Raw genomic sequence first — 288,358 nt, 5'->3', positions numbered from 1 at the left:
AAACCCTGAGAGTTCCTTTGTTTTCAGGTTTTTCTATTTTCATATCAAATAAGATTTCATTGACTTCTCCATCATCTCCATCCTGCTATGGCATCCGCTCAGTGAATTCTTTATTTCATATATTGTAATTGTAATTTTCAATTCTAAAATTTACCCTTGATTCATTTTTAGTTTCTATTCCTTTGAAGAGAACTCATATATTTTTACTCATTTCAGGTATATTTTTATTTATCCCATGAGACTTAGTTTTAATGTTTTGCTTGTGCTGTCTGAAAAGTAATAATCACCCTGTGACAAGAAAAGATATTAATTAAAAAGGAGCTTTATTTTTCAGAGTCAAGGATGAGAGCTGGCCCAGAGAAGCAGACTCAGAGAGAGTTCTGATCAGCTACCCCCCACCCTCCTATGGTGGATCCCAGTTTATATTGGTTGTGCGGGCTGCTGCTGATTAATGCAACAAAGTATTTGTTTCAGAAGTTCATATGGTAATCTGCTAACATCTCTGTGTGCAGAGAAATGCATTTTTTTATATCAGGGGATAATTATCTCTGTGCTCTGATACAATGTGTGAGAAATGCAAGGACTAGGTGGTAAAAAAAATTCTCTTAAAGGATGTCTGGGGTGTGTGTGTGCTGGTTTCCTGTGGCTGCAGCACAGGCAACATGGAATAGTGGTGGGCAAAACAGATGAGGGCTACTTCATGGACAATATCTTTGTTTCTTTATGGTTGACTAAAGCCTCTGGAGGCTTGTTCTCTCTATGTGCCCAAAGATTGCTGACTTTCTTCCATACTTTAAAGTTTTTGGGAACCCCAATATCCATTAGTTGTTTTTCCTTGAGAATGAGTCACATTTTCTCAGTTCTTTGCATATCAGGTTGTAGGGTAAAGGGAAGTGATCAGATTTTTTCTGCCCTCCAGCCATTAACATCAATAATCAACGCCTGTGGGCTTACAGGCATGCCTGATGGGGCACTTGGAGTAGGATGTGCGCATGCATGAGTGGGCGCATCTGAGCTGAGAGATGGAGCATATAATGGCAGCAGGAGACAGAAAAGAGCAGAACTGAGCAGAGAACAAAGGTGCAGAAGCAGAGACCAGAGAAGAGAGCTTGAGAGGCACCAGAGAGCCCAGAAAGAGTAAAGATTCGCCGGAGCTGGGAGGCCTGCCAGCCTCCTGGTCCCCCTGCCTGCCCTGCACCCGGTTGCCTCACTACAAATGGTGTAGAAAGATCATTAAAAGCCTGGAAAAGCCACTGAGGGCTCCAGGACTTTCCTTTACCTGTCTGTCCAGATCATAGAAAACCTGCTCCATGCCTTGCTGGCACTACACAGGTAATTTTGAATTGGCTCCTCAACATTGTGAATATTATGTTGTGTGCATTCTGAATGCTCTTCACAGGTTGAAAATTGTGTTTTAGCAGGTACCAAACTCCGATTCAGACCACATGTTCTGTCCTGCCTTGCATGAGCATTGGCTTATGCCCCAACTTAGTTCTCAAAGGCTTTGCTGTGCTGGTTTGGGTCTGCCTTGTGCATGTGTCAGGGGTAATGCTGGGATTTGGGAAGGTTTATATACAGAATTAGGAGAAAACCCCTGGTCCCACCCACCTCCCCCAGCTGTCTCCATTTTGAACTTTACCTCTCACTCACTCTTCAGACCTCAGGAGATATTTCTGCTTGGTTCTTCTGACCAAAAAGATGTAATTTCTATCCAAGTTTTAGCTACCTACACTATCACTCCCTGCCACATTGCTCAGAGCTAAGCCGTGAGAGGGAGAAAGAGGAAACTGACCACGTGTGGCTGTTTATACAAGTTTTAACTCTACGATCAACCTACTTCCATTGACTTTTTTGGGTTAGAGTTTTGTTTTTGTATTTTTTCCATTCAGAATTTTTCATTGTAAACTGTTGGGACAGGCAACTACATGCATCTGTTGACTTGTTAATTCTTACTCTGCTGGCCAAGAAGCATGGGTCTTGAGCAGGAACCTTTCCTTACTGGGGTAGAAAGAGCCGCTGTAGTTTATGCTGGCCTTACCAATTCTGATGTGATGTCTTTTCCTGTTTCAGAATCAATATGTGCCTGTGTTCTACTTTAGTGCAGGTGTCTATGGCCCTCAGACAAGCCCCCAACTTTCTGTATTCCAGGCCCACAGAGGAGAGCTCCTTTCCAATATGTGAAGTGAGGGTCATGCAATCACACTGCCTATATCAGCTGTGGGCTGGCTCCACTGGCCATGGGGACCAATGCGACGTAAAGGACGTGTTCCTGTGGTCTCTCACTCTCTCTGCTTTTTCTGTAAGTAAACACTGCACCACCTGAACCTGGTGTGCATTTTATCTTTTTCTTGCAACCTTGACTCATGCATTGGCTTCTTCCCTGGAAGGCACTGGTCTGCCTTTTAAACTTGGCCACACTCATATAATGTACTCTCCTGCAGCATGTGGCAGCCCAATGAGTGGTTAAACATAATCAGATGATGGGATGGGCACTAGTAGGCTCATGTTGCTTTCCTGAAGCCAGAACCCCACAGAGCACTTTAGATTAGTAAAAGCCCTGAGAAGTCTTGTGATAGTTATCCTTAAGAGTTTAAATGAAGTTTTGCCACCTGTTTTATATGGAGTAAATGCTGCCTCACACATAGTAAATATTCAATACAGATGTGTTGAATTGAATTTTATGGATTCATTGCTCTGGGGACCCCATCTTACTATAGATAAGAAGGATGTCTTAAATAAATATCTATTAAAGAGAGAACCATTCTCTTTTCTGCCCTGCTCCAAAACATGACAATGTCCCCAATACTCTCATGTCGGTGGGGAAAAATTAGGAATAAGTTATTTATTTTCCTTTCCACTCCCCATTCTCTGTTCTCCACTAGAAAGTCGTGAGACTGTGACATTATTTGATCTGTTTCCCAAGTGATTAGTTGTGATGTGTTGTCATTCTTGGGCCCATGGCTCAGCTCTTTGAGTCTAAATTACTCAGGCTCCCTGGGATGTGAGGTGGCTCACAGTTCTCCATGGCTCAGCGAGTGTTTGCCAACCCCACTCCTTCAACATACAAGTTTCAAGGTTTAGACAGCAAGAGAGAGGGAAGATCAGGGATCCGCTTCAGCACAGGCACATAATGCTTTAGTAACAATTAAATGGATGTGGTGTGTCAATTTATTTTGGGCTCTGTGTCTAGTTTTTAATTAGTTTGAAATCTGGAGGCCAGGAGAAGGAGTGACAAGGCTTATACAGAACCCCCAAAAGTCAACATCACCCCTATTGTTCAACCTTGGCAGTTGTGAAAAGGGCCACAGAACAGGGAGGTTTCTTCCTCCAATGACCATGGGGTTAACAGTGATGGTCCCATATACTTTACATGCCAGCGACTTTATGCTCCAGGACAAACCTCCACTCTGTATGGAGGAAACCCTGGGTAGTTATGTGATGAGAAAGGCTCAGAAATGGGGCTTCAACTCGGGTCCCAGGACTCAAGCTCGTGGGCTCTGTCTACTGCATTCCCCTCATAGCTCAAAGTGGCAAATCAAGAAACAGAAATAAGAGGTACAAATATTAGAAAAGCAGAGGAAACATATTTGTGGACAATTTACTTATATGCTAAATATCCAAGGTAATTAAGTGGAAAATGGAGAGAACTGATAGTTAATTCCTTCTTTGCCCTTCATCATGAGGTACTATAGACAGGCAGTAATTGGTATGTGAAGGCCTTTCTCCATCTTCCCAAAATCCTCTAAGGTTCACCATATAAGTTTAACTTATATCCTGAGAGAATCATTTAAATTCCATCTCTCTAAGGGAAGCATGCAGTCATATATAGAGATGTATAATAAAAAAGCTAATTTATTTTCTTTATGGAGAATGCAGATACCAAGAGTTCAGCTCAGATACCTCTATTCAAGGTCTAGCTTTGTTGTATTTAATATAATGCTCAGGAGATCTTCAAATAATAGGAGTTGAATGAATTAAATTGTTGGAATCACATTTCATGTAGCAAATCTCTGTAAAGAAAGAAAAAGATTTTGAGGACCTGGGGGCTTACGTTTGGGAGAGTGGCAGTCTATGTGCATGTTCCTAGCTCATTGTGATTACAGGAGAATAAAGGGCAGAGGCTGCTTTGAATTTGTAAATGTGGGGGTTTCATTTCAGTTTTTATTACCTCCTTATGTTTGTGACTCTAGAGAGCAGAGCAGAACATCTGGGTCAGAAAAGATATTAGGAAAGAGGTAAGAGGGATTCTTGCTGAGAAGAAAATGGTAGTGGGAGCAAATCATTCTGGCTGGCTCTTTTATTTGGCACCTTCCCAGGGCGATCATCATCTCATCTCACCAGCGCTTGATGAGTCGTCTGTGTGGGTTTTTATTCCAACCCAGGTTGTGACAAATTAGGATGGGGCACCAATTTCATGACAGTTCATAAACATCACCTTGATAAAGTCACCCCATTCTCAGCAAAATCAAAAAACGTAAAGCTGCACACAAGTTTGTAGGGGGCTCAGGGCATGGACCTGGATACTCTTTCAGTCTGTCTTGAAGAGACAGACTCTTCCTTGGTCTTGCTGTTGAGCATTTCCATTTGTGGAATGAGACCAGTGAGCTTTCCAGATGCATCGACTTTCCATGCCAGGGAGAGCTGTTACTGGCATCTCAACAAATCACGTCATTGCCCATGTTCCTTACTTTGTGAAGCATGAAGTCTTCACCTGGCACTAGGTCTGAATCCAGGAGTGCAGTGTTTGGGTGTTTACTCTATTTAGGCTGAAAAAAAAAAACAAAAAAACCACCTGCAGTTCCTTTTCAACTGAGTTGAAAAGCCACCAAATCCTTTCTTTTTATTTATGCATACAAGAGCTGAGGTACAGGCCAAAGATGCGGGGTGGGGGGTGAGAGGATTCACCAGAGACAGAGTGGGGAACAGAACAGGCAGACTGACTGAAATACACTGCCGAGGGGAGCAGCAGGCGAGACAGGAGAGGTCTGCTGCGCCATGTGGGTTGCTCCCTGGCAGACTGGGGATCGAACTCATGCTGCAGAGGCTGCGGATTGTGTCACAGTGCTGTGCTTAACCCATTGTGCCACCAGGGAGGCCCAAACCCTTTCTTTTTGTTTAGCTATTCACTCACTTATTCCAGAAACATATATTGATCACCAATAACCAGTTGCGTGGCAGGATCTTGGCCCCTGCCATGGGAATACATGGATGACAAGCGTGGTGCCTGGAGTCTGTGATTCAGTGGGAGAGGGAGGAGGAAATGGGTAAAGAAGCTGTGATGCGCCCAGCGGTGAAAGAGAAGGGAGCAGAAAGTGCTGTGGCAGAAGCTCCCTCACCCCCTGGGAGAGGAAAGCTGGATCTTCAAGCACGGGGCCTTCCGTAGGAACGGTAGAGGCATAGCACAAACAACAACAGTGGCAATTTTTAAAAGGATTCTCCATGTGCTAGGCTCTTGGAAGACAGGATTGCTAATCCTCTCATAGCCTGGTACCTCCAACAAGCACTGGAGATGCTTCTCCATGAATTCTACCCCCTGGCTCCATCCCTGCCTGGCCCGAGAGTGCTCCTTCTCCTCCCTTCCCCTTCCACTCCCATCATTCCACTGATGTCTTGCTGAAATCACCTGTATATACATCTTTCTCTCTCTTAAACTTCAAGCCCCTGAAGGTTCAGGACCTCCAGTGTCTGAAGGATTGGGAACTCCAATTCCATGAAAGTTCATAAATATCGCCTTAAAAAAGCCACCCTATTCTCAGTGAAATCTGTATGGGTGTACAGAAAGCATCCGATAAGTTAGTATAGAATACTCATTGAAATGACTGTATATATTAATGATGGCATTAATAGAGCAATATTTTACTTTACATATTATAACCTACATATTAATTGATAATATTTTAGTATATTGTTATGAGGATGATTATTCAGAGATCCAACTCCTGAGAACCCTTACCAACCTCAGGCAACCATCATAGTTTTTGTTCTCAGAGTAAAGTTTGACTCCTTTTTAGCTCTTCTCTGTTGATGGGGTGGAGGCAAGCATATTTGTTTTACTTAGGAGGGTGAGAAATGCTGGCACAAAGCCATACTGGCAACAAGGGAACTGCTGGGGAAAGTGACTGTGCTGTCCCTCCAGCAAAACCCTCTCCCTCTGCTGGGAGGGCCTCGGGTAACCCTCCTATGTTCAGGAAACTCCTGGTCTCCCAAGGCCCTGGGTCTAAGGAGGAGGAGGTTTCATTTCATGTGGACAGGACAGCCCGTTGTTTCCCTTGACCCCAAGGTGAAGGAAATTGACTCATTTCCATCCGTCAATGTGGGAAACATCCAACATCTGCCATTTGCATTATATGTGTGCTTTTGCTGCTTAGCATTCTCTATTTCTACAAATAAATGCTTTTATAATAAAAATGGAATGCCAGAAAAAAAGGGACAACCTACTTTAAGGTCACTGCGGCCTTCCAGCAAGGGTGTTTAAAAATAACCTCCCAATCTGCTATGTGCTCACAACTCTCATTGCATTAGCTCAAAGACAGGGCTAGTGCAAGCTGAAATATGGCAGCATGGAAGGTTCCAGGCTCTGTGTGTGTGTGTGTGTGTGTGTATGTGTGTGTGTGTGTGAGTGAGAGAGAGAGAGAGAGAGAGAGAGAAAGAGAATATGAGAAGGTGAGGAATTCTGTACTCAGAAACAGAGTCGGCACCTGGCTGTGGTACCATCCCATTGATCTCTGCCCAAGAGCAAATGGTTAACCCCCCTGACAGACCACTTCTAGTGTCTATTTCCAACTGTGGTGCAACTTCTTCAGGTCCAACTTGGAAATGCTCTGTGGGAAGGAAAAAGCTGTGGAGCTGAGTTCACATGGCCAAAATGGGTAGGATGCCAGAACATGGCAGCGGTGAATATGGGGGAGAGTGAGCACTGGGCCATTAACTGCTCCAATGATAGCTGACAGAGGAATCCTAGATTTGCAGCTGAATCTTAAGGATGGACTTTTCCAGCAAGTTGAAGTTGTGGTCCAAGGGTCTCTAGTGGTTCTGTGGCAGATCTTTAGTTCCTCATTATTCCAAGTAAGACCTCTCACAAGAATTGCTGCATTTAACTAGGAACACCGTCTCAAACAGAGGATGACAGTTCTGCCATAGTTTTGCCATCAGCTAACAGGCAGGAGCAGATATGAGGGCCACAGTGCCCAGCATTCATGGAGCACCACCTTGGAGGGATGCCCCACACCTCTGTGTTCAAAACCCACCTGGGTAGTATGGTCTGCTCTGCTCTTCTAGGAGAGGTAATGGACAACAGTAGGGATAAATTGGGTCTCCAGTTCCTGAGTTTCCTGAAAGATACCAGGGAATTAGATTTGGAATCTCTCCAAGCAGGGGTAGCCAGTGTCTCTTTTCCATCTCTTCCTGAGGGGCCAGAGTAAGGGTAATGATAGAACCAATGTTTCCCAACCAAACTTTTAACAAAGACCTCTACTTGACTTTTACAGAACATAATGTAAACAGAATATGGGACTCGATGCACCCAGGATCACACGGCAGTACCCATTTCTATATGCAAAGGAAGAACCAAGGGATGTCTAGAGACATGGGAGTGATTAAAATCATAATCATTAGATTATGAATCTAATGTTTTCATCCATTTATTGAGCATCTAATTACATGCCAGGGCTGATGCTAAGTGGTTTATATACATCATTTCACGTAAACTTTCCCTGAGAGGTAGCTATCACTGTCTGCATTTTTCAGATGAGAAAACTAAAGTTAAGAAAACTTGGAATCTTGCCATAAATAAAAGCTTTGGCCCAGGTCTTTTTGACTTCAAAGTTCATCCATTTAATTTCTGAGATCAGAGACTAGGGCTATGGGCAAAAATGCAAATTAGGTCACATTTGTCCCTATTGCATGTGATACTCTCTTCCCCTGGTTCCTCACCCCACCTCTAACACACAGGCACACCCACATCTTGTACTGCCCTTTCCAACACACATGCACACACCTTCAATTATCTCAGTGACCCAGCCAAGAGTCACCAAGTCATGTGAATGAAGTCATCCTAGGTCAGCTAACTTGTCCCATCAACTTAACCCAAGAGCATGATGGTGCCCAGCCTGGATGGGCCAGACTGGGCCCAGATCAGAACTTCCCCACTGACTTGCAGACTTATGAACAGCAAGAAACATTTTTATTTTTGAAGCCACTGAATTTTGGGGTGGTTCATTATGCAGCAATATCTGACAGGCATGGCTGTGTACACAGACATTGTGCAGAGCTTGTTTGTCAGCCTTATTTGAAAAAAAGCAGTATTTCAGCCATCTCAGATCTGACCAGCATAAACTGGATTTGTAACTTATCTTTACTATATAGTAAAATGTTATTTGAATCTAGGTCATATTTCATATAATTTAGATGGGTTGGTGTGAACAACTTCTGCAGTGAATGATGTTCTGGACTTCACCCATTTCTTTGCTGCTGGCATCTCAGGTGCTTAGCATTACAGATCCTGGCATGGGATGAACCTGAATTGGGGGTTACTAAGTGCAAGCATGCACAGAGCAGGCTCGCTATGGATTCAGGGAGAGTCCGAGAACCCTCAGTGGATTCTGCAGGCTTTAATGCTCTCCCAGGGAGCCATATACACAGGGAGGCAGGCACAGGTGGGGTACTGGGGGTTGGGAGGCAGGCAGGCAACCAAGCTTCCTAGCTCCCCACAAATCTTTACTCTTTCTCTGGGCTCTATCTGGTGTTTCTCTTGTGGTCTTGCCTCTTCTGTCATCACCTGTCCTCCCGTAACTGTCTTCCATCTCTGAGTGAAGCTGCCCTTATATCTCTGACCTCCAGGCTCAGGTGTGCTCACCTACACATGCCCACACCCCTATTCCAGGTATCCACAATCAGGCATGTGTGCCCTATGCCCACGCTCCAAAGTGCCTTCTGACTGAACACTGTCAAGGCTGCAGGTGACAATCAAAGAGGCTAGTGGCAAAAAAAGCCTGACTAACTCACGTACCCTACAGGGGCTACTGGGAAGGTGGAAAGAGAACTTAATGTAGTATATACACATGTTGATTTTCAATAATGATCACCTGAAACTTACTAATGTTATACTGCAATGCTACTTTAATTAAAAAAAAATGGTAACAAATACCCATTGAAGTATAGTAAATTATTTCTAAAAGAGAAAAAAAAAGTCAATATGATGCGGCTGGCAGCATAAATACCCACTAAAAATTGATTTTTATTTTTAAAGTAATTGTTTTAAAATGTCAGGGTCAGATTTTTAAAAAGTGATTTCTTTAAACTATTGATTGTATTCTAAGCGGGAGTTGGGGCACAGTTGTTTGGAGAAGGCACTGTTCTATGTCTCAACTGGCTTTGGAAGTCAGGGCTCAGGGCTCCCCTGGGCTGTTTTGAAAATGCCATGCTCTTATGAGGAATCAAGCAGGCTGTGCTATAAAATGTAATGTTTGTTCCTGCTTTTAGCCTCCAATCCCAGTTCTACTGCTGGCTCTATGATATTATGTGCTGCACTGTTTTCATTTTCAATTTTAAAACATTGTTCAATGTGTAATGATGTGTCACAAAAGATTCAGTTGTTCAAGCAGTAGTTTCAACCAAGAGCAGTATTATCTCAAGGTTTGTGTCTTCCCCTATCCCCAGCCCCACATCCCCATCACATGCTGAAATCCAAATGCCCAATTTGATATTAGGACGTGAGGCTAAAGTCATGAGAGTGGCACCTTTGTGAATGGGATTAGTACCCTAATAAGAAGGCTCCAGGGAAATCCTGTGTCCCATCCACCATGTGAGGACGCAGCAAGAAGGTTCTGGCTATGAACCAGGAAAAGGGTTCTCCCAGAATGCAACCATGCTGGAGCCTTGATCTTGAACTTCCCAGCCTCCAAAACTGTGAACAATAAATTGCTATTGGGTATATACTGTTACTGTTTAGCAGCCTAAACAGACAAAGATAAGCAGTTTAGTTGGATTACTGGCTGTTCAAGAGTTTTTAAGGGAAAAGTCATAGTTGAAAGAAAAACTAGCTATTGGTCAGAAGTGAGCACTCTTCACCCCCAAAGTTTGTTATATGACCTTAGAATTATTTAATTAATAAACATCATAGGTATAGACAAAATCCCCCATGCCCTTGATCTAGGATTATCTCACCCCCTTCCTCCACTGAGGTATTACAATACATCCAGATCTCCCACAGGCAGAAGGATGTTACTAGGACCTGATGATTTCCAAGTGGCCCTGAGATTAAATTTAGAAGCTAAAACCAAGCAAACTGAAAACCTGCTCATGTATCAAGGTCTGCTTAAACCTCAGTACTTGTCCAGGGAAACTCTTGGCCCCCGTCAAGGCCCTCTTTGACGGGACGGCACCATTTGCACAAGTGGTCTTTTGTTTGGGATTTCTGGACACTGTGGACACTCTCTGGGGTGAGAGAGTGGCCTTAGAAATTCCGGTTTTCCCCTGTTCATTAAATAAACCTCATTGTTATTCCCTGAGTCTGAGTGGTATTGCAGTTGTATGCGCACATGAGAACCCATAGACAGTGGCCTGTCCTTTACCTTGCACTGTCCTTTAACCCTCTGTAGCACTGTTATAGCCCTGTTTCAATAGCACACTGTCTTATTTTAGACATTAGTGTAGTTCTAAAATAATTCTGAGATTATACGGAGCTGCAGTTAGAATCCTGCTTGATGAAATGACCTGGGAGTCAAAAGATTGGAGGTGTAAGAGCATGTTCAAGCTCTGGGGCCAGCCTGCGTCCTGGCCACTGTAAATAGTGACCCCTTTTCACTCACACTGTGCCTTGGCTTGGGAAATAAGTTGTGCAGTCACCATAGCTCTGAAGACCAGGATGGGGGTGTGGTATATCAGCCTCATGCCAATCTGTGTTCAGAGAGGCATAAACAACTCAAGGTCACAGCATGCCTCATAGGCTCGGCACTGAAACTTCTAAAATCCTGGTCAAAAGTTCTTTGGGGAGGGGGTTTTGTACTTACACAAAGTCTGAAGAGTGTCCCAGGAAGTACACATCACGGACTGTGAGGGACACTGAGTGAATGGGAAGTCCCCCCCTCGAGGAGCTCAAGTGTGTAATTTAAAACTAAATGCTTCAAAGGAACAAAAATAACCTAAAAGCAAATTAAAAAGTGCCCCTCAAGAGGTGCAGCAGCAAGCTAAATCCCTTCATCAGGTCAGAGAATACAGATACCTGGGAGTTCTAGGTAGACTGCCTGGAGGTGGCAGCATCAATGCAAGCACCCCAGATGGGTGTGGAACTGTTTGTGCTATGTGCAGAGGGGCAGCAGTACTGTGCAGGAGCTGAAACTTGACCCCTAATTGAACCTAGGAGCTACCAGCATCCCTGCTTGCTGGACATTGCCCTTTCCCCTCAGTGGAATTCGAAGACAACATGAGGTCCTTGGCTAGGAGCACAGTGAACACAGCCATGCATCCCTGAGCGGGCGGCATCCCATTATCTGAAGCACAAACAGCATGGGGCAGGTCAGTGGGTCAGAGAGATTCTGAATTTCTTATAGTAAAATGCTCCTCAAATGGTTTGTGGAGCACTGGCTCTGTGCGGGGGTTTTATGTAAGTTGTCCTTAGGTGTGGCCATTTGCACAAATTTAATTTTCCCTCCATCTCCACTTGAGGACAGTATCTCTTGGAGTCCACAGACCAAATTCCATGCACATGTAGCACAGTGAGTAGTAGGGAAAGTTTGCTGAAGATTTCTTAGGGAATTTAGGAGGATGTTACCTCAAACGTCCTGAAACAAATCACATAAAATGTCACCAAAAGAGTGCCTGTCCCAGGGTCCCTTCCAGGCTGCCCCCTACCAGGATGAGTTGGGTTCTGTCACAATCAGCTCTTCTCCTACCTGAAACTCTGTCTGAAGTGCTGATGCACCAGTGTTTGCCTGCTAAAGGGAGCAGCCAGCCTTCTCAGTAACAAGGCTACTCTGTCCAGAAGGGCCGCTCCTAGCACAGGTTTTATCAGATTTCACACCCAACTATAATTTATTTCTTCCACGCAAATTCAGTGAGTTCTACTCCAGAATAGTTTTGTTCAATATGATGTTCTCCATCTTGTGATGTGGGTCAACTGAGACTCGGGGAGATCACATTTCCCAAGGTTTTAAAACTCCAAATCCAAATTGAATTTGAGCTTAGGTCTGACACATAAGCTGTTGGCTTTCTGAATGCACCCCCACAAGCATCATGAAGAAAGGAAGGTCCAGCACTGATACCGCAGACTGCGGGCTGGGCGGTTGCTCCCGCGAAGGCCCTGTGCTGCGCCTGCACTCTCCAGTGCTACATGGACGTTGAAAGAGTATTCTAGCATTATGAGACTGAGATACAAAGCAAGGACATGAAGGGCTCCTGCCCTCTAATCCAAGCTTTGACTCAGGCTTGGAGAAGAAAAAGCCCGGGGTAGAAATTGTCTTAGGCATAGAGGCTTGTTTCCTATTTTACACCTTCCTACTTCCAGGGCCCGTCAGGATTTCATCTGTGGGTCTGACCTCTTACAAGGAATCCTATCCAGATGTTGCAGCTTCAAAGCTCTGTTCTAATAATATACCTAGGAGGCAACCCCAGACCCAAAGATCTTGCTGAGTCATCCTTAGTGTTATCTTCTAGCAGTAGTAATAATATTACCATCACATTACATATTGCAGCTTAATGACAGAGATATGTTCTAAAAAACACTTCACTGAGTGATTTCATAATTGTTCAAACGCCAGAGTGTGTGGCATTCAAACCTAGGTGGTATGGCCGCTACAACCCTAGGCTGCATATGGAGACCATTGTCATATATGGAGTCCTTCCTTGGTGGAAACTTCATTAAGTGACACATGACAATGATGGGCTCATTACCAGACTGCCAAGACCTATGTTCTTGAGAGCTGCTATCATTTTCCAGACCACAGGATGGATGCCAAGTTCTTCATCCTGTCCCTGGCTTTTGTCTTTGCCTCTCTGTTTCCTATTCTGAAGGCCTTGTCACACGGTAGTGTTTTGATTTTTAGTATGTTCAAAACTTTTTGCAGCATCTCCATCACTGTAATAAACACAGGGAGAAATAATATAAAATGAAAGATGAAAGAAAAAATTGCCTTCCCTAGAGGTTGCTTATGGGTCATATTGACCCCTCCCCAGGCTCCTGGGGTCTATTCACTCATTGATTCATTTCTATAAGGCCATGGTGGAACCTGCTTTCAGGGCTGTTGAAAGGACACAGGACCTCGCCCAGTCTCTGTCAACTGCAGGTCCTATTTATCCCCTTACCCATCAGCAAACTCTTACTGAGTACCCACTGCTCAGCCAATCCTGTGCTTTTTTTTGACACTGGCTTGAGTGTGACCATGCAGCTAGGGACCCATTTCTCACCGCATTACACATGTCACAGACCCTGGCATGGCCTGACCCCTCTCCTCTGGGGCCCACCTCATGACCTGAGTCTTCTCATGTCTTGAATGTTGGCAGTAACCCCATTACATTGGAGAGCCTGGTCCTGACCTGAGTGCCTGACAGCCAGGTCTATGGGTTTCTTCACCTCCAAAGTCCCTACCTAGACCATGTGGTGGCATCCCAGATAGTGGTGGGCCATGATTTAGGTTCTGTCCCAATTTCCCTCTAAACCTAGACATACCTCCATCACCTGCCTGGGCGAAAAACAAAACTTTTTTCACTTTTAGAAACTGAAATTTTACTTTAAAGACATAATGTATTTTATGCTTTATATTATATTGTATATTGTAATATATATTATACTTTGATATATATTTATATAAGTATAAACACATAGAATGTATATATTTAGATGTATAAAATTTCAATAGGTAATGACTGGATTCTCAATAAGGACGTTATTATCTGGGCCCTAATTCCAAAATATGTTTCTTTTTTTCAGTTTTAATTTCTTTTAATTGATGTAACAGTGACCTATAACATTATATAGGTTTTAGGTGTACAGCATTATAATTCAACATCAGAAATAAAACATTTTGAAGTTCGCTGATTGCCCAGAATTTTCTTCCACCCAAGGAAGAAACTCTTACCCTTCTTGAACCCTAACCCAAGGCTGGTTAGGACTGCGCTCCTCCTGGCCCTGCCTGACTGGGGACACTGGCTCCAGACCCAAGGCATCACTCCTGCTCCCTGGCCAGGGAGAGGGGGCAAGAAAAAATCACCCCACCCTCCTAGAGAAATAAAACTTTGGACATTATTTGCCCCTTCCCTGAACTGCTTGTCAGAATCCCCTTGAAGAGCTGTGACTGGGTTGGTGGGTGATGGAGCCTGTGGGCTGTGAGAACAGGTATCTGCCTCACTTGAGATATGTTTTTTGAGTTTTAACTGAAATTATCATGGAAAATTCAATAAGCCTCAGAGATGACAAAGTTGAAATATCCCCAAAGGCTCATCATTGGCAATCCAAAAGGGAAACCCTGGACTCATTAAGGAATCACTTTGCATTCTCACTTTGCCCCAACTTTATTCTTTTGTGTGTAGATATAAAACCTGTGTTCTTAAAAGTCTAGCTCTATAATGCCTGGAGCTGGTGCCCCAGAAGTAGAAGGCTCTGAAGGATATGAGGGAAAGTACTGGTGATAGGGCCATAATGTTTTCCAGCCCTAACAAGATGAAGATTGCAGAGGTCTGCACCCCACTTGTGGGGACTCCCCTGGGAACATTAGCTAATGGCTACTGGCTGTGGCTTCTGCCCGCAGGAGATCAGCCCTCCTTCTGGCACAAAGGCAGTGCAGACCAGCCTTCAAACCTACCCAAGGCCACAGGCAGAGGCTAGGAAGACAGGAACTTCTCCAAAGGATGGCAGCACCCCTGAACCTCTTGCTTCTGTTGTGATGGGTCATCCTCAAAGTGAGGGAGATTTGCTTTGCCAGCACCCCAGTGAGGGGATTGGGGTGAAGTGGGGCTGAGCTTTGTGAAGTGACAGAGAAAATAGAGGACTATAACATTTTTTTTTAAGATTTATTTATTTATGCATACAAGAGCTGGGGTACAGGCTAGAGGTGTGGGGGGTGAGAGGATTCACCAGAGACAGAGTGGGGAACAGAACAGGCATATCAACCAAAGTACACCACTGAGTGAGTAGTGGGTGAGGCAGGAGAGGTCTGCTGTGCCATGTGGATTTCTCCCTGGCTGGCCGGGGATTGAACTCATGCTGCAATGGCTGCGGATTGCTTCATAGGTTGTGTCTTAACCCTTGTGCCACCAGGGAGGCCCAAGGACTATAACATTTCTTGCACTTTATATATCCTGGAACAAATTTATACTCATTATATTCTTTTATAAATATAGGGCATCATGATTAACAGATCAATCACCTTGACTGAGATCTTATTTTTCAAGTTCATTAAAATTTTTACTTATTTTTTAATTATTAAGATCAAGGCTTGGGTTGCCTTGTGTGACTGTAGAATTAGTCTCTAGGAAAAAAGATAAGAAATTAAATAAAAAGTCTCAAGCATTTCTGGACTTCCATAGGAATGTGACAAGAAATAGAAGAAGAGGAAACTTACAATTTTTCCCCAGGCAGGCACAGACAATAGGAAGCCCCAGAGGCCCAGAGCCTGAGAGAAGTTGCCAGGCTGGCTGGGAGTGCGGCTGAACCCCCAAGAAGCGCTGTAGCCATAGTTACCGAGGCTGAGAGCTGGGATGGAGTCTTGGAGGAATGTGGATACATGATAGATTTCTGAAAACAGAAATTGACTCAAGCAGTGGGGAATATAGATAGTAAATCGACTCCATATCCCTGATTATTTTCATACCAAGCTAATTTTAAATGCTCTATTTCTATAAGAATGAGTGAGACTTTCACCCATCTGTGGCTCTAGCTTCTAATTTTTTTTCCTAACTCTCTCATGGCCTGTTTTTTACAGCAACTAAAATCTCAGGAAACAACAGTTACACCCCAGATGCCTTCAAGCAGCCATTTCTTATATGCTGCAGTTCAAGCTTATTTCTCTGAGGACAAGGACATTCATCATGATGATTATTTTTTTTTAAAACATAAGCTGTATTAATGTTATCTCTCTTCTCTGAATTTCTATTCATTAGCATACAGTCACTTCCCAGTGCTTTATTCCATGGAAAACTGCAGGGGTGTACTGATGGAGGGAGGTGGAGCAAAGAAGGGCAGGCTGCCCAGACCCTGGGAAAAGGTTATAGGTTGGCAGGCAGGTGGCAGGATTGTGCTAATACCATGTTTCAGAGGAGCTTGCTGTGGGCCAGTCTCTGTGATAAGCAGTGATGTTGTCTTGCAGGCCACAATCACATCTGCTCTTTCCACAAGGTGAAATAAGTCCCAAGAAGCCAGGGTGCTTGTTCTTTTCAGTGTCTGCCACTGCTCTCAGTACAGATTTATTAAAAGAATAGGTGACTCCTGCTCTGTAGTGCAAATTTGGTGATGACTTTCAAGTACATTTAAAAAGCATTCTTTATGTCTATTTTTTGCAAGCAACCATACTATGAATTTTGAGATTACAAGTAGTGCCCCATTTATGATGGTTCCACTGAATGATTTTTCAACTTTCTAATGGTGCAAAAGTAATACGCCTTCAGTTGAAACTATATTTCATATTTTGAATTATAGCATTCTGTTTCTCACTTTCAGTACAGTTTTCAGTAAATTAGACATTAAAGTTTTTTTTTAAAATAAAATAGGCTTTGCATTAGATGATTTTGCCCCACTGGAAATTGGGCAAAAAAAGAGCAGAAATAGCACTAATCTGTAAATTAGGTGTTCAGAGCACATTTAAAGCAGGGTAGGCTAAGCTATGAAGTTCGGTAGATGAGGTGTATTAAATACATTTTTGAATTACAATGTTTCCAACTTATCTTGGGTTGATCAGGATGTAACCATTGCAAGTCGAGGAAGTTCTATATAGTTAACATTCCTTATTTTTATCAGATTTTTCTACTGGCTAACTCACTAAAATTTATTGAAGTGAAGCATTCCATGACAGGATCTGACCCAACAAGCTGTGACAAGTTTGGGGTTCAGAGCTCATGTCTATGCCCATGGACCCCAGCAGAGGCAGGCTTGCCAGCAAGAGTCTACATAGCCCAGAACTGCCCCTACCATTTCTGGGCCCCGAACAAGAGCAGAATTAGCATTATCACTGATATCTTCATTGTTTGGGTTAGTAATTAAATCTTCATATAGTAAAGAATATGAAGTTTCAGACTTAACTCTCCCAGTTGTAGATTTAATTAGAATCATTGTCTTTCTTATTTCCATTGTTTTGATTGGTAATTTAATCTTCATTAAATAAAGAGTTGGATCATATGGAAGCTCTATGTTTAGTAGGTCCAGAAATCTCCACACAGCTCTCCATGGTGGTTGGACCAGTTTGCACTCCCACCAGCAGTGCAGGAGAGTTCCATTTTCTCCACACCCTCGCCAACATTTCTTGTTGCTAGTTTTTTTAATATGTGCCATTCTCACTGGTGTAAGATGGTATCTCATGGTAGTTTTGATTTGCATTTCCCTGATTACAAGTGATGTTGAACATTTTTTCATATGCCTGTTGGCCATTTGCATTTCCTCTTCAGAGAAGTTTCTTTTTAGCTCTTCTGCCCATTTTTTGACTGGCTTATTTTCTTTGTTGTTGCTGAGTCTCATCAGCTCTTTGCAGATTTTTGTGATCAGTCCTTTATCATTAGTGTTGTGTGCAAAAATGTTCTCCCAGTTGGTGGGGTTTCTCTTTGTTTTTGTTATTGTCTCTTTTGCTGTGCAGAAGCTCTTTAATTTGATGTAGTCCCAGCTGTTTATCTTTGCCTTCACTATCACTGCTTTGGGTGATGTGTCTGTAAAGATGTCTTTGATGTGCAAATCACGTAGTGTTTCCCCTATATTTCCTTCTATATATTTTATGGTTTCAGGTCTTATGTCTAGTTCTTTAATCCATTTTGAGTTGATTTTTGTGTATGGTGTGATCCATATGATCCAGCAATTCCACTCCTAGGTCTTTACCCAAAGGACACAGAAACATCCATTCCAAAGAACACCTGCACCCCTATGTTTATTGCAGCACTATTTACAATAGCTAAGCTTTGGAAACAACCCAAATGCCCAAAAATAGATGACTGGATCAAGAAGATGTGGTACATATACACAATGGAATATTACTCAGCATTCAAAAAAGATAAACTCATGCAATTTGCAGCAACATGGATGGCGCTGGAAGGGATCATGCTCAGCGAAATAAGCCAGAAAGAAAAAGAAAAATACCGGATGGTCTCATTCATAGCAGGAATCTAGAAAATTTAAATAAGGGACCAGGAAAATGAATAACTATAAGAAAGTGAAAATCAAAATCAACAAAAAACTATGAACCAGAGACACTTTTTGGGGGGTGAGGGGCAGGAGGAGAGGGACTGGGGTCAGAATGGGGGGGCTGCAATTGTGTGGGGAATATAAAAATAAAATTTATTATTTAAAATAAATAAATAAATAAATAAAGAGTTGGTTACATCTTATTTGTAAATTTTATGTGACCATGTTCTAGTGACCATGTTCACTAGAGATCTGCTAAATTTTGTTGTTTTTGAAAATTTAAGCAAACTGTCCCTTTAAAGTTTTTCTATTTTTTTCTTTTTTGAGCTTCATTTTTCAATTTCTTAAATCTGCCACAATCTCAGTTGCACTCAAGTGCTATGATTCAGAGAATTGAAAAGGTTTATATATATGTGTGTCCATGTATATGAGTATATACATATATAAAATTGTATTCAAAATGAAAGCAATTTGAATATATTTTCATCAAAATGAAAATGTATTTTCCTCATAAAATGTACGTCTTCTATGAAATTTTAAAAGCTATTAGCTTCCCATTCATGAATATCAAAAGTGTCAGTCAAAATTATTTAAATAAAACTGCAATATTTATATTTTTGAAAAAGTGAATAAACCTCATTAGATGTTTTTTATAAACAAACAAGCATTTACAAGTCTCGCATCCAATGTCTCTGGGCTGCCAACGTTGAGACTCAGTGCCGCTGGCACATATTAGCCCCACCTACACAACACAGTGGGGAGCTGATGGTGCACCATGTTCCCCAGCTTCTGCTGTGTACCCCACCACAGCCGGCATATGCCCTGCAGCCAGGAGGCGGACATGAGAAGCAAGAAGTGGCGACACAGCTCCCGGGTAATGAGACTTTGTCTGCAGAAGTCAGTTGCGTTTATGCTGAAAGGAAGGATTTGGCAAGTTAATTTGTCTTTCTCTTACCCAGAGGCTTCAAAAGCTCAAACCTTGCCTGTACTCTGAAGAAGTGTCCTTCTCTGAACCGAATTGCAGTGTTTGAACCATGGGGCAAGAAAGTGAAGTGGAGGCCTCCCCGGTGGAGCAGCTGTTGAGCGCTGGGTTGCGAAGCTGCCCGCAGCCTCTGCAGCACCGGTTCGATCCCCGGCTGCTCCCCGGCCACCGGAGGAGGGTCCTGCATGGCGCGCAGACCTCTCCTGCCACCCGCTGCTCCCCTCAGCAGTGTACTTCGGTCCTTCTGCCCGCTCTGGCTCTGGTGAATTCTCTCACCCTCCCGTGCTTCTGACTGTACCCAGTGCTTGTATAAATAAATAAATGAATCTTAAAAAAAAAAAAAAAAAGAAAGTGAAGTGTGTTGTGTCTCTGGTGGCTGACCAGCGTTCAGTTCAGAGGAGGACTGAGCCAGCATGGAGCCAAGGTCCCGCGTGTCGGGGTGCCTGTGCTCTTTAGGGAGCTGAGCTTGGGTATACTGTGATATGTACCATCAGGGCACCTCAAAGCACCAGGCCCATGGCAGGGGCCTTTCTTACTCAGATCTGAGAGCATCTTTCCATTGTTCTGTCCCACAGAAACATGGAGAACATGGCTTTTGCTCGCCAGAGCTAGACTAAGGGAATTTCCTAAATCCAGGAAACCATGGGCTGTCCTACTCACAGGAGAATAACCCTGAGGTGCTCTGTAAATGCTTGGGCCTCCAGGCAAGTTCTGCTCAGACCACGCCCAGCCAACTGAGACAGTGACATTCGAGATTCCGCAGAAGGCTCCTCAGAAACTGTTCTGCCTCAAACTAGAGCTTTCCTTAGACCTAGGAGAAGACCAAGCAGCGTCTTGCATTGGCAAGGCCATCCTGAGAAATCTGAGACTTGTTTTCTGGAGGGATGTAGGGATTATCCACAAACACACCTCTGACCCTAGGGGAGGTGATGGTTAAAGGAAATTACTTTTACTCTGTTGTCTGGTAGCCAGGCAAGCTCATATAATTAAAATCAGTTTTAATTGGGAGCAGTGTTTATTTATTTGCATAGCTATTTATAGTCGTCCTTGTCCTGTCTCTCCAGACACTGCTAGACTCCGGGGAGAGGGGAACATTATCTGTGTCCCAGGAACTCCCCCTGCTTGTGGAAATTCTCCAGGGAAGTCCTTGGGTGAGGTTGTGCTCACAGTTCCCCAAATACAGCCATGTTCGTATCTGACTCCAGAATACATGAGCTTCCCTTTGGTGTCAGCAAACACTTGTGGATTCTGGACAAATTTACCCTGTCTAGGTCATTGACTTTTGCATTAATAATGGATGGCACTTGCCACTATTTACTGAGAAACTACTGTGTGCTGGCACCTTGCATACATTTTCTTTAGTCCTCACCCTAAGCCTTATCTTACCTAGGGACAAAAAGAGGTTCAGGGGAGATCCATACTCACCTCATAGCTGCTTAGCCTAGAAGCAAGACAGGAGTTCAGGTTCCTGGACTCCAAAGCTGTATCCTCCAATCCCTCCTGCCCTTCAGTCTTGTATAGTGCTGCTCAGGTCACGTCCAGCTCCTGGGACGTCAGGCCTTCACAAGAAGCCCCAACCCAGTGGAAATACTGCCAGCAGTTCTCCAGGCCCTGCCAGCATCCCCGTAGTACTTCTGGGTCCTAATGGCAAATTCCCAAGAAACGTACTGCACTTGCCTCTACTTGGCTTAGCTGGGGGCCCATGACTGGGAGACCAAGTTCCCTGTGCCCAGGCTTTGTTCTGAGGCTGGGGCACCCTGCCCTACTCCAGACTCTGTATCCTGCTTGCCCTCCAGGCCTCTGTATTCCTCTCTCTGCACCAATGGCCCAAAAGGATCCTTCCCTGCTGGCCCACAGGAGTGCCCAGATAAAAGCTTCTTTCTTTTCCTCCCTTAGAAAAAAAATTTAACATAGCGCCCACCAAGTATATACCACATGCCTACTGCCTTAGTCAGTCCAAGCTGCTATAAGAAGATACCATCAACTGGGTGAGATGACTTGACAGCAAATATTTATTTCTCACAGTTCTAGAGAGTGGGAAGTCCAGGAGGCAGGCTTCCGCAGAGCAGGTCTGGTGAAATCTCCCTCCCGCTACTTCCCGCTGTGTCCCCCAAGGTCAACAGAGATCCCTCTAATCCCACCACAAGGACTCCACCCTCAGGACCTTTTTACCTCCCAGAGGCCACACTGATGACCATCACATTGGGAATTAGGGCTTTGATATGTGAATGTGGGGGACACAAATGCTCAGCACCCACACATTATGCATGTGCTGCCCAGCTAAAGGATCTGTAACCAGCCCTAAGCAAAGATATCCAAGGTCTCCTAGAGTAGAGCGGGGACCGCTGTCACACGGAGGAATGGCCATCAAAGCTGACTCTCTGGTGGAAAATATCTTGAGCTTGGGTGGTGAACAAAGGTGGTGGCAGATGCAAGCATCTTCAGTTGTGGTTCTGATGCTGTTTGAATTCTAGGTTTCCTTTGGATGAAATGAGGGCTGAGTAGCATCTGGCCCCTGCAACCTTCACTTCTTAACTCTCTGGGCTAATTGTGTACCTAAATACAGACAAAAGCAGATGGCGTTGTAAGCACTTCGTACACACAGGGAGCCTTTGCACACTGTCTGGCTTTAAATTATCATGGCACACCAGGATTTAGTGGACATGAGGCTATTAATGTGTTCCCAAGACATGTGCATCTGTTCTTACAGGAAGAACACTCACTCCACTCTTACATCTTCCAAATGACAGCATATTAACCCTCAAATTGCAATTTATCTCTGGTCTAACATCTAATTTCCAGACCTCTGTACAGACAGTGGAAAAATTGTCATGCCTGTTTCTGTTGAGCTGTTACCCCAGGGGAAAGATGGCTTGTCCACACTTGCACAGGTGAGCAGTCTTTGCTCAGACCTCAGATTGTTTGGTGGCGAGCAGGCTGGTGACTGTGTTATGTCCCAGTTTGGAACAAATCTCAAAGGAGAAGTTTTTATTTTAAAGATTTATTTTTATTCATCTATGCATATAAGAACTGGGGTCTAGGCAAGCAGCATGGGGGCGGGGTGCAAGGATTCACCAGAGACGGAGTGGGGAGAAGAACAGGTGGATCTACTGAGATACCCAGCTGAGGGGAGCAGCAGATGACACAGAGAGGTCTGCTGCATCATGTGGGGGAACTTATGTTACAGTGGCTGGCAATAGCTTGATAGCTCTGAGACTTTAACCCCTGCAAGACCAGGGAGGCCCAAATTTTTTATTTTAAACTGAAATTTAAAAGGTACTTTTATTAAATTTTAATAAAACATGGAGTTCCAATAAAACTAATCTTTTAAAGTTTTAATCTTTTCAAGTCAATGAAAATATTTTAAAGAATCATTGTAATTTAATCTCTACTCAAATTTCTTGACAGTTGGCCTGTAGACAGCCACTTCCTGCGGTGTCCTTCAGGGTGAACAGAGATGCCCTCTAATCCCACCATGAGGGCTCCACACTCAGGACTTTTTTACTCCCATGTTCCTTATCAAGTATCAACTCAGCAGGCAGAATTCTGCATCTATGATAGCATAAGACAGGGTGCCGGATCCTCTGTTTCCTCCTACAGGTCACACACTGCCCTCCTCCACTCCACTCAGAGCCCACAGGGCTACAATCATATCAAGGAGCTCCACATCCTCTACTTACCAATGGGAGACAGCCAAGGAGGCCTAGGTGGGGGAGGGGAGGGCCACACTCATGCCCAGCAACCACTCTTCAAGCTCTGAGCCCTTCACCCTCCCTTGCTGGATTCCCATGACTCTCTGTCTATGCCTTCGTAAAAACTGCCTTCAGAACACTCTCCTAGACTACCCGGGTTTATGGGGCTGTCTGTTTCCTGCTGAAACTCTGACTGACATAGATGGGAAAAAACATAAAAGAGCATTGCTGGGTGAATTATCTCAGTATTGCTGCCGCTCCCGTGCTGGGCCAAGCTATTCATTCAGGGAGCATTAACTGAGTGCTATTGCCTGCCTTGTTGGAGGTACGTTCAAGCAACCTGGAACTTACAGTGGATGTTGACTCAATCTTGGGTTGGCAGATAGGCAAGAAGGGCTTCCTAGAGGAAGGAATTTATATAATGAGAAATCTGAAAAATGAAGGGCAGAGGTAAGAATATTCTTAAGTGGAGGGAATAGAACATGTAAAGGCCCAGAGGACACAGCTAACACAATAAGGTGGAGGAACTGAGTTTCTTTGGGAGCATTGTCAGCAAGGAGGCCAGCGACTGGATATGAGGAGCCAGGCCCAGAAGGTGTTGTCAACCATGTGACTTTATACGGAAGGCAGCTAGTAGTCACTGAGGGCAGTAGGGCCAGGCAGGTGTGTTTAGATCCACAAGGATCTTTCTTGCTGCAAAGAGGAGGGGCAAATGGATGGAAGGGAGGGGAGGCAGGAAGATAGATGAGTTTGGAAACCCTTGAAGGAGCCCAGGTCTCCAGACCTCAAACAGCAGCAGTGGGGTTAATAGAAATGGATGGGTTCATTGGGGTGTTTGGGAAGGAGATGCCAGCTATATAGGAGCCAGCTATACAAGGAGATGCCAGCTATATAGAAGAGCCTATATTCATGGCTCTTCTCTGATGTGGTTCTGATAGTCTGTGATGCTGAGCTGCTTTCTTGGTGGTTCCTTGTGCCTCTGCTGCCCTGACACTGTCTCCATTTTTGGCCAATCTCCTGCTCCGGGCTCTCAGGCCTGCACCTCATTTTCCAGGGGGTCACAATTTTCCACTTCTGGGTCTTCACAACTCCTATAGCCTATGCGGACCAAGGACAGATTATATGACATGCCAAAGTTATATCTGATCGTTTTGAATTGAAGGCAATTGAGAAATAGCAGATCCGAGAATGATGCTTTGCCCAATTATCTGTCTCTCTGAAGCAGGAATTAATTTTCTCCCTGTACCTGGTGGAGGGAAACTACCTTATCTCTTCAGACTAGAGTTTCTGAGTCCTATTTAGAGCTTGGACTTTATTATGGATTTTATTATAGTGTATCTTATCCACTTCCTGCACTACTTACTCAGTTATAAAAAAGATGAAATCTTGCCATTTGTGACAACATGGACGGAATTGGAGGGGATTGTGCGAAGTGAAGTAAGTCGGAAGAAAAAAGATAAATATAGGATAATTCAACTCATACGTGGAATATTGAGGAACAAAACAAGGAACAGAAAAAAACTGAACCAAACCAACCCTAGAAATATGACTGCAGAAATGAGGCTACTAGAGGGGGAAGGAGAATAAGGGTGAGATCAAAGTGGGGGACTCAGTGGTCTAGGATATGTATGTCTTGGTGGTGGGGGTGGTGTGGAGGAGGTGTGTACCTAGCCCCTAAATCATATCCAGTATTGTAAACCAATGTTACCTCAGTATTAGTATTCTTTGACTTGTCTTTTCCTCCCAAATTTATTACCTGCTTTCTAAAACATATATAGCCCCCATTGTATTGATTAGATCATAGTTTCCATACACTATAGGGCTCCATGTGCACAAAATTAAGTGTTTCTTATCTTCCTAACTTCTCTTGTGTCAATGTATTGTCTGATTATTCAAAAGGACCAAAGGGGATAAAGAGGAGGCAACCCCTGGGCCTCCCCTGGTGGCGCATCAGTTGAGTGCTGGGCTGCGAAGCTGCCCGCAGCCTCTGCAGAGCCGGTTCATTCCCCTGCCGCTGGCGAGGGTCCCACATGGCACGCAGACCTCTCCTGCAGTGCCCGCTGCTCCCCTCAGCAGTGTATTTCGTCAGTCTGCCTGTTCTGCTCCCCGCTCTGGCTCTGGTGAATTCTCTCACCCTCCCACGCTTTTGACTGTACCCAGTGCTTGTATAAATAAATAAATAAATAAATCTTTAAAAAAAAGAGGCACCCCAGAATTACCCCTACAGAAACCACAACAGGCAGATATATTTGATTGTGCAAGCCCAGGACACATTTTTACAAATGCCTGCCATGCATCAGGATGGGCCAGGCTTTCAGCTGTTCACTTGTTAATCTTCATAATGATTTTAGAAAACTATTATTATTCCCAGTTTGCCAGTAAGAAGCAGTAGGTCCAGCCTCTGAGTAAGGTGGCAGAGCGCCAGTGATGGAAGACAGGGGGCACTTGTGGCTGGCTCCAGAATCCATGCATTTCCACAAAGTACACTCTGTTACATTTAAGTAATTAACAGATCGCATTATATAGATACCTTCAAGTTAATGATGATAAAATTGGTTGGCTTTGCGCAGAGGGGCCCTATCTTGACTCTCAAGCAAGACATAAATGTGCTGTTACCTAGTATCAGCAGACCCTAAGACCAGAGACATTTTTATTTATTTATTTTTAAAATATTTAAAAATTTTTTTAATTTAAATTTTATTTTTATATTCCCCTTACAATTACAACCCCCTTATTCAGAGACATTTTTAAAATGTAAAACAATATGCACAATGACCCTGGACTCATATTCCCAGCTGTTCGTGGCTCCTGCCTCCAACTCCCTTTCTCCCATGGCTGATTGTTTTGAAACCAACAAAAAGCTGACACACAACCGCTTTTATTCTGCAATTTTAGCACCCAGCTGATGGTTTCACTTTTTAGCTTTCTGTCTAGCTCAAGACAAAAAAAGTGTGGTTTGAAAAATAGTGTAACTTTTTTGAACTCTATAAAATCTTGCCATTTAATCATAAAACTGCCGGCTCTTCCAGGTCAGCATCAGTGTGTGTAGCTCCCAGCTCAGGAAGTGTGTGCTCACAAGGAACAGCCAGGCCTTTGGGAGGACTGCATCTGACTCTTCGCTGCCTCTTTAAAATCTCCCAGTGGCCTGGGGATTCCATACCGCCCAGAAGCAGTACCCCATCCTCTCTGAAAAGTTCACCTCCTTCCTGAAATGTTTGTACTGACCCCACAATGTGGCTGGTTCTCCCAGACTTTGTGATGGCCTCAATTGCCCCACCTCTGCCTCCTCCCTCCATTTTTCACCTCTCCCCCCACCTCCAACGATTTGTCTATCCAGTCTTGGCTGATTATATAATTCTAAGAACATGTCCATCTCATGCAGGTTGTTGAGCTTATTTATGTATAAATTTCTGCATTGTCTGTTGGAACTTCTCTGCTTTCACTTTGACCCTCTTTGAGTTTTCTCCCTTTTTTTCTTAGTAAGCCTAGCTAGCGGTTTGTTTATTTTGTTTATTTTTTCAAAGAACCAGATTTTGTTTTCATTGATCTTTTGGATTGTCTTTTAGATTTTTATTTCATTTATTTCTGCTCCAATTTGTATTATATATTATTTCCTTCCTTCTATTGGCGTAGAAAGCTTGCAATGTGGTTGCACAGAGAAAAGTAAAGTTAGAGGGTGGGAAGAGACCAAGGGAAGATAAGAATGAGAAGACAAGACCTCTATTGGGGTTGGAGTTGTAGGGGAACAGTGGGACAGGGAGAGTGGACCACAGTCCCACAAACCCCAGGCACAGGGACAAACAGGCAGGAGGATGTGGCAGTGGAAAGGATAGGACATGCACCTGAGTCAAACAGACCTGCAAAACACTGACAGGTTGCTTAACCTTTCTAAGTTTCATATTTCTCTCCCGTAAAAATCACCACAATAGCTACTTTGGAATGGGGGGGTGGTTATAATATTTAAAATCATATATAAAGAGGACCTAACGCCTAAGACGTATTCAGTCAGACATATCTATGAATAAGAAGAGAAACTTAAACTCTGCTTATTTGCCAAAGTTAACATGAGGTCTAGATCTATGTGCTCCTTACCCCCATATGCGCTTTCCAGAACCGTGGCTCCATGTAGCCTCACAATGGTTAGCTCATAGATTGCATTGTGTAGGGGTTTTCTGGGACTGATTGTCCATTTCATATACTACAGAAGAAAAGTTACTGCAAAGGGAGTGAGTGATGAATGATCAAATGTCCTGCCTGATTATTATGTAAAGTGAAATTTAGAGAGGAAAGATTTTGTAATCAGATAAAGCAGAGAAACTGACAAAGAAAATTGATGATGTCCTGAAATGTTTAACCCAGGCAACACAGAGCTAGCTCCCTGCAGAACTTCATTAATCAATAGGGAGGTGTCACAGGCTGAGCACCCGATCTCCCACACTAGGTGACAGAGATTGCTCCTGAGCAAGAAGAGACCTGCTGTGATTGGACAAATGTATTCCTTCTCCTTAACAGAACCATGATAGAAATGCCCAAATATCTCACACATTTAATGAGAAAGAAAACACCCACAACTTTAAGTATCTTCCCAATTCTACCTTTATGTATAAATCCATTCATTTATGAGTATAATGCGATAAACCAAATGTCTACAGCCTCTTTGAAAGAAGAGTTAATTACTCATTACTTCTCCTGACCTGAAATCAGTGACAGTTCTTTTGTTGAAAAGTGACATTTCATGATGCCTAGTGTGAAAGCCTAACAGATGGTAAACAGGTTTTCTTCCTGTCCCAACACATGACTACTATAAAAAGAATTGTGGAGTCTAATACTGCATTTAAAGCCAATATTGGAAATTTATTTTTTTTAATGATTTATTTATTTATTTATGCAAGTACTGGGTACAGTCAGAAATGCGGGAAAGTGAGAGAATTCACCAGAGCCAGAGCAGGATGCAGAACAGGCAGACTGATGAAGTATACAACGGGCGGCAGGAGAGGTCTGCGCGCCATGTGGGACCCTCGCCAGCAGCTGGGGATCGAACCGGCACTGCAGAGGCTGCAGGCAGCTTCGCAGCCCAGTGCTCAACCACTGCTCCACCAGGGAGGCCCCAATATTGGAAATTTAATATGCCAGTTCTGTCTCCCCTACAATTAGTTTTTTTCTCTCAAAAATATACTTCTCTTTGTGTTTTTATTTTTTATTTTGACACTTGTCAAAGTTGCAAATTTAGATACAAAAATAGGTAGGCATAACAGAAGTACCACACTGTTTGAAACACGACCTGAACTGACAGAGTTGCTGGAGACCCTGAACTCCTTCAGCCGTGAGCAGGCCAGGAGCAGGCACATTGGGCTCCATTGAGTACCAACTCTGAGACTGCAGATGAGTCACTAACCACTAAGACCCTCAGTAAAGTCTTAGCTATAAATGGGGATAACAATAGGAATAATTTCCTGCCATAATGTGTTATCTACAACATGCAGTAAGGCCCTTACCACTTGTGGTTAGAAAAACCAACTATCATTTAAGAAAAGGGTTTGGTTTTGGGTTCAGATTCAGAAACTGGATTTTGTTCAGTCTCTTAGAGACAGCTCCTACAAACCAAGCTCAGAAAAACTGTAAGGGAGTTCCTTGGAGCTATGACCTCCATGAGGCCCCAGAACCTAGACACGTCCATGGGCAGTGTATCCTGTGCATGGTGCTGTCAATCAGACACAGCTCCAGAAAGTAGGAACCACTCTGGCTAGCTTCAGCATACTAGGCTGTAACACAGGGCTTCACATTCTTACAGAATCTTCAGAAAGTCGGAGAGTCCAGGCAGTATATCATTGTGGTCTCAGTTTCTTTATCTTAGAAGAAAAATATTGATAAAATGGATTCAGAACACCTTTCCCTTTTCCGTGCCGACCCCTAATTGCTGAGATCTAGCTGCAGGTAATAGGCCACCCCTCTGGTTCCTTAAATGGTCCCATCCCTTCTGCCACCCACCTTCTCTGCATGGGACTAAGAACCACACAGGGAGATGAAACGTCCTCAGCTCAGCCACTGAGCAGGAGCAGCAAGGGTGAAACCTGCAACTATTAGTCACTTCTTTGGTTCATGTAGGTTGAGTGACACTCTTCCTGCATATTTTCTTTGTTAGAATCCACCAAGTTTCATCTACTTGCAATCAAAATGAGCAACATGGGCTTTTGATTGTGGATGAAGCCTCTATATGGCAGCACAAATGCCAAAATGGTAAATCAATCACAGTGAGAATTACAGCTGCCAAAAGACTAAAATACTCAGCCCTGGTGGGGGCTGTAGTGTTTTCTCCAGAGGAGTGTCCAGGTGCTTTTCTATGGGGACAGCACCAGGCACCCAAGGCCCATTCTTGCTTTCTCAGTCTCCCCATCAGTGGGCTCTACCTCCCATCAATTTTCAGACTTTCTTCAGTCATCATGAAACCCCATCATATAGAATTAGGGTGCCCTCATGGGGTGATTGGAGATGGGTGAGGATCCCTCTCACCTGCCAAAACCGTTCTGTAGGATGCGACATTTCTATAAGGACCTGGTACCATCTGTTTCATTTTTGTTCTCCCACTTGGATGTTCAGAGGGTGCAGTACAACCCCCTGTGAGCACTGTCAGCCTCTCCATGTGGCAGCAGACTTCCCCTTAGCCTTGCCATCAGCTTTGCAATCATTCCACTCTCATCCATGAGGGTGACATAGGGCTCCAACTATGCCTACTTTATTATTTTTTTTTAAGATTTATTTATTTATTTGTTTGTTTATTTATACAAGCACTGGGTACAGTCAGAAGCACATGAGGGCGAGAGAATTCACCAGAGCCAGAGCGGGGAGCAGAGCAGGCAGAAGGACTGAAGTACACTGCTGAGGGGAGCAGCGGGCGGCAGGAGAGGTCTGCGCGCCATGTGGGACCCTCCTCCGGTGGCCGGGGAGCAGCCGGGGATCAAACTGGCGCCGCAGAGGCCTCGGGCAGCTTCGCAACCCAGCGCTCAACCGCTGCGCCACCGGGGAGGCCTTAACTATGCCTACTTTAAAGGCGTTCATTGGGGAAAGGTAAACATGAAGAGTAGGAAAGAGAAGGCTTGGAAGAAAGAATGCAGGGTCAGGGAGAGGGATGGGAGGAGGCCCCCTGTTCTAGATGCTGGGAACTAGACTTTGGGTTGACATAGGAAAATCAATTCAATGAAAACCAGAAGTTGAGATGGCATATAAAGCTGTATTTGGCCTCTCTCTTCCTTCCCTGTCATCTTTGCTTCCCTTCTATATTCAACTCTTGCTGCCTAGAATGTCTGTCACTTTGCTATGGGCTCTGCAACACAGAGCTAGTTTCTAAAATTTACTGAAATATTATTCTGTCTTTAAACTTTTTTTCATTGTTTCATTCACTTTCTATTCTTATGTCCTGGTTTAACTTATAATTACTTCAAAATAATTTTGCGGGACAGAAGACAACAAAGCATAAATGACAAATTGCTAAATATTTCTCTGATGGTTTTTACACACTACTGTGAAATCTCTACTCAATACCCATGCGTCATGAACTCTCACCTGCCCAACTGACAGGATCACACCTTACAGCCAGCCCTGTGTGATCGCCATTGGTTACCTGCCTACTTCTTTCTGATGGCTCTTTTCCTGCCCTCAGGTGGTGTCCTGCACACACACACACACAGATCAGTCCTCATTCATGTGCAGATTTCCAGAGCTCTTTTTATGTGTTGCTCTTGCCTGTCTGGCATTTTGCCCTGAAAATTCTAGCCAATTGGGCCTTCCTCAACTTTGAACTACTCAGCCAAACTGCCAAACTGTTTGGACTCCCTTCTCTGAACTTCAGCCTGGAAACTCTCTGTAGGCAATAAGTGGAGGCATCTCATTTATTTTCTTTCTCTCAGGAAATGTCCGGTGCTGCCTGATATCCAATGATAAAAGCTGTCAGGTATATGTTTGGCCCAGTTTTCAAGTTGTCAAGAATGGGAGAGATGCTGTGACCCCCGTTGGGCAACAGATGTGGAATTTTCCCTGTCCTAATTCAGTTGGGGCTTTCAAGGACTCTTATCATAATGTACTAAGGTGCTGAGGAGAAAAAAATTAGGTGACCATATGAGACCGCAGCCTATAAACACTACATTAATGGCCTCATTCTCTTCTTGGGTGTTCTCCCTGACTATCGCTGGGTATGGGCTGCTATGATGTATAGGGCTAAGCACTGGCAAATTATGCATGAACTGGGCATGGGGTTTGATACAGACTGCAGATTGCACTTCTAAGTATTTAGCACTATGAGTTGGGCTGGAGGCATCACATCATATTGTGTTTCCCCAGATATATCAGGAAGTTTATACAGTGTCCTGGGAGTCTGTTGGATAATTGGGCATCTGTCTCTAAGAGGTTTCTCTTGTAATCCTAGAATAGCCACAACTATTTGTATGCTTACCGGTGTGGGTACAGGATGAAGTGCATGGAAGGGACTCTTAGAGAGGATGGTGGAACAGAAGGTGGGGCTCAATCATAAAAGACCATCAAAGGAGACTGAGCATTGTAAGACAAGTGAGCTAGTATTCATCTTAGAACATTCTTTCAGAATCTGTTGATACAGTAGGTACAGAAAAAAAAATAACATGAAATTCTATAAAAGAAAGTATGCAATGGTTTCATTAATCTGAACTTTGAATATTTTATACATACTTGATAAATGGATTGTGAGCAATTAAAGGAAGAAAAGTAGAATATAAAGTATAGAGATAACTTTTTTAAATGCTGCTGTTAAAAGGAGTAAGTTTGCTCCTCAACCAGAAACTGAGTAAGAGGCTATGAGTTCACAAATCAGTTAGCAGGATTAAAGTGATGAGCATAAAATTAGACAGAAAGAACTTTCTGGCTGATAGCAGCACCCCCAGAGTTAGATTAAAGGGTAGGTTAACCAGGCAGCTAGGCTCAGTGGGACTGCCCTAAATGAGATGGAAAAACTTCACTTTCTAGAACCTCTCTCAGGTTCAGCCTGTACTAGATGTGGTTGAAAGGAGGGTTTTGATAAGCCACTTAAGGAGTCTGAGATCCCCAAAAGGTTTACTCCTAACATCTTCAGATGTTTCAGAGGCCTTTTTGTCATCAGGTGGCTCTTAATTGAATATTGAATTAAAGAATATTGACTGGAAAAAAATAAAGAATATTGATTGGAAGGGATGATGAAATATCCTGCCTGACTGTGCTAACTTTTCACTTTGCCCAGGGCACCTACCTATCTTGGTCTTATATCATAATTATCCCAAAAGGGGTGGCTGAGCAAGATGTAATAACCCCTTGTAGTCTTGTAGGGGTTTCTGCTCTTACTTGGAATCAAGGGATAAAGGAATATTCCTATAGCCTGTGGATTTAGATTGCTCTAACACGTAGATTTCCTCTGGTTTGGGGTAAGCATCAAGATCACATTACATTACAAATGATAGTACCCTGGCTTCCAGAGCCTCTTCCCTGCCCTGCTGTTTTTCCTTCTATAGTGTGGGTCCTTCTATACTGTTGCAGGGGCCTCTAATGCTCACATGAGTGAAAAGTCAGTAAGAGTCCCTATGAAGTCATTGAAAACCACTTCCCATCACGGCTTTTGATGCCCAAGTTCACTGGGTCAGTGCCAAGCTGCCCACTAAGCCTCCAGTGTAAGATAAGCCCCCTAGTATTGCCGAGACTGCTGTATAAACCATTCTGGAGTCCTCAGTGCAGCCAGTCAGACTGGGATCTCTGCCAATTCATGAAGACTCTTCTCCCTCCTCCAGTATTCCAAACTCACCATGAGTGGTGGAAGATTGTTCTTCCTGGTTTTGCCCTTACTCCTTTCCCAGGGCTCCTATTGGAAAAAGTTCATGGGGCCAGGTAGGAGGACAAAGGGATGGAGCTCTGCTCTCAGCAGCCCACAAGCTGTCATTGTCCTTGTGCATGGAACTCCTTCCCTTGGGTCTGCCCTGTCCCAACAGACCCCTTGTTCTGTCACATAAATAGGCACCTGGCAGCCTGTGCTATAAATGATCGCACAAGCCCAGGCTCGCCACAGACTTCTGATAAACATAGGCTTCTGTCAGAACAGAGCCCTCGGCTAGCAGGCAAGGAGGATTAGACAGATTTTAATGGCCTCCGTCCCTTAACCTGAATTGTTCTGAGATAGAAAAGAGAATTAGGGAGGAGCAACACTTTCCAGGCCCCAGAGGCCTTTTCCCTGGAAGTATTAGTGTGCATTGGAGTAGGCCTCCTGGCCTGAAGCTGCCAGCACGAGTGACTAAGGCTTTAGATGCCACGGGAGGAAGATTGTATGCAGGACAGTGAGCCCGGGACTTAGGGTTCAATTCAGTGGAAGCTGCTTAAGTTGCTTCTGACTATGAAAATCTTACGGTTCTTTTTTTTCTTTTTTTTTTTTTAAGATTTATTTATGCATACAAGATCTGGAGTGTAGGCCAGAGGTGTGGGAGTGGGGAGGTGAGAGGATTCACCAGAGACAGAGTGGGGAACAGAACAGGCAGATTGGCCTTTTCAAGAGTGAGAAAAAAAAATTACAATTTACCAACTTCTGTACTCTAAAATGAAGTTAATAATTTGTTCTATTTTTGGAAGTACATTCGATGGGAAAAGCTACTATTGAAATTTGTCAGGCCAGAACCTGGTCTGAGATACTGGTATAGGCCCTCTCCAAGCAGGGCCTCTCCATCCATGGCCTACTCTCCTGTGCCCAGAGACCTCTACTCTCCAAGAGAGTGAGAGCATTGAGACTGACTAAGCTATGCTCTTTAGAAAGTTCATCATATACAAATTTGCTCCAGACTTAGGGCAAGTTGGGTAACCTCTATGTGCCTTGGGTAAGAATTAAAACAGTAAGAGCCTCACAAGTTGTGAGAGTTTAAGGGAGCATTTACATAAAGAGCACTTATGCTAAATGCTCAATAAATTTTAGCTCTATCTCTGTGACAGTCATCTCTATGGCTAAAGAAATAGTTATGCTAGACTGGGCTCCTTATTTTGTGTCTCTAAGTGCTCTTGTACCAGGATAAATGCTCCAGGATATCTACTTCTGGATTCTGCACCCCAATTGCTAAACCTTAGTGATTTAGGCTTGTTTCCAGTAATATTTGGAAGTACTTATGATTCCTAAGGAAGGCTTTGCTTTGCAGATACGAGCTTCCAAAGCCTAGAAGTGTCCTGGCCTTTGGTGCCCCAGGATCTCACCTGAGTGCCCCTTGCTTGAACTTCTGCTTTTGGGGTCACAATCAGTAGTTTCTACGCTGAGGGCTGCTGCCCCACTTCTGGATTGGTGCTTTCTGTTATGGTGACAAGGACTGAGGGAGAGGGATGAAACTTACTCTTTCCTGCCTAAAGCCGGAACAGAAAAACTGGAACCTCCCCTTTCCCTGGGGACCACCCTAATAGATTCAGAGAGCCAAACTCTCAGGTCTTCCTGTCTAATCATTTCCAGCCTAAGACAATGTTGGTGACACTTCCATCTCTCACAAAAAAGGGAAAAGAGGACAGATATCTCTAGGATGAATGCTGCATAAGATGTCTCTTTTCTGTGAGATCATTCACTCACCTCTCTCTCTCAGGAGATGGAAGAACCACAGTGTAGAGCCTGCCTGGGTCCCTTAGTCACCACATGGAAGGGAGGTGACTTGGAGAGTTACCTGATCACTAGAAAAACATTGTGTGTGTGAGAAATAAATTCTTACATGATAAGTAGCTCATTACTTCTGACAAATATGAACACTGACAGCACTGGTTTATGTATATTAGCTTATTCAAACTTCACAAAATAACCCTCATTTTACAGATGAGGAAACTGAGACCCAGAGAGTACAAATAACTTGTGAAGTGTGAAACAAATACAGTAAGTCATTTATATGCTAGAGGAAAGGACCTACAACATTGCTATATAGAACCTTGTCCCTTTTAGGATGTACTTAGTATCATTTAACCCCCCATTTCCCTGTGGGTATATCTAACAGTATCTTTATCCAGAGATGAAGCCATTGGTGGTGAGAGGGAATGTGGATACACACATGGAACATCACAAGAAGCAAAGGCTCCTTTGTGGAAGGATTTTGTCTGGATTTTCATAGGTTGGTTTTTCTATGAAAATGACATTCTCTAGACTGGAAGAGCAAGTTTTGAATCTGTCTTCCCTAGCAACTTATTACAATGAAAACCATCCAGCTCTCGTCTGAGGTAAACTGGGTAGACTTGCTAGAAGAAATCTTAGGGATCAAATAGCCCTGAGGACCTTCACAGGCAGAGCCTTTGCCCACCGGGTTGATGCCCAGCTATCCTTTGTGCCTGTGAGCAATGTGTTCCCCGATGTTGAAAGGTTTTACAAATGACACAAAATAGAGAATTTATACAAGAAAAACTAAATGTACCCTTGACATTAAAAGAATGAAAACATGTTATATATTGATAAATACCATATATCCTATGTCCTTGAAAAGCAGAAGGAAGCTGTATGGGGCCAGGGTCCCAGAGGGCTTTCTCCCCAGTGCAGAGCTGCCTACCCCCAAAATGCAGCTGCTTGCTGAATTCAGCTGAGAAATGGCATTCTCCTGAAAGTTGAGTACCCAGTTAGAATATGTGAAGAACAAGAACTCCTTTCCTTTAAGTGTTATAACAATTTCTTATATGGCCTCCAGGCAAATTATTTGAATTATAAAATGTTTACTGACTATGATGAGCCAAGAAGATGATGTTATACTAAGAAGCTTTGCTTCACATTGAATAGTGAAGTGTGTTTTTCAAAAACACAAAAATATTTCCATAAATTACCTCCAGAAAGGTATTTTAAAGACAATTGTGAGAGTTACTCTCCCTGGACAAAAATCTCAGTATAACTAATAAGAATTTCTATCTTAATACACGATTATATAAATCAAATTGATATGACATTTTATAACTAAACGGTTTGTCTTTTCATAGTTAAATTTATTATATTTGTTATGATTAATGGTAGTGAGCATTTAGACAGTCATCAAGGTATTTTTCAAAATAAAAAATATTTTATATTGGGGTTCCCAATGAAATAATAATCCAAAAGGTGATGTTTTGCCAACAAATTGACTAAACATATAGCGAGAACTTCAGGCTAGCCCTCAACTCAGGGTTAGTTCCAAACCTCTGGCCCCAAGGGAAAAGTCAGGCCCTTATCAGCTCCCTGCATACCACCGAGCTATAGTTCCAGGAACAATGTAGCTACTCTTCTAATGTCAGCAAACATTAAGTCCCTACTGTGTGCCAGACATTATTTTAGGTTCTGAGAACCTGGAAGTAGCTAAGATGCAGCCCCTGTCCTCTCTCAGTTTTAGGTCCATTGGGAGGTGTAAGTAAGGAAATAGTGTTTTGAAAACTGTTCTGGGGCCCACATGGTGCTGGGAGTGCAGAGGAACTATTCCTCACTCACTCCAAGTTAGGGGAAGGAAGCTGGGTCTCAGTTGAGAATGGAAGGATGAGTTCAGCTTATCTGGCAAGGAGGATGAGAGAGAAGCTGTTCCAGGCAGAAGAAACAATATGAGCAAAGGCCTGAGGCAGGGCTTGTTGAGGAATCAGAGGTTAGCCGAGAAACCTATATCCTACAAAATATCCCTCCTACGTACTTGTAAATTCAGAATCCTTGCTCTGGATCTCTGGATAACAAATAGTTTAAATAAATTCTATCAAAACTCTTTTAAAGAACCACACAAAAAGTAGTGAGGCATTTCTGAACCAAAATCTATAGACAGAGATGCCGTTAGACCCTGGGGTTAAATAAACATGTTTTCACAGAAACAGCTGGTCGCTTCCAAAGCTTCTATGTGTTTCCATCCTGAAGAGGTTGTTCTATCGGTAACTTAAGTGAAGACAGACACTGAGTGGATGACATAAGTAAAAGGAGCTGACAGGCAGGAGATGCAGAAAAATCAGCTGCTGAGGGATGCGGAAACATAGACCACCTGCCAAAACTGTAGACAATCGAATTGAGGGCATGGAAGCTACCTAACCTTTTTATCATACACCCTTTCAAGCCATTACATTCAATTATACAAAAGAGGCCGAGGAATTAATACAAACACATGAAATGCTGAACACTTAATGAAATCACAATAAAAAAATTCAGTGCCCACAATCATTAACATAAGATGTGATTTAATAACGGAAAAGAATGTCATTGTGTTCAGATCTAAGTGATGAGTAGTCCTTTCCAGTCAATGAGCATTGAGTATCTTCTGCTATTTACCACCCAGTAGATGCTGAATGTTGGGGATATAAAGACAGATAAGGCACAGTACTAGACCTCAGTGGACAATACAAAAATCATTGCAGTTTGGGAAGAAAAGAATATCATTTAGCCACATTTCCTACTCTTCTGATAGTTGATTTTCCTCATGTTCTTTTCTATCTGTCGTGCCCAGAATTCCTCCCTCATTGCCATAGAATTTTATGGCCTGACAAGTCCTGACACAATAAAGTCTTCTATTTATTTATTTATTTATTTATTTATCTATCTATCTATTTATTTATTACATTTTAAGAGAACAGGTTTCTTAAGAAAAGGAGAAAGGAAAAGAGATGCAGCTGTATAGTCACAGGTGGGCAGGAGCTCAATTATAGTCTTATTTTCAAGCTGTTTGGATCCTACAGTTTCTTTGCAGTCCCTTATGGGCTATCCCTCGATAAATATGCAACAGTTCTGTATTCATTCACTCGGCCATTTCACAAGAGCACAGATCTGCTTATTCTTGCCACACAGGGGGAATATGGAAGAAATGGCAGTGAGCCAGAAAAAAAGACAAGGAAAAAAAGAGGTCAAAATGCTTACAGAAGTCCCTGCCCATGCGGCATTTAGTCTGTGAGGAAGAACATTAATAAAAACTAATCACAAATGGAAACCTATACATGCCTAGTGCATGAAAAAGAACAACAGCTCACATGAGAGTGCAGGATAAATGCGGACCACATCAGAAGGTTCTGGAAAGGCTGCCCTGCAGAGGTGGGGTTGACAAGAGACCTGAAGGGGCAGTGTGCATTAGATGGGGAGGGAGGCAGTCCCAGAGAGGGCCAGGTGTGAGCAAATAGCTCAAAATGGGAGGGATTTGGGGGTTTTCAAAAGAAAGGAAGAAAGAAAGAAATGGGCTGGAGCTCAGGGGGTGAGGTGGATTGAAGAGCAGGGCCCTGGAAACCACGGTACAGATTTGGGTCTTTCTGTTCAGAACGATGGGGGAGTCATTGAAGATATCAGTGGGAAGGGCTGGTGAGACATTTGAACTTGAAAAGGATCAGCCTGGATACCTGGGGGATGAGGTGACTGCAGGTTGCCTTGGACAGGACACCTGAGCCAGTGAGTAAAAGGGAGAGAAATTCAGGCTCTGCTGAGAAAGGTGTGGGGGTGCAAGAGCCAGAGGGAAGGGGTCCTCTGGCTTATGTGGAGAAAGTACTGAAGGGCACTCCTGAGTGTCAGGCCTAGCAAGGGAGCAACTGGAAATGGTCAGGGTAAGAAACAATGCTACGTGAACCCAGGAGCTGGTGGTGTAAAAGCAGGTGTAACAGGTACAAATTGCCCTGTGACTCCCAAAAGACAGGATGTGCTCCATTTCTTTCTTTTTAAAAAAAATTCAAACCAGATTTTGGCTCCAAGTGACCATTCATCATCAGGAATGAGTGTAACTTGGAGCCTGATTCCATCTGATTGTCAGGGCTCCTTCCTCTCCCTCCCCCTATTCTGGGCTCTCTCTAATGGTTACAGGAAAAAGTGTGTGTGTGGGGGGGGGGGGAAGACAAAGAATTTTTCATAGCTTGCAGTCTGTTTCCATCTAAAGAAGATTTTGCGTGAGAGTCTTCTGCCTGATTCTAAAATGAATTTTGATCTGCAGGATAGAGAATGCCAATTGCCTGTCCTTGCCTAAAAGTCAAACCCATAACTGGAGGCATCAACACCTGGAAACATGTATTTGAACTACTCAATCACAAAAAATAGATGCTCATAGCTCACAGGTCTTTTACATTCTAATTTTCAGCTGCTATAAATTTTACAGTTGCCACCGAAAGAAGGCATTTGAAGGTGGGAGCTCTGCTGGTTGGGTCACTGCCCCACCCCAGCTTGGCCAGGCAGAGGGACCTTCACTCAGGTTCCCAAGCCATAGGCCCCAGGGCTGAATTCCCAGGAATCTCTACAGCCTCCCATGTCAGGTCCTGCGCCGGCCAGGGCTCTGCCCCCTGGATCTTACCAACCTGTCTCTTTTCCCCAGCATCTCACCCCTCTCCCTTTGAAGTCCCCCTCTTGGGTATGTTGTCTTTATTGGCCTAAATATCTTAAATAAAGGCTGTGCCATTTGAGGGTGGGGGTGTTTTGGGGGGTTACCTACCCACCTGGCTGAAACAGAAAAAGATTTTCGACTTCTCCTTCAGGTAACAGAACCCACAACTCTGGAACCCAAAGGCCCAGGGGAAGAGCAAAGGATACCTTTTCCATTACCAATGAATCATTTCCAATGAATGGAAAGTGCATTCCCAAGTCAGGGAAAAAAAAAAAAAAAGAAGCAAGGCACTTATTAATTGATCACACTTTGCCCAGCACTGCTAGGCTCCACAGATTGCTCATCTTCTTTCCCTTGAGGAGGACTCCCTAGGGTAAGGCAGTTCCTGTGGTCAAAAAGACCACAGCCCTGGCAGGGCAGGACATCTCAGGTGCCTGCCCCTCTGACAGCAATCTGAGGGCATATCTGCACTGCCAGACAGCTTCTCCTCAGCAAGTTGATAGGCTCAGCATGCATACCTGGGAACCAGGTGACTGCAGGTTGCCTTGGACAGGACACCTGAGCCAGTGAGTAAAGGGGAGAGAAATTCAGGCTTTGCTGCCAAAAGTGTGGGGGTATAAGAGTCAGGGGGAACGGGTCCTTTTAAAAATTTATCCACCCAGAGACATGTCCACTTGCAGTCATCGCCGATGACTTTTCCGATTTTCATAAAGGGGAGTCTTTTCCAATTTTCATAAAGTTCCCGCGGGGCCCTGGGGCAGCTGACCTGGGAAGGAGACAGTTACCAGAAATTAGCCTGATGCCCAAAAAACTCTGTTCAAAATCAATTATCTATACATGATGAAAAGTAACCCAGCTGGTCAGAGGATCTCAGAAAGTTTGATGTCATAAATTGCAGACTCAGAGAGAACACTGAGGATGCCAGAGCCATGGGTGAGTGGCAGTGTTGGCATGGCCCAGTCACACTGGAGATGGAGTTTAGCTTGGGAGCAGTGGGTGCCTGCTCGCAGGGGTCCCTGCACCCAGAGCTGCAGGAGGCTACCCGGCTCCTGCCAGAGGCTGAGCCCCACTCCCGACTCCAGGCCACTGCATGGCTGCTGACACTTCTTTTAACCTCTTCTTATGCCTTACTAATAAAACACATAATTTGGGGCAACGTCAGGATTTTCCTAGTTCTGACAACATAAGGAGGAGGGTAGAGGCCTCCCTGGTGGCGCAAGAGGTTAGGACGCAGCAATATGAAGCTACCCGCAGGCACTGCAGCACGAGTTTGATCCCCGGCCAGCGAGCTACTCACATGGTGCAGCAGACCTCTCCTGACTCACCCCACTGCTCCCCTCAGCAGTGTATTTCAGTCGATCCGCCTGTTTTTCTTTTTTTTTTTTTAAGGAGGAGGGTAGCCAGCACAAAGTGTGAGAGCGAGTGGCCAAGACAGCCCACCTATCTCTGAAGGGATACCACAGCCTGCCTCCATGCGGAGCTGAGGTCACAACCCTAAGTCCTGCCCTTAGGGCAGAGCTTCTTTTCTTTTCTTTTTTTTTTTAAAGATTTATTTATTTATGCATGCAAGAGCTGGGGTACGGGCCAGCGGTGCGGGGGGTGAGAGGATTCACCAGAACAGAGTGGGGAGCTGAACAGGGCAGAGCTTCTTGATCATCAACCGGTCCTCTCAGGATCTCTGCTGGTCTCTGGAACAGCAAGTCGGGGTGTGATCCCTACACAAAGAGGACTAAGACCAAAGAGTTGTCAGTTCCAGACCTAATAGGGTTTCCCTTCTAACAAAAAGCTCTTTCAGTCCCCAGTTGGAAACTGGGCGAAACACCAGTGTCCTTAGCATAGTGGTTATCATGTTCGCCTCACAAAAAGCTCCTTCATAGCACTTATCACAATTACAATCGTTGTTTATTTGCTTTATGTCCATCTTCCCCACCAGCTGATGGACTTTAAGAGGTCAGGGAGCCTCAGAATGGAATCCCTGATGTCCAGGTGCTAAGTATTTACTGAGCTGAACTGAACATTCTCCACATGCATCTAAGGAATATTGTTCTCTACAATATAACTGCCTTGGCAACATTTTTCTTTAAATGTTCTAGAACAAGGCTTTTAGAATTGTCTTTAGAAAATTGTTTAGAGATTTCATAAGAAAAATAAGAGTTAAATGCTGTAAGCAACCAACAGTAAATGAAAAACAGGATTATGTTAATATACACAAAATCAGCAAAAACCCAGCTGTTTAGAGAAATGCTTTGACTGGGCACTGGGCTGGCTCATGCATTTTTAATTACCAAGCTTCCTACTTTTCTGGCCTGTGCATATATGAGGTTTTTTTTTTTAAAGCCAGAGAGCTGACATGACCCCTGTTGTGAGAACGGAAGTTTGCAGCCATTATTCAGAAGTTCAAGTGCATCCATCATATAGAAAACTGTTTTCCAAATGTGCTCACATATTTTCTTTTTTTAAAAGATTTATTTATTTATGCATACAAGAGCTGGGGTTCAGGCCAGAGATGCAGGGGGTGAGAGGATTCACCAGAGACAGAGTGGGAAACAGAACAGGAAGATTGACTGAAATACACTGCTGAGGGGAGCAGAGGACTAGTCAGGAGAGGTCTGCTATGCCATGTGGGTTGCTCCCTGGCTGGCCAGAGATTGAACTCGTGCTGCAGAGGCTGCAGATTGCTTCATAGTGCGGTGCTTAAACACTTGCACCACCAGGGAGGCCCCCCATTTTCTTTCTGATGGAAAAAGTCACTTACAATACTTAAAATCCATATATGCTTTTATCCTCACTTTTGTCATCAATCTTAAAATCTTTGTTCCAGGGTCAAGATTGCTCATACCTGGTATGGGCATGCTTGGGGTGGTAAAGAGAATCTATCAGGTATAGAGTCTCTATGTCCTGTCAACTTTGCAAATCATGTGTGACTCTGAAAATGATTTCTGCCCCCATCATAAGGAAATGTAATTTCCAGTGAAATAATCACAGTGAATCCAAGGCTACCCAGATCACCCCCAGTTCAGCCCTCCCTCGGGAATGGTAAACCCCTGTGCTTTTTGTACTCTTCCTGCTCAGGACACAGCTATGGGAACCCCAACACCCAAGGGATCCTTGGTTTTCCCCAGGAATTAATTAAATGGCTACAAGCCAGAATAAAACAGCTTGTCATTGAACTGAAGGCCTGGAACACCTCTGGGGCAATCTAGACTTGTCCTAGTACTCATTTTATTGAGTGTCAGAGGAGAGCTATTGACTAGGCACAGGAAGCCCCTGTCCATCCACTGCGCCATTTCACATACCCCTGTGAGGCCACTGCGGCAGGGCCTCCATGAAGCAAGGCAGATCATGTGTAGCTGGTCCCAGCGGGGCAGCAAGCACACTGCACCTTCCTACAGCTTTGCCCCAGCAGGAACTGTGCCCCCAGAAAGTACACTTAGGTGGCCTTAGGGTTGCCCCCATCATGAGACATACACGAAGTACAGGCTTCAGTTTCTCCAGAAAGCCTTTCTTGTCCAACCCCCAGACTTGACAGAAGTTCCTCCTATGGATTCCCACAGGACTTTGTGCCTAGCTCAGGATCACACTTACTACATTCTAGTGCCATTGTTAATACTCTCATTATACTGAAGTCCCACTATATTGAAAGCTTGCAAAGCTCATTCTCAGTGTCTGGCACTTAGCAATAGTTTAAAAAAGTTATTGAATAAATGAATCACCCCCTTCAATGGCAGCATTGCATTCTCACACATGTGCATGTGTGTACATGCACACACACATACACACCATATGAAAGCAGTGTGTTAAGAGCACTGGAACAAAATAGCTGTGTACCACTATGTAAATCTCAGTTATTTCATCTGTAAGATACATACAAGGACAGTTACCATTTTTATAAAGGTCTACTTCATTTGTGAAATAACTTTAAAAATGGAAAATCACTATACAAGTATCAGTTAGAAGAGAGGCAATAAGTAATTCAGCTATTAGAGGGGTAATGGTACTAAGGAACTCAATAGAAAGTGAACATTACTTAGCCACAATTGGTAAAACATCACTAAGATGTTAGTCAATGTTCTGAGATAAGAGATATATTAATTAGTTGGTTGTTTGGAATTGAAGTAGACACTAAAAGAACTGGTTTTAAACAAAATTACTCTGTGTGAAGCGTATATTGGGACAACTCTAATTTTACAGAGGTTGCTGACTATGCTTGTAGGCTGAGGATAAACAACCACCAACACTCACACACATCCCTCACACAACATGCACGCACACACACACACATTCTGCCTCTGTCCCTAACTTTTTTATATTAACCTTTATTACTTTTGTGTGTGTCTTACAAAGGACAGACACAAGTGTATGGCCTTCCTTTCTCCTTCCCACCTTTCAACTCCATCACTCCCTTCTTCCTCTCTCTATCCCCAAAGGAAAGAATTTAACTGGCCTTGAACCATCAGCACAAGATGCGTGCAGATGTGCAGGCAAGCACGCAGGTGTGCAGTGAGGCCTGGAGGACTACGATTTGTTCCTGCTGGTCACACACAGAAGAACTCCTGGACCAGCTCCATTAATCATTTACATCATCCAACATGTCTTCTCAAAGCTCAGTGCCAAAGAAAATAACACTCATTTAAAGTCTTTTCACTCGGAAAACAAGTGCAGAGGTATGTCTAATTTTCACTAGGTGATTTCATTTTCCAAAGAGAGAACCACACCAATAAAACAGCCCCAAATTATCAGATTCCTCCTGAACTAGTCATTCTAGTTGTTGCTTTCCCCCACCTCCTAGATATGCTGAGCAGATCCAGCTCCCTCTTCAAAACATCTATGGGCAAATGTGCTTTCAAATTTCAGGAATGTTCAAATTTCAGGAAGGTGATGTAGTACAAATACTGTATTTTATATAACAGCCCTAGGGTCTAGGACAGTATGTCATAATTAAGCTCATTAACATTTCTGTAGTAAAGGGTATGAACAGTCACCCTACATGTAATGAATTTGTATCTTAATTTGCCTCACATTTTCAGGTCAGATTTTGCCACCAAGTGACAAAATACCTTTTCAATTTTGGGAAATTGGAATTGTAGATAATGGATTATAGGGCTGTATTCACAATTTCTTTAACTCATCCCATAAAAAAAATCAATGATTACATCTTCTTTATTCCTTCTGCTCTTATCTTCTTTTTTTTTTTAAGATTTATTTATGCACACAAGAGCTGGGGTACAGGCCAGAGGTGGTGGGGGGAGGGTGAAAGGATTCACCAGAGACAGAGTGGGGAACAGAACAGGTGGATTGACTGAAATACACTGCTGAGGGGAGCAGCGGGCAAGTCAGGAGAGGTCTGCGGCACCATGTGGGTTGCTCCCTGGCTGGGTGGGTATCGAACTCGTGCTGCAGAGGCTAGGGACAGCTGCACAGGCTGCGTCTTAACCCCTTGCACCACCAGGGAGGCCCTGCTTTTATCTTCTTCATTGGTTCATGCTATGGAACAATTTTCTTGTCCTCCAATCTTACCTTTTTTGAATATCACAGGTATAACTATCAAGCTAGTCTTTATTTTTGAATTCTGCAGCTGTCACCTTCTTTGTGCACAGAAAACATTCCCATACAAGGAAGAGGTCTAGATTTGGATTTTAGTCTTCTTAAAACAGGTTTGTGTCTTATACAGCTTTGTATATTCTACAACCTGTGTGACTTACACACAGAGAGTCTCCCACGCTTGATGAGCTAACGCTAAATAGAACCTTTCAGGCAATGAGCACCCCTCCACCCCTCGTACATTAGTTAAATCAACAATGATTGTCAAACAATTCCTAAGTGACCAGTTTCACAAGACTCCATGAGAACTGCTCCATGGTTGCAGATGACTTTCTGAAGTAGGCCAGAGTTAAATACGACTGTTTGTGCCAGGAAATAAAAGCTTGAAAATATAGTCCAGCAGGGAGTAGTCAGATGTTTCAAACAGGGATATGAGTTTTACCTACCAGCAAATGATGGTTTTCACATTTCTCAGATGGTCTCAGCTGTGGCTCCAAGTATCATGCAACTCACTCAAGAATCGCTAATTTCATTGGTGCCCACAGATAAGCAGCATTATTCACAACATTCAAAAGGTGGCAACCCAAGTGTCCATTGATGTGTGAAAGGATAACCAAAAAGTGGCATATACATAGAATGGAATACTGTTATTCCTTAAAAAGGAAGGAAATTCTGACAGACGTCAACATGAGTGAACCTGAAGGAACTTCATAATGAACAGATGTGAAACAAACCAATCATAAAAAGGCAAGTACCATATGATTGCACTTCTGAGATATCTAGAATAGTCAAATTCACAGGGACAGAAAGTAGAGTGCTGGTTGCCAGGGACTGGGAGGAGAATGGGATGTTCTTACTTAATGGGGACAGAGTCAGTTTTGCAAGATGTGAAAAGATCCTGAAGATCAGTTGCACAACAATGTGAAAGTACTTACCACTGTGGAATTGCACATCTAAAAAGGGTTAAGATGATAGTTTTTACACTATATGTATTTGACCACAATTAAAAATAAAAACTGAACAAAACAACTGGTGCTAAAAAGAGGAAAGAAAAATCTGACACGTTACAACATGGATGAACTTGAGAACCTTAGGCTAAGTGAACTAAGTCAGTTACAAAAGGACTAATATTGTACAATTCCATTTCTGTGAGGGACCCAGAATAGTTGAATTCACAAAGACAGAAAGTAGAATGGTGGTTTCCCCCAATGGGAGGGGGCTAATGGGGATTAGTGTTAATGAGTATGGGGTTTCCATTTGGGAGACTGCAGGGGTCTGGAGATGGATGGTGGTGATGATGACATCATAATGAGTTTGCACATAATGCCACTTAAAAATTGCTAAAATGTTACATTTCATGCTATGCATTTTTACCACAAAAAAGAACAGCTAATGATTATAATGATAACTTGTTTTGCTTTCTGCTTCAAGTACTAACATGAGTCCAAATTACAGAACAAGGTATTAACATGATCTAAAAGCAAAAACAAGAGGGGAAAAAAAAAAGGGAATCAATTATTATCCCTACTGAGAAAATCTTCATTATGTTCTTGTAGACATTGCTCAGGTGTGAGTATTTTAAATTTACAGCAGTAATGATTTTTTTTTTAAAAAAGGAGTCAAGTGAATCTCAGTTTTAATAAAACTAGGACACAGTATCATTTATAGAAACAGGTGCAACTGGTTTTTATTTGGAATTTTTTCTCAACTATTTCTATGATAAATAAAAGCCGACACCATGTCAAATGAACCAGAGAAGTTTGCTTGCAGCTGCTAGCAAATTGCTAAAATCCATGAAGATCAAATTTACTCAAATGCTTGAGCCCCCTGATGTCTTGGCCTTTTGACCCCTGGGACTGTGTCCACTCCATGGTCAAACTGTGGAGCAACACTTCACGGCACACATGGCTGTCTCCCGGTGGCACTCCACTGCTTGTGTTAGGTCCTTCTCACCTTCCCAGCACTGCTTCTCAATTTTGGTCACACACAGAAAACCTGGAAGGTTTTTGAATCCCAATGCCTAGACTGTAGCCCAGAAAATCAGAATCTGTGGGCTGGTATCCAAGATCAAGACCACAGTTTAAAGTAACTCTATAAGCTTCCATATGATCCAGCAATTCCACTCCTAGGTATTTACCCAAAGGACACAGAAACATTAATTCAAAAGGGGACCTTCACCCCAATGTTTATAGCAGCACTGTTTACAATAGCCCAGCTATGGAAACAACCCAAATGCCCAAAAATGGATGACTGGATCAAGAAGATGTGGTACATGTACACAATGGAATATGACTCAGCAATCAAAAAAGATAAACCCATGCAATTTGCAGCAACATGGATGGAGCTAGTAGGGATCATGCTCAGCGAAATAAGTCAGAAAGAAAAAGAAAAATACCGGATGGCCTCACTCATAGCAGGAATTTAGAAAACCGAAATAAGGGACCAGGAAAAAGACTATAATACAAAGTAAAAATCAAAATCAACAAGCAACAATAAACCAGAGACACAGTATGGGGGGGTGGGGCGGGGAGAGGAAGGACTAGGGTCAAAAAAAGGGAGGGTGCAATTGTATGGGGAATATAACCAAAATGAAAATAAATACATTGTGCAAAAATGAAAAATGATGTAAGAATTATATAAAATAAAATATTAAAAAATAAGGTAACTCTATAATCTTTATATGATATCTGTGAGAATAACATATACAGCTGACCTCTGAACAACATGGGTTTGAACCTGGTGCCTGCTTAAATGCTGATTTCCGCCCCACCCCACCCCTCTACCTGGTTCCCCATTCTGGAATTCAAGCAACCTTGAGGCTGGTTGCTTGAATTCAGAGGCAGAACAGACAGATGAGAAGTGGAGGTGACCAAAAGGGACTTGAGCATCTATGGATTTTGGTATTTGAGGAGGTTCAGAAACCAGTCCCCATGGATATCAAGGATAACTGTGGTTAAATTTTGAGGGAGTCCAAAGTTATACAGATTTTTGACATTTTGGAAAGCTGACACCCCAAACTCCTTGTTGTTTAAGAGTCAACTGTGTATACATTTTCTCCTTACAGATATATCCACAACTTTCTCTCCTCTCTTGTCCTCCTTTCCACTAATAATTCTTTCAAAAATTCATATCCCATTCCCATCCTACTTCACTTCTCAGAATAATGGCTTGAATTATAATCTGATGACATCAAGTGAACAAATATATTTGAAGCACTTACTATTCTAGATACTGTGGATGTATTGGTGAAGAAGACAACTTCCTGGCTCGCCCAGGAGCTCACCTTCTGGCAGAGGCAGACAGATCCTTTTTAGGGGATCATCCTCCCAGCTGGAAGGACTTCTGCTGGCTCAAGACTCACACTGAGCCCACTTGGGAAGCAGGTCAGCCAGGGGCAGTTGGCAGCCAGTGACAGGTCTGTGAGAAGTGGTGTGCAAAGACCTGGTCTTCTTGCCTCCATCTGGGGCAACCCAGAGTCATCCCAGAGCCCCCCATGGGACAGGCAGCAGCTTCTTACAATAAAACCTCAGTGCTCCTCCAGTCCTGCTTTCCTTGCCTCTCACAGATGTCGATCCCAATAAATTTCCTGCAAGCAAACCCCCATCTTAGACAGCCTCCCAGGGAACTTCTTCCAAGACTGTGATGGACACAAGGGTAATGGTGGTGGAGAGAGGAAAGGTGGAGAACTTAAAAATATATGTTGAAGGCAGATCAAACAGGGCCTGCTGATGGATTAAATGTGAACTGAGGCATGGGGAGGCGTTAAGGATGTCTCCTAGGTGTGGCGCCTGAGGAAACAGGTGGATGGTGGTGGCACTGCTTTCTGAGATTCTGTGGGAGAAACTTGGGTCAAAGAAATTTTGGTATATCACAAAATAAGATTTAAACTGTGAGGTACTATAATAATAGTTGTTAGTCAACTTTGTGTTCTAAGTCTTTTAGACACATTAGAAACTTAACAGGTTTAATTTTTACAGCAGCCCTGCAGGGGAGGTGTTATTTTCCTGATCCTGAAATCCCTCAGTTTCCCTATGTCTCACCGTTCTCTTGCTTCTGCTCTGCTCGATATGGGCCTCCTTTCCCTCCTAGGCATGCACCAAACATCCTGTAGCCTCAGACGCTGAGCTTATGCTGTCCTCAGCTTGGAATGCTCTCTGCAGTCACATCTACTCTTCGGGGTGGGACTTGCTTTCGATATCACCTCAAAAATCACTTCTTTAAAGTGAATTCTCTTTGGTTAATCAGGTTAGAGTCTCTGGGTCTCACAGTAGCCTGGAATATTCCTTTATTGATTAACTCTACAGTATCCCTTTATCAAACCACCCTGTGATTTCTAATATCACTCTGTTGATTAACCCTGTAGTATTTATTTGATGACTCACTATAACTATATTTATGTGACCATTTGTGTGATGAATCTCTTTCTTGTTACATGTTAAGCCCCATGACAGCAGGCACTGTCTTGTTCTGCTCTTGCCCTATGCAGGGCCAGGCACAGCATAGTTTCCCAAAAAATGTTTGTTGAATGAATGATGGAATATTGTGGCTTAATGAGATTACAGAATCTCTGAAGATTAAAAATCAGTTTGTTATAGAGCTGGCATGTAAACCCAGGTCTGTTTGATGTTAAGAGTCGAAGAACATCATGATTTTGCTCACTGAAATTGGGTGAGCTGCCCCATTCAACTGGTCAGTGATATCTGGACTAAGTCAAGATGCAACAGAATTCAAGAATGCTTCCCCCAAACTAGATTAAAATGTCGGTTCCTACAACAACAGCCAATTCTTTATTGGGATACTTCCCAGAACACCAGAGAAATAATGTTCCGTCCACCTAGGAGATTCTCAATTAGATATGTGTCAAGGAGATATGTGTCCTCAACATGATGCTAAAGAATAGGGGTGATCTAGGAATAGGGGCCAGGAGGCAATAAAATGTGCAGTCAATGAGAATCCTCAGAGACTGGGATGAGGTTGTTCTAATTGATGAGGTCTTTTCTAAGTAATGATGTTTTCACTAGAAAATGCTTTTTATTTCAACCCTCACAGTAAATCTTTTTTAAATGGATTTCCTGCAATAATAAATACTATTCACTAAACAAAATCTAATTTTTCAGTGATGATAGAAGCTCCTGGGGCCCCAGAGTGACAGCTGTGACAATCCAGCACTATAATGGAGAGATGGGAAGTCCAGAAACTGGAATAGAAAACTCTGGGGTGGGTAGCCGAGGATGGGTCCTGCCTTTTCTTAAGTCTCAGCTGGCCACAGGAACAGGAGGGTTAATCATGTGGACCTGTGTATGTTCATCTGAAAATGACAGAGAACACCATGACAAATGTTTTTCATATTACTCTGGCAGCACCCCAAATTTGAATTGATTGCTATGCAGAGCATTAACACACACACACACACACACACACACACACACACACAGAGAGAGAGAGAGAGAGAGAGAGAGAGAGAGAGAGAGAGAGAGAGAAATACATGTGTATATAAAATTGAAACAATAATTTCTTGTAAAATACTCTTGTGATGCCTTCTTTTTATTTCTATTTTATCTTCTAAGAAATTTTGCTCACTAATTTCATGAGCCGGCTAAGCATTGCAAGGACAATTTGAAAATTATCACCACCATTTAGCTTTGCCGACTGAGTAAAGATAAACCATTAACATGCACTGGGATTATTTGCTGTTTTGAAAGTAAATGTCATATTACCTTTATCAGTTGCCTCTTTCTTTTAAAACTTTGGTGAAAACAAAATGCTTTCTGATTAAAAGAGAATTCTGGAAGGGTGGTAGTTCTGGTTGATTTACATTAATTTAAAATTCCCTCAAACCTGGAGGTACCATAGGATTTACATCAAAGGAAATGAGAGATGGGCACACAAGGGTTCAGAAAGGCCAAAGGTGTGGGCAATGAAGAGAATACAGAGGAGGAGCGAGGAAATGAGTCCTTTCCTCAGTACCCTATTACCTCATCTATAACTTAAAGGGATTGCAGTGGTGGTCCCTACAACTTCCAATTATACATTTCTCTAATAAATTTTTATGACTGTGGCTCTTAGATTTGTAAATCCCCAAGTCCCTGCATCATTAAAGGGAGTGGAACCTCAGGAGCATCAGTGGATGCAGGAGAGAATGTTTTGTGAATTCCTTTAAGACAGAATAACTTGGGGCCTCCCTAGTGGCACAAAGGGTTAAGCACAGCACTATGAAGCAATCTGCAGTCTCTGCAGCACAAGTTCAATCCCCAGCCAAGGAGTTACCCACATGGCACTGCAGATCTCTCCTGACTTGCCCGTTGCTCCCCTTAGCAGTGTATTTCAGTCAGTCTGCCTGTTCTGTTCCCCCCTCTGTCTTTGATGAATCCTCTCACCCCCTATACTTTTGGCCTATACCCCAGTTCTTGTATGCATAAAGAAATAAACCTTTAAAAGAAAGAAAAGAAGACAGAACTTGGCTCAGGTGACTCAGGAGAGACAGCATAGAACTAGCCTTCAAGAAGTTCTTGGCAATTCATGATAAAAGTCTGCTAACGCCTTTTGATTGTATCCTGGAGACCTAAACAAGCTTCAGTGTGCCAGGGTTCAAAAAACAGAGGTCCGTGTCCTGGTTCACACCAGGGCAGTCAGCAAGGCTGCAGTGATTCCTCTGTTGGTGTTCTCAGAGATTCTTCTAACCTGAAAAGTTAAGGCTGCCTTTGTGGATCAGAAAACTAGGACCCACAGAAAAAGCTGAGGGCCAGGCTACCCTCAAGTTAAGGACCAAGCTGGGACTGGAAGCTGGGTCTCTTGGCTCCCAGTCCAACCCTCAGTGCTTCTTCCTTATGCCTGAGGGAAGGAGACTCTTAGGAATGCCTATGAGCACTATATGAGCACCTACTATCTGCCGAGCCCTGCTCCAAGTACTTTATATACATTTATTAATTTAATCTCAAAAAGCAAACTCTATGAAACAGGCACCATATTTATCTCTGTTTCTCAGCTAACTAGACTAATAGAGTAGCAGATGAGTTTCCTGCAGGCTCTGGGGTGTTTTCAAAATCCAAGACAGAGAACATGGAGCAGAATGTGTCTTATGGAATGAAACCAAGATGGTCTTTGCCAGGACTCCTCTGAGTCATGGATAAACACATTAGTGAAGGAAATGAATTCAATTGAGCTAATTCAAATTTCATGCCATTTAATTTTAATAGGAAGAATATTAGCCCATAAATAACACTTTAAATAGTTGGAACATGAATATGTACAACTCAATGTAGAACTGAAGATATTATTTCAACAATATTTAATTCTTGATTCTTCTCAGGGGAAATGAAGCAGACGGTTTTACTAGCCATAGAGGTAGTTGACTGAAATTCTAAGAAAATCAGGACATGGATGAATAAAACACTATCCCACAACAGATGGAGCTTAAACATCTCTGAAGCACAGGAGACTCTGTCCACAGCAAGTACGAGACCCCTTCTCTTTTCCAATAGTCCTGTCCCCAGTAGCCAGGCAGCAGCATGAGTGAGGCTGATCACAGTGCGCTCCATCTACTGTGATTGCTACTTACTCTTCTTTCTCCCTCACTACCTGTGAGCTCCTTTGGTCCTTGTGTCAGCAACCTCGAGCCCAATGCCCTTGAATGAATTATGAGTGCCGACATTCATTAACATCAAGTGCAGCCCTTGACCTCTTTCCTCAGATATACTCCTCCCATTAGACTTCAGCAGCCTGCAGGCCACCAGACCTCACCCTCCTCATCCGGCAACAATCATAAAATAAACCAACTGCATGAACTTCCAATTTTCACTAGCCTAATAGCAGCATTTCCAAACAAAATCTGAGAAATGTTCGAGAACATTCCAAAGGAGCTCAGAAAAGTTGCCCTGGCTAAGAAAGTTTATGAAATTCTAGGCTTCTTGTGCTACCAAGTGCTGTAATTTCCTTAGAAGGACATGCAGCATTCAACTTTTCTGCCTTATTTTGGGTTCCTCCAGTAGCAGAACCTGACACAAAGGTTTAGTAAAAGTAATGTATTTTGAATGTGATCCCAGGAAACATTGGTCAGTAAGTCGTGAGAAGTGAGACAAGAAAGATGAGGTAGGCAATAAACAGGTTTTTTAAGTGAATTAGCTGTGATAGACTGAGTGCAGGTATCTTCTCACAATTCACATTTTGAAATCACAGCCCCCAGTGTGACTGCTTGTGGACAGAGGCTTTATGGAAGTGATCGAGGTAAAATGAGGCCATACCTTCAAGGTCCTAATTTATTTCTTACAACTCTGGGCACTACAAGTCTGAGATCACAGTGACAATAGGGTTGGTTCCCTCTGAGGGCTTTCTCCTTGGTTTATTGATGGTTGTCTGCTCTCTGTCTTCACAGGGCCGTCTCCTTTTCTGTGTGTGTTCTAATCTCATAAAGATCCCAGATTGATTAGGATCCACCCTAATGACCACATTTTAACTTAATCATCTTTGTAAAGGGCCTGTCTCTAAGTTCACACTCAATCTTCTAGGTACCAATTGACCTTACATAATCAGTGTGAATCTGGCTGCTTTAAGCACTCAGATTGTGAGCCTCCAATGTAGAAAGATCAAGAGTTAAAATGGGTCAACTTCATTACCAAGCAGAACACGCACTAATTATGCACCCATCTCACCCTGGCTTAGCATCCACCAGAGACAAGACACGCAACAAATCATTCTCCTTCAGTGTTAACGAGACCACTGCCAGGGATCGTCTAGCTACACATTATCACACCCTTACACATACCTTGTAAAATTGGGGGTGTGCATTGAGCATCCCCAACTTCTTTGTGTTGCTGAAGGAGTTGAATAGAGGGGAATATACATTACATGCTACACAAGTAGGATGTCTGGAGCACTGAGCTAGCACCCCAGACCTGGCTATTCCTTCCTCTCCTTCTCTCCCTTCTCCACCTCACTCATCAGGATTTCAAGTCAATATTTTAAGAGCTGCAGGAGAGGGGACATGCTGAAGAATCACATTTGGGTTAAAATTTATGGATTACAGGACCTCCCCGGTGGCTCAGTTGTTCAGCGCTGGGTTGCGAAACTGCCCGCAGCCTCTGCAGCACTGGTTCGATCCCCGGCTGCTCCCCGGCCATTGGAGGAGGGTCCCACATGGCGCGCAGACCTCTCCTGCCGCCCACTGCTCCCCTCAGCAGTGTACTTCGGTCCTTCTGCCTGCTCTGCTCCCTGCTCTGGCTCTGGTGAATTTTCTCACCCTCCCGCGCTTCTGACTGTACCCAGTGCTTGTATAAATAAATAAAATAAATCTTAAAAAAAAATTTAACCAAAAAAAAAAATTTATGGATTACAACGGACTACCTAAGCCTCCTGATATAGTAAAAGAAGATCTGGAAGCAAACTAACACGTCAGCAAAATTCCCTATTCTCCTATTTCTAGCCACCCTTGAACTATCCTTCTCTCCTCCTTTCAAGGAGGCACATCCAGGAGTAGGGCACCAGAATCTTTAAACTTCATCAGAAGAAAAGGCTGTATCTTTGTTCACAGTCCACAGTTTCTCAAACTTCACAGGGAAGTCCATCAGGTACAATTAAATGTAGGTCACAAGAGAAGAGAGGAATTGCAAACACAGGATTCATAATACATCAAGTGCTAGATCCCCTTGGACTTCTTTGCAAAGAAAGCCTGTGTTGTCAAGTTGGCCTACAAAGACATTTAACTCTTGAGCTCAAATTCAAAGCATTTAGCTTGTGTGAACAGCACTCACTCCCTAGTGGGTCACAGAATTAATACTATGCTGATCATTCTGCTCCTCTCATTGAGTTCTTGTATGAACATAGCAGAAGTGTAATACCCCCAGAAGACTCTTTCCAGGACCTCTGGCCAGTGGGACACAGCAGCCTTGACCTGGCAGTGCAAAGGTAGCTGTCGTTCATAGCTATGGCATGCAAATCACTGGCTCGATGGCTAAATGTCAGGCACCCTTAAATCGATTTCCCCTGTCATCATACATCCATTTCTTCCTCCTCAACTGCCATCTGCTCAGGAGAAAGTGCTGGCCCTCCCCATCAGGTACCCATCTCCTGCTGTGCTAATAATTTTGACACTTACGGTGAGAGGGTCCCAGATTTTCCCAAAAGGTGTGTGGAGAGCAACTTCTCCCCTGTGACAAATACCTGTGCCCATGTCACTAAGCACAGGAAGGCCATCTGGAAAGACTACATGCTGTTGATTCCACTGCCATATGTCTGATTCCATGTGGCATTCTGGAAAGGGAAGACTCTAGAGACCATGAAATGACTAGGGGTTAGTGGGGAAGGGTGGTAAATAGATGGCACACAGGACATTTCTAGGACAGTAAAACTGTTCTATATGATTCTGTGATGGTAGAGACATGCCATCATTAATTTGCTGAACCCCATGGAATGTATAATACTAAGAGTGAACCCTCACAGAAAGGGTAAAGATCTCATTAATAACAGTGTGTGAATGACAGTAACAACAATGCCACAAATTTATTCTGAAGACAAGAAGTCAAAATTGAGTCCCCAGAGCAGTGTTCCTTCTAAAGGCTCCAGAGACACTCCATGTCCTTGCTCTGTTCATATCCTTTGGCTGCTGCCCGCTTCCTCTGTCTTCAAAGCCAGCAGCATGGATCGCTTTGTCTTTCTCCTGTTTCTGTCCTTAGATCTCCCAATGCCATCTCTACCTCTTCCACCTCCCACTTACAAGGACCTTCATGATGATGTTTAGGGCCTGCCTGGATAATCCAGAATAATCTCTCCATTTGGAGATTCTTAATCAGGTCTGCAAAGTCCACTTTGCAATGGAATGCAATAATCACAGGTTCCGAGTATTAGGACGGGGCTGTTTTGAAAGTCATTATTTAACTGATCACAGGGCCCAAGAGGTAGTGGGAGGAGCTAACGGAAAAGGCTAGTGCAGGAGATGGAAGAGGGGAAGGAGGAAGCGGAAGGGTGCCCAGCATGTCTAGGTCATAAGTTTCAGAGACCAGGCAAACTGCAGCTCAGAATCCAAGAAAAATTAAAATATTACCCCATGTAATGATGATAATAAAATATTTCTGAAAGTAATTCCTCCAGTTATTCTGCAAAATAAATAAGTAAATTCGTTAAAATGCCTCTTAACAAAAAAGTTCCCAGTGGCTTTGTCTGGAAGTGAGAGTACAAGAAATTTTACTTCTGAATTTTAGTTTCAAGCTCCAGGATTTCTACAATGGATATATATTTACTTTATAAATTATAAAGGCGTTTACTTTATAACTAGAAAGGCTTTTTTAAATTAATACAAGTTTTAAAATATAAATATATATATATAGGAATGAGGCAATGTTAGCACTGATAAGAGCTCTCCTTTCTCACAGAGTCTCAGACTAAACATTGCTTCCTATCTTTCTTTATCTCTTTGATAATCCCAGAAAATATGTTCCTCCTCTATAAAAATGGGAAGTGGGAAGGAACTTGTAAAGAGGGTGGGGGAAGATGTGCCACCACTTTTCGTTAGCCCTCACTGACCTTAAGTAGCAGCCAGGTTTTATTTAAATACTAAAGTGTACTTGATCCAGCAATTCTTCCATCTTCAGAAACTTCAAACAGAAATACATACTTTGTGCATCACATGATATATAGAGGGGTGTTCGTAGTGGTTTTATTCACAATAGCCCAAACCAAAGAACAACCTGACGTTGATTAATGGCAGAATGGATTTAAAACTGTGCCATATTATAAGAATAAATGCATCAAAAAAGAATAAATACACAGCATTGAAAAAGAATAAATGAGTGCTCTATGCAGCAAATAAATGAATCTCATAGACATAATTTTTTTAAAGATTTATTTATGCATACAAGAACTGGGGTACAGGCCAGAGGTGTGGGGGTTGAGAGGATTCACCAGAGACAGAGTGGGGAGCAGAACAGGCAGATCAACTGAAATACACTGCTGAGGGGAGCAGCAGGCAAGTGAGGAGAGGTCTGCTGTGCCATGTGGGTAGCTCCCTGGCCAGGGATTGACTCATGCTGCAGTGGCTGTGGATAGCTTCATAGGTTGTGTCTTAATCCCTTGCATCACCAGGGAGGCCCTCACAGACATAATTTTAAGTGAAAGATGTCAGTTACAGAAGTATACAGGTTCTATGATCTTAATTATGCAAAATCTGAAAACAGAAAAATGTAACCTATGGTGTGGGAATATAGGAAATCATTTCTTATCCCTAGTGGGGTTAAGAACTGGGAGGGACAAGAGGAAGGCTTTGAGGTGTTGGTAATGTTCTATTTCTTAAGATGGATAGTGGTGACATGGGTATAGTCACTTGGTATCTCTTCATCATACGGTCATATTGGGAGTGTGTACTTTCTGTATGTCAGTTATAATGCAATAAATTTACTCTAAGGTGAATAAATAAGTAAATATTAAACTTTAATTTTCAGTCATATTCTAATCTCCGGTGTGATATAGACCCTGGGCTAGGCAAAATAAATCATGGTCAGTCTGGTTTGGATTAGGACACCATTAATCAAACATAGAAATTGATTAGTGATTATTAACACAAGCAGAAAAGTAACTAGAAACAATTCAACAAAGACATCATGGACTCCCCATATTACTGGTTTGGTTATGACTTGTTCCCCTTCCATGATTAACAAACTCAATTGCAAAGGCTAATAAACATGGGCACAAGATTGTAGTTGGTAAATACATTTTGCATAATTGAGATCTGCACAGAGTCTTTCTCACACAAAAGCAATAAATGAAACTATATGGTGAGAAAATCCAGACTGTGCTTGAAGGTTTATAAATTATTTTTTAAAAAAGATTAGCAATAAAAGGGCAGTAAAGGTCACATTCAGAGGGCATCTACTTCGGGGTTCTATGATGGATGGTGAATAAATTGGAAAGGCAGCCTTGCAGACAGCTACTTTATGACCCTCATTACTGGAGGCCATGCAAAACCTCTGATCTGCGCACGGAGTTCACCCTTCAAAGGCCATCCAGTATCTCACTGCCTGGGGTCCCACCTCACTTTTTGTCTAGCAAAGTTCAAATGGATACTCACTTAAAGATTCCTCACTCCATGATCCAGCTCTGTGCCATTTAATTCATCCCGTTTCATCAGCACACAGTTAGTTCAGAGCTGGGTTCACACCAGCTCAGCTTCTCTGGGGGCACTCCTCTCCCAGGCGATGAAGATGGTTTCAGGCCCAGGGCTGTCTGGGGATATGTGTGTCCAGGAAAGGGCAGTCTGAGGGTGGCAGACATAGGGAAGCAAAGAAATGAGTCAGGAGCCAGGACTGGCTGAGAGCCTCAGCCAAATTCGGTCCCTGCAGCTTCTCCACGAACCATGCCAGGATCTTTCCCAGCCATGCTAGACCACAAAATCCATTTTTCTTAGCTAGTTTGAATTGGATTCCTGCCTCTTGGCAACAAAAGTCCTAACAAATACATCAATAAACACAGAAGTAGGAGTACCATAAAATTTATACTCTTTTTCTTACAAGTAATCATTCAAGGGGAAAGGGTGGCTGCGCAGAACTGTGAAGACAGGAGCTGCATGTTCACACTGGTGTATCTCCTGGGCCCTGTGGGTCAACCCTATGCAAGCTCCAGGCGTAAATTTCCTGTTTATTCCTTTGACTCTTCCCTGGTTTCACTGCAAAAAGATGCATGCCTCCCTGGTGGTGCAAGGAGTTAAGCACAACACTGTGAAGCTGTCCTCAGCCCCTGCAGCACGAGTTCGATCCCTGGCCAGTCAGGGAGCTACCCACATGGTGCAGCAGGCCTCTCCTGTCTCACCCTTCTCATATGCATAAATAAATAAATCTTAAAGAAAAAAAGATGCATACCTCTGCCTTCCATCTCAATATCTTTTCCCTTCCTCAGGTCTTTCTTTTTTCTTATTTTCCAAACACATTAGAGAGTAAATGCACTGCAATACTGTGAGTGCTTTAGGTCAGGCAAGTTTCAGTGTTCTTATCTAGAACAGTACTGAGCTAGTGACATGCATTTGCTTTCCCTAAACTGCTCTGCCAATGCACCTAATTTTTTGACAGTAGTTTGAACTTGATCTTGCTGAAACTGTGCTATCTGAAGTTTAAAAGACTATTTTTTCACATTTCTTTATGCTAAAAAGGCTTTGATTCATCACAGAAATTGAAAGAGAGAAGCACACCCTTTCATTACAGCATTTGGGGGCCTGTATTACTCTTGCTTTTTATGTGTAGACGTGTGCATGCCTCTAAGTAGAGAGGCCACATCTATCTGAATTTGCATACCCAGTCCTGAGCATGGTTCTTGGAAAGTGCAGGTGTCTGGTTTCCCCACCAGGTAGAAGCAATTCTTAAAATTCCATAGAACCTTGCTTCTCGGTGTGTTCCATAGACCAGCAGTGTCAGCACCACTGGGAAAGAAGGTTGCAAATGCAGAATCTGGACTCATTACAGCTCTGCTGGTTTGTGGTTGAGCACTGATCAGCAGGGAGAACTAGAGGGATGTTGTAGAGGTGGGGGCTGATTGATGGGAGAACTGGAAGTCAGAGGTGGGTGAGCCTGCAGGGTTGGGGTTAGGAATTACAGTGAGTACCAGTGGGAGGTAGGGTGGCCAGAGGCTGATGCCTCTATAGGAAGGAGTTCCTGCAGACTCTGTACATATGGGAGCCCTTCTGCCATTATAGAGAAAGGCACTTGGAAAAACCTTCAAGCCTGACAGGAAAAGACCAGAACAGTAAGACTTCTCTCGTCTTCATACTGTGAGGTCATCTTTAAACCTAAGCTCAACCAGGTGCTCTGTATTTTGTTGTTGTTGTTGTTCGTTTGTTTGTTTTGTTTTGTTTTTGTTTTTTATCCAGAGGAGACAAGGGTTTATTAAAGCAGGTGGCTATCAAGTTATTAATCTTAGAACCTACTGATGTGTTAAAATGGAAAAATATGTCAACATTACGGCTACAGTACCTCATTGATTTGGGTTTGGGCCAGCATCTGCAGGAAACTTCCGCTGGAACTCAGTAAATGATTTCCATTTGAAAACCAGCTCAAGGAGCACTTAATAAGGGCAATTTGATAATGATGATGTGCACAGCAGCACCACATATCCTGTTAAGCAAATGCCCCCGCACAACAATAATAATGAAGCCCATACAGGACACACCCAGAGAAGGAAGCCTCTTTGGGGAGGGATGCATTGTGGCCAACAACAATTCTCAAGTATCTGGCTAGCATTAATGATCTGCTTCTCTAAGCTGCTCATCCCGCTCATCCCTGCTGCTACTCCCCAAAACCACCCTAACCTATTCTTTTGAACGGGAATGTAGCCCTTAAGGGAAAGGCCCTGAAAAGCGGGCCGCTGGAGTCTGGGACTCCCCAGGCACTTGGAAAATCCTCAGGAACAAAATAGGTCACGGGGCTCTCAGGCCGTGCTCCCTTGCCCCGGCCCAGGTGCAAGCCATGGACAGCCAGCTGGGGTGGGACGAAGGACAGCAGGCAGGGAGGGTGCCAGTGCCAGTGCCACTCTGGGCCCCCAGGTTCTCTCTCCCACCCAGAGCGCGGCCCGGAGCTTTCACCTGGCGGGGTCCGCCCTCTGCTGTCCGCGCGCTGCCGCGCAATCCCAACCTGTGGGGGCGCGCGCCGGCCTCCCGGGGCTCCCGCGCGCGGGCGCGCTCGTGGACGGGGGCGCGCCCGTGCTGGGAACGTGGAAGGCCGGGCGGCCAGGCTGGCGCGCGGCGGCGGAAAGCCGGCGCGCGCGTGGAGCCCGCCGTTTACCTGCGGCCGCCCCTCACCTGGCCCCGAGCGCGCGCCCCGCGCCCTCCCGCCGACTCCGGTGCGCGGCCGCCGCCTCTTGCCGCCGCGCGTGCCGCTCCCGAGCCGACAGGCGACAGGAGTAGACCACGCGCCGCGGAAGCACGGGAGGAGCCCCCTCAGCCTGGGCGCGCCAAGGTGACCCCCCGATGATCCCCGCCCCCGCGGGGCCGCCTATCCCGCGCCCTGTCTGTCTCCCCCGCGTCCGCCGCGCACCCCCGCCGCCAGGGGAGCAGCGGCCGTGCATGGGCATCTGTCTGTCTGTCTCCACACCTCCATTCCAAACACCTGCCTTTTGTGGCCCTGCCCCACTGCCCCATACACACGGGGGAAGTGTGGGACCCCTCTTTGTTCTGACTGGGGGTGTGTGTAAGTGTGTGCACGCGCGCGAAAGGTTTTTTTGGTGGGTGGGAGTTCGATGGAATTGGGAGATTTAAATATTCCATCGAGGATGGCGGCCCCTGGCTTGCGACTTGTCGCTGCGGCGTGGTTTTCTCGGCAGCAGCCCAGATGTCAAACAGTTGTGCGTCTTCAGCATGCAAGATGTGATTTTCAGATGTGTATTTCCAGCACTTTAGCAAACACCGCCGCGATTCCGTGTGTGCCTGCCTCCCTTACGCTGGTGTTTCCAAGTCGCATCCTGTGTTTTCCTCAGTGCCAAACGGCATTTTGTTGTTGTTGTGGGTTTTAAACCACGGAGACTTTAGGTTTTGTTTTATTTCAAAACAGTTTATAATTCACGAGGCGCGTGGCATTTGATAGTAACTGAGTAGGAGCTGGCTTTCTGTTTGTGCTCGTTTCTTTTCTTTTTTTTCCTTTTTGCATGATCTTGAAATGTCATCCTGCTGTGTCTAAACATTAAAAAGCCTGTCTTTTCGTTGAAGAGGACAGGGGTTAAAATGAATGAAGACCTGAAGGTCAATTTAAGCGGGCTGCCTCGGGATTATTTAGATGCCGTTGCTGCGGAGAACATCTCGGCCACTGACTCCTCCCAGGTTCCAGTTACAGAACCAGAGCCAGAGCTCACTGTCAACCCCTGGGATATTGTCCTGTGCACTTCAGGAACCCTCATCTCCTGTGAAAATGCCATTGTGGTCCTTATCATATTCCATAACCCCAGCCTGCGAGCGCCCATGTTCCTGCTGATTGGCAGTTTGGCTCTAGCGGACCTGCTGGCCGGCATTGGACTCATCATCAATTTTGTTTTTGCCTACCTGCTTCAGTCAGAAGCCACCAAGCTGGTCACGATTGGCCTCATTGTCGCCTCTTTCTCTGCCTCGGTCTGCAGCTTGTTGGCTATCACTGTCGACCGTTACCTCTCACTGTATTATGCTCTGACATACCATTCCGAGAGGACGGTCACTTTTACCTATGTCATGCTCATCATGCTCTGGGGGACCTCCATCTGTCTCGGACTGCTGCCCGTCATGGGCTGGAACTGCCTCAGAGACGAGTCCACTTGCAGCGTGGTCAGACCTCTTACCAAGAACAACGCAGCCATCCTGTCCGTCTCCTTCCTCTTCATGTTTGCGCTCATGCTTCAACTCTACATCCAGATCTGTAAGATAGTCATGAGGCACGCCCATCAGATAGCCCTGCAGCACCACTTCCTGGCCACCTCACACTACGTGACCACCCGGAAAGGGGTCTCGACCCTGGCTATCATCCTGGGGACCTTTGCTGCTTGCTGGATGCCTTTTACCCTCTATTCCTTGATAGCTGATTACACTTACCCCTCCATCTACACCTACGCCACCCTCCTGCCGGCCACCTACAATTCCATTATCAACCCTGTCATCTATGCTTTCAGAAACCAAGAGATCCAGAAAGCCCTCTGCCTCATTTGCTGCGGCTGCATCCCATCCAGTCTCTCCCAGAGAGCACGGTCACCCAGCGATGTGTAGCAGTTGGCCACTTAAGAGGAGGATGCACGCTAATTTCTGCATTTACCAAGCTCTTCCACTACCTGGCAAAATAGTTGAGATGCTTTACTTAAATTCTTTCTATTGGATTCTCTCTGGAGCCACGGAGCACTTAGCATCCAAGAAGCATTCAGCATCCATGAAGCATTCATTTAGATGAGTTAAGTGATTGAAGTGAAAGTAACATAACCAGTGTTTTCAACCTTTTAAAAGATTGTTAAATTCTTTGCTCATTATCATTTTGTTTTATTCCAGGGTTGGGTTTGGGTATTTTTCATAGTTTACTTGGAGGCAGAATTTTGTTTTCTGTTTTGTTTGGAAGATTGGTGGTGGTGGGAAGGGAAAGAATAGGACATGGTCATGGTGTTATTAAAAAGTAAGCTAGTCCGGGAGTTTTATACCTGAACTTTAAAATAAAACTGAGTTGTTGGGGAAAAAGGAGGAGAAATTACTTTTCCAGACATTTAAAAAAAATGTTAAGGTAGGTTTTCAATGCTGCATATGTCTAACAGAATACAATCTCTTTTAAGCCAATGAAAATAGTTTACATGATTATGTTTCAATGGGACCTGATTTTATTAACATGAACTCAGTAATAATTTATCAACATGAATCCCTAAACTCATTCTTACTCATTCTTTCTTTACTTTCAGCAATTAATCTTCACAAGAATTACTTTAGTGTTTCTATGAATGATGTAATTCTTTCTGTCTTATTTAGACCACTAGTTTCAATGTTGCCATGTAAATCCAGAATCAAATCAGTCATTTTTCAATATCGATTTTCAATATGTCCTTCTAAAATGAATTATAAATTTTGTTTTGATTTAGATATGAAGTAGGCTTGATTAGCTCCATGATTGTGATTTCTTAAGCTACAGGCTGAATGTTTTCAAGAAACAAAGGAAAAACTGTATCTATTAACAGTAGACTAAATTTATTTTAATATATTCTGAAAAATAAATCAGTATAAAGCTCTCATAAAATATGCAAAACAGTTTCTGTATCTCTATATCTGAGAGTATATTAATAGTTATTCTTGATTGAGACAAGTACAAGTAAATATTGTAGACCAAGTGTTTCTGGCTTATATCATCTATGGTGCAAAATGCATTCGAAACAGGCGGTCTTCTATTTTAAAGATTAAGTTTGTTTGTGAGTACATAAAACACACCCCTGGCCATGATTTATATGTTGTACATTTAAGTTCACAAGTGAAATGACCATGTGGCTATTCATGAGAAGTTAAGTTTGTACTCCTTTTCCTTCTTTTCACCAAAAAGCAACTTAAATACAATAAAACTATATTGCTTATTTTCAGAGAGCAAAGGTTTATTCAGGAAATGACACAGAATAATTAATTTTAAACATATTATAGGTTATTGTATCTGAGCATCACTTCTGTTAGCATAGACAGGTATTCTGGATGCTGACACCACCCTTCCACTTGTAATGGATTTATAGCTATATCTGCACAAACGGTGGAAGAATTTCTGGGCAGCTTATCAACTTAGCTCATTCAGAGAGTAGGGAGACCAGTATTTCAGGATCCTTGGAGAAATTATTTGTAATAAATTAACCTCATTGTCTGTCCCAAATGTTATGCCCATGGTGGTCTCAGGACCACTCTGGCAGCTTGCTTGCGAACGCCGTCTCTCCAAAGCCCCTTCTTAGCACAAGTGTGACTAAATCCTATACTTGAACTTGTGTCTTCTCCCTTAGGTTATTTATAGAAGCAGAAGAGTGATTAAAATATTTCAGAGGTGGGAAAAAATTTTCAATAGCTGTCATTCTATGATCAATCTAATCAAGTTGATGCCTTTAAAAACTTTCTTCGACATATGATGGAATGGTAGACTGAATATGATGAGTCGATTCATTTTTAACCACTTAAAAGTTAATAGCATCTCCATATGGGAAATGACTAAGATAAGTTGGTTTTGACATAGCCTGGGCTGGGAATTTTCCATAATGAGGTTTTAAAGCAATAAATGATATCTTTGTAGAGATGGTGGTTCCCATTTGCTTATCTCTATTAGTAAGAATTTTTATGATAATCATATGTATAGTGAGCCCCAGTTTTCAGAGTCTACCTTTTCCTTTCCCTGCACCATGCTACAATACCTATTATCCCTCATTGACTATGAGGGCCAGGGGAAATAATTTCCAGTATGTGACTGTCATGAAGTTTTAGTTCTACAATTAAGACATCAAACTTCCTGCTTAAAATTACATGTGATGTTACAATCCACGCTGTCGTCTGTGAAATAGGTCTTTCTTACTGTGTTGTTCTTCACAAAGCATTCCCCTACTTCGGAACCAAGGTCAACCTCCTGACACATACTGTACCATGTCAGTGCAGAGAGATGAGGGCACGCTCATCATACAGAGCTTTTCCTTCATTTATTGTCTTAGACTTCACATTATACACTAACATCAGTGTGGTGTATAATTGTCTTATGAATACTATTAAATGGTTGCTTTGACCCCTGTTTTGAAAACATCTGATTTCAGCTTAGAGATTTTTCTGTTCAACTGTAACATGTCTCTACTGTTTATTTAAAATTGTGAAGATTTGGGGATGTTTTTGTAGTTTTCTATAAACTTTGTTTCTGTGGAGTTAAGAAATGAGCACATATTTTGATATATATATATATATATATGTATATATGTTTGAGTAAGTGTGTATCCTTATATACACATACATATTCAATAACATCAATGTGGCAATAGAATTAAGTGCATCATGGGAAGCAGTCATATTTCTGACAGTGCTAAGGTAGCAGGTAGGCCTATTTCATGTGATTAAATGTTTTAATAACCACAGCTTTATATCATTCCCAGTAGAAACAGTTATGCTCCTAACTAGGACAATTCAGTTACCTGAGCAAAATTCTTAAGCGGGGCTATAAACATCCAGGCTGTGGCTATCCAGACATTTGCTTCCCTTTGTCCCTTTGGCTCTTTCTTAGTATCAGTGGAGTTTGTTTCTTGACTGTCAAGGACACTGTCTTCCTGCTACCTGGAGGTGGAACAAGGTGGAGGAGAGACAACCCATCTTCCCCAGGAAGCCTGAGTTGAAAAGTCAAAATAAATCAGTAAAGTCAAGTTCAGGAAGGAGAATTCCTCAGTTGACTTAGTGTGCCCTATAGGCTGAGAGTCCCCCAGAATATAAAGCAGGATTTAAAGAAGTTAAAGAGCAGATGAGAAATAGTTGTTTAGTGCCAGTAAAAGTATTTGGAGATTTCTTAACCTTTAATATTTAATCCATTATTAAAATAATAATGGACTTAATTTTCATGCATACACTGTATGAAATCAGGATTACTTACCATTTCAGATTAAAATACATATTGAAAAAATGACAACTATGGTGTTATATTGAACACTGTTTTATGTTTCCATCTTGTTTATATGTTTGGTATAATAAGGGAGTAGTTTGCCTTCTTGTCCTCTTAAAAACTTTTAGCAATTATTGGATGGTTTTAGTATCTGATAAGAAACTCAAAATCTACTTAAGGCTTTTAGAATCATCAAATATACTTTATATACATCAAGAATGTAAAAACATGGTTTTGATTAGTAGATACATCTACTGTCCTCTAGCAAACAATGCAGAAAAAAAATACTGGTAATTTTGACTAGTGATCCTCAAACCTTAAATATTTGAAGGACATATAAATCACCTAAGAATCTTATTAAAAGGCAGATTCTGCTTAAATAGGTCTGAGGCATTGCTGAATTTCTAACAAGCCCTAGATGATGCTGATGTTACAGACAATGCTGAGTTGCAAGACATTTGTCACACCTTCAGCATTTTTAAAATCTGTACATATAGATATAAAACCTATTAACTTCTGACAAGAATAAACACCTTATACATACATACATACATATATATGCACACACACATATATATGTTACATTTTAAATATGTATTTTAAGTGTTTATTTTTGTTCAGAAGTTAGTAGGTAACTAGCCTGGTTCAATGAATATGAACTTTGAATTTTTCCTAGACTTTCTTAGAATGTCTCAGTACAGAGGAAACATCTTTAATCTTTTTTTTTATTTTTTAAATTTTTTTTAAAGATTATCTATACAAGCACTGGGTACAGTCAGAAGTGCGGGAGGGTGAGAGAATTCGCCAGAGCCAGAGTGGGGAACAGAACAGGCAGACCGACAAAATACACTGCTAAGGGGAGCAGCTGGCGGCAGGAGAGGTCTGCGCGCCATGTGGGACCCTCGCCCAGTGGTCAGGGATTGAACCGGCGCTTCAGAGGCTAAGGGCAGTTTCGCAGCCCAGCACTCAACCACTGCATCACCAGGGGAGGCCCAGAAACATCTTTAATCTTATTTTTCCATGTTAATATTCTCACTTTTAAATACTAGTTATTATTATCTTAAGGTAATTCTTTCAGAAACATTACATATATGCAATGTCTTTGTATATGGCTGTAGGAGTTTGTTTAGCCACAGAAACTTTCTGTCCATGGTCTGCAAGGATAATTTCCTCTCTGACACATGTGTTTTGTGCTTTGGGGGACTCCATGTGCTTGGATAACTGAGAGGCACACTTTTCTTCTCTTCTTTCTAAAATTCAATTGGTATCATTTTTAGTTAGGTATATTAGAGAAAATTTTAAAATCTCACTTTTATTTTGACATTTACCTATAATTATTTGTTAGTTTCTAGCATTAAAGTACTATTGATAGTAATAGTTACAAAGACCATTATATCAACTGTTCTTCCTTTCTGCCCATGGAGGTAAGAACAATTTTTTATCCAATAGAAGTTATGTTAAAGTATATAACTGAGGTGGATTTTAATATATAATTTAAGTACCTGCATAGTATAAAATATTTGCTGAAGAAACCTAAGGATGTTTTAATCACAAAAATGCAAATATCAACCACCAGTGAACACACTTTCTATTGAAAGTAAGTTTGAGACAGAAATGAAAATATTCAGTGTGGGAGAGATTTTCCTGGTAGTTGACTATTTAAATGGATTATTACAAGTAGAATATTTAAAAGATAAAATGGCATTTCAGTGCAGTTCTCTAAAAGGCTTGGATTTACATTTCTCTTTTTTTGTCTCCCCCCACCCCCAATTTCTCACCCATCAGTACACTTTGAATATTGAATCAAAATCATCTAAGTCAAGATATCTTTGAAAGCTAGATTTCCACGTTTTCATGAAAGTTTAGCAGTGTTTTCCTATGCCTAATTTCAGTATTTCTTAGTACATTGTAATTTCATTCATCTTTACCTGTTCCCTGAGGATATAGAGGACAACCTAGTCATAGCCAATATTGATGCATTGAAAATACCTATTAAACAATATTATTTTCTTCTTCAAATAAAATAATCCCAATTACTTATAAAATTTCTATTTTATTTTAATTTACATCCATTTGATCATTTTCCTGATCTTTTTTCCCACATCATCTACCATTTATCTGCATCCCTCTTCAAATCTTGTAATCAAAACTGGAGCAGAGGAACCCATTAAATGTTAAGCTACCTAGAGCAGAGCGATTGATCATTCTCTGCTTCAGTTTCCATGTAGCAGTGGCCTGCATGTGTAGGCCCCACTCAGCGCATCAATATCTACTGGGAATGTGTTAGCAATGTGATTCTCAGGCATTACCCTGAACTACCAACTCAAAAACTCAAGGTGTAAGGCCCCAGAGTCTTACCAAGTTTTGAGTTTTATCAAGCCTTGAGTTTTATCAAGCCCTGCAGAACAATCTGACATGTGCTTGAGTTTGAGAACCATGGCCTACAGCTCTGGCTAAGCCAGACACTCTAGTAACATAACTGGCCACATTACTATCTCAGGTGACTGGGTGTCTGGGCCTCTTCTGTTCTCTGTGCCAGGCAGACTTCATTGTGCCATTATTGATGCTCTAGTTTGTCGTGTGTTATCTTGCTCCGATTGCTTGGCACTTGTAGCTGCCTTTGAGGTTTTTTCTAATTTGTCAATCTTAACTGATCTTCTGTCTCTTTCACTCAGACCTTTCTGCTGTCATCTACCACCAAGGTCATGGTGGCTGACAGTGAAATGGCATATGACAGGGTGGATGACAACTTAATTGATAGAAAGATGTTCAGTGGGAGTGAGAAAATCCAATCAGACCTCTCTTTTGGCATCATGGAGGCTGATATGCTCTTTTTCCTATTCAGGTCCTATCTATATACTGTTGAGAATATTCCACAGTTGGTTCAGCCATCCAACAGTGCAGAACAGGTCTGTGTCCATCGCCTCCAGTGTGTGATTTGTGTGCACATGTGCATGCACACACACATGTGCACACATGCATGGCCAAAGTCTTTCCCTCACAGTACATACTTCCACCTTCATTCTCCAATCCCCACATCAGTAATCAGTGGGAAAGTCCAGAGAACAAAAGTCCAGCCACTTTGGGGTGGCTGATTGTGTGTCTGACCTTCAGGCTAATTCTGTGGCATTTCATAGGCAAGAATCCAGGTTGGGTGACATCTCACCCTTACTCTAACCTCCTAATCCTGTGATTTATAATCCAGAGAAAGTAAGTAAGAGCAATGAGCGGATTTTCACAGCACTTTTGTGGATTCTAGGGGCCATCTTGATGGTAGAACTGAGCTGCCTATGCAGATGCGAGGCAGAGAATGATGACATTTTCTTGGTACTCATGATCTTTGCTAATCACTTACTTGATTTGGTCACTTTCTTTTTGAATGTTTAAAGTTATGAGAACAGATCCTATTTTAAATATGCAAAAAAGTTTAGTATTTAAAATACTTTTCTGTTAGTTCAGGATCCAATGTAAGAAGCAGCAAATTCAGCAAAGGGATCTTGCTCCCCACAAATGTTTTCATCTCATGTAAAGTTTATCACAGGGACAAGGGCTTCCACCCAACAAACGGAATGCAAGCAAACCAGTTACAGAGTGAAAAGCAGAGCTGGCTGGCCTTTGGGGCAGGCTATTTTGGGTTTTTCTTTTTACTCTGCAGATGGTGTTTTTTCCATCCTGAAACAGTTGACAAGTCCTGAGAGTGGTTCCTACATATTTCAAAGTGTATTTCAAAGCTTATTTTCTCTACCCACCTTACTGTTAGCGTGAAGATAGTTTCTTCCACTTTTCTGACTTTGTTTTTCTAGTTACGAGGTGACTCATTGATCTACTCCAGGAGAGGACCCACGTGGTTGAAGGGGTTCACAAAAGAAAACCTAATGATTTCAGGGAACCCATCTCTACCTGCAGAACTGACAGAGTGATATGGCTTACATTAGCACAACACTAACAAAAAATGTCATTTCGTTGAAGTGAAAATAGATGTATAATTATCAGAAGTAAAGACTTAAACCAATAGTTACATAGTCTCCATAAATAAAGTGCTTAGGAACAGGGGCTCTGGACACAGGCTGCAGGTTCCATGTCCCTTCTCTTCCTGTTGCTGTGTTCTGAGCACATTATTTAATTTCTGTGAATCTCAGTACCCTGCTTCTATAAAATGAATATAATACAAAGACTTAGCTCCCAGTGCTAGACAAAATATGACATATGAAGGGTTTAATATTGCTCTTGGTATATACCTTGTAAATGTTACTTTCTATTAGTATTTTTATTAATGCTATTTTTCAAATGTGTGTGTGTGTGTGTGTGTGTGTGTATGTGTAGAAGAACTAGGGTGTAGGCCAGAGAGGATTCACCAGAGACAGAGTGGAGAGCAGAACAAGCAGATTTACTGAAATACACTGCTAAGGGTAGTAGCAGTAAGACAGGATAGGTTTGCTGCGCCATGTGGGTTAGCTCCCTGGCTGGGGATAGAACTCAGGCCATCGTGGTGGGCCATTGTGGTGATAGCACTGAAACTTAACCCCTAGACCACCTTTATTAATACTATTACAAATACAACTTCCACTATTTAGTGATGTTGGCACCAAAATAAAAACTTTACACACATTAACTCTTATAATTTTTTTAACAATGCTTTGGGGTACTTATTAGTATTCTCTAAGACTAAGAAGGAAGCTAGTGCACAGAAAGGTTAAGTGACTTGCCTAAAATCTCACAACCTTTATGCAGGCCATTGTGCTAGGCACTGTGAATACTTAGAGACAAGCAGAACCTGCTGAGAAATGCACAATTACTAAAGGGTGGCCTTGCCATAAGAAGGTGAGGAGAAGGCCGCCTAGGCTCAGGGTCAGAGTTGTGGCACAGATGCACCAAGAACACTAAGTGCCTGAACAGTGTTTCTGGGATGTAGTCAAAATTGGTTTCTGCCTGAAATTGATTTCACCTGAAAATTCGTTTGAACTTTAATTCAATCACTTAGAAGCCCACATTTCCAATTGTTTAAAAACATTCTGAAAACTGCTTTTGAATGAATGTCAACATAAGCACTAAAGCCCACATTTAGGTTCTTTGTAAAATTTATAAATGCAAGTTTCATGTTTATTGAAATCCACCACCAAAGTGTGGGTTCAAATAAAGAGCTTTGTGACCACATTTGCATTTGTATCGACATGCATATCTATTGCATGAATAAAAATTCCTTAGAAATATTTATTCACTTAAAAATCAGCTAAATTTCATGCTGACTTTTCAAACATAAAATATAACATTGATTTTAAAAAGCACTTTACAAAGATACTTTAGATGTCTTGGGAGTTTAGAGTCCACACTCAAGCTGGAAAGGACATTGTAAGCAACTCACTTAGGACCAAGCTGACTTTCTAAGGCCATTGGTTCAGAAGCAGCAGATCCAGAATGTGAATCCAGGATAGTGATTCCTCCTCCAGAACTTTATGCTGTGGCAGGTTTTCATTGGTAAGGAAAGCTTGAAATCTTAAAATCTTTGCCTAAGTGTTCCCTCCCCAAATTGAATAATTTGCTGTTACTACTGACTGTTAGAACAGCGATAATTTGAGCAGATTATTGCTGTTAAGGGTTAACATTTTCTGAACTCTGTTGTAAGCAGCATTCTAAGGGCTTCCCTGACATTGACTTACTCATTCTTCACATTCTCAGAGAAAGTATTCAAAAACACATATTCTAGCCCATTTTTAAAAGGGGGGTGGTCTACACATGCAGATTGAGAGCAAATCCTCTTGTCCTTCTGTGTCCCCAAATCTCTGTGCTTTATACACTGTGCAGCTTCACTGTTTGTGGGCCAAAATGCTCCGCAATTTATTGGCTTAATAAGCAACACTGCATTTCAGAAGTCATTGCATTTTCAGTACAGATTGTGTGGTGTTTACATTAAGCCCAAAATAGCAGTACAGAATTTGACACTAGTGACTTGATTCTTGGTCACTGCAGAATAATAAGCTTCAAAGAAGGCCATGCCAAGGTCCAGGATCTGTTTTTGTCCTGCCTGACAAAACAGTGTGTAGCTAGTGTGAGAAGTTATAAATGTATTTTTCTGGATTTTTTGAGATGGGGCAGGGAAATCCCATACATGGTAGGTGACAGACTTCTGGAAATAATAATGATACAACTATTATTAAAAGTGATCACAAATGGCAAGGTTTAATAGGTGATGGCTGTTCCAAGCACTGTACCACCCCCCCATATATGTGTGTGTGTGTGTGTATATATATATATATATATATATATATATATATAAATTACTCTTTCATTCTTTATAGTAAGCCAGTGACACATATATTATGTTCACTTATAGGTAAAGAAATTTAGGACTGAGAGACTGAATAAGGAACCCAAGTTCTTCCAGCTGCTAAGTGGCAGATATGTTCAGCTCTGCAAACACTCTCTACACTCTCCCTTCTCTCTTGAGAATTAACCTAAGGGTCCAACCTTGATGTGATATCGAGAGCAATGCCAGAAGACAGGGAATCCTAGCTTTTCTTGGTTGCAACAACTCTAAATACAAAACTATTTTCTTCCATGTATTGGAAGGAGGGTGCTTGAAATCTTAAAATCTCAACACCTGAAGATAGCTCATATGAACTGCAGTAAATGTTTGGCCAGAGGATGGCTCCATCCCCCAACCTACTTCCACCCTATGGCTCTGGACCAGTGGGGCCTTGGTCTTTTAAATACAAGAGGATTTCATGAGTCTCAGTAAATTTTTTTTTATTTTTAAGTTTAAATTTATTTATTTAATTTTTTAATTGAGGTAACTTAGGATTCCCCCTGAATCAGGCATCACCACCGTAGTATACCTACCACCAGTCAACAATAGTCCACCACCAAAGTCCATTGTGCTTCCCTCCCTCTCAATAATTTTTTCAACGAAATCATAGAAGACATTCAAATTGCAGAATTACAAGTGACCTGAGAAAACTCTTAAAATAATCAAGAAAATGAATTGTCCTTTAAAATAGGAAAATTGCTTTCTTCTAATGAGGGAGAAAAGGATAGACTGCTTATTTTACAGTCAAGCTTAAAAACCTTTTAAGAAGATCATCCATATATTATATTTGATAAATTATTTTGCTGAAAATAATAAATGTTGGCAGGTCATTTCAGTACAGCAACCAGCTGATTCAGAGAACTTGAGATCCAAGAATAATAATCCTTACTGCAAAAAACATCTAATGAAAGTATACTTATTTCAGTGATGTGTGTGTGTGTGTGTGTGTGCGTGGATTAGTGGGCACATATAATTTATCCTAGTTTAAGTTTTGGCAATCAAAACTGTTGAGAACATACCAAATCAATCTTGCTTTTTCTGCAAGAGATATGAAATACAAGAGAGGGAATAGGGCAAAACAAGAGGTTCAAGAATGCACACTCAGCTTTTCCAAATGTGTTTTCTATACTTTTAAAAGCATACAATTTAGTAATAAGTGACTTATTTTTTAATGTCGGTATTTAATATCAATGTTGCCTATTTAGATTATATAATTTTAGTTGGTTATATTTAATATAGAACTATCATATTTAAATGGTTACTTATTTTAAAAACTGTATCAACAGTTACTTAATTTCAAAGCTGCTATCAGCTGTATTTTCTATTTGGGACACTTAGAAAAATTCTAGAGCAGGGTTGTCTGATGGAATTTTCTGTGATGATGAAAACGGTCTGTGTGTAGGGGCAGCACTGTCTAACTTTCTCATGGAAACAACTAGAAAAACAGTTTTAGAAATCAAATGTCTGCCTCTTAGTCTTCTTTACTATCCCAGCAGCTTTGAATTATAGCATAACCTTTTTTTAAAGAAATCTAATGTGTAGAGATTTTCAATTGAAGAAACTAAAACATTGGATAATTTTCTCCTTGGACAAGAATTTTACTGTTCAAGATTCATGATGGTTCTTTTTAAATAATGTAATTTTTTCCCCTCCTGCCTTTAAATTTTAACTCACTTACTCTTGGCTAGTTAGTCAAGAAGTACAAAGTTTCAAACCAGATGAGAAAGAAACTACTGTACAGCATAGGGCTTAGTTGACAATACCGTATTGTGTACCTAAAAATTTGCTAAGAGAGTAGATGATATGTTTAGTGTAATGATGATGGTTATAATAAAGTAAGAGCATGAAGGGAAACTTTTGCAGGTAATGGAGAGATGTATGGCATAGTTTATGATGATGGGTTCATGGATGTATATTTATCTCTAAACTTATCAAGTTTTATATGTTAATTATATAGAGCTTTTGTATCTCAATCATATCTCAATAAGTGGTTTAGAAAAATAAATAAATGAAATGTATTGTGCCAATTTTAAAAAGTTCAAAGAACATTATATACATATGTTTATATATATACACATAAGTCGTTACATGAATTTTCCCTCCTGACCTACCCCACACGGAGGGAAAGAGTGAAAATAGACTTTTGAATTTTAAAGTGGTTTTAATAGTCACAAACCAGTCATTCTTCACATGTCCAAGTTAACATTAGAAACAGTGCCTTTGGTCATGAAATATCTGTGTTCCTGGACAGGGGGTGATCTGGGACCAGACAGAAAGGACTGAATAAAAGTGGAGCAATTGGGTGTCTTCCATCCCCCGAGGGCAGCATACACTGAAGCAGGTGACAGAGGAACGGACCAGTCATCCCACGTTCAGTCACCATCAGATTCCTTTGCCAGATCATCCAAAATGAAAAATACATTTTTTTATTTTAATAAAATAGTCTTCTCTTTGAAATTATGTGATTTCCCACATTTCCCTCCTCCACCCATTGATTCTTGAGTGATAGAAGGAAAATGCAAGATAATTTAGAGTAGTCTTCTTTCCATGTAATTTTCAGACCTTGCTTTCCCCAGTGAATTTAATTCTTTTCAATCCCAGCAGATAATTGCAGAGTCAGAGTCACACAGTAGGAGGCACCACCTCCAGTGAAAGCAAACAGCCTCGTGGCCTGGCTGTGCATGGCATGAGCTCTGAGGGGCCACCTGGCCACGCTCCCGCAAACCGCTGGTTGATTATGTGAGGATTCCGTAATTAATTTCCACACTGCCTCTTATTGTGATAAATTGAAGCCTACTCTTTAAGATGTCAAATACTGAAAGTATATTAAATTCTTTCTCAATGTTCTCAATTATTGATTAAATCTGCTTCTTGTGATTTGCCTGATAGTTAATGCACTTTAATTTTTAAATGGCACAAGTAATTCTTTGTCAAAGATCACAATTGCACTATGCTGTAACTCTGTTGCTGAATTGAACATGTACAGTTTTCTAGTTCATGTTGTAATAACTTATTTAAAAACTAGACAGTTGTCTATGAGGTTTGTGTCATTTTATATGTGGTATTATGACAAATAAATTTTGCTTCATAAGAAGATGGTATCTTTCTTAATGTTATGTAGATGCATTTGTTGACTGTTTTCAATTTATCTAAATAATTCTTTTAGAAACAGGAAATCACCTATTTCCAGAATGCAGGGGTTGATTTTTGCAATTTAGATTTCAATTTAGGCCTGATTAGATTTTGCTTAAACTAAACAATTTTATTTTATTTTTTTGTTGTTGTTGGGTTTTTTTTTTGTTGTTGTTGTTTTGTTTTTGTTTTTTTTTTGTGGGACCCTCGCCGGTGGCCGGGATTGAACTGGCGCTGCAGAGGCTGCGGGCAGCCTTGCAACCCAGCACTCAACTTCTGCGCCACCGGGGGAGGCCCTTAAACTAAACAATTTTAGACAATGTAACATCTGAAACAAGGATTATGTGGGTTGATCCACCCTTCAAACAGTAAAAGATGTACATATATCCTCCCAAATGAATTCCGATTTTGCCTTTGAGGGTGTAGCTTGTTTTAGGAATATTTCTAAGGAAAGTGCATATTTTACTCTTTTCTTCCCTTGAAGGCTGATGCTGGCCTGTGGCCTACCTGTGGCTCTTGGACGGGAGTCAGCAGCCCTCTGTCCTCTCTGCCACTGCCTATGCTGGGGATGTTTGGATTTCAGCAGGATTACACCTGAGGAGAGTGGGTGAGGAGAATCAACCAAACCAAGGCAAACGGCTCTCTTGTAGATCCAGCAATTCACTGCCCTTTGTCCTTCTTCCAGCAACGATGTGTGCCTGCATAGAGCAACTCTGTGCCAGAAGTTCCAGTGGTGTTCCTGTAGTGCCAGCTCCACTGCCTCCTGGGCAGGCACCCAGACAGATGAAAAAGACAAATACTGGGCTGGGACTTGGTTTGAGACAGTTAGGTGGGCCAGCATGCTGCCTCATCAGGCATCGCTGATTTTCTCCATGACTTGCAAGTTTGAGGGTTAAATTTTATTCCTTTTTTAAAGATTTATTTATTTATGCGTACAAGAGCTGGGGCACAGGCTAGAGCTGCGGTGGGTGAGAGGATTCACCAGAGACAGAGCGGGGAACAGAACAGGCAGACTAACAGAAATACATTGCTGAGGGGAGCAGCGGGCGCGACAGGAGAGATCTGCTGCGCCATGTGGGTTGCTCCCTAGCTGGGGATCGAACTGGTGCTGCAGTGGCTGTGAACTGCTTCATAGTGCGGTGCTTAACCCCTTGTGCCAACAGGAAGGCCCTGAGGGTTAAATTTTAGAGACACTGTTCCACACCTCCTTCCTCTTACAGATAAGGAAAGCCTGCAAGGGGTTGGGAAGGTCGCAGGTGCAGGATCGCTCTCTCCTGAGTCTGACGTCTGCACCTTTTCTTCTCTCTGTAAATTTAGAAGACACAAAGGCGTGGTTTGAGAAGAGGCTCTCTGCCAGCTGTCCTGCATGCCCCCTCTCTGGGCTGAAAATCCAAGAGTGATTACAAGGGCTGTTGGCCTTCCAGGCAGGAACTTCTGTGGTGGTCACTGGGGTCCAGCTAGCTCAGAGAAAGCATCAACCATCTCCACCAAAGCAGGAAGGAAAGAGACAGTAGAGAAATCTTCTTATCTCTGCTTTCAAACATTTTGCACCACAGCCGTAGCCACCAACCCCCGATCCATGCTTTCATATGTTAGACCATCAGGGAGAGAAGTTATATCCTTGAGGTGGCTGCCAGACACATCCCTGAGGTCTGGCACTACAGTGGCTGTTAGGTGCCTGCAGTTGAGAGATCTGTCCAAACCTTACAGTACTCACTTTCCATGTCATCTCCGGCAAGTCCTTTGATTTCTCAAAGCCTAATCTGTGAGATGCTGCTGATGAGATCATGGATCTGCAGCAGCATCTACTACTGGCTCAAAAAATGGAGTTGTTCTTATTGTTGTGAATGAAAATTCTGAGTGTTAGCATAAGCATGTATCCACTCATCCACCCAAAAATGTCAGACTTTATTTCCCAAAGGTTAGCCTAGAGAGGGGAGGGGGGATTATCTAAAAACATAGGAAGTGGAGCATGGCTGGCGTGTCTTATAAGTCTCTTTGTCTGAGTGACAGAAATGAGGGAATTGGCAGATTCCAGCAATACTCTTTGTGGCACTAAAGTAAAAGTGCTAGTTCATTCAGACAGTCTGGAAAAAAATCACAAAAAAAAAAAAAAAAAAAAAAACCCAGAAAGGAAGACACATAGGTTTGTAATTCTTCTACCCCACTGATAACCACTTGAAGTCGTAATGTATTTTCTTCCATTACTTATGAATGCTTTTCTAAAGCCTCAGATCATACTGTTTAAAATGATGATAGCTAACATAGACCCAGTGCTAAGTGCTTCACCTGCACTCTGTTTTACAACATAATCTTTTAAACATGCTGCTTTGTCTCTTAATGTGCAATGAATAAATTGCTTTGGCCGGGCATAGCCTTTAACCACATACTCTTTGATGACCACAGAATTACATCAAATGGAGATTGTGTTGCTTATTTAACCAATTCGCTTTTTTTTTTTTTTAACTATCCAGACAGTTTCTAATTTTATTACTGGAAACATGCTTCAAGGAATATCCCCCTACATCTGTTCACATCACTGATATTTTTTCTTTAAAAAATGCTAGAAGAGGAATTATTGTAGCACAGTTCCCATCTGTCTTCCAGATACTAATGTACAATCCTAGCAGCAATACACACACATGTTCTTAATAATTTTGGATTCTATGTTAGTTGCATTTGTATTCTAATATAAATTCTAGTCTAGGTACATTTTTTGAGATGAAGACAGAAAGATCTTCATGACTCTATTGAGTGAGTGGCTGGCCTTGCAGGTGGTAGTAGTGATTGGTGGCTCCCTCTCAACCTAGAACACAGGGAGAGGAGAGAAGAAGAAAGACCTAGAACCAGTCACCTCTGCACCATCCAGTTCTATTATCCATTGTTCTCATTTGCGGACACCTTACTTGAAAGTGCTAACAGACAAACTGGAATAAATTCAGTTTCAAGGTGGTTAAAAGTTGAGGAAACAGAGTCATTGAGGAAAGATGAAAGGAATTAGGGTTATTTTTCCTGAAGAAAAGGAGGCCATTTGGTGACCTAATTACTATCTTAAGGTTATAAGAATGTGAAAGATTTTTTTCCCTGAGTATTAATAAGAAATTAAACAAGAAAGAGCATATTAAAACAGGGCTTTTCCATTAAATATTATGAAAATGGTTTAAGCGCATTATCTTTTTTAATCCTGATGACAATCTTTTGATGTTGGCATCACATTATCACCTCTGTGGGTATTAACTCCAGTTTATAGATTACTTAACCTGTGTCTTGAGGAAACGAGAAACCAAGCGCTGCCCCAGCACTCGAGGTGGCTGGCACTCCTGGGCACACATGCCCAGCCCATGGCTCTGGAGAGACTGTAACTTTTTCTGTTTCAACTTCACATAAGAAAACATACTGGGTTGCAAGTGATGATGACAGTCATCCTGGAAATAACCTTGAATCTGTTCTAAATGAATTCAAAAGCATAAATAATTCAAGCTCTAGCACTTTCCTGTCAGTAACAATCTGCTCAGGACACACTAGTGGAAGGTACTGTAATTCAGAAATTCTGTAACAGAGGCCATGACTCTCAATTCTCTGGAGGGACAGAATTCACACTTAAATGAAAACAAGACCATGTATACAGGGCAGAGTGATTTGCTGTGTACAGAGGAGACTTTCAACACTCACTAAGAGATGGGGTGATTATCATATCCTCCTCAATAAAGAGAAGTGATCCTCTTCACTCTTCCTCTGCCAACTCCCAGCCAAGAGGATTTTCTTCTTTGGGACATAACTGGAGAGGCAGGAGGTAGAAGAAAGAAGCTTAACAGTTCTGTGCATAGTGGGTGAGGGATCAGATTTAAGGAGCATGTGGCGGGGGGGCCCAACTGGAGGTGTGATAGGTAGAGGTGTGTGGCAAGTCTTTTCCTGTAGTCTTGATGGGTTCATGAATGGAATCTGCTTTAATGTTCTTCAAAAGATGCAAATAAATACTTGATTGCTCCAGTTAAGTCACTGTGGGGGTTTTATACTTGCTTTTTGCTTTCTGAGAGTTAGTGATTTAGTGAATCCAAAGAAACGCCACCCTGCTTCTCTGATTGCACCTGCTAAGACCACCAGTGAATTTTCTGTTGCTAAATCCAATGGTCAATTTTGAGTCTGCATGTTGCTGAACGTGTTGGTGGCTTTTGTTACATTGCCCACTGCTTCCACTCTTTGCACTGCACTAAAACCTTCAACTCCCATCTTCAGTTAGTGTTTATGAACTGGTGCTCACAGAGGTTCCATTTATTTGACTGTGCTTTCAGAATCTGATCTATACATGCCTCTCAAACAACTTACTGTTGTAAAATGAGAATGGTAACAGCCCCTTGTAGGCTTTATTAAGTTATTATGTGCCCTGGACAGAGACAGGATACTCCCCCAGCACATGAGGGTAGAACTGAGATACACTGCTCTCATACCTCTCAGCGCAGAGCTGGGAGCGAGTCCACATCCTTCTCAAATATTTCTTCCCAAATGATGGCAAGGTCTCCGGGTGCCAGTCAAGCGCGACAATGGGTGCTGGGAATAGAACCAGTGCATTAAGAGCCCTGCCCTCACATGGAGAAGGTGGGGACCTACTACAGCACGTTATCATCGCAGTGTGCATGGCGTCTCTCCCCTTCTGGTCCCTGCTTCCCCCACCACAGCACACTTGGTTGTCTGTAACTGGTTGTCTCTATTTGCCCAGAGAACTGTGAGTTCCCAGCCTGATGCTTGGTGGGTGTATTTGGTGCTGCCCAATACCCCCATGAAGAGCCAAGCTCTTTCCCCAAAGGCTGACAGCCCACAGCCAAGTCCCTCCTGGTTCCCCCCCGCCATGGCTGGTCAGTGGAGGAGATGGGATAAAGGGTCAGCCCCCTGGCCTCCATTCAGGATAATTGAAAGATTTTTGCTGTCTGTCCTGCTTCCCTCACAGGTGCAGCTGCCAAAAGCACCCCCCACCCCAACCGTTAAATCCTGAATGCCAGTCTCTATCTCAAAGTCCATTTCAGAGAACCCCACCTACAGAGAACACTCTTGTATAAAAGAATAAGTCCAAATCCACCACCCAGTCCACCTGTCTAGTTGTATTGATAGTTTCATGTGAGAAATAAAGTTGTATAATGAGTTATTGTAGTGCTGTTTGCAATTATTATTTAAAAAAATGGTGGAGCGACTCTTCCATGGAAACTAAATAGCTACTAGAAATATCCACCAATAGAATCAGGACTAAATACACTATGTTCTTTCCATACTTGCAATACAGAGTTGTCATTATGCTGAAAAGGTAACTCTCATGTAAAGATTTGGAATAATCTCAACATATAACACTATGATATGGAGATAAACAAATGCCCACCAAATGAGACCAGGCAAAAGCCATTTGTCTTGAGTTTGCTTCTCTGCCATCACTTGTCTTTTAGCAGAGACTGAAAGGCAGGCAGAGGAGTGGGGAGCTCCAGACATAAGGGGCTGCCCAGGTGTGTCGTGACAGGAGGCTGCTGGCATGAGCACACTGCAGGTGGACAGACTGGAACAGGGCGTCCTTTGTGATTGGTTAGGGTACATATTTGGCTTTCTCTGATTGGTTTTAAGTTGGAAGCAAGGATAAAAATTAGGAAGGTCTTATTTCTCTTGTGAGCAGAATCTTATTTAGAGTAGGAGTTGTTTTTATCTGAGTGAATGGTGGCCCCTTCAGAAGCCCATGGACACCCAGATTAAAAATCTAGACCAAGATGAGGTGCTGTGTGTCATGAAGGAGGGGATAGGAGTCACTTACTGGTTGGGTGGACGAGAGGATTCATGGGAACCAAGAACATCTTTAGGAGAAAAGCCAAAATATCTAATGGGAATTTAATTAAGCTCGTTGTGGTGGTATGAGTGAGGTGAAAACTTTTTATCCACCTCCTTGTGTATTCTTAAGCAAAATCAACATTGCTTAATTATGCTTTCTAGTGTGGGTTTGCTTTGGGAAGGAGCGCAGAGCCTTCCTTATCTCATCCAGGGTCCCACAGAAGGGAGGAAGCAGAGTCAGGATTTTTTTTTTTTAATTATATGCAGACTCCACTTGCTGCCCTTTTTAAAAAAAAAATGTTTAAAGATATATTTATTTATGCATACAAGAACTGGGGCACAGGCCAGAGGTGTGGGAAGTGAGAGGATTCACCGGAGACAGAGTGAGGAACAGAACAGGTAGACTGACTGAAACACACTGCTGAGGGGAGCAGCAGGCGAGACAGGAGAGGTCTGCTCGCCATGTGGGTCCCCTCCCTGGCCGGGGATCGAACTCATGCTTCAGTGGCTGTGGACAGCTTCACAGGCTGCGTCTCAACCCCTTGCACCTCCAGGGAGGCCAGAGAGTCAGAATTTGAATCCTGCTCTTCTCTCTATAAAGATCTATCAGGCACCACTCTGACCTCAGCCACCACCCGGATGAGAGAGGCTCGTGGGCACCAAGAAACACAAAATCATACTCTGATAGCACCTGCACATAGGAGGGACTCCTGTATTATTGTTTCACATGAATTGGGGGGAAATGTATGTTTCCTAGACTTAGCATTTGGGAAAGAATTGATATCCTTGATTCTTATAGCAATGAAAATAGAAGTACAGGGCTCTAGAAACCAATTACGGCCCAGGTTGTCTAAAGACATACTTAGGGAAAAATAAAACATAGTCTGAAATAGTCTTCTCCAGCTGCAATTCGCTCCCTGTGCCGGCCACCCACCCACCCCTCTGTGACTGCCAGCTCACAATAGCCCCAAGTGTGAGGTCCCACTGTTCCACACTGATGCCTGCTATTAGAACTGTTCCTTGGGCAGGCACATTCAAAGGCTCATTATGACTATTAGAACATGGTCTGCTGTGTTTCTAAAAACACCCAGTATGAAGAGAGCAATTTGAAGTTAAATGTGGGGACTTGAGCTGGCAGCCCTGTGGAGTGACAGCTCCCACCTCCACTGACATCCCTGATCCTCCTCTGCAAGGAGGGGCCCCAGAAACCAGCCCAGGAGCAAACATGATGCTCATTGGTGCCATGCTGAGGGGAGTCTGCTTGGAGAATTTGCTTTTTTGCAGAACAGCGAGAGGTCACTGACTGGCACATGGCCCTCTGCAGAAGTGTATAGCTGTGGGATGGCATCTGTGTAAGCCAGCGTTGCCTGGGGCCTGTGCTCCAACAGCCAGTTCTGGAAATGTCTGAAGTCACGCTGAGGGCACTGTGCAGGGACTCCATGTTGTCCCAACACAATCTGGAGGCAAACAAGATACACGTCCTATTAAATAGCATGAAGGCGTCTAAAGTCCTTGCCCCTGGGAGTAAGTGTCTCATGGAAGGGCCCTAGGTGGGAGCGGGCAACTGATGTTGATGCTGATGTGAGAGGGTTACAAGGAGGGATCATGATTCTGGGGCCTCTTTTTCCATCCAGGAGTTAGTGGAGGATGCCAGGGTGAGGCCTTGCTGAGCAGAGCAGACCCTCCTTCTGCCTCTCTGGCTCCTGAGGTCCCCACACCCTTCCTGCAGTTAAATGTTGGTCATAGATTGTTTCTCTACATACGTCAGTCAGCACATCAGTCTGCATTGCCAAGGCCAAGCTCCAGAGTAGAACAGGAAATGCTTGACACTGTGGGTAACATGTTATACTCAGACTTAAGAAACATCGCAGAGGCCATGCAGATTCTAGGGCTTAGTCCATTCCACTTATATTTGCAAGTGCATCAGCATAATTGCTTATGATCTTTTAATGATGGTGGAATCCTTAGAAAATAATCCCCTTTATAACTCCCAACATCGATATTCCAGGTTTTTGTTTTTCTTTAATACACTTGCTAGAGGTTTGTGAGTTTTATTAGTCTTCTCAAAGAATCAATCGTGGTTTTTTTGAACCTCTTTTGTATGTTTTTTTTTTTCCCCATTATTTCTGGTTTTTAGTCTTATTATGTCCTTACTTCTGTTTGTTTTTTAATCCTTTTCTATCAAAATTGCTGTATCTTCCCTGTACTTCAGATGTGTCTTCTGTAAATAGCATGTAACTGGGCTGTGTTTTTATCTAGTCTGGCAAATTTTGTTTTTGCATATTTAACATGTTTACATTTGGTGACATTATAAATTATAGACTATTTTTATTAACTCATTTTTATTATTTCCTTATACATTTTCTTCTATTCTTCTAGTGGTTATCACAGAGATTACAACAACATTCCAGATGTATCAGATTTCCTTTTTGTTCCTTTTTGTTCTCAATCCTGAAAGTGTTTAACCAGGTGTATTGTCTGGGCCACAGCAGAGGCTCAAATTGTCCAGCAAGCGGAGTCCTTGCTTCCTCAAGAATCTGCTAGTGCTGCCAATTTCCAGTTGTGGGGAAATGTGGGCTTTGTTTCCAGCTAGCACCTCAGACAGTCACAGGTCCATGTGACACACATGACGGGGCAGCAGATGGGAGTCGGATTTCAGTGAGCGATCTGAAGACCCCTGAGAAAAAAGTACCATCGAGGGAGTGATCAGGTAAGACAACTAGACCCTCTCCAGGTCAAGTTTTAAAAGGAAGCTGGAACTGAGGCCCCTCTCCAGGACACCCTGGTCATACGTGTGTACCCTGGTAGGCATGTGACTTGAGGGGCAGGGTTAATAGACACTGGGATGGGGGGGACCATCACCCTGAGGACACCATCAGGGATAGGATAGGTGGGTTCTCTTCTCTCTGAGTTGTCACCTACTAGAAGGAAATCACAGGGACCTGAGGCATCCAGAGGAAGATCTGACCCACCAGCCGGAGCACTAGCAACCTCCATGGTCCTTCACTGCCCTCTTCCTGGCCTGCTGTCAGGAGGCCCAGAAACTTCCCAGCCTGCCATGTGAGGCCTGAGGTCAGAGGAAACATGACGGTTGTGTGCTTGTCAGCAGAGAAGTCATACACTTGGGTAGTTTGTGAGAGAAAAGACCACAGTCTAAATTTGAAAAAAAAAAAAAAAAAAAGTTTATGTAGGAATATTTTGAGCTACAGATTGCAAGAAGGGGGCTGGGAAATCACCAGACAACAGGCTTCTTCAGGCAATGAAACAAACCTAAGGTGAGGTCCTGATCACTCCAAATCTTGTGGAAATAACATCAAATGTCTCCCCACTCATTTTTCAGAAAATCTTGTTTCCCTCAGCCATGACACCTCTCATTTGATCACATCTTGCTAAAGCCCATTTCTGCAGAAGCAAGTTGTGGTGGCAGGACAGGCACAGTGCAGGTTTTCTGATCCAGTGGACGGGTAAAGGGGAGTCCTGGAGCCCTTGGTGGTTCTCTCAGGCTTTTATTAAGCTTTTATATGTAGTGTGGCAGCCAGGTACAGGGCAGGCAGGGGTGCCGGGGTGCCAGGGGGCCAGGAGGCCTCCAGGCCCCCAGCAAGTCTTCACACTGAGCTTATCTAGCTTCTCTCTCTCCTCCTCTCTCCTGCTTCTGCTTCTTTTGGTGACTATCTCAATACCCTTCCCATGGCACACAAGTAAACAAGAGTTTACAACAATGTAACAACTGCAGGTGCCCCATTAGGCAGGGCAATCCTAATGGTGGGAGGGCAGAAAAGCCTGAAAACCATTTACCCTACAATCCACCCCCTCAGGGTTTTCTGCTATACAGTCTATATGTGTGTATATATATATATATATATATATATATATATATATATACATATATATACATACACACACACACACACACACACACACACAATTTTCCCTTAACAAACATAAACACTGCAGCCATACCACAAAAGAAAATAGAATACATAACCATGAAACAATACAATTGTAGGGTAAATGGTTTTTCAGGCTTTTCTGCCCTCCCACCATTAGGATTGCCCTGCCTGATGGGGGCACCTGCAATTGTTACATTGCTGCAAACTATCTTATTTACTTCTGTGGACCACGGGAGGAATATTGAGTTAGTCACCAAGAGAAGCAGAAGCAAGAGAGGCAGGAGAGAAAGAAGCCAGAGAAGCCCGTAGTGAAGATTTGCCTGGGGCCCTGCGCGGTGTACCTGTTTGCCACACTGCATGTAAAGCTCAATAAAAGCCTGTTAAAGCCACCGAGGGCTCCAGGACTCTCCTTTACCCATCTGCCGGATCACAGATAACCTGCTCAGTGGCCATCCTGGCCCTGCAACAATAGAACACAAATATTTCAGGCAGGGCAGCAACCTAGTGACAAAAGATGATTATTGGCACCAGCAAATGATCCACCACGTGTGCTGCCAAAGGCACTGCTCACACAAGGGAGGGGAACCATTTGGCTGTGGCCTTGGCCACAAGCCACACATCGCATCCACCCCCAGGATGCATTCACTCCTGGATTGGCGATTCTGTACTTTGGGGGTAATCACCCAAACCTCAGGGTTTCTGTCTGCGGTCACTCCAAACACTTGGCTTTCATAGCCACCAATGCGACACGCAGGCCCCTGCACTCAGGCCAACCCACTGCACAAGCACATGGGTTGGGGATCCGTGGATACAAGCTCCACATGCGACCTCTCTTGGGTCCTCCCACCATTAGGATTGCCCTGCCCCTCTTTGGCTGTGGGCTCCACCACGAGCCATGTTCCCCACCCATCCTTGGGGGAGACGGGTTCCTCAAGAACTCACCCTCACTCCACCAAGAGCCGGCATCACCCACAGGTGATCTTAAGAGACTCACTGGCCTCCGGCCTCCCCTGGAGGCGCAGCGGTTGTGCGCTGGGCTGCAAGGCTGCCCGCAGCCTCTGCAGCGCTTGTTTGTTCCCTGCTGGCGAGGGTCCCACCAAAAAAAAGAGAGAGACTCACTGGCCTCTTTATCATACTTAGGCTGCTTAACAGCCACTCAGGGCTTCCCAACCTCAGCTATTGCTTTTCTAAGTTGGCTTTTCTCCTCTGCCTAGCTGCTGGGCAGTCCACAGGCTGCTTTTTGCCACTGAGGCCCACTGGCCACCCCCAGATTTCCATCTCCTGGGATGTACATCCTCCCCCAGGGTCTCCAAAACATAACATTACCCTGCCAAAGTTCCTCCACCTTCTGGTGGGCTTGTCAGTCCAAGTCCATCAGTCCTTTCCTGCATCAGCACTGGCGAGCTCCGAATAGTGGTCCTTCCCCGATGATTCTGCTGCCTCCGGGGTCATTGGCTGGTCCTCTCGGGCCGTCTCCTCCTCCACTTGAGGTTTCGTCCTTCAGCTCCTGGACTCTGGTCACCACCTGTGCTACCATGGCGCATCCAGGTTGTCAGAGGCAAACACAGTCTGCTACTCCTCAGTCCCTCCTGAGATCTTTGGAGGGCTCCATACCCGTCTGCATTTGACCATTCTGCCGACTTACCCCAATTGTAGGGTCAGGACAGGCACAGTGCAGGTTTTCTGATCCAGCAAACAGGTAAAGGAGAGTCCTGGAGCCCTCGGTGGCTTTCTCAGGTTTTTATTAAGCTTTTACATGTAGTGCAGCAACCAGGTACAGGGCAGGCAGGGGTGCCCTGGGGGCCAGGGGGCCAGGGGGCCAGGAAGCCATTAGGCCTCCAAGCCCCTGGCAAGTCTGCACTCTGGACTTCTCTAGCTTCTCTCTCCTGCTTCTCTTGGTGACTACCTCAATACCCCTCCCATGGCACACACAAGTAAACAAGACAATTTGCACCAATGTAACAACTACAGGTGCCCCATTAGGCAGGGCAATCCTAATGGTGGGAGGGCAGAAAAGCCTAAAAACCATTTACCAAACCATTTACCCTACACAAGTCCATCAACACCTCTGCTAAGTCATCTCTCTCCCAGACTCACCACAGCCATTTCGAGAGTCTCAATAGAGGGAGCTGGATGCACTGCGGGAGGACCAGACATCTCCTAGGCAGGAAAGAAAGCTAACGCGCATGCTGGGGAGACAGATATAGTCCTAGTCTCATTCTCAAAACAGAGAGGTGAGCAGAAGCCTGAAATAAATATTTGGGTTCCAGATTTTGACGACTGGATGCTGTCCTACCCCCTCCTCTGTCCCACTGCTGGGGAAGGAAACCCCAGTGTTCCCCTTTGAAGGATGTGGGATCCTGATTCAAACCACATGAGCCCTGGTCAGTGTGGAAGACCCTGCCCCAGCCCCACTCCTTAACCACCACCAGACCCCATGTCCATATCCTTCTGCTCCCTCAAGACATTTTTGGACCTCTGGGAAATCTGCCCTGCTTTCCCCAGAAAGCTTCATTGCATGATTAAGAAACACTTCCGTATCTTCAATGCACATATACATATGTGCATTGTTTTAAATTTTTCATTGAAGTAACATTGGCTTATAACATTAGGCTTCAGGAAAGCATCATTATAAATTAACATCTGTATATACTACATCAAATTCACCACTAAAAATCCAGTTCCATCCTTTGTGATGTGACCGATGTCCCCATCCCTCTTTTCCTTCTGGTAATCATGTAGATGTTCTTATAGTCTAAAGCCTCATTTTTGTTTTATTTAGTTCATTTGTTTGTTTTGATTTTTTATAAACCACCTATGAATTAAGTGATTTAGTACTTGTCTTCTCTGTCTGAGTTATTTTACTGAGCTTAATACCCTGGAGGTCCATCCACGCTGTTGCAAATGGCAGGATTTAAACTTTTTTTAATAGTTGAGTAGTATTCCATTGCCTGCATATACCACATTTTTTTCCCAACTGTCTGTTGATGAGCATTTAGGTTGTTTCCAAATCTTGGTTATTGTAAACAGTGCTGCAGTGAACACGGTGGTACATATAACTCTTCAAATTAGATTTTTTATAATCGTCAGGCAAATAGAAGTGAGAAAACTGGATCATGAAATTGCTATTTTTAATTTTTGAGGTATCTCTACACTGTTTTCCATAATGGCTGTACTAATTCACCTTTTTTTAAAAGATTTATTTATTTATGCATACAAGAACTGGGTAGAGGCCAAAGGTGTGGGGTGTGAGAGGATTCACCAGAGACAGAGTGGGGAACAGAACAGGCAGATTGACTGAAATACACTGCTGAGGGGAGCAGAGGGGAGACAGGAGAGGTCTGTTGCGCCATGTGGGTAATTCCCTAGCTGGGGATTGAACTCATGCTGCAGTGCCTGGGGATACCTTCATAGGTTGCTGTAGGGTAAGGAAAAATGTCAGGCTTTTCTGCCTCCCGCCATCAGGATAGATGATGGATCCTTGTCCTGAATGCATGCCTGATGGCGGGCACCTGGAGTAGGGTGTGGGCATAGGTAGATAAGATGCACCTGGGCTAAGATTGGGCTTTTAAGGGCGGCGTCATGGGGACGCCAGGAGAAGCTGAAAGAGAAGCCGAGAGAGAATTAAGAGCAGCAGAAGCTGAGAGAAGGCCGGAGAGCCCAGAGTGAAGACCTGCTGGAGGCTGGGAGGCCTGCCAGCACACCGGCCTGCCGTGTACCTGGTAATCCCAAAAAAACCTGCAACACCACTGAGCACTCTGAATCCTCTTTTACCCAGTCTGCATGGGATCAGAAAACCTGCTCAGTGTCCAGTCCTGACGCTACAGTTGCCTCTTAACCCCTTGCGCCACCAGGGAGGCCCCCAGTTCCCATTCTTACCAACAGTGTTTAAAGTCCTTTTTTGTCTCAGGCACAAGTGCCATTGCATTAATCAGAAAGAAATTTTGGATGGCACAAGGGGTGTCTTTGGAACTAAAAAAAAGTAAGATTTTCAAAATATTGTGAAATAAATATGAATAGTCTCCTTGAGAACTGGTTCTTGTATGGTAGGAGGATTCAGAGCAATACCACACAGCCTCCCCACCTGCTTTTAAGGGGAAGCATATCTTTTAAGGGGTAGAAATCTTTAGGGAAAAAATGAAATAGAAAATGGAACTCTTCAATTTGGAGTGCCAAATTAGCCCTGGATTACCTGTGTGGGCTCAAAAGAAAATCTAATTTGATATTGGTTTTTTTCCTCCCTAACTCACAAGTAGCACAAATCCACAAAACTCTCCATCCACATAGAGCATTCACCTGATTTGCAAGACCTAAGTGACCTTGCTAGGTATGGGGCCCCATGGGGGCAGGCTGGTTCTGGATCCATTAATTAAATAAAATACAACTGTGGTTGCTGCAGGAGGCCTTGATGCCCCAGCCAGATAAGACACTGGCAAGCAGTGAAGCCCAAAGGGCCTCACACCGTGGGGCTGAAGATTCCTTGTGCCTCACACCGTGAGGTTGAAGATGTAACATTCCTTCACTTTCTGTTCTTGGTCATAAATAAGAAAAAATTTCCCAAAAAAGTACATTAGGCACTATATTATATGCATCAGTATATTGCAAATAAACGGCATGGAAAATTAGAAACTAATTATTAAACAATTTGGCCTACTTGACAATGGAAGACAACTTATTGAATATGCCTGACAAGCATTACAATACAATAATCATAGCAGGTCCTTCTATTTTGTTTTCTCTTGAAGTTTCTTGGGAAAGTTTTTAATATGAAGCTATTTGAGTTAAGGAATTTCTAGGTAGAAAAGGTTCTGATAGCTGAACTGCAGCTGGTCTCCGGCTGAAGGTCATGTGAATAGAATAGTCCTTTGATGCTTAGGCTTTAGCTGATAGGGATGCACTGGCGGTTATTCACTGTTTTAAATAATTGTCTGAATGAAAAAATAAGTAGCTTTAATGTTAGGTTTGGTTTATTATCTGTTAACCTTGAAAGCTGCCGTCTAGCTGAGACCTGTAGGGGCCAGTAGTCTATGGGAAACATAATATACTAATTGTTTATGCTTCACACATGATAATGTATTTTCTTATTATTATTACTAATAATGAATAAATAAAGACCTGCTGAGTCTCTCGGCAGAAGATACTAGCACCTCACCAAGTGTCAGTGTCTCCTCATTCTACCTCATCCCCTTCCCCTCAGCCCTTAAGTTTTCAGTTCTTTCGTTTTCGCCTAGGCCGTCTCATCCTTTCAGGAACCCCTGACAAGACGTTTTGCTGGAGGCTGGTCCCCGGCATGTGGTGGAGATGCAGGTAGGGGCCCTCTTCCCTGCACTCACAGCTAGGATTGTGAGGAGGTGAGCCAAATGTTTCTCATATTTGCCTAATGCCTTTTAATTAAACTTGTTGGCTAGTAAATTAGTTAAGCTTGGGCATGGAAGGGCCCAAACCACATCAAGTCTGGCTGTCCAGCAGATGTAGTGGACACTGGCCTTTTGTACTTGGCACCCAGGGCCGTTCTGTATTTAGGCACTTCCCTGCCTGTGAACCCCTCCCTAAGAAAGAAATCAGGTAGTACCTTCCTGGACCACCTTGCAGCATGGAGACAGAGTGGACTTCCTGCAAATATGCCTGGGTTTGGATTTGGAAGCAGCAGCCTGACCTTTTGGGAAGTATATCCCAAAGAAGCTGAGTCCTGTGGTCACTTACTAGTCTGCTAGGATTGCCATGCCAGGCCACAAACTGGGTGGCTTAAAAGAATAGACACACTAGTACTAGCAAGCAAAGGTCAGGTTCTCATATCGATTCAAGCAGACGGTTAAAGGAGAGCCCTGGAGCCCTCAGTGGCTTTTTCAGTTTTTTTTGCTTCTTCTACACCATCTGTTTTGGGGCAAGCCTGCAGCCTGGCAAGGAGGCTGGGGGGTCAGGAGGCTGGCAGGCCTGGGCCCATGGTTAATTTTTACACTTTTCTTTCTTTGGGTACACTCTGGGCTTTCTCTCCGGTCTCTTCCTCTCGAAGCTATCCTGCCAGAGCCGTTTTAGCCTCTGATTGACACAACCCTCATAGTTTCAGCCTCCAGACTCATGTGTGCCCACTTACACATGCCCACGCCAAATTCCAGGTGTCCACTATCTGGCATGCGTGCCCTGAGCCCACACTCCCAAGCGATCCTGCATTCCAAGGCCATGGGTGATAGCCACAGAGGCCAGCGCCATAAAAGCCTGAGCTATTTCACTTAACCTACAGACATCCATCTTCTTGGAGGGCTGGCAGCTCATGTTCCTAAATCTAGTGCCATCCCAGCTGTGCTCGCTCTGAAGGCTTCCTCCCTGTCTCCTCCAACTTCTGGGGACACCTGGAATTCTTTGGCTGTGATGGCATCACTCCAGTCTCTGCCTTGGTTGTCTCATGGCTGCCTTCTCTGTCTTTCTCTGCCTCCTCTCCCTGCCAAAGCCCGACAGGAGTCTCCCTGAGAAGATGGCCTTTCATTAGGTCTACACGCACACAGCTGAGAAAAGAAAATCAGGATCTTCCTGGTTTTCAGCCCTTGCTCTCTTAGCGTTACAATTCTTACACACAGCACTGTTTATTCTGCTGCATTAAACCCACAAATTGATATCACACTTTCTAGTAGATTGCAACTTGAATTTTGAAATATACTAGACTAGGGGATCCAAACCTTAGAAACCAGTTCATTCTTTCTGCAAATAATTTTGAGTGCAGTGTGCCATGCAAGTGAGACCGAATTGGAACTAAATGGACATAATCCCTGGCCTCATGAAGATGACAAATACATTTATAATTTAAAAGTGTATTAAATGCTATGAGAGGGCCTCCCTGGTGGTGCAAGGAGTTAAGACACAACCTATGAAGCTGTCCGTAACCTCTGCAGCATGAGTTTCGATCCCCCAGCTGGCCAGGGAGCTGCCCACATGGCTCAGCAGACCTCTCCTGTCTCGCCCGCTGCTCCCCTCAGCAGTGTACTTTGGTCAATCTCCCCGTTCTGTTCCCTACTCTGTCTCTAGTGAATCCTCTCACCTCCCACACCTCTGGCCTATACCCCAGCTCTGTATGCATAAATAAATAAATCTGTAAAAAAAAAAAAAAAGATAAACACTATGAGAAAAAAGAGGAGGGAACTATTTTAATGTTGCAGTCAGTGAGGGTGATGTGTCAGGCAAAGGGAAGGCTCTGTGTGAAGGCCTGTAGGCTAAATGGAGGTTATTGGGTTTTTCCACCCTCTTGCCATTAGCATCTATGATTGACACCTGTGGTCTTAAACACACACCTGATGATGGAACCTGGAGCATGGTGTGGGTGTGCGTGAGTGGGTGCACCAGAGCAGAGAGGCTGAACACATGAGTGTGGCAGCAAAGGATGAAGACAGTGAAGGACCATGCAGCAGAGAGCAGTGGAGGCCATGAGAGACACCAGTGAGCCCAGAAAAAGATTCGGCAGGGCTGGGACACCTGCCAGGCTACTGGCCCCCACCCTGCCCCTGCCTGCCCTGTACCTGGTCGCCTCACTGCAAATGGTGTAGAAAGATCATTAAAAGCCTGAAAAGCCACTGAGGGCTCCAGGACTCTTCTCTACCCGTCTCCTGGCACTACAAGTCCCTATAGAGGAAAGAGCTTTATAAGTTTCAGGTTGAAAATCAAACTCTGCTTGAGCGCAGGGCGCCTGGGGGATGCTATGGTGGGTGATAGCCAGGGCTGCCCTGTAAAATAAGGGATTTGGGATCCCAGGGGAATGTGACTCCTCCACACTGTGAAATACACGGGAGGTCGAAGACTTATCTCAGCAACTTTTTATATTGATTCATGTTAAAATGATATTCTTTTGGATATATTGCATTAGGGTAAATGAAATACATTATTAAAATTAATTTCACTTGGGGCCTCCCTGGTGGCGCAAGGGGTGAAGCACTGCACTATGAAGCAATCCACAGCCTCTGCAGCACGAGTTCAATCCACCGTCAGGGACCAACCCACATGGCGCAGCAGACCTCTCCTATCTTGCCTGCTGCTCCCCTCAGCAGCGTATTTCAGTCAGTCTGCCTGTTCTGTTCCCCACTCTGTCTCTGGTGAATCCTCTCACCCCCCATGCCTCTGGCCTGTACCCCAGCTCTTGTATGCATAAATAAATAAATCTTTAAAAAAATTAATTTCACTTTTTTAAACTTTTCAATGTATCTACTAGAAAATATAAAATCACACTTGTGGCTTGCATTTGTGATTTGCATTAAAATTCTACCGGAGTGGCCATCTCTGTTAATTACTTGCATGTTGTCAGGTAGTTAATCATCGCTTGACCACTGACCTAGACAGGAGGTGGGGGGCAGCCATGAAGATAGAAGGGGACAAGTTCAGGCATGTTTTGGAGGGGGTGTTCACAGGATCTAGCACCATGCACATAATCCTGAGCGTTCCTTATGTTTATTATTTAACCTTAGGAGTAGAGCTCATGAGAACTTGCCCCTGCCCTTTAGCAGCGTTATTACTAGTGCCGTCATTGCCTATACTCCTCAGCCTATTTTGGTATATTTGTATCAACTAGAGCCACCCACCATTACTTTTAAGATATGGCTAAATCTGTTATCTCACCATTTATATTACTAATGGGAACTTTTTTTTTGAGCCAGAGGGCAAGGACTCTAATATCCTAATCATTCTGTCAAGAGTTAAGTTCACTGAGCGTGGTTAATATTTGTTACAACTTCATCAGCAATAAAAGCTTTGCTTCTTTAAAAAACATGCTTTTGTCTCCTCTTTCCAGAGAGGTCAATGAATCCCATAGTCAGGATCCCTAGGAGCCTAAATGCTTGATATTCTATGACAATAATGAATTCTCTTCTCCTGAGTTTATATTCTTTGTAAAATTGCACTGGGTTGAGACAAGCACATCTAGGATTTTCTGAAAATGACAAAAACTCAGCTTTCAGGAGAGAAAGATCTCAATATTATCACTCTTTGTAATGAAGAGAGACTGAAAAGCTGTATGCCAAATGAGTGAGTCAAGAGAATGCAGGATTTGGGGCAGAAAGAACAAAGAGTTTTCAAAATAAGAGGATTGTTGAGTTGAAAGTGCTAGTGATGAAATCATCCTTCAATACAAGGCCCCAACCCCTGCCCAAGTTGGTCCCTGTGATGAAAATTTGTGGGTCAACATTAATAGGCATGATGTGCCCAGATATTTGGTCAAACATCATTCTGGGTATGTCTGTGAAGGTGTTTCTGGATGAGATAAGCATTTGAATTGGTAGACTGAATAAATAGCAGATCACTCTCCCTAATATGGGTGTGCCTCATCTAATCAGATGAAGGTTTTAATAGAAGAAAAAAGGCAAAGTAAAATAGAACTCCTCTTGCCTGAGGGCCTCCAGGTGGGAACATGAGTTTTTTCAGTCTGTCTTCAGATTCAAGCTGAAACATAGGCTATTTCTCAGCCTTCAGACTGCAATCCACACCATTGGCTTCTGGTTCTCCACCCTCAGAACAGAGTCCAACTGGACTATCAGCTATCCTGGGTCTCAGTTTGCTGATTTACCCCACAAATCTTGGGACTTAGCTGCCTCCAATAATCACATAAGGCAATTCTTTATAAGAAATATATACATATAGATCCTATTGGTGCTATCTCTCTGGAGAGTCTTAGTACAGATTTTGATACCAAGAAGTGGGGGGGGGGGCGCTGTGACAAATGCCTAAAAATGTGGAAGTAGATTTGGAGCAGGTTAATGGTTTTGAGGTGCATAATAGAAAAAAGTATAGATTGATATGAAGAGGCGCTTGTTGGTAGAAGTGTAGACATTAGAGTTCTGGCAAGTTGGCAGACGTCAAAACATGGCTCACCTCTTACCTGTATGTACTACAAAATAATACTTATAAAGACAACAATCCCCGAGTGACACCTGGAGGACTGTCAATTTCACAAAGAAAAGCCACACAGCAGAGACAGTCAGAAAAATTTCAATTTAATTTCGCTTGGAACACTACCAGGGCAGCCCCACCAGAGAGGGAGGGATGGCTGTGAAATGGAGCCTTTTTTTGTTGGTGATCTGCGGTCAGTCTCTGGGGGATCACGTATATGCTAATAAGGCAGATGCCATACTATAAGAAATCAAGCAAGGAGTGAGGGCCAGAAAGTGAAACACCCCACACCCAGGTCAGCAGGGGTGATTGAGAACATCAGAGAGTTCTTGTGACTGCTCCAGTCTAATCTAAGATGGGGACTGTCAGCTTGAGCCTATGGGCCCTGGACTAGGCAGCTGCAGCTCAAACCAGTGGGGAAGGCCTGGTTAGAGAAACTTGATGTCAGAAGAGGCCCACATGTGTGTGGCCTTGCATAGAAGAGTTTCCTCTCTACAATTGGCATCTGAGTTATATGAAACAACTGCCCACAATTGCTGGGCTAGCATTCACCTTTGGGGCTTGCTGCCTCAGAGTTTAAGGCTCCTGGCCCTGAGAAAAGTCACTTGGACTTCAGGGGATGGCTCAGGACATAGATTCTGGCCACGGCTTAACCTGAACCCCAACACTTACCAGGTCCTGAATTACAGAGACAGGATGGACAGAGGACTTTAATGAAGACAAATTTTTACTGACAACACCTACAGATCCAAGGCCCTTCTCTGCCTGTAACAGCAATTATCACCGAGACCTGTCTGCATTTCCCATCCACGGTTCCTAGATAAACTCTGTTTCGGCCTTCGCCCCTGGGAAAAAATACTGGCCACATAATACACAAATCAGAGCTAGATAATAGCCCAAGATGAGGAAGCTATCCCTGAGGACCTGGCCTATGGGAGGGGCCATTGCAGAACTCCCTTGGCGTAGGCACCTGCAGCCCCTTAGGAGACAGCCTGCTAAATTGGAGGAGATGTTTGCACATCACAAATCTGATAAGAGCTTCATACTGAAGGCATAGAAATCTTATCCAATTTAACAACCAAAAAACCCAATTGAGAAAATGGGCAGAAGATCCAAAGAGGCTATACAAGTATCCAATAGACATGGAAAAATGTTCATCATCACTTATTAAGGAAATAAAAATCAAAAGCATAACGAGATCTCATGTCACACTTGTGAGAATGGTTGACATAAAAAAACTACTAACAAGTGCTGGTAAGGGTGTGGAGAAAGAGGAACCCTTGTGTACTCTTGGTGGGAATGTAAATTGGTGTAACCATTTTGGAAAATTATAGGGACCTTCCTCAAGTAACTAAAAATAGAACAACCAGGTGATCCAGCAATCCTACTTCTGGGATCTACTCAAAGAATGTGAAATCATCAACTAAGTTACATGCACCACAATGTTTATTGCAGCAGAGTTGCAATGCTAAGACTCACAAGCAATGCTAAGACTCACAAGCAAGACTTGAGCATGGGACCACCCCGCAGAGCCATGAGCAGTCCCCCGCCCCTATGTATCTGAAAGATAGGGCTCTGGTCAAAGAGGGTGTTCCTAATTTTATCTGATGTTTCTTTTTGCTATTGAAAACTTTTGATATAAACACTGCTGAATAATTTTTGAAAGGTTAACGATGACTACCTCTGGTAACAGATATGAGATGGTTTCTACTTTATTTATTCTGTATTACTGGTGGCATCTGTTATCAGAAAAAAAATAAGCAATTTCTTTGCATAAAACAAAACTAAAGAGTGTAGGCTCTGTGTTTATTCTGTATCTACAGCATCACAGACACTCAGTGAATGAATGTGTCATGAAGGGATGATTACTAGTGGGTAGACCCTGCCACATGAGCTCCCTCTCTCTCTCTCTTTCTCAGTGATGACTTTATTAATGCTGTGAGAGACAGTGCATGGGAGGCTACAGAAGAATATCTGGCCTCAGCCAACTAGGAGTATCAGTGAGCTTCTTCATGTTGATAATGAGCAGTAAACCTACAGCAGACATCATAGTTAATGGTGAGAAGCTCTGAGTTTTGCCAATAAGATCGACAAGACAAAGGCTCAACAGCTATTTTGACATTGTAATGGAAATCCTAGATAATGTAATGTCACATGTAGAGCAAATGAAGTTTGTTCAGGCTTTTGCACCATTGGCCTCTGAGGCTATCACCTACAGATTGGATGCAGGAGGCACTTGCAAGTATGGGCTTGGGGCATGCATACCTGATGGTGGGCACCTGGCGTATGGTGTGCGCATGCGTAAGTGGGCTCACTTGCGCCAAGACCTGATGATCTAAGGGCGGCGTCAGAGAGGATCACTTGCAGCGGAGAAAGCCAGAGAAACTTGAGAGCGTGAAGATTTGTTGGGGGCCAGAAGGCCTGCCGGCCTCCGAGCTGCCCAGCCTCCTGGCACCCCTGCCTGCCCTGCATCTGGTCCTTTCACTACAAATGCTGTAGAAAAGCCACTGAGGGCTCCAGGACTCTCCTTTAACCCAGAGAAACAGCTGTGTGTCTTGCTGGCATAACAAGTGGCGTAGGTCAGCAGGATGATTTGACGCAGACAGGTATGGAGCCCTCCAAAGACCCTGGGAGGGACTAAGGGGTGGTGGGCCATGAGCATGTAGTGCTTGGTGGCTGCTCTCCTTTCTGTGTCAGCACCTTCCCAGAGGGGGCCCTGGGAGGATGAGCCCCCAGTGCAGGTGAAGAGGACTCGACACACTGTGGGAGAGTCATTGGATGGACATAATGCCTGCTCGGAGGCAGGGCTGACCGTTGAGTTTTCCCTCACAGCTCTGCAAATGGAGTTAAGGACAACACTGGAGGCGCCACGGCAGCACAAGTGGTGACCAAAGTCCAGGAGATGCAGGAAGAGCTAAAGACGCTGCAGGAGCACAGCAGGTGAACAAGGTCCAAGAAATGCAGGACAGGACCTCAAGTGGAGGAGGAGATGGTCTGCAAGGAGCAGCCCAGGACACCGGAGGCAGCAGACATGTTGGGGAAGAGCACGATTTGGCATTCAGAGCTCGCCCAGGGCTGACGCAAGGAAAACAGATGGACTTTGACAATTCTGCCAGAAGGTGAGAGAACTTTGGTTAATGTTATGTCTCTGAGGCCCCGGGGATAGATGGTATCTTTTGTACTCCCCGGGAGATGAGAATCAAGGGGTGACCATGCGCCTCAGTGGTCTAAATAAGACTTGTGCGAAGTTCTCTGCAGCCAGACAGAGATGTATCAGAGAAGCCAACTTAGAGCCTCCCTTGGCGCAGGCGGTAGAGCACAGCGCTGTGAAGCTGTCCTGAGCCTCTGCAGGCTGGAATCCCACGTGGCAGGGAGATCTCTCCTGTCTCGCCCGCTGCTCCCCTCAGCAGTGTTTCAATCAGTCTGCCTGTTCTGTTCCTCGTTCTGTCTCTGGTCAATCCTCTTAACCCCCAACACACCGCACCCCCCGCTCATCTGACCTGTACCCAGGTTCTTATATGAATGGATAAATCTTTTTTAAAAGCCAACTTAAGGCAAACGCTGTTACCAAGGTTTGGAAGCCCTGAGTGGTTGTTGAGCAGCTGAAGGATGTTAAAGAAGGTTGGTGAGTCTCTTCAAATCACCTCTGGGGGATGCCCCATTCACTTAAGAAAAATGGTGAGGCTGAGGAACTCATCTTTGTGGGGGTGGGGGGAACGTGGCTTTTGGTGGAGACTACAGCTGAGGAGGGACCCTAGAGATGCCATATGGGAGCTCGATAACCATGGGCCCCTGACCCATGTGCATGTGCAGAGGGTTGTCCTTACTGGAGAGGCCTGCTTGTCACATTGGTGGCTATGAAAGCCAAGTGTTTTATTTTCTCTTTTAAAGATTCACTTAAGCATAGAAGAGCTGGGGTACTGGCCAGAGGTGTGGGGGAGGGGTGAGAGGCTTCACCAGAGACAGAGTGGGGAGCAGAACAGGCAGACAACCTGAAAGACAAAGCTGAGAGGAGCAGTGGTCGAAAATGAGGTCGGTTGTGCCATGTTGGGGCCTTCCTGGAGGGGAGGTACTAATAACCATCTTGTCTTTCTGGAGGCGAAAAGCAGTTTAGTGCAGCATTATGAAGCAACCTGCAGCCTCTGCCGCAGGAGTTCAATCCCCTGCTGGCCAATATGAGTCAAGTATTGAGTGACAGTAGTGAGAACCCCTGAGGATTGGGGGATTACCCTGAAAGAGTAAAGAGTATGTTGCCAATCTAAGAGTGAGTACAACCGGAGGTGAATGCAGTGTGCAAAGGTTTGAGGCTGAGACCACAGCCAGAGTTGAGGAAGCCTGATGGCTGTGAGCGTAGGGTGGCTCCCCAATGAAATCAGCAGTGCCTTCACAACACACTTGATAGTTCATCAGCTGGTGCTAATAACCGTCTTGTCTTCCTGCCCTTACGTGGTACCCTGAAACCTACGGCCTGGGATCATCCTCTTCTGTTGTATTTTGTTCTACTGTTTCATTGGTTGCACTGTGTCTATTTCAGGGATCATGGCGGCAAAGTTACATTCACCAAATGGAAAATGTGTAGATTACACTGTGGACAACCAAGGAGGAGCGCGTTATGTAAGGCAAGTGATGATTGCTGAGGCTTTTGCACACCAGGGCTCTGAGACTAACGTAGCATTGAGAGCAGAAGAGTTTTATGAATGTGAGTGCCCTGCCCTCATGCCTGAGTGTGGACAAGGGGCTGAAGGTGTGGCAATCCAAAGTGAGAACACATGCACCAAGAAAGAGCCTATAGGGTTGGATTAAGAGGACAAATCAGCAGAGAATCAAGGAGGACAATGCAGCGGAGAAGTCAGAAGACATGCTGTACAGTGAGTGAGGATCCCAGAGCCCGAGGATCTCATGCTGGCCTCTGAGCCCGCCAGGCTCCTGGCACCCCTGCCTGCCCTGCATCTGGTCCCCTCACTACAAATGCTATAGAAAAGCCACTGAGGGCTCCAGGACTCTCTTTAACCCAGAGAAACTGCTGTGTGCCTTGCTGGCATAACAAGTGGCATAGGTCAGCAGGATGATTTGACGCAGACAGGTATGGAGCCGTCCAAAGACCCCGGGAGGGACTGAGTGGTGGTGGGCCATGAGCATGCAGTGCTTGGTGGCCACCCTCTGTGTCAGCACCTTCCCACCCTCTCTATGTCAGGCCCAAGGAGAATGATCCTCCAGTGCAGGTGAGGAGGACTTGACACATGGTGGGAGAGTCGTTGGATGGACATGATGCCTGATTGGAGGCAGGACTAGCTGTTGAATTTTCCCTCACAACTCTGCAAATGGGGTTAAGGACAACACTGGAGGCGCCACCGCAGCACAGGCAGCGACCAAAGTCTCGGAGCTGTGTGAAGAGCTAAAGACGCTGCAGGAGCACAGGAGGTGGAACAAGGTCTGGGAGATGCAGGACAAGACCTCAAGTGGAGGAGGAGATGGTCTGCAAGGACCAGCCCAGGACACTGGAGGCAGCAGACACGTTGGGGAAGAGCACAATTTGGCATTCAGAGCTCGCCCAGGGCTGACGCAAGGAAAACAGATGGACTTTGACAATTCTGCCAGAAGGTGAGAGAACTTTGGTTAATGTTATGTCTCTGGGGCCCGGGGATGGATAGTATCTTTTGTACTCCCCAGGAGATGAGAATCAAGGGGTGACCATGCACCTCAGTGGCCTATATAAGTCTTGTGTGAAGTTCTCTGCAGCCAGACAGATGTTTCAGAGAAGCCAACTTAGGGCCTCCCTGGTGGCACAGACAGTTGAACACAGCGCTGTGAAGCTGTCCTGAGCCTCTACAGGGTGGGTTCGAATCCCACGTGGCGCGGCAGACCTCTCCTGTCTCGCCCGCTGTTCCCCTCAGCAGTGTTTCAGTCAGTCTGCCTATTTTGTTCCTCGCTCTGTCTCTGGTACATCCTCTTACCCCCAACACGCCGCACCCCCCACACATCTGACCTATACCCTGGTTCTTTTTTTTAATTAATATTTTATTTTATATAATTCTTACATCATTTTTCATCTTTGCACAGTGTATGCATTATCATTTTGGTTATTTTCCCCATACAATTGCACCACCCCTTATTTTGACCCTAGTCCTTCCTTCCTCTTCCCTTCCCTCCCCCCCATCCCCTGCCATGGTGTCTCTGGTTTATAGTTGCTTCTTGATTTTGATTTTTACTTTGTATTGATTAGTCTTTTTCCTAGTCCCTTATTTAGGTTTTCTAAATTCCTGCTATGAGTGAGACCATCCAGTATTTTTCTTTTTCTTTCTTTTTTCGCTGAGCATGATCCCTTCTAGCTCCATCCATGTTGCTGCTAAACTGCATGTGTTTATCTTTTTTGGTTGCTGAGTAATATTCCATGGTGTATATGTGCCACATCTTCTTGATCCAGTCATCTATTTTGGGGCATTTGGGTTGTTTCCATAGCTTAGCTATTGTAAATAGTGCTCCTATAAACATAGGGATGCAGGTGCCTTTTGGAATGAATGTTTCTGTGTCATTAGGGTAAATACCTAGGAGTGGAATTGCTGGATCATATGGAAGCTCAATCTTTTGTAGGTCAAGGAATCTCCACACAGCTCTCCATAGTGGTTGGACCAGTTTGTACTCCCACCAGCAATGCAGGAGAGTTCCTTTTTCTCCACATCTTGCCAACATTTGTTGCTAGTTTTTTTAATATGTGCCATTCTCACTGGTGTAAGATGGTATCTCATTGTAGTTTTGATTTGCATTTCCCTGATTACAAGTAATATTGAACATTTTTTCATATGCCTATTGGCCATTTGCATTTCCTCTTCGGAGAAGTTTCTTTTAGTTCTTCTGCCCATTTTTTTGACTGGATCATTTTCTTTGTTTTTGTTGAGTCTCATCAGCTCTCTGTAGATTTTTGTGATCAGTCCTTTATCATTCGTGTTGTGTGCAAACATTTTCTCCCAGTTGGTGGGGTTTCTCTTTGTTTTTGTTATTGTCTCTTTTGCTGTGCAGAAGCTCTTTAATTTGATGTAGTCCCAGCTGTTTATCTTTGCCTTCACTATCACTGCTTTGGGCGAAGTGTCTGTGAAGATGTCTTTGAGGTGCATATCATGTAGTGTTTTGCCTATATTTCCTTCTATGTATTTTATGGTTCAGGTCTAGTTCTTGGTTTTATGTCTACTTCTTAAATACATTTTGAGTTGGTTTTTGTGCATGGTGTGAGGTAGTAGTCAAGCTTCATTCTTTTGCATGTAGCGACCCAGTTTTCTCAGCACCATTTATTGAACAAACTTTCTTTGCTCCGATGCATTTTCTTTGCTCCTTTGTCAAAGATTAGTTGGCCATAAACCTGTAGGTTTATTTCTGGATTTTCTATTCGGTTCCATTGGTCTTTGTCTGTTCTTGTTCCAATACCATGCAATTTTGATGATTATGGCTTTGTAGTATAGTTTGAAGTCTGGGCGTGTGATGCCTCCATTCCCTTGATTTTTTTTTTTTTTTCATGAGCTTTGGCTATTCAGGGTCTTCGGTGCTTCCATATGAATTTCATCAGTGATTGTTCTATTTCTTTGAAGAATGTCATTGAAATTTTTATTGGAATAGCATTGAATCTGTAAATTGCTTTTGGTAGGATGGCCATTTTAATAATGTTAATTCTTCCAATCCATGAGCAGGGGATGTCTTTCCATTCCTTTGTGTCTATTTTTTTTAACAGTGTTTTATAGTTTTCTTTGTATATGTCCTTCACCTCTTTTGTTAGGTTTATTCCCAAGTATGATTTTTTTTGTTTAATAAAAGGGATGGTTTTTTTGATTTCTTCTTCAGATTTATTGTTTGTGTAAAGGAAGGTTACTGATTTTTGCGTGTTGATTTTTGTATCCTTCCACTTTACTAAACTGATTGATTAGTTGAATTAGTTTTTCTGTGGAGTTTTTGGGGTTCTCTATGTATATTATCATATCATCTGCAAACAGTGATAGTTTAACTTCTTCCTTCGGTCTTTGGATTCCTTGTATGGCTTTCTCTTGTCTTATTGCTAGGACTTCCAGTATTATATTGAAAAGCAGTGGTGAGACTGGACATCCTTGTCTTGCTCTAGATCTTAATGGAAATGCTTTCAGCTTTTCGCCCTTGAGAATGATACTGGCTATGGGCTTGTCATAAATGGCCTTTATGATGTTGAGATATGTTCCTTGTATCCCGAGAATTTCAAGGGCCTTTATCATAAGGTGTTGTACTTTGTCGAAAGCTTTCTCAGCATCTATTGATATTATCATACGGTTTTTATATTTTTGTTGATGTGTTAGATAACGATTGATTTTTCAGATGTTGAACCATCCTTGTGTCCCTGGAATAAATCCTACTTGGTCTTATGGATACATTGTTGGATTCTGATAGCTAAAATTTATTGAGGATTTTTGCATCCGTGTTCATCAGAGAGATGGCCTGTAGTTTTCTTTATTTGTGGTGTTCTTGTTCGGTTTTGGTATTAGTGTAATGTTGGCTCCATAAAACGTGTTTGGTGTTATCCCTTCCTTCTCAATTTTTTGAAAGAGTTTGTGAAGGATAGGCACTAACTCATTTCTGAATGTTTGGTAGAATTCATTTGTAAATCCATCAGGTCCTGGGCTTTTGTTTTTGGGGAGGTTTTTGATTACCATTTCAATTTCACTGCTTGTAATTGGTCTGTTTAGGTGTTCTATTTCTTCTTTATCTAGCTTTGGGTGATTGTAGAGTTGTAGGAATTTGTCCATCTCTTCTAGATTGTTGAACTTGTTTGCATATAACTGTTCATAGTAGTTTCTGATTATTCTTTTGATTTCTGCTGAGTCTGTTGTGATTTCTCATCTTTCATTTGTGATCCTATTTATTTATGCTTTCTCCCATTTTTCCTTTGTGAGCCTAGCTAGGGGTTTGTCTATTTTATTTTTTCAAAGAACCAGCTTTTGCTTCATTGATTTTTTTGGATTGTTTTCTTTAGTTTTGATCTCATTTATTTCTGCTTTGATTTTTATTTCTTTCTGCTGGTTTTGGTGTACCATAGTTCTTGTATTAATGGATAATTTTTTTTATAAAGCCAACTTAACACAAGGCAAAAGCTGTTGCCAAGGTTTGGGAGCCCTGAGTGGTTGCTGAGCAGCTGAAGGATGTTAAAGAAGGTTGGTGAGTCTCTTCAAATCACCTCTTGGGGATGCCCCATTCACTTATAAAAAAGGGTGAGGCTGAGGAACTCATCTTTGGGGGGAGAGTGGGGAACGTGGCTTGTGGTGGAGACCACAGCCAAAGAGGGGACCCTAGAGATGCCATGTGGGAGCTCGATAACCATGGGCCCCTGACCCATGTGCATGTGCAGAGGGTTGTCCTTACTGACTAGAGGGGCCTGCTTGTCACATTGGTGGCTATGAAAGCCAAGTGTTTTGTTTTTTAAAGATTTATTTAAGCTTATAAGAGCTGGGATACCTGTCAGAGGCATGGGGGGTTGAAAGGATTCACCAGAGACAGAGTGGGGAGCAGAACAGGCAGACAACCTGAAAGACAAAGCTGAGGGGAGCAGTGGTCGAAAGAGGTCTCTGTGCCATGTGGGGGCCTCCCTGGAAGCGAAAGCAGTTTAGCACAGCATTGTGAAGCAACCCATAGCCTCTGCCACAGGAGTTCAATCCCCTGCTGGCCAATATGAGCCAGGTATTGACTGACGGTAGTGAGAACTCTTGAGGATTGGGGGATTACCCTGAAAGAGTAAAGAGTATGTTGCCAATCTAAGAGTGAGTATAACTGGAGGTGAATGCAGTATGCAAAGGTTTGAGGCTGAGACCACAGCCAGAGTTGAAGCCTGATGGCTGTGAGCGTAGGGTGGCTCCCCAATGTAATCAGCAGTGCCTTCACAACACACTTGATGGTTCATCAGCTGGTGCTAATAACCGTCTTGTCTTCCTGCCCTTACGTGGTACCCTGAAACCTATGGCCTGGGATCATCCTCTTCTGTTGTATTTTGTTCTACTGTTTCATTGGTTGCACTGTGTCTATTTCAGGGATCATGGCGGCAAAGTTACATTCACCAAATGGAAAATGTGTAGATTACACTGTGGACAACCAAGGAGGAGCGCGTTATGTAAGGCAAGTGATGATTGCTGAGGCTTTTGCACACCAGGGCTCTGAGACTAACGTAGCATTGAGAGCAGAAGAGTTTTATGAATGTGAGTGCCCTGCCCTCATGCCTGAGTGTGGACAAGGGGCTGAAGGTGTGGCAATCCAAAGTGAGAACACATGCACCAAGAAAGAGCCTATAGGGTTGGATTAAGAGGACAAATCAGCAGAGAATCAAGGAGGACAATGCAGCGGAGAAGTCAGAAGACATGCTGTACAGTGAGTGAGGATCCCAGAGCCCGAGGATCTCATGCTGGCCTCTGAGCCCGCCAGGCTCCTGGCACCCCTGCCTGCCCTGCATCTGGTCCCCTCACTACAAATGCTATAGAAAAGCCACTGAGGGCTCCAGGACTCTCTTTAACCCAGAGAAACTGCTGTGTGCCTTGCTGGCATAACAAGTGGCATAGGTCAGCAGGATGATTTGACGCAGACAGGTATGGAGCCGTCCAAAGACCCCGGGAGGGACTGAGTGGTGGTGGGCCATGAGCATGCAGTGCTTGGTGGCCACCCTCTGTGTCAGCACCTTCCCACCCTCTCTATGTCAGGCCCAAGGAGAATGATCCTCCAGTGCAGGTGAGGAGGACTTGACACATGGTGGGAGAGTCGTTGGATGGACATGATGCCTGATTGGAGGCAGGACTAGCTGTTGAATTTTCCCTCACAACTCTGCAAATGGGGTTAAGGACAACACTGGAGGCGCCACCGCAGCACAGGCAGCGACCAAAGTCTCGGAGCTGCGTGAAGGGTTAAAGATGTTGCAGGAGCACAGGAGGTGAACAAGGTCTGGGAGATGCAGGACAAGACCTCAAGTGGAGGAGGAGATGGTCTGCAAGGACCAGCCCAGGACATGGGAGGCAGCAGATGAGTTGGGGAGAGGAGCACAATTTGGCATTCAGAGCTCGCCCAGGGCTGACGCAAGGAAAACAGGTGGACTTTGACAATTCTGCCAGAAGGTGAGAGAACTTCAGTTAATGTTATGTCTCTGGGACTCTGTGGATGGACGGTATCTTTTGTACTCCCCTGGAGATGAGAATCACAGGGTGACCATGCACATCAGTGCCCTAATAAGCCTCGTGTGAAGCTCTGTGCAGAGATTTATCAGAAAAACCAACTTAGGGCCTCCCTTGGTGGTATAGGCAGTAGAGCGGAGCACTGTTAAGCTGGCCTGAACCTCTCGGGGCAGGTTCAAATCCCACGTGGCACGGCAGACCTCTCCTGTCTGGCCTGCACTCTCCTCAGCAGTGTATTTTGTCAGTCTTCCTGTTCTGTTTCCCGCTCTGTCTCTGGGGAATCCTCTTATCCCCACCCTATCCGAATATCTGGCCTGTACCCCAGTTTTTGTAGGCATGAATAAATCTTTACCAAAAAAAAAAAAGCCAATATAACACAAACCAAATGCTGTTGCCAAGGTTTGGGAGCCTTGAGTGGTTGTTAAGCAACTGAAGGATGTTAAAGAAGTTGATAAGTTTCTTCAAATCACCTCTGGGTGATGTGCCTGAAATTTATAAAAAAGGTGAGAAGCTGAGGAACTCCTCCTTGGGGGAGAGTGGGGAATGTGGCTTGTGGTGGAGACCACAGCAGAAGCGGGGACCCTAGAGCTGCCATGTGGGAGCTCGATAACCACGGGCCCCTAACCCATGAGCATGTGGAAAGGGTTGTCCTTACTGGAGGGGCCTGCTTGTCACATTGGTGGCTATGAAAGCCAAGTGTTTTATTTTCTCTTTTAAAGATTCACTTAAGCATAGAAGAGCTGGGGTACTGGCCAGAGGTAGGGGGTGGGGGGCGGTGAGAGGATTCACCAGAGACAGAGTGGGGAGCAGAACAGGCAGACCAACTGAAAGACAATGTGGAGGGGAGCAGTGGTTGGAAAAGAGGTCTGCTGTGCCATGTGGGGGCCTCCCTAGAGGCAAAAGCAGTTTAGCACCGCATTATGAAACAACTTGTAGCCTCTGCCACGGGAGTTCAATCCCCTGCTGGCCAATATGAGTCAGGTATTGAGTGACAGTAGTGAGAACAGGTCGGGATGGGGGGATTACCCTGAAAGAGTAACGAGTATGTTGCCAATCTAAGAGTGAGTACAACCGGGGTGAATGCAGTGTGCAAAGGTTGGAGCCTCATACCACAGCCAGAGTTAAGGAAGCCTGATGGCTGTGATTGAAGAGTGGCTCCCCAATGTAATCAGCAGTGTCTTCACTCACGCTTGATGTTTCATGGCTGGTGCTAATAACCGTACTGTCTTTGTGCCCTCAGGTGGTGCCCGAAAACCTAATGCCTGAGATTCCTCCTCTGCTGTTGTATATTATTCTACTGTTGTGTTGGTTGTACTGTGTTTATTTCGGGATCGTGGCGCCAAAGATACATTCACAAAAAGGAAAATATGTGTAGATTACAGTGTGGAAAACCAAGGAGGAGAGCGTTATATAAGGTGACGAGGATTGCTGAGGCTCTTCCACATGTGGGCTCTGACACTACCCCTTACAGCATTGAATGCAGAACAGTTTTAGGAGTGTGGGCGCCGCAAACGATGCCAGAGTGTGGACTAGGGGCCGAAGGTGTGGCGATGGAGAGTGAGAACACCTGAGCCCAGAAGGAGGATCTAGGGTTGGATTGACAGGACAAATCAGCAGAGAATCAAGGAGCAGAAAGCAGTGAAGTGAGAAGACATCCTGCACAGTGAGTGATGAGCGCCCAGAGGGGAAGAGAGCGAGCCCAGAGGGGAAGAGGAGAGGAGAGCCCCAGGGCACCTAGGCCATCCTTTCCCACTACCCCAAGCCTTAGGAGATGAGTAGGGAATAATGATAATGTCAAGTTAGCATGTTGGGAGGAAAATCAGTGATCTTGCTGTTTTGCATGTCCTAATCATCTAAAAAATGTACCACATAGCATAATTTGGAATCTTAATGAGAGCTGCTTTCATCGTCTTAATTGGATTCCGTGTTACATTATTCCTTTATAGAATCTCTCACTTTATTATGCTTACTGTGCCAAAAATATTTTGTTGGCACTGTATTTTAAACAGGAGAAAGAGAAAAAAGAACAAAGCAGATAGCTCATTTGAAAATACTCTAAAAGGCAAAGCTGTCCTTCACACACGCCAGCACTGCAGACATGGATGTCGGCCAAGCTCACTTTGCAGAAACGACGTTCACTCACGGGAAACAGACAACACCAGTTAGGAAGCAGCGCCACCCAGGGCAGCAGACTAGGGCTCTGGAATCTCCATTCCCCCGGGAAAGAGAAGGTAAGTAACCAGCACTCAGGACTGAGAGGCGCTGGGCCCTATGCCTTTTGTTTGCTGTTCCACAGCCCTCCAAGCAACTTCATGAGATAAATATGACAAGACGAGCAGTAGTTCTGGGAAAACTGAGGCCCAGGCTTATTAAGTAAATCTTCTCCCCTCAGGTGTGGTGACCCTGCTCTCCCACCAGAGTCCTCCACCATCGCCTATTGTGCGCTCTCCTCCTGGCAACCCTTTGCTCCCTGTCCCCTCCTCTGGACGCTTCAGATCTGTGGTCAGCTTTCAAGGGTTGTTTTTAAGGTTTTGTTAGGGGGAACAGGATGTCCTAAAGCTAATTCCATACAGGCTTTGTGGACTCCACCCCCCCCCCACCCCCAGGCCAAAGCCAAAGACACTGGGAACTCCAAATCCCATCACCACCAAAGGGAAGGTGGCTGGGACCTGAGGGAGGGGTTAAGCAGCCAGGTTGGTATAAAGCCAGACACGTGGGCTTTGGAGGGGTCCCCCATTTTGGCTCTCCACCAGCTAGCAGCGTCTGGCCAGCTCTGAGAGTGACTGTGGGTTTCCAGGTCGGCGGATCGGGTAGGACGCATTAAAGACTTTATTTCCCTGGTTTCTCCCTGAGTTGTACATTTTCTTATTTCCTTTTCCCTTGTAAATAGACCTTTTATTAACATTTTGTGTGTGCCTGTAGTGGAGTATTAATAAGTCCCTTGTAAGCGCGCGGGTGAGGACCCACAGCCAGGCAACCCGTTCCATATTGGGGCTGCCCTATAATAGTTTGTCTGACCTTTTGTTTGGTTTCTTTGTATCCCACATACAAGTGGCACCATCTGGTATTTATCTTGCTCCTCCTTATCTTGACTTACTTCACTGAGCCTAATCCATTCCAGCTCCATCCATGTTGCCGCATATGGCACGAGTTTATCTTTTTTTTTAATTGCTGAGTACTAGTCCACTGTCTATATTTACACTACATTTTGTTTTGTCTGTGGTATATTTATTTTAATTTATTTTTTACATTATTGTTCATTTTTAAGCAATATTTGCTTCCCCCCACCCCCTCAGGTGTAGTCCCCATAGAATTTCCTTCCCCAAGGCACCCGTGCACCATCACCTCAGTCCCCTGTGCTCCTCCCTCCCTCCCTCTGATCCCTCTCCCGCCTCCTCCCCTGCAGGATGTCTCTGATTTATAATTTTTCTGTTTTTGTTTTGTTTACACCACATCTCCTGATCCATTTATCTGTATGGGAAATTTGGATTGTTTCCCTATCTTGGCATTTGTAAACAATGCTGCTGTAAACAGAGTGCAGGTTTCCTTTTGTGTTTTCTGTAATGGTATAACAATTCTGATTATTCAGACTTGAAGAGAAGCCACATGAGATAAACTAGACACAAAAGGACCATTACTGCATGATCCCACTTAGAGGTCCCTACAGCAGTGAAATTCATACAGACAGAAAGTAGAGTGATAGTTGTCAGGGAGGCAGAAATGGAAAGGGTTTTTTTTTTTTTTTTGGGAAGATGAAAAAATTCAGACAGTATGATGGTTGCACAACATTGTGATGTACTTATCACAGAACTGTACACTTAAAAATGGTTAAGATGGTAAATTTTAGGTTATGTGTGTTTTGCCACAATTAGAAAAGATAAAAACATTTAATTGCCGGGTCTTATGGTAGCTCCATTTTTAGTAGACTGAGAAGCCTCCACACAGCTTTCCATAGTGGTTGGACCAGTTTGCACTCCCACCAGCAATGTAGGAGAGTTCCTTTTCACCACATCCTGGCCAACATTTGCTGTTGCTGGTTTTTTTGATGTGTGCCATTCTTACTGGTGTAAGGTGGTATCTCAGTGTGGTTTTGATTTGCATTTCCCTGATTATAACTGGTCCAGCCTCTATGGAAAGCTGTCTGGAGGTTCCTCAGTCTACTAAAAATGGAGCTACCATAAGACCCGGCAATTCCACTCCTAGGGATCTACCCAAAGGACACAAAAACATTGATTCAAAAGACACCTGTACACCCATGTTTACTGCAGCACTATTTACAATAGGTAAAACCTGGAAACAACCCAAATGCCCAAAAATAGATGACTGGATCAAGAAGATGTGGTACATATACACCATGGAATACTATTCAGCAATCAGAAAAGATAAACTCATACCATTCGCAGCAACGTGGATGGAGCTAGAAGGAATTATGCTCAGTGAAATAAGCCAGAAGGAAAAAGAAAAATATCAGATGGTTTCACTTGTAGCAGGAATACAGGGGAACCAGATAAGACATCAGTGTAAAAAAATAACAGTACAAAACACAACAAAGCAAAACCAGACAATTATAAACCAGAGACATCCTGCAGGGGAGGAGGAGGAAGAGGGATCAGAGGGAGGAAGGGAGGAGCACAAGGGACTGAGGTGATGGTGCACAGGTGCATTGGGGAAGGAAACTCTATGGGGAAACTACACCTGAGGGGGTGGGGAGAAGCAAATATTTAAAAATTTTTAAAAATTTAAAAAATAAGGGAAAAAAGATAAAAACACTTAAAATTTTAAAAAGAAAATAGGTTCAGAGAAATGAGCAAATATATTGTGCCCCATTTTGCAACATGGAAAATGTGTCTCTTAAGCCTGTGACTGTCAGTGCCTCAATCTGCGCCTCCCACCCAAGGCTGAGACCAAGGACTCCTCTTCCAAGGAGGAGGGTGAAAAAAAAGCCAGAGTGCCCCAAGTCCTATGCCTGGTGTTCTAGGACCTCTCCTCAACCACTTCACCGAACCCCACTGTGTTAATTGCCATGAGATACAGTAAGATGGGGCTACTCTTTCTGCTTTCTCACCTCAGGGCGGAACTCATCCTGTCCCTGGGTGAGGACAAATATAGGGACCAGTGGCAGAAATGTCCCACTGCACAGAGCAGTGGTTCCACAGTACCTGGGAACTTGGTAATGGCCCTACGCCTGACCCACTGAGTCAGAAACTCAGGAGTAGGCCCCAGATAGCTCTGGTTTCACATGCACTCCAGGGGATTCTGAAGCACTGTAAAGTTTGAGAATGACTTGAATAGATCATTCCCCAAAAGGAAAGCACAATCATCACAAATGCATTGGGTTGCAAGTAAAAATAGGACCAAATGCAAGAGCTAACCCCCGTTCCAAGCATAAACAAGAAACCCAAGGGTAAAATGCTAATCAATGGAAAAAATATTGCTCCAAAATCTATCAGTTTTCTTTCTTGGTATAATATTGACTAATCCAGGGACATTAAGAGATCAGCCAGATTCTGCATCTGGGCAGGCTCACACTGTGACATCCCCATTTCTCTGGGTGGCAGGAAGAGGGTTTTTCATGTCACATAGCAGCCACCAGAGTCCAAGAAGTCACAGGACTCAGAGACCTCGCCCCAGGGAGCTTCCTGGGAGAAAGGCTGCTATGCACATTACAGATTCCTGTGGCTTGCCCCCTGCCCAGGGACCCCGTGACCAGTGCTGTGTGGCGCAAGGAAAGAGAGCAGTGAAGCTCCTTGGAGACGCGAGCTGTTAGAGTCTGCCCTGTCAGCTAAGTTCCCTGGTCTGGTAGGTCAGTTACCACAGGGACCAATGACATAAAACAGGTCCCAGGATACTCCCCTGGGCTCATGCCTCACCTGCTTTACCTCCCTAACTGAGCAGAGCCTGAAAGCTTAATCCTTCTCACCATGCCAGTCACCAGAAGCTTCAGCCCTCAAAAATGCACTTGGGGGGCCTCCTCGGTAGCACAGTGGTTGAGCGCTGGGTTGCGAAGCTGCCTGCAGCCTCTGCAGCGCTGGTTCAATCCCCGGCCGCCAGGCGAGGGTCCCACATGGCGCGCAGACCTCTCCTGCCGCCCGCTGCTCCCCTCAGCAGTGTAATTCGTCAGTCTGCCTGCTCTGCTCCCCACTCTGGCCCTGGTGAATTCTCTCACCCTCCCGCGCTTCTGACTGTACCCAGTGCTTGTATAAATAAATAAATAAATCTTTAAAAAAAAATGCGCTTGGGTTGGAAACTTGACTGCTTAGAATGGAGGAGCCCTGGCTCCTGGGCTGGAGAGAGCTGACAAGGGCAACTGGGGTGTGCTGGGTCAGGGAGGAGGCAATGCACATGGAGGGGATGTATGGTGAGTAGAGGAGATGATACTCAAGAACAAAACTGAATTGCCGGCTTCACAGACACAAGCTTGAGAAATCTGTAGACCCAATGGTGTGCAGGGCAGCTTCCTGCTGATACTTGTTTGCTACCACAGGATCATTTTTGCATGGGAATGACTGGCTATTCTCAGTCCACCTTGCCCTTGAGAGAGATGCATAACTGAATCAGTGCAGCTGAGGTTTCCACAGTCTAGCATATTTAGAATCAAAACCATTGATTGAGAAAATATCTCCCAAAACCTTAAATAGAATTCCCCTGCCTGCTTGACTGATTTAAATAACTAGCGCTTACCTCCAACATTGCTAGTCTATATGTTCTGGATTCTATTTTTGGGAGCAGAGAAAAGCACTCCAAAGTCTTCAAGGAGAAGCACAACACTGGAGAAACCTAATAAAACTTCTGACAGGAAGATTATATTGTATAAAGGCAGGTTTCAGAGACCCAAGTGGGCACCACATGAAGTGCAAACCAGTTTGTTCTGTTACTTGAACTGTCTTTGACCATTTAACTAGTCAGAGCACAGAATTGCTGCAAGTGAGGGCTGCTCAGAACTGCTCTTCCACAGACTTCCACTGCTCTTCCACTGGACTTCCTTCCCTCCCCTGTGCCCAGGAGTATGAGGGGGTGCAGGGGTTGGGGAAGTGAAGGAAAGGGGACAGGGATGGGTGCTGCCCCAGCCACAGCTGGACTCGTCCATTGCCATCTCCTGGGGGGTCTAGGGAGGGGAAATGGAGCCACTCCTGCCTCTCTTCTGTCCTCCCTCTCCAGCCCTGCCCCCTCACCCACCCCCAAGAGTGCCTTCAGCATCCCTAGCAGAGATGAAGATAAGTCTGTGACCTTTCATTTTCTCTGGGCCCACAGGGCCACCCCAGTCTGAGGGCTGGCAGTCAGTCAGGCTGGCAGCTCTGATTTACTTGTGCCTTGATATCTCTATTACAACACATTCCTGAAGACTGGATGTATTTAATATGCTCTTTGTGACTTTTTTTGACTCGGTAGCCCTTTTTCCAGCTTCATGGTACAGAGGCCATGCTCCCAGGGAGAAGGGACCTCAACAAACCCACTGCTTGAAGTGACAGCCCCCTTACCTTTTATGCAAAGCTCTTGTCCACATAGTCCTGCACTCCATCAAGCTTTCCCTGAAGCCCACCGCTCATCAGCCACACTCCATCGCTCACTGAGGAGACTCCATATGCTGCACAGAAAGACACTGGGTCCCGCTCCCGAGGACTCGCCTACAATCTGAAATGATTCCCAAAACACACAGGGGTTAGGCATGAACCTAAGCACTTGAGCTATATCAACTTCTGTGGCCCTAACAGTCCTGTGAGGTTGAGTGTCCTGCCCCTTTGAAGATACCAAGGTACAGGGTTATGTTACCAGCCCAATTTCACCAACTATTGAGAGGCAGAGCTGGGGCTCACCCCCAGGTGGTCTTGGCTCCACAGCCATCTCAAGCATGCCCCTGCTCAGACCGAGGGGAGATGATCCTGCAGACGAATGGCATGCCATATGACAGAGAAATAGCTGCAAGGAGAGGAGAAGGACACTGCGTATAGAGTCTAGAGAGAGGAGAAACTCCATCTGGAGCAAAGATGGCAGAAGTCATTGTGGCAGTAATTATGGTAGTATATACAGCATTTCTTCTGAAGAATTGCTAGACATTGTGCCAGGCACATTACCTAATTAACTCAACCCTCACATATAGCCTGAAGAGTAGGTGTGACTGTTATGCTCGTTTCTGTTATGAGGAGACTGAGCCACCTGGGCTCCTGTAGGCCCTTCATGCACCACTCTGAGATCAAAGATGCCATGTAGCTGTCATGAAATAGCCACGGTGGGACTCTTACACCATGGGAATTGGCAATGCTACCAATCCAGTTTCTGGTCCCTCAGTGAGTGGCACAATGGGTGGTGCATGCATGCAAGCACGCGCACACACATGCACACATACGTGCACACACATACACCCTTACTGGACTTGGGTCCTTGCTTGAGCCTTCCTTTCTGAGGGGTCTTGAGCCAGACTCTCAGGAGCCCACTTTCTCTTTACCAGCAAACCTGACTTCCTTCCAGGCATGAACTTGAGCAAAAGGGCCTTGATGCAGACCTTTTGCAGGTAGTTTTTGACATGGGCACTGTTAGTATAGCTTCCTCACCTGTGCTGCCTACTCTAAGTGGCTGTGTGTGTGAAGGCTGCCCTTCCCCGCTATGCAGGGCTACTGATGCTCCCCAACACAAGCCACACCTTTGTGGGCCTGGAAGACTTCTCATCTTCCTCCACTCCATGCAGGAACATTCAGAGGCCTTGCTTCCAATCCCTTCCATTTAGCGGAATGCTGGAAATCCAATAGGCAGTAAATAGACACTTGAGGAAGGAAGGCAGCAAGTCTGAATGAACAACTCAAAGATCCAAATGTGAGAAGAATAACAAACTGTTTCTGCATGTCACAGAAGACATGTATTCCCTCAAAGGGCCAGCGCTCCCCCACTTTGCTCCATAACAGCCATAATGAAAAGTGAGTTCTCCAATATTGACCAGCACAGACTGCAAATATAACTACCCAATATCTCCCAAATCCTGTATTAGATATGTTTTGCAAATATTTTCTCCTAGTCTGTGTCTTAATTTTTCATTCTAACAGTGTCTTTTGCGGAGCAAAGGTTTGTGGTTGTTGTGGTTTGTTTTTTTTTTTTTTTTTTTTTTTTTTATGGATCATGCTTCTGGTGGTATATCTAAAGTCATCACCAAACCCAAGATCACCTAGATTTTTTTTATTTATTTATTTTTTATTATTTATTTATTTTTACTTATTTATACAAGCACTGGGTACAGTCAGAAGCGCGGGAGGGTGAGAGAATTCACCGAGCCAGAGTGGGGAGCAGAGCAGGCAGAAGGACCGAAGGACACTGCTGAGGGGAGCAGCGGGCGGCAGGAGAGGTCTGCGCGCCATGCGGGACCCTCCTCCAGTGGCCGGGGAGCAGCCGGGGATCGAACCGGCACTGCAGAGGCTGCGGGCAGCTTCGCAACCCAGTGCTCAACCGCTGCGCCACCGGGGAGGCCCATCACCTATATTTTAATCCTGTGTTACTTCCTAGGAGGAGTTAAGTATTTTTTTTATTTGACATTTATGTTTGTGATCCATTTGGAGTTAATTTTGTGAAGGGTGCATTTTTTTCCATGTGTATGTTCAGCTGTTCTGATCCATTTGTTGAAAAGACTAAACTTTCTCAACTGCATTGCCTTTGCTACTTTGCCACACACACACAAAAAAAACAAACATTTGAGACAATATTTGTGCCATTGACTAAATGTCTATGTGCCCCCAAATTCAGATGTTGAAACCCAGTCCCTAAAGTGATAATTTAGAAGCCAGGGTCAGGCGGAGCCCTCATAAATGGGCATAGTATCCTATGAGAACCCAGAGACCTCCCTGATTCCTTCCACCACACGGGGGCACTGAGAAGATCATCTATGAACAAGAAAAGGGCACTCACCAGACATTAAATCTGACTTTTCCTTGATCTTGACCTTCCCAGCCTTCAGAACTGTAGGAACTTCCCCATACAAGAGGTTACCGCTTCTATCCAGGCTAAGATCTAAAACACCTGTCACTCCCACGCCAGGCTGGGATATCTGAATCACCTGCCTCCTCCCACAAAGAAATGGTTTGTAACAGGAATTTCAAATTCCTGAATCAACTAGAGGTGATCCTTTGATATCAACTAAATTAAAACATGAGAAGACAGAGAAGACAGTACAAATGCAGAACAACAACAAAATACCCCGAAGGATGCTCCAATTCAGTGGATTTGTGGAGAATGCTAGAAGAGGATTCAGAGCAACAATTCTGGTTATGCTGATGGAACTTTAAAAAATAATGGAGGTGGGCCTCCCCTGGTGGCACAGTGGTTGAGAGCTGGCCTGCGAAGCTGCCCACAGCCTCTGCAGCACCGGTTCAATCCCCAGCCGCTGGTGAGGGTCCCACATGGCGCTCAGACCTCTCCTGCCGCTCGCTGCTCCCCTCAGCAGCGTGTTTCGTCAGTCTGCCTGTTCTGTTCCCCGTTCTGCCTCTGGTGAATCCTCTCACCCTCCCGCACATCTGGCCTGTACCCCGTTTCTTGTACAAAATAAATAAATAAGTCTTTAAAAAAAAGGGTAGGATTTAAAAAAAAAAAAGTTAAGAAGACAGTTGTATAAGCAAGTGGCAACCAAAAAAAAAAAAAAAATCAGGAAGAGCTATACTTAGATCTGATAGAACAGACTTTCAGTTAACAAAGTTGAAAAGAAATAAAAAGACACTGTGTTATTATTAAGGGTCTAATATGACCAGAGGAAATACTTACAAATATATATACACCAAATGATGGAGCAGCAAGATACATATGACAATAACAGAACTTAAGAGATATATTGATTATAATAGGAAATAGTAGGGGACCTTAATACCATACTTACAACAATGGACAGATCAACAAGACAAAGTATAAATAAGGAAATAACAGCTTTAAGTGAAAATCTAGACCAAATAGAGCTAACAGAAATCTACAGAATACTTCACCCCAAAATTGCTGCATAACACTTTTATTTCAAGTGCACATGGAACATTTTCAAGAATAGACTACATTTTCAGACATAAGCCAATTGTCAATAAAACCACAAATATCAAAACACCTAATTCTTTGACCACAATGCCATAAAACTAGACATCAACTCTAAAGAAAAAGATGGAAAAACTATGGATCCATGAAGATTAAACAACACGCTGCTTAATGGCAACAGGATGAAAAGAGGAAATCAACACAAATATTAAAAAATACTTTGAGATTAATGAGGATAATGATACAGATTACCAGACTCTATGATGGTATTAAAGGGGGATGATAATTGCAACATAGACCCATATTAAAAAACAACAAAAATTCCAAATAAATAATGTAATCTCACATCTAAAGCAACTCAAAAAAAGAAGAACAAACAAGACCCAAAGTTAGTAGAAGGAAGGAAATTATAAAAATAAGAGCAGACACAAATGAAATAAAGATAAAAAACCTTTATAAAAATCAGTGAAACTAAAAGCTGGTTCTTTGAAAAGATAAAATAGACAAACCTCTAGCTAGGCTAGCCAAAGAAGAAGAAGAAGAAGAAGAAGAAGAAAAGTGAAAACTCTAACAAACAGAATCACAAATAAAAGAGAAGAAATAGAAATAGAAAAAGAGCATAAGAGATTACTACAAAAACTACTTGCCAAATAAATTTGATAACTTTAAAGAAATGAGTGTATTTCTAGATCAACATAATCTAACAAGAATAACCCAGAACCAGATGAACTGAACAAACTGTTCACAAGCATGAAAATTGAAACTTTAATAAAAAAAATTCTTCAAAAAAACAAGAAGCTTAGGACCAGATGGCTTTACTAATGAACTTTACCAAAATTTAAAGGAGAACTAATACTCACATTGCTCAAATTTTTTTTGTTTACAAGAATAGGAATGCCCCCTAGTACATTTTATGATGCCAACATTACCTAAACCAAAGACAGCACAAGAAAAGACAATTATAGACTAATATCCCTGTTGAACATCGATGCAAAAATTTTCAACAAAATTGGGCCTCCCTGGTGGCTCAGCAGGTTGAGCACAGAGCTGTTAAGCTGTCCCCAGCCTCCACAGCACGGGTTCAATCCATGGGCAGGGAGATACCCACATGGCATGGCAGACCTCTCCTGTCTTGCCCACTGCTCCCCTAGGCAGTGTTTTTGGTTCATCTGCCTGTTCTGCTCCCCTCTCTGTCTCTGGTGAAATCTCTCACCCTCCCAAGCCTCTGGTCTGTACTCCCATTCTTGTATAAATAAAATAAATCTTAAAAAAAAAAAATCTCATCTTTAAAAAAAAAAAAACAAAATACTAGCAAATCAAATTCAAAAGTACAATAAGAATTACACACCATGATGACGTGGGATTTGTTCCAGGGATGCAATAAATATATTATAAGACAGTCAATAAATGCAATATATCATAGCAACAAAAGTATGGTAGAAATCACATGATAATATCAATAGATGCAGAGAAAACATTTGATTTGATTCAGCAACAATTTATGATAAAAATTCTAACCAAGTTGGGAACAAAAAGAACTAGAAGGAACTTAACTCAATATAATAAAGGTTATATATAACAAACCACAGTCTATATAATAGTGGTGAAAACTGAAATATTTCCCCCTAAGATCCAGGACAAGTTAAGGCTGTCCTTAGTCATCACTTCTATTTAACTAAAAAATAGAAGTTTTGGCCACAGCTATCAGATAAACACAGGAAGTAAAGGGAATCCATGTAGGAAAACAAGAAGCAAAACTATCACTAATTGCAGATGATATGATATTACATATAGAAATTATAAAGATCCCATCAAAAATTTATTAGAAACAATAAATGAATACAGTAAAGTGGCAGGATACGTAATCAACATACAAAATAATAGAATCTTCAGTTAACAGATTAAAGGTGAAAAATCACATGAACATGAATGTGGCAAAAAGTCATTTGCAAAATTCAATATGTATGATTATTTTCAAAAACCTTATAAACTAGAAATTGAGGGGAATTTTGTTGATCCGATGAAGTTTTTTAAAATATCGTAAAGTAAATATCACATAATAGTAAACACTGATTTAGCAATGCAAGAAAGACATAAAATTTTTATGAATATTATAAAGAAGAAATAAAATTGTTATTCACAGTGATACACGTACATCTATGTGTGTGTGTGAAACATTTAAAATAAAAGGATAAGGATTTTTTTTAAAGAACATATTCCAGACACATATAAGCCAAAGGAAAGCTAATGTAGCAGTTTGGGCATCAAAACTGTTTTTTTTTTAAGATTTATTTTTATTTATACAAGAACTGGGGTACAGGCCAGAGGCACGGGAGGATAAGAGAATTCACCAGATACAGAGTGGGAGCAGAACAGGCAGATGGACAGAAAGCACTGCTGAGGGGAGCAGCGGGCAAGGCAAGAGAGGTCTGTTGCACCGTGTGGGTATCTCCCTGGCCAGCCGGGAATTGAACCCACACTGCAGAGGCTGCAGACAGCTTCACAGCACTGCGCTCAACCTGCTGCGCCACCAGGGAGTCCCCATTAAAACTGTTTTAAGGTCAAAAATTTAAAAATCAGGAAGGAAAGGAAAGGATATTATAAGGAAAAAGCAAATGATTGAGTTAAAGATTCTAAAATATTGCCTTGGAACTGATAGATCAAGCAGACAAATAATAACCAATAATAATATGGAAAGTTTTATTATGTGTTGCATAAACTTGTTCAGTTAGACCTAGAGAGAATACATCTTGCTTCAAGTATACACTGAATATTCACAAATGCAGAGCATACCTAAGCCCACAGAGGAAGCCCCAATACATCCCAAAGAATTAGTGGTGCCCTCGGACCTAAAATAAAATAAAATATAAAATAAAATAATAAAATAAATCAATATCAAAAGGATTAATTTATAAAATTCCATTGAATGAAAACTAAAACCAAAACAATATGACTAAATAACGTTTGAAATATGGAAGCAATTATAAGGGAAATTATTAAATATTTCTAATTGAATGACAATAAAATAGCACATGTCAAAATTTATAGGACACAGAAGCTGAAGTGATATTTTAGTTTATTAGTTTTATACACATTCACTAGAGAAAACAATGACTAAGTTCAGTTCTAATACAATAAGTTCTAAAAAGAGTAAGAGTAAATTCAAGCAAGCAAACAAAAAAATTTAGAAAAGGGCAGAAAAAAATGAATAGGAACTAAGACAAAAACAGAAAATACGAATAAACCAAATAACTGGTTCTTTGATGACTCCTAATATAGATAAGCCAGTACTAACAGGAATCGATAAAGAGAGAAGATTCAGATAAAGAAACAAAATAAATAAATAAAAATGGAAGATGAGTGTCTCGCAACCATCCCATAGTGGGTAGGTTTGTTACGATTCCAGCAGCTGTGGCGGTGTTTTCCTGCTCTCTGCTGTTCCCTGCCGGACTCCACTGCACTCGGCCACACTCCACGGCGCTCCACTGCACGCCTCGGGCCCTGGCACCGCGCCCTGCCACCCCGCGCCACCCCGCGCCACGCTGCTGGGCCGAGTGCACATATGCGGTGGGAGGACAGAAAAACCTGAATGAAGCATTTCCTCTTTACTTACCCCACAATGTGACAGGCATATTTCTACAAAAATTTTAAATGCATACATTGACACAAGAAGAATTAACTTCTTGTGAAGTTGGACCTTCTGAGATCAATAGCCAATTGCCAAAAACCCAGTCACCCTTGGAGATAAAAATCGATTGCTCCCCACAGTGCAGCAGGGAAACCAAGAACTGGTTACTTGATTGACTTGGGGGGTCATTTAGCAAAACTGGATTTGAACCTGCATGGCAGCCTGACTTTGGGGGCTGAATGCTTCACCCTTGTGCTATTGTTTCACCTCTGTAGTAGAGAAATAAAATACAGTTTATGATGGTGAGCACCACCAGTTTATGATGGTGGTGCTGCCTTTCATCTCTATATCCCCATGGCTAGCATATCAAGGATTTACACATTTACAAACAATTTGTACATTTTCAGGTGGGTGAATGTTCACGTGGTTACAAAATAAGCTGGTAGAAGAAGGGTCTGTAGGAGGATTGCCCTGGTTTTTTTTTTTTTTTTCATTTGATAGGCTCTTGAAGAGCCTTTCACTCTCGTAGAGCTGCAGAGCATGCATTGTGTATATGCTATAATTTAATAATGTTTTATTGCCAGGATAGTTGAATGTGTCTGTTCTTTTGTTTTTCAAACAGTGCTGTGGTGAGTATGTCATTTTGCACATGTGCAGATAAATCTGAAATAGGTATCTGTCTCAGTTACTAAAGTTGTATGACAAATTACCCGAACTCTTAGTAACCTAAAATGACATTTGTTTATGCTCATGAATCTGTAATTTCGGCAGGCAGAGCTCAGGGGGCACCAACAGTCTGTCTCACTGGGTGCCAGCTGGGGTGGCCCATGGTGAGGCCTGGAGTCCTCAGAAGTCTTGCCACTCATGGGGCTGGCAAGTAATACTGCCTGTTGGCTGAGACCTTAGGGGGCGGACCCAGCATGGCCTCCCCAGCTGGCCTGAGCTTTCTGTCAGCACAGACACCAAACTCCAACCGCAGTGTTCTAAGAGAGCGTGGGCCCCATGGCCTTTTCTAACCCAGTCTTGGAAGTCAGGTATGCCACCAGGCAGACCCCAAATCCTACCCAACTTCAAGGGGTGGGAAATACATGCCCCTTTTGATTTGGAGTGGCAAAGTTCTGGAAGAAAATGTGAGCCATATTTGTAGAAAACCCAGTCAGCCACGAACGTCTTTATAGGTAAGGAATTGCTCCATCGTGGGGTTAGAACAGTTTTAGTTTTGACACATGTCTGTCAATTGTCCTTCAGGGAGTTTGCACCAATTTGTTCCCCACAGCAATCTGTGAGAAACAGATATATATACATATATATTTAATGAAAGAAGATTGATGGAAAGGAGTGAAGGAGTGAGCTCAATGAACCATGAAGTTGGTCCTCAGCAAAACACTTAATCATCTGGCCACCAGAGGGCGGCCTGTCCCCACAGAAGTGTGGGGAAGCGCCTCAGCTCGGAGGTGTATTAGCACTGCAGTGATACTTGCGTTCGACCTCCTTCCATCCAGGCCCCAGGTAACAAGCCTCGCTTTGGATGCTCTTGAGAGAATGGAAGATGGCAGACAGGAACCACAGCTTTCTGTTTTTAATTCTTTGCAGTGTGTTGGGTTCACCCAGAATCAACCATATGTCCAGAATTCAGATTTGGCCTGTGCTCTCCAGGGGCCATAAGGAGGGTTGAAGCAACTCCTTCAAAGGCAGATTTCCAAACAGTTTTAGTTTTGAGTCTAAAAATCCTGGGGTTTTCACAGCCCTGGAGAACTGCGGTTACCAGCCATACAGGGGCTGAACCCCCAGGGGGATTCCAGGGGTAACCGTAACCATTCCTTCCCCACACCCTCCTTCCTGTGTAACTCTTGGTGATTTCCAGGGACGACACTAGACCGGCTCCTTGCTTGTCTTGTCTTTGGCCCAGGGCGCCTCTCTGACTCTGAGTGTGGCAGCTGGGGACCATCAAGCAAGAAGGTGCCACTCCCAGGGCTTCTGCCAGGCAGACCTCCTGCCACTATCCCTCCCCATGGTCTGTTTGCTGCACTCCACATCTCCAGGCTCACTCATGCTGGTCATCCACACCACTGCCGTTTCCTGACACACCTTCTTCCCTCCAGCACCTTGGGGCCTGCTCTCCAAACATCCCCCCACCCGTCTCCCTGCACATCCAACACACCACAGCATAGAACCAGCGTCCTCCAAAACACAAAGATGGCCTGTGCACAAGCTGTGAGCTGCACGTGTTTCACATGGGGAGAGAATCACCCCCACAGATAGGGTTGGGCTGAGCATCCAGCACCATTTTCCCAGGTAGCCCAGCAGCTCCCCTCCCTACTCCCCCCTTCTCCCCCCCTCCCTCGCCCTGCTGCCAGCACTTCCTCTGCAATGCTGGTGGGGGGTAGAAGCAGGACATCCGGACAATGCCTCTTTGATGGCAGGACAACTCCACTGCGTGTGGACTTCCAGAAAACTCAAGTGATCTGGACAGACGTGCCCCTACCCCAACTTGATGCTCACCTATGCTACTGAGATCCAGGGTGGAGTTTGGTGTGGGGGAGGAGGGTTTGGACTGACTTGTTATAATTTTAAATCCAAGTTTTGAAAGCGTGTGGTTTGAAATCATTTTGAATAACCTGTCTTGCTGAAATTTTTTTATCCATATGACTATAGCATGATGATATCCTTAAAACGGTGTGGTGAGCACCTATCAGCGTGAACACAGAGAGGAGTGACTATGACATCATGGGCACAAATACTTAATACTACGAGTTTATGAGGACTTCTTGAGAGTGTTTGGTCTGGACAAGGCTACACTTTGCCAGCAGTGGTGAAAGTCATTCGTGGGCCTGGAGAGGGAGGTTACCTCGCCAGCCAACACCAGTGCCTTCCTCTGCTGGCATCCAGTTCCAGCAGCAAGGGATATCCGCTTTGTACCAGCAGCCAGACATCAGCTCATCTGGCTAAGCCACGTCTCCAGAGAACCAACTCACAGAAAGGTACACTCAACTACATTGGGACTTCTCTTCTTTATCTCTCCTGCCTGGAACAATGGTGTAACTACCCCATCGTTGGTCTGAAGTCTGTTCTTTATTGATTTATAAGCGACTTCATCCTGTGTGCTACTGTCTTGTGTCACTGTAAATTATAATTCTCGCAGCGAACTTGTGCTAAAAAAATGTTGGCAAAGCCAGTCTCCGTCTGTGAGCATGATTTGCTGCAGACAAAACAGTGGGGAGCAGGGGAGAGAAGTAATACAACACCTCAGTGTAAGGTTAAAAATTTGCTTTAGTCCAAGTGAAGGAACAAGCAGGCCTCTTGGGCTGGTCCCACGGCCTGCCACCTACAGAGCCGTGTTTGTCCTGTGCTTCAGGCTCCTCATGTTCCTGTAACAATCGCTCAGCATCAAGGAACAGAGCCGGAAGGCCTACAAGTTGACCACAGCTGACCTGCTGTAGAGTCCCCGGGAGGCCTGCTGTGAGGGCCTTGCTGAAGGGGGACGAGCCAAGTCCTACCAGGAAAGCCCACCTCCTCCAAACCTCTGTTCTATGACCAGGGCAGATGAACGTGGTCTTGGAGCCCTTCATAAAATTGCTTTGCCAGCGCGACATAAGTCTTAGCATGATTCCTGGCACAGAGGGGCAAGTGCAGGGCCATGCCCACCAGCCAGGTCCTTTGGCGAGAGTGACCTTACAGCCCACGCCCAAACCATCCACCCAGGCGATACCCGTCTTTCAGCCACACTCCCCGCAGAGATGGTCAGCCTGAGATTCAGCACCACCAACCCAGATGGAGGTCACGGGCTTCCTCGGGTGACCTCATCTAAACTTTCTTCAGCTGACCAGTAGGGGCCCTCACAGCCTTGAGCTGCAGAGAGGTGGGGCTGTCCTGCTTTCCTGGCCCCGACTGACCTCTCACTGTTCCCTACTTAACATCCACTGAGGAGCTGAACACAGGAAGCCCCACCTCCTGCCCTCAGCAGTCCCGAAGGGAGACACTGTGCTAACCTACTTTCAGAATCTCTTTCTCACAGCAGCCTCAGAACAGACAGGGCGCCTGCTCCCTGGTTCAATGCCTGGCTGGGAATGAGTCCAGCAGGGTGCATGGGGGTGGGGTGTCCACTCAGCTGCAGGGCTCCCTGTGCCTCCAGACTGAATGCAGATACCTGTTTCTGTTATATTTCATGGCGGGCCCGCCTGGGCTTTTGCCTTAGCAGAGACCAATGTGATGACCAGGCATGATCCGACCCAAGCATGCTTGTTCCACTTGGCATTTAAAGTCAGTTCACAAAAAGAAAGGACCCTCCTAGAGAGACCCCACAGAGAGCCATTTATGGACCCATCTGCTCTGGTCAGTGCCACGGACTGACCACACATGAGGGAGATGAACTTTCCGAGTCACTACTTGCCTGACAGGCCACTGCCAGGCCCAAACAAAAGCATCTTTGTAAAATGTGTGACCCAAAGAGAATCAATGAAATGTTTGCTTTTTTCCATGCCCCCTGTGCTGCTGCTGGTCCTGAGAGGGGTCAAGGGTTAGACCTCCTGCCACTGTTATTTATTGCCTCATATATCTTAACTGGTGGAGGTGGAGCCAGAGTCATGCAGCCAGGAGCTGGCCAGACTGGAGGGAACCATTAAACAGAACAGCATCAAGCCACCAACAAGAGGACTTGTACGGCATCCACGAGAGTCCTGGGAGAGCCCGGGCTGACTTGCACACCAGCTATGTTTCACACAGGCCCATATTCTTGCCCCAAGAATCCCCATGGTGGCAAGAACAGACAGCAAATCAGGCTAACATTCCCCACTCCAGCCAAGAGCCAAATGTCTGCCCCTGAAAGTAGTATCAATGGGGACAGTGTGTAGGCGAAAATCAGGCCCCAGGATTCTCCCTAGGGAAGAGCTGAAAGGACTTTCTAAGTGATCTAGTCCAGACCATAAAATCTATGTGCTTTGTGTGGCCAAGAACCACCAATATAAAACAAGTGGGGAGGTAGTTGAGCAGATTGGTTTATAAATGAAGGAGCAGCTGCTCTAAATGAAGGCTGGCAGTTCTGCATCCCTGCACCTCAGATGCAAAGATGAAAATGCTGGACCATTACTCAGCTTACCCCTATGGGGCCAGGGGTGCTCGCTTGTCACCATCAGGCACCAGTGACAGCCAGCCCAGACGGGTGGTCTGGGCCCCAGCGCCAAGTCTGTGGCTGTGGGCTGCGGGTGACCAATAGCCTGGATCACTGCACGAGGCATCTTTAGGCCCTTCTGATCCCCAAGGTCAGGTGCTCAGATGGGGTCTCCTCAGTCACTTCAGGTTACTGGATACACTATGGATCCCAGAGTCCTGTATTCAAGGTTTGATTCAGAAAGTTGGGGGCGAGACCTAGAAATCGGCCTTTAAACATGAATCCCAGATAACTCTTGACTGGGTGATGTGGGAACCACCCTGGAGAAAATTCAGACTCAGAGAATAAGGCAGGGAGGGGGCAGTTTTCGGGGGCATGTCAGTTCAGATGCAATTTTACAGCTTGTGGCAGGGCTAACTCCTCCATGGACTTCCTTAGGTTTCTGCACCCCCAGTGGTGTGGGGTTTGGTCAGGCTGGACGGGGAGCAGTGGGGAGGAGGGAAGAAAGAGCCTGGCGAGTGGGGGTGGCTGCAGTTGGAAGATGACTTGCAACAGAAGTGAATCAAGGAGCCACCCAGAAACGGGGACAGAGGGACACAGGGCTGGCTGGAGCCCACACCGTGCTGTGACCCGTCCAAAAGGAAACCTGGCAAGGCGGGAGTGGGCGTGGGGGTGAGACAGAGCCGCTGCTGAGTGTGGGGCTGGAGGCAGGACAGCCACGCAGGGGCTGGGTGGTGAGCGGTCTCCCAGTGAGGATTCCCTGCTGCTCTTTTCCAGAGACAGCCTTGAACGCCCTCCATCTCTAACACTCAAATCACATTGCAAAGGAACAGAAAGTTGTCACCCAAACTCAATTATCAGGATTTTAGTCTTGGATTCAAAGGGCAGAAGGTACATGTCGAGCTACCGTCTAGTGGCTTTAATATTGTGCGGCACTGAAGGTAGCACCGTGTCTATGTAAATGCTGGGTTACACGTACATCTCCAGGATGCTGCGGCTACGCACTCTCAAATTGCTTGACTTCTATTTTAAACTGGTTTTAGCCCATAACAGTTGAAACACATCCTAGAATATTAAATGCTTTTAAATGTCACTTCATGGTGAGTACTACTTGCTAGGTTTTTAAATTACTCTCAAAGGGCATATTTTCTTAATTTTTCTCCATAGTAAATCATCTACCAATCAACTGCCTCTAACTAATCACGGTGATATATTTGAAGCTAATTAGTCCAGTCACAAGTGCACAGAATGAATGCAGTGGGGGATTTGGAAAGATGATATATGTAAATATTCACAGAAAAAAGCTATTGCATTTTGGCAAATAAATGTCCAGATGTCAGCTCTGTAAAAAAGTATACTTAGAAAACAAATATCTTTATCATCTAAGTCCCTGTCTTGATGCCTCTATAAGTTACCCACACCTACAAGTTAAATATGTAAGTCTTCTCAAGTTTTTGACACATCTCTGTGTTAGTGTGACTTCACAGGATACAAAATTAGAGTACGGGCCACTCTGCTTTGACAGTGTAAATACTTCTTGGTCTAAAGATAAGAAAATCAGGTAATGATAATGTCAAGCAATGGTTTTCAAACTTTTAGGTAGCAGAACGCTCTTTTCAAGTGAATGCCTACAGTAAAAAAAAAAATAACTTATTTGTATAGATTTATTCCTAAATTTAGAATAGATTCCACTCAGTGAAAACATTAAGGTTATTTGGTGGGCATAAAAATTCAGGACTGGCTTTAAGACTGGGGATTTGTTGAAGTACTTCCAATCTCTACTTTATTTATGTACTGTGTTTTGTTTGCACAGTTTAAAGAGTATTCTCATTCAGAGCCATAAGGAAATGCAAATGGGAAGTGTCTCATAGCACACCATATAATTCTTGGATACCACTTTGCTAAATAAAGATGTCACAGTCTCCCTGTGGGTGCTTGCAAAAACAACTTTGGCAGAAAAATAAAAAGTTGGTCATCTGTTGTAATGTGGTATTCAACTATAGTCTGCATTTAAAAAAATTATTTTCAAAAATAAACACTGCATCAACTGTTTACAGAATGAGGCTCCCGGGAATGAAAGATGAGCCCATTCCAAACCAATTCTTTACAGATAAACTGGACAAAATATCCCTCACAGCTACTGGAGGCATTAGAGAGAAATCAGAAACAAAGACACTAGAGAAAAGTTAGTGCTTGAAAGGAAAAAAACTGAGCACTTTTGGTGAACATAAAAATTTGGGACTATTTTTTTTTAATTGGCTTTTTACCTGAAGGTAGACCTGACAAGCAGAGCAGCTGAACTTGAATAGAAAACCCACAGGCTTGCTGGCTTATCCCATAGTCTTATGGGTTTTAAAAATAAGAGGACCAAGTTTAAAGTGTCCAGAGTAGACAGAAAGTAAGGGAGGCGAGGAGGATCTAAAAACTCTATGTAAAACTGCCCAAATCTGGTTGACCCTTTAATCACACATGAGCAAAAGAATTGAAGAGATTTTTTCCTATTATATAGGGGCCAAGAGTGTGGAACTTAACTGTTTCTCCTCAAAAAAATTAGTATTCTTCAGATGAAAGTAATACCATCCAGAGTCTTTAATTATCCTCAGAGTATAGGATACAACTATTAGGTTTACACTTGGAATTGGCAAGCAAGAATTTCAAAGAGCGAGGTAACTATGTTCATAGATGTAAAGGAAAATAAGCTTGTAAAAAAATGAACATGTAGGGGAATCTCAGCAGAAAAATAAAACCATGAAGAAAGAACCAATAGGAAATTCCAGAATGGAAAAAAAAATGTCTGAATAACAGATTTACTAAATGGGCTTAAGAGCAAAATGTACTTGGCAGAACAGTCAATGAACTTGAAGTACTAGCTTACCCCGTATATGTGAAGTTATTGTAGAGACCAATCTGCAGTTAAAAAAACAAAACAAAACAAAACAAAAAAACCAGACCATTGGTAGCTCCAGAGACTGGGATAGGAGAAATTCAACTCTGAAAGGCACATGAAGGAACATTTGAAGGTCAATGTAAGGTCTGTCTTGATGGGGCTTGCATTACACAGAGTGTATTCATTGTTAAAACTCACTGAATAGGGCCTCCTTGGTGGCACAAGGCGTTAAGTCTCAGCACTATGAAGCTATCCAGCAGCCATTGTGGCATGAGTTCAATCCCTGGCCAGGGAGCTAACCCCACATGGCGCAGCAGACCTCTCCTGTCTCACCCTCTGCTCCCCTCAGCAGTGAATCCTCTCACCTCCCACACCTCTGACCTTGTATGCATAAATAAAATAAATCTTATAAAAAAACTCACTGAATAGTTAACTTGAAATATGGGCATTTCACCCTAAGTATCTTTGACCTTAAAAATATTAAATGGCAACTACAAGTATTAAACTCAAATTTATACGTGTTCAAGGATGAAGTATACTAAACTTACTTTGAAATGTAGTTTCAAATAAGGTGGACTGATGGATAGATATGGACATATGGCACTTATTAAACTTTTTGTAGGTTTCAATTATTTCATAGCAAAATGTTGTCGGGGAATATTTACCTAACTCTCAAACATCTACCCATAGAACAGAAAAGAACACCATTAAAAAAAATGAACAGGCAAGAGACCAAGTATTGAGACTCATAATGCAAGCGATTGTTTTCCCATCATTAATGCTAGAGAGCTAGGTCAGCAGAGCAATAATAAGGTAACTTCCATATATAAACAAAGAAAAGAAAGTAGATTTAAGATGCCTTCTAACTATAGCATTTGTACTAAGACATGATGCTACTGAATCAATGAACAAGCAATAGGTTGAAACACTGAGATTGCTTCGTTTGCAGCGATAGCTGAGGCAGTGTCTGCTGGCTCAAAAGCTCCAACTCTTAACTGCTGGACACAGAAGGCTCCTTCATCTTAGTAGCCACCATGTTGTGACAACAATTCTCCACTCGCTCCTCCATTTCACTAATACTTTGTTCCATTACCACCCCTTACCATATTGAGAACATCATTTCCTCCCTTGGCCCCTATCTCACTTCTGTTCATTCTTAGCCCTCAGCTTCTCTCGGCCCGCAGATTAGACAGGGCACTGCCAACCCCTATCCCAACAAAACACAAATAAAAATGATTTAAATTACTTATTTGACATTATTTAGTAGCTGACTTTCTCTTTAGACAAAACACTCCATGAGGGCAGAGTCTGGGTACTCTTATCTCTAGCAAGCGACACAGATGACAGTAAGGCTACAGCCACTGAGTGTCTGCTAAGTGTTTTACATTGAGTACCAAGTTGAAGCTCTTATTAGACTGTCACATATTTGTTGATGAAGAAGCCTTCCCTTTTACTTTATAAACAAGAATCACCCTGGACCTCCCTGGTGGCATAGGCAGTTGAGCGCCGCACTGTGAAACTGTCCGCAGCCTCTGCAGCGCGGGTTCGAGCCCAGCCGGCTGGAGAGAATCTCACATGGCAAGCAGACCTCTCCTGTCTCGCCTGCTGCTCCCCTCAGCAGTGTATTTCATCAGTCTACCTGTTCTGTTTCCCGCTCTGTCTCCCGTGAATCCTCTCACGCTCCTGTGCATCTGGCCTGTACCCCAGTTCTTGTATAAAAATAAATCTTTAAAAAAAAAAAAGGGCCTCCCTTTTTTTAGGTGGTGCAGGCAGTTGAGTGCAGCACTGTGAAGCTGTTCGCAGCCTCTGCAGAGCCGGTTTGATCCCTGCTGGCTTTGGAGCAACCCACATGGCGAGCAGACCTCTCCTGTCTTGCCCACTGCTCCCCGCAGCAGTGTTTTTCATCAGTCTGCCTGTTCTGTTCCCCGCTCTGTCTCTGGTGAATCCTCTCACTCTCCCATGCCTCTGGCCTATACCCCAGTTTTTGTATAAATAAATAAAAAAAAGAATCACCCAATAAATATTTATTGATACCCACTAGGTTCCGGGCATTGTTATTTGTTAAACAGGCAGTAACTGTAAATAAGAGCACTGTGCTCACTGAGCTCAGTCTCATGGGGCACACACCTCAAGTGGAAGCCACACATCAAATGACAAATACTAATAACAACATACAGGGTACATGGTAAAGCACTGCATATTTTTAAATTGCACACAACTTCTTGGTATCTCAGAAATCCATCTAATCTTCAACAAGCAGCTGCTCACTGTCAACCAGGTTGGGCACGGCACTAAGGCTGTCAGGATGCAAGACGAGTAAGGTAACCTAGCCACCGTCTGGTGGGTGACTACACAAAGAGCCAGCTGCGATGCTGGCTGACAGGTTCTACACAGTCAGAAACCACATGCACATGCAATCCAAGGCAGATGTTACACTACGTCTAAGCTCCAGTCTGCTTTCCCTCACGCAGTCATATTTACCTCCCCAGCCTCAACACCTACCTCAGCTCCCACATGCAGTTCTGCCCCAGATTTGAGTTTCAGATCCAAGTCTTTTTGAGCAAACAACTTCACTCTAGTTCTCGTGTACGTGAAAATCAGAAAGAATGCCCATGTTAAGGGATTATCTTAAGGCTTAAAAGAAAGCATCCCATAAGCAATGAATGCTACAGAGTGTTAGTCACTATTATTATTGACACTAGACTGGTTAAGCTGCCTTGGGCTTCTGAACAAGTTGCTTTCGGTATCTGGAATGGTTTTTACCTATATCAGATCTTCCCTGAGTGACCCCAAAATTCAACCCAAATTTTTGATTACACAAAGATTATGAAGAAATTTAAATGGAAACCAATGTTATCTTCTATTATCTAATGCTGAAAAGCCTACTTTAAACCCCCAACAAACCCCTCTTTTCTCCCCCTAAAATAAGGCTTAAACATATAACATTATTATAAACAAGCAAAACCTTTTAGGGTTAAAAGTGTGATTTTATTTAGATATTACTTATACATAATCTATAGTAAGATATACAAACAGATAAAAATTGTTTAACAGATGTTTCTTTTTAATACCACTTTATATTCAATTTACAACAGCATTGGTAATACTGTAAGATGACAGATACTCTGATTTATAAAACAAAAATTACTTTCTACTCTGGCTGATACATTCCCACTAGTCTTTAATGGATTAAAATGTATCATGTATTTCAGTTGCAAATTATTACAAAACTTTCACAACGTAGCCACTTCGTGCTCAGAAAAGATTTTGATATTCTAAAATATTTCTGAAATGAACATGTTAATTCTCTAAGTATACTTACAAAAGAAAAACAAGTGTACCAAATGTGGTTTGGGGCTAATGATGGAAAATCATTTGCTCAGCTAATCTGTGGTGCTGAGTCATCTTCTTGTCCCCTTGGCCTAAATCTATGAAAAAACTCAAGAAATTAAACTAAAATGGGGAGGGGGGAGCTGGAGACCTTAAAGGAACTTTATAATATATAAATATTTTTAAATGTAAAATTCAGAGAATGTTTTCCTGCTATTTTGGTAAATACTTCTGAAACTGGAAATTCAAAACCTTTACTTTTTCATGTAATAACATCAGGAAAATTCTAGATTTAAATTTTAGAATAAATCACATTTGCTGAGAAAAAACACTGCAAAAATAATCTAAATTGGGTTTTAGTTCCTTTCCATTCTTTTACAGGCTATATAACACATCAGGGCAAAAGCTTTTTCACTAGTCAGAAAAAGAAGCTGAAAATAACTTGCTGATTCAACTATAGGAAGACAACTAATAATTAACAGGTTTATGAATATTTATGAATAAAGTGCCACTAATTTTATTGTAATAAGATATAAATAGAAGAAATGCTGATATGGGTAGTACCTTTATGTTTATGTGTTCTCTCCATCCTGAGAACACAAGGGACATTGAAAACAAAGAAGTATTACCAAATATAAGTTATAGAATTATGCAAAACTTGAGTAACAGTGAAAACACAAAATGTTGTAATGAAGACAAAATAAGACTGAATGTGGTAAAAGTCCCAACACAGTAGGCCTCTACATTGGGGGAAAAAAGGGAAATTAAAAAGTTCATTAATAGCTATTACTAATATTCAATAAAATTATGACGACAACTGAGGGGTGACTAGTTCCAGGAAGCATGTGCCCAAACAGCCAGCACAGCGGCAGACTCCGCATGTGGTATGGGAGTGCTCCAGGAAAGGGGATGCAGACATCAGGCTTTCCAAAATCTATGCAACTAAAACCCAATGTCTATGCTTCATATGCTCACCACCCCCAAGTCAAACCCGGGTCCACTCAGGGACACACAGACGTGACTTGGGGGGCCGGTTGATTTCCTCAGAACTCATTAACAAAATTCCATCAGTCATGGTCCTGTTTACATTCCCACCATCAACCCAAACCACTTTGTTTTTAACTAAACAATCCCTCATCACAACTGAGAGTCACTAATAACTGTCGTCCCTTTGAAATACTGTCAGAATTCCTTAGTAAAGTGTCTTAGTATATTTGTGAAGTCACATCTATAATCAAAGCCTGAGGCGTTTATTTATTCTAAACAAAGTTATCCTTCATCCAGAATCACAAGATTAGGTCTCCCCACGGTCTGCCTTTGCGAGGAAAATGTGCCCCATAGGTGTCCAGCATTACCATGTGGGAAGAACGGGAAAGGCAAAAGTGACAGTGATCTGCTACAGCTACTGGTCCGATAGGGACAAGTTCGTGAGGTACTTCTTAAATTTTAATGTGCTAATGACAATATGAGAAAAGAGAACTGTGTGCTTCTAGGATCGAGAAGGCCCTGCTTGCGACAGATGCTTACTCTGGCCAGAGCCAGGAACGTGAACAGCTGTCAGTATCGACTTGTGCCTAAACCTAGACCAAGGAAAGCGAGGTGTGATCTGAAGTGCTCTCGGGTTGGCCGGGCCTGGAGCAGAGAAGGCCAACTGGCCTCGTTTGGGTCCTGCCGCTTGGGGAAGAGAATGAGCAGGCACTGCACCAGGCTGACACTCCATTGTCCTGCTGGGTTCTGCAGCTCTTCTGTCTGTTCTGCCTGGCTGGTGCCCAAGCTGTGAGGGATGTCCACTGTTCTGAGTGTTACCCCCAACAGTCCCTGAAGGAAAAAGGACCTCGGTCTTCATTTTCATTATTACTGAACCGCTAAAACCTCTTACAAAAATCATCATCAAGCATTTACTAAGTGAATGCCCACAGGGAATCCTGCCTGAAAAGGCCCTTCTAATTTCACATTTTACAAGAGCGTGCAAAAGAAATGAAATTATTCAACAGAACATTCAAACTCACAGAGGATACCAAACCAAGAAACTGAAAGCAGAAACATTTGATTCTCTTTGCTTGTTAAATCATTCTCTCTAGAACCAGCTTCTTTTGAAACACATTTAAAGTAACAGGTGAAACAATATCACTTACTGATTGGAAGACATCACTCTGACGCACAGTCATTAATTTTGCAAAGACCTAACACCAGGCAGCTTCACAAACACACAGTGAGTCTGCCAAATTGAAATGGTCAATAAGAGAAAACCCAAACTGCACTAAATACTTTCATGGCCAAGAAAAAGGAAGCAAAATGCTGTTTTCAGGACAATGCAATAGTTATAGCATATTTCCTCAAGTGCAGCACGATTTGCTATGTTTAGTGGCACTTAAGTATTACACAGTAAATACTGAAAAAACCCAGAATATTTGGATGTGCAAAAGCAATATCACATTATTAATACAAAAGTTGCTAAGCTACAGGGTTATAATATCACTATTTGGGTGTGGAGACCACTTAAGATTTTTAATACTTCCGACGCACGGTCTCCTGGCTGGCAAGCAGCCTCATACCAGCCATTGACCTGATGCGTGTGGCCTGCTCTCACACCATCTCAGTCAGACCAGTCATTTTCATCAAACTCTGAGTCGTCATCGGAGTCGCTGTACTCCACAGCAATGCGTCTGGACAGAATGGTGGCCACGTCATTCCCTACTGGCTCACGCTTGGCTTCTTGCTCACGTTGCTCTTGCACCTTTTTCAGCTGAATTCCTAGAGACAAAATACAGAGTTAAGAAAGTTGAGAATTAAATCCCTTTGCCTACCAAAATTTAAAAAACTAAACTAATTTAGCTGTTTCTTTTTCCCCACTCCGACACTAAAAAATTTTGGAAATGTAAGGGGAATCTTGAGTTTCATAAAAACATCAAAAAAAGGCATATGCACTGAAAGTCATAAATTTTTTTATAGCACAGTAATGTATTGAAATATAAAAAATTAGTTATGACTTCAGTGTGTGACCACCATTAAGAAAAATTCTAGAGCGACACAGTCCAATATGGCAGCCACTAAAAGTAAACTTACTGTGACTAGTGACCCCCATATATATCTGGGATGACAGCACATTTTTCTGGCTCTTGACTAAACTTAGGAGATAACTGAGAAAACTTTGTTTCAACACTTATTGTTGAAAATGGATATGAAATAAAATTGTTTAGTTTCCTTGCTTACAAGTAACAAAATGGGAAATGTGAGGATTTAATGTGTAAAATCTTTAACTTTGGCTTTTGAAGTAACTGAGATTTAAAGAATAGCTTAAGGGCTGGCAGAAGAAAGGCAGTCCACATACTCTACATCCAGCAATCTTTTCCCACAATTCTCATTTATACACACAGACATTTTTTCTGAACCATATGAGAGTAAGTGGCATATAATGTTCCTTTGCCCCTAAAATATTTCCTGTGTACTTACTAAAAGATTAACATCAGATTATTAGTATAAACATATTACCATTATCTATTTCATAAATTTTATTTAAATTTTGCCACAGAGCTAATATAGCAAATGAAAAGAGTAATACAACATGGGATCACCCATTCCATTAATTGTCATGTGTCATTTAATGTCCCTTAATCTGGGCAGTTCTTCAGTCATTGTGTCTTATGGCCTTCATGTTTTTGAAGAACACAGGCACATCTATGTAGAATGTCCCTTGCTTAGTATTTATCAGGTGTTTCCTCATCATTAGATTTAAGTTTTGTATGAAGTCTTAGAGGACATGACTGACAGGTGTAAAAATTCAAAACACTGTCCTACTATGATCCCAAGTTCATTTACCAATAAGATATTAACTTTGGGACTCTTTTCCTTGATAAAATCAAAGTGTGCCAATGACATTCAGGAAACATGACCATGAGATCTGTGGGCGGGCAAGGCCTGCAGTCAGGGCTGTTTCCTGGGTGTCAAGCAGAAGGCAGAGGCAGGAGCATCCCACCACCCTTCAGTTGTCACAGACACTGCAGCAAAACGCCCTCAGTCACTTCTGGGCTGAAGCAATTAGACTGTGACCAAGAAACCACATGACCCTCAGCATAGGAGCAGCTTTGGAATACTTCCATAGCTGGTCAGTGACCCTCAACCAACCTGGGCCAAGGCCTGGAGTTAAGAATAAGAATAAGTGATTGTTTGGGCCTCCCCTGGTGGCGCAGGTGGTTGAGCGCCGCGCTGTGAAGTTGTCCGCAACCTCTATAGTGATGGTTTGATCCCAGCCGGCAGGCGAGGGTCCCATATGGTGCAGCAGACCTCTCCTGCCTCGCCCGCTGCTCCCCTCAGCAGTGTATTTCGTCAGTCTGCCTGTTCTGTTCCCTACTCTGTCTCTGGTGAATCCTCTCACCCTTCTGCACATCTGGCCTGTACCCCAGTTCTTGTATAAAATAAATAAATAAATGTTAAAAAAAAAAAAGGAATAAGTGATTGTTTAATGCTTCATGTGGGATTCTGAGGGCAGGCCAACCCTGATTTGACCAGAGAAGTTCTCCATGTTTCATGTTCTGGGGTTTAGTGTAGGAGTTTCATCTGAGGACAGTTTTGCTACTAAGTAAATGTTGAAAAACTACAAGTTTTGCACATCAAGATAAAAGTATGTAAAGTCTAGAACATACCCTAGATTTTAAAAATACCTAAATGGAGAATATAAAAATAAAATTTAAATAAAAACAAACAAACAAATAAATAATAAAAATACCTAAATCATTAAGATTCACTTTCTTGCATCTACACTTTTACCCTTAGAGTAGAATGCCAAGAAAAGTTCCAATTAATTAATTCATCATATTTGCTACAATCAAGTAAAGCTTTCCCGAATTCTCAATTCTTTATCATTATGTGTTGACTTTGCACTGGCAAAAGCATATCCACTATTTATAAAAAAAATCTAATGGGCACCTTTGACTCTATTCTAAAATCAATTTAGAGAAGTCATCTGGAGATGACTAAGCTATCCAGTTGGTTGGAGATATAAAGAAATCTCTTGCTAAGAACAAACTACGTGCTTGGGGTATTCCACTTACCCATTCGAATAGCAGCAAGAAGATCACTTCGAGCATCACTTATTGGTGGTTGTGCAGTTTCTTGTCGCTTTGCCTCCACTGGGGGGCCATGCATGGGGGAGGAGGAGAGAGAAGAGCCTGCCCCAGGGGGGCCTGGTGGGGGAGGAGGTGGGCCTGGAGGTGGGGGAGCTGTGACCACCAGCCCAGTGGAGGGAGGGTGAGGAGGAGCTGTGTAGGAGGAGCCAGCGGATGTGGGGAAGGAGGGCTGCATGGGAATCTGGAGAGGACTAACGAAAGCAGTTTGTGCTGAAGGAATCATAGGAGGTGGTGGAGGAGGTGGTGGTCCTGAGGGGTTGTAATATTCAATTATCTGTGCTGGGAGCATCCTAATAGAGAGATGAAACACAGAGTCACTAAAGGAGCACAGGTCACATCCTCTGAGATTCTAATATGCTTAACAGAACAGTCTCCTCCAAACACAATACATGTCGCTGGGATTTAAAACAGCAGAATGCAAATATCAACACTTCGGGTCTGCTGTTTGTTATAATGGAATATAAGAACATCTACTGAAGTATACCAAAAAGATAACTAGTGAAAAAGTAATTTTCTATGGAGGTACAGAATGAAATAATGACTGGAGAGGTAAGAATAGTAACACAAAGACATTCTTTGTTGTACTTGGTAGCTCACAACTTGCCTTATGAGGATTCTGTGATCATTCAGAACAGGAAAATTCTATATTTCTGAACCCATCTCCATAGAAATTCCACAGCACTCATTAGAATACCAAAGGCTACAAGTAAGTGCTATAGCCAAGAAATTTGCTGAATTCTACTTAGCCTAGAGTTTCCCAAGCCAACTGGGCCACTGATCCTCTCTCCTGATACCTGGTAAGCACCTCAGAACACATTCTGGGGAGCAGGAGGTAAAGAGCACCAACAATGACTGGTGCTTAGCTACATGCTGTCCTGGAGTGGAGAGTGTGCATGTTAAAGTAGGTATATAGTCAACCTTCCTGGGCACTGACTCTGAAGTAACACATTAGAGATTAGGGTTAACTCAAAGAGAGAGAGCTCAAAACAGCTGATCAAAGTAAAGGAGCTGAAATCAATAAACACTTGGTTGCTGGGGTCTTTTCTAGGAGGTGCCTGAAAACAAGTGACAGAAAATGAAGACCAACTAGGTCTAGTCACAGAATGATGCCCAATTAAGGGTCAATAAGGAGATTAGATGGACAAGTATAAAAGCCAATGCCTGGAGTTCCTTTTGTAAAGGCAATTTTCTGTGGTTCCACCCAGCATATATAATGAAATTTGTAGATTGGGGCAGGTTCACAAAGTTGACATTTTGCCTTTGGTCAATGCCTTAATCATTCATTCAAAATACGTACATACATGTGTGTACCGGAACTGTGTATACAATGAATACACCTGAGACATATCTGCAACCAAAAACGGGCAGTATGACATTGCATTTTTTAACCTATAATTTGAGCTAACTGATTGAATCCAAACCTGGCCAGCCATTCTAGGCTACATTCTGACCTCTAAAGTAAGATGATTCTGTTACAATCCTAAACCACACACAGCCAGATCCACTGCATCAGCAAGTAGTGACCAGAGCACAAGGACCCTGAGTTACCCATAGTCCGATGGAGCCAGGGGTGCGGAGGCCTGGGCGCCCTCTGCTGCCTGTGGGGGTGGAGGCGGCGGTGGCTGCTGCGGTCTATTCAGGGCCATGTGCCTGGCCGAAGCAGACGGGGGCCGGTACTCATGCTCAGGGGCCTGGTTTGCTGGTCCGTGTGGGGGTGCATCACCAGCCGCGTAAGAAGGGGTCACAGGCTGCGGGTGCAGAGAATGGTTGGGAGTAGCCGGGTAAGAGTAATCTGTCACATCTGATGCGTGGGACCTGATGTGCAAGAAAAAAAGGATGGGAGACATTAAAACAATTTCTCCTAACAGGTTTAAGTGTATATTTGAATAATGACATCATTAATGGACAAACGTCACATATTTATTTCCTTTACTACCAACTAGGTCTAGTCCCATGAGAGCTTCTGAGCAGCAACGTGACAACTTTAGCAGCAAGCCGCAGGGTTACATGAATTCGGATTCACAGCTTTGAACTGAATAAGGCAAACAGACTGGCAAGCAGGAAAGAGCCTGGCTCCTCTCTGACAGCATTTTAACATACCTTTTCTCTAAGAGAGAATGTTACATAAGACAAATTTCACTTAAACAGCATCTAAAACAGAGTATTTCACTGGCAATGAAAGTGACAGCACATAATTAGAAATTATAAAATGGCAAGTGAAGTGGATAAACATAAACAGAAAAAGAAATCAAGAATGCATTACAGTGAATCATGTTTCTTTTTTAATAGAAGAAATCTGGCCCGAAAAGAAAGTGATGCAAGATGGAAAGGCCTTCTTGTTTTCTTTGAGTGCACAGCTGAGCGTGAAACTCTGAAAGGAAAGGACATCCTGTATTAGTGGAGCAGAGTGCAGAGAGATGCAGGGAGCCGGGGTGCCAGGAGGCCCTAGGGAGGGCACACGATTCTAGAGTGGCGCAGCTGCGTAGGCTAAGGGCGTTAGTAAGGGCAGTCGTGCTCCTGGCCAGGGTTACAGGACACATTGTCAGTAAGGGGACTGCACATCCTCTCATGATGGCTAAAGCAGGGCAGGCAACCCCAGCTGGCAAACCAAGAAAGCAAAGTGACGAACCCTCTGGGCATCCTGTCCTCTTTCGCGCTCCCTGCCTGCTCCAGTTTCTTTGCGTCACTCATAAACTCAATGCCCATTTTTCTTCTCTCCCACTCTTCTTTTCTTGTTCTTACTTTTCTCACATTTATTTGCTGGTTTCTGTTAGGATTCAGCTTGTGTTTCTCTCTCTGAAGGAAACAGGCAAATACTTGTTGGGGATGTAGAGGGAGCAGAGTCATCAACTGAATTACCGTCTTTGGAATTCAGACAGCAGCTTCCCTTAAGTGGAGCATCACACGACACAGAAAAGCTTTTTAAATGAGAAGAGATTGCTTTTTTCCCTCCTTCCCTAATTGCACTATAATGATAACTTACTTTTTTTTTCTTCCCTAATTGCAATATAAATTCTAGATTAGGTGTGTCTTTTAAACTACGCAAACTGATAGCAAGAGAGTTAAAAATATTTGTAATGGGGGAAGAATCTGACCTGTATTTAGATTCAGCATATTTTAAAAATGTAAACACCTAAAACTCTGGAGTCATTGATAACATGTGCTTGACTGTGTATGACTGTTAGATGGGTGCACGACTTTCTGAAGGAAGCAAATTATTTAACAAAATATGGAGTGTTCCTGATGAACTGAGGGCAAGAAATTGTAAATATCTGACATAATTTAGAGTGCGATCCCTATAAAATGGTTTTATGATACAGGATTAAAAGGAGACCAGAGAAAGGGGGATAGTCAGATGGAACAGTACAGGGACAGAGGATATCTGAAGTAGAAAATTAGAGCAGAAGAGCTCTGGAGGGCAGGACTTTGAAGGGGGGTAGAGCAGCGACTGGCCAATTTAAGGGTGAATGCTCAGATAAAAAGGGACACTGGCAGGGCCTCCCTGGTGACACAAGGGGTTAAGCACCACACTATGAAGCAATCTGTAGCCCTCCAGCACAAGTTCGATCCCCAGTCGGCCAGGGAGCAACCCACATGGTGCAGCAGACCTCTCCTGACTTGCCCGTGGCTCCTCTCACCACCTCCCCCACCCCGCATATCTGGCCTATACCCCAGCTTTTGTATGAATAAATCTTTTTTTTTTTTTTTTAAAAAAAAGGGGATACTGGCAGGCTACAGGAGAAGGGAGGAGCAGGGTGACTGCTGGAAGGAAAAAATGCCTGCACTGTCCAGTGGGAAGACAGAAATTGGCTATGGGAGACACTGTAGCAACGTGAATGTGAGGAGAGAGGTCCTGCAGCTTCATAGCTTTGGCCACAATCTGTTACAGGAAGAAAATAGCAGAGGTGGAGATGATAAGGAAACAGTAGGAAGTAGATACAGCAGCAGAGACTCAGTGGGAGAATCATAGGAATTGCCCGAGAATTTCTGGGTACACAGGCGAGCAGAGTTGGAACACAGTAATATAACAGAACATGGGGAGGAAAACTCAATGAAAGTTGAGCTTGGGGGTATCACATGCTCCCAAATGATGGTGAAATGGTGGTAGGCAAGAGAGCTATCCATTCTCGTATCATGCTTAGCTCAAACCATCCTGAGAATCTATAGAGAGGGCAAAAATTTATAATTAGTTTATGTGAATTGGGTTAAAATATATTACTTATATGAATGACTTATACACTTGCCATGAAACCTAATATTCAAATTTCCCTCACTTATCCTATATAAGAGGATATAACCATTAAAAATTCTGTTTCTAAATAATATTTAAAATATGAATGTAAGAAATAAAAGTTAAAAGAAAAAACAGCATGATTTCATTTTTATAAAAGAAAGACACATGCACAGAATACGAAACATAAAGAAATATACTAAAATTCAAATAATAGTTTTTCTGGATAAAAATATAGCAAGAAGTGGCAAGATGGTGGCAGAGAGAAGACACCAAGCTCACCTCCTCCATATATACTGAGAACTAAACTGCAGCAGAACACAGTCAACAGCCCCTGCAGGAAAACCCGACAATTACAGCACACCTTAGAAGGAACATGTGGGAGTGAAGGGCCCTAGTGGGCAGAAGAATAAGCCCAGCACACAGCTGGGGTGCAGAAGGCTAAAAGTAGTGTAGTGAGACCAGGAGTCAGCCCAGACACAGTGGGTCTGGTAGGCCTGGAAAGTAGTATAATAGAACATGATAGCCTAGGTATGGTAGGCCGTGGGAGACCCCAATAAATAGGGGAGTGGGCCTGGCAATTAACCCAGATGCTGTGGGCCCAGAAGGCCCAGGCAGATTGCATGGACACATTAGGGCCTGGTAGACACAGGTTGATCCCAGCAAGTAGTGGAGCAGCATGGGCAAGCAGTCCAGACATGGCAGGATCTGGCAAGCAGCAGAGCAGGACCAGCGAGCAGCTTAGAAGCAGTAAGTCTGGGAAAGAAGCAGAGTGGGCCAGGTAAGCAGCCCATAAGCTGTGGACACTGGCAGTCTCCAGGAAGAGGTGGAGCAGGCCTGGCAAGCAGCATAGATGGTAGGCCCTGCCAAGGGAAACAGCTGTGGCAGCCCCAGAAAGAGGCAGCAGCAGGGCTTGGTCTCCATTGACTGGAGCTCTAGGACAGGAGGTAGGTAGAGAAAAGAGCCTGGAGCTGTCTGGATTAGGGATACTGGTGGCAGAGCTATTAACTCAGCCAGGGGCACTGGGCAGGCGGTAGCAGAGTTTGGGTGAAGGCACACACACCTGATGAGAGCAAAATCTTGTGGATGAGCTGGGTTGCTCCACATTTGTTGTGTCCCCTATAAAGATAATACCAGAGCAAGCACAATGATCTGAACATCTCCTTCCTACTAGCTGGGACTGGTGTTTACCATGCGAGGCAAATTGAGAGCACATCAACTGCTGAAGTCTCTCATCTCAAAAACTAGGGAGGAAGGATATCAGGGATGCTATAACCACAAGCCAGTCCCACCCTAAATCATCCACACCAATATCTGGAACCATCCATATTCCCCCCACCCAAGCCCACCCCTGCAGACTCAGCAACTACAAGAGATCTAAATACATACAGAAGCCAATAATGGTCAAATAAATAAATAAAATAAAACCACAGCACTACTGGTGGGAAAAGAAATATAAATTAACCCATAACTGAATGATGAAGATATTAAAAATAATAACATAAGGAGATCTCAAGTAGAAAAACAAGGAAACAAAAATATATAACACCTGGAGATATGAGACCTCAAGAGAGTATGCCATCACAAGGTGAGAATGACGATACAGAATTCAACACAAAAATATGGAAGATTATATCGCCCTAAAAGATAGTTCAAAACTGCTATATAATAAAGAAACTTGAAGAGACAGAACGTCAAGTCTGATTAGTCAGAAAACTAATCAAAGAGATAGAAGAAAATTCAGAAAAACAAATCAATGAGCTCAGAAATAAAATCAAAGAACAGAAGGTAGAAATTGTATGCTTAAATAAGAAAATAATGGAAATTCAGGAGGTAAAGTGTTCAATGAAAGAGATCAAGAACTCATGGGAGCCAAGTAGATCAAATGAAGGACTAAACCAGTAACCTAGAAGACAGTAATACAATAAGGACTCAAGTGAAAGACGAAACAGATGTTTTTTTTTTTTTTTAAATGGAGGCAATTTGAGAACTATCCCACACCATAGAAAGCCAACATAAAAGTAATGGTATCCTAAAAAGGAAAAGTGGGGGAGGAGAGTCTAATCAGGAAAATAGAGGAAAATTTTTCCCACCTGGGTAAGCAATTAAATATGCAATGTCATGAAACTGAAAGAACACCTGGTTACCCAAAAGCAATGAGACCTACTCCAATACACATGGTAGTGAAATTAGCAAAAAGTACAAGCTAAAGGGCCTCCCTGGTGGTTCAAGGGGTTAAAACGCAACCTATGAAGCTATCTGCAGCCACCAGCACAAGTTTGATCCCCGGTCAGGGAACTACTCACATGGCACAGCAGACCTCTCCTGACTCGCCTGCAGCTCCCCTCAGCAGTGTATTTCAGTCAATCCACCTGTTCTGTTCCCCACACTGTCTCTGGTGAATCCTCTCACCCCCCACACCTCTGGTCTATACCCCAGTTCTTATATGCATAAATAAATAAATCTTTAAAAAAAAAGTACAAGATAAAGAAAGCATACCAAGGGCAGGTGGGGGTGGGGAAAGCAGGTAACTAATAAAGGTATTCACATCAGACTTCTTAGCAGAAAGACTACAGACAAAGAGAGAATAGAATCAGGTATTCCAAATATCCAAAGACAAAAACTGGCAGCCAAGAATACTAAATCCTGCAAGACTCTTTCAGATATGAGAGAGAAATAAAGGTGTCCCAGACAAACAAAAGTTGAAGGAATTTGCAAGCACTAGACCTCCCCTACAAGAAATATTGAAAGGAGCATTGCTATCTAAGTCAAAGCAAAGCAAAGCAAATTCACAAAAACTTGAAAAAGTAAACAGAATTAGAAAACTAAAGAAAAAATGGCGGTATCAAATAATATCAATAATCACTCCAAGTGGAAATGAACTGAACTCACCAATCAAAATAAAGAGTGTCTGGCTGGATCAAAAAATAAAACCCAACTCTCTGTGGTCTCCAGGATACCTATCTGAGCTTCAAAGATAAACTTAGGCTCAAGGTAAAAGGGCGGCAAACAATTTGCAAGCAAATGAGATGCAAAAAAGAGCAAGGATAGGCATACTTATATCAGATGAAATAAACTAAAAAAGGTAACAAGAGACATGGATGGACACTATATGATATTAAGGGATCAATACATCAGAGAGACATAATAATCATTGAAATATATACACAAAATGAACGAACAGAAAATATGAAACAACTATTAACAAATCTAAAAGGAGATATTGGCTACAACTCAGTAGGTAGGAGACTTACACACCCCACTCACATCAATGGACAGATCTACCTGAACAGACCAATTACAAGCAAGAAATATGAAAAAGTAATCAAAAACCTAATGAAAAACAAAAGCCCAGAAACAGAAGTTTTCTCTAGTGAGTTCTGCAAAACCTTCAAAGAGGAATTAGTACCTATCCATCAACTCTTCAACAAATCTGAAGAAGAGGGAATACTTTCAAACATGTTTTATGAAACCATTATTACTCTGATACCAAAAGCAGACAAGCACCTCACAAAAAAGAAAACTATAGACATATTCATGATGAACACAGATGCAAAAGTCCTCAACAAATCTCAGCAAACTGAATTCAATAATACGTTGAAAAAAATCATACGGGCCTCCCCTGGTGGTGCAGTGGTTGAGCGCTGGGCTGCGAAGCTGCCCGCAGTCTCTGAAGCGACAGTTCGATCCCCAGCCACCGGCAAGGGTCCCTCATGGTGCAACAGACCTCTTTTGCCATGCCCGCTGCGTCCCTCAGCAGTGTATTTTGTCAGCCTGCCTGTTCTGTTCCCTGCTCTGGCTTTGGTGAATTCTCTCACCCTCCCATGCTTCTGACTGTACCCAGTGCTTGTGTAAATAAATCTTCAAAAAAAAAAAAAATCATACATCACATCCAAGTGGGATTTATTCCTGGGATGCAAGAACAGGTCAACATACACAAATCAATGTAATTAACCATATCTACCAAAAGAAAACCAAAAATCATATGATTATATCAACAGATGCAGAGAACACATTTGGGAAGCATCTATTCATGATAAAAACTCTCAGTAAATGGGGACTGAAAGAACATGCAACAACCTAATAAAGGTCTATGTGAGAAACCCACAACTAACATCAACCCACAACTACTCAATGGTGAGAAACTGAAAGCATTTCTTCTAATATCAGGTACATAACAAGGATGTCCACTCTCATCTCTAATATAAACATGATATTGGAAGTCCTAGCCAAAGCAAGTAGATTCAAGAGAAAGCTATAAAAGGATTCCAAATAGGAAAGACTTAAAACTATCACTATTTGTATATACATAGCTATACTATTTGTATATACATATACTATTTGTATATACATATATGTATATACAAATAGTATAGATATGTATATATAAATAGTATATACTATATACTATACTATACTATATATAGTATATATAGTATATATATACTATATATACTATATATAGTATAGTATAGTATATATATACACTATATATACACTATATATATACTATATATACACTATATACTATATACTATACTATAGTATATGCTATACTATTTGTATATACATATCTATACTATTTATATATACATATTTGTATATACTATTTGTATATACATATAAACAAAACTATCACTATTTGTATATACTATATGTCTATACATATATATACACACACACACATATATATAAAATCTAAGGATGCCACTAAAAAATCTATCAGAAACACTAAATCCACAAGGTGTCAATCTCAAAGTCAAAAGTCATTACATTCCTACATGCAAATAACATACCAGAAGAGAAAGAAATCAATAAAATAATCCCACTTTACAGTTGCATTATAAAATATTAAATACCTAGGAATAAATCTAACAAAAGAGGTTAAAGACTTATTCAGTGAAAATGACAAGACACTGTTAAACAAATAGGGGACACAAAGAAATGGAAAGATATTACATACTCAAGGATTGGAAGATTTAAAATTCCACCTTATCCAAAGCAATATACAGGTTAAAAAATATAGCAAACATCACTCAAATTTATATGAAACACAAAACAACCCAAATAGCCAAGGTAAAATTTGACAAAAATGTAAAGAAACAGAAGTTATCACATGCCTAGACTTCAAACCATTCTACAAGGCTACACAAATCAAAACAGTATGGTACTGGAATGAAAACAGACACACAAACCAATGGAACACAATTGGAAGCCCAGAAAAAAACCACATTTATATGAAGTTAATCTACAACAAAGGAATTAAAAGTAATCAAAGGAGAAAGGAAAGCCTCATCATTTTGCCAAATGATGTTGGCAAAACTAGAAAGCTACATGAAAAAAATGAAATGAAATTAGTCTACTCTCCTACACTATACGCAAAAATTAAGTCAAACTGTATCAAAGTCTTCTATGTAAGAGCAGAAATCATAAAACACATACAAGAAAAAATGGGCAAAAACTCCACAACATTGGTTTCTGTGATAATCTTTGGTGACGAGACACTAACAACAAGAAAAACAAAAGCAAAACTAAGCAAATAGGACTATATCAAACTAAAAAGTATCTGCACAGCAAAATAAATCATCATAAGAATGAAAAGGTATCCTGTGGCATGGGAGAAAATATCTGTACAGCATTCATATGTCAAGGGGCTAATATCCAAGATTTACAAAGAACTCATATAACTCAACAAAAAGAAAACAAGGAACATGTTTAAAAAATGGGAAGAAGAGCTAAATAGACGCTTCTGCAAAGACGACATACAGATGGCCAACAAGCACATGAAAAAATGTTCAACATTACTTATCAGGGAAATGCAATACAAAACCACAATGAGATACTGTTTCACTCCTGTGAGAATGGCCCATATTTAAAAAAGAAACCAAAACAACAGAATTTACAAATGTTGGTGATAGTATGGAGAAAAAGGAACCCTCATGTACCACTGGTGAGAATGTAGATAGCTCCAGCCTCTATGAAAAGCAATATGGAAGTTATTCAAAATATTAAAAAATAGATATATGATTCAGCAATTCCACTTGGTATTTATCCAAGGAATGCAAAAATGTCCATGCAAAGGGATATATGCACTCCTATGTTCATTGCAACACTATCTGAAATAGTCAAGTTATGTTAACAACGTAAGTACCCAAAGGGAGATGAGTGGATAAAGCTGAGTGGATACCACTCAGCGATAATGAGATGAAATCTTGCAATAACATGGATGGTGCTGGAGGGGAATATGCAAAATAAATCAGAAGGAGAAAGACAAATACCAGATGCTTTCATTCATACATAATATACAAAGAAACAGAACAAAGGAACACATAAAATGAAACAAAAACAATCCCTAGAAAGATGACTGCAGAATTGAGGCTACTATAGGGGTGGAGATGGGGCACAAAGGGGGTTTGCACTGGAGGTTCATGGGTGCTTTGATGATGGATGTGGTGTGGAAACATACATCTGAAGAGGCATGAACCTGTTACCCTAAAACATACATAGTATTGTAAACCAGTGTTATTGCAATAAAAACTAAATGCTATATTTAAAAAAAGACAGTGTAACTATTACCTGACTACAAATACTGTATTTTGTACCTTACTAACATAACTGTTATTAAAGAAATGATTCACATAAAGATTTTTGTCTGTAATTTCCAAATATAAAAACCTTATTTTATACTAAGAAAAAATGGGACCATCTAGTAAAATAAAAATTAAATTTCTAAATTAAGGGCTATAATCCTTGTCACTGTTGAACTAGCATGTATTTTTCTGGTGCATATATACAAAAAGGGTCTATGGAAATTAGTATGAGAAAAATGGAATTACTACTTTATTTTTGAAAAGGTATAAAACTTATGATTATATTTGCTATTTGAAAAATAAGAAAAAAGGAATACCAGAGCAATATAAAAACAGAATATTAAATAACCCAAATGACCATCAGTTTTATACCCAACATAGAACAATCTAATCTCAATCGCTAAAATATCATTGAACTGAGGGTTTAAAAAGTCATTTCTCAACCTGCATCTGTTAAAAGATTATATATTGAGTATTATAAAATACAGTATCTGTTTTGCATGACTAAATAATCACAACTAAGTTAGCTGGAAAAAAATAAAAGAGTAAATTGACCTCTTGGTAGTTATAAGTAAGCAGGTTTCTATCATCATTCTTCCTGTCTGTAGAAATAATCTAATGAAAAGATTCAAACTTGAGGCTAGATTTCAGTTTAAGTTATAATTTTTCTCTAGTATTTAACAGATAGCTTATACAGAAAAATTACCTAATGGTTGCCAACCAATGACTTACAGAACTTCTGGGGCAGGAATACTACGTGTATTATAATCATCAAATATTAAGCACCTTCTGTATGTGAGAGTCAGTGCTAAACAATGAGGGTATTAAATGTTAATAAAAATACTAAGGTACAGATATAATGCTAGGTTCAGGTTGTGTTTGAAATGTTCTTGAATCACATAAGAAATACGTGTCAAATTTTTAAATGCCGATGGAAGGCTTTGAGAGTTTATGCAAACGGAGGCTACAATTTCACAATAGCAGTAATAGAAAATTAAACCACAAGTTAAAATCAACTAGTCATTTCCTTAGTGACCACATCGTTCACACCTGTAAGAAATATCTTTACTTCAATTGCTTAGAAATTAATAAGTAAGCTCCAACAGAATTCTTCTCCTAAAATCAGAACACATAAGATTAGTTGAAGAAAAAAATTACCCTTTGTGCATCACTTTTTAAAAAGGTTTTAAGAAAAACCAATGAAGTTATTCATCATATCAACTACCACCTACCAAACATTTTTAGACTTCAAGTGACAAAGGAAATTCAAGAGTATTAAATGACTAAAATTAAAATGTTTAAGTCATTGGCAGTTACTAAGGACAAATTCAGAATCAATGTTAAAACACTATAGCTAGATTAAATGAATGATAAACTCAAATCAGAGACAGAAAGTCACATGAAGTAATGGAATGTAAAATAAAGCTGTTTTAAAATATTCTCAGCCTATACATATATATACACACACACACATATAAAAAATTCATTTTTAGGCAAACTTTTGAAACATGCTGTGTGGCCCATATACACACCAAAGCTAATGGTGCATGTCTGACATTTAATAAAACCAAAAATACTACTTAGAAGCTTGGCTACAACACACGCACACACACCTAGTATCTGGGGACAGGGATCCCTCGGAAGATGCGCCGTGGTACACACTCTGAGACAACCTGTTGTCGGGTCTAAGCTCTTTGTCATATGCCATCATATTCCACTCCTGGCGCCTGTTTCTGGCTTTTCTAACCTTTTTCACCTCACGGGTTGTGCCATCTATACGCTTTTGCTCCTGATGTCCAGGAAAAGAAAGCAAGCATGTGAGACAGAAGGGAAAGGAAAACAGCAGGTTAAATGCAGTTATAATGCATGGGAACAAGCCTGATATACAGACAAGAGACATTCCCATTTCCATCACACTGTTAAGAAAATGCTGACACAGCACGTACTCTCTTACCAGCACAAACCCAATGTAAATAATGGATAACTATTTAACCAGATAAATGAAACTTACGGTGCCGCAATGATGAGTTACTTACCATCATTTTTAGTAAAAAGTTCCCACTTTACTAGGCTTGTAGTTTGTTTCAAATGTACTGATCTTCTAGATCTGTTGTATAGATGAAATCTCTAACACCACACACAGATGTCATTTCCCACCATTTCATGGTTTTGACTGACTTGTTCACATACAATCTTCTTTCAAAGAATAATTCAAAGCATTCTGTTTCTACTTTCTAAAGGATTATTACAACTATTTAAACTAACCCTGGGCTTCCCCGGTGGCGCAGCGGTTGAGCGCTGGGTTGCGAAGTTGCCCGCGGCCTCTGCCGCGCCGGTTTGATCCCCGGCTGCTCCCCAGCCACCGGAGGAGGGTCCCACATGGTGCGCAGACCTCTCCTGCCGCCCGCTGCTCCCCTCAGCAGTGTACTTCGGTCCTTCTGCCTGCTCTGCTCCCTGCTCTGGCTCTGGTGAATTCTCTCACCCTCCCGTGCTTCTGACTGTACCCAGTGCATGTATAAACGAACAAACAAACAAACAAATAAATAAATAAAACATGCCTCTATTTAAAAAAAAAATAAATAAATAAAAAATAAACTAACCCTGCAACTATCTTAACAGAAACAAAATAAATAAATAAATAAAAACTTACCGTCCCTTATAAAGAATCCTTCCTATACCAGTCCTACTTTGTCCCCCCTGGCCCCCAAAATATATTTGATAAATACTGGGTCCTGCAAGGATATTTGCAAGGGAGGACAGTTATTCTATGTGTAATTTTAAGGATGAGACTGCATGCCTTTGCATGCTATGGCTCCCTGACAGGACCTCCACACATGCTTGTCCACAGAGCACATGCTCAGGAATGCTGGTAACGATCAATTCTGGGTGCACCTGCAGTGGTTATTATGTCCCAGGCCCTATGCCAGGTACTGATGGTACAAATGGCAGACAGAAAACACTTTTCACCCTCCTTGAGCTAGCAGTCCAATAAGAGAAGCCTACAAAATTACACAAATAAATGTCTAATCACACAATGTGGTAAAACATAAATGTATCCTGTATAGAATGCTATCTATCCTTAAAGTCAGGGTGGGACACCTGGAGTGACGGAGACACAAGATCTGTAGACAAGTAGGCACTGACTTTTTGGGAGGATGGGTATGAAGCATGCCAAGGTGACACAACATGCAACAAATCTGAAGAGGATATTTATTAGGAGAAACAAAACAAAGGCAAATGAATGACTCCCAAAATCTGTGAGTTGGAAAGACCCTGAAGATTATGCTAAAAGGTGTTTTTTTTTTATCCCAGGAGCAATGGAGAACCACTGAAGAATGGGAAAGGAGGGGCTCACATACTGAGGAGTTATTTGAAAAGATCTATGTTGCGAGAAAAGGTAAGAAAGGGGAAAGGTAGGGAGACCAGTTAGAAAGCTGCTCAGATGATCATGAGGATGTCATTGCTTAGGGTGGCAGTGAAGATGGAGAATTAGGCTCCATATTTTCAGATAGTCAGGAAGCTTAGAAAATACACTGGCGAAGGATGTGAACATGGAATTCACAGAAAAAAAAAATATATATATATAGTTCAAAAAGATATGAAAATATGTGTTGGAAATTGGATTTCAGGGGTGCTCATCATTAATAATAGTAAAAATAGTAATATCCAGGACTGGAGGAGACCTGGTGAGAGCATAAACTAGTTAAGTCTTTTAAAGATGGGGGGGGGCAATATGATGGTTCTTAAAAATTTAAAACTCACATCTGACTTCTAGAAATTTACCTTGAAGAAATATCTCCACATGAGTACAGGGAGTTCCATAGCTATACTGTAATAACACCAAATTTAGAAATAACCTAAATATTTATTAATATTCTAGTGGGTAAATAGTTTATAATACATTAATACTGCAGTACAATCTGCATACAAAAACCTTTGTGAAACATGCATACATATATTTATGAATGCTTAAAAGGGTTAAAAATATATACATCAAACTATTACATTGGCTAGTTACACCCAGGGAAGAGAAAAATTTATCCCCCAAATTTCTAACCTTGTATTTAAATCAGTGTAATTTCAGCACTTTATAACAAGCAGGTATTGTTTATATATTTTTAAAAACAAATGGAGGGGGGGAGGCAAATGAGGACATTTCAACATATATCCTAAATAAGAACCAAATTTCAACATATATCCTAAATAAGAACCACTGTATTTAATTAATAACTGTCATTTTATTTTTAAGACATGTATCCTGACATATTTAGAGATTAAGTTTTACATCTCAACTTTTTTAGTGGTCGATAACCTCTATTCCATCAATACACAAGACATACACACACACACAGAACCCACTCCCTTCCACACACAGGTGAAACAACTATGACAAACTGTTAACAGTGCTGCATCTATACTTCAGTGACAAAACCCTACTTTAAGTTGCCTAAAATATTTCAAACTGTTTCCTACCCCAAAATGTCAGCAGCAAGTTCTTAGAAGGTGCCTCATTCTGAAAACACCAACTCATCTGCCTTCCAGCACCCCCTTTTCACCCTCACATGTGGACACGTTCACCACATGCTCACTTTGGGTAACCATTTCTACTATCTATACTTGGTGATATAATACTTGTTTCCATATTCCCAAGCCTTAAATCCTCTTCCATTCCTACAGGGCCAGTACACATAAATGCCTCAAAATCTTAAGGCCACTAACCCATAAACTACTAAGTTTTTCTCTTATCTAAAGCACGCTAATATGAGAAAAGCAAATCACTTTTTCAAAATATAGCTTACATATGAAAGTCTTTGCAGATATTTGCCCTCAGAGATTTAACTCTTCCGAATAGTTTAAATCCATTTTCTGGACATCAAAGGAACACTTTTCACAACAGAAGTCCCTAAACCTGAGCAAAGTGGGCTTGTCCTCCTATGAGGATTTGCTGTGCAGATGCTTCTCAATCTTCAGATTACATTTCTCTTGTCTGTGACCAGCCTATCACAGGGAATCTAACTACGACCCCCTGAAAGTGTCGATCATACACATTTTTAAATCCTATGAACTCACCAAGGTCTTAGTTACAGCTAGGTGGTAATGCAATGTTGAAAAGCACATAATTACATCTGACATGAAATGTTAAGTGCTTCATAAAATTTGACAGAGCAGAAGGACGAAGGTTATGAAACACAAATGCAAATACAACTGAACTTCAGCCACTGCTTTTGTTAAAGCAAAGCAAGTGTTAAGAGAATAAATCAGATAGTATTTATTGAAAAAGAGTATTATTGTGTTACTGAACTGTCAGTACCTTCCTGTGAAAACTGCAACCTCTAAAAAACTGCAGCACTAAATCCAACATCTCAACCATTTAAATATTTACTGATTTATTTCTGAACAAGAATCCTACTTACACATTTGTATGTACATTTCCCATACTGAAATTATTTACCTTTTGACGCCTTTTCTCTTTCCTTTTGTCTTCTGTATCCTGTAGCATTTTTTCTTTCCAGAGGTCAAAGAAATAGGAAGGATCAGTATAGAACTTCAGCCCATCCTTTTTATCATCTCTATAAATCAATTTATTATAAGTTAGGAGAAAAAAGAAAGAGTGTTAGATATTTTCATGAGTGAACTCATAACTCATAAGATTACAAAATCTGCATGTGATATCCAATTGTATTATACATTAAGTCTCTCAAATTTCCTCATTTGAAAAAACATAAATATGCAGAACAGCAACTTATTCTAAGCTTTAAATATAAAAAGTGCTCCAAAAGTCAATATACGGGTCATAAAAAGCAGCTGAGGTATTTAATACCTCAACTATTTCAGGAAATATTTTGTTTATTCCAACAGAGGGCTACATACAGAGATGAACGAATTTCCAGTACATATTAATTCACTTATAAATATGGAGCTTCAATGCTATTAGAAGAAAAATTAGTAATTCTCTGACCCTTTCTCTCACTCAAGTTTGCTCGACATCTATAAATTTAATTTATAGGAAAGAAACGGAATGTCCATAGTATATAAATGAAACTAGGAAAAAAGTGGCAAAGCATGGAATTTTTAAAGTGGAAGTAACCCACAAAGGAAATTCACTTACTTGTAGACATTTCATTTTCAATTACTGTTACAATTAATTTGGTCTACAGTATATATCAAATTTTTATGTTATTCATTTATCACAAAGCCAACAATAAAGCAGCCAATATGAATCCAAAGCTGTAAAGCTCAAAACAATCATGATACAAAGTTAAACATTGTATTCATGTTTTAAAAATATTTGGCCTACAGATTACCTTCAACAGGAAGCAAATGAATTACATTTTGAATTCCTATTTCAATAAGCCATATAAGCAAGTAAGGGCTACAAAAATCAGTGAAATGAGAACAGGAAATAGTTTCTGCCCAAATAGTCAAAGAAAGCATACTGAACTACGCAGGGGTAAAAAACCGTCTATCTTTAAAGTTCCTGCCATATCATGTTCTGGTAGCTTCTCATCATCAAATACTAAGGCCTGTGAGAGTTATTCTGGTTGCTCTGTTTGAAAATTATGAACCAGTGCAATTCACTCTATACTTTAACCATTGGTTATTTGAAATCATTTCTTTCTTTTCCAAGTTTTTTAATTGATAACCAACTTGGATTACAGATTTTATTCATAACATTAATGTAAAAAATGTCACTAAACTCTCAATTCAGATAAAGAAATAATGAGGAACATGCTGCACAATTTAAGATGCATAAAAGTGCACATTTTTAATAAAAGAGCTAATATTTTAATCAATCAGAAACTCTTAAGTAAATATTAACTGACATAAAAATATAAGCAAAAATATGGTATATATAGCAACTAAATACATCATTTTTCAGTAACACTGCATTTCTCCTGTATTAAGACTATGTTGTGTGAAAGTGTATGTATTTTATCTTCCCCAGATACTACTGTATCAACAAACAGTAAATTTGAGTTGGCACAGCTACTCTTAAACTTACTACTAAAATATCAAAGATATTTTTATCTTCATGAAACTAAATATATACACAATATCTGGGAAAGTCAAATACCATTTTACACAATGGAAATTTTTTTAATGCCACAAATATCTAATCATGATCTTGATTAATTAAATATAAGTGGGTTATTGAGTTTTCCAGATATGTTTCCTGTAAACAGAATATTTAACGAGGTTTTTTCAGCAAATATTTTAAAAAATAACGCTTCATGGATCCCAGTACCAAGTAAAACTGAAATTGCCCCAGAAAATGACTATTGAACAGAAGCAAAATCACAAATACTATAATATTCATATATTATAATATATGATACATTATATATTGATACATATACCATATATACTATTGATTTTTAGTATATATTGATACATATACCATATATACTATTGATTTTTAAATGAGTGTATTAAAACCTCCAGAGAAGTCTATTTGTATGACAGAAAAATGTGGTATCATGGAAAGAAAACATTACTGTAGCATTAGGGGAGGTGTTTTTTAAAAAAAGCAGTTTTAGCTTTTTAATGTTAATTTTTGGGCAATATTTATTTTCCATCTTTTTTTCTTAAGTCTGGTCCTGAAAATGTGCCCCACCATTTTATAACAGAAGGTTAATTGAATGATTGTGTGTGTGTACACAAATTCATTCTTAAAAACTCCTAACACTGAAGAATACATTTTTCAATTAAGTAACAAGTATCTCTGCAGTGCTTAAGTGAAGAGACAGATATCTTGCAACATATAAATGAATTATGCAGTTCCTTTAAAGTACTTTGGATAGGAGGAATAAAAACAACCACATATAATATTGTTATGTAATATATCCACTTTTACTTAACACATCTACATTTAAAAGCTATACTGGAGCTCATACTTCTGTTGGTAAGTTTCTCTACATTTTGAAATATGTAAACTTCAGCAGTTCTATACCATTAACTAATTATGTATAAATTATTTTCAAAGTTTGAAAAAAATGCTTTCACAAAACTGACCACCTCTTTCAACTTATCTATACTGAGAAGGTTCTGTGAACAGATGAAGGCATACCTGTATGGTGTAAGAATATTCAGGGGAGGTGGTTTGTCACTTTGGTTATAGATGTCAGCAACTGGATTAGGAATGCTGTTCTTTGAAACCACCTGCTGGTCTTGGACTGTGGAACTTTTGAAAGCTTTTTTCATGTTGATATCCTGTAGTGACACTATTTAGAGAAAAGTCCCCCAAGGTGAGTTATATGGAGATACTTTTAACTGTTGAGAATAAGTATAATTTGATACACAATCACACACATCTCCTAGAACATCTACTGTCGTTCATTTAAAACCATGCTTAGGGCCTCCCTGGTGGCTCAAGGGGTTAAGTCTCAGCACCTTGAAGCTATCCACAGCCATTGAAGCAAGAGTTCTATCCTAGGCCAGGGAGCTGACCCACATGGCTCAGCAGACCTTTCCTGTCTCACCCACTGCTCCCCTTAGCAGTGTCTTTCAGCCAATCAGCCTGTTCTGCTCCCCACTCTCTCCAGTTAATCCTTCCACCCCCACACACCTCTGGCCAACACCCCAATTATAAACAAAAAATAAGTTTAAAAAGAAAGATTTTATTTCTATTTTATTATTATTTTTTTTTAGATTTATTTGTTTATTTATTTATATAAGCACTAGGTACAGTCAGAAGTGCGGGAGAGTGAGAGAATTCGCCAGAGCAGGGAGCTGAGCAGGCAGAAGGACGAGGTACACTGCTGAGGGGAGCAGCGGGCGGCAAGAGAGGTCTGCGCACCATGTGGGACCCTCCGCCGGTGGCCGGGGAACAGCCAGGGATTGAACCGGCGCAGCAGAGGCTGCGGGCAGCCTCGCAACCCAGCGCGCAACCACTGCGCCACCAGGGAGGCCCTTATTTCTATTTTAAAAGAGAAGATAATTTCTCAAGGGTATATGCTCAATATACACACATCCTGAGGTTAAAGTCACAAGCTTAATGTATTATTTAACTTATATTTAGTCATAAATATAAAATTTTAAGCTTTTTAAACTAAAAAGTTTTGCTGCTGCAATATTAAAGAAAACCTTTAAACATGCTCACACACACATAAATACTTATCTGAATAGAGCAAGTAGCTGGTTCAAATTTTTATCTTTTTAAATAAAAGATAAATTTTAAAAGTTTAATTTAAAAGGGCATGTTTTTAGCTCCCCACTTACTATTGGAAAAGTCAGTAAGAATCAAAATGGACATCAAATTTCAATGTTGTACATTTTTGTTCAATTTTTAATTCACACTAATTGAATTCTGACCTTTGAAAAAGACCTGAAGAGGAGCAAACATACTTTTAAATAGGGATGAATTTCATAAATACCTACATTTAAAAAATAAAATTTTACTTTTGCACTAGTACCAATATAGGTCTACTAGAAAAATAAGATGTTAGAATTCAAAATATGTAGTGGCATTTCTTGTACTTTCTTTGCAATTTCTCCAGTATAATCTGTTTTTCATTCAAAAGATGGAGTTGAAGTTGATAAAATTTCAAAGTTTATCATCAAAATTACCAATTAACTACATAGTGCTTGTCAATATTAACATTATTTTAAAACCAGTGTCAAAAGGCCTCAGTAAATGCTATTTCTGAAATCACAGCATCATCATGATTATTTGCGGGCATCATCGTAACAAGAGCAGTGAGTAGAAGCCTTCATTGTCACACCGTAAATATAAAGTCCCCCCTTTTAGTTGAACCAGATCTTTGGAGTGATTCTGTGATTTTCAGGTAAGAATGTATCTTCAAAATAAGTACCAAAAACCTAAACTGGAGTTCTAATACTTACTGCATTTCAAATAGTTCTTTAAAAAAAATACATAAAACTTTTCTTTTAAAAAAGAGAATATGGCAAATGAGGTAGTCAAGATCTGAATCTTTTCTTGACTAATCCAATGTTGTGGGTTTTCCCCTTCACTATTCTTCCAGGAAAAGCAAGATGAAATATCAGTATACTACCCCAAGGAAAAAGCAGTAATCAACGACAATGAGTTACTACCATCTTATCTGCATCACTTCTAGCCCATTGCTTTCATGCAATTACCTACCCTCTTCCACTGTTGAATCCAGCTGGGTAACTTTGACAGCAAGACGATCAATTCTGTCTTGAAGAGAATTTGCTCTGATGTAGAAGTTGTTAGCCTCATTAAACAACTCACCAAATATGTCTTCAGCATGTTTGCCTATAGAAGAAAATGAATGGAGAAAGCCATCTGTTAGGAACTGCTGAAGCAGCCTTCACACATCCTCACCAGTGCCGATTACTGTCAACACATGGGATTTTGTGCAAATGATTATAAAAATAAAGTGTCACAGTCAGAGGTCTTTAGAACTTTTAAAAAATCATTAGGGATATTTATATGTATTAAAATGCCCCCAAAGTATAGAATTTTTATACAATTGCTATATGAGCTATCAAACCAGTTGCTTCCCACTAAACTTTTCTGGGGGGAAAATTACTCTAATTTTGGATGCTTTATATATAAAAAGAACTGCAGGACCAAAATTTTTCTTTCATTCCCCAGATAATTCACAGTAAGTATGTTGGTTTCTAAATTTAGGATTTTACATCATTCACAATCAGAAATGTTAGACATCCTGTATTGTGTGCCTAACACTTTCCAATGGCACTAAATTTTCTACTTCCTTTTCTGAAATGCAGGTACACAATGCTGGTTGTGGCATTCTTTTAAAAATCATTATTTTGAATTTTTAGTTGAATTTTTCTGTATGGTTCACCTCTGCTTTTTTGACAATTCCTACTTTGCTTAAAATGTAATTAATGGCATCTCTGAAAATCGAACAAGCAAGACAGGAATCAGTATTTGCTGCTTATGTTGAATTTCTAAATGCTAACACAGTTCCTCTATTTAACAAACATTCAATAACTGCCCACTCTGAGGGTGCAAGGTGCCCTTGCATCCTATCTTTTATGACAAACCACTTTAAAAAAAAATACAATTTTAGAACAGTTTTAGGCTCACAAAACCACTGAACAGAAAGGTAGTTTCCATGTCCATGTATACCCCCCTCCACCCTCCACTATCAACAGTCCTCACCAAATTGGAACATTTCTCATCACTGATGAACATATACCAATACATCCTTATCAGCCAAACTTTGCATCTTACTTTACGGTTCACTCTTGGTGGTGTATATAATATAGATTTTGCCTTATGTATAATGATGTAAGTCTACCATTATAATATCATATAAAAGTAGCTTCACTGACCTGAAAATTTTATGTGACCCACCTGTTCATCCCACTGTCCCCCTTCCCTCAACCCATGGCAAACAATGTCTTTTTACTGTCTCCATAGATTTGCTATTTTCCAAAAGGTCATATAGTTGGAATCAGTTGGCTTCTTTCACTTAGCACTATGCACTTTAGATTCTTCCATGTCTTTCAAAGCTTGCTAACTCACTCATTTTTATACTTGATTAATGACCTGTTGTCTACACGTGCCAACTTTATTTATCCATTCACCTACTGAAGGAAAACTTGGTTATTTCCAGTGTTTAGTGATTCTGAATAATCATTTGGGTGCAACTTTTTGCATGGACGTTAAGTTTTCAACTCATAGGGGTAAATACCAAGGAGCACAATTAGTGTATGTTCAATTAATTTTGTGAGAAACTGCCAAAATATCTTCCAAACTCACTATGCCATTTTGCATTCCCACAAACAATGCACATATTTCTCACTGTTCCACATGCTGGTGGTGTCAGTATTTAGGATTTCAGCCATTTTAATAAGCGTGTAATGATATCATGTTTTAATTTGCTTTTCCCTGGTGATGAACAATGCTGACCTTTTCTTGTGCTTATTGATATTTGCCAACTGTAAATCTCCTTTGGTGACGCATTCGGGTCTTTTGCCCATTTTTAAAATCAGCTTGTTATTTTTTTATTGTTGAGTTTTAAGAGTTCTTTGCATATTTTGGATAACAGTTCTTTATCATAGTATGTCTTTTGCAAATATTTTTTCCCAGTTTGTGATCTGTTTTATTCTTTTAACATATCTTTTACAGAGCAGATGTTTTAAATTTTAATGAAGCCCAGAATGAACTACTTACAATTTCTAGACCCATTCCACTGTCTCACAGACCCTGTCACTCCTCTGTATTTCCAAATCTCTTCCATGCCTTGTCATCTCCAAATCTCTTCCATGCCTTGTCATCTCAGAGTAAGAGCCAAGAGCCACATAAGAGCAGCTTATAAGATCCTATGTGACCTAGCTGCATTTACCTACATGGCCCACTATCACCTTGCATATTCCTCTAACTACACCTGCTCTTTGCTGTTTCTCAGAATTGTCAATCATTGCTCCTTCTCAGGCTTTCGTATTTTCCTGTTCTTTCTGTCTAAACCATTTCTGTCCCAGAGTTTCACATAGTTTGGTCCCTCACTTAATTCAGGTCTAATGCCCAAATGTCACCTTCTAAGTGAGGCTTTGTCTAGCAATCCCAGCTAAACAGCAATCACACCTAATCCCCTCCCTGCTATGTTTTTCTCCTTAGCACTTAATCAGGATGTAACAAGTCTTATACTTACTCATCTTGGTTCTTGCTTGTCATAGTCTACTAGAATAACAATCCAAGAGGGCAATATCCTCTTCAGTTCTGTGCATTGTAAAATTCCCAAAATCTAGGGCATGCCTGGTTTATCGTAGTGGCTCAAAAATATTTTGGAACAAATGAATAAAAATGCATTAACTTAAGTCAATCCTTAAGAACAGAACTGTGGGAACACACTGTGTATCTAAACAAACCTCAGTCATAGGATTCATCATGTAACTGTAATTCATTCTTTAAGTGCTTTTCTAAAGAACATGATCTATAACTATTAATTCTGCATTGCCTGAACTGAGCCAGTGCTCTGTATCTTTTGAAGAAAAAACACATGGTCTAAACCAGTATTTTCTTATTAACAAGTACATAACCAACAAATGCTCCCCATTCAAGTAAGTTTGGGAAGTGCTGGGCTAAAATGATTAAACATATCTCTCTGCCTTGAGACACCTCAAACTCTTTAATATGTAAGGATGTATTAGGAATCTGCAAAAGAAATCTAGCAAACCAGGTTTTCAAACTGACTGGGTCTGCAAACATCTAATAACCTCTTTCAGAACTACTGTTTCATGAAACTCATTTAGGAAAATGCTTGTCCATTCATCTGCATGATTTACAGACAAAGCACTGTCTACCAAATACTTTACAGCCAAGTCTATACATTGTTTATTTGGAATAAAGATGTAGTCAAAAGACAGCCAATTTTGATTTTATACTTGACCCTTCATAGTTTCCAAAAAAATATTCCCATGCAACTCTAAAAAAATCCCATCCTTTTCCCTTCACTTATGCAGAAATCTAATTAAGGGACAACAAGCATCACCAAGAATACGGGAATAGACACAAGTCTCTTGAAAAAGTTACACCAGCATTTTCAAAGCACAGAGATTGAAAAGGATAAATTATAAATAACATGTGCCCTCTACCTTCACTGTTGACTCCCCATTTAAAAAAATGCAATTGATACAACATGTCCGTTATAATTCTCTTTATAAAAAGAAAAAGAAATTATAGACTTGAATACTTAAATCTTTTGCCAGCTGCTGAGTGTGAGAATGGAAGGATCTATATTTTCCAATGAACAAGAATAGAGTGTTACAATTACAGTATTCAGTTTTGCAAACAGCAACTTATTTGAAAAGCTTAATTTTACTCTTTCAATGACAAGTCCATTAATAGCTAAACTAAAATAATTCTAAGTTGAATTAAAGTCCATACTGAGGTAAGTGTAATTTAGTCATTCTTTATTGATAAAGAATCCACTTATGTATTTATTGGGACCATTATGAGCTTGTGTCCAAGTATGTCTGATTGAGAAGTACGTCTCCAAACTGCAAAAGCATAAAAATTTGATTTTCAATTATATTTTAAAAAGATGATTTACTGGAATCTGTGTCTGATGTGAGTTCTTTCTGTGGAGCAGAAGCCAGCCATAATAAAGGCCTCCAGACATCTTAATACTCACACCTAGCAGCCAGATCTTGATTTGTCAAGATTTTTTATTCTTCATGAAAGGAACCAAGTTCCTTGGAAAAATGGCTGATTCTAGGACTAAGGGTAGAAAAGTATAAGACAAGTTTAGAATATCTTGCTGTGCTTTAAAAAAAAAAAGAAAAAGAACTTAGAAAATGGTGGGGACATGTCAAAAGGACATATTAAGGCTAAAAGGCTCCACTGATCAAGTCTGGGAAAATTTGAGCATCAAAACAAACAATAAAGATGATGAGTTCTGACCCATAGACTAAAATAAGAATCCATGAGTCCAAACTGATAGGATTACGTGAAAGTGAATAACAATAAGAAAAGTGAAAACTGGGCCTCCCTGGTGGCACAAGGGGTTAAGCATCGCACTATGAAGCAATCCACAGCCTCTGCAGCACGAGTTCGATCCCCGGCCGGACCAGGAGCAACCCACACGGCGCAGCAGACCTCTCGTGTCTTGCCTGCTGCTCCCCTCAGCAGTGTATTTCAGTCAGTCTGCCTGTTCTATTCCCCACTGTCTCTGCTGAATCCTCTCACCTCCCGCATCTCTGGTGTGTACCCCAGCTCTTGTATGCATAAATAAATCTTTAAAAAAAAGAAGTAAAAACTAGTAATTCCAACTAATAAATGCAAAAGAAATTATGAAATGACAAAAAACACCATTTTCAACACCATAATAAGTGTTTTGGGAAAGAACCATCCATAGATGCTAAGACCAGCACGTAGAGGCGAGAGGGAAACAGGCTATTATATAGTCTCAACGTGGTCTTCTTAAGATATGATTAATAACACGGGGAGGGGAGAGTTTTAGAGAAACCTACAACACACACCTTAATCAAGTCACCAAAGTCAAGGCAGGTGGTGATGGGATAAGCATAAGAGATGTGCTTCCTGATGCAACACCCTGAGGAGGAGGTGTCGTCGCTCTGTGATAGTGCTGCGAATATCCTAGATCTGCTGGTGAGGAAACACCAGAAGATCCAGACCAAGCAATGGGCCACAAAATAAATGGCTGATTCCCTTTAAAAATTATCAAGCCCTTAAAGTCAAAGACTGAGAAATGGTTCCAGATTAAGGAAACAATTTCATATACATCATTTTAAATGATTTGATATTAAATGTCCGTGTGTGCATGTGCATACACCTTTGAGAAAGGGAGGAGAATAAAAGGAGAGTAATAAAAGGGAAGCAGCTGTCCTGACCACCTGTGACTATGCAGATGCCTCTTTTTCTTTCTCCTTTTCCTAATAAATCTGTCCTTTAAAAATGTTCAAAAAAAAATAGGGCGGGGGGTGGGAAGGGAGGAAACTGAAGAAAAACATTGGTAAAATGACATATGGATTAAAGTTTATGAGAATTCTTTGTACTGTTTTATGAATTTTAAATCAGTTAAAAAAAGAAATTTTACAGTGTCTGTAAAACAGTACAGTTGCCGAATTACAAAAAATAACAAGTCACAACTACTGGGCCTTAAGGTTTTCTTCTTTTGAAAAAGGTTGTTCTTTTCTACTATGAAAGCAATACACACTTATTGTAAGAAATACAGAAAAGTAAAAAAAAAAGAAGACAAAATCTGCAAGCCAACTACAGCTCTGAAGCATACAGCAAGGGAGGGGGTGGAAGAGGAATCAAAATAGAACAGGAAGGGGCACAAGGGACTGTGGTGACAGTTCACAGGTGGTGTGGTGGTGGGAGATTCATGGAAGGGAGAAATCATACATTGTACAAAAAAGAACATGTAAGAAAATAAAAAAATTCAATCAGTTAAAAAAAATACACAAAAAGTAAACAATAGGAAAAATGGCCCAAAAGTCTATAGTACACATATTGCTAACATTCTGATTTATTTCTTTTGTCTTTGTCATGTTTATGTCTGTGTAAAAGTCAAAAAACATACCATACATCCTGATTCTCCGATATATCTTAATAATCAATGTTCATGGTATAAAATTTGAAAACTCAGAAAAATAAAAAGTAAAAAAAGTTATCCAGTTAACTATAGTGAACTTTTTTGTATACCACTTTACAATACTCTTTCTAAGCATTTTATAAGAACGAGGTAACATGTCAACTAAGCAAATATGGTTTATTAAGCAAATATTTAACGCTGGTGTATCAGGCACTGTCCTAGTCGCCTGAATCCACACAACAATGAAACAGTCACAAAGGTGATACACAGATAAACCACACAGACAATATATCAACAGGTAATATATCACATGATGACAGGTGCTGTGAAGAAAATGAAAGAGTAAGGGAGTGTGGCAGCAAGTGGGTAGTGCTCCGGAGTCAGGAAAGGTCTTTCCAATAAAGCGATATTTGGGCAGGCAAAAGATAAACGTGCAGGAGTGAACCGCGTGAGTATTTTGGGGTGGAACCTTCAAGAGAAAACATACTAGTGCAGCTACAGCCTAGTGAATGGAGGGGAAAATGGTGGACAGAAAAACCAATGTCCTTCCCTTTGGGTTTGGGGTGAGTGGAGTAAAAATGGGAAGATCAGACAGGAGGCTATAGGTGTTTTGAGCAGTGACAGAATGTGGTAGGTAGGCCCAGACATCAGCAGCAAAGATGCTAATTGGTACATATTTTGAAGATATATTGTATGAAAGAAAGAAGAGTCAAAAGCAACTGAAACTGTAAGAGTTTCCTTTTGCTATGATTGACGGGGGTGAGAGCAGGAAAGTGAGAGGAAAGAAATCATTAATTCAATTTTAGACATGTTGAGTTTGAGATGTCTATGAGAAATCCAAGTGAAGATAAAGAGTAAATAGTTATATATGAAGTCTGCAGTGGAGAAGAGTGGTTAGGATTGAAGATTTAAATTTAGCAGTTATCAACGTAAAGGTGGTATTTCAAGCCACTCCTGAAATGAGGTCACCCAGTGAATGGAAACAGGCAACAAAGAGTTTTAGTGACCAAGTCCTGAAGCACTTCAAAATGTAGGGAAGGGAAGATACTCACAGAAAGCAAAGAATAGCTTGTGAAGTAGAACACTGATGCATGCTGACTCAGAAGTCTGGCAAAGTAAGTTTCTGCAAGAGGAAGATATCAACTAGGTCAATGGATCAAGTAACAAGACTGAGACCAGCACCGGATTTAGCATCTGAAAGTCGCTGATAGTGCGGCACACTCTCAAGAGTGGGTGGGACAAAAAGACAATGAGATATAAGATATATGCATATATATACGCAGACACACAATTATATATATGCATATGCACACACAAGTACATATATATATGAAGATAAAAAGAATTTTTCTCAGAATCGTACTGTGAAGTGAAGCAAGAAATATGCAATAGGAAGAGGATGATCTGAGATTTCTCATTATATTTATATTTTGCAGGAATGATGTAAATAGAAAAAAGACGATATAGGGAAAGTTAATGTAGCCCCAGAGGGAAAGTGCGAGTATGGAGTCCAGTCCTTTAGAGAGAGACATTATTAGCCATCCACTAAAAGGGTGAGCAGAACATATTTACATAGAGACATATCAGGGGGTGGATGTAGCAGAAGGGGGATGTTTTGTTCTCCTCTGACTACCTTTATTTTCCCAGAGAAATAAGAAGCAAGTCATCAGTTCAGAGTAAGGAAGTCTGACGTGCATAAAAAAGATATGAAAAGGTGCTCAAAGGACAGGAAAACTAATTAACGGAGGAATTACAGCACGACTGCTGAGCCACATTAAGGGCTCATCTGAGAAAAGTGTTTATGAGTTTAAATCTCTCTTCTTTTCTAATATAAGCATTTAAATATACAAATTTCCCTCTAAGCACTTCTGTAAATAAATACCAAAGACATACTGGTATTTTTTGTGTTCATTACCATGCAGTTAAAATAGTTTCTGTAATTTCCATTTTGGTATCTTCTTTGAAAGGATTATTTTAAAAGACATTTGCTTGATTTTCCAATATGTGAGAATTACCTAAAAAGATTATTATGTTAACTCTTTATCATCATATTCTTTATGATGTCTTTCTTTTTTTTCAATTAAGGCAATGTTGGCTTACACAGCATTGGCATTCTGCAAGGATAGCTTTCCGCCACTTCAGGTGTGGTGACTGCAGCTCTCCTCCCACCAAGGCACCACCGTCCACCACCACAGTCCAGTGTGCTCCTTTCCCCACTATGTTCTCATCCCTCTCTCTGTGTGCTTCAGTTCTGCAGTCAGCTTCCAAGGGTGCGTGTTTTTTTTTTTTTTTTTTTTGTGGGATCCTCGCTGGCGGCCAGGGAACGAACCGGTGCTGCAGAGGCTGTGGGCAGCCTCTCAGCCCAGCGCTCAACCGCTGCGCCACCAGGGGAGGCCCTCCAAGGGTTCATTTTTTAAGTTCATCTTTATCTGACCCTTTGTTTGGTTTCTCTATACTCTACATGTAAGTAACATTATGCAATACTTTGCCTGAGCTTGGTGAACATTCCAAGTGAACAATAAAACAATATTATGTTCTCCAGTTTGGGAAATGAGTACTATAAAGGTCAATTAAGTCAGATTGGTTGGCAGTGTTGTTCAAACTTACCTGTCTTATCAATTACTAAGCTTATCTTTTTGTCAAACTCTCCAACTCTGATTGTGGGTTTGTCTATTTCTCCCTTTAGTTCTATTTTTAGCCCATGAACTTGGGAGTTCTCTTAGTTCTCTTTTATATATATATATATATATATATATATATCTACGGATTGTTCATTCTTGATAAACTGACTCTTTTATCACTAAGTAATGTCCCTCTTTGTCTGATTTGTAGTCTACTTTGATATTAATATAGCTACATTTGTTTTCTTTGTGTTTACATGGTGATTTTTCCCCACTATTTTCTTTGAATCTGTGTTTCATCATTAAAAGCAGATCTATTTTAGTTGTTTTTTTTTTTTAAATTGAGCTTGGTAAGTGCTGCCTTTTAAGTGGTATCTCTGAAATGTTTGTATTTTATATTGTTATTGACATGGCTAGGTTTTATTCTCACATGTGGGTATTTGTTTTCCATTTGTCCTTTCTGTTTCTTGCCCCCTTTTTCTTGCTTTTCTGCCTTATTCTAGATAGAAAAACAATTACCTTACAATTCCATCTTATCTTCTCTTATGTATTATCCTAGAGATCTTGAAAATTAAAGTATGCATCCTTAACTCAGCATAACGTACTTTAAATACATATTTCATAAACAACGAAAACAATATAATCGTTTTCCCCCTTCCCCTTCAGAGCCATCATCTATTTTAATTTCACATAGGTTGTGAATTCCACAACTTTTGAAGTCAATAGTTTTTAAAATAATATGCATGTGTACATATATATAACTTTATAAATTTATGAAACATATGTTTATCTATATATATATATACACACACACACATAATTTTCATGGCCCACATTTACTCTTTTTGGTGATCTTTATTCCCTTGTGCAGATCCAGTTTACTATCTGGTATTATTTCCCTTCAGCCTAAAGAGTTGGGTTTTTTTTTTTTTTTTGACATTTTCTGAAGTGCAGGTCTGCTGAAGACTATTTCTCTCAGTTTTTGGCTGAATAAAATGTTTTTCAAGTTCATCTTTTTGTCCCCCCACAAGAAAACAAACCACTTTTACTTTATTTGCTTTCCAATTATTTGCTTTTCTACTTAATTTGCTTTCTTAACTCCATGATGGGTACAGCATCACAAAAGATTCTGTGTCCAAAGGATGTCCACTCTCACCACTGCTTTTCAATATAATACTGGAAGTCCTAGCCAGAGCAATAAAACAAGAGAAAGACATCCAAGGAATCCAAATAGAAAAAGGAGAAGTTAAACTATCACTATTTGTAGATGATATGATAAAATACATAGAGAACCCCGAAACTCCACAGAAAAACTAATTCAACTAATCAATCAGTTTAGTAAAGTGGCAGGATACAAAATCAACAGGCAAAAATCAGCCTTTCTATACACAAACAATAAATCTGAAGAAGAAATCAAAAAAAACATCCCTTTTATTATTGAAACAAAACAAAAAAACCAAATACTTGGGAATAAATCTAACAAAAGAGGTAAAGGACTTATACAAAGAAAACTATAAAACAATGTTAAAAGAAACAAGAAGACACAAATAATGGAAAGACATCCCCTGTCATGGATTAGAAGAATTAACATTATTAAAATGGTCATCCTACCAAAAACAACTTACAGATTCAATGCTATTCCAATAAAAATTTGAACGACATTCTTCAAAGAAATAGGACAATTATTGATGAATTTCATATGGAATCACCAAAAACCCCAAATACCCAAAGCTCTGCTGAAAAACAAAGGGAATGGAAGCATCACACTTCCAGACTTCAAATTATACTACAAAGCCATAATCATCAAAATTGCATGGTACTGGAACAAGAACAGGCACACAGACCAATGGAACCAAATAGAAAATCCAGAAATAAACCCACAGATCATTGTCAACTAATCTTTGACAAAGGAGCAAAGAATATGCACTGGAGCAAAGAAAGTTTGTTCAATAAATGGTGCTGGGAAAACTGGGTCGCTACATGCAAAAGAATGAAGCTTGACTACCACCTCACACCATGCACAAAAACCAACTCAAAATGGATTAAAGAACTAGACATAAGACCTGAAACCATAAAATACATAGAAGGAAATACAGGCGAAACACTACATGACATGCACCTCAAAGACATCTTCACAGACACATCACCCAAAGCAGTGATAGTGAAGGCAAAGATAAACAGCTGGGACTACATCAAATTAAAGAGCTTCTGCACAGCAAAAGAGACAATAACAAAAACAAAGAGAAACCCCACCAACTGGGAGAACATTTTTGCACACAACACTAATGATAAAGGACTGATCACAAAAATCTACAAAGAGCTGGTGAGACTCAACAAAAACAAAGAAAATGATCCAGTCAAAAAACGGGCAGAAGAACTAAAAAGAAATTTCTCCGAAGAGGAAATGCAAATGGCCAACAGACATATGAAAAAATGTTCAACATCAATTGTAATCAGGGAAATGCAAATCAAAACTACAATGAGATACCATCTTACACCAGTGAGAATGGCACATATTAAAAAAACTAGCAACAAATGTTGGCAAGATGTGGAGAAAAAGGAACTCTCCTGCATTGCTGGTGGGAGTGCAAACTGGTCCAGCCACTATGGAGAGCTGTGTGGAGATTCCTTGACCTACTAAACATAGAGCTTCCATATGATCCAGAAATTCCACTCCTAGGTATTTACCCAAATGACACAGAAACATTAATTCCAAAAGGCACCTGCACCCCTATGTTTATAGCAGCACTATTTACAATAGCTAAGCTATGGAAACAACCCAAATGCCCCAAAATAGATGACTGGATCAAGAAGATGTGGTACATATACACAATGGAATATGACTCAGCAATCAAAAAAGATAAACACATGCAGTTTGCAGCAACATGGATGGAGCTGGAAGGGATCATGCTCAGCGAAATAAGTCAGAAAAAAAAAAAGAAAAATACCAGATGGTCTCGCTCATAGCAAGAATTTAAAAAACTTAAATAAGAGACCAGGAAAAAGACTAATCAATACAAAGTAAAAATCAAAATTAACAAGCAACTATAAACCAGAGACACACTACAGGGCGAGGAAGGGATGTGGGGGGGGGGGGGGAGAAGAAGGCCTAGAGTCAAATTAAGGGTGGGGGTGCAATTGTATGGGGAAATATAACCATAATGAAAATCCATACATTGTGCAAAGATGAAAAATGATGTAAGAATTATATAAAATAAAATATTAAAAATAAGTAAATTATATGAATCTAAAAAAAAAAAATTCTGTGTCCAATGGACTTAACAGAACGGCTACTTAGGAATTTGGCAGGAAACCACATCCCTGTTTCCATGGGCACAATTCACCTTTCCACAGATTTCTCTGGTTTTATTCAGTTTGTCACAGGAATTAACACATTGTTTTTCGCTTTGTACACAAAAGCACATCTCTTGCATAGAGGGAATTTAGTTTCATCTCAACATAAACACCTTCAATTTTAAAAGCTGTGTGCCCCCTTTGGTTCCAGAGGCCCCCGCTTCTATTCAGCAAAAATGGCCATGGACCACAGCCTTCCGGTCATATTTTAGAGTCCTGTTCCCAGCAAGGCCTCCACAGGCTCCAAGATGGCCCACTTTCATTTTTGAAGAATATGTCACTGGTCACAGAATTACAAAATGGCGCTATCTTTCTTCTGGCATTTTATTCAGTTTTCTTTCTCCATTATGTCTGATTAAACGAGTTGTCATTCTTAACATCACTCCTCCTTATATGTGCATTTTCCTTCTTGCTTCTTTTAAAATTTTCTCTGTGTATCTGCTCTATTAGCAATATTACCATGATACAACTAGATTAATTTATGCTTCCTGAAAGTTGTTGAGCTAGTGTTAATTGATATGCATCATCAATATTCAAATTTTTTCATGCACTTTCTTCTGTCCTGTTCTCATTCTCTTCTATCCATACTTCAATTATATATGTGTTGAACCATTTTATATTGGCCCATATTTTGGAGACTCTCTTTTCTCCCATACTCATTTTCTCTTGTGAATCAATCTGAATAAGTTATATTAACTTGTTTGAAACTTCACTGATGACTTCTACTTACATCCACTCTGCTATTAGGCCCACCAGGTGAATTATATGTTTCTGATACTGTATTTTTCAGTTTTAGTATTTCTTTTTTTCTTAATAGTATCCATTTCTTTGTTGAAATTCCCTATTTCATCATGCATGCTGTTCATCTTTTCCATTCTACCTTTTACTGCATTTTTGCTCTTTCTTAGAATTTCCGTATCATTCTACCTATCAGTTCTTGAATGTTGTCGTCTTTCCCATTAGTGCCCTTAAAATAATAATGGCAGTTATTTGAAATTCCCTATCTGATCAAACCAACATCGCCATATCTGAATCTGTCTTTCCTATATAAGTAAAAAATAAGGACCTTCTCAGACAGACAAAATCTTTGGGAATTTGCTACTACTAATTCCCCACTGCAAGTAATATTAAAAGGAGCCTCAGGATCTCATCCAACAAAGGAATGAATACATAGTAGTGAACAAGGAGTAAAATAGAAACATTAAACAATGAACAAAATGACAGTAACAGACTTCCACTTATCAATACTCACCCTGAACATTAATGGACTAAACTCACCTATAAAAAGACAAAGAGTAGCAGTGTCCTGCTGCCTCCAGGAAATACACCTAAGTTCCAGAAAGAAACATACAATGAAAATAAAGTGTTGGAAAAATTCTATGAGCAAATGGCACCCAAAAGGCAGCAGAGGTAGTCATACTTATATCAAATATAATAGATTTCCAGCTTAAAAAATGGGGCTAAGAGACATGGATGGACATTATATAATGATCAAGGGGACAATACACCAAAAAGGCATAATGCTCATCAATATATACTCACCAAGTAAGGGAGCGCTAAAATACATTAGACAATTCCATCTCTGAAAACACACACTGGAGAAAATACATATGGGGCAGGAGACTTCAGCACCCCACTCTCATCAATGGACAGAGCAATGAGACAGAAAATAACCAAGGACACAGCAGCCCTAAATAAAGATCTAGACCACATGGGTCTAAAATACTTTTTTTTAGGACACTGCATGCCCCCAAAACAGGATATACATTTTTCTCAAGTACACAATGATCATCCTCAGGATTAGCCACATACTGGGTCATAAGACAAACATCAACAAGTACATGAAGACTGAAATTACAGCAAGTATCTTCCATGACCATAAAGGTATCAAACTAGACATTAACCACAGAAAGAAAGCAAGGAGACCTCCATTGCTTGTACCTGGAGACTGACCAACACACTACTGAAAGACCACTGGATTAATGAGGAAATCAAAGAAGAAGAAAAAATACCTTGAGACAAATGATAATGAGGACACAACCTTTCAGAACATGTGGGACACAGCAAACGCAGTATTAAGAGGACAATATTGTATATAATAATAGAGACCCACATCAAGAAACAAGAAAGAACTCAAAGAATCAATCTAATCTCCCATCTCGAGGAACTAGAAAAACAACAAAATAACCCAAAGATGAGAAGGAAATGATAAAAATTAAAGCAGAGATAAATGAAATAGAAATAAAAAACACAGTCCAAAATATCAATTAAACCAAAAGCTGGTTCTCTGAAAACAAACAAAATAGACCAACCTCTAGTGAGGCTCACAAAGAAAAAGAGGGGGAATAACTGAAACAGGATCATAAATGAAAGAGGAGAAATTACAACAGACACAGCAGAAATCTAGAGGATAGAGATTATTATGAACAATGATATGCAAACAAGTTCAAGAATCTAGATAAGATGGATAAATTCTTAAATTATACAATCACCCAAGGTTGAACAAATAACAGAAAATTTACCAATTACAAGGAGTGAAACTGAAACAATAATCAAACCCCCCCACCAAAAAACAAAAGCCCAGGGCCAGATGGCTTCACAAGCAAGTTCTACCATTCAAAGATGAACTGATGCCTGTCTTATAAAAACTCTTTAAAAATCACCCAAAGCAGTGATAGTGAAGGCAAAGATAAACAGCTGGGACTACATCAAATTAAAGAGCTTCTGCACAGCAAAAGAGACAATAACAAAAACAAAGAGAAACCCCACCAACTGGGAGAACATTTTTGCACCCAACACTAATGATAAAGGACTGATCACAAAAATCTGCAAAGAGCTGATGAGACTCAACAATAACAAAGAAAATAATCCAGTCAAAAAATGGGCAGAAGAGCTAAAAAGAAACTTCTCTGAAGAGGAAATGCAAATGGCCAACAGGCATATGAAAAAATGTTCAACATCACTTGTCATCAGGGAAATGCAAATCAAAACTACCATGAGATACCATCTTACACCAGTGAGAATGGCACATATTAAAAAAACTAGCAACAACAAATGTTGGCGAGGGTGTGGAGAAAAAGGAACTCTTCTGCACTGTTGGTGGAAGTGCAAACTGGTCCAACCACTGTGGAGAGCTGTGTGGAGATTTCTGGACCTACTAAACATAGAGCTTCCATATGATCCAGCAATTCCACTCCTAGGTATTTACCCAAAGGACACAGAAACATCAATTCCAAAGAACACCTGCACCCCTATGTTTATAGCAGCACTGTTTACAATAGCTAAGCTTTGGAAACAACCCAAATGCCCTAAAATAGATGACTGGATCAAGAAGATGTGGTATATATATACCATGGAATATTACTTAGCATTCAAAAAAGATAAACACATGCAATTTGCAGCAACATGGATGGCACTGGAAGGGATCATGCTCAGCGAAATAAGCCAAAAAGAAAAAGAAAAATACCGGATGGTCTCACTCATAGCAGGAATCTAGAAAACTTAAATAAGGGACCAGGAAAACGAATAACTATAAGAAAGTGAAAATCAAAATCACAAAAAACTACGAACCACAGACACTTTTAGGGGGCAGGGGTGGGAGGGGAGGGATTGGGGTCAGAATGGGGGGGCTGCAATTGTATGGGGAATATAAAAATAAAATTTATTATTAAAAAAAATCAAATTAAAAAAATAAATAAAAATTGAGAAATACTTGAAATAAATTTTACAAAGCCAACACTACACTAATGCCAAAACCAAAGACAACACAAGAAAAGAAAACTACAGACCAATCTCCCTAAAGAAAACAGTTGCTAAATTCTCAATAAAATCTTAACAAGCACAACCCAACAATGCATCAAAAGGATTATACACCATGACAAAGTGGGACTTATTCCAGGAACACAAGGATGGCTCAACATCCAAAAATCAACTAAATGTAATTCACATGAACAACAAAAAAGGAAAAACCACAAGATCATATTGATAGATGCCAAGAAAGCATTTAATCAAGTTCAACATCTATTTATGATGAAGGCCCTTGAAAAACTTGAGATAAAAGGAATATATCATAACACAATAAAAGCCAAATATGATAAACCCACAGCTAACATCATTCTTTTTTTTTTTTAAGATTTATTTATTTATTTATACAAGCTCTGGGTACAGTCAGAAGCGCGGGAGGGTGAGAGAATTCACCAGAGCCGGAGTGGGGAACAGAGCAGGCAGAAGGACCGAAGTACACTGCTGAGGGGAGCAGCGGGCAGCAGGAGAGGTCTGCGCCCCATGCGGGACCCTCCACCGGTGGCTGGGGATCAAACCGGCGCCGCAGAAGCTGCGGGCAACTTCGCAACCCAGCGTTCAACCGCTGCGCCACAGGGGAGGCCCCACTAACATCATTCTTAATGGTGAAAAATGGAAAGCTTTTCCATTAAGATCTGGAACAAGACAAAGATGTCCACTCTCACCACTGCTTTACATAATAATGCTGTAAGTCCTAGCTAGAGTAATTAGACAAAAGAAAGACATAAAAGCAATCCATACTGGGAAAGAAATAAAGCTATCACTATTTGCAGATGATATGATAATACAGAGAGAACACTAAAAATCCATGGAAAAACTAATCAAAACAATAAACCAGTTCGGTAAAGTAGCAGGTTACAAAATCAATACACAAAAATCAGTAGCTTTCTGATTACGAACAGTCTGGAGAGGAAGAAATTAAGAAAACCATCCCATTTACAACTGTACCAAAAAAATTAAGTATCTAAGAATAAATCTAGCAAAGGAAATGAAAGACCTACACAAGGAAAATTATAAAACACTTAAAAGGAAGAAGACACAAAGAAATGGAAAAACTTTCCCTTCTTATGGATCGGAAGAATCAACGTTATTAAAATGGCTTTTCTACCTGAAGCAATTTACAGATTCAGTGCAATTCCAATAAAAATCTCAATGACATTCTTCAAAGAAATGGAACAAATACTGCTGACTTTCATATGGGATCACAAAAAACCTTGAATAGTCAAAGCTCTCCTGACTAAATAGGGTAAGAACAGAGGTATTACACGCCCTGACTTCAAACTATACTAACAAAGTCATGCTAACTAGGAAATGCACTGTAGTCTGAGTTCACACCAGAAAGACTAAGCCTGATCTAATTTATCTTTGTAATCCAGACACCCGGTGTCTAACTTCATAGATCACATCTCTGGTGCAATACAACCAGATTCTCTGGTGTGATTCGAGGCCTCTTGTTTTAAAGCCCCCCAAGTGAGTCTAACAGAAGCAGGGTTAAGATCCCCTGAAGTTAGATCAGCCTGACTAAGGTTAACTAAGTCTTGAGGTCTGGTCTATACACAAAGCCACAGTGGATTATGCATGGAAAACATAGCCAAGGGTAGGGTGGTACATTAGTTTTCTGCTATTGGTGCATCAATTACCACAAATTCAGTGGCTTTACACAATGCTAATTTATCGTCTTACGGTTTTGGAGTTCAAGGTCTGAATGGATATTATTTGGCTAAAATCAAAGTGTTGGCAGAGCAGTGTTCCTTCGGTAGGCTGCAGGGGAGAATCCATTTCCTTTCCTTTTCCAGTTTGCTGGCTGCTCTCCTTGGTTCTATGCCTCTTCTTCCATCTTTCTTTCTCATGTCACATCACTCTGACATGGACTCTTTTACCTCCTTCCACATTTCAGGGACCTCTGTGATTACCTTGGCCCAAGATGGATAATTTAACACAGCAAAATGTTCCACGCATTAATATGAGGATGTCTTTGGAGAAGCTATTAATATTCTGCCAACCACGAGTGGACTATGTGAAACAAAACATACTGTGTGGGTAGTTTATGGTGTGACACAGTGTCATACACACAATTAATACAACACTATGTTGAAAATCATAGCATGAGATACAGCCTGATTATTAAAACTTTAACAGTTTATGTTGGTTTTCATCATGTCAATATCTATGCCAAAAGATATTTCAACCATAAAAACAAAACTAAGGCATTCTTTTTTTCAAAGATTTATTTATTTATATAAGAATCAGGGTACAGGCAAGATGTGCAGGAGGATAAGAAGATTCACCAGAAGAGCTGTGTGGAGATTTCTGGACCTACTAAACATAGAGCTTCCATATGATCCAGCAATTCCACTCCTAGGTATTTACCCAAAGGACACAGAAACATCAATTCCAAAGAGCACCTGCACTCCTATGTTTATAGCAGCACTGTTTACAATAGCTAAGCTTTGGAAACAACCCAAATGCCCAAAAATAGATGACTGGATCAAGAAGATGTGGTACATATATACCATGGAATATTACTCAGCATTCAAAAAAGATAAACACATGCAATTTGCAGCAACATGGATGGCACTGGAAGGGATCATGCTCAGCGAAATAAGCCAAAAAGAAAAAGAAAAATACCGGATGGTCTCACTCATAGCAGGAATCTAGAAAACTTAAATAAGGGACCAGGAAAATGAATATAAGAAAGTGAAAATCAAAATCAACAAAAAACTATGAACCAGAGACACTTTTTGGGGGGTGGGGCGGGAGAAGGATTGGGCGTTTGCAATTGTATGGGGAATATAAAAATAAAATTTAATATTTAAAAAAAAATAAATAAAAAAAAAAAAAAAAAAAGTGCTGTTGGTGTCAATTACCTAAACTCTGTGAATGTGAGTCTTCTAATTTTCTGTTAAATCAGTAATGTTACCAATCTCACTCTATTATTTTAAATAGGGCTATAACTGCAGTTGCTAGGAGTTGAATGAGGGCAGACAAATGTGAATAGTTAATGAGTCTCACCAACTAATAGCTAGTTGAAGGTGTAAAAAAAAAAAAAAAAAAAAAAAAAAGAAGATTCACCAGAGACAGCGCGGGAACAAAACAGGCAGACCAACCGAAATACACTTGTGAGGGAAGCAGCAGGTGAGACAGGAGAGGTCTACTGTGCCATGTGGGTATCTCGCCAGCCCACTGGGATCGAACCCGTGCTGCAGAGGCTGCAGACATCTCCACAGTGTAGTGCTCAACCGCCTGAGCCACCAAGGGAGGCTCCAAGACTAAGGTGTTCTTACAAAAAATGTATGAGTGCAAATAGAAACTTTTTTACTTTTCAATAATTTATAAGTATCTCCCTGTAACTACAATCATTGACTGTAGTTCTATAGATAATGGATCAATCATTATTAATAACCACTATCAAAGTCAATTGCAATTAGTTTAGATTCCAGAAGAAATCATTGAAAAAACATTTTAAGTAATTTCCAAGTTACTATTGCCTTAGCCAATGATTATATATACCCTATATTAAAAAGGTATCAATAACTATACAGTACAATTTATCTGAAGGAAATAATACTTATTCACAATTTCTTCTTCAAAGTAAATAAAAATACTTGAATTCTTTTTCAAAACATTCTCTTGTGCTTGAGGCTACCAATATGTCAAATTTCATGGAGGATTTTCTAGTTATTAACAGTTTCTGAAAACTTAACTGTGAAAAACTGTCACCAAAAATGCTGTGTAAACCATCTAAACCAAAAACAAGTAGGACAAAGTGAGAAAACAAGATCACAATATAAATGTAAAAGTTAAGGAAAAACACTGCAATTTCAAAAAGCTTTGAAGGAAAAAGCATTTTCATGCATATTTGATTTTTAAAAACCATATAATATTCCTTGAGTATTTCATATTAATGTTCCAATTTGGAATAACAGTTTTTTCTTTCTTATGCTTGTATTCACTTGTTTATATAACCAATGCACATGGTACTGTGTATGTGCCATAATCATATTTTACCTCAATTTGGAAGTCAATACCTGTATTTAACTTTTAATAAGTAAAAATCAGAAAAAATCACTACTATTTAAGGCCTCTTTTAAAATTCATTTGGAATATTATTCAATCACCAAATAGTTATTGAACATCTATTCTGTGCCAGGTGTATTACAGATATTAACTACTTTTCAATTCTTCAATATATTTTGATAAGCTTATCAACTTATCAATATATTTTGAAAAATCAACTAGTCCTGATCAAGTTTAACAAAATAATTCATTGAAGTTTTGAGAAAAACTACCAGTTATTTGACCTTTGTTTTAAAAATGAGCACTGGTTTAAATTCACATTTGATCTTATCTAATAACTTGTGAATTGGTTGATTCTAACTTATTTTACATATTTAGCACATAAAGTTGGCATCACAAGACCAGTGAGGGTGCATACTGGGCAGTCCCGGAGAGAGGATGCATCTTTCCTTCAAAGCCACAGCTTTTCATTGGACAATCACATCATTATTGAATAAGAATCCATTTGCTAATATTAAAATTAAATAAAATGGCATTGGTAATCAAAAAATGGCATTCTAGAAATGAAATGACTTACTTAAACTGCTTAGCTGGCGGATGATAGCAGCAAGAGTACTATTGGTTACACATTCAAGTTCACTGGTAATCCCTTCGGGCAGGGCTCCCCGGCACAAGTGCCGGGGCTCGATGTTCCTCTTCACTAAAGGCATGGCTCACAATCTAAAAATTTAAAAAGACATTTTTTTCAAAGTTCATACATTTTAGGAAATGTAGGGTTTTAAGATGTTTTAAATTATTATTTTATATATTTTTACATCATTTTTCATTTTTGTACAATGTATGCATTTTCATCTCCGTTATAGTCCCCGTAAAATTCCCACCACCAATTCACCTGTGCACCATCACCATAGTCCTTGTGCTCTTCCCACCCCTGTTTTGATCCTCCTCCCTTCTCCACCCTTGCAGAATGTCTCTGGTTACACTGCTTGTTGATTTTGATTTTTACTTTATTATAATTACTTTTTTTCCCTGATCCCTTATTTGATCCTCTACATTCCCCCTATGTTTTTCTTTTCCCTTCTGGCTTATTTCGCTGAGCATGATCCCTTCCAGCTCCATCCATGTTGCTTCAAATGGCATGAGTTTATCTTTTCTGATTGCTGAGTAATATTCCATTGCATATCTATACCACATCTTCTCAATCCAGTCATCTATTTTTGGGCATTTGGGTTGTTTCCATAGCTTACCTATTGTAAATAGTGCTGCAATAAACACAGGGGTGCAGGTGTCCTTTGGGTAGATAGCTAGGATTAGAATTGCTGGATCATATGCATTTCCTCTTTGGAGAAGTTTCTTTTTTAGCTTTTCTGCCCATTTTTTGACTGGGTTGTTTACTTCATTTTTGTTGAGTCATGTCAGTTCTTTGTAGATTAGGAAATGCATTTTTAATTCCCTTGAAAACTTATTCCCAGTTTTGACTGATTCCCAGTCAATCTTACTTTTATAGAAAAATATATACATTTTTATTTTCCCTACCTTCCCAGTAAAACGAGAGAGAAAAGGTTAAATTTACAAGTACTAACAGCAGCAGGAACAAGAGTTCAAAATTGTGGGCTGTTTAAATTTAAGAAATGGACAAGGCCACAACTTGGCTGCAAATAGAGATGGAAGTAAGCTGACCAGCCCCCACAGTGCTCAGGAACAGAAACAGGTATCTATGAAACAGGGGGAAGGAGGCATATGAAAACAGAAGAGCTGGCTTTTAAAATCCACTTAAGAGGGCCTCCCCTGGTGGCTCAGCGGCTGAGCGCTGGGTCCCACAAAAAAAAAAAAAAAAAAAAAAAAAAATCCACTTAAGAATTCTTTCTCCCTTTAAAGAAAGGGAGAAAGTAAAGAAAGCTATACTCTCTGGAAAAGGTGAACGGAAGGATCTGAACTCGAGGCATGAGGCACAGCTACAGGGTTAGGGCATATTTAGTTAAAACAACTAAATGGTAAAAGAGATCTGCGCCCTCCGAGCCCCCGAGGGCCCCCCCCCCCCCCCCCCCCCCCCCCGCCCCCGCCCCCGCCCCCGCCACTCCTCAGTTCCCTTCTCCAAGCTGCCCCCGCCACTCCTCAGTTCCCTTCTCCAAGCTGCCCCTCTGTGGATGTGACTGCTGAAGGGTGAAGGAGAGCTCCCTTACAAAGGATCATGCAGCACTGGTATGTGGGGAATGACGCAAAGGAGAGCAGAATGGCAGCTGTGAAGGAAAAGGTATGCTGAATTACACACTGCTTTCATTTACTATTCTGCTTTACATCCATTAAGGTGGTGGTTGAGCATAATGACAATATTTTCAGACTCAATGCCAACAGAACATCACTTCATCTCTCTTGTGCCTCAGTTTAGTCCCTGTAAAATGGGAGTAACAATAGCACCTTACCTCATAGAGTGAGGATTTAATGAGTTCATACAGATATAAATCACAATAGTGCTTGGCATACTGTAATATCGAAATAATGGAACTAACTATATTAATTTATCTTTTATGTTGTTAAAATGTTATTTATTATTATACAAATAGTAAAAGGAACAGTTCACTAGTTGAGGATAAGGCTGAACCACAGAAAGGAGATAGAAATATTTACATAAAATTATGTAAGAGAGATATGCACCCAAGGAAGAAGACTGAAAATTCTGGATATACAAATCTCAAGGCTAAAGAGTACAAGATTTACTGTGAGTTGTCATTTCTTTCTGGGAAAATCAATTAAAGCAACAGAACGGTAACTAATCACAGGAAGATAAACTAGAATACTAGAACTTCTCACATGGATAAAAGGAAAAATGATTAATAAACTTAATAAAAACAGAAAAGTACAGGAAAGAAAAATACTGAGAACTGATCAGCAGGGACTGATTCCATGGGAACAAGAAGGAAATTAAGCAACAAAAACCAAGATGTCCATAAAGAAGCACGGAGCGATAAGGGGGAGGGTTGAGGCAGCAAAAGCTTCTAGGGCTGACAGAGAAAAGCTAACAAGCTGGATGTACCACGGGGCTCTGAATTCACCTGCAGTCTGCTTGTAATGCTGGTTTGTGAAAGTGGCCCAAGAGTAAATTAGCTTTTAAATAATTTCTCAAAAGAGACTTTTACAAGATTTGGGATAAATGTAAGATTAGGAGCTGAATGCTGTGTGTGCATGGATAGATGGATAGATGGATGGATGGATGGATAGATAGATAGATAGATAGATAGATAGATAGATAGATAGACAGATAATCCCTCTCTTCCACAATCATTTTGTATTTATAAAGGATGATGGAATGTCATTCTTTCCCCATGTTTTTACATCTTTGCTTAGAAACTTGTTCATATAGCATCTCCCCAGCCCAAAACCCTCACTTTTCTGGACCTAAAATGTTCAAATACATAGAATCTTCATTATGCACATACTACACAGCACTCCCCCTGCATGTCTAAAACATGTCCAAAGCTATAAATACAGTCTTCCCCTGTCCCTGAACTGAGCAACTCCCTAATTAATGCCAGATATGCCTGTCATTACAGCCTGTTGGGAGCTAGCACAGGCTGCTGCCCACACAAGGCTTTACTGACATTCTCACTTGAAGCGCTCTCGCCCTGCTCTGTGCCCACCCCAGCCCTGACAAAGGCCCTGTCTGTGTTGAAGACATCCCTCTCTGGGTCACAGTGAACTGCTGACTTAATAGGGGAGGCACTGGGAGCACCGCTGTACTTGGCCGACTTGTTGGAGGACTGACCTGGAGACTTGCTAATGATGTCATTAGCGCACAAAAGAGAAACACTTAACTCTATAAGGGTCTATTAACCATGTCTTTTTTCTCTTTTCAATATTCTGATGTTTTGACACCTGGGACTTTGCTGACCCTGGAAATCGTCCCCTTCCAGAGTTAGTCAATTCCTGGAGCTAGTACACTCACTCAGGAGCCTCCTTTTATGTCCACATCTACCAGTCCGGAGCCCAGCACCTCCTTTTTTGAGCTCTCACACTCAGTCTCATTACTGCCTTGTCCTAATACTTCCCTGACCAGGCACCACAACACCTGGACAACAGTATGCCTTCTGAAATGATCCTAAACCTGTCCACCTTGCCTCACTCGTTCCTTCAAATAAAAAGGCACAATAAAGGTTCTTGCCCCCAGTTCCTCCTTCACTCCCTCTGCCTCCTGACTGACCCTGGGTCTTCCCTGTGTGTCCCTCCCCTCCCATCCCCTCCATGCCCCCCCCCCTCCCGTAGGGCACGGCCCTCCTGAGGTCTGTAACTGTGTCTTTTCAATGGCAGTTGTCTCCTGATCTGTGGGCCTCACCATACCTCACATTTTCTAATAATATACAGTACTTTGAAACTACAAGGAGGTTTGAGAAGGATTCAGAAGCGACATCACGTCAGCTATTCATTCACTTCTCTACTTACTATTCCAAGCAATCTGCAAGCATCTGTGTGCTGCTCTCTGGCTAGGACTGATGGTTGTCTTTCTTCCCAAGGACGACTATAAGCTGCCTGAATTTAGGGACTGAGTTTACAAATTCTGTGTTCCCCACAATGCCTTTCACAGCAAACAACACAATTTGAACATTCAAACCATGTCTGATGATTATATACCACAAGCAGAGTCATACATATTCGGCCTTCTCTCTGGACACTGTCTGCTGTTGCTCCAATATTTCATCTTTAATTAATTCCGTTTTCATTCCTTTATTTGGAGCTCCCACACTTGTCTAAATATGAAAGACAACAGAGAGAGGACATGCTTCTTTCCTTACAATTTTAGAAGGGTCTGGTAGCTTTTTTTATTCTAATTACCTAGCAATGACTTTTGTGGCTTTCCAATTTAGTGTGAAGTACTCTACTAGATGCATTTCTTCACAGAGAGCCTTTATTTTATCTGATACTAATCTAGTTTTGAATAAATTGAAGAGGTAAAGGAGAAAATATTGAGTGAATCATTACTCTTAAAAATGATTTGCTATTACAAAACAAACAAAAACTAACCCATTAGTCACCAACAAACTACTCCAGTACGCCTCCTGATTTCTTCATTGGAAGAATTATGACCCATCCAAATCATTCTTCAAAGTCGTCTATATGCTAATCAGTTGTTAATCCATTATTTACCATAGAATTATTAGAAGTTACATAAGGCATTACTGTTAAAACTGTGGTTTATCCAACTTTTCTCTATTTAGAAAAATACAGCTTGGTAAAACTGTGAATTGGACTCCAGGCAAAGTTGAAGCCAGGCAAGAGTTCTTCCTTAGGAATGTGGAGGTGGGGCCTTGATCTACTGCTTAGTTGCTGCTCTCTTGAAGAGCAGAAATGGAAAACTTCTTCCCCACATGAAGTAGACTTAGAAAGTCAGTCACCAGCAAGAAACTAGAGTGAAATAAATGAGAGAAACTGGCAAAGACAAGAACTGCCTAATGGTTTTGTTCAAGCTCCCTTAGCACAGACAACTAGGCTAGAAGGCCTCCACCCAACCATCTCCACTCCTTCTCCAGTGGTCAGATGTGGGGTTTGATGGCTCTTCCAGTCTTTTCTAGCTTCCTACTTCCTTTCACAAAGTTTCCCTAATCAAAACCTTGCAGGTGTGACCCCAACTTGCCATTTGGTTCTCAAAAGACTTAGGTTAAAATGAGTGGAACTGAGAGTAGTCTTAAAAAACAGATGGGAAAGTAGGGATTTGGAGCCTGCCACATATCACTCTGCAGGTGAAAGGGTGATGCACCAATTGGTAAGCAGGATGTGAACAGCTCCGACATAAGATCATGGTTCAAATGCTAAAGATTTCACAGGAAAATCACCTGGAAAAAGATTCTGGCATAAAGAAATGCCATGATAAGCAAAATAATACTGATAGTTAGAAAAGGAAAAATACCAATAAAAACAGCAGAGTTGGCTGGGAATTGGTAGGCTATACTTACGCAATGTGTAAGAATAATGAGCTACTGAAAGCTGTTAACAAACCATTAATAGCCAACCATTAATAGCCAATGTGAGAACATGCACAACATTGGAATGCTCAGTCAAGACAGTCCTATTACACAGGTCCAGGCAGCAACAGAGAAATCCTGGGATCCTGAAAACTGTAATATGAAATAATGATGAACACCCAGATAATGCTCAATCCAGCACCTCTCCATCACCCCATCAGAAACCCCTGGAAGTGACAGTACACCACTGTGCTAGAAGATGTTGCAGAAGCCCCTCCCCCACAAGTTAACAGGTGCTCCTCTCATTAGCTGCATTTATCGTCCTGGTTACCAAATGAAAACAAAAGAAATCCCAGCATATCAGTGCTGGGACCAGTAAGAGAGCAGAGTGACATCATTATGCTGACTGACAGAACCAGGAATGGTGAGCGGCTAGTACACTGGAGGTCTTAGTAAGACTCATGAACTCCTCAGTGTGGGAGATAAACCCTATGAATGTTTGGGGTCTGGCAAATGCAGTGAAGTTTCTGTGGGTCCAGTGGTGTTCAGAGGCATTCTGGGACAGCCCCTCCTAAAGAAAAGACAAATGGCTGCATCTGAATTTGCTGCCACAAAGCAGGAATCACAGTGTCTGTCAGGTTGGGTCCTGGAGGAACACTGTGTGGGCCCACAGACTGGGTGACACAGCAGACTGAGTGACACAGCAGACTGGGTAACAAAGCAGAAAGTGAATGGGGCCTGGAGCTTTCAGGAAAGGACTCAGCAACATGGTCCAGCTGTGCTGCCAACAACCTAACAGGATGGTGTAGAGGCAGAGTGGTGGGTGGTCCCCACCACTCACACTACAGAGCCTGTGGCAAGCTGCAGGTGAAACAAAACTCATGCTCCTGGGATTCTGAAGTCCAGGTCATCACAGCAAGAACTACATGCCTTTGAGAAAGTTCTTGATGTATGCCCAGGCCCTGATGGAGACCATGGAAACCCAAGAAGCCAGGCATATTCTGTTCCCCACAATGACCTGAGTTTGTCAGCCATGTTATTAAATCAATTAAACCACCATAAGATAGTTCTGTCACCACTCCTGGTTCTGTCCCATCACAGATCCATCAAGGCAGAACCAAAGGGAAGTCAGACATGCAAGCAGGAGACCTAGGTCTCCAAGTCATCCACCTCTCCATGCCTGTAGCTCTGGCAAGATGACGGAATCATGCATCTAGATGAAAGAGGAAGGAAAGTCTGAACTGAATTCATAGACAATACATGGATGCAAGCCAGAAATAGAACAGAGCTTGATGATTGCGGTGTTCAGGGATGGCCCTGGAAGCCAGTGAAGGGGAAACCTTCCCCATAGGTGGAGGTGGGAGTAATACATTCAGTTCACTCTGCTTTGTAAGCTGAGAATATTAAGAGATTCCTGGAAAGTAGTCAACAGACTGGCTGTGTGGTCAGGGACTGGAAGGAAAGAACTAGAATAGCAGTGATAAGGACGTCTGGAGAAAGACACTGGGAGTGGGCACAGTGAGAAGACTTCTGTATCATGCTACCTCCCATTGCAAAGATCTCACCACAGAAGAGGCACTGAACAAAAAGCACACAAAATTCTCCAGCCTGCAGTGCTGGTCTCCAGAAGAGGCCCAGCAGGATCCACACATCACCCCAGTGCCCCACCTCATAGTGGGAGAGTTTTAGGAATAGGCCCATCATGGTAGGTGTCAGCAAAGCCCACAACCTCCAGTCAGAAGGTGCCACTGAGCAATGGGGAGCCTTCTCAAGGACACCTGGGTTTAGAAGTTAAGTGTGGAGGCAGGAATGGTATACCACACAGCACCACAGCCAAGCACCCACTGAGGGTCTGGGAGTTTCTATCCTTGAATCATGGGATTGGAGAGCCTACTGCCAAAGGGGGCTCACTCTTGCCACAGTTAATCCCACATAACTACAAGTTCTGAGTCTGCCATGATCCTCTATATTCATTCTGCCAGAGACCAAAAAGTGCTAGAGGAGCCTCCACACCAGCAGAGGCAGCTGACCATCACCGGGGAGAGAAGGAAGCAGTGCACTTCCCACCAGGTCCGGGAGGGGCAAACATGGAACTCACCGGCCCCTCTGCAATCCCTGCACTCCTACTCCTAATCCTGTCTTGGTGTCTGCTTCCAGGAGGATGCAAATACCATTTAATCAATTACCTCCATACTTGGTGTGGTCACTTTTTGTGTGCAAGTGAGCTTGTGTGTGAGAGGTGCTCATGTGTGCAAGCAAGTGCACTGTGTGTCATATATGCATGTATGTTCCATCTGCTGACACATCCTAGAAGGCCTAATTTATTCTTGTAAACTTTCTCACGGTGAGGTTTGTTCTCTGAACTCTATTATCATGAGTTTCCTTAGAGAGAGAGCAATTTTGAATTTGCTTCTACTGAGACTGGCCCAGGAGCAGGGTTCTAATTTCTCACTAAAGAGTGCATCTTTTCTTACTACTGGCACCCCAGGCGGAAGGCATGCTATTTCTGAGTTGCTAAGCACGATTTTTCTATTCAACTTTTTCTTTTCTATTTTAAATTGAGATACAGTTGGTTTACACCATTTTATTTGTTTTAGGGATTGAAACCTCTACAAATACATGTTCTCACCCAATGTCCACCAGCAAAGGGCCCCAACAATCCTCCACTACGTTCCACCGGAACCCTGCCTCCCCTGCTCCCACACTTCTACTCTCTCCTGGATGCCTCAATTTTGCAGTCGGATGTCAGATGTTAAGGGTTTCTTATTGGGATGTGATAACCCTTAGAAAATCCCAGTATTCGTTTTTCACTCGGGATCAGGTTATCCCAGGTACATTTCCATGTTGTGGGAGCAGTAAATCCAGCCTCCAGCCCCTTGTGTGTCCATTCATCCTCTCATTCCCTTTGCTTCTAGCATCTATAGATTCACCTTTTAGCACATCTTGGTTTTTAAGAGATGCAGCTAGATACGCACAATTTTTTATTTTTCAAGCATTTGTATGTGTTCACAGCAATCTGAGCAGCAAGTTTCACTTCATAATGCCTTTTGTGAAGAATCTCTTAAAATTTCCAGCCTAGGCTCTGACCTTCCCTTCAATATGGTAACACCACACTTCACTGTCCCCATAACCTATTCATGTTGTCCTCAAATTCACTTTAATGGTAAACAGTAACACATATCCACTGCTGACTAGGTAGAGTGAAAAAAACAAAAAAGAGTAAGTTACCAGCAGGGAATGGCATAGATAAAATGGACAATAGATACATAAAAGGTAGTAGGCAACACTGAATATAGAGATTTACATATTACTGTATCAAAATAGCCCCACCCATCCTGTGTATACTAACTACATCTCCCCTGCCTTTCTTTCTTTTTTTTTTAAGATTTATTTATTTATACAAGAACTAGGGTACAGGTCAGATGTGCGGCAGGGTGAGAGGATTCACCAGAAACAGAGTGGGGAACAGGACAGGCAGACTGACGAAATACACCGCTGAGGGGAGCAGCAGGCAAGACAGGAGAGGTCTGTCTCGCCATGTGCACATCTCCGCAGCTGGTGGGGATCGAACTCGCACTGCAGAGGCTGTGGACAGCTTCACAGCACTGCGCTCAACTGCCTGCACCACCAGGAAGGCCCTCCCCTGCCTTTCTTACAAGTTGCTGGGAGGCTTGATGAAAATGTGTGTTGGGCCAAAAATGTACGCCATTAAGATACTAATGATGTTGTCACTTTAATCTTAATGTTACATTCATTACTAAAATAAGATACTTAACATTTTCCCTCTAATTTTATTTATTATGCAAATAAATGGCTGAACTGTGGCATTTAACTTCTAATTAAAGTAAATGATTAAAGAATTTCAAAATCAAAGCAACATGCTTTCTATTTTAAATCAACGTTCCTACTTTCCAATAGATTATGTGACCTCTTTCAAATTCCACATACTGAAGTTTTCCTGTAGCATGATTACTTAGAAAGTAACAGAAGCAATTTAACAAATGTTTAAACAGTATGAAGCTCTCTGAATGACCCTTCATTCTCCATTTCTGCCCATAAAGAAACCATTTGGAAAGCCTCCCTGAAAAGAAAATTCATTTTAGTAATGCAAATAACTGATGAATTTTTCCAGTTATCTTACTGTCACCTATTTTCCATTGAATTTCATTGTATTCAGAGTACATGGTTTATCTGATCTTCTTTCTTTTAAATTTGTTGATATTTGGGCCCCCCTGGTGGCGCAAGGGGTTAAGACACAGCCTTTGAAGCTATCCACAGCCACTGTAGCACAAGTTCAATCCCCAGCCAGGGAGCTGCCCACATGGAGCAGCAGACCTCTCCTGACTCACCCGCTGCTTTCCTTAGCAGTGTATTTCAGTCAATCTGTCTGTTCTGTTCCCCACTCTGTCTCTGGTGAATCCTCTCTCACACACACCCCAACAACACTGGCCTGTACCCCAGTTCTTACATGCATAAATAAATAAATCTTTAAAATAAATAAATTTGTTGACAGTTGTTTTACAGCCCACATAATGTTTTGTTTTGGTGACTGTTCCATGTACACTTCAAAAGAATGTGAAGAACCATTGCATATGATATACTGCTGAGATTTTCTGTATCTTTAACTGATTTTTAGCTTACTTGCTCTATGAATTATGGAGAAACAAAGCTGAGCTGCCAATAATATCAGTTTTTTTAAAATGTATTGTGAGTGTCTGTTGTTGAATGTATACACATATTTAAGGTTATGTTTTTCTTGGTGAAATGACCCCATTATCATTGTGATGTTCCACTTACCCCTCATAATAAACATCTCAAAATCTACTTTAATTACAAAATTAATGTAATTTCTGCTCTGCCCTACAGTGTGTGCCCCTGGATGGTCCTGCTCCACATGTGTGCTCCCCAGCAGAGGATTGCTGTTACCTTGTTTCTAGGTACTAGGTTGTTGATAGCTGCAGGGAAAGTTCTCAGTTTCCCTAGTCCAGCCTAAATCTTAGGAAGGAACCTGTGTACCTGGACATCAGAATAGGACCTCTTCACAACCTGTGCCTCTCTTCCCTAAGGCAGCTAAAATCTGCCTCTTACTGGTCTGTCTCAGGCTTGAGAGTTTCCTGCTCCTTGTGGTCAGAAGCAGAGTTCTGCTTTGTATTGGTGAAAGAGTGTAGGCCTAAGAAGTTATCCTGTTTTGCTATTACATATTTCTGCAGAAGCAAAGGATCTTCGCTGGTTACAAAGAGTAGTAAAAGGGGTTCCTAGATCTCCACTAGAAGCAACAGGTAACTGCCTGGATCCTGGGGACTAGCAGGTTTGCTGCCCTCCCAACAACTTTTGGGTCATAAGAGAAAAGGACCTGGGGAAGCAGACAATACAGTGTGCCTGACCCCCAATGCAGGTCTGACACCTCCACATACACATGGGTACACCATCAAAGGGGGTTTCATCTGGTCTCCAGGATTGCCCCTTATCTTTCTTATGAGCACCTGGTATAAGCCAGTAGAAAAGAGCTTGTGAATGTAAAGTCACCTTGAGCTGGGGCTGCCAGTTAGTGCAAACTGTTATGTTAACTCACATTCAATCTTAAGAACTCATTTTACCCTCTTCTTCAGTGGTCACCTATTTCTCCCAAGCTCTGCTAAACATAAAACAACTCAAGTGTCCCTTTTCTACTCAGGAAGGCTTACCAGTCTTTACAGATATTCTGGCTTCTTCTCTTTCTACTGATGGAAGCAATGTTCTCTCCCAACTCTGTACAACTTGATTGGAAGAGAAACTGTATTTATCATGGTAGGAACAAGATGAACACATTAACTACTTTTTTTGTTAAGACTTAAACTATATTCTCCTATATTCACATAGGAGAAAGGAAAATAAACTGACATTCTTGGATATCTGGATGTACTCTTAAGTACTTGTGTGCACAGACCGCAAAGTAAGAAAACTATTTTAGAAGGAAAAGCATACCACTACAGTGTTAGTATGGATAAGAGCTTTCATGCATAGAATATACTGTCTACGTTGTGACTGCAAAAAGGGGTGACTGGATGCAGAGTAATTTATATGAGCTGCATTGAGTCCTTATTACATATTTTAAGGTATATTACTAATAAAAATAGTTGAGTGCACGAAACTGATTGACTAGGTTCTCCGAGATGCAGCCATAAAGACCATCCATCCATCCAGTGAGTGTTGAGAGTGCACAGTTTGCAGAAACTGACAATGTTAATGGTTCTGTCATTTCTGTTCTTGATATGCTGTTAACCTTTGCTCTGATTGCTGTGTGCCAGGCAATTAGAGTGCAGTGTGTGGAAGAGCAAAATCACATTGCACAGATGTGTTATACACACCAACCTAAATGTGCATGTACTGCAGATGTTCTAGCTTTTAAATTTCATTGACTTGGATGCACGAATTTTGTCCTCAGAATAAAAGTGATCCAAGCAGAAGTGGTCCTATTCCAACCCATGCAGAATCTAGAGACAGAACGCTGTCTTTTTCTGACTTCCCACAGTACATCCTACTGTGTCCTTTTTAAATTATTTTTAAGATTTATTTATTTTTATACAAGAACTGGGGTACAGGTCAGGGGTGCAGAAGGGTGAGAGGATTCACCAGAGACAGAGCGGGAAGCAGAACAGGCAGACAGACTGAAATACACTGCTTAGGGGGAGCAGCAGGTGAGACAGGAGAGGTCTACCACGCCATGTGGGTATCTCTCTGGCCGGCCGGGAATCAAACCCGCACTGAAGAGGCTGCTGACAGCTTCACAGCGCTGTGCTCAACCTGCTGCGCCACTGGGGAGGCCCTGTCCTTTTTACTTTAAAAGGCAAGAGGTATGTCTGCTTAACCCAGTTTCATGGCACCCTGTAGGCCCAATGACATTCCCCAGAAGATACCAGTAATAATATATCCCCACACCCAAAGAAAGCAGCTCAGTTTTCTCAGCTCCCAACCTAGAGGTTGTCTTCCAGAGCTACCCTGCCTCACTTCTCTTAGTTAAGCACAAGTTCTAAAGTAGTGGAGTGGGAAAGGGAATGTAGACTGCATAAAAGTAGTCAGTTGTATTTCACTGCAAGAAATGTTTACATTTTGCTATTCTTGACACTATGTTTCTCCAAGATGAAACAGAAAGGCGGGGTTAGGAACAACACTGGCTTAGGAACAGGGGAACCCAGGTGCTAGTCCCACCTCTGCCACTTGCCCTAATGACTGCAAGTTTAATCAAGGTGTGGTTCAGTTTCCTCTTCTGAAAAACCATATTTGGTCTCCCATGTTCCCTCCAGCTCTGGTATTCTTTGCTTCCTTTCTGTTAGCAAGTCAGTTGGCTTTCAGAAACTATCATATTGGATTCACCTGCTTGCCAAACACTGAGTGCACTTTCATTATGCTTTAACCAGTGAAAGTACAAAGAATAAACATAAAACTCAAACAAAATCTCTTTCCTCAAGGTATTAGTGGTGTGGTGAGAGAGGGAGTCATATAAATAAAATTCAGTGTCACTGAGTGACAAGCACTCATCCCTGGGAAATTAAAACATAATTAGAAAGACTCCACTGGGGTGGAGGGAGGAGATTACCCTGCATCACCATGGCTGGAGATTACCCTGCATCACATGGAAGCTACTCAATAAGCAGAGGATGTAAGAATGTTATTGAAGGCTCAGAAGTAACATTCTATTATTTAAAAATAGTCATCTGGTCTTTGCTAAATAGACAACTAAATAACAACAATAGCAACAACTAAACCAGTATCCCAAGGAAAAAAGCATTACAATGATACATCTGAAATCTCTCCTAAATACCTATTTCTGGAGGACATCAAAGAATTGATAATATCTTTTATGGGTTACAAAGTGGATCTGTTCTTATGTTGTTTACTTTGGGATTTTTTTTTTAAATTTAAGTAACTTAATTCCTATTAGATGTAAAATAATCCTAAAAAATATTTATTTGCATGCCACTTTATAGTCTTAGTGTCCATATAACGGAATACTCAGTACATTTGGAACTATAAAATATGGTCTGTATCTTATCCTACACCTGTTTTATACATTTCATATGCATAAAAGTTTATTCTGATGCATGTTACGAATTCTGGAACCTCAAAGATGCTTTTACTAAGAACAATTTATTTTCCTTCCCTGTTTGACCAGCCAGATAAAACCAGACATTTAATAAAATTAATAATTATTTTTTATATGAATGGATCTAAATAAACTTGTTTTATAGTGAGAGATTGAGAGAGAGACCCAAAATCTCCTGGATTGCCAAGACATAGCAAAGATGATTACATATCAGAAACTCAACTTGACTTCTGAGTACTTGGGCCACCACATTCCTATCTGTAAATGTTGCCTCTGTACTCCCATTTATAAATATATCAACAAGCTAAGGCTACTTTATTTCTCTCTCTTATCAGGATATGAAGGCAGCCAAGGTAGCAAACTTTGTCTGCCTCTGTCTCCAAGTAATCCTGGACTTCTAATATGATGCCTGTCTTCCCTCTCCTCCCCTCTGACTCCTAATCCTGACCTGTGTAAAGCACTGATCCTCTGCCATAACCCCCTGACTTTTACAGGAAGAGGTTGGTCTACATTCCCAAGGTTCCATTTGCATAAGAGCTTTTATAATTTTATTAAATGAATGGTTTTGTCTGGCCCAACTCCTTATGCTGCCTGGTTGTTCTATGTGTAAACTTCATATTCCCACCTGAAACCCCCTTACTTGTTTAGTACATTTGATATACATGACTTTTTGTTATATAAATGGCCTCTGGTTAACCACTGTAGAGATCCAGATAGTATCTGTGTCCCATCCTACCTCCCAGGTCAAGGAAGCATTATGCCTAAAACAGCTGACTGTGAATCAGCACCTGGCAATTCAGACCCCATTTGATATCTGCCAGGACTCTGTGTATGTGTCATAGTACTATGACTATGTATTATGTATATACATAGTACATAGCTATGACTATGTATATCATAGTACTATGACTATGTACTCATCTTTCAGAAGACTTAGAAGAAATTACTGTGTGGGGGTAAGGTAAGGAAAACTGCAGTTTAACATGGTATTTGGGACAAGAAAAGAGGACCATCTCTGCCTCCTCAATTTGGAACTACAGGTAATCTGTTATTTTTTATGCCCTATCAATGCTAAGAAATACTTCTCAATGAAATGAGACATTTATAAGAACGTGAGTATGTGTGTTTGCATGATGACAGCTCATTTATAGGAAATTATTTCAAATGCTATACATAATGTGAACAGAAGGAGTGAAGAAATAAAAGCCAGTCTAGGTGAGTGAATAAATGGAATGCCCACTCTAGGCTTCTCTTTAGGGTTAAAATCCCTCAAATTGACAAAAAAAAAAAACCCTCTATTTTTATATTCTTGCAACAACTAAAGCACTATTAATGATAGATAATATCTAAAATGTAAAAAACAACACAATCAGATTAAAAGAATAAGCCAAAAATACAACAGAGAGAGTATGGAAAGACCCAGGCAATTCATGGCAGAGAAATGTGAAGAACTCCCTCCAAATGGTAAGAAGATGCCCTATCACCTGAGTAATCATGACAGTGGAACAACAGATAGACTGCATTTCTCCCTTATCATAATAGCAAAAATTTAAGTGTGATTGTATCAAGCACAGGAGTGACAGGGAAACAGACTTAGTTTATAGAGATATACATACCATCATATTGCCCTTCCAAAGGGTTATAGCTAATAAAACTAAGACTATCATCTCCTTGACCTAGCATTTATACTCCTTATTCTGAGAGGTATGCTCTCACCCATACAGGGATTCATGTACAAGAATGCTTACTGAAAACTGTTGGTTAGAATGAAAGCTAGGAATTGCCAACAGGGAAAAGCCAACTGATAAAAAAGCAGTAAACTAAATACATACAGAGTTATCTTTCAGACAGCGATGAATGAAAATAGCAAGGTTCAGGATAATAGTATATCATTTGTACAAATACCACTATATCTTTCCTTTATGTACCTATATATGCACAAGTCTATCACAGGTTGGAAGAAAACACAACCAAATTCTTAACAATGGTTACCTCTATGGGGTGAATGTATTAAAGAGTCTAGGGACACTTTGATCTAAATGTGTTCCAAGTCTTTTAAAGAAGAATATAATCAGGTATACTTGAGTGACTAATGTTATAATGAAGTGCGAACAACTACAAAATGCTGGATGTATCAATAAGTAACCACTACAAGGCAAGAAATGGATTTTTTTTTTTCATTTTTAGTAAGAAGGTACTTACATGGCCCTCCAAGTAATTACAATAAGAGTTAATGGCTGGACTCACATATTAGGGTAATAGCTAATACTGTCTAAATGTACCAAGCACTACTAAAATTTTCATTTTGGGGTAGAAAGGAAAAAATTGCTAATAAAATAAATAAAAATACATAACACATAAAGGTTTACATGCAGAATATATAAAGAAATCTCAACGTTCAATAATATTACAAGCTATTCAAAAAGTTTTAAACAGAAAACAGATAATCATCTGAGAGATGTCCAGTACCACTAGTCATTGGTAATTAAGGACATACAAATGAAAATCATAGTGCAATATCACCACACACCTATTAGGATGGCTAATTTTAAAAAGACTGACCATACCAAGTGGTAAGGATGTGGAGAAACTAGAACTCTCATATCCAGCTGAAAAGAAATGAAAATAACACAGTCATTTTTTTTTTGCAAAGCTAAGCAGTTTCTTAAAAAGTTAAACATGGAGGGGGTAAGGGGTGGGTGCAATGACTGAAGGGGTCAAATGGTACAAACTTCCAATTATAAAATTAATGTCATGGGGATGTAACAGTGACTATAGTTAACAATATTATACGGAGGGTGTGTGTGTGCGTGTGCGTGTATGTGTGTGTTTTGCTAGGAGAATAGATCTTAAAAATCCTCATCACAAGGAAAATAGGTCTTATAACTATCTGGTAATAGTTTTTTTTAAAGATTAATTTATTTATTTACACAAGAACGATGGTACAGGCCAGATGCGCGGGAGGGTGAGAGGATTCACAGAGACAGAGCGGGGAACAGAACAGGCAGACTGACAAAATACACTGCTGAGGGGAATAGCGGGCGCTACAGGACAGGTCTGCCGTGCCATGTGGGACCCCTGCCGGCTGGCCAGGATCGAACCGGCGCTGCAGAGGCTGCGGACAGCTTCATAGCACTGCGCTCAACAGCCTGAGCCACCAGGGGATGCCCTCTGGTAATAGATGTTAACTAGACTTATTGCTGTTAGCCTTTTACAGTATATTCAAATATTGAATCATTATGTTGTACACATAAAACTAATATATATGCCAACTGTACATCAATAAAAACACAGCTGAACACATACTCTTATCATATGATCTAGTCATTTCACACCTAGGTGTTTATGCAAAAGAAATAAAAGCATATCACCACATAAAAGACTTCTATGTGAATGTTAATACATCTTCATGTGTAATAGCCAAAACAACCTCCAAATAAAAACCCAAAAATCCATCAACAGATAAATGGGTAAGTAAATTACTACTTGAAAATAACATGAAATGAATTATTGATACATGCAACAGCATGGATGCATCTAGAGATAACTTTGCTGAATGAAAGAAAAAGTATATACTGTATGATTCTACTGACACAACTATAATACTGTGGTTTATAATAAGAAAAATATATAGCTGATCTTCATCGCTGTTTCTGGCACAGAGCTCCTACAATTCTTGAGATTTCCTATGTCTTTTGATCATTGTAACAAACCCTCTGAGTATTTTTAGAAAGGAACTTTTAGAAAGGAACCAACCACGTGATTGTAGGGTTGAAACTTTCAATTCCCTTCCTGGAGAAGGGGAAGATGGAGAAGGGGAAGGGGCTGGTGATTGAGTCCAGGCACAATGCCCTTGATTGAATCAATCTTGACTTCTAATGGAGACTCCATAAAAACACAAAAGCTCAGGGACTGGAGAGCTTCCAGAATGGTGAACCAGATGCATGCACATACAGAGGGGTAGGAAGTTCCAACTCCATGGGAACAGAGCCCTGTGCCAGAAGTCCTTCCAAGTCTCATCCTATGTATCTCTTCACCCAGCTGTTTATTTGTATCCTTTGCAATAAACCATTGCAATCTACTAAGCAAACTGATTTCCTGAGTTCTGTGAGCTGTTCAAGCTAATTAATCAAACCTGAGAAGGGGGTTATGGGAAACTCCAATTTATAGCCAGTTTGTCAGAAGCACAAGTACCAACCTAGACTTGCAACTAGCATCTGAAATTGGCATTGGGGGTACAGGTGCATCCTGTGGGATGGAAACCTTAACCTGTGCATTCTGATATAATCTCCATATTAAAAAATGGCAGAACTGTGTTTTAAACTGCAGGACAGGGACCTCCCTGGCGGCACAAGGAACAGTTGAGTCTCAGCACTATGGCACTATCTGCAGCCACTGCAGCATGAGTTCGATCCTGGCCAGGGAGCTACCCACATGGCACAGCAGACCTCTCCTGTCTCACCCACTGCTCCCCTCAGCAGTGTGTTTAAGTAGATGTGCCTGTTCTGCTCCCCACTCTGTCTCTGGTGAATCCTCTCACCTCCCCATACCTCTGACCTATACCCTAGTTCTTGTATGCATAAATAAATAAATCTTTAAAAAAATAAACTGCAGGATACTAAGGTGGGATGAGGCTGCTTGATGTATGGAAAACCTACACAGCTGGTGTCAGAAGTAAAATAGTGTAGTGAAATACTGAGAATACAGGAACCACACAAAGGACCTTTTTTTCTCCACAATAACATTCTACCAAATGCAAACTAATCTTCAGTGACAGAAAGCAGGTAAGTGGTTTCCTGGAGGTAGGAGAGAAACAGGAGGAAGGAGGTGACAAAGGGCCATTGTAGTGTAAGTGAAAAAGTATCAGGCTTTTCTGCCCTCCTGCCATTAGGATTGATGATGGATCCTTGCAATCCTGAATGCATGCCTGATGGCTGGCACCTGGAGTAGGGTGTGGACATGCATAAGTGGATACACCTGTGCTGAGAGACTGGTCTTATAAGGGTTGCGTCACGGGGACACCAGAGGAACAGCATAGCAGAGAGAACGAGAGCAAAAGAGAAGCAGAGACCACCAGAGAACGCCGGAAAGCCCAGACAGAGTGAAGACTTGCTGGGGGCTGGGAGGCCTGCCAGCCTTCTGGCCCACCAGCACCCCTGCCTGCCGTGCACCTGGTAAATCCCAATAAAAGCCGGCAAAATCCACTGAGGGCTCCAGGACTTCTTTATCCCATGTGCTTGAATCATAGAGATCCAGCACTGTCCCTTCCTGCCCTTACAGCCAGGAAGAAACTTTTGGGTAACAGTAGTTCACGATCTTCTCTATGGCGATGGCCTCTTCAGTACGTGTGTCAGACTTTCAGATTACACATTTAAATAGGCATAGTTTACTGTATGTCAATTATGCCTCAATGAAGCTATGGACACAACAGATTACTGGAGATAGGTAAGAGATAGGAGAATAATATCAAAAGTTCAATGAACAATTATTTAATATTTACATTCTAACATGATGGCTGAGTAGCAATAACTAGTGTTAGCCTCAGACACAAGAAATATCATGACAGAAGAAACAGACCGAGGATACCAACAGCAAAGTGGCAGAGAGATGACACTGGGCTCACCTCTTCCATATATTCACAACTAGATTGGAGCAGAACAAAAACCCCTGAGGGGAAAATGGAGTTACAGAACATACCAGGGACAATGGTCAAGCAGAAAGGGTTAGGATAAATACTAAGTGAACTGTGTTTACAGTTGACACCAGGCAGTAAAACCTACAAGGAGGAGCAGTGGCTGATGTGCCCTGAAGCTGCTGGCTCAGGGTCACACACCAATATGGGGACTCTTCAGGCCCGCTGCTCTAGACAAGAGGGTGTACAGAGTTGGTGCCCAGAACAAAGGGGGCACTGTTGGAGACTTTCAGAGATGGTGCTGCTGAGAGGAGTGCTGGCTTGAACCTGAGGCTCTAGTATAGAATATAATGGAACCTGAACCTTCAAGGATAAACAGGCCTAATCACCTGTGCCACCTCACAGGTGAGGCTGGCAGATTCAATACACCAGCCACTCCTCACCCTGGGGCTAAACACAAACAAATGAACACTAGTAAACTAAAATTCAAATACCTGTTAATAACTGCAGTGAGCTCCTCAGCATAAGCTCTGTGATGGAAAGAAAAAGAGAACAACTCCCAGCTTGAGACCCCCCCATCAACTACAGTCCATGCCCAGAGCTGCATCAAGTGCTCAAGAGTGGCCTGGAATGGCATGGACATGAGACTGTGGGAGACAATGAGGCCAAGGAGCTGACTGGGAGGGAGGAATCACCGTGGACCCCATCACACAACTCTGGTAGCCAAAGTGCGGAAGGAAGCTTGAATTCCTGACACTGGAGGGGATTCTTTGGTGTGCTATTGTCCTTCACAGTAACAGTTTATTACTTTAACAGTCTCAAGGTTTATTACTATTATAACCTAAACTAAAAACAAGGAGACAGAAGAACATAGCACAAATGCTAGAGCAAAATAATGCTGGGAGCAGTCTCAATCCAGCAGAACTCACAGAACATGACTGAAGGGAAGGTCAAGGTAACACTTATAACAATGCTGTGGAACTCAAAAATGGAGGGTATAAAATAGCAACATAACAAAGATAAAGAAAATATGGGAAAGAAACATGAAGCAGCTACAATAGAAGTAAAAGAGCTAAGAAATACAATAATTGAATTAAAAGATAACAATTGAGGGCTCTAAAAGCATACAGACATAAACAATGAAGTTAATGAGCTTGAAATCACAATGCCAGAGAATACACAAATAGAATAACAGAGAAAAAATAATGAAAAGAGTGCAAGAGCCCTTTGGGATCATAACTTAAAGAGAAATACTATCTGTATTGTGTGGCTCTCACAATAGAAACAGAAAAGCATAGAAATAAGAATTGCTGAAAATCATCTGAATCTGGGAAAAGAACCAGACACCATCCTCCAAGAGGCCCAAAGAGTTTCAAGCAAAATAATACAAAATAGACACACCAAGACACACTACAATAAAGCTGCTGAAAGCCAATGACAAGGACAGATTACTAAACACATCAAGAGAAAAAAGGGTAACCAATAAAGGTCTCAGACTGTCAGCAGATTTTTAAGTAGAAACATTACAAGCTCAAAGGAATGGCAAGAGATATTTAAAATACTTAAAGTAACAGACAAAAAGATTATCAATTACATAGACACAGCTCCAGAAGGATATTTACCAAAGGACAGGTTAAATGCTAACTCAATTCCTAAGAAAAGTTCTTCTCCTACTAAAATTCATTTATGTAAAGGGAATTTATTCCCACCAACCTAATCAGAGTGGGCACCACTTGTTTTAGTCTGAACACAGAGCGTTCTCCTGCAATAGGGCTGTCGCTCTGGCACTAAAGCCAAGCAAGCAACACTGGGAAGTTGACAGCGGGGCAAACAGAGGCCCAAATTCTTCAACAGCAAAAACCAGGGGAAGTCATGTAATCCCCCTAAAGTAAACTCCTGATTCAAAATTTAGAAGCAATAACATCTGCCTGCTTACCTCAGAGGGCCATGGTAAGAGGTTTTATCTAAAAGCTCAGTGGCAAGGGATGGAAAGGCACTATAGTGATGTTTCACTGGTGCTATGGTAGTGAGAGAACGATAAGGACTACACTGAGAGGAGAAATCAGATACTGTACAAAAATGAAAAACTATGTAAGAAAATGAATGTAATTATAAAAAATAAATAAAAGCCCAGTAAAAATCATAAAGTGAAATAAAAACACTAGATACTATTCTTATTAAAAATAAATGCTTACCTGACAAATTAAATAATTTTAACTACCTCCCTTTTCACTTTAATTAGGTAGGAAGAGGAAGAAGCCATTTATCATCAGCACAATCAATCTGTAATCACATTGTGATGAATATGAAAAGCTCATAAGATGTTTAATGCAGTATCATTATTATAATCCACATGAAATATTTGAATTACTGCCCTTATAAATAAAACAATTGTATACCTATTCAAGATATAGTAAACGTACAACCTATAAACATTTTATAAACACAACCTTAAACTAAACTATCACTGTATTTTAATAATATAAAATATATCAATAAATATTCAGAACCCAGAAATACCAAGAGTATTTGAAAACTTGCCATGGAGACATGATTTTCTGGAAAACAGGTATCTCAGAGAATATGAAGAATTCACAGCGAATTTTTACATAGCCACCCTACCTATCGACCTCTGACCACAAGGTTTAATTCTCAAAACTCTCCAGTTTTTGTTTCTAATTACCTACTCACAAATAGTATTTCCTCTTTTGTTAACATATAGCATATATTCCCCAGACTACAAAAGGAAATCCAAAAATGCATCAAAAATAAAATTAAACTCCTCGAGAAAACAAATTATCAGATACTTACATGATCTGCTAAGTATGTAAAAAAAAATAGCACTACATACCTTAAAATATCAAGTTGAACTACGGTAAATAATCATTTTGCTGGTGAAAAAAAGGCCAAATGCTGCCAATTTTGTATGAACATAACATAAAGTCAAAATACCAATAAAGTTGTAGACTTCACCACTATTTCTTAACATATATTCTACTGAATCTGAGTTGCTGGTTTTTAAAAACAAAGAGATCTCGATGGCAACATTTGTTAACAAGAAACTATGCTCATGAAAGAATCCTATACCAGATAAAACGGTTATTTTAGTTAATTATTACCAATGCTATGAGAGCAGGGTAAGAAACACACATAGCAAAAGATCTCAAATTTGAAATCTAGTACTTGATCTCAAAACATCTAGTCTGGCATCCTGACTTCTTCATTCTCCAGAACATATTCCGAAAAGTGAATCATGTCACCAACAAAAAGGATCAGTCAAGGTTCCTAGTCAACTGTATTCAAAACAACAAAAATCATAAAACTAATGAGGGTAAGCCAGTTAAAGATGATAAATGTGAATGTTTTACATATGAGTATTTTTTACAATATTATTAATATAGTTGCCATGCTATACATGACAATGATATTACTAATTTTTTCATTGGAAATCTACCTTTTAACTATCTTCACCGTTTTTGCCCACCTCCACACCCTCTCTGGTAACCACCAATCTCTCCTCCATGTCTTTGAGCAGGGCTGTTTTCAATTTTGTTTTTAGGTTTCATATACAAGTGAAATCATTTGGTATTTGCCCCTCTGTTTGACTTCTTCCACTTAATGTCCTCAAGATCCATCCATGTTGTTACAAATGACAAGATTTCTTCCTTTTTTCAATAATTAAGTAACATTCCATTGAATGTGTGTATGCACACACACACATGCACACACGCACACACACACAAATGTTCAGGCATATGTCACAACTTCTTTAGTCATTTATCCATCCATGGACAGTTAGGTTGTTTCCATACATGGGCTGTTATAAACAATGTTGCAGTGAACATAACAGTTCAGATATATTTTCAAGTTTATGCTTTTGTTTTGTTTGGGTAAAAACATAGTAGAATTGCGAGATCATTTGGTAGTTTTACTTTCAATTTTTGAAGATCAGCCAAACTGTTTTCCATAATGGCTGCACCAATGACATTCCCACAGCAGTAAACAAGGATTCCCTTTTCTTCCCATCCTCACCAGAATTTGTTACTTCTTATCTTTTTGATAATAACCACTCTAAAAGGTAGAGGGTAGTATCTCATTCTGGTTTTGATCTATATTTCCCTGATGATTAGCAACACTGAAACTTTTCATGCACATGTTGATGATTTGCATGTCTTCTTTGAAAAACGTCTATTCAGATAGTCCACCTATATTTCAATCATACTGCTTGTTTGGGATTTTTTTTTTTTTTTTGGATACACTAGTATCCCTCCTATCCATGGTCTTGCACTTGGGTCTGGTGAATTATCCTTTTAATGTAAGCTGTACTGATTTGCTTTACTGAATACTACTTTATAGAATAATAGCTTTGTTTAGGCGTCAAATTAATACTGACATGATAAGATAATGTTCCCATCCTTTTGTTTTCTGAAAAGTTTGTATATAATTGGCATTATTTTTTTGTAGTAGGTTGGTAGAATTCATCTACCAACCAATTTGGTCTTCAAGCTTTCTTTTGGGGAGGCTTTTTAATTGAAAATTCAATTTCTTTTTTTTTTTTTTAAATAATAAATTTTATTTTTATATTCCCCATACAATTGCAACCCCCCCATTCTGACCCCAATCCCTCCCCTCCCGCCCCCCACCCCCCAAAAAGTGTCTCTGGTTCATAGTTTTTTGTTGATTTTGATTTTCACTTTCTTATAGTTATTCATGAAAATTCAATTTCTTTAATAAAGTTATTCAGGTTATCCATTTCTTCTGAGTGAGGTTTGGAAATCTGTGCCTTTAAATGGAATATGTCCATTTATCTTAAGTATCAAATGCATTAAGTGGCCCATAAAGTCCCTTATCTTCATTTTAATATCTACAGGGACTATTCTGCTAGTCTCTCTTTTCTAATATTAAGAATTTGTCTTTCTACTTTTTTTTTTGTCCTTATACTTGTTTTCTAATATGAGCATTTAACATTGTAAATTCCCATTAAAATACACTTCTGGGGCCTCCCCGGTGGCACAGCGGGTTGAGCGCAGCGCTGTGAAGCTGTCCACAGCCTCTGCAGAGCGGGTTCCATTTCCGGCCAGACAGGGATAAACCCACACGGCGCAGCAGACCTTTCCTGCCTTGGCCACTGCTCCCCTCAGCAGTGTATTTTGGTCATCTGCCTGTTCTGCTCCCTGCTCTGTCTCTAGTGAATCCTCTCACCCTCCCGTGACTCTGGCCTGTACCCCAGCTCTTGTATAAAAATAAATACTTAAAAAATACACTTCAGGTACATCCCATAAATTATGATATGTTGTATTTAAATTCAATTCAAAGTATTTTTTGATTTCCCTATGACTTCATCTTTGACCTATGGGATTTTTAGAATGTGATATTTAATTTCAAAATATTTACAGAGTCTCCAAATATCATTCGCTCAATTCCACTGTGGCCAAAGAACACAGACATTCCTGGGGTGAGGGGAATGACCCATAATGTGAATGTATGGAAATCAAATTCAATTTTCCATAAATATATTAATATAATGATATATACAAGAGTAATGTGAGATAGGAATAGAGACCAGTTTTCCATCATCTTTTCCTCTAAAGGATATTGAGAAGAATGTTTTCTCTCAATACCATCTCAAAACCAAAATATTTGTTCTTCTCTCTAGAAACAAAAGAAAAAGACAATTCTACATACATCATCTCATTTGATTTTCATAATTCTCTAAAATAGGTAAGACAAATGATTTCTTTGAGCTTCAAAGAAAGAACCTGCCATATAAGTCTGTTAAGTCTCATTACACTTGAATTATTCTTCAAAGACAGTAATATAGATAATTTAAATCACTAAGTAATTCAAACCCCATTTTACCTACTGTTGGAATCATTGCCACTTCAGTTCAGGGTAAGTCAGAATAAACCTGACTAGATTTAAGTTTTAGCATTCTGACTTCTCATACGCATTCACTACTAACAAGATTCAGGTAATAAAACACTGACTAAACCTCAAGTCCAGTAAACAAATAAGTGAATAGCCAAAATATATGAGGAAAATTGATGCCAATTTATTATAAATTATATATAACCATATTTGTTTTTCACACAAAAATTAATAAGATATGAATGATCAAGTTATATTTTTCTCTTTCAAATTCCTTAACTGTTGATTAGGATCTGTAAAGCTGTAACATACTATCTGCTGTTAGTATTTAAATATCAAAAATGTTAATATTCGACATTTGGAAATATTAAAATATTTAATGAGAATTTCAAATTAAAATTTGAATCTATAATTCTATATTTAATTAGAATTTCAAATTAAAATTCTAACCTATAATGTTTCAGAAATAAAATGGCCTTACAGGTAAAAGGCACACACACTCTTACCATATAACTGTTGACTTATGGATTGCAGAAATTTCCCTCAGGCAGCATCACCACTTTGGCTCAGATATCAGTAGTAATAGCAACTGAAATTAAACCTAAAAAGAAAACAAACAAAAATTAAATATTGGTAAGAAAAATACATTCAAGTCTTCAAAAAAGTCAAATTCAAATTTCATATTTCAATAATTTCATCAAGGAGCACTAATCCCAGAACTTTTTTTTTTTTTTAATTAGTTTGAGCAAGGAGCTAGTAAGATCAGTGAATTCCTGCATAATACCAACTCCCTATTCTGAACTAAGCTCTGAAATTAACTTCGAGAAATTGCAATAAATAATAGCTATGAGTAGAAAAACAAAAGTCAAGTATATTTACTATGGGTAAAGTCAACTGCACAGCTCAGTCCATCTACTTATCAACAATACATATATTTTAGGTATGTACTGCCCACAGAATGAATTAAACACTTATTATTCACATAAGAATTCTCAGAGCACTTGCATTTTCACACAAATATTTCAATTCAGTAAAAATATTTGCGATCACTTTATAAATATTTTAATAGTACATATGGTGATAAGATGGTAACAAAGATGGAAGGCCTAGTGAACGGACCCTGAAAAGTGTGTCCAGGATAACTGACATTAATAGGAATCTTAGAGAGTTATCTGATATTGCTTACCAATGTGAGGGAGCTATGAAAAACCAGAGTATAATACAGTTTTCTACCCAGAGTTATGATTTTCTTAGGAAGAATACACACAAGAAACATTTAGTGATTATCATTCATTCAGTCGGGAAAACTTTACCAAGCATCATAAGTCAGTCACTCCTTAAAAACTGCAGACACAGGGCCTCCCCGGTGGCTCAGCGGTTGAGCGCTGGGTTGCGAAGCTGCCTGCAGCCTCCGCAGCGCCGGTTCGATCCCCGGCTGCTCCCCGGCCACCAGAGGAGGGTCCCACATGGCGCACAGACCTCTCCTGCCACCCGCTGCTCCCCTCAGCAGTGTACTTCGTCAGTCTGCCTGCTCTGCTCCCTGCTCTGGCTCTGGTGAATTCTCTCACCCTCCCGCGCTTCTGACTGTACCCAGTGCTTGTATAAATAAATAAAAATAAATATTAAAAAAAAAAAACCTGCAGACACAAAAACGAGTAAGAAAAGAGGGTGACTAATAAATGAAGACAATTATAACACAACAAGGTAGATTCATGAAAGCAAGAACAGTACAAAGAGGAAAGGAGAAGAGTGCAATTTCCTCATGGAAGGAAGGCAACGTTAAGTGTCCTTAAAAGAATGATCTGAGGGCCTCCCTGGTGGTACAAGGGGTTAAGCACTGCACTATGAAGCAATCCACAGCCTCTGCAGTACAAGTTCGATACCCAGTCGGTCAGAAAGAAACCCACATAGCAAAGCAGACCTCTTCTGTCCTGCCCACTTTTCCCTTCAGCAGTGTCTTTCAGTCAGTCTGGCTGTTCTGCTCCCCACTCTGTCTCTGGTGAATCCTCTCACCCCCCACACCTCTGGCCTATGCCCCAGCTTTTGTATGCATAAATAAATCTTTAAAAAAAAAAAGAATGCATGAATTATATTGAGGCCTATAGATAGTGAAGGAGAACCTACATAGTTAATACTGTCATCATCCTCTGGAAAGTATGAAAAACAAATAGAACAGTCAATGATACTCAAATTTATACACATCCTAGTTTGCTTATTTAAAATTAAAAGCAGTACATAATTTCTTCCTCTTCCTTAGGAGCAGATGTACAGTGTGCTCCTCATTATGCAAAATAAAAGCAAAAAGGTTTTTCCTAAGTAATTTACATAAGCGATTACCTTATTTTCAAATGCAGAGAATTATCCCTGGGTCTTAGGTTTATACACGCCAAATATTTCTTCTAACAGACCATCTTAGTGAATAATACTGAAAGTAACAAGCACTGTACACTTCACTTTGGAGATAGTTATCTTTAGCTAAGTCTGCGTATAAGGGCAAGGAAAATGTCCAATATGTGTTTTCTGGAAGACCACTTATGTTTAGCAATCATGTGTTAACTCTTCCTTTGGAAAACTATGAGTTTTCTCATGTTTGTGAAAGGTTATAGAACTATTGTTAATAGTTATCACTTAATGAATGCTTTAGACAGGATTAAGGAGAGTGCTAAAATGTCATAATTTAACTTACTCTTCACAAGGCAAGTAATACCTCCATTAAAAAATGAGGAAACTAGGGCCTCCCCGGTGGCGCAGCAGTTGAGCGCTGGGTTGCGAAGCTGCCCGCAGCCTCTGCAGCGCCGGTTCAATCCCCGGCTGCTCCCCGGCCACCGGAGGCGGGTCCCACATGGCGCGCAGACCTCTCCTGCCGCCCGCTGCTCCCCTCAGCAGTGTACTTCGGGCCTTCTGCCTGCTCTGCTCCCTGCTCTGGCTCTGGTGAATTCTCTCACCCTCCCGCGCTTCTGACTGCACCCAGTGCATGTATAAACAAAACAAACAAACAAACAAATAAATAAATAAAACATGCCTCTATTTAAAAAAGAAAAAATGAGGAAACTAGACTCCCAACAAGTGCTGGAGAGAATGCAGAGAAAGAAGAACCCTATTACACTGCTGGTGGGACTGTAAACTGGTACAGCCATTTTGTAAAGTGATCTGGATTTACCTTATATAACTAAAAATCAAAATATCATATGACCCAGCAATCCCATTTTTGGGGATCTCTCCAAAGAACATGAAATTATTAACTCAAAAAATTATATGCTCTACAATGTTCATTGTAGCGTTAATTACAATAGTTATGACATAGGAACAACTTTAACACCCACTGATAGAGAACTGAATTAAAATGGAGTATTATTCATCCATAAGGAAAGATGAAATACTGACATTTCCAGCAATACAGAAGACAAGCAAGAGAATGATTGACAGTAAAACATGTAAGAACAACATTACATAGTAACAAAGTAAAATACTTATAAAAACTAACAAATATTAATAAAATGAGGTTTCTGAGGTTAAGAGGGAAAGGGCAGGGAGAAAAGGTCAAAGGGGCATGGAGGGAAAGAGTCTCATAAAAATAATTCAGTCTGTCTAATAATAGATAACAATCACTGAAGTTTTACTATCTTTTAGTTCTGCCAAGTACTTGTCATGGATTATCTCCTTTAATCTTCACAGCTCCCACACGAGTGCCCTGTTATTATCTTCCTTGTGTGGGTGGGGAAACTGCAACAGGAAAGGAAAAAGATCAGGAAGCAGCAGACCAGAGGGGAACCGCTCAGGATTACACACCTTAGATGGGGCAGAGGCAGGATAGGTCGGTCTCACTATAGTCACTGTTCTAAACTACTCATACTAGACAGGCTCAGTTTAGATGTATACACATGCATTTGTCTTTCCTAAGAGCTGCTAACATGTCATTACATAAGTGCCTAATGTAAGTGAGGAACCATTACAGTCGAAGAATCAGCCAGACTTTATGAGTATGTTGTCTAATTTTACAGGGGTAAACATATCTTTAACTCTTTTGAAGTACAGGTAAAGGTTATTAACCTTACTTGACTTTATCCTCTGAAAACAATCTCAGATGATATGACACCTCTACTGAGGAAACATTTACATGCAATACCATAATTCAAGTTCTGTTTATGTCCCGTGGGTAAACTCTAGGTAGAGCTGAAAATGTTCCTCTGTGGTTATAGTGTAAGGGCATAGTTTCCCTGTAATTTCTTACCATTAGGCTTCTATTCATGAATGTCCCCATCATGAATGCCTTCTTCTCTTCTTGCTTCCATGCATCTAAATTGTCCCTAGCCTTTAGAAAGCGGCCTAGCACAGCCTCTCTCACCCAGCCACTTCTCACCCACCTATATCTCTCTATCTGCTCAATTAAGATTTATTGGAGTTTTAGGTCAAGTATTGTGTGTCTCCTCTGGAAAATCAAAGCCCAATCCTGCACACCCAAGAACCTCTTAGTACGCCAGAAGAAACAATGTGATAAAAATGACACATGGTATTAAGAGAGCACAAAGAGCATGATTGCTATTGCAGGGAGGGAGTATCCGGAAGGATTCTTCAGTCTTGCAAACACTGGAGCCTTACTTCAGTTGACAGATGATGAACCCTTAAAATATGACAGGAAAATTTTGAAAGAGAACAAATTGGAGAGATATAAGTACTGGGTGATGAACTAGATGGGAATGATGAGTGTTCTCAGAGGGTAAAGTTGAGGAACACTATTGCAGCACTGTCTAGCTGAACTCCATGCAAGGATGGACAGGTGCTACACATAGAAGGACACTGTCAAATCTGGTCGACTCCACCCACAGAATACTTGGTTGAACATTTGAAATCTAGCAAGTGTAACTAAGGAACTGAATTTTTAATTTTACTTCATTTCAATTAATGTAAATTAAATAGTGGCTAGTAGTTACTGAATTGGATAGAGCAGCTCTTATATTTTCAAGTTTAGGATATTGAGTTGAAATAGCTATTATCAGTATTTGGGAAAAGTAATATCCAGATAAAAAGCATGTAGATAACCGAATATTTGTTGAACAGATGAACAAGCAAATGAACAGAGGCACAAACTGGGTGACCTTTAAGGATTCCTTTTAAAATCCCACCAAAGAGATACCTATCCTTACTTTCCTTACTTATTCAGGCTTCAAATTATGACCTCAATGTAGTGACATCAAAATGTACTCATGCTACCTCCAGGGCTCAGTCTAATTCTTAATACAACTAAATTTAAATTTCTCATGCCATTCAGTTAAAAAAATCTATAATGAAACCAGCACAATTCATAATTTAGGGAGTAATCATACACCTAAAATAATCAAGTCAAGATAAATAAATGTCCATTTCTAAAAGGAAAAAATTAAAAGGGAAGAGGCAAAAAAAGACAGCTTTTTTGATAAATGAATTCAGTAGTTATCAAATAAATTACAGACCATTCACTTCCTAAGCAGTTCAGATTACATTCAGTTTATATTTCTCTGAGCCCTGGAGAGCGAAATGAATGGATTTATCTCATGAAATACCTCATTTTATTTTACAGAGCAATTGAAAATGTTAACGATAATAGTTTTCCCTAGTCATATTCCTTAAATCTTAATTATCCGTTACTCCAAAGTCAATATGAAATAAATAATTCAGTGACATGAAAACATTTAACCTGAGATCAGGCTATGTCTGAATAACTCACTGCTAATCTGTCAATATTATCCTAATCTGATTGTATTAGGATTTGTTTACTATTTTGGTCGTTGCATCTCTCTTAAGTCTTTAATTTCACGTTTTTCAGAAATAAGAAGCTAACATCTATACAACACTCACAAATGTCCCAGATATCCTTGTTTTCCAGAAACTGCATTTTCCAGTGCTCCCATTTGAACCAGACTCAGATTCTAGTATAAATACTTTTCTATTCATAAGACGTCATGAACGTTTTTAACTATTCTCATATAAAGCTCTATTAACATGACTGTTATACTTTAGAACTTGTAGCCTCTACTAGTTTCAGAAAAACATGTCATCAGAATGTCAAATAAGAATGATTTTTTTAGCAAGAAGCATTATTTCTAAAATCACAATAAGAAATCAATCCTTGTGCTTCCCTACTAGGCCTCTCAGGCTGGTTATCTGAGCTTCAATTCCCATTGCAAAAACAGTCCTACATTTTTTTTAAATAAAAGCCAGAATGAACACACTTAACTGGCCTCACAACTCAATACATAAATTGGTCCCATGATTCAACTAAACTTTTTGTAGAAGATGAGGAAAAACTATGTTCAGTAAGTCGACAAGGTCTTAGACCTCAAAAAGCTTTATCACATAGGAAAGAATAAACAAGCCCAATATATATATAAAACAACCAGCAAAAAGGATACTTTTGTAAAGTAAAACAACAGTTTGGCTGGCTTTGTACCTGATTCCCCCACTGCACCTACACAGGGAAAATAATTTTGAGCCCCCATTAAATACAGCCTTCATCCCACAAGACCACTGAATGTAAACATTGCATATAAGAAGTTGCATCGCCCACCTGAGCTGAGATCATAGCAATGATTTGCCACATTTGCACAACAAAACTGGTGGCCCTGTTTGGCATGATTTCAGTTACCAGACAATGAGCCAAGCAAACACTGGGGTTTATCCTGCTGCCTCACCATGGCAGGGAAGCTAATACATAGCCCCACACAGTGATGACTATAATACTGAGAGCCAACTGCCTAGCATGCTGGAGCAGAGAACTCAAGCAACTGTAGAATCCTCAGTCACACTTAGACAAGGACTCATGCCAGTTGTTCTATCCAACTGTTCTCAGTCAGCAGCATCTCTCTTTCCAATCTAGAGCTGGAAAGTAACATCACTCAAAAATTGGCCCAGATAGCCTACCTGCCTAATGACACTGGAACAGACACATTCAGAAACCCAAACTGGGCTGATTTATGAACTGTCCCTGCCAAAGCAAATTTTGGAAAGTCTGAAAGAAATGTCCCATTTTTCAAATGCACACACACCAAAATAAGGAATCAAGGATCATGAAAACTTTGAGAAATAAGACCCCACCACTTGACTAATAAAGTTCCAATGAACGACCCTAAAAAATCTGAGAGATATGAACTAGCAGATAAAAGGTTGCATATAATCCTCTTAAAGTTTAGTGAGCTACACAAGAACAGAAAGAAAGACAACCACAAGAAGTTAGGAAAATGCTCTTCAAAATATGAAGTTGAAGGAAGTGTGGCATGATGGCAGTAAAGGGAAGATGGAGACTTACCTCGTTTTACTCTCCGATATATACACAAAAACAAAGAGGGGGACCCCAGACTAGTTACCAGCCACAAAAGCTGCCAGTCTGTCCATTTCTAACCATCAACTACCAGCTGCAGAAGACCTGTCACTCCTGGCTGCTGGCCTCAGCTGCAGCAGACTCTCCAGTCACCGGTCCCGAGAGCCTGGCAGCTCCTAGTCAAAGCCATCAGTCATGGGAGCCAAAGCGCTGACCTGAAGCCCACTGGCTGGGGTTCATGGAGAAGTGAGTCAGGAGGACACAGAAACAAGAGGTGCCCAGTGGAGAGGAGTGGGATTCATTATCTTTTATATAGCAAAGATCAATGTCTCCACTGATATCAATAGTATCAAAATTGAGAAGATTCATTCTACAGCAAACAGGAGGTGAGAAGAGAGTGGAACCATGGGATAATAGTCTGGGAGTAGAGGACACTGATGGTGGGCTGTTGGCTCAGCTAGGACACCTGGGGAAGAGGGAGCAGAGATTCTTTAGAGACACACACCCATAAAGGAGGGAAAAGTCTTGTGGAGAAGCCAGGATGCTCCACATAGGCTGGGTCTGTACCCCTCTTCCCAACTCCAGATGCTTACTTTGAAAGGCATACTGTGAGCACAAGAAATGTTAAGTTTCTCATCCCAAACTACAGAGGGGAAGGATATCAAGGATGCCAACACCACCCCAACTCATCCACACTAATGTCTGACCATTTCAAGATCACCACCACACCCACCTTGCTGACTCAGTTAACCACAAAAATGATTCCAGTACATAGGAAAGCAATAAAGAGCAAGAAGGGTTAAGTCAGCAAGGAGGAAAATGTTGATAACTGATTACATCGGAGGAAACACTAAGGGTAAGGACAAAATGGAATGATGTATTCAAAACACTTAACGATAAAAATTGTCAGTCAAGAATATTAAATCCTGTAATATTTTCCTTCAGATGTGAGGGAGAAATAAAGGCCTTCCCAGACAAACAGAAGCTGAAGGAATCTGCAAACACTATTATCTCCCCTACAAGAAAAGCTTCTCATACCTAAGTCAAAGTGAAGAGAAGCCACAAGAAACTAAATAAGGAAATAAACAGAAAAGACTCCAGAGATAAAATGGTAACAGTAAATGTTCATATATCAGCTATCACTCTAAAGGTAAATGGAAGAAACTCACCAATCAAAAGGCACAGAGTGGCTGCCTGGATGAGAAAATAAAACCCAACTTTCTGTTGCCTCCAGGAAACACATCTGAGCTTTAAAGATAAATACAAGGACAGAGTAAATGGAAACTAATGTGACAAGCAACTGGATTGAAAAGAAAAGCAAGGATAGTCATAATTACATGAGATAAACATCCAGCAAAAAAGTAACTAGTGACAAGGATATTATATAATGACTAAAGGATCAATGCATCAGGAAGACATAGCATTCATCAACATATATGCACTAAATGAAGGAGCACCAAAATATATAATGCAACTATGGACAGACCTAAAATGGGACACTGGCCACAACACAATATTGGTAGGGGAATTCAACATCTCACATCAATAGACAGGTCAACCAGAAGGGAACAACAGAGTTAAATGAGGAATTAGGCCAGACAGGCCTACTGGACATTTACTGATCACTACCCTCCCTTACAACAAAGCTCATCTCAAGTGCAGATTGAGCATTTCCAGGAAAAAAAATACATGTTGGTTCAAAAAACAAGTGTCAATAAATTCATGAAAATTGAAACCATGGCAAGTATCTTCTCTAATCACACTATTACTAAACTATAAAGCAGTGACAAAAAATAAAAAACTGGAGTATATGGAGACCAAACAACAGATGACTGAATAACTATTAGGTTAATGACAAAATAAAGAAGAAATTAAACATTCCCTATAGACATACACAAAAAAAAGGAAGACACGGTCTACCAGAACTTCTGAGATGCAGAAAAAGTAGTTCTAGGTTTTAAGAACATAGCAATGCAGGTCCACATCAAAAAACAGCTCAAATAAAAAATCTTGCCTTATATCTTGAGAAAACAAAAGAACAAATGACACAAAAGCCAGTAGAAGGCAATAATAAAAATGAGAGCAGAAATTAAATAGAAGTAAAAAAAATATTCAAAATACCAATGTAAGCAAAAGCTAGTTCATTGTAAAAATAAAACAGACAAACCTCTCACAAGACTCACTAAGGAAAAAAGGTAGGAAATGTCAATGCTAAATAACTGAGTTACAAGAGACACATCAGAAATATACATCATAAGAGACTCCTATGAACATCTTTATGCCAAAAAACTGTGAAATTTGGAAGAAAAGGACAAATTTGTAGAACCATACAGCTCTCAACACTGAACTGGGAGATAAAAGAAAACCTGAACACATTATTCTAACATAAGTAAGGAAATTAAAACAATAATCTCCCAGAAAACAAAAACTCAGGACCAGATAGTTTCACTAGTGAGCTCTACCAAACCTTCAAAGGAAGAATATCTATCCTCAAAGTCCTAAAAAAAAAAAATGAAGAGGGGATGCTGCCAAACACATTTTGTGAGGCCACCATCATTGTTACAAAAAGTGGACAAGCACAAGTGCACACACGTGTGCGTGCACACACACACAAAACCTCCAGCCCAATATCCATGATGTAAACAGATGCAAATATCCTCAACTAAATTATAATAAACCAAATTCAACAACACTTTAATAAAAGTATCTTACTCATAAGTGGGATTTATTCCTGAGATGCGTGGATGGTTCAACATACTCAAATCTAACAATGAAATTCACCATATTAACAAAAGGAAAGACAAAAATCATAAAACACATGAATAGATGTGGAGATTATTTGAAGATTCAGCATCCATTACGATAAAAACTCCTAGTAAAACAGGGATAGAAGGAATATACCTCAACAAAATAAAGGCCATAGATGATAAACCCACAGCTAACACTGTGGGTAGGGTATGGTGCTATATACATCTTAGGAGGTTTGAACATACTCCTCTGAGTCACACATAGCGCTATAAACCAATTACCCTCAAATTAATTAAAAAAGAAAAGAACATAGAATCCTGATAATATATACAAAGTTGAATATACCTACTAGTGGGCCATTTACAAAACTCTCATCAGTCAGGGAACGTTTAACACCATACCTAGAAAAGTTATTTAAATATGACAGCAGAACAAACAAAATAAAATGCAGTAAGCACATTTTTAAAAAGAGCTAAGTAAATCAATACATGAACAAAATGAGAAATTTAACAAAGAAACAGTCAAAAACAAAAATAGAAATCCTAAAGATGAAAACTACAATGACCAAATAAAGATTTCCATAAGGAGCTTCTTAAGCAGGAGGCCTCCCTGGTGGAACAAAGGGTTAAGACGCAACCTATGAAGCTAAGCGCAACCACTGCAGCACGAGTTCAATCCCCCACCAGTGAGCAACCCACATGGCGCAGCAGACCTCTCCTGTCTCGCCCACTGCTCCCCTCAGTAGTGTATTTCAGTCACTCTGCCTGTTCTGTTCCCTACTCTGTCTCTGGTGAATCCTGTGGCCTCCCGCATCTCTGGCCTGTATCCCAGCTCTTGTATGCATAAATAAATAAATCTTTAAAAAAAAAAGATAAAATAATAATAACTTGCTCAAGATAAAGTAAAGCTTCCAGCCTGATTAAAACTGCTGAATAGGAGCAAGTTAGAGGAAAAAAAGAAAAAAAAATCTATTTATCAACATTATGGAAGGATCTACAATCAATAATTACAAATGTGGTGGATGTAGGCATCCTCACACACATCCTTTCAAAATACAGGTTGCCTGAGAATTGAGAAAAGAAAGGAACAGGCAAGAGAGATGCAGCAGACAGGGGGCTGAAAGTCCTGATGGGGGTTTGAAGTGACCAACGGGAAGGGCTCCAAGACAGGAAAATGCCATTAGATGCAGGGGTCCTTAAAAATTGGTTCCAGAATTCTGCATACAATAACAAGTTTCACCAGTTAAGAAATTCCAAAATCTCAGAATTTTTTAAACTTCCCTTTTTAGAAAGTGGGACACTGTGTCCTTGGCCAATGTTCTGGCACTTTTCCTCTTGCTTGTGACCCCATAAAGATTACAAACCAATGATTCCAAAGAGACCCTTAAATATAACAGCTTAAACTTTGAAATAGATCCAACTCAAGTAAAAAGATTTTCTTGACTAAAGAGGAAAATGATGTTACATTTTCCTCTGCTTTAATTACTGAACTCTAGAACTGGAAATCATCACTGATTCAAAAAAATTCTAAAAATAGCCTGTTTTAGAATGTAGAATGAAAGTATCATGCAATTTTGCTACTAAATGGACTATTTATTTTCACAATTCAGCAACTTGCTCTTCAAATATATTTCCTTTTTATTCACTAATAATGTAAAACATTTCTGATATATATAAAACATTAATTTCCAATACTATTTTTCAAGTTTAGAGGTAAAACCTCAGATATATATAACCTTACTTATAAACAGTCTCTTGACTCTCTCTACACCTAACCACAACCTTCATTAAATACCTTGGTTTGCAAGAGTACAATCTCATTTATATATGAGGAATTAATTAAAGCTGTGATCCACTACAAATGGCAAAATTGTTTATAATAACTTATATTTGAATCCATGGTGCCATTTATAAAGGGCTTTCACATAAATCATCTTATTTAATCTCTACAACAACTCTGACACAAACAAGAAAGATAGGAATCACTTTATTTTACATATTATGAAACAGGCTCAAAGATTAAGAGGAAGCAAAGCTGGGAGAGGGGCTCACCTGTGCACAGCTCACCTTAAATCACAACTTGTACTGCAAACTCACCTCCTTCTATGACCCACTGTCTTCTTCAGCACATTCTCTGGACCACCCAGCCCAACTAGATCAACTGCTCCTCCAAATTCCAACAGAATTCACAATAAGTATCAACCAGGAGACACCCAAAACATCTACTCTCCATTATGGCTTATCTTTAGATATGATGCACATGGTCTTTCACTTCAATTGGGATCCCCTTGAAGGTAAATTGGGATCTAATGTTTCCTGCAGTTCAGAGTAATACCATGTACATAATAAGCATACACTAATTATAATTATGAATCTCTTGAAGATTCTCTTGACGAATCATGAAGTACACAAATGTGTTTCTTTCCCTCACTTCAGTATCCCTACTACATTACTCTTGGCTTTGGCTCCACCTTCCTGGTGAAGAAACTCTCTGACCACAGTCACAACAAGCTCCTCCACCAGCTTCTAATTGGTTTCATTCCCAGCTGCACCTAGGTTAGAAAATTCTGGAAGTCATTCCCAGCCCATCATAAATATAAAAGAGGGCTTTTCTCCTCAGTCATGGTAAAGTTACTTTATATCTCTACTGGTTCAAGTCTCCATCATTTGCTCATGCTGATCCTGGTTTCTAACTACATGCTGTCTCTTGAGCACCTGTGAACTTGATCCACCGGTAATCTGGTTTTATTTCCTGAGAACACCTGATTTTATTCTGATATTCACCTGATTTCTGTTCATGCCTGGACCCACACCTCTAATTTCTAATCCTACCTTAGTGTAAGGCCAGGACTGGCCACAGTGCAGGTTTTCTAAGATCCAGCAGACCAGGTAAAGGAGGAGTCAGAGTGCTCAGTGGTTTTTTGCAGGTCTTTTATTGGAGTTCACCAGGCATATGGCAGGCAGGGGTGCTGGGAGGCCGGAAGGCTGGCAGGCCTCCCAGCCCCCCAGCAAGACTCCACTCTATCTGGGCTCTCCGGCGTTCTCTCTGCTTCTCTGCTCTTCCGTTTGTTCTGCTGCTTCTCGGCTTTTCTTTCAGCTTCTTCTGCTCTTCTCAGCTTCTCCTGGTGTCCCCGTGACGCCGACCTTAAAAAGCACACTCTTAGCCCAGGTGAATCCCATCTACCTAGGCACACACCCTACTCCAGGTGCCCACCATCAAGCATGCATTCAGGACCGCAAGGATCCATCACCTATCCTGATGGCGGGAGGGCAGAAAAGCCTGATACCTTTTACCTACCCTACACTTGGTTTTCTTACTCATGACTTTCTATCCTGTTCTCAACATCAACTATAGTTAGATTCCTACACCAAGGTAACCCTCCACCCCCAGACCTCTACACATAACCTGCTGAGCCAAAATTCGGATATTGGCTTTTTTTCTTTAGCTTACATATGAAGTTCTGCACTTGCACAGCTATTTATAAAGACTAATGTAACACAAATATCAGTGGCAATAATTTTGCATCCTTCCTCTTTAAACTCATACAGCCTGTGCTAAAATACATACAGTCAGCAAGCAACTTCCTTTTGGAGACCAAAAAGAACATAACCAAATCAGAATTACTGTTTAGTTTAATTGAATATGCTGAATCTTAAATTTGGACCAAAAAAATTATAAAAATACTGAAGAAATCTGCACATTATCCAAAAGAAACAGCAAGTGTAAATACTGTACCACATAAGTTTATTACCATGGCAATTTTTACATTTCCAGAACCAAAATGTATTTCAGATGTAGCTATTTGACATTAAACCTCACAAAAGACTTCATGTGCAACTCAACGAGCAACTCTAGGTATTTTTCCTCCGAGATAAAATACAGTAACAGTCACTATAATAAATGGGTCCATAAACTTCCACCCATAGGGGAAGGTATGTGTTCCAACATGACTGACATTGTGTAGTGACAGGAAGAGGCACATTGCAGGATCTCTATGACCCAAGCAGACTGGGCAAAGGAGAAGTCCTGGAGCCCTCAGTGGCTTTTGCAGGCTTTTATTAGGATTTACCAGGTACACAGCAAGCAGAGGTGCCGGGGGGCCGGGAGGCTGGCAGGCCTCCCAGCCCACAGCAAGTCTTCACTCTTTCTGGCTCTCCGGCGTTCTCGCCTAGATCTGCCCTGAACTTAAATCTCACTCATTTTCTATGTGTATATTTCTTGAGAATGTTTCTGATTTAAGACCTACATTTTTTAAAGATTTATTTCCTTATGCATACAAGAACTGGGGTACAGGCCAGAGGTGTGGGGGGTGAGAGGATTTACCAGAAACAGAGTGGGGAGCAGGACAGGCAGACTGACTGAAATACACTGCTGAGGGGAGCAGTGGGCAGTCAGGAGAGGTCATGTGGGTAGCTCCCTGGCCGGGGACTGAACTCATGCTGCAGTGGCCACAGATAGCTTCATAGGTTGCATCTTAACCCCTTGAGCCACCAGGGAGGCCCTTTAAGGCCTCCATTTAAAGATGACATCTATAGAATAATGATCAGCAACTTAAAAAGAGTAATAAATAATTTTCCTCCTGATGCCATCCTTTAAGCTTTTTTGCTCAACTATAAAAGGTCAAAATTAAAAACAAAAAACAAAAAACAAAACTGCAGTAAAGGTAAATAATATATCACATCTTTATATGAAGAGTAAGAGACAATTTTATCAATGTAGAAACAAGTAAAAACGATTATCTTAAAGTTGTACCTTTTCTTCCTGAGTATGATTAAATTGGGGGAGAGGGTAATTCTCAGCAGCTGTCACAGTTAAGACATTAACAGGATGGAAATCAAAACATCCAGGCTTCAAACCAAGAACATCCTGACAATGTCTTCAAACTAAGAACTTACAATGCATATTAATGAGAAATACTATTAGAATGCTATTCAGATATGGGTCTTCAGCTTCACTTTTCCTGAATTATTTTTGGGAAAATCACACATACAAGAGGAAAAGAAGTTCTATGTTTTCCATTCGCTCCTGCACACCACGCTTATGAAGTAAATCTTCATATGGCACTGGGTGAGGATGGTCAAGCAAGTAATCAAGCAAAAGAAACTCAAAAATGCCTTCAACAGCACTTCCTTGGCTTTACTTAAATGTAAGAAGATAAGGATAGTGTTCATCACTATCAAAATCTAAAGAAACATTTCGCCAAACTAAGAATATTGGGGCCTTCCTGGTGGTGCAGCAGTTGAGCGCTGGGTTGCGAAGCTGCCCGCAGCTTCTGCAATGCCAGCTGGATCCCTGGCCGCCAGTCCCACATGCAGCGCAGACCTCTCCTGCTGCCTGCTGCTCCCCTCAGCAGTGTATTTCGTCAGTCTGCCTGTTCTGTTCCCCACTCTATCTCTAGTGAATTCTCTCACCCTCCCGTGCTTCTGACTGTACCCAGTGCGTGTATAAATAAATAAATAAATAAATATTTTTAAAAAATATTTATGTGCTCAAGACAATTCAAAAATGAGATCTAACATTTTCTCAGAGGGAGAAGTTACGTTTCACCCCAACCTACTGTTAGGATTATTTTTCATTTAATTTCAAGAGGTATACACATAAACCTACCAAGCTGTGTTGTACTTTGGAGAAATATGGAAAGATTCAAAGACTAGATTTATGTCAAGCATCTAAAGTATTACTGAAACTGTGTCCTGCCTAAGTAACAGAGCATGGCAGCTTTGCTGGCGATGAGGAATGCCATGTTGGCCTGGCAGCCCAGAGCAAGCAGGCAGCTGCATTGGCAACTGGCCTGCCTGAGAACAGACCAGCCCCAGGGCTTGGGCAGTGGAGGTGACTCCTGAGTCCCAGAGCTTCTGGGAGAAGCATGGGGCCCTGTGGAGGCAGCTCCAGCACTGTGGCCCACTGAGCCATAAGGATAGAGACCTGTGGCTTACCAGACCAAATGATAGGCTCCCAGGTGCAGCCTGCCTGCAATTTCTGGGACCCATTTCAGTGCTGCTGAAGGGGCCCCAGCATTGTTACACCCTGCCCCACTGAAGGGTGCTGGGTGCAGTGGGTCTCTGGCCCCATTGAGGCTGGCTCCAGCTGTAGCTCCCAAGGAGCCTACCAGCCCATGATCCTGCCCTGACCTCAGTTCAGGTCAGGTCTGGGCAAGCACCAGATTTCTCCTTTTGAATATGGCACCAGAATTATGAATGGACCAAACAGGTTCAAGTTCTCCAGTTATAGTCAAACTTCTGAATTCATTATGAAAACTGAAAATGGAGCAAGCTGATTGGTTCTTAACTGACAACAGTCAAACAGGACTGAAAAATGGTCCAATGAGGTTTGTAAAGTGGAGATCCTAAAGAGAATATAAGGCAGAGTTGGAGCCAGCTTGACTGACTGAGCAGATAGCCTCTAAAGAGGATCCATCAGATGGTCTCAGAAGAGGATTCAGCAGACAACTTTTGCAGACTTCACACACTTTGAGACTTTACAGACCAACTCCAGGTTCTCATCAAAGGGACAGTGCCACCTCATACAAGCATCCTTTGTTCTGGACTACTGGACACTTTGGACACGATCTGGATGAGACAGTCAGTGATCCATTCAGTGATTAATAAAAAAGGAGGTATGAAAAGGTGCCCAACCTCACATGATATTTAAAAAACTGCAAATTAGGACCTCCATGGTGGCGCAGCGGTTGAGCACTGGGTTGCGAGGCTGCCCGCAGCCCCTGCATCACCAGTTCGATCCCCGGCCACTGGGCGAGGGTCACATGGCGCGCAGACCTCTCCTGCCGCCCGCTGCTTCCCTCAGCAGTGTACTTCGTCACTCTGCCTGTTCTGCTCTCCGCTCTGGCTCCGATGAATCTCTCACCCTCCTGTGCTTCTGACTGTACCCAGTGCTTGTATAAATAAATAATAAATAAATCTTTTTTTTTAAAAACTGCAAATTAAAGCCTCAACGTAACATACCACTATCACTTATTACATTTAGTAGTAATTAAAACATAAAAAAACCACAGTGTTGGTGAGCATGGGGTACAGAGGCACTCCTTACACTTTAACAGTGAGAGTATAAACTGTAAATTAAGCTTTTTAAGACTGCAAATGGTTCACAAGATCAAGTTAGACTCGAAGGAAAAAAATATGTATTTCCAAAAATATAGCCTGTGGTGACAACTGAAACAGAAGCTAATTTGGGTGTAACTATTTGACTACAGTAGAAATACAAGGGGTAATGGACCCTTACAGGTTCTGGACTTTGTGACCCAACACTCAACCCCTAGTCACAGCTGACCCAACCCCTAACCAGGATAGACACTACTCAAAAATGTGCCACCTTCCTGGCATACTCTATTTTTATTCAGTGAACAAACTGAATTTGAGGATTCAAAAAACTGACTTCACTTTGGGTGATTCAAATTTACACTCTAGGGTTATCTTTTGCTGATAAAACTGCCAAAATTGAGGGACAGGTCACTATGAGTTCTTACCTGTGTGTTCACAAGTGCAAGACACCACTCAGGCTTAGGGTATAACAATAAAGTTAATAAAAAAGGGGAGACCGGGGGAAAGGACAGTTATGAAGACCACAAATGGCCGGCTGTCCAATCTCAGAGTGTCCATAGTGTCCAGTTGTCCAATACAAAGACTGCTTGTGCAAGGTGGCACTGTCCCTTTGACAAGAGCCTGAAACTGGTGGTACACCAATAAGTGGTAGACCAAGACACAACCCACAGTGGCAGCTAGAAGTGATCACAGGTGGGGCTGTTGAGGTGACACTGAAAAAGCCAGCAGCTGGACAGCACTGGAAAGGACAGTGCCAGACACAACAGCACCAGGGGTTGGTGCCAGAGCATCACAGTAGACACCTCCCAGAGGTGGCCAGACACAGGTCAGTAGTGCCAGCTAGCACCAATCAGCAGCTGATGGCACCAGAGAATAGGCACCAATGTCACAACTCTTAGAGATACCACTGTACCAACAGCAAACAGCTCTTAGAAATGCTGGGCATAAGCCAACAGCAAACAATCCACTCTTTTAGAGACACTGGGCACAGGCTGACAGTGCTCTCTGAAGGCAATGTTAGAGGCAGGGTTGGAGGCAGGTGCAGCAGACAGCCTGCTGTTTGAAGTGGAAGTCAGATGCTGAGTTCTGTGATAGTCTCGGAGGTCCTGACCCAACGAATCTTCCCAACAATTCTGTCTATGAAGGTCTTTCCAGGAGTCCTAACAAATATAATCTGACGCTGTCTGGTGAATGGGTTCAAGCTCTTGTAGCTACTTCTCTGGCTTCTAGCCTTATCAGGGTCCCCATCTTTCAAGCCTGATAGTTCTATTTACAATCCCAGCTGTTTGGTGACAATTGAGTGCCAATCAGATAGGTCTGTTGACAATCCTGGATGGTCCTGAATACCTTGAATGGCAACAGTAAGAGGTCGAACTTAATTGGCCCACTGGCAACTCAAACTTGATTCATCCATTTAAATTCTGGCACATTATTCATAAGTGAAACCACAGCCAGCTGTCTAGATCAGGCATACATTGAGCTCAGGTGGGTTCACTGGCACTGGGCTCGGGGAACTGCAGTCAGGGTCAGCTTCAGTGGGGCTGGTCACTTATTTGAATGACCCCAAAATAGAAGCCATGGGGTTGTGGGGGGGGGTGGGCTAGTTACATAAGTGATTGGAGGGTGCCACCACTTTCAGAGCCTTCTAAGCATGGAGAGTGCTGCAGCACAGAACAGCCTGAAGCCACCAGGTGGCCCATGGACTGCAGGCCTCTTTCTCTCTGCAGCTCCATCAAACCTGGCCATTAAGGCGCTGGGGTTGGTCATCAAGCCCATCGGCTAAGTCAGGCTTCAGCAAAGCCATTCATGCCCCACAGGATCAGGGAGCCATGGAGGCTCCTGTTACAATTACATTATTGTTTTTCCTAATCTAATCTTTTTAATTTCAAATACTGCAATTTATATCAGGTTATTTTTTTTAAGATTTATTTATTTATGCATACAAGAGCTGGGGTACAGGCCAGAGGTGTGGGGGGGTGAGAAGATTCACCAGAGACAGGGTGGAGAGCAGAACAGGCAGACTGACTGAAGTACACTGCTGAGAGGAGCAGCAGATGAGTCAGGAGAGGTCTGCTGGGCCATGTGGGTTGCTCCCTGGCCGGCCGGGGATCGAACTCATGCTGCAGTGGCTGCAGATAACTTCATAGGTTGAGTCTTAACCTCTTCTGCCACCAGGGAGGCCCTATATCAGGTTATTTTGATTATCCTATTTATTCCTGCTTAAGAACATCTACAATTCTTATACAGACTTAATCTGGTATAACTACACTCAGCAAATGCCAAACTGCACCCTATTCTCAGACATTGTCTTGATAGGATTACCGGATCACTGGTAAACTTTTTAAATTTTTTTTGAAGTCCTGTAACAATTTTATTTTTTTTTTTTTAAAGATTTATTTATTTATTTGTTTATTTATTTATTTATTTATTTATACAAGCACTGGGTACAGTCAGAAGCACAGGAGGGTGAGAGAATTCACCAGATCCAGAGCAGGGAGCAGAGCAGGCAGAAGGACCGAAGTACACTGCTGAGGGGAGCAGCGGGCGGCAGGAGAGGTCTGCGCGCCATGTGGGACCCTCGCCCGGTGGCCAGGGATCAAACCGGTGCTGCAGAGGCTGAGGGCAGCTTCGCAACCCAGCGCTCAACCGCTGCGCCACCGGGGAGGCCCTGTAACAATTTTAAATAACGAATTTTGAAAGAATTTTCCAAAAGGGCAAAAAAATATTTCCTATACTCATTTTAAAAACTCACTTTAGGGCCTCCCTGGTGGTGCAAGGGTTTAAGATGCAGCACTGTGAAGCTATCTGCAGCCACTGCAGTACAAGTTCAATCTCCAGCCAGGGAGGGAACTCATATGGAGCAGCAGACCTCTCCTGACTCGCCCGCTGCTCCCCTCAGCACTGTATTTCAGTCATCTTTCTGTTCTGCTCCTCACTCTGTCTCTGGTGAGTCCTTTCATCCCTCACACTTCTGGCCTGTACCCCAATTCTTGCATGCATGCATAAATAAATCTTTTTTAAATACTCACTTTAACATAATAATGATGCTAATCACCAATAAATGAAGGTCAAATTCTCACATTTGTTTCATTATTTTCCAGTTTGTTACAGCATTATACAAACTACAACTCTGATTTCCTTTCAAAATGTAAATTCTGACCATTGAGAATTATCACACCCTTGATTGACTTCTCCCAAACCCCAGTCATTCATTCCAGAGGCTCCAGCCCAATCTTACAAAGAACACTTAGAAAGGGGGAATATATATACATACTTATTTCAATCATAATAGTCAACTATGACAGCACAAAGAACACAAGCTTTCAAAGCACTTAATTATGCTGAAGAGGCAATCATGTTACATACTCTGAAAATAACACACTCCCCCATCCTGTTTTTAGGGAACTTTGAAAATCTAGACAATATGCTTCCTTTCAAAACACCAACTGCTTACAGAGGAAAAGAAAGAAACAGACAAATGATCTTGCCAAAAACATTTCTGTAGTTTTTCTAGATAGAATAGCCCTTTCAGTGGCTACAAAGATTTAAATTCAATCCTTGATTGAACTGATGATATACCACCTTTTATTTATTGAGAATTGAATTTTAGAAAAAAAGAGCTTACTTACTTAGAGAACTCAAATTCAGTTGCTTCCAACATTTGCAAGTATAAGAACCACTTCAAAATGGTAAAAAGAAAAAAATCTAAGGATTCTTAACAGTAGTTACATAATTGAGAAATTCAAAGTAAAAAACTCCAAATACACAGGGATTCTTTAAAAGCACCTGCAAACATTTGTAAAATAGTGAAATATTAATCTATTTTTTATTACAGAGCCAGTGAATGTCAGAACAAGGTCTAACAATAGTCTCCAGGCTTATAATACAGATAGAGCTCTAAGAATCCACAGTATCAGATAAGAAGGTTTTAAGTGTCCCTAACAATTCTCTTAGCAACTAGACAAACCAATTTTAAGTTCATTCATGGAAAAACAAGTAAAGATAGAAAAGGAAATTCTGAAAAAGAAAAAAAAAGACAAAAGGTAAAGTGTGTCTGTCAGATATAGAAACATTTTCATAATAATGACAAGTGTTGATATCCCAGTAAAAAAAAAAAGTTATGAAAACAGATTATTAAATGTAGAAACTGACTAACACATATCTAGAATTCAGTATAAAATAGATGTGGTTTTATGTCAAATCACTAGAGTAACGATTATTCATTAAATGCTTTTGTAACAATAACTGGGGATCCACTAAGGGGGAACAAAATCAAATTGACCTTACCTCACACCCCTTACATCAAAAGAAGTTCCAAAGAGAAAAAAAAAAAAAGTACAAAATGAAACTATTAAAGAACTGAAAGAAAAACAGAAAAATAATTTAATAATCTTACAGTGGAGGAATGGTATAAAGAATTATCATGTACATGCAGTTTTTATTCTTCACTTTCACAATCATTTGTTGAAACTATTGTTAATCTGAAGTATGAATATAAAACAACAGAAATCCAACATTAAACTACTGGCCAAAATCAAATACTACTTCAATACAAAAAAACTCTTTAAACAAAGTTGAGATTTTGCATTAAATGAAGTCCCTTCAGAACATTACAATTCTAACCAACGTTAACCCAATTCTCTGCTTTCTAAGTACAGTACTCTTTCTACATTCTGCACAATTCCAAATCTCTCAGAAGGAAATTTCAAAACAATAAACTATCTAGTCTATCAGAATCCACAGTTACAATCTCAACCCGCTCTCTTGCACAGGCCTATGAAGTGAGAAATCTACAGCACCATCCTCCACTCATATTAGAAACTATCAGACAATGTCTTTCACTATGCATTTTGGGGTTAGTTTTAATTTCAACAGAACACAAACAGACCAACCACTAGGGAAAGCTGTCTGGAGGTTCCTCAGTCTACTAAAAATGGAGCTACCATACGACCTGGCAATTCCACTACTAGGAATCTACCCAAAGGACACAAAAACATTGATTCAAAATACACCTGTACACTTATGTTTACTGCAGCACTATTTACAATAGGTAAAACCTGGAAACAACCCAAATGCCCAAAAATAGATGACTGGATCAAGATGATTTGGTACATATACACAATGGAATATTATTCAGCAATCAAAAAAGATAAACTCATGCCATTCGCAGCAACGTGGATGGAATTAGAAGGAATTATGCTCAGTGAAATAAGCCAGAAGGAAAGAGAAAAATATCAGATGGTTTCACTTATAGCAGGAATATAAGGGAACCAAATAAGACATCAGTGTAAAAAAATAGTAACAGTACAAAACACAACAAAGCAAAAACTGACAATTATAAATCAGAGACATACTGTAGGGAAAGAGGAGGGAGAAGGATCAGAGGGAGGGAGGGAGGAGCACAGGGGACTGTGGTGATGGTGCTCGGGTGCATTGGTGAAGGAAACTCTATGGGGGACTACACCTGAGGGGGTGGGGGAAGCAAATATTGTTTAAAAATGAACACTGATGTAAAAAAATTTTTAAAAATTAATAAAAAAAGAACACAAACAGAATAAAGCAAAAAGAGAGAGATTAAGAGTTTTTGTTTTGTTTTTTTCCAAAAGAAGCTTGCTCTGGGATATGGTCTTCCTGTCATCATGAATAAAAATTCAGCAGTAAATGCTTACCAAATTTAAAACATCAACAGATTGCTGAGCACCTACTGTACATAAGGTATTAAGACAAACTCCAAGGTGAAGAAGCCTTTGCCTTCCAGAATCTTGCAGTCTAACTTCTTATTGGTCTAACAAACCATGAAGAAAGGATATCTGCTTGTCAACAGTTGTAGTTCTCCTTCAAATCTCCCTATGGGACTAGCCAAACAAAACAAAAGTATACTTATGTAATCATTACTATAAGCAAATCATATCTAACCACATGATTTTTTAAATACTAGTTTATGGTTATACCAGGGGAACTCAGCCCAAAACCTCAAGGTACCAGGGTTAACAGCCTACTAGCTGAGTGAGGGTTTCCCCCTGCACGGTAATATTAATAGCTGTAAGGAGGGCCACCCTCGTGGCTCAAGGGGTTTAGTGTCAACACTATGAAGCTATCTGCAGCCACTGTAGCAGGAGTTTGATCCCAGGCCAACGAGCTGACCCATTTGGCACAGCAGGCATCTCCTGTCTCGCCCGCTGCTCCCCTCAGCAGTGTATTTCAGTCAATCCACCTGTTCTGCTCCCTACTCTGTCTCTGGTGAATCCTCTCACCCCCGTCACCTCTGGCCTGCCCCCCAGCTCTTGTATGCATAAATAAATAAATCTTTTAAAAAATAGCTGTTAGGAGGTCATAGTTTTACCAATTTGACTCTGAAACTGTATGATTTTTACTTATATGTACTTTTATTCTTGTCTGGTATTTCTCAAACTTCTTTATTAATTTATTTTTCCTTTTTGACAGAGATCATTGATTATAATTACATATTGGATCTCTTCCATTTTTTTAAATTTTTCTTCCTTTTATCACTTCCCACATTATTCCCTAGGAGAATCATATTCTATATTTTATGGTGGAAGCTGTGACTCACAGAAAAGAATTTGCCCCCTCACTCCCCCCATTTCCCAAAGGAGGCATGCTGGTAGTGTTCCTCTTCTCTCTTGGCCATTTAGTTTAAGCTATTGGAGTTGTCAAAAAATTAACAATTGTTTTCATTTCCTCATCTACAAAGAAGACTCTGAGACAGTTAGGACTTTCTGGGAGGTCAGTCAGTAGAGACATTGTGACATTGCAAGTGATTCCAAACCCTTCAACAACACACAAATACAAGTAACTAAAATTCTTGAATAAATTATCTCATATTAAGTTTCTTTGCTGTTCATGAATGTCCCCTAGATAAGTGAACATAAAACTGAAGACAGTATACAATTTCTTTATTTTAATCTAAAGAAGTGACTGAACTCAAAATAAACCATCCTTTTACCTGGTAATTATGATGACTGAAATTTTAAGTCAACTCTAACAAACCATCTTTAGTAAGTGTCTAATAAATAATTCTACTGGTTAAGAATCAGACCTCTTGATAATATTACAATGAATGTACCAAATATAGAACAAGATAACAAAGGCCATATAGTTTTAATTCCAGATCTTATGACTACTATTTCAGAAAATTATGTTCATTGTATAGTACTGGAGATTGAAGTCATACTTTAATAAATTAAATTTAACAGATTTAATAGATAAGTACTCTAAGCAAATATTTCTCAGGAATTAATAATAACATAGTCTCACTTGACAATGCCAGTCAGGGGTCTTTAAAACCTGACATGTTTCATTTGTATTCCAAGGGAAACCATTAGCCCTCAAGAAAAAAAAACAATAGAAAATACCAACATTCACTTATTTCCCAGCCCCATAAAACTGACAAAGTTATGATGCATAGGGAAAAAGTCAGCTAGAAGTGCCTTTATTATAATGCTTGCAGGAACTCCATAAGCCTGCAAAACCAAGTTTGTATCTTTCTTTCTTTTGGAGGGGAACAAGAGATATAGAGTAATATCCCACTTAAAAATTGGAGTTTTACCAAGAGAAAGAAACACCCCAAAAATAAGGAGAAAATATTTGCGCTCCACGAAACTGATAAGGAACCAATATTAACGATCTACAAAGAGCTTACACAACTCAACAAAAACAAAGAATCCCGTCAAAAAGTGGGCAGAAGAGCTAAAAAGACACTTCTCCGAAGAGGAAATGCAGATGGGCCAACAGGCACATGAAAAAATGCTCATCATTTTTAATGTGACATCATTTACAATCAGGGAAATGCAAATCAAAAGCACAATGAGATATCACCTCACCCAAGTAAGAATAGTCCACATTATAAAACTAACAACAAATGTTGACAAAGATGTGAAGAAAAAGGAACTCTCCTACACTGCTGAAGGGAATGCAAACTGATCCAACCACTATGGAAAGCTGTGTGGAGAACTCTCAAATTACTAAAAATGGAGTTACCCTATGACCCAGCAATTCCACTCCTAGGAATGTACCCAAAGGACATTAATTCAAACATTAATTCAAAAAGATATTTGCACTCCTATGTTCATCACAGCACTATTTACAATAGCTAAAATACAGAAACAGGGGCCTCCCTGGTGGTGCAACAGGTTGAGCGCAGTGCTGTGAAGCTGTCTGCAGCCTCTCCAGCATGGGTTTGATTCCCAGCCGGCCAGGGACATATGCACATTGCGCAGCAGATCTTTCCTGTCACGCCCGCTGCTCCCTTCAGCAGTGTATTTCAGTCAGTCTGCCTGTTCTGCTCCCCACTCTGTCTGGTGAATCCTCTCACCCTCCCACACCTCTGGTCTATACCCCAGCTATTGTATAAATAAAAAACAAATCTTTTAAAAAATAAAAAAATAAAATATGGAAATAACCTAAATGCCCAAAAAAGATGACTGGGTCAAGAAGATGTGGTATATACACACAATGGAATAATACTCAGTGATCAAAAAAGATAAACTTATACAGCAACATGGATGGAGCTGGAAGGAATTATCTCAGTGAATAAGTCAGAAAAAAAAAGAAAAATATCAGATGGTTTCACTTATAAGAGGAACATAGGAAAACCATGTAAGGGATCAGGGAAAAAAAAACCCACAAAACTAGCAGTCAAACTATAAATTGGAGACATTCATCGGGGAGGAGGAAGGAAAGGGATCAAAACAGGAAGAAGAGCACAAGCATCTATGGTGATGGTTCATGGGTGTCTTGGTGGGGACACACCTGAGAGGAAAAATCAAACATTGTACAAAATGAGCAATGATGTAAAAATAAATAAATAAAATTGGAGTTTTAAGTAAACATTAGGAAAAATGCAGTATTTTGCAAGTCACAGTTTCAATGTGTTGAGTTCAAAATCTACTTCACTGAACTGAGTTTTCAGGACCTTTTGGGGGCAGATGACTTCTCTGGAGAGACTATTGGCTCCTGCATGCAAACATTCCTGGACTACTTAGGTAGCACCCACACTTCTGACTCCTATTAGATCTTCTGGGCTATTAGAGGAGACTGAGAACGTCCTTGTGCAGTTTCACAATCACAAAACCAAACCACAAAACAAAGTTAGAGGAGTTTCTACGGGTTTTAATAAAATCCTGCATTTTTCTGTGTTGGAAAAGGTCATTTCCCTGTGATCAGAGCCACCTCAAAGCTGAAGTCAGATTTGGTCTCTCAGACTGGCTCTGAATAACTCTTTAATAAATTTCCCTTTTACTAAACTTTGAATGTGCTTCCCAGTCGTGATTACTACAGTCAATACTTCAAAAGATTGTAAAAACTTTCAGGAAAAAAGTGTATTTGTAGTTGGGTAAGAGCAACATGTAATACTAGTTTTAAGCATGTAACAAAATTATTTGTTATTTGTATATAACAAGTGATCACAACAATAACTTTAGGAGAAAGATAAATACCAGTGTCACTTATATGTGGAATATAGAAAAACCAAAGGGCCGGATAAAGTCAAACTTAAAAACTAACCCTTGAAAGCTGACCATAGAACTGAGGTTACCAGAGCGGGAGAAGCAAGAACAAAGTATGGAGAAAGCACAGTGGACTACAGTGGTCTAGTATGGGTGGTGTGGTGGTGGGCATGGTACAGTGACTGTGGGAGGAGGGGATGGAGTGCTGGGGAATCCTATAATTACAAAACAGTAACAATGATGTAAACCAACAGTACTTTAATAGTTTAAAAAAAATAAAGAGTTATGGAAAAATAGGTGGAAAGACATACTACTGAATGAAAGAATATATTTACACATAACAACAAAGGGCTAATATCCAAGTTATATGAATAACTTATACAATTCAGCAACAGGAATAACAACAACCCTATTAATATATACATAGCAGGCATGAACAGACGATTTACCAAGGAGGATATCCAGATGGCCAATAGATATATAAACAAACTCCTTGTCACCACCTCCAATAAAAAGAAATGCAGGCTAAAACCACAATGAGATAGCTCACACTCATTGGAATGGCACATATTTTTAAAACGCAACAAGTGCTGGAGGTCGTGGAGAAAGAGGAACCCTATTACACTGTTGGTGGGAAAAATAAAATGGTGTGGCCATTAGGAAAAGTGGTCTGAATTTACTTTAATACACTAAAAGTAGAAGTACCACATGACCCACTAATCCGACTTGGGCATCCATTAAAAAAACTATGCTCACTATTTACAATAGCTAAGCTTTGGAAACAACCCAAATGCCCAAAAATAGATGACTGGATCAAGAAGATGTGGTACATATACACCATGGAATATTACTCAGCATTCAAAAAAGATAAACACATGCAATTTGCAGCAACATGGATGGCGCTGGAAGGGATCATGCTCAGTGAAATAAGCCAGAAAGAAAAAGAAAAATACCAGATGGTCTCACTCATAGCAGGAATCTAGAAAACCTAAATAAGGGACCAGGCAAAAGTATAGCTATAAGAAAGAAAAACTCAAATTCAACAAACAACTATGAACAAGAGACACAATGGAGGGAGAGGGGAAGGAGGGTTGGGGTCAAAATAAGGGGGTTGCAATTGTATGGGGAATATAAAAATAAAATTTAAAAAATTAAAAAAAAAAAACTATGCTCAAAGAGACAGTAATCAAAACAAAGAGACACCCCACCGACTGGGAGAAAATTTTTGCACACAACACTAATGATAAAGGACTGATCACAAAAATCTACAAAGAGCTGATGAGACTCAACAAAAACAAAGTAAATAACCCAGTCAAAAAAATGGGCAGAAGAGCTAAAAAGAAACTTCTCCAAAGAGGAAATGCAAATGGCCAACAGGCATATGAAAAATGTTCAACATCACTTGTAATAATAAGGGAAATGCAAATCACAACTACAATGAGATACCATTTTACACCAGTGGCAATGGCACATATTAAAAAAAAAAAAACTAGCAACAAATAATGTTGGTGAGGATGTAGAGAAAAGGAACTCTCCTGCACTGCTGGTGGGAGTGCAAACTGGTCCAACCACTGTGGAGAGCTGTGTGGAGATTTCTGGACCTACTAAACATAGAGCTTCCATATGATCCAGCAATTCCACTCCTAGGAATTTACCCAGAGGACACAGAGACATTAATTCAAAAGGGCACCTGCACCCCTATGTTTATAGCGGCACTGTTTACAATAGGTAAGCTATGGAAACAACCCAAATGCCCCAAAACAGATGACTGGATCAAGAAGATGTGGTACATATACACAATGGAATATGACTCAGCAATCAAAAAAGATAAACTCATGCAATTTGCAGCAACATGGATGGAGCTGGGGGATCATGCTCAGCAAAATAAGCCAGATACCGGATGGTCTCACTCATAGCAGCAATTTAGAAAACCTAAAAAAGGAACCGGGGAAAAGACTAATTATAATAAAGTAAAAATCAAAATCAACAAGCAACTATAAATCAGAGACACAATACTGGGAGGTGCGAGGGGAGGAGGGAACAGGATCAAAATAAGGGGGGGTGGGAAGTGAAAGGAGATTATAACCAAGATGAAAATGCATACTTTGTACAAAAATGAAAAATAATGTAATAAATATATAAAATAAAATTTAAAAAAACTATGCTCTACATTTATTTATTGCAGCACTATTTACAGTATCTAGGATGAGGAAACAACCGGAATGCCCGTGATGAATGCCTAGATAGAGATGTGGTAAATACCCACACTATGAAATAATATTCAGTCATGAGGCGAGAGGAAATGTTGCCATTTACACAAAAACGAAAGGAGTAAAGGAATTATGTGTAGTAACGCAAGTCCAAATGACAAGTAATGGACATTTACACAGCTATCACTTGACAAAGCATAATACAAAAACTAGCAGATATTATTAAATGAAGAGAGGTTTCTGGAGTTAAAGAGGAAAGGAGAAAAGGTCAAGGGAGTAGAAGGGATGAGAGGGAATGTAAAATAAAATTAGAAAATCCATTCTTAAATAATTTTTAAAGGGAAAATGCTATCTCCCCCCCCCAAAAAAAAAGAGACAGACAGACAGACAGACAGACCAAAAAAACCCTGTCTAGGTCTGAGGCTCCCTAGGTTCCAGTTTCAACTTTACATCTGCCTACTCTGTGACCAGAAAAAAAAGGAAAATATGAACAGAAGTAAATGAACTCGAAATAGACCCATGCAAAAAGTATCCCTTTAAATCCTACACATGTGCTTCACATAAACCATAATTGATTCAAGTACTTGTAAAGGGGAATCTGAGGTAGTACAGAATTCAGAGCCACATATCTACCAATAAACTACTCAAATTACCTTTTTCCTGATTCTACACAAAGGCAATTTCAGCAAATATTTTGTCCACACTGCTAGCACATTATCCCAAAACAAAGGCTGAGAAATCACCTTTCCATATAACTCATCTTCAATATTCCAAATGCCCCCTTTATTATTCTGACACAGCCTAGTGATTATCAAAGGTAGAATCTCCAGTAGATGGTAATAAAAAACAAAAAGTCTAGAGGTTATGATTGTCTTTCACTAACAACATAACTTAAAACCTCTTACTCACAAAAGCAGAGGAACTTTTTTTAACAGAACTTTTTCATCTGATAAAATTTTCATCAGAACCCCCAAGAGCTAGGAAAAAAGTGACTGGAGGGAACAAAAGTGGAAGGTTTCCAATTGATTTCTCTAGCCGAACTTGTTTGAAACCTTCTCTGACGTTTACAACCAATCCATCTCCTAATGCTTTCCTAATACTACCCTCTACTATAATATGAATTTGTAAAAGTTTATCCCTTATTTTCCTTCCAAAAGTAGCAATTATCAGCAAAAGTAAACCTCTGGGTAACAAGTCTGTTAAACAAATGCACATATACAGGAAATTTCTCTAGAAAGGAAAAATAGCAAAACAAGAAAATTGAAGTTAAGTGTGGCAATTTATACCTAGCAGCAAGAAAACAGTGACTAAAAGAAAAGTTACAGAACTGTGCTAGATTTAACATCAACACTTTACAACCAGAATGAAAGCATTAAAATATAACCTTAGGATACAGAATTTATCCTGCACCTGGGAAAGAGGAAGGAAAAAACAGATCAAAATGCTTTAGTCAAGTCAAATCACTCTGGGATTCTAGTTATTTGACCTTTTTTTAATGTGGCTGAACTAGTTAAATTTTCATATCCCTATCACTTCAGATATTCTGAGAACTTAAATCTTGTGATTTAGTAGCTTATTGAGAAAGTATCCTTGAGGATTTGAAGCACCCTTCCGAACTGGATGCCCAGAATCTTAAGCACCCCTGCTCATAATTGGATCACTACATGAATAATTATTTGTGTTGACTAACTTCTCAGTTCTCCCAAAGATACATAACTGACACAATTCTAGATGCACCGAAAAGAAATTGTTAATCCATTCTATTCAACGGATGCCCTGCGGCTTGGCTCCATCTAACCATGGAAAAGAACTGCTGAAGAGGCAAAGATAGTAGTTATTTAATTGTCAAACTAACATCAAAAAAACATGTTGGAGTCATGCTTAAAATGGAAGATAAATATATCTTCTGACAAAGCAGGGAAAAAGAACTAAAATAATGTGAAGGGAGAGAAAAAGAAAACAGAACAAAGTCACTGACCACTGTAAGGGTAACAGGTGAGAAATAAAGGATGACATTTAAAGCTGGCAAACAAGATAATAAAAGGACACAGAATATACCTTCTTTGAACACAAAAAGTTTATCTATTAAGGCACAAAGAATTCATTAGTATAGTCATAAAATAGAAATGTTACAAACAATATCCTCTGATCACAATACAAAAACTTTTTTTTAAAGATTTATTTGTGCATATAAGAACTGGGGTACAGGGCAGAGGTGCAGGGAGGTGGGGTGTGAGGATTCACCAGAAACAGAGTGGGGAACAGAACAGGCACACTGACTGAAACACACTGCTGAGGGGAACAGCAGGCAAGACAGGAGAGGTCTGCCGCACCATGTGGGTAGCTCCCTGGCAGGCCAGGGATCGAACTCATGCTGCAGAGGCTGAGGATTGCTTCACAGTGCTGACACTGAACCTCCTGTGCCACCAGGAGGACCCAAAAAAACTTCAAATAAACACTACAAAGAATATCAATATCTACCAAAAAGGAAAGATGGATAAATGGATTGTGGTGCTTTCACACAAAGGATTATACAGCAAAAAGAATGGCATGAAACACCTGCAACAATATGGGTGAATTTATCAACTGTTAAATAAGAGATCTAAACTATATAGAGAAAATACATATGTGGTAGGAGACTTCAACACCCCATTCTCCCCAATGGACAAATCAATGGACAGAATATAGAAAGGACACAATAGCCCTAAACAAAAATATAGACCACATGGGCCTAACAGAATTTATAGGACACTACATCCCCAAAAATCTGGATGCATAATTTTATCAAGAACACATGGATCATTCCCTAGAATCAACCACATACTGGGACACAAGACAAACATGAACAAGTACATGAGACTGAAATACTATCAAATATCTTCTCTGACCATAAAGGAATCAAACTAGAAATTAACTACTGAAAAAATACAAGGAGTTCCCCCTTTATGTGAAGGCTGAACAACACACTACTAAAAGACCACTGAGTTAATGGGAAAATCATAGAAATAAAAAAAATAAAAAGCAGTACTAAGAGAGAAATTAAAAAAAAGGCCCACATCAAGAAATATCAAAGAACACAAAGGAACAACCTAACCTCCCCTCTCAAGGAACTAGAAAAAGTACAACAACAACAAAAAAAAACCCCAAAAGGCCAGTAGAAGATAGGAAAAAACTGAAATAATGAAATAAATGGAACAGAAATTTTAAAAAAATCCAAATTATCGATGAAACCAAAAGCTGGTTCTTTGAGAAAATTAAAACAGGCGACCCTCTAGACAGGCTCACAAAGAAAAAGTAGGGGGAAAATCAAATAAATAGGATCATAAATGAAAGAGGAGAAATTACAACAGACACAGCAGAAATCCAGCGGATAATCAGAGATTACTATGAACATTTATATGCAAACAAATTCAACATTCTAGATGAGCTGGACAAATTCTGAACAAAGGCTGAACAAAGAAGAAAGAGAAAACTTGAACAAAACAATCAGAAGCAGCAAAATTGAAACAGTAATCAAAATTCTCCCAAAAAACGAAAACCCAGGTCCAGGTTTTACAAATGAGTTCTACAAAACATTCAAAGATGCCTATTCTACAAAAACTCTTTCCAAAAATTGAGAAAGTAGGAATATCACCAAATGTACTTTACAAAGCCAACATTATATTAATACGAAAGCCAAACAAAGACAACATACAAAAAGAAAACTACAGACCAATCTCCATAATCAACACAAATGCTAAAATCCTCAATAAAATCTCAGCAAACCGAATCTAATAATGCATCAAAGATTATACACCATGACCAACTGGGACTTATTCAAGGGACACATCCATTCAAGGATGGTTCACAACATATGAAAATCAATTAATGTAATTTACCACATCAACAAAAAGAAAAAACATAAGGCCATATCAATAAATGCAGAGAAAGCATTTGATCAAGTTCAACATCCACTTATGATGAAGACCCTTGAAAAACTTGAGCTAAAAAAAACACATCTTAACATAATAAAAGCCATATATGACAAACCCACAGCTTACATCAATCTTAGTGGTGAAAACTGAAAGCCTTTCCATTAAGATCTGGAACAAGACAAAGATGTCCACTCTTACCACTGCTTTTCGAAATACTACTGTAAGTCCTAGCTAGAGCAATTAGGCAAGAGAGACACATAAAAGCAACCCATATCGGGAAAGAAGTAAAGCTATCATTATTTGCAGATGATATGATAACATATAGTGAGAACCCTAAAAATCCATGGAAAAACTAATCAAAAAAATAAACCACTCAAGTAGCAGGTTACAAAATCAATCCACAGAAATCAATAGCCTTCTTATATGCTCATGGATCAGAAGAATCAACATTATCATAATGGCCATCCTACCCAAAGCAATTTACAGATTCAATGCAATCCAATTAAAATCCATGGCATTCTTCAAGGAAATGGAACGAAGACTGCTGAAATTCATGACCCGCGAAAACAACTAGCCAAAAGCACTCCTCACTAAAAAGGAGAGCGGGGTATTATAATTCTAGATTTCAAACTATACTACAAAGCCACAACAATGAAATAAAACCACGCATATATGGTCAACCAATCTATGAGAAAGGAACAGTAAGTATTCACTGGAACAAGGAAAGTCTCTTCAATAAATGGTGCTGGGGAACTGACCTGCCACATGCAAAAGAATGAAACTTGACTACTCTCTCACACCTTACAAACAAATCAACTCAAAATGGATAAAAGACTTGGATGTAAGACCTGCAACCACAAAATACGTAGGAGAAAACACAGGCTAAACAGAAACTTCAGAAACGTCTTTGAGGAATCATCTCCAGAAGCCAGGAAAACAAAGGAGACTATAAACAGCTGGGACTACATCAAACAAAAAGGCTCTGTACAGCAAAAGGGACAGCAACCAAAACAAAGAGACACCCTGCTGAATGGGAGAAAATATTTACACGCTACACATCTAATAAGGGACTGATATCGAAGATCTACAAAGAGCTCCCACAACTCAACAAAAACAAAGCAAAAATTAAAAATCAAAAAAATGGACAGAAGAGCTAAATAGATATTTCTCCGAAGAAGTGCAAATGGCCATCATATGAAAAAATGTTCAATGTCACTTGTTATCAGGGAAATACAAATCAAAACCACAATGATATACCACCTCACGCTGTTGAGAATGGCACATATTAAATAAACCAGAAACAACAAATACTGCCAAGGATGTGGTGAAAAAGGAACCCTCTGTACAGCTGGTGGGAATGTAAACTGGTCCAGCCACTATGGAAAGATGAAGATGTGCAGAGGTTCTTCAAAATACTACAAATGAATCTACCATATAATCCAGCTATTCCACCCTTTAGGAATCTACCCAGAGAACACAAAAACACTAATTCAAAAGGAAACCTGCACTCCTATGCTTACTGCAACACTATTTAGAGTAGACAAGATATGGAAACAACCTAAATGCTTGAAAACAAATGAATGGATCAAGAAGAGGTGGTGTATATATATACCACTCAGCAATCAAAAAAGATAAACTCATGCCATTTGCGGCAACATGGATGGCATAGGAAGGGATTATACTAAGCAAAATAAATCAGAAGGAAAAAGATAAATATCAGATGATCTCACGTATATGTGAAATACAGAGAAACCAAACAGTTAGGAAAAAGAAAATATACAAGCAGATCACAGATATGAGGCGTTCAGCAGGGGATAGGCGTAAGGGACTATGGTGATGCATCACGGGGACTATGGTGGTAGGAGAACTACAGGGACAACACCTGAAGGGAGTAATCAAATACTGTCCAAAAATTAACAATTATGCAAGAAAGAAAAATAAAAATTAAAAAAAAAAAAAAACACAAGGTGGGAAAAGCTAACTACCTGAATAACCCTGTGGAAGACTATCCCCACCAGGAACCAACATGCATGAGAAATAGATGTTTCTTGTGCTGAGTCACTGAAATCTTTCAGTTATAGAAAACACTGACCTGGAGGTGTGGACCTTTTTGAAAGTAAGTATAGGTTTTGTTGTTTTAATTCCTGATTTCAAGAAGTTTTGATTCTACTTGTTTATATTTAACTTTATTATTATGACTATTTCCTATAAGCTAATCCAACTACTTAATAGGAGACAGCAGAGACAAGTCTCTGTTGCTGATGTTCAATAAAATCATAAGCATCTGAAACAATAAAAATATAGATCAAATACACATCCCATTTAAACAAAAACCTATTGGTAATGCTCACTTATACACAATTGACCTAAGAGTGTCCAGATTAAAGAATGTTCAGTGACTATCAAAATGTACAGCAATATAATTTAGCTCTATAATGAAGTTTGACAATCATTAGAACCCAAATAGCCGAAGAAATAAAACCACAAACTTTTAAACTTCAGTCTAGCAAGAAAAAAAAGTAACCATAAATACAGCTTAAAAGAAAACATTTATTCTAAACCTTTTAACGCCAAACCTCTATATAATTATTTCAAATGATGTCTGAAGCTTTTTCTATTTCCATATTTTCTTTTTGAGCAGCTTGAAAGGAATTGGACCTGTCAGAAATAAAAGTAGTTTTTAACTTACCTATGCAACACAATGAACAAACAGACTAGAAGTCATGGAAATTTTAATTATAGCTCAGGTATCTACATCATTAGCACTGATCAATCTTGTAGCTATTCATAATTACAATGCCCACTTTTGAAAAAACTAATAATTTAAAGCTTCTTCCCTAGGATACCTCAAAGAATAATTCGAATTTTAATAAAGTCTTTGGAAACAATGTTGTTTGCAGTATGTAATTAAAATCAGAACTGAGGTAAATAGGGAGTTTGGGGATTTCTGGTTTTTCAATTAAAAAAAAACTGGAGGATAATCAACTCTAAAGGAGATAACTACTATGGATAACCAAGAACCAATAAGTGTTCCTAATTCTACAGAGTTGGTGACAAAACATGTATCTGTTTCTACTGAAAATGGACATATGTCCTATACTGAAAGTTTATAATCTTCCTCCCAAAATTAAGATTGTACTTTTGAAGACAAGGAAAACAAGTATGTTCCTCCTCATATAAACTATGCAACAGCCTTGCTCAGGCTGATACAAACATGAGCATACACAGCTCCCCTCACTCTACTTGCCACTATTCTGATTAATGACCCCCCCAATTTGGACTAGATACTTCTTTCCCTTGACATGTCAACACTGAGACTTCTATGCACCATGGGGAGTAATTTAAATCCTCAAGCCTCTCCTTAAGCATTAATTCTAAACAGAAAAGACTACAGTCCAGCAAAGAGTTACAAAGCCAATTCATAGCTGAAATCTGGCGAGATAGTAAAATGTGATATCAACAGGGAAAAAATATTCAGACCAAGTTTCTTAAATTACACACTAATGATAATGTTCTAATTACAGTACGGTCATAAAACACATGACACATTCAACAAAGAAAAAACATTTGTTGAATAGCTACTATATACACAGCAACGTAGTAGAATACACCAACTCATCCACTTAGGTGACAAAATACAGTCACCCAGATTCAAGTTCACATCAGTCACATCGGTACTTTTTCACTGCAATATAATTTCACTGTACTGCTCAAGCACACAAAATGGATACCAGCACTCAATGAGGTGCTTCTGTGAGATGAGCTGCAGCAGCATGGCAATAAAATGTTTAGCATGTACTAGAGCACAACTTTGAAAAATCCCAAATACAGTGTTCAAGTCCTAGAAAACAGAAGTTCTCAAAGAGCCAACAATCAAAAAGATGCAAGGTGGAGAAAAGAAGACACTGAGCTAAGGTTATGACCAAAAGAACAGTTTCTCCAGGACTGCACCTTTTAAAAGGTGATTTGGCAAAGCCCACATGACTTTGTAGAGCATGACTGTGTAGAAGACACCATGTGGTCTGGTTCCTGCCCACAAGCGGTTTGTAGTTAGTTAGCAAGACAATTTACCTTCTGAACTACCTCTCCAGCTCTTTGCAAGCGGAAATTCCATCACTTCAAACACTGTAATCACCAGTACTACGATTCCCAGTAGGCACTCAAACATTTGTGATACAAATGAAAAGAAACATAAGGCAAAAAAATATAAGATTAAAAATATAAAACACTGCAAAAGTTCAAGAATATATAACACAACCGAAGATATCATTAGAACAATTTCAAAAACAGAGGTCAGAGCACCTCATAGAAAATTTTACAAATAGAAACTTGAGAAATTGTAACAGGGTGGTCCCCAGGAAAGGGGGAGGTTCCCTGCCCCACCCAAGGGAGGGTGGAGCTGAGCAGGGAGAGAAGAAGGTGAAGAGGAGACTGAGGAAGGAAGCAGGATGGAGCCAGAAGGAGACCTGGAGGAGGCTCATGGAGCCTAGAGACATGTGAAGAAACTGCGCTTGTCTTTTGGTCGTGGACTGGGTGACACAGATGTGGGTGAGACCCGTGGGGAGGTGACAATGGCAGCTTTTACCTTGATGTTGATTTTGCTCATTTCCTTCCGGGCTTGTCTGGTTGTTTCTGACCCTTTTCTGTGGGTCCCCGCTGGAAGATGCTTTAGACTTGTGGCAGGCTTTGGGGCCTTGCTCTGCGCCATTCCCATATGGATGGACTTTTACCCACAAGGGGATGGGTAACTTTGGGTGCTTCATTTAGAAACTAGACTCTTTGCCTTACCTGTATTGTTTCCTAGTTTTATTAAAGTTCCTTCCCATTAAAGTCTCATATGTTTTGTGTTGATGCGGCGGATGGCAGAACCCATTTAGAATAGGCAGGTTTGCGGGGTTTGGGCTGCCCCTCTCCCTGTCCTATAACAAAATGATCCCATGTGCTGAGCTGAGAGTCTAGTAGATCTAAAAGATGATTAAAAAAAAAAATACCCTGGGCTGTATAAAGTTAAGACAAAAAAGTCAAGAGAGAAAAGAACGAAGCGCAAGAGGAACACCCAGGGAATAAGCAACAGAGTTGGCTCCAAATGGAGAGTGAAATCTGAGTATGGAAAAATTGCTCTAAGGGTACCTATTTAAGATAGGAGGAAAGGGGCCTCCCCGGTGGCGCAGTGGTTCAGCGCTGGGTTGCAAAGCTGCCCGCAGCCTCTCCAGTGCCGGTTCAATCCCCGGCCAGGCGGCCACCGGGCGAGGGTCCCACATGGGGCACAGACCTCTCCTGCAAGGGTCCCACATGGGGCGCAGACCTCTCCTGCAGCCCGCTGCTCCCCTCAGCAGTGAACTTCGGTCCTTCTGCCTGCTCTGCTCCCCGCTCTGGCTCTGGTGAATTCTCTCACCCTCCCGCGCTTCTGACTGTACCCAGTGCTTGTATAAATAAATAAATCTTTAAAAAAAAAAAAAAAGATAGGAGGAAAGACTCTGATACAAACAAATAAGACCACACTTGAGGTAAGAAGCAGAGGAAAGACTAACAGAAGGTAGTCCCTGGGAAAGGAGATCTGGGCAGTCACAGACAGAATCCTGCCCTGGGGACACCAGGACCTGTAAAAAGGCAAAGCCACACCCAGAGGAACCCACTCTGAGAAAGATCAACCAATCATAAGAAAAGCATGCCTTTAAAGCAAGGAGGAAAGCATTCCTTTAAAAGTTTAATAAAACAAAATCAATGTTTAGGAAATTAAAAAAAAAAACAAACTCACCCGCACCAGATGACCCTCTCTGGTGGATGCCCTTCTCTCCTCTTCATAATTAGGTTTCAGGAAGAACAGCCTGCCCTGACTGGCTTCCCTCTCTCAGGGCCGTTCAGTCCTTAATCCACAAGAAGGCTCCCCAGAGATTCATCTTGTCAAAACTAGGATTTATATCCCAGGGTGAAATTCAATGGGAACTTTAAAACCACCTCATACCTGGATCTCTCTCCAGCACCCTCTCCATCTTGGTTCTTTAACATGTTCGAATCCCTCCATTAGAAAAAAAAGTTTCTCCCCTTTACCCATTCACCCCCCCCCCCACCAAATTTCAGTTGTCCACACATTCTCTCCACTTCTTGGTTCTCAATCACTGTTAAGCTTGTCCCCATCATTGCCATCACCTACATTACTCATGACCTTCCATTACCATTCCTCTTTCTGGGGTTTCTTGGACCGTGGCTTCCAGGACACCATTCATAGTCTCCCAGACCTCATCCTCCTCAGTCCAAATGTGGGAGCCTTCTCTGCACCGTCTATACTCCCAGAGAACTCCTCAGATAACACTCTATACTTCTCCTTTTCTCACATTAGCTCTGCTTCCTGCATAACCTCATCTACTCCAACAGTCTCTAATAGCAAATGCAGGCGAAGGCAGAGGTTCCAGAACTACTTCTGTTCACTGCAGAAGTGTCTGAGACCAAAAGAAAGGCCTACTGAGTAATGGAATTGTTAGACAAGTGCAAATAATGAAGTATTTATGCCATAACAATTTAGTACCCATTTGAAAATGCATACTTCAACTGAGAGAAAATAGATATCTTTGTTTCATTCTTAAATGAAGCACACAAATTTACTGATGGTATACATGCACCAGTTCAGCACCTCTTAACTTCTCCAGTCTCGGAGTCTGACTGGATACCACTTCCTCATGTCCTGCTCCATAATGATATTCACAGGGAGCAGCAAACACAACTCATCTTTACAAAGATGGTAACATGCAAAGTGCAACCAACTGTACAGACTGTTACCTACTTTGAGCTAGTAGTTTCCTTAGGGTTGTACAGATGTAACTACTGCATTTCCTTCAATAATTTAACACCCCAGTCACCTACTGAGTTTACTGTAGCACCTCAGCTAGCTTGGTAACTGTGGTGCTAAGAACACTGGAATGTGTCTCCAGTGCAGACATCTCCCAATACCCATACGTCGCCAAATGATACTGTCTGGTAACCAAATGAACACTATGTCCCACAGCCACCTAAAATTTAATAAGTCAAGTGTAATCTATTAACTTTTCCCCAAAATTCCTGCTGCATCCCCTCCTACTCCCTACGAATGGTACTAACATTCACCCACTCAACACCCAGTCAGAACGCAACACTGCCCTGAACATCTCTCTCTCCAACTACACGTGTGAGTGCACACACCCCCATACACCACCTCCCCCACTACCACCACCACCACCACCAACACCACCACCAACAACAACAACAATCAAGTCCTAACAATTCTATCTCCTCAAATTTCCCTCCTCCCAGTCCTGGTCCTTTCTACCCACTTTCCAAGGGCAAATCTGATAATGTCTTTCTTTGGCTCAGAATTCTTCAAGTATTTCCTACTGCCCATAGGAATCCAAACACTTTTTAACAGAAATCGCACATGGGCAAGGCATGGCCGCTAGTTACTTCCATTTCATTTCCTGCCACTTTTCCACCCTTGTACTCTACTGCACTGATATACTAAACTTCATTTTTACACTGATCTCAGTTCTCTGCATTATGCTTTAATTTGTAGTCATTCTCTGAGCTCTCCTTTCAGAGAGCTTATCACACACTGCAGCCAATGGTCACAACTGTCTGAGAACAGAGCTGGACAGTAAGCTCACCTGGGGTTAACAGAGGACATCTGCCTTGTTTATCTTTCTATCCCCAGTATAAACTCTGCAGAATACTGAATGAATAATGCAGAATACTGACTGAATAATGCAACCTAACCCTAAGGAATGGGTTAGGTCCTGCATGGGAAGCTCCCACCTCCCTCACTGCTTATTGCTTCTATCACAGCACTTATTGCACTGTACTGAAATTGTTTATCTCAATAAACTATCAACATCTTGAAAGCTCCCATCTCTTATTTCTGCAATTCCAGTGATTAAAGTAGTGCCTGTACTTAGCAGGCAATCACTAGGTGGCTTCTGAATTAAAAAGGTCATTGAAAAAATCTGGAAGGCTATACCCCACAGTATTAACTGCTGCTTCCCCTGGAGAAAGCAACAGTATTAGGGTTTCAACAAGGGGAAAAGAGAATTGAGACTTTTAACTCTATCTCATGTTGACATCAAATTTGTTTTGCAATATTACTATTTCTGTATTACCAGTATATAATATTCCTGTATTACCTGCATAAAACTGGGTCACAGTTTGGGGAAAAAAAAAAAAAAGCTTTGAAGAAGAATGCAGCCTGCAAGCAACATTTGGTTCCAAATGCCCAAGGGCAGGTTCCAAGAAAACTTGGCATTACAGAGGCAAACAAGGTAGTGATGGGGGAAAAGACTGAGAAGAGCAGTTGAGCATTTCAGGTCTGTCCAGTAACATGAAGCACACCCAAGCAAAGATAAGGAATGAAGCAGTGCATGAGTGGGAAAACAATCTGTGAGTATTCTTCAAAGAAAGTTTTGGAGAACTCTAAAAGAAGATCACTAGTTCTTACTGGTCCACTTGTACAAACAACTTTTTAAATATTAATAGTAAGTAATTCTTTTCATTGAAACAGTCCAATAACCAAAAGTTGCTTGCCACAAGCAGTTTTCCAAGGTAAGTATAAGGTATGCCTGCAAGACACACTGTGAATAGATAGGATGCTACAATGGCATGGCCACTTGCAAAGGGCACCACTTATCTTTACTCTTATAATGTTTAGGAACAGTGGAGCACAACTTGAATATTACGTTACACATTTTAAGCAAACAGATAAAATGATGCTATAAAGCAATTTCCTGTCAGCACCTGGAAATGCAAGAACAATTTTTATATGCAGACAGCACTAGAACAGGCTGCTTCTCCTCTTTAAATGAAAATAGACACAGATCAAGCCATAAATATTTAAAATCAATCAAACTTCCCAAACTAGTGAGCTCTGAACATCCACACACACAAAACTTTCGTGAATATAAATTGAGAAGATCTTCAAAATGAAGAAATATGAGTACTAGGTTGAAGCTATTAGAAAGAAGAGGCCAGATACACAAAGAGAACTGCCTCTGGGAAAGGTCAAGCCCAGCTTTCTTTTGTTTAACCTTTCAAGCAGATAAAGAACAAGCTTTAAAGAATCACTGCATTGTTTCACTCCTAGGAAAGTTGGGGAAAGCATTAAAAAAAAAAAAAAAAAAAAAAGCAGCAGCAGCAGCAACCATCCTTCAACAGAACTTGCCCTGGAGGAAACATTTTTAAAAGCCAATTATAAGACTTTTACACTTAATTTTGATAGAGTAGCTGACATTTTAAGTTTTAGACAAGCCTAATTTTTAAGATGCAAAATACTTTCAATGGCTAGTTCTTCCCCTTCTAAAAACTGAGGATTCAGAATCTAAGTTGAAATTTAATACCCAATGATGCACATGATTTGGATAGCTTCAAAACAAAAACTGGCCTTTTTGTCAGTTTTTTAAAACTCAAATATTATGGCTGGTAGTAAAATGCGAATGACATTAATCCCCTAATGAGTAAGAATTTCTAGTCCTCCCCAAAGCAGCTAGGAACATGGGATATTCCCACTAACCCCAAGCCCGTGGCTTAGTTTCCTAACAATTAAGAACTCTGCTCTCTGCCAGGGAACTATCCCTTGCAGAAGGGCTAAACCAAAAAGAAATCGCCATTGGCCTTAAGTACCACAGACAGAGAGGGCAAGGTACGTGTCCTCGCTGAAGCTCAGGAGCAGAGGAGGCGCCCGGCCCCTGATCGCCGCACAGGGGAAGTCTCCGGGGCACGATCCAAGCGGGCGAAGCGGCTCCCGAGCGCACAGCCCTTTCCTGCCGCCCCGCAGCCCGCTACTCGCCCGCCGCCCGACCGCCTCGCCCAACCTCGGGGAGCAGGGAGGCGCGCGGGGCCCGCAGCCCCGGGGGAGGGGACGCCGGGCGGGGGACCCCAAGATGCAAAGGAGCGGGCAGGAGGAAGTCCAGGACCCGGAGGGCCGGGCCGGGGCGGCGGGCACGCCGGGGCTGGGCCACACGCCGGAGAGACGCGCGGAGCCGCGAGGGACGCGCAAGTCCTGGGCACCGGGCAGCCCCGGGCGTCGCGCGTGGGGCGCGAGCCGAGGCCCGGGCGCCACCTGCGGCCGAGACGACGGTCCAGCCGCAGCCCGGGGAGCGCGCGCCGGACAGCAGCGGGGCCACAGGGCCGGGGTGGCGCGGGAGGAAAGGGTCGCCGGGGTGAGCCGCGGCCGCGGGAAGCCCCGGCCGCCGCAGGAGCCAGCGAGGGGTTGCAGCCCGGCCGCTGGCAAGGCGCGGGGCGGCGCCGCGGCCCGCAGTGGGCCCCGCGGTCCTCGGAGCGCGCCCGGCGCGATGCAGCAACTTCACTTAGCCGTGGCCTGCGGGGCCCGGCCCGCGCCCACCCGACCCCGGCCGCCCGACCCCGGCGTCCACGCGGGGGAAGGGGCTCCACCCGGGAGCCCGGCCGGCGACAGGCAGCACTCACCGGCCCGCGGGCCCGCCGCCGGCGCCGGGGCTGCGCTCCGCGCTCCATCGTCCCGCCGCGCCGCGGCCGCCCGGCGCCCCCGCCCCGCACCACACCGCACGCAGCGGCGCCAGCGACGCCGCCTCCGGCCCGGCCGCGGCCACGGCCACGCCCCCTCCCGGCAGGGGGTCCGGCCGGAGCAGGAGGGGGGCCCAGCGCCAGCTCCACCAACCAGGGCCCGCTCGCCGGGCCGCTTCACCACGATTGGCGAGCGCCTCGGCCAATGGAGGCGCGGCAGGAGCGCGGCGCGTCGGCGCGGAGGGGGCGGGGGATTGCGGAGGTGGCTCGCGCCTTTCGTCCTGCTTCCTCCGCTCGGGATGAGGCTTTGGCGGGAGTCCCCTCCAGGGGGGCGGCGAGGGGGGATACTTCGGGCCGAGTGTGGCCGTGGGGCCCTGGTGTCAGCGCTGCGGACGGCGTGCCCTCTGGGGTTACGCTGAGTTTCACCTTTCCCCTAACCTTACCTGGGCTGGCAGGACGCCTGGAACCAGATCTGTCTCCCGCTGTGTTGTCAGAGGTCTTATGGGGTTGGGGACTGAGGCGTGGGTTGTTTTCGGGCCCTTCTCAAAGCCGTTAACATTCTGCCTACAAAATTCCCTCATTCCCTCTGCAGATTCGGATTCCCTTTTTAGTCACCCTATCTCCAATCTCTCTCCACCCCAGAGGTGAGATAATCCGTAATACCTATTAAACAGAAGATCTCTGAAACCAACCTAAGGCTTGTCATAAGGGAAAATAATGCCGTGATGACTCAGAGGTAAACTTAAGGGAAGAGAAGGGGAAAAAAAAAAAAAAAGCCAAGTATGTTCTGAAAGAGGTTTAAAAACATCAAATCGATATTTTCTCTTAATTTTGCTTGCGTGCTCTTGTCCGTTAGGATTCATAAATAAGATCATTCAATTTAGAAATTGCAGGAAAAAAGTTCACATCACAATGAAGAGCACCCAAAAAAGAATTCAGATTGTTTTGCTCTTATCATTACCAACGTGTGATCACTATCCTTGTTTATTCCAGTTAATGATTAGATACTAATTGCTAGCTTCAGCTTGTAACTGAAAGCTAAAGAAAGTGAATAGCGTTCATAACAATTTAAGCAAAGTTTGGAAGCACCAGAAATGTATCTCTCTTCCTGTCTAATATTGTTTTGTTTTTTTTTTTAAGATTTATTTATTCATGCATACAAGAACTGGGGTACAGGCCAGATGTGTGGGAGGGTGAGAGGATTCACCAGAGACAGCTGGGAACAGAACAGGCAGACTGACCAAAGTACACTGCTGAGGGGAGCAGCGGGCGCAACAGGAGAGGTCTGTGGTGCCATGTGGGTATCTCACCTGCCGGCAGGGATCAAACCTGCACTGTAGAGGCTGCAGACAGTGTCACAGTGTGGCACTCAACCGCCTGCATCACCAGGGGAGGCCCATGCCTAATATTGTTAACCTACATTAAAAGCTCTATTTTAAGATGATACATACTTAGTTTCTATACATGTCATAAAATACACTCAATAAACAGGATTTCAGTAAATGACATAATTCCTATATTTCTAGTACTGATACTAGCGTGATAAATTTCTGCTAAATTCAAAGCTGAATTGGCATTCAAATTAAAATGACTTTCCTTCACTTACACAGGGGATTAATTTTCCTGTCTATATTTAGGTCATTGATTTAGAACTTAAAAATATGAAGGAAAACCCACAGTAGGTTTTCAGGGTTAATAATCACATTTCATTGTGCTCCCCTCTTAACTGACTTGCTGAACTGCTGCTATGCTGTGCACCTTAATCAGACTCTCCTGAAATGTTCAAGATATTTTCATATAATTTGGTCTTACCTTAATTAGATTGCAAGTTCAATGAGAGCAAGGTCCTTGTTTTAAACTCCTGTTTCCTCCCCCACATAATGCCTAGTAGAATGCAGAACATGCAATAAATATAACTCTATCCTTGGTGTTGTATCCATAACATATAGAAATATGTTTCAAATATTGTTTCAAATATTGTTCTTCTGTCAACCAGTCCTTTAAATAATGTCATCAAATCAGGGAGTGAATTGGTTGCCTGTAACAGAAACTTAACTAAAGTGCGTCCAAAATAAAGGGGTGCCTCTTGTCATATAATTCAGACTGCAGACAGTCCTGAGGCTTCTGCAACATCTCTAGGTCCCATTGTGTCTTAGGTTTCTTCTATCTGTTAGTTTACTGTTCTTGACATGTGACTTTGTCTTCACCCTCACAAAGATGGCTGCTCCCTTTCTGGGCATTGCATTACATTCTAGAAAAATATAGGGGGACAAGTTAAGGGCAGAAGATCAAAGAGATGCATGCCAGCTGATCTGTCTCCTTAAACAATCTCTCAGGCCAGCCCCAATCACGGGCCTCCCCGGTGGCGCAGCGGTTGAGTGCTGGGGTGCAAAGCTGCCCGCAGCCTCTCCAGTGCCAGTTCAATCCCCGGCTGCTCCACAGCCACAGGAGGAGGGTACCGCATGGTGCGCAGACCTCTCCTGCCGCCCACTTCTCCCTCAGCAGTGTACTTCGGTCCTTCTGCCTGCTCTGCTCCCTGCTCTGTCTCTGGTGAATTCTCTCACCCTCCCGCGCTTCTGACTGTACCCAGTGCTTGTATAAATAAATAAATTAATTTTAAAAAAAAAGAATTACAACCCCAATCACACCTTCTGTTTACTTCTCATTGGTCAAATCCATGTGACACTGAACCTCACCACCCCCTACTACAAAGGGGTCTAAAACACTAAGTATTTTAAGGTAGGGGACTTGTCTGAAACAATGTCAGGGTCTTGTTAGCAAGGGAGAAAGGGAGTGCAGTTTCTGCCATAGTTTGCTGATAAATTAATAAATTAAATAGAGCCTCACTCTATTTAATCCTGAGATGTCCAACTTAAAAATAAGTCATTCAAATCTAAATAAGAAAATAAACAAGCCAACTTAGGGATCTGAATAGATGCCTCACCAAAATAGAGATGGCAATAACAACTGAGAAGAATATGCTCAATATCATATGTGATTAGGGAACAGCAAATTAAAACAACAATGAAATACCAACAACATACCTATGAGAATGACTAAAGTCATAAAAACTAACAGTACTATATGCTGACAAGGATGTATATCAACAGGAATACTCATTCACTGCTGGGGGAAATGCAAAATGGCACAACCACTTTGGCAGACAGTGGCAGTTTTCCACCAAGACAAGCATAGTCTTACCATGCAATATAGCCTTTGTGCTCCTTGACACTGTGCTCCTTTCAACTGAGTTGAAAACTCGCATTCACTCAAAAACCTTCACCTAAATATTTATAATCACCAAACCTGGAAGCATCTAAGATGTCCAGTAGGTTAATGGATAAACAAACTTTTTTTTTGGGGGGGGGGCGGAGGGGGCATGACTCCCCTAACTTTTCATCGTGAAAAATCTTGAGTATAGAAGAAAAGTTGGAAGGTCAAGTGAACACAAAAGTCCTCAACATCATTTATAAGTCAGGTTCTTGGAAAATGACTTTAAGCAGAACAACATATAACAAAATCATTTTTACTATAGGCTAATTGATATAAACAAAAATTATGTTTCTACTACAGTTTCTTGTCATAAAAACATCACCAAACTTCTAAAAAAAAAGACCAAAACACTTTCAATATGCACCAATCATTTGTATTCAATTATTTTCTAACATACTTATTCCAGTTCAGGGTCTCAGGTCACCAGAGCCTACCCTGGCAGCTCAGGGCACAAGGGGAGAACCCAGCACAGACATGGTGCCCTTCTATCGAAAGACACGCACACACACTCCCGGAGGCTGGGACAATTGACACATGCCAATGACCCTCATGTGAACATCTTTGGGGTGTGGGAGGACCTGGAGTCTCTGGAGAAAACCCACGCAGACATTGGGAGAATGTGCAAACGCCATGTAGTATCCCTACCTGGGAATCTTTGTTTTTCCTTCTCATCAACATTATAACAACTGTTATTCAAAGACTGCTGTATACCTTTTCCCCAGATTCACCAATTGTCTATCCATTGCCAAATTTGCTTCTTCATTCATCAGCACAATCTCCCTGATACACTCTCTCTCTCTCTCTCTCTCTCTCTCTCACACACACACACACACACACACACACACACACAGCACCTATAAAATGCAGTTGTGGGAACTACATACCTCTACTCAAACTTCATTACTCCTTTTTTGTTTGTGTGTCCATCCCTTAATTGTCGTGCCCAACTATGTGTCCAACCCTTAATTCAGTGCCCTTATTCCCATGAATTGGTGACATGCTGAAGCAGTAAAATGCCACTTGGGAGCCAGGAAGATGGTGCTATGGCATCTTGCTAGAGAATTCTAGTGAGGCCAGTTATCAGTCACTCTGTTCTTTTTTTTTTTTTTAAGATTTTATTTATTTATTCATACAAGAGCTGGAGTGTAGGCCAGAGTTGCAGGGGGTGAGAGGATTCACCAGGGACAGAGTAGGGAGCAGAACAGGCGGATTGACTGAAATACACTCCTGAGAGGAGCAGCGGGGTAAGACAGGAAATGTCTGCTGCACACTCCCTGGCTGGGCATTGAACTCATGCTGTAGTAGCCAAGGGTTGCTTCATAGTGCTGCATCTTAACCACTTGCGCCACCAAGGAGGCCCCCAGTCATAGTGTTCTGTGCAGTGACGTGTATGAAGGAGGAGTGCCTTCATTCCTGGGCCCACAAGTGAGCTGAATGCTTGCCGCCGAGTGTTATTATGACAAGTGACAAGTTCTCAAGCAAGTTCTTAACAAGATCTTCACAACTATATTTTTTAAATCTCTTAACATGTGTCATCTTTTTTCCTCTTTATTCTTGTCTAGTCCAAATCTGGGATAAATTCCCAAAATGAAAATGTAGACAGTTTCAGTGTCATTTTTACTTTGATAAATACCATAGTGATGTCACAGTAACTTTTTCAAGATGCTTAATAAATGAGATACTTGCCCAGTGATTTGCTTAAGTTCTCTTTCATCATTACCAAGTCTTTAGTGGAAAAACAATTGTCATTCTTCTACTTAATAGCATGTCATCTTACATAAAAATCACAAACTGTTCTGCATTAGAAACTGAGTTTAGTCTCATTTGGGGAAAGTTAAAGAACAAAGAGTGGTTACTAATTAAAAGAATATAATTAGAATATGTAAGAAATCAAATTATAAAAGCATAATAATTGTCATCATTTTTGACATGTTCATCTGTTCTCAGAATGAAGTAAAATAATGACTACAAATACCTCAGTTCTCAAGAATTAATTTAGCTCTATACATAAATCTTTATAAACACACTTCACTTACACTAGCTTTCTTTTGAAGGATAGTATCTATTTTTATCTTGAAGCTAGAGTGAAATAAATACACACATTCACATACCCACAGCTCATAAGAATAAAATCTTCAAAAACATGCGAGCTATATCTTAAATCTGGACATTAGACCAATTATCTCACAAGAGAAAGAACATTAAGGTATTAGCCTTATTTTCAAGTGAGGAAAATTACAGGGCAATGAAAAATAATATTTATTGAGAATTTAATACTCACAGAATGGGGTACTTGTTATATTTAACGTTCATAACATCTATTGGGTACATAGCATTAAGCCCATATTACAGCTAAGACACACAGACATTGTGTTATTTGCCCAGGTTGAGTCAGTGATATTTTCCAGTCAAGAATCAGTGATATTTTTATGGGAAAGCCATTCCTCCAGGGACAGCCATGACAGCTGCAAGGTGAGACAATAGGTCAATGTGTGAGGAGCGTGAGTCACCACCCAAGATGAGGTCACTGCTGTAACCTTCTGTGCTGTGACAGTATTTCTAACATATTTCCCTTGGCTTCATTCCCCTTCAGTCTCCTTTACTATGGTTGATTTCTAAAATATAATCTGATATGCTTCTCTCCCCTGCTCAGAAACCTTCAGAGGCTCCCACGTTCTAGAAGTCAAATAAAACCCTTAAGATTCATCCAACTCCAGGGCCTCCATGGTGGTGCAAGGGGTTAAGTACTGCACTATCAAGCAATCTGCAGCCTCTGCAGCACGAATTTGATCCCTGGCCAGCCAGGGAGCAACCCACATGGCGCAGCAGACCTCTCCTGTCTCGCCTGCTGACTACCCTCAACAGTGTATTTCGGTCAATTCTTCTGTTCTGCTCCCCACTCTATCTTTGGTGAATCCTCTTACACCACCCCCCATCTCTGGCCTGTACCCCAGCTCTTGTATGCATAAGTAAATAAATCTTTTTTTTTTAAACATTTATTTATTTATTTATGCAAGCACTGGGTACAGTCAGAAGCGCAGGAGGGTGAGAGAATTCACCAGAGTCAGAGCGGAGGGCAGAACAGGCAGACCGATGAAGTACACTGCCAAGGGGAGCAGCGGGCAGCAGGAGAGGTCTGCGTGCCATGTGGAACCCTTGCTGGTGGCCGGGGATCGAACCGGCGCTGCAGAGGCTGCAAGCAGCTTCGCAACCCAGCGCCCAACTGCTGCGCCACCAGGGGAGGCCAATAAATCTTTTTTCAAAAAGAGTCATCCAAATCCAGATTTCCTAAAGTGTCCTGCACCACTAATGTTCTCTTATGGGCCTAGGTTGTTCTGTCTGAATGTCTTCCCGAACTTCTCCACCTGGGAAGCTCACCTTACACAACAAGCTCAAATGTCACCTCTCTCTGGAGCCTCCTTCAGCATAGCCATTCACATCCCCTTCTGCGCGCTCCTTGCTCTTGCTCTTCTCCAATGGCTTTCCTACCACGGTTAGTCCTTTCAATATCTCCCACCAGCCAGGGAATTCCTAGAGGGCAGAGAGCAGTTCTAATTCATCTTGAGTCCCTAGACCCTAACACATGGTAAGTATTTAGTTGCTAGTTGCTGGATATATTTTCATGATATTGTAGGAATAACTAAAATTGAAGCCATCCAAACAGAAAAAGACAGAGTTCCAAGACATCAGACTCACTTTCCAAAGTGAGTCTGCCCTCCCCCACGAAGGCCATGAACCTGATGGCACTAATGTCAGGACGACTGAGAGTCCCACCGGGCTGTTAGGCTGACAGTATGTGCAGGTCCAGGCACACTGATCTTTGCAGATGTCTTTTCCCACACTGCTCAGCCCCACCATCAGACATTTGTCAGCTTTTCCTCACCCTCATCCACTAGATACACAGTAATGACCTTGCTTGGGGGGAGAGAATATGTCTGAATCTGAAGTTAACTGGCTGCTGGCTGTGTTACCAAAACTGGCAAGCCATATTTAGATACCATTCATTGTCGGCTCACTCTGGACCCCAGAACTTTGGATGGGGTGGAAATAGCATGAGTTCTTGAATTAAGCCACTCAGGACTTATGCTGCATATCCTCTACTTAGGAGAGTAACTTAATGCCTGTGAGCCCCCCATTTCCTTCATGCAAAATGAGCATAAAAGTAGTTGTACAATTGTCAGTGTTCAGGGAATATTTATTATTTCTTTTCTTTATGCCTTTCCTTCCCCAGACTACAAATGTTGGTTTATTAGATCCATTCTCTTCACACCCAAAGGAAATCTGTTTTAAGTTAGTATTTTACAAACAACACAGAAGGATTGCCCTGAAAATGAATAAACCAAAGCTGACAAAGTAAAGTCAGGTTCATTGCACAGATTTAAACAAACAGAGAATTGGGCCTAGGTGTTGTAATAAGGAATTAAAAAAACCAGTTCAACTGTAGCCTGATGTCACTGAGGTCAGTGACCCTGTGCCAAGTCTATATTGACCCTCCTCTAATTTGTCATTCCCATCTGAAACCTATACTGCTTTTAGATCCATGTATACCTTAATCAATTTATTTTCATGTTGTTAGAAAAATTGAAGAGCAATTGTTCCAAAGTCAGTTATTAAACTAGAGTCTCATTTTATTGCTTGGGTTATTACTGTTCCTAATTTGTTCCTGAAAGAAAGCTACAATCCTCTCTTACAATGCATAGTCTGCAAAATGACCTGCTGCAGTTGCCTGGGATAGCTTTTCTCTCTGTGCCGTGATGAGGTAGAGTTATATAAGGCACCCAAGCTTTGACAAGAAGGAAATAACTCCCAGATTAATGCTCCCTGAAGAACTTACCTTCATTATCAGGTGTTCCCCTTAACCAGCAGGGCCTGAGATTTTTGTTGTTTCACCATTCCAAACACATACATATGTGGGTTATTTATGCAGTGGCTTTTCCAATAAAATGTAAAGGTCTTAACAGATGTGGGTGTTTTTTAAATTTTTTTTCTTGGAAAAGTCCTTGAATAAAGGGTATTTGACAGATGAGTCATCTAAGATACACAAGTTAGATGATTTGTTGAGGTCACAGGGAATTTGTGATCCCAGATGTCCTGATTGCCTTAGTGCCCAGTCTGCATTATTCTTGGTGGAGACGTCTGTGTTTTATTCATCTGTGTGATTCCCAAGTCACATCCATTAGCATAAGGACTAATCAAGTTTCTTAGTTACCACAAGGCATTAGAAATATTCAATAAACAGGAAGGAAAAGTGGCGAGGTACGCTGGAGGATGACCAGATAAATACAAAGTCTCTTCCTATAATCAAGGAGAATCCCTACAGGCATGTGATCAAATACAAAAAGGCCAAGTCAAGAAAAAAAAGCAGTAGGTTCTAGGAGAGACATGGATTACAAGCTAAGTTCCACTGGAACATCACAAAAATGCAAAATACAGCTAAGTAAGAGGAAGCTTGGGAGAAGTTAAGATTGAAGTTGAACCATATAGGTAGACGTCATCTTGACAAGCAGAGAAAGCTGAAGAAGGGTGCTGCCCTGCACCAAATGGCTTAGTCAGGGAGGAGTTGGGTTGTTGGGGAAATGCTGGAGGAAATTTTGGAAAAGCTGGAAGAAGAGGTGAGGTCTTAACTGTGGAGGGTCATTAATGTCTAGCTAGGAATTTCAGACATTATTGCATGGACTGTGAGGAGCCACTGGAAGCAGTCATCCCTTCAACAAAGTGTTTTAAGTCCTTAGGTTGAGCTGAACACTATAGAGGAGAATCAGAAAAGGAAGAGCACATTGTGCTTGGTGAAGGTTTCTAGCATCCAGGCAGAGTGGGTTGGAAAAGAGAGATGAGAGAAAAAGAGAAAAGCTATAAAGTTCTCACAATAAGTGACAGGTATATTGGCAAAGAGAATGGAAAGAACAGAGCAGACGTGGATTATGTTAAAGGGGCAAGATCCGTGGAATTCAGTGACTAAGTAGAAAAGGTAAAGGAGATTAAGATGTCAGAGATCATTTCACAGTTTCAGGCTTCTAGAGGGAAGCAGGAGAATGTTATTACAGACAGTGTACACTGGAAAAAGGCCACATTTGAAAGAAAACATCTTATGGAATGCTAAAGAATTAGAATCTGAAAACCTGAACTACATCTTTATAAAACTGAATATAACGTCAGTCTGTAGCAAACCAAATGATCTCTTATGATGGCTATTAATGACACCTTGTTCTCCAGGAGAATCCAAGCAATTTTAGGTAATTGACATTGACACTGATGCATGATTAAGTGACTAGATCACAATTTACATAGAATATATTAATTCATCCAAAGAAAGGTCCATGCTTCTAAAAGTGCTTTTCAGTGGTTTCTATTTCATGTCTGGTCTCTCATTTCACTGTGTGTGGGCAAGTGTCCAGAGCTTTTTTTTTTTTTTCACTTAATGGAAATATTAAAAAAATTTAAGTCACATACAAAGAAACTCAGTGTTTAGTGGAAAATATCAAGAGAGATTAACAGACTTAGTAGGATACACACTATTCTAGAAAGCTCTATAAGAGCAAGGCAATGCATCTTAAGTGGAAAAGCAGAATAGAGGGAAACTGATTGAAGAAGGCATCTCACTCAAGGAAGTGATTCAAACTCGTAAAGAATGAGTAAGAATCAGTAAATATCAAGCAAAGATATTTATAGACACTTCTCCAAAGAATCCATACAGATGGCCAATAGGGACATGAAAAGATGTTAGCTTTTTTTCAAAAGGCAACTCAAAACAACAATGAACTATCACCTTCCTCCTTTGAGAATGGCTATTATCCACAAGACAAAAAACAAGTGTTGGACAGGATGTGGGGAGAAGTGAGCACTTGTACATTGTTGTGGGGTTATAAATTTGTGCAGCAATTTTGGAAAGCAGTGTGAAGATTCCTTAAAAAATTAAAAATAGATATCATTATCAGATATCCCACTTCAGGGTTTTTCTTTTTTTTTTTTTGAAGAATACAAAATCATGAGCATAGAGAAAGACGTACCCCCATGTTTATTGCAACACTATTTACAATAGCCAAGAACTGGAAGCAACCTAAGTAGTTAACAACAGACAACTGGATAGCAAAGATGTGGTATATACACATAACAGAATACTACTCAGAGGGGCCTCCTTGGTGGTAATGGGGGTTAAGATGCAATCTATGAAGCTGTCCACAGCCACTGCAGCATGAGTTTGATCCCTGGCTAGGGGGATTCCCACATGGCTCAGTAGACCTCTCCTGACTCGCCAGCTGCTTCCCTCCCGCAGTGTATTTCAGTCAATCTGCCTGTTCTGTTCCCCACTCTGTCTCTGGTGAGCCCTCTCTCCCCCTGCACCTCTGGCCTGTACCCTAGTTCTTGTATGCATAATCTTTAAAAAAAAGAATACTAAGATTTTTTTTAAAAAGATAACGTTCTGCCATTTGCAAAGAAGTGATGGACTTAGAGAAAATTACATTTAGACAGAAAAAACAAACTCCATATTCTTTCACTCATGTGGTAAAGAAAACAAGAAGTTGAATTGAATAAAATAAAAATAAACTTCTGGGGTCTCCCTGGTGGCGCAAGGGGTTAAGATGCAACCTATGAAGCAATCCACAGACTCTGCAGCAGGAGTTTGATCCCCAGCCAGGAAGCAACCCACATGGCACAGCAGACCTCTCCTGATTCGTCCGCTGCTCCCCTCAGCAGTGTATTTCAGTCAGTCTGCCTGTTCTGTTCCCCACTCTGTCTCTGGTGAATCCTCTACCGCCCCCCACCCCCCCACACACACCTCTGGCCTATATGCCAGCTCTTGTATGCATAAATAAACAAATCTTTTAAAAAATGAACTTCTGGATTATAAAAACAAATAATGCTTACCAGATGTGAAAAGGGAGGTGGCATAAAGGGGACAAAAAGGGGACAATGGTGTGGTGAAGGGTCAATCTGGACTCTCAGTGGCGACCTTAATGTTGTATATTCACATGCTTACTCTCGATGGTGAACACCTGAGACTTGTATATCATAACGCAATGTTGTGTCAATTAAAAAAAAGAAAGAAAAAAACAGGAGCTAAAATTTGCCTTGTAATTTTGTGTCTATTCATAATATTACTCACCCATTTCTCTCCAACTCCCAGCTACTCTTGACAACTATATTACCTGGCAAAACAGTTCCTACTAGTCTTTGTATGGATTTCCTTCTCAACTCTGACTTAGGATACTTTGTTCTTTCCGTGCCTCTCAAATCATAATATTGTTTACTGGAATGGAGAAGTTACACATAGGCCTACATGAACCCACACCTCTAGCCACATATCCATCCATCCATTCGTCCATCTGTCCATCTATCCAGCCATCCATCCTTCCATCCACCCTGCCTACCTATGTCCTTCCACTCCTCTTTCCCTCTATCAGGGAGAGATTTGAACCTTGAGGAGAAATGGGCCAAAGAGCACTGGTTTCTTATTTTGTGCTTGAGCTTCTGCACCTTTTCTTCTTCCTATTTTGTCCTCCTCCTCCCCTTTAAGCTCTTCCTTTTCTGTACTGGGCTGTTTATTTTATCTCCATTCTGGCCACTTTATAAAAATGCTTTCTTATCTAATCCTTTCCTCTTCTATCCTGGTTTTTTGTAGAGCTGATTGACCTACTGGCAAAGACACCCCAGGGCAGTATGGAGTAGCCTAAGTAGGCTAAAGAGCAGGGTGCAGATGTGGAGGGGGCAGAAAAAGTGGGCAAGAATCAGAAATAAATGAGATTAATGGAAGACTTTTCTTTGCAGAAACTCAATAGGTTGTTTCATAATAATCCAAGAAAGAGAAATTTATTACCCCCAGTTTTTAACAATGAAGAAACTGCAACTAAGAAAAACATCAAAGTCGCAATGGAGAAATAATGGAGTCAGGGAGGGTGAGATTTAGAGTGGAAGTCAAAGAAACATGGCAGCGGGGAGGCGGGTAATCATTCTGAATACTGTAGGGTATCTGGAGTGGACCTTCTGAGAGATGGGCAGCTGTTTCCATGAGCTTACCTGTGCTGGTCAGTTCTCCGCCCTCTTGGCCCTGTGCTGTAGCCAGGAAGCTGACCTTGGAAAATTGTGTCATCACACATGGTTCAGACAAGAGGAGGCATTGGCAGAAGAGGAAAGGAGGTAAGAGAGGGCAGCTTTTCTATCCACTCCAAGCCTCGCTCTGTGACTATTGTTTCCATCCAGCTGCTTCTCTTCCACAGCTACAGCTTCCCGGGGCTCCATCACACTGCTTTGTCCCTGGACCCTCAGTCAAGGTGTGCTAACAACTTACATCACACAGACCCTGGGAAATTCATCCTTCCCACACATCCGTGGATCCTCTCTTCATTAAACTCTCTTCAGTTGCATACTTGGTGTGTACCATCTATATCCAACAGAACCCTTCTGACATGTTCCCTAGTCTGTCCCCCTTCCCACCCTGTCAAAGTAAGTATTGTGAAATTATGTTCCTTTAATTTAGCTGCAAACGTGACCAGAAGTGATTGAGCTTCTGTATTCGTTTTCCTGAGCTGCCTTAACAAAGCACCACAGACTGAGAAGTCTGAGAAAATATAACTGCTCACAGATCTGGAACTGGACATCTCCTGAGGCCTCTTTCCTTGGCTTGTACATGGCCACCTTCTCCCTGTGTCTTTACAAGGCCTTTACTCTGATGCCTTATCCTCTTCTTTTAAGGGCATATTGGACTAAGGCCCACCAAAAGGGCCTCATTTTGACTTAATCACCTCTATAAAAACCTTTTCTCCTAATGCAGATACATTTGAGGTACTGGGGCTTGGGGCTTCAACATATGACATTTAGAGGGACACACTTCAGCCCACAACAGCATCAATAACAAATTCTACCTCAAAAAGCATTGGCTTCAACATATGCTACACTAACACAGTGACTTCTAGTCTTGTACCTACCCCCAATCCATAGGAAAGATATGTTACAAGTCAGTAAGACCCTCAAAATGACAGGTGATCTTAAAGAGAAGATAATGGGGAAGCACATTTCTGCCTCAGGAAACAAAAATTGGGGGTGGGTGGGAATAATGCAAATCCATACCACCAGATCTAGAATCATTGTTTCTTTAAGGATGAACAGGCCTTTATGCCAATAACAATTGCTGGGATTTTAGAGATTGATTCTTGCAGGCTTAAATATAGCTACAGTTAATGACTTATAGATTATTACAGTAAAACCCTGCTAAAAGCAGTTCCCCACTCAATTGGCAGTAGAAATCAGAAGAGGTCAAGTTAGCCAACTTGGGAAAACTAGCAGTGCCCCACAGTCTTCCAGTAATTCCATTGTTTGACAGATAGACCCCCTTTAGTCAGATGCCACAAAACCTATGATTGCAGATATCTGGAGGTGAGAGATGTGAAGACAATGACCACTCTGGTGTGGGAAAACATGCTAGTTCGGTCTTTACCTTCTCCTTTCTCCTCTCTTTCTTTCCCTAGAACTAGGTCTTTAGATCTGAAATTTAAGAGGCCACTAATCAATTAATCTTCCCACCTCATACCCACATACAACAGTGATAGAACTATTTCTCTTTTAATGATTCAAAATGGAGTCATTTTCTCTTACAAAAGATTCCCACTGTATTTCTTAAATTATAAATGAAAGCTAAAAGTCTTTCCAAATCAATAAACAATACATTTTCATTCCTAATATTTTCAACCATTTTGAGCCACATTATTTTCCAGGTTAAAAGGTTTGTTTTCAAGCTGGGTTAATATCCAATCATCTATCTATTTGTCCCTCTCACACAGCAGAGGAAGTCCCAGGAGCAAAAGAGAAAAGTAGGAATACTTCTGGATAAAGACCCTAGGGTAAAAACCAGGACAGACTCATTCCCACCACCTCCATATAACGCAATTCTGCTGCCCGGAAATGCTTTAAAGAAGTGAGGTTCAACCTTTTAACAAAAGACATCAATAGGACATGATGTCCCCAAGCCCTGCACCATCCTCCAGCATGTTTAAATATTCTTTGCTTACTTTACATTCTCCCACTCACTAGCCCACGTTCATAAATCCTTTGTCCCATTTGAACTGTGGGTTTCTTATGTGCAGACACTATTTCTCTATGTCCATTGCCTTTCAAAAAATGACATTAAATAAATGTCACAAAGCAATCAATCAATAAACATTTATTGAGCATCTAATCTGTGTCCAGGGCAACAAAGGCACTTGCTAATCAATGTTGGGGCAGGAGGTGCTGTGGAGTGTTGTTTAACCCAGATAAACTGTGTAGGGGGTGTGACATTGATCTCTCATTTTCAGATATGTCATTTCAGTCTATGTGGCTAACATTCAGTTTTGTGCAAATAGGTGCTCAATGCTTTAAACACTTCTCACTGACAGATTTTGATGCAGTACTACAATTAAGATTCTGTGGTTCTCTGGCAAAAGCAATACAAAAACATTTGAAAAGGAAGTATGGTCTAGATGGAAAATAACAAACGATTTATAGTTTATTTGCCAAGACATGTAGGAGGTAAATATAAAACAAAACTCCAGCAAGTTTAGCATTTTTCTGCTCCAAATATAATGCTGATGACTGCAGGCCAACAGCACAGCCTTGCACAGCTCCTCGAATTAAAATTGGCTGGGATGAGCTGCCTTCACTGCTGGGCATTTCGATGCCATCACAGACATTTGCTAGTTTGTGGCCAGATACTGGTTTGCTCAGGCAACCTGCAATCTTATCTATAAATTTATCAACAAATAACAAAGATGTTAATGGTGATAATCTTTGACACTTGCATGTCACCAAAGATCCTAATTTTAAGTGTGCGATTAATCTTCTTTACATATGTGAAACTGGTTAAGTACAATTCCATGAAACAATAAATCTCAGAATTCTCAGAAGCCAGGTGGGAAATTTCAGTTAGCATTTTTGTAAGCCAAAGTGATCGTCTTCAAAACATGACATTCAGCTCAAATAATCAATGTGTGCTGCAGCAAGGAAGGCCCTATGGTTTCCTGGTGTCCAGCTCCAAAGTGGAGATAAAACAAGCACACAGGGCCTCCCTGGTGGCGCAGCAGTTGAGCGCTGGGTTGCGAAGCTGCCCGCAGCCTCTGCAGCACCACTTCGATCCCTGGCCACTGGGCGAGGGTCCCACATGGCACGCAGACCTCTGCTGCCGCCCGCTGCTCCCCTTAGCAGTGTACTTCATCGGTCTGCCTGTTCTGCCCTCCGCTCTGACTCTGGTGAATTCTCTCACCCTACCACGCTTCTGACTGTACCCAGTGCTTGTATAAACAAATAAATAAATCTTTAAAAAATAAAAAATTTTAAAAATAAATAAATAAATAAAAGCACACAAATAACTGGCAGAGAAGGAAGGGTTTGTAAGATGGTGCAAACTGGCAGATGGATATGGAGGAAGGTGACTCCACTCCTGGTTGGAAGGGGGGGGAGGGGGGCGGGGGGATGGCTTGAGTGAAGAATGTGGTATTTGAGATGGAGTTTAAATGGGTGGGTTCCAGGGATGCAAAGGGTGTTAACCCTTTGGGCCAGGTGGGCCAGTGGGTTCTCTACCCAGTCCTGTCTGTTCTTTGCACATCGCTAACATCGTACACTTACCGTGCGCAGACACCAGGTGAAGTACCTGTTATATAATTTGACCCACTTCATTTTCAAGATATTCCTATGAGATTGCCCATAAAATAATTTTATCCTGCTTTTCCTATCAGAAAGACGAGGCACAGAGAGGTTAAGCAACTTACCTAGGGTTGTACAGCTGTCAAGTGGTGGGTCTTAATTCAATCTCAGGCAGGTTGCTTACAGTTACAGTCTTCGACACCCTTTTCCCTGTCCTCAGGAGCTTGGACTCAACACCGTAGAACTGGGCTCTGATCTAGCTTATAATTTAACTGCATCAGGGCAGTGCTCCCAATTGGAGCAACACCTTGCTTCTGAAAACCAAGACTCCTGGAGTTAGTTACTTTACGAATGTAAAAATAGTCTCCTTTTTCATTGTTTTCCATACTAAAAAAGCAACACTTATTTATCATTGGATAATTAAATGATAGAGCTACACAAAAAGAAGAAAATTAAAAGACTTCCATAATTCCACCCCCCAAAGACCACTGCTCTTCGTATATTGCTGACTACCCTCGCAGACCTTACCTGGAATAAACACATATAAATACAAACTCTCTTGCAATCTGTTTTTTTTTTTTAAATTTAGAATCAACATAAACATCTGTTCTTGTCAATAAATGCTTATCTATAGCCTGATTTTAAATTGCCCCCAGAGCATTGTCTCCCATTAGAGTTAGATCCAGACACAAAAGCCTACAGGTCCGGAGGGGGTTGTATAGAGTATGAAACCAAGAATATTACTCTGGAAATGACCACACCCAGGAGGAAGCAGGAACAGAGGCCACAACTTTGGAAGGGGCTTGTGATTATAAATCTAGTTCACCTGGGGTGTAGCAAATATGGCAAATTCACCCTGATTCCAAGCTGGTGCAGAAGTCCCATGGGACTCTGTCAGGGCCTGATGTTGGAATGAGATGTGAAGAGTCCAGAGCACATGGGAGGGTCAGATGCAGAATGAGGCACAGCCAGGGAGGGAATCTGGAAATGAGGAAGTAAGGTTCAGGAAGCAGGAGTGACCCAGCCCTCAGAAATGTGGTTACCAGGAGTCAGGCAGGAGCCCTGTGCAGAGAAGGGCCTGACCTTCAGGATTCAGGCCCTCCCAGGTCCAGCAGATGAGGACTGTGCCAACAGTGCTGGGGCTGTTGCTATACTCTGTAGGCGATGCATTGCCATGGGAGAGAGGGTGTGAGCCACAGATTTCTGGGTATTTATTATGAAAAACCTGGGATGGAGCAGCACTGGGGGAAAGATTGACATTCTGCCTTGCTTGCATTGCCCAGTTAGGCTTGATTATCAGTTTTTCAAGAGCTGTGGGATACAAACTAATGACTGGGAGCCTGCTCTGATCTATGAGCTTACTGTTTGCTCCGACCTTTGAATGTCACCACCCACTTCTGCCTCATGGGATCATTCCAACCCCTGCACAGGGCTTCACTCATGTTTGCTCAGAACAGTTACCCCATTCTGTCTTCCAGAGGGGTTCTTCTTCCCACACCTGTACCTGGGCCTGTTTCTTCCAGGGCCTCTGTACTGCAGGAGTCTGTCAGGCCCAACTATGGCAAGAAACACAGCAAGTCAAGTAAACAGGAAAGCAGGCAAGCTGGCAGGCCTGTGACATGAAGTGTGCAGAATCTGGCTGAGAAATCTGGTAAAATTCAAAAGTAAATGGAGAAGAACCAACAGGTGCCAAAGCATCTGACTTTGAAGAATTTATTTGGAGGATGAGGCTAAAGCAGTGGTTAATTCTGGCAACTTTAGAATCAACTGGAAAGTGACAATTTTCAATTAATGCCTAGGTGCTATCTTCAGAGAATGATTTAACTGGTCTGAAGAAATTACTTTTAAATACCATAAAGTCTTAACTGGGAAGACTTTTTTTTTTTAAAGATTTATTTATTTATTTATGTAAGCACTGGGTACAGTCAGAAGCGCGGGAGAGTGAGAGAATTCACCAGAATGAATGGAGAGCAGAACAGGCAGACTGACGAAGTACACTGCTGAGGGGAGCAGCAGATGGAAGGAGAGGTCTGCGCACCATGTGGGACCCTCACCCTGTGGCCAGGGATCGAACTGGTGCTGCAGAGGCTGCAGGCAGCTTCGCAACCCAGCTTTCAACCAGGGAGGCCTCTGGGAAGACTCTTAAAGAAAGGAAATATCCTCTAAATACAGATGAGTGTTATACCAATTGTTTTAAAAGCAGTTAGTGAAAAAACATTTAAAGGATTAGATTTTCCTTCTTGGGTCTCTGGTACCAGATTTCTCATTTTCATATCAGTTCCTGAATTTGTGTCCAATATTTGGAAACCTATCCTTCTCCCTCCAGACCCCCACTTCTACTTACTAAGTCTCCATCTCTCCTCTTGGTCAGCCAGCCCAGCACTCAGTAATAATCTTGGTTATGGTTCCAAATTCCGCATTTGCCATCCTTGACTTGATTATAGCCATTGCTTTCCTGCCAATGCACACCCCCAGACTATGCAGAGTAGATGCGAGGGGAGGCATTGAGAGGCACTGCAGAGAAGGAAACACAGGTTTTGACAAATTATTAAATGTGACAGGTTATGAGTGTGACATTACAATTGAAGAGAGAAGAGTGAGATTCCATTGAATAAACAAGAATTCTGGCAACTCATTAACATTTTTTTGACAATACAGCATGTAACATCTATAGGAAGAAAATTATTCCCAGGTTGTACATTTTTAGCTGTAGGAGGATTTGTTTCCAGCAAAGGTGTGATCATGATGGTTTACTATGAAAGAAGAATGAATTGACAGGTGTGTCAAAGCTGAGCAGAAGACTGTCATCAGGAAAAGATAGAAAGAGATTAGTCAACCCACAGTGGGGAGGGTTAACACCATCCAGCCTTCTGAGAAGCAGAAGAAGGAAATGGCCCAGGGTGAAGGAGCATTCCAGGGTTTGAATTGAGCCATAATTTGAGTGATGTGAACTTTCTCCAACCTAATATGAGGATTTTCCCTCCCAATATAAAACTAAATGGTAACAATTGAAGATGAGTGGTACCATCTTAAGAAAGATGGTAACAGTTTGTATTTCCTCTGAGTTTTATGGTTGAAAATGGACTGTGTTTGGAGATGTTCTAAGAAGTTCATGGGTTCATATAGCATCCACCCAGGTACCTCAGCCTGAGATTTGGCAATTTGATTTTCATTTCCTTACTTTCCTTTACCCTTGGTCCTCTGAAAAATTGAGACATTCTTATTTAGCTATAACAAACACATTAAGCACATTTGCACCAAGGTGTTAATGACTTCTCAGATGTGCTTTCCTGATGACAGAATGTAGAGAAATAATAAAAGCATCAGAAACATGGATATGTTACAGAGAGTGGGTGGGGGGAGAGAATGAGAGAGAAGGATAGTTATTTATAAACCCATGTTTATTGTTCACAATAGTCAAGAGGTTCATCAATGAATGAATGAATGGATAAACGAAATGTGATCTACGCATACAAAGGAATATTATTCAACCTTTAAAAAGAAGGACATTTTGACACATGCTACACTATAAATGAAGCTGAAGACAGTTATTGAATGGATAGACTTGATTCTCAGTTTGGGCACTAATGGTTAGGAGAAAATTCACCTGTTAGGGGAGCCACTGCCCAACTTTGTAGGTTTACTCAATGCAGGAAAGATTCTTCTTTGTGAGGCTCACACAAAACAGGGCAATCTAAAACTAAAACTCAGGTCAGCAGGCCACAGACGGAGAGAGAGTGAGGGAGATCTCTTTTCTGAAGATACACCTGGTATTTTCTTGCAGAAAGGAAAGCACAGAGCATGTGAGGATCTGAATGTCCAAGTGTCCTGTCGAGTGTACTGAAGACGCTGGCTGTGAAAACAGATTACATATAAGCAGGGATTTATCAGTCACAGATGTCCAGCTCATTCATCTTTTTTTTTTTTAAGATTTATTTATTTATGCATACAAGAGCTTGGGTACAGGCCAGAGGTTTGGCGGGTGAGAGGATTAACCAGAGACAGAGTGGGGAACAGAACAGGCAGATGGACCAGAGTACACTGCTGAGGGGAGCAGCAGGCGAGTCAGAAGAGGTCTGCTGTGCCATGTGGGTTGCTCCCTGGCGGGGGATTGAACTCAGTGCTGTAGGGGCTGCTGACAGCTTCATAGGTTACGTCTTAACCCTTGTGCCTCCCAGCTCATTCATCTTTGACTTAGTCTTTCACAATGAAGAAAGAGGACTGCCTGACACTTCAGAGAATCTGAGAACATCCATTCTGAGTTGTGCATCCTGCAGGTCTGGTAAAAAGAACAAAATGCTCTGGCTTCAGGTATTCTGCCAGGGAAGATGTACTAATTCTTTTAGGTCATGAAAATGCCATTTACCAGATTGCTATTTCAGAACAATCAGGGCACCTGACTCATTAAATGAAATGATGATCAACACCTGGCTCCATTAAAACATGTGGAGAAGGAAATTAACTAGCACATGGAAGCCTTGACTGTTCTGTGATCTAGGAATCATGTATGCTTTGTGAAATGTGTCAAACCAGGGAATTTTATTCCTTTCTTTTAGGATATCTGTCTCCTAATAAACTGTTAATAGGCTTGTCCATGATCAAGTTGCTCAGAATTTTGCCTCTTAAATACCTCGAATGATCAATATGGAAGAATAAAACGACTTTTGGAAAAAAGAGAGGAGACATTTTAGGCAGATACTTGCCTTAGGCAGTGTAAGGACAGGAAGGACACAGTGCAGGTTTTCTGATCCCATGCAGACCGGGTAAAGGAGGAGTCAGAGTCCTCAGTGGTTTTGCAGGTTTTTTATTGGGGTTCACCAGGCATATGGCAGGCAGGGGTGCCTGCCAGCCTCCCAGCCCCCAGCAAGTCTTCACTCTATCTGAGCTCTCTGGAGTTCATTCTGCTGCTTCTCGGCTTCTCTTTCGGCTTCGGCTTCAGCTTCTACTGCTGCTTTCTCGGCTTCAGCTTCTGCTGGTGTCCCCGTGACGTCGCTCTTAAAAGCACAGTCTTAGCGCAGGTGTATCCCATGTACCTATGCCCACACCCTATTCCAGGTGCCCGCCATCAGGCATGCATTCAGGACAAGGATCCATCATCTATCCTGATGGCGGAAGGGCAGAAAAGCCTGACATTTTCTTTACCCTACAGGCAGATACAACCTCAGGGATGTAATTTTTCTTCCCTTCTTTCTTTATGAAAACACTTTGGAGTGATACATCAATAAGTCATTTAGGCTCAAACCTTTCACTCTGGTTTCCTTCCATTGAGAAATATATTTATGAGTCTGGGCTTACAGAGATAACTATTTCTAACATCTCACTGGAAGCACTTTTTTATTAAGTATGGAGAATAAATTGTAGTTATTTATGGAGAAAGTGAGAAGGAATCAGGTTTAGGGGTGAAGGCAATGGAAAGTTTCTTTTTTCTCTAATTGTTGAATGTTTTCTAAAGAAGCCTATCTTCGTGCATTACTAATTATAAGGTCAGGAACAGGACACAGTGCAGGTTTTCTGATCCCAAGCAGACCGGGTAAGAAAGAGTCAGAGTCCTCAGTGGTTTTGCAGGTTTTTATTGGGGTTCAGCGGGTACATGGCAGGCAGGGATGCTGGGGGGCTGGGAGGCTGACAGTCCCCCCCAGTCCCCAGCAAATCTTCACTCTATCTGGGCTCTCTGGCCTTCTCTGCTTCTGCTTCGGGCTTCTCTTTCGGCTTCTACTGGCGTCCCCGTGACACCTCCCTTAAAAGCACAGTCTTAGGACAGGTGTACCCACATCAGGTGCCCGCCATCAGGCATGCATTCAGGATCACAGGCTTCCCTCATCTATCCTGATGGTGGGAGGGCAGAAAAGCCTGATACCTTTTACCTTACCCTACACTAATATAATTAAACATTAAATTTTAAATAAATGTAAACAATAGTATAACAAAATATGTCATAGCTGATTTGAAGGTTTAGATTGGTTCCCCCAAACACAGTTAAATTTCCATATTCCCTAAGTCCTTTTTTACCTTACCCTACAGTCCACCCCCTCAGGGTTTTCTGCCATATAATCCACACATACACAACTTTGTTTCTTAGCAAACACAAACAATGTAGCCATGGCCCACAAAAGCAAATACATCGCAATATAACAAAATACAACAGAACACAAATAAGGCCAGGCAGGGCCCCAACCTAGTGCAAAAGACAATTATTGGTACCAGCAGATGAGCCACCAAATCTGCTGCTGAAGGCACTGCTCATACGAGGGAGGGGAATCACTCACGGCATCTACTATATCACACCAGGAGCCGTCGGGCTTCCTGGTCTTCTCTGACTGTAGTCTCGGCTACAAGCCACACACAGCATCCACCCCCAGGATGCACTAGCTCTGGGATTGGTGATTCTATTCTGTTGGGGGTAATCACCAACCCTCAGGGTTTCTGTCTGCAGTCACTCCAACACTCGGCCTTCATAGCCACCCATGCAACTCGCAGACCCCTGCACTCAAGCCAACCCTCTGCACAAGCACATGGGTCGGGGATCCAAACTCTACGTGCGGCTTGGGCTCCACCCCAAGCCACGTTCCCCACCCATCCCTCAAGGACGGGTTCCTCAGCTCCTCACCCTCACTCAAGAATGAGCAGGGCATCACCCACAGGTGATTTTACGAGACTCACAGGTCTTCAGCATACCCAGGCTGCTTAACAGCCACTCAGGGCTTCTCAAATTAGCATCAGCACCAGCTTTTGCCTTCTTAGTTGGCTTTTCTCCTCCACCTGGCTGCTGGGCATAACAGGCTGCTTTTGGCCATCAAGGCCCACTGGCCACCCCCAGAGTCCCAAAAAAAAACATAACCTGCCAAGGTCCTCCGCCTTCTGGCGGGATTGTCAGTCCAAGTCCATCAGTCCATGTCCATCAATCGAAGTCTGTTGGCCTCTCCCTGCATCAGCACTGGTGAGCTCTGAATCGTGGTCCTTTCCTCCCCGATGATTCTGCTGCCTCAGGGGTCATTGGCTGGTCCTTTCAGGTGTCATTGGCTGGTTCTCTCGGGCATCTCCTTCTCCTCCTCTGGGCGAGGTCTTATCCCATAGATCCTGGACATTGTCCATCTCCTGGGTCACCATGATGCCTCCAGTGTCGTCACAGGCAGTCTTTTACTCCTTAGTCCCTCCAGGTCTTCGGAGGGCTCCATACCCGTCTGCATGGATCATCCTGCCAACTACGCCAGTTATAAGGTCAGGAACAGGACACTGTGCAGGTTTTCTGATCCCAAGCAGACCGGGTAAAGAAAGAGTCAGAGTCCTCAGTGGTTTTGCAGGTTTTTATTGGGGTTCAGCGGGTACATGGCAGGCAGGGATGCTGGGGGGCTGGGAGGCTGGCAGTCCCCCCAGTCCCCAGCAAATCTTCACTCTATCTGGGCTCTCTGGCCTTCTCTGCTTCTGCTTTGGGCTTCTTCTCTTTCAGCTCCTACTGGCATCCCCGTGACACCGCCCTTAAAAAGCACAGTCTTAGGACAGGTGTACCCACTTCAGGTGCCTGCCATCAGGCATGCATTCAGGACCACAGGGTTCCCTCGTCGATCCTGATGGTGGGAGGGCAGAAAAGCCTGATTTTTTACCTTACCCTACACTAATATAATTAAACATTAAATTTTAAATAAATGTAAACAATAGTTTAACAAAATATGTCATAGCTGATTTGAAGGTTTAGATTGGTTCCCCCAAACACAGCTAAATTTCCATATTCCCTAAGTCCTTGTTGCCCTTTAAGGGGTTTACTCAGTCTGTGCAAGCTGCTGCTGCTTAGCCAGGTGTTTTGCAATGTTCCCAGGCCAGGTAGGTTCACCATTGGTTCAGGCAGCTTAAAATAGAAACTTGGAGCCTTTGGCATCATTCCCACAGGTTTTTTTTCCCCCCATAGATTTTTTAATAGTACAAAGAGGAAACATGCCAGCAGTGAGACAGCAACTTAGGGCCCCCTACAAATCTCTACATGCCATTTCTGCTGGGCTTCCTGTCACAGCAGTTGCTCATGATGCTGCCCTTACAACCTCAGTCTTCCAGGCTGAGGTGTGCCCACTTTAGTGTGCCCACTTAAGCATGTCCACACCACACTCCAGGTGCCGACCATCAGGCATGTATACCCCGAGCCCACACTCCCAAGAGCCTCCTGCATTAGCACAATCGAGGCCTCAGGTGATATCCACAGAGGCCAGCAGGGTAAAAGTCTGAGCATCTTCATTTGCCCCACACCAGGCCTGGAGAGTGCCCTGAACAGTAGATAGTCTCCATTTCCTGCCAGTTGCTTCTGCCACTGCCTCCTGGGGGTCCCTGCCCAAAGGGCTGTCTCCAACTTTCACAAAGTGGCAAGCTCTAAGTCTCCAAATAGCCTTCTGTTCTGCCCAGATCTTCCATCCCTAGATCCTATCTTTTTGGCACATGAATTGGGGAAAATATTCCTCTCTTCCTAAAGTTTTTCTTAGACCTTGGACCTGGGATGAGCACCAGGTGCTAGGTTCTCTGCATCCTTTCCTTATCTTGACTTAGGAATTTACCTTATTCAGCAAGCACCTTGTTCATGCCAAGATGAACTCCAAGGACCTTCAAATTGTTCCCTTTGAAGACCACTTTGCCTTGCAAATCACTCAATAAGATAATTGGATGGAAAAATGCGCCTTCTCTAACCCTATATCTGTGCAAATAGCTTAGATTCTGCTAGATATTTTTACTTATATGTACATATATGAAAAATATCCATGTGTGCATTTGAAAGTGTCAAATATATATACATATATATGGAGATATGAATCAACACACAATTAAAAGACTCAAGCAACCAATAAGAGCAGTGCCCAGTTCGTAACTTTATCACTTGTTGCATGTAGAATTTTAACCTTACAGCAGTCCAATATATATGTGCTAAGGAAGTTCTAGCTTATAATTAATTCTTGATGGGACACATGACTTCAATTTTGGAAAGATCTCGTATGCCTTTAAATATTGTTCTTATATTTATAAGTTTGAAGAGGTGATCATGCAGTAAAAGATTTCAAATACTAGTGATTTATTATTGATGCTATTTTATAAATTAAATTATACATTAGGGTTAAGTTGCAAATTATAGAAATGATGGTTCAAGATTTAGTAACTGGTCATGATGAATGAGAAAAACAGGGACCTCCCTGGTCCTGCAAAAGGGTTAAGTCTCAGCAATATGAAGCTATCAGCAACCACTGCAGTATGAGTTTGATCCCCGACCCCCGGCTAGGGAGCTAATCCACATGGCACAGCAGACTTCTATTTCACCTGCTGCTCCCCTCAACAGTGTATTTAGTAGCTCTGCCTGTTCTGCTCCCCACTCTATCGCGGGTGAATCCTCCCCCCTCATACTTCTGGCCTACACCCCAGTTCTTGTATGCATACATAAATAAGTCTTTTTTAAAAATGAGAAAAACATGGGTGGGTGCTTGTCTTACATGTTTTCACACCCTTGTGAAAAACTAAATTTTTTTTTGAAATGAAAATTATATTACTGTAATATTACAGTAAAGATATATCCCTGACACAAACATATGTGAGATACATATCCCTGTGAATAAAACAGATGAAGCAATGAAAATATCCTTAAACAAAGGAACTTATTTGGTTTCTTAGAAAACTCATTAAATTAATCTCACTTGGTTCTTAGGGCAGCTAAACTTGGAAAATCAGGCACAAGAACATCTGTTGCCAAGAAGAATAATTTGCAATTCATGGCAAACTACTAATAAATGGAGACAAAACGTACAAAGGCTCATTTGACTGAAACACTGGGGCTATTTCAGGGGTGTGTGTGAGAAGGTGTGCAAGTGTACCTGCATCTTTAATTTGCAGTGGCTTGGTTGCTAGCCCAATCCATACACTCAGCAGTAAGAGATAGCATGCTTAATTACTTAAGAGACCCAGAGAATAACGGCAAGATCTTTATTAATGGAGGTGTTTCTGGCCTCTTGTGCGTCTTCCTTTGATAAGTTGATTATTGCTTTATTGGTGCTAGTCTTGTCAGGACCATGGACAGCTCTATCACAGCAGGGAGTGTCTTTCCAGCCTCTGTCAGCTGGTAGAATTTTAGAGGAAAATGGAGCCGAAAGATTAACTGTTTTCACACCTTTACTTTACAGATGAGAAAATGGACACTTATAAAAGTTAAATGACATGTTCAATTCATATACTTAAGTCCAAAAAGCAGTCTTTCCCTCAACATAGCATTGTGCAGGGAAAGGATCACTTAGTGTAAATCGGTTTATGTCCACATTCTGCTCTTTAATAACTGTGTTAATTTGGGCTTCAGTTTCCTCATTCTGTAAAGTGAGAGTAAGGATGTCTTCCATACATATTAGCAAGAGTCAGAAATAAAACATATAAATTGCTGAACTCAGCTTGACAGAGAAAGGACTCCTCAAAAGATAATCAGTAATACTATCAGCACTCAACTCACACTATACTGAGAAACTATGAGTGCAGCTGGAACCCCAGAAGGAGTAAGACCAAAAATTCCAGAGAGCTCAGAGTTCTACATGACTCATAAGCCATAGACTTGCCTTTTAGGGCAAGGAGTTTCAAAGACAACTATGCTAATCATCTCCCCACAATCACCCCCACGGGACATAAGGTTTAAGTTTTAGCAAAATCATGAGCAAAATCCACTATATAATTGGATAGTTTTGAATCCAGATTGTCAACTTTAACAAACTAAACCTTCTGTTCAATCTCAAAACCTGGTTCTCCATCAATCACTTTCTTCCTACATCTCTCTCTCTTTATATAATATTTGTATCACTAATATCCATTCTTCTTTCCTCCACACCTACCCCCTCCACTTTGTTTGGGATGTTTGCTGACCTCCAGCTGGGTGCCAAATACCATATGAAAATGCAGGCATAGTTTCTGGATTGGTGAAGCTATCACCTGAGTGTCAAGACAGGCATAAAATAAGCAATTACCAGAAAGCACAAATAATATCACCTATAGGTATCTTCCTGTTACAGAAAAATGAAAAGTAACTCTTTCTTATAAAGAGCTCAGGACCTTTATCCAAAGAGAAGAAAAGGGACAGTAGAAATCATTATCATTATAATAGCCTGGTTGTTAGCTCTACAATACATGCATAAGGGCAAAACCCAGCATTTCCAATCTCACAAAATGAATATATAAATTTTCTTAGTGCTGTCAACTCCTTCCTTCACTGGAAAAAAATCAGAATGGGATCTCTTTAATGTATCTAACACAAAAAAAAAAGGGAAATCTTCTAAAAGTACATTAAAATATGTATCACAAAACTCTGCTGTACCAATAATCATATCAATAAACACACAGAAGATTAAAATTCATTCTATTGATAGTTTAGTCTGGAATGGGGGGGCCTCCCTGGTGGCACAAGGGGTTAAGCACCACACTATGAAGCAGTCCGCAGCCTCTGAAGCTCGAGTTTGATCCCTGGCCGGCCAGGGAGCAACCCACATGGCACAGCAGACCTCTCCTGACTTGCCCGCTGCTCCCCTCAGCAGAGTTCTTGGGTCAGTCTGCCTGTTATGTTCTCCACTTTGGTGAATCCCCTCACCCCCTGCATCTCTGCCCTGTACCCCAGCTCTTGTATGCATAAATAAATAAATCTTTAAAAAAAAGTTTAGTCTGGAATGAGTGCTTGGGAGTTGTTGATTACATCATTAATGTGAATGTTGAACATGTACATTTTGTGTACTTTTACACTTTTGGGCTGTGTTTCTCGACTTTTCATAAATGTCACATCCAAGGCTTATTATACAGAGCATATCTAATTCTAATAAGGATTTGTATGCAAATTTTCATCCTCAAGAACATTGTAAGCATTAATTAATACATTCAGTCCTTTGCTGAAGGACATGTATTTTGTGTTTCTATTTTCAGAGATTCAGGACTTGTTTGCTTCCCCACCCCCCACTGGCCCCCAGAGCACTAAAGGAATCAGTGATGGAATTGGGATATCTAAGCATGTAAAATCCTACCCTGAATATTTTTTTTAAAGATTTATTTATTTATGCATACAAGAACTGGGGTGTAAGTCAGAGGTGCGGGGTGGAGTGTCTTTAACCCTTGTGCCACTAGGGAGGCCCACCCTGAATATTTGTGTGTGTGTCTCTAAGTATCCCTCTTTCATTCTTTTTAACTTTTTTTTAAAAGATTTATTTCTTTATACAAGAACCGGGGTACAGGCCAGAGGCGCAGGAGGGTGAGAGGATTCATCAGAGACAGAGCAGGGAACAGAACAGGCAGACTGACAAAATACACTGCTGAGGGGAGCAGCGGGTGAGACAGGAGAGGTCTGCCACAGGAGAGGTGGGACCCTTGTGGGCTGGCTAGGATAGAACCAGCACTGTAGAGGCTGCGGACAGCTTCACAGCGCGGCGCGCAACTGCCTGCACCATGAGGGGAGGCCCTCTTTTTAACTTTTATTCTATCTTCTTTCTCACCAATATCAGATATCAATAATTTGAAAACATGATATGTTAGGAATAAACCAGCCAAAGAAAAAGAAGTGTAGTCGAAAGGAAAACATACTTAGTTTGTAAATAATTCATACTAACATATGATATCTAACTGTCCTTCCTAGGATTTATTACTCTTTTATTAAGAATGATAATGGCTATCCTGAGTTGAGTAACTTATATACCAGGCATTATGCTAAAGTACTGAGGTTAAAGATTTTTTGTTAATGGAAGAGATAAGGTCCTTGCCATCAATGAATTTATGGCATATTTCAGAGACAATCTTGGAAACAGGTAACCATGACTTGCCAAGGCAAGTGTTATGATAGTTGCAATCACAGGATATAAAGACAGCTCTATAAAGCTATATAGAAGTATTTGATCTAGTCTGAATGAGTCACAGGAGGGTTCCTGGAGGAGATGAAAGTGGGAAAGTCTTGAGGTATGTAATTGTGATCAGGTGAAGAGGGTGAGGCACTCCAGGCCAGCAGAGAGAAAGGAGACCCAGCAAGGGTGCCTGACCCTGCGTGCTATGTATGTGCATGGTGACCAGAGGAGGCTGGGAACTGCAGCAGTAGGAGGCAGCAAGAGTTTATCTTTGTTACAGCATAATAATCCGGGCAAGGAGTGATAGGATTTAAATTTGAAGATAGAGAGAAACCAACCCCATGACTAATGGGGAAGTTACAATTTCCCTCTAGTAGCGATGTATTATCTAATATTGTACAAATTTTATGGAATGAAATGAATACATTTTTCATAAAATTTGTTTCTCTCATTTGTGGCAGCGGCTACAGTTTCTCTGGATGCCAGATGAAATAAGAAATTTTCTGCCTAGTCACTCATTCTACAAATACTGATGATGAGCACCAACCTAGGTGATAGGAAGTGAACACTAAGTAGATGGCACTACCCTCAAGGAGCCACGATCCAGTGTGGGAGGAAGCAAGCATACTAATGATTCTCTGACTCTGGGACAGAAGCTAATAGCAGCATGTTCAAGGGGTAATGGGAGTGTGGAAGAGGACTGCTATTAGTCAACTCACGACTCCATAGCAGAATACCACAGACTGGGCACTCTAAACAGCAGAAATCCATTTCCTCACAGTTCTGGAGGCTAGAGGTCCAGATCAAAGCATCAGTAAGGAGATTTCTCCTGATACCTCTCTCCCGGGCTTAGAGGTCACTTTTGCCCTGTGTCACACATGCACATCTGGGGTCTCTTCCTCTTTTTACAAGGACACCAGTCACATTGGACTAGGGCCCACTCTAATTGGCTAATTTTAATTTGATCACCTCCTTAAAAGTCTTGTCTTAAAATATATTCATGTCCTAAGATACTGGGAATTAGAACTTCAACATATGAAATTTTGGAAGAACACAATTCAGGCCCATAACAAGGAGTATTTAACAACTTGGGACTGCAGTGGGGGAGGATCACTAAAGGCTTGCAAGAAGAGGTTTCCTAAGGTAAGTTTGGGAAGATAAGCAGGTATTAGGCAGGCAAAGAAAGAGATGAGAGTGTGGAGGTCAGAGCATGAGTGCTAACAGCTGTTTCTAGTCTAGAGGGTGCCTTTGTATAAATTAGAAGGAAGGGACCTCCCTGGTGGTGCAAAGGGTTAAGTATCAGCACTATGAAGCAAACCACAGCTACTGCAGCACAAGTTCGAACACCTGCAGTTTGATCCCCCACCAAGGAGGTGACCCACATGGCCCAGCAGACCTCTCCTGACTTGCCCGCTGCTCCCTTCAGCAGTGTGTTTCAGTAGATCCACTTGTTCTGCTCCTCACTCTGCCTCTGGTAAATCCTCTCACCCCCCACACCTCTGAAATGTTTTTGGTTTTTTTTTTTTTTAAATAAATAAATAAATAAATTAGAAAGTTACCATCTGTGGCTGCGAGTTGGGCACCAGATAACCAAGTTTGTTGGAATTCTATCTAAAACTTCATGGAATTTTGTGCACAAATTTTGTGACATCTCTTTTTAACTCCTCAGAGACACCTTTACTTCTTTCCTAGATTTTGGCAGATAGTTAAAATGGCCATTTAGCTGATGTGTGATAAGATGCTGCTTTTTGACCATAATGATAGAGTCCTCCTTAGGTGTGAGACAGTTTCTTGGGGTTCTGGAATGTGAGGTTCATCTTTATTTCTCACCTGCACCTGTCTGTCTCCCCAGAGAGCCTGCAGTCTTTCCGCCTGTGTTGGCTGCTCCACAGAGCTGCTGTCAGGAGTGCTTCCCTTCACGCCTTCCCAGCCTGACATTCTGCTGAATTTGTAGCTCTCATGGAAGACAGATGCAATTTATCTTCCTACATCTCTATAAAGATCCAGAAAGATACATTAATTTGTTAGAATTCATTCAGAACCATCAGACAAATCAGAGCCCATCGACTGATAAAGTAATTTTTTAAATGTCAAAACAAAAATCTTGAGGACCAAATTTAAGGTGAATAATTGGCCCGAGAGACAGAAGCTATTGGTTGTGGCTCCCACAGAGGCTGTAGACATGCTAATACCTAAGGGGGAGATGCTCCATCCCTGGTGCTTTAAAAGAATGAATTGATCCCCTTCTATTTAATTCTTAGCAGGACTGCCTCAGGGATCCTGACTTGGTGATCTCTGGCCTGGTCACTTACAAAGCCCATCTTACAGATTCCTAAGCAACAGCCACAGTGAAGCAGGAAAGGATAAAGTGGACAGGTCATCCTTGCAGCCATTGCCAGTGCTACTTCTAGAACCACAAATGACTCTATTCCAGTGTGATTCTCATGGTATTTTAAATTAGATAGTCTTATTCTATCACTAGATATAGAGAAAATATATGGTTCTAGTTTATTTTATAGATACTTTATGTTCCTGAAAAGCCAATTAACCACTCAATGAATGATTTTTACTCAGAAATGCAGGGACCAAATGACAGAGAGACTCAACAATCCTTCCTATTCTATATCCCCACCATCACCCAGCAGTCCCCTCAGGTCCAGTTACATCTCCCTACCGGACATTGGTTCCTAGGACTGTTCTTAGGATTAACAAAATGGTGCTATGTGATCTTGAGACTATCAAAGAGCTTTTGCATGGCTTTAGGAGCCTCAGAAATAATATGGGCAGGTCATGTTATAGGCCAAGCCCAAGTGAAGTGGGTTGGCCTGACTGTGGGTTCTCACCTGCACACTAAAAAGGGACTTACAGACTTATAAAAAGGTTAATGAAGGGTTTATTTACAAAAAGGGAAAATGAAGAAAGGAATAACTCAGTGGGAAAGAGAGAGAGACAAATTGGTGAATGTGTCCTACCAGTTCCGCTGAGCTGGAATACCAATAGCATGCTGAGAGCTGCCGAAAAACCAAGAGCGCCACAAGGCCCACCTGTGTGGTTATATAGCAAACCTGGCTGCTTAGCTCCACCCTCAGTTTCCAGTATTTGTCCATTTGGTGGTGATGACATTATGGGATTTGTAGTTCTTGGTGTCTTGGATCTCTTTGGTCTGGAGTGGGGGTGGAGTCCATAAAACCTATTTGTGGATTTTGTTCAGGACACCCTTTCCCCTCAATAGTCAGACTACTGAGAAGTCTGCTTTGATCCATTTTTATTCCATAAATATTATACATCTATTATGTGCAAGGTACTCTCACTCTTCAGATGGAGGGAAGCTGGCCTCACATTTTCTTTCTTTTTTTTTTTAAGATTTATTTATTTATTTATACAAGCTCTGGGTACAGTCAGAAGTGTGGGAGGGTGAGAGAATTCACCAGAGCCAGAGTGGGGAACAGAACAGGCAGACTGACGAAGTACACTGCTGAGGGGAGCAGCAGGCGGCAGGAGAGGTCTGCGTGCCATGTGGGACCCTCACCTGGCGGCTGGGGATCAAACCGGTGCTGCAGAGGCTGTGGGCAGCAGCCCTGCGCTCAACAGCTGTGCCACCACCAGGGAGGCCCAGGCCTCACATTTTCTTTATGCATTTCTTGGTAGAATCCTTTTGTTTAAGGGAAAAGCCTCTCATGCCCACAGTCATCCTCAGGGTTTATGGTTATTCAGTGTCAAGTGTCTATCAGACAGAGCTGTGATGTTTGGGAATCACCCTTTCCCTTGTGTTGTATCTTAACTCGTTTTGAATAATAATAAGAGGTATTATTACTGAATGTTTAAATTTTTATTTTATGACTTCCATATCTACTGTTTCATTTCTTTTATAGAAAAGGCTTTAGGTGAGCCCTTTGATACTGATCTGTGCTATCCTCAAAAACCTCTTCAGCTGAGATTTTTCATCCTTGTTTTCTAAGTAGCAGGGACTGTCTAGCACAATCAGGGGTGACCTTAATTGGAATCTAGATCTTCTAACATCTCCCTGCTGGTTAGTGCTACTTCAGAACAAAACTGCTTTCAGTGAGGCTGCGGGCTACAGTGTGTGTTTAAGGAAAGTGAGTAAAGATGATATTTATGTGATTGACAGAGGCTTAGGGTTAGGATTCCCTTTATTTTCAAGCTTTCTAAGTATTTAAGCACCTGTGGTCTAGGCAGAAGAGAATTATAAAGCTCAGTAACCTCACCTCCTCTTCTCACTTCCTTGCCTTTTCTGACCTACTCTTAACCCAAGAGCTTCAGACCAGGGAAGAAAGGAGAGGACCAAAAAGGAAAAAGAAGAAGATTGGGCATAAGCTGAATGCAGAGAAGAGAGAGCTGCTTAATGCTCTCCTCCCCCACTCTGCCTTGCTGTGAAAAACAGCTGCTCTTCCTTTAACTTAACTCTAAGCTGCCTGGCAAGATTGGAAAACATTCCATATAGGCAAAGCTGCTTTCCGCATTTGCAGCTCTATGCAGATAAGGAAAACAGAGGAATTATGTGGAGGAAAACACCCTTTTTAAATTTCTTTCCCTCCAATCCTGGAGAACTCATGTAAGTAAGCAAAAACTTAAAAAAAAAAAAACAAAAAACTTTAATTTATTGTGCCACTAGACACATGCCCTAAAAATTCTGTAAAATAAAGCTGAGCTGAGATGTTGATACAAAAACTAGAAATATAGAAATATTGCCAAAAAAGAAAAGTGCACAGAAGAGATGCTGAAAATACTGCATGCCTATAGCCCTCTGCTTGTGGAACACAAATAACCTGCAATATGCCATCTGTAGAGCTATGAAGTCAGCTTAAGCAAGTACACCTACTGTCATTTACATTTTAATTATTATATTCTATATGACTCTTGAATTTTATCGAAGTATAAATTTGTTTATCCAGGCTCAATAATTGGGCCTGTCATAAGCTTCAAGAGGTCAGGGTGAAGAATAATGAGGCAGCATACCTACGTGTTATCCAGAATAATGATGTTCCAGCCAGACCCTTAGGGAGATCCAGCCTTGGGAGCTGTAACATGACATTTGGAAATCTCTCCTCAGGACAACTGTCATCACCTGTTGCTTTCCAATCATGTGAAGGATTTGTATTGATTTTTAAATGTACAGAAAATATAGCAAAGTCACTCCTCATGTCGGTGGAGAGAAGAGCTACTTTTCCTGAAGTTCACCCTTCCTAAGAAAAATTTTATTTTGTCATAACAAAAAAAATTAGCTTTCCTCTGAAATTGTTTATTTTCTGGTGAAATAGGTCCCTTTTATCCTGTAAGGAGGAGGAAGCATTTTAATCAGTCCAGTATTCCTCCTTTTCATTTAGCGATTCTCTTCTGGTGATCTTCAGGGTTTGTAGAAGTTAATAACCTGGGGGTTTTCCAGGGCTTTCTTTTGTACCTGTCCCTCTCTGGTGCTGCCAGAGAACAGAGGCAGAGAAAGAGGGCTTGGCATTTTCCCAGGGAGTGTAATTGTTCCTTCTCTGTGTGAACAAGAAATGAAAGATGCCAGATGGGAGTAATCAGGGCTCAAAATTCAGCTCAGAACAAGTAGCAAAGGTCTTCCTTTTTTTTACCCCTGAATAGGAAGGAAGTTGCCATTCCCACTGACATCCCAAGGTCACTGAAGGTTGGCCCTAGTGGTTGGAAAAGACTGAGCCCTTCAGGGTAGGGCCAAAGGTCAACTGTGAGTGGTAGGTTGGAGTAAGCCATTGTTGACCAAGGATTAAGGAGGTGGAAGACAAGATGGCATAGCTGAGCCATCCCTAGTTCTGGCTCTTAAGGGAGACTGCAATGCAGAACCGTGCAGGAGAGGGCTGGGCCTTGGGAACTGGCCACAAACGCCTGGGCACTGACTGTGGTATGGGCAGCTGGATGGCAGTGACAAGGGCGCTCCTGAACGCGTGATCTGGCAGAAATTCCAAGTCCCCCTCTCCTTTTCTGCCCTTTGTATAGTGCTTCTAGGGATGATAATGATGATGAAGAAGACAGTGATAGAACAACAATGCTATAGGATCTGTCTTCCCAAAAATATTCAGACAGGCTTTTTCCAAGGTGTCCTGAGTAGGTTTTTACTAATATGTCATATGTTACCTTGATACTCAGAACTAAAGTCAAATGATGCCCTGGGGGCCTCAAGAGAAAATGTTACCATAACTTAAAGAATGCAGATTACCAAAGTCCTCCCTGGTGGCGCAGGGGGTTAAGACGCAACCTATGAAGAAGTCCGCAGCCTCTGCAGCGCGGGTTCAATTACCGGCCAGCCAGAGAGCTAACCACATGGTGCAGCAGCCTCTCCTGGCTTGCCCGCTGATCCCCTCAGCAGTGTATTTCAGTCAATGTGCCTGTTCTGTTCCCCACTCTGTCTCTGGTGAATCCTCACACCCCCCACACCTCTGGCCTATACCCCAGTTCTTGGAGGCATAAAGAAATGTTTAAAAAAATGCAGATTACCTAGATTTAGGACTACTCCAGAAATAATCTTTTATTTTTTTAATTTAATTTAATTTAATATATATTTTAGATCATTCTTCCTTTTTGTACAATGCATGCTTTCTCCTCTCAGGTGGGGAACTACAGAAATAATCTTTTAGTTGGAGAACTCTATCTTAAAGCAGTGCAAACATCTAGAGGCAAGGTTTTGTCCTATGAAGTGATCCCTTCTCATATGAAACCTCCTCCCCTCTCCTTGACACCAAAGACCCCTATCCTGCTCCTTAGCATGGGATATAAACTCCTGGTTTGTTCCATTTGTTTTAGAAGTTACAGCCATATAAATTCTCCATACATGTATAATTAAATTGGATCTTTTTCTCTTTCTAATCTGTCTGATGTTCATTTCTTTGCTCTACCAGCCAGAGAAGAACCCAGAGGGGTGGGGGAATTCTTCCCAGAGTTCCAACAGTGACAAAAGACATTTTTTATTATGGTCAACTGTTTGGTCATGTCGCATAAAGTTCTCATTGTGAGATAGGTAGGTGTATGACTATGTCTGTTTCAGAAAGAAAGAGATCAAAATCAGAAAGTCTAAATGTTTTCCTCCCAATCTCACAGCAATAAGGGATTCAAATTATTCAGAGGCTGTAAATCCACATCCTGTATTCTTGACTAACCATGTTTTCTTCCTAAAATCACTCAAGAAAAACCTAATATTAGGAAAGAGATCTGGCCTTTAATGAATGTCTAGTCATAATGTAGAACAGTGTGTGTTTAACCTGCCAAGGGCAGGATTTTCAATGTAAGGTCATACATCTCAGTCTTCTACTTAGGCTTCTTTGTTTGACAAGTTCAAGGTTGCTTGGAAACAACTAGCAGATGAAATGAAAAACCAATATCACATTTTTTAATCCAAAAATTTAATTGAATTTATTACTCAGATGGGGATTCTGATTTTAGAAGTCTGTTTTTATACAGCGTTCAGTAAGGTACCTACCCTTCACTTTAATAAAACTTACTTGAAAAGACTTTGTAAACTCACAAGTGCCTCCGAAATCTCATTTATGCCAATAAAGCTTTCTATTAATCAGACAATGTTAGGCCCTGTGGAGAAAGAAATAGAAGATGTAATTCTTACCTTCAAGGTGTTTATTATCTAGTTGGGATTGGTGGTCACAGTGAGCACATGAATAAAGTCCAGGAAGGAAAGGGAGGGTCTGAACCAGGATGAGCTGGAATGCTCTGATTGGCACCTGCAGCTGGTGGGAAAACTTAAAAAAGGACTTGGGACTTTATAGGCAAGGGGATTACAGAAGTTCACAGGCAAGGATGAGCCAGGGAGCAGTGGGGTGGATGTGGTGGTGGGTAGTTGAGAATAGTTCCAAGTGTCCCAGGGGTTCCTGCAAGAAAGGAGAGTGCAGGCTTGTAGAGTTGTGCTGGGAAAATTTATGGCACATCACACAATGCAACAGGGAGTTGAACAGAGTGCAAGGGCTTGAAAGTTTTTGAGCAGGAATGCTAACTGAACTAACGGCTTATAGTGGAGTAAAGTAGAAACAGAGAGAACCATTGGGAGGCCATTGGACAAGAGTTAGAGAATGAGAATCCAACTGGAGTAGTAGGAAGAGTAACAAGAGGAAGGGAGATTGAAAAAGACAGGATTGTTGTTCTCAAGGATTCTGCAAGGCCTCAGTTAGGGAATCTCTGGGTTTTTGTTTGATTTTGGGGCCCTGAGACAGTTCTTAGAAAGACAAGGAGATGAGGAACCAGAAAATAACCAGGCTAGAAGAAAACAATAGTGCTTTTAACACTTGGATTCTGCCATTTTTAATACCCCTGAACTCTTTCCTGCCTCTCTATCTTTGATTTCAAGAATTCCATCCATCTGCCCATTTAACCAGGCAATGAATATAAATTTTGAAGTGGCCAGTCTGAGCAGGAGCTATCCTAGATTGTCTGAGAACATCTATGGATTTAGGTTTCCTTGGCAGCTCCTCTTCGGAGCCTACCTCTCCCTCTCCCTAGAGCTGGCTTCCAAGGCTTCATTCCTAGGATTTTTCTACTTGCATTATTTCTAGCTTCCAGGTATGGTTGTTTTATATATTCCATCATTATCAATGTAAAGAGAATTTCTAGGGTGAATTTTCAGAGCCACATCCTCTCCGGCATGCCAAGCATGCTAACCTGTTCCTTTTCTGTCCACCTGATAGAAGGAACTACCCTCCTCTAGCAGTGATTAGATTAGATTAAATAATCCTAGATTACCTTTGAAGATGCTTAGATAGTTCACAATTGCCCCTCACAGTAGTTTGTTACTAAAGGCTTCTGACTTTTTCAACAATTCTTCCTCTCATATATTCTTTTTTTTTTTTTTTTAAGATTTATTTTATGCATACAAGAGCTGGGGCATAGGCCAAAGGTGTGGGGGGTGAGAGGATTTACCAGAGACAGAGTGGGGTGCAGAACAGGCGGATATACTGAAATACACTGCTGAGGGAAGCAGCAGGTGAGACAGGAGAGGTCTGCTGGGCCATGTGGGTCAGCTCCCTGGCCGGGGATCGAACTCATGCTGCAGTGGCTGTAGATAGCTTCATAATGCTGAGACTTAACCCCTTGTGCCACCAGGGAGGCCCTCTCATATATTCTTTTGTACACACCCCCTTTGACTTCAATGTGCAGCCAAGTTCCAATATCACTAATAGCTTCCATTTAGTGTTTACCTGCAAGGATCCTGATAGTGTGCTAGGTATTTTGCATTATTTCTAGGTATTGGTATAGTTAAGGAAATGACAGAGCAAGCGTTTTAATCCATCCCTCCAAAGGTATTTTAGTCTTACTTATCTATCTCCCCAAAGCATTGGTTACACTAGTTTCTAATCTAGAAAATCCAGGAAACTCTTAAACCAAAATTTTTGACACTGCACTGCTCAAATTCCATTTCTCCTTGAAGACTTCCAATAAACACTCGATACTAGTTGATGAATCATGAAATGGCCTAGACTCAGAATTTTATTTGAACTGGAAGTAATCTTAAAGGTCATCTCTTTTAACTGCTCTTTTTACAGATGAGGGAATCGGTTTCCAAAATCAAGATGCTTTTCCATGACTTCCCTGGTGGCGCAGGCGTTAAGGACACAGCGCTATCAAACTATCAGCAGCCACTCAAGCTATCATCAGTCACTGCAGTATGAGTTTGATGCTGGCCAGGGAGCAACCCACATGGCGCAGCAGACCTCTCCTGTCTCACCCGCTGCTCTCCTCAGCAGTGTGTTTCAGTCAGTTTGCCTGCTCTGTTCCCCACTCTCTCTGGTGAATCCTCTCACCCCCCACACCTCTGGCTTACACCCCAGTTCTTCTATGCATAAATAAATAAATCTTTTTTTAAAAAAAAGATGCTTTCCCAAGGACCTCCAGCTGTTGGGTGATGGAAGTGGTGCTTGAATCCCCACGCTGCTACTTCTGCTGTCAGCTCCAAGCAGATGCTCACTAGGCATCCAAATCATCAGCGTCTGGGATCAGTACTCTAAGATCTACAAGTCCTTCCTACCTCTCTAATTGCTTGGCATTATTTATGTCTGATATCTAAATCGAGCTAGTTGGTTGTGATCATGTAGTCTAAATAAGATTTTCTGCCAACAACAATCTGGCCGACTTTTCTGCAGTTTGCCTTTGCCAGATCCCAGGAAATATCTGAAGGGAAATGAACCATGAAGTTGATTTTTTAAAAGGTCGAACCCTTGATTTTAGTTCTCAGATCACTGCCATTTTATCTTTGAACATTTTCCAGCTTTTTCTTATTTTTAAATACGCCACTTTCAGAACTACACAAGGAACCAAAAAGTGGGTATTCAAATTAATTTATATAATAACTAATAGGAATATAATGCTATGTTCATTCAAATATATCTGCAAAGAAGAGTGAAGTCTATATCCCATATAGGGATTTTTGTACCCATCTTCTCTGTAATTTAAGGTTGCATGGTTAAATAGTAAACAACTCACAGCTGCAAAAAGGAAGCTGAAGACAGACTATAATTTGGTATCAAACACAATTCCAAAGAGGTCTGTAATTTGTGATAATGGTATTGTTACTCTGACTCTTTCCTTCCATATTTTCTTCTGTAACACAAACCTTTATAAAGAGAATTCCATGTTTTGGATTATTAGCACCTCGAGTGAAAGAAGAATTTTAAATTTGCCCACAGGTTCTCAGTTTAATCAGAACAGATAGATGCTACTTAACAGAAGCTTTGGGGGCAGTCTTAAATTAAGCCAAGGTGAAAAGGAATTATTTGGGTGGTCTTTTGTTTTCAATAAATCTGGTCATAATGTTCCATGTTTCATCAGAGTACAATTCAATTGTGTATGCAGAGAAGGTGCACTGAAATTTAACAGTGTGCACAAGAACTTGGCATTTAAAAAATACCCAGATAAGCAATTGCATGGCCTGGAGTTTCTAATGGAGACGATGCCAGCAGTTAACGAGGTTTCAAAATGTTCACCTCCTCTTCAAATTCCAGGGTTATGCTCTGCTAAAGCTGCCCGAGATGACTTGGAATAAATGACATGGATTGAGAAGCCAGGGCAATCAGAAGCTAATGATGTGTAACACACTTTAGCAGCACTGGAGGAACGTGAAGGCCTTGGCCTTTCCCTGAGTTAGTGCTGAGCATTTAAATAGAGACTGAGATTTGCCTGGCTGTGTGTGTGGGGAGGGAGGGGAGGTGGGAGGGTTGGGGTGTGTGTGTGGAGGGGCTAGGGTCCCTAGGAGCCCGTATCCACAGTTTTTTCTCTTCTGCTTGGGTTAGTAACAATGTGGCAAAGACAAAGGAGTATATTTTCTCTTCCCAGCTTCTTTGGAATTGTGATATTTCTTGAAACGGGGAAATCCTAAAAATGATGCAGAACATCAGATGCATAGAGGCAGAGCTTGCCCTGGAATGCAGAAGGGGGTGCCTATGAAGTCACCTTTAAAATTAGAGACAATAGGAACTGCATTTCAATCTGAGATGATTTTCCTTGCTATCTATTTTTAAAAAGAATATCAAATCATCCCTAAGACAGTCCAGAGCCAATTAAGCTGCTGCTCTTCATTTTCAAAGCCCAGAGGAGACAGAATTTGATATTTAATACCTGCCACTTTTTCCCTTTTTTCAAAGGGGAAAATTCCTGCTTTAGACAAAATGATAGGGAACTCTCCAGACCAGGGACTTTGTTCAATGTTTATAGATTTTAAAAGTTAATGCTATTTAGACAAAGCAAATCAAAATAAAAACCTTTTCTTTAATCTGGTCCTCAAACTAGAAACCAATAAGCCTCTTTTCAGGAAGTTCATTATGTAGAATTTCCAATGACAGGGCTTTCTATTAGATTCCCAGGGCTGCCTTAACAAAGTGCCACAAATGGAGTGGCTCAGAATGACAGAAATGTATCGTCTCTGTTCTGGAGACTAGCGTCTGCAATCAAGGTGTCAGCATGCTCTTGCTCCCTCTGAAACTGCAGATTGTGTTCCAGGGCTCTCAGCTTCCAGTGATCTCAGGTGTTTTTTAGCTGTTAGATGAACATCTATTTTCTTCACCTCACATCATCTTCCCCTTCAGATCATTTTCTGTGTGTGAGTTTGGGTGTGAATGTGTATCTGTCTGTTCATACTCTCCCTTTTTATAGGACACCAGCTATATTGGATTGGAGTCCACCTTAGTGACCTCTTTTTAACTCAATTACCTTTGTCAAAGCCTTGTTTCTAAGCAAGGTCACCCTCTGAGGTTCTGGGATTGGGACTTAACATACCTGTTTGGGGGGAGACATAATTCAATCCATAGAGGGGGACTGTGATATTGTTACCTTGCCTGCTTCCATTGGAAGTTGTGATTATCTTGAGGATGAATCCAGCACATTTCTAGAAGCACAACCAAAACATCCCCAAAACTGAAAGTACCAAAGGACTTTGGGTTTGTCTGTATCACGGCTCACAGCTTTGAACTCAACCTAAAGAAGATATTTTTTCTTCCTAGCAGAGCTATCTTCAATTTTAAAGAAAACTTAGTCTGAAAATTGAGGTTCACTTACTTGCCAATCAAAGGTGTCATATTAGGGGCCTCCCTGGTGGCACAAGGGGTTAAGCACAGCATTATGAAGCTATCCGCAGCCTCCGAAGCACAAGTTCGATACCCGGTCAGCCAGGGAGCAACCCACATGGCGCAGTAGAGCTCTCCTGTCTCACCCTGCTGCTCCCCTCAGCAGTGTATTTCAGTCAATCCGCCTGTTCTGTTCCCCGCTCTGTCTCTGGTGAATCCTCTTACCACCTACACCTCTGGCCTGTACCCCAGTTCTTATATGCATAAATAAAGAAATCTTTAAAAAAAGTGTCATATGTATGTATGTATGCATATTTTTGAAAATTGACCTGTTTTAATTTTTCAAACCAAAAACCACAACACATCAAAAAAAAAATTTTTAACATCTACAATTCACTTACATCCAAACAATCCAAACATTCTAAGACCAAACAGAGCCCCTTGCCCAAAAAGCAAGGAATTAAAATGAGACATTGAAGACACAGGAGGGTGAATGCTAAAGGTCACAGTGCCCCACTGAGGGTCACAAGTCTTCCACTCAAACACATTCTGCTGCTCTCTGTGTCACAGATTGTGAAAGTGTTTTCCAGGAAGTTCTTTAAAATTATTTCCTCCCAGACCTCTTCATTGATACACAGCTCCACATTTGTTTTCAGTCGATTGATAGGAATAAAAAGTAATTTTTGGCATTGTCTTTTTTTGTATTTTAGAGAGG

The 288,358-nt window shown here is 41.5% G+C and overlaps 2 protein-coding genes and 1 long non-coding RNA gene across 5 annotated transcripts; 2 read left to right on the top strand and 1 right to left on the bottom strand.

Annotated features, from left to right (window-relative positions):
- The first annotated feature begins 60,524 nt into the window (after positions 1-60,524).
- On the top strand, positions 60,525-63,434 carry GPR12 (G protein-coupled receptor 12). The gene is made up of 2 exons (XM_037528648.2): positions 60,525-60,719; positions 61,466-63,434. The coding sequence occupies exon 2, from the start codon at positions 61,481-61,483 to the stop codon at positions 62,483-62,485; it is 1,005 nt and encodes a 334-aa protein (XP_037384545.1). The 5' UTR covers positions 60,525-60,719; positions 61,466-61,480; the 3' UTR covers positions 62,486-63,434.
- A 34,187-nt stretch (positions 63,435-97,621) lies between these two features.
- Positions 97,622-107,627, top strand: LOC119259687 (uncharacterized). Its single transcript, XR_005128520.2, has 4 exons — positions 97,622-97,954; positions 99,370-100,436; positions 104,870-105,937; positions 107,235-107,627. It is a non-coding gene; the product is annotated as an uncharacterized LOC119259687 (long non-coding RNA).
- Positions 107,628-131,587: 23,960 nt separating this feature from the next.
- Positions 131,588-246,394, bottom strand: WASF3 (WASP family member 3). 3 transcript variants are annotated; one of them, XM_037527063.2, is made up of 10 exons: positions 246,360-246,394; positions 203,738-203,832; positions 178,272-178,414; positions 157,988-158,122; positions 155,954-156,107; positions 153,338-153,455; positions 149,499-149,674; positions 138,613-138,879; positions 136,990-137,354; positions 131,588-134,692 (listed from the first exon to the last, which is right to left on the bottom strand). In XM_037527063.2, exons 3-10 carry the CDS (start codon positions 178,402-178,404, stop codon positions 134,535-134,537), a joined length of 1,506 nt encoding a protein of 501 aa, XP_037382960.1. In that variant the 5' UTR covers positions 178,405-178,414; positions 203,738-203,832; positions 246,360-246,394; the 3' UTR covers positions 131,588-134,534. The 3 variants fall into 3 exon arrangements, with proteins under 3 accessions (XP_037382960.1, XP_037382961.1, XP_054557314.1); XM_037527064.2 differs by lacking the exon at positions 149,499-149,674 and adding an exon at positions 139,694-139,860; XM_054701339.1 differs by lacking the exon at positions 246,360-246,394 and adding an exon at positions 216,105-216,245.
- Positions 246,395-288,358: the final 41,964 nt, after the last annotated feature.

This window comes from Talpa occidentalis, unplaced genomic scaffold (genome assembly GCF_014898055.3).
Source record: "Talpa occidentalis isolate TD23 unplaced genomic scaffold, MPIMG_talOcc4v2.1 talOcc4.5, whole genome shotgun sequence".
In the NCBI taxonomy this organism is placed as follows: Eukaryota; Metazoa; Chordata; class Mammalia; order Eulipotyphla; family Talpidae; genus Talpa; species Talpa occidentalis.
The sequence above is the reverse complement of the archived record's forward strand: the minus strand, read 5'-3'. Positions and strand labels throughout refer to the sequence as shown.

What these genes read in the sequence shown, in the direction of transcription:
- GPR12 (XM_037528648.2), top strand. Translation starts at nt 61,481, where the DNA reads ATGAATGAAGACCTGAAGGTCAATTTAAGCGGGCTGCCTCGGGATTAT.
- WASF3 (XM_037527063.2), bottom strand. Translation starts at nt 178,404, where the DNA reads ATGCCTTTAGTGAAGAGGAACATCGAGCCCCGGCACTTGTGCCGGGGA. An exon ending in CCGCCAGCTAAGCAGTTTAA is followed by an intron (nt 158,123 to 178,271) that starts GTAAGTCATTTC and finishes TTTCTTCTATAG; the next exon opens with GCAAACATGCTGAAGACATA. An exon ending in AAGAGAAAAGGCGTCAAAAG is followed by an intron (nt 149,675 to 153,337) that starts GTAAATAATTTC and finishes CCTGGACATCAG; the next exon opens with GAGCAAAAGCGTATAGATGG.